General features: G+C 37.5%; 1 protein-coding gene across 1 annotated transcript; it reads left to right on the top strand.

Moving 5' to 3' along the window:
* Window positions 1-27,611: 27,611 nt before the first annotated feature.
* On the top strand, window positions 27,612-196,041 carry MAN1A2 (mannosidase alpha class 1A member 2). Its single transcript, XM_079109401.1, has 13 exons — window positions 27,612-28,776; window positions 77,879-78,134; window positions 80,866-80,962; window positions 91,550-91,668; window positions 97,153-97,233; window positions 117,557-117,651; window positions 130,842-130,965; window positions 133,581-133,674; window positions 164,096-164,211; window positions 168,229-168,448; window positions 172,386-172,558; window positions 176,371-176,486; window positions 190,876-196,041. The coding sequence occupies exons 1-13, from the start codon at window positions 28,475-28,477 to the stop codon at window positions 191,006-191,008; spliced, it is 1,926 nt and encodes a 641-aa protein (XP_078965527.1). The 5' UTR covers window positions 27,612-28,474; the 3' UTR covers window positions 191,009-196,041.
* Window positions 196,042-256,788: the final 60,747 nt, after the last annotated feature.

Genomic DNA, 256,788 nt, shown 5'->3' on the forward strand with positions numbered 1-256,788 from the left:
CTGTATCCCATAAATACAGTTACTATGTGTATCCACTAAAAATGCAAATATATAAAACTGAATCCTTATCTCATTTCTTTTTTTTTTTTTTGCGGTGCAGGGGATCGAACACAGGGCCTTGTGCTTGCAAGGCAAGCACTCTACTGATTGAGCTATCTCCCCAGCCCCCTTATCTCATTTCTTATACCAAAATAACTTCAAGATGGATCAAATATTTACATGTAAAACATGAAATCACAGACATCCTAGACAAACACATGTATACATATCTTTAAGATCTCAGAAAGGGCAAGAGTTTTAAAAATACAACGTGAAATCTGGCAGTGTAAAGGAAGAGATTAGTAAATTTGTTTATATGAAAATTAGAGTTTGATATCAAACTTCAGTCCATTAAGCTAGGGCAAAACACAAAAAGGCAATCAATCAATCAAAGTTAGAGAACTGTTTTCTTTGGTTCTAGACTCTAGGTAGAACTCACCGAATGACTGCATTGAGGTTTGGAGTCGTGTGGTCTGATTGTCAAGAACAGACCTTGCTTGACAAACTTGTGTGGTAGTAGATACTAAATCAAAAGCAGAACTAGGAATCAATGTTCTCTATCCTAGACCATGTTTCCTGCCAGTGTCAAATTACAACTAATTCACAAGTTAGTACTAGGAGATTTAATGTAGAGAAATATGCAATGCATTATCTCAGGTTTTAAAAATTGAACAAATGGATATGAAATTAGAGCATTTAGCCAGTTTGACAGTGAAGGCTGACTTGATGAATCTGGGCGACTAGATCCCTAAAGCTGCCTGTCGCTCCTTCTTGAAGCAGGGTTTCAATCATAGAAGACAGAAGAAATGGAAGAATGCAAAAGCAAGTGAAATCTTTGAATCTTGGTGGAACTGATTTTTCTGTGCACAGTATTACTTGGCTATTTTTAAAAGATATTCAGTCAAAAGGAACCTGTGACTAAGCTTATGTGACTTTCTTTAGGAAAGTTATAGAACGTATCAATTTAGAAAACATTAGGAATGGTGTAGAGGTCTATAGGAGAATTAAAGTGTATTTAATGTTACACTTTTTACTTGTAAAGCACATATGCTTTATTAAGCTATTGGGATTTTTTTTTTTTTGGTAGCTCTGGGAATCCAACTCAGAATCTTGTACCTGCTGGCAAGCACTCTATGACTAAGCTATATTCTCTGTCTTCTATTATTTCTTAAGCATGACAAACATGAACTTATTGGGGATGTGAAATAAAATTTATTTTTACAACTGTCCTTTTTTCTCCATAGTCATTTGAGTTACTGTGTTTTCTAATGAGACCTTCAAAAAATGCTGGAGTTTTACATCAGGAAGATTGGTGTGACCCTCAGCCTAGTTACCTTTGCTTTGTGATAGAACCTCAGTGTTTGTGGGGCGTGTGTGTGTTTAAAAGAACAAGAGGTGGGGGACAGAAAGATGATAGAATGAAACAGACAGTATTACCTTATGTATATGTGTGATTACAAGAATGGTGTGAATCTACATTGTATACAACCATAGAAATGAAAAGTTGTACCCCATTTGTGTGCAATGAATAAAAATTCAGTCTGTAAAAAAGATTTTAATAGAAAAAAAAAAAAGACCTAGAGGTGGGAGAGGGTATATAATTTAAAAGCTTCAGCAGCGCTGGGTTATAGCTCAGTGGTAGAACACTAGAATATGAGAGGCCCTGGGTTAGATCCTTAGAAATACGCCCGCGTGCGCGCAAACACACACACACACACACACACACACACACACACACACACAGAAAAAACACCTGCAACTCTTTGGACTCCAACCAACTTGAGAAGATGGCCTTCCACTTCCAAAAAAGATTACTGATGGCATTAAAGTGCAAGAATGAGCCATGAGACAAGGAGACAACAAGGCGGGGGAGCAGATCATCACATCCACAAACTTGAATAAAAAGCAAGGGAGAGCGCTCCCAAACACCTTATCAAGGAGGGCAGTTTCTAAGTGCAGCCTTGTTAGCAAGCCAAAGTGGGTGCATGAAAACACTCTCAGGATTCTGGGAATTCTTTTTTTTTTTTTTTTTTTTTTTCCCTTTCCAAAACCTTTCTTAAATTTTTTTTTTTTTTTTTTTAGTTGTAGTTGGATAGAGCACCTTTATTTTTTTTATATTTATTTTTATGTGGTTCTGGAGATCAAACCAGTGCCTCACATGTGCTAGGCAAGCACTCTACCAACCCCTCATGGAAATTCTTAAAGAGGTGAAATCCAGGACTGATTGAACTTAGGGAAAATCAGCCAGGGGATGGAGTAAAAAGCAGAGCGTGCTCAGTCATTGCAATTTTGGGTATAGACGCCAATGAGGCCTCAGAGTGAAGTCTGGAAATTACATTTTAGTGTTCCTTCCAGGATTTTTGTGATCTAATATTGTCATACCTGTAGCAGAACTAATTATTCCCTCTAAAAGGTTAGAGTCAATGGTATTTGCAAATGGCAGTGATATTGTAGGAGGCAAATGTGAAGAAAGGGATGTGGGTTCTCACTTTGCAATTGCAATGAACAGTGAGAAGCATGTGATTAAAAACAAAAACACAAACAAAAAACATCCAAAAAGGCCGCTTTTAAGGATCCTGGTGTCGGGCTGGGGAGATAGCTCAGTTGGTTGAGTGCTTGCGAGGCCCGGCACCGAAAAAAAAAAAAAAGATCCTGGTGTCAGCAGCTTGGGATGGCTGAGGGCAGGAGGATTGCAAGTTTAAAGCCAGACTCAGCAACTTAACGAGACCTTGTCTCAAAACAAAAATAAAAATAAAAAGGACGGGGATGTGGCTCGGTAGTTAGGTGTCCCAGGGTTCAACACTCAGTACCGAAGAAAAAAGAGAACAAAGATCCTGTGTTGTAATTTGTATCTGGAATGGCCTTCAAGGCTCATATGTTAAAGGTGTGGTAGTTTCTAAGCCTGTCTTCCTTACTTTCAAATAAAAATAATGAATTGCTATACAGACGGAACTTCTTTGTAAATCAAGAGAGGTAATGAACACCAGATGTCCTTGGGTAATGGATTGTCCAGTGAATTTAAATCTAAGCAGGTCACACTGCCAATGCACAGAACCTCCTGTCCTGCACAAGCAGTGGTAGAAACCCTGAGGGTCAGGGGCAAGAGTTGGGTGTGTTCAAGACCACTGAAACCACAAAACTGGCAATATCAGAAGTGAAATAACAAACAGCCCCAGACACAATTCTGACAATAGCTCACACTTATGGATTGCTTACTAGGTGTCTGGCATGATGAAGACCATTTACAGCATTATCTCATTAGGAAATTGAAGGGGATGTTGTTGGAGAACTTTAGAGTCTTGACATTTGAGGTCATTTGTATCCTAAGGCATATGGTACTTCAATAAGAGTGATTAAATATTTGAGAACTTTTTGAGCAACTGGGGAAGCATTACCAATTGTAGGACACACGTAGGTAAAACTGCTAAGCTGTGATGTGAACTAATAAAGGAAAAGTTTACTTTTAAAAACTGTAGATATTATGATGGAAGATGGTTGATAGGAATGCATAGATCAGGCTGTCTGTGAACGAGCTCTGGAGCAGAACACTTCATGAAAGCTCCAGCTTCCAGTCCAAGAGCAGGTTCCTAACTAAGCTGCTAAGACCGGGGACAGGCACCAGGAAAGCCTATTCAAATCAGGCAGGAGTCCCCAGGGCCAACTGAGACAGTAACTAAACTGCTAGGAAGATAAGGGCCTGACCTTAGTCCAGGTCTTCTGTGAAGGCTGTAAGTGTCCTCTTATCAGCTATAGGGGTCACTTGACCAAGAAAAAAATGTGGGAAAGGGTGCCCAGAAAACTGCTGAAGAAAATCTTCCCTGGATAGATGGACGATCAGAGAACAAGACTATATCCAAAAGATTGCAATGAAGAAGAAAAATCCTCTTTAGGATTCCCAAGGTAATCCAGCAATCACAAAGAGATATTTTAACAGGGATTTAGAGGTTATTTTTGCTAAAAACAGGTGACTTCTTCACTTAGGCTTCCACAAGCCCTGTGAGTAACTGAAAGCAGGATTAAGCTTGTCATCTCAGTCCTCATTTTTATATCTGCCTCCTTTACTACCTGAGACTTTCATGAATGCATGTAGCCATGTTAATCACTTAAGGAACAGTCATCTAAAAACCAGTAGTGCAAGGTTTATTAGCCCTCCAATCTACCTAATCTATCTCATCCCCTTCAAGACTGAGGCAAGAGTCAGGCATGGTGGCGCAGGCCTGTAATCCCAGCAACTTGGGAGGCTGAGGCAGGAGGATGGAAAGTTCAAAGCCAGCCTCAGCAAAAGCGAGGCACTAAGTAACTCAGTGAGACTCTGTCTCTAAATAAAATACAAAATAGGGCTGGGGATGTGGCTCAGTGGCCGAGTACCCCGAGTTCAATGCCTGGTACCCATCCCCACCAAAAAAAAAAGAATGAGGTGAGATATGCAGCATCCTGTTTCAGACTCCTGAAGTGGTGCCTAGAAGTCTTCAGTCATTATCCTACATCTTCCAGGAACCATGGGAGGCACATCACTCCACAAGACTGCCCCAGTCAGTCAGGCAGGAACAATCATCCCCTGGGAACTGAATCTCTTACTTCTAAGATCACAGATCTGATAGATAACCATCTTCAGTCACAAATAGAACATGCCACCTCAAAGGATCAGGATTTCTCCGGAGTTACTTTGCAGAACCAGAACTGAGATAATGATCAATCAGACCAGTTTGACCAAGACTGCTTAATTTTTAGTCCCCTGTCCCAGTTCTTCTCTGTGTAAACCTAAAACTCCCATCAGCACCTGAAAGACAGAGCAGAGGTGCTGGATCTCACCTTGCCTTCCCAACATGACCATATTGATTAAAGTTCTTTTCCTGCTTTTCACCATGACCTTTTCTGTTTGGTTTTTGGGTGAGTGGCCAGAATGATTTGTTGGAACCCCAGAATCAGGCCTCTGTTCCAGGATTCTGGTAACAATATGATCAAGATATGAATTGGTCCAATCACAACAGCAGTCTCTAGGCATGCAGAAATTTGAGGATATCAGAGTGGAGTTGAAAAGGAGCAAGGAGGGATTTGGTGATCAAACAGTGTAGGAGAGTGGATCACAATCGATTATTACATCTCCTTCTCTTCATGACCTAATTCCGACCCACCCTTCTTCATGAGAATTGGGTGGGTTCAGTGGTTCTAGCATAAATATTTTGCCCTTCCCTACTTTGGAACTGTGAGTATAAGGCTTGAGTTTTCTGAAGTAAGGGAAGAGGTGGTTGTGGATGGCAGTGACTATGTGCTTGAAATGGGAAGGTAGGACCAAAGAGAAGCAACATGGATAAGAACATGCTGATTCGAAGTACTTTCGGCATACTGTGGGCAGCAAGTTGGTTATCACAGAGAACTAGATTTTCTTCCCACTCACTCCTCCAGACCAACCCCCCCCCCCCCCCAGACAGGAACAGGAAAGAGCCAAAGACATTGATTCTTGATTCTTGAGGATGTCCCAACTGGATTCCCAGGAATAAACTTGGAAATCTTAGAGAATTTCACTGCTGGATGAAAGAGAAGTTGAGGGAGTGTAATTCCCTCAAAAGAAATGTTCCCCTTCTGTGAATGGGATTGAATCATCTTCAGGGAAAGTTAGCACGCAGCAGAGCTGCATGACTCTTCTCCCTTCAGGGAGAAGTTCACAAAGATTGCATTGCTTGGAATTAATGAGATCACCTAACTAATAAATATCAAAGTCGTGATATGTCTTGACCTATATGCTTTTTGAAAATGATAAGGGAAAGGGGAAGATAAAAAAAATAGGTATAGCATTGAGTGCTCTGCATAGATGGATTAAACTAGTGCGCTGTACACAATATTTTCCCTAGATTGCCTTCTGGAAGATCAGTGATTATCAGTATCTATTTGAGGAGAGTGTTGTCAAAACCCTTTGACTAAGGGAATAAAAAGAGACCATGAGCCTGATGCAGTACACCCAGTGATTCAGGAGGCCAAAGCAAGAGGATCACAAGTTCAAGGTCAGTCTCAGCAACTTAGCGAGGCACTAAAAAACTTGTCAAGACCCTGTCTCAAAATAAAAAATAAAAAGGGCCGGGGATGTGGCTCAGTGGTTAAGTGCCTCTGAGTTCAATGCTTGGTAATCTGCTCTCTCCTGACCCCACCCTATTCCCACACTCCCCCCAAAAAAACAGAAACCATGAGCCAGGAACAGTGGTGCACAGCTTCAAACCAAGCAGCTAGGAGACTGAAGAAGGGGATCTCAGTTCAAGGTCAGCCTGGGAAAGTTAGTGACCCTGTTTCAAAATAAAAAGTGAAAAGGGTTGGGGATATAGCTCAGTGGTACAAAAAGATCATGAAATAATGTATGTACAATTTCTATCAGAGAAATTGGAGGTGGAATGATTTTTCTTTCAGTCTTGATGCTATTAACAAATACGCTCTAAAAATAACATACAATGTTATGAAACAAGAAAATAGCAAAAGCTGTGAAATGACTTTAGGCAGGTTTTCCCCCAAACTACCATCACTCTGGTGATAATACATTCAACATTTTTGTTCTGTCCTTGTACTTGATGTTTTTCTTTAAATAGGTGTGCATTTTAAACTTACATATATATATTTTTAAAGAAGAAATTTTATATCGTGGCTATAAAAAGAAAAACAATATCACTTTCCATAAATACGAGGTAAGAATACATATAAGTATTTATGTAATAAAAACCAAAACGATGTTGTAAAACTCTAGCTACATACTATTACACACACTAAAGGCTGCCAGCCTGAGGCCTACTCTTTTTATAAAAGGGTGATTAGGTAGGGATTGACCTACAAGGACCAAATGGAAATTTTTACTTGAAGTAAAGGGCAGGACTGAGAGAGAATTGGAAAGGGAAGAATTCTTTCACTGTGTGATTCAATACCATTTGATGGAAATGTCTGAGTGATAAACATCTCCCGTGTCACTTAGGCCTGAATCATGACTAGAGGGCTACAGACTGTGGGAAACACAGTTCTTGACCCTCCTAAATCAAGTAAAATAAGATAGGAAACCAGAGAAAGAAGATATTTTTAAAAGTCTTTTAAAAAGTTTAGGAAAATTTAGAAGCAGAAAGGGTAGGAGCAAAAGACACACAAACACAAAGCAAAACACAGGGTTGAAGGGTGACCTTATGCTTGAGAGGAAAGGGAGCTCATGAAAAAAGGAAACAACACTAATTAAAGGCTGAAGGGGTACCATGACATTACATCTATTGACACAGCATGAACAGAGATGCAGAAAGTTACTCAAACGAGGGCTGAGTCTGTAGACCACATGGATGGTTACTCATTGACCTATGTTCTTGAGGGAAATGGAGGTGTGAGAGGCTGACACCTGTTTGTGCCCAGTGAGATAATCACAAGGCTGAACCAGTTGGCTGAAGTAACAGGACCAACTGGCCTGTCAGGTATTTCAGCTACTTTAAAATAAACACATTCTTCATTTTCCCTTGGGAAAAAATGGGAATTAGTCCAGCTGAGTTTTACTTCACAAACAGTGGTTTTGTATGTGGAATTTGAATTGCCCATCACTTAATTTGTTTTTCTAGAGGGTAATAAAATGTAATTTATAACTGGTAGGTTCAGTGGCCAGGGAGAGTGATAAAATTCCAAACTCAAAGCATTGGTATTCAGTCCCTTTAGCTATTCCACTATATAATCTAGTTTACAGCAAAGCAAAGATGGGTCACTTGGGGCTCCTATAGTTGCCATTTATACCTCAGAAAATAATTCCTAATGATCGGAGCAGGATAAATAAATAGAAGACCAATAAAGCTCAAGGTAAAAGCTACATTTAGATCACATCAGAAACTACCCATATACACATATGCTATCTAACATAAATTGTGTGATGTTGCCTTAAAAATCCCACTATCTGAATATTAGTGACTCTGACATAATAAATAAACATATAATAATATGTATAATATAGAACATATTTTACATAATATGTAACACATAAAATATCTTTTAGTATTTTATCTTCATTTTTGTTTCATAAAGTTAAATTATAATTATATTTTCATAATTTTATACCTTGTATATTATACATTTTATACTGTATATTTTTATATATCATTTCTTTTTAAACTTCACAATGGTGTTTCTCAAGTACTGTTCCAAATATGGCTTTCTGAATTTTGAGTTCCTTTCAATTTTGTTTTGTTTTCACACTAATGGAACAAAACATCTATGATAAGACTTCCTGGATTTTAAGGTACATTTGAAAAAACAGTCTTTACGTGCATGTAAAGAACTGATCTGTGGAATATTCAATTATGATCTGTAGAATATTTTCACTTGTATAACTTCTCCCTGCTCACCTTCACCATGACCCAGTGAGGCAGGTGGACTTTACAGGGAGTTATAGGCAGCAAGATTAAATGACTAACTAAAGTGCGCACAGCCCATAAATGCACGTGCCATTTAAAATGAGCCTGTGTTGCAGCTGGCAAATTACTAGGGGAGGAGAGGCTGGTTGGCCCCTCTGAGACTTCACAAGTGGCCTTACTTCATTGGATCTCCAGTTGTAGGATCTGTCTCTCGTTTGTCAGTGTCTCAGAATGCAACTCTCAAAGTCAGTTGAAGCATCCAACCCAAATCCATAAGAGACCGAAGTCTAAACCAGAAGACTGGTCCATTTATTGTGAGAACCATTACTGCCCTGTGAGCCAGTCAGAATGCAATTGCTGGCACTACCATGTATTCTCTCCCTGCAGGCAGAATTACATGGGATGGCAAACTACAGTCATGAGACTGCATGATGCACATGACGGAGGGAAGAAGGCAGATACTGAGGAGGGAACAAGGACAAAAATCACATGTATTGATACTTAACAGAGTGCCTTTATTACTATCATCAGTTACATTGTTACCAGAATTTATTGTCATCTATCCTTTTCTAGAAAGGAAGAACTTCAGACATGAGGAGTTTAATTAACTTGCCCAAGCCTTTGTTTGATTTCATTTCTAGGCACTGCTTTTGAGATGGTGTTCTCACCATTGGGCCAGAGGCCAGCTGCTCTAATTACAGCAGAAGGGAGAAGAAGCTTCTTGTTGGAGGAGTGTCACTTGTGACGAGTAGGTCTTTCTATGAATTAAAAACCCAACATTAAGGACCAGGTAGATGCTTCTTAAGTCTTGACTCCTGGACTGACAGCATCGTTGAATTTGTTGTGAATTTATTGAAATGATATCCCTTGAACTGTGGCCTTCTCTCCAGGTACTCTTATGTAATGGAGCCGGACAAGAAGGGGTTCAAAACTTGAATTTCGAATTTTCAAAAAACTTTTGAAATTCTTTGTTAAAAAGCAACATAAATACCCTATTACTAATATTTAATTTGATGAGCAGTAATGGGGACCCCTTATCCTTTTTCCTTTTGTGATTTTATAGCTTCCACATTAATTTTTAGAGGTTTAAATATATCATCTCTTCATGACTCCATAGATTTTAATTATCAAAGCAGCTACCTCAATTTTTACCAAAAGCAGAGTGACCTTATTTTATAACTGAAACAAAGCCCATAGCTTGGTCCCAGCAGCAGGCAGTTAATAGGTCATTCCATAAAGATTTATATATACTTGGTGGACAGAGGAGAATATCAAATAGGGTTAGTTAAACTTATGGGTTCACTATTTTTAATCACTTTAGCAAGTTAGTATTTCCTTCCATTAAAGGCTGTATCCTGACCAAACAAGGTTTATTTTCATGAAGACTCCTCCCCCCAAAATCTCAAAAAACAAACAAACAAACAACAACAACAATTTAGAGAATACTAAATTCAGCAACTGATTTTAACATTCCTTCTGGGGGAAACAAAAACAACCACCAAGTTTTGTTTTGGCATGAAGGTGGCTTCACTGTGGACTAGAGAAACAGGCAGTGTTTCATAATTGTGTTTATGCACCTGACATAAGAACATATTCTTCCAAAATGAAAGCAAAAACTAGGGCAGAAATAGCTGGGTGTTGGAGCGAGGTGGGCATGTGTGTAGGAGAAGCGAGGAAATTCTTCTATTGTCTTTTAGATTTAGTAATATCAGTATCAACTTATCTTCTGACTCACTTTGTTGCTATGAAATTCTTCATAAAAAAAAAATCTATGATGAAAATCCTCAATTCTGCACCCCATAACAACACTCACGATGCTCTACCCTAACAAAATCTGTCACCAGTGCCTCTTCTGCGATCCTTTCTTATGTGCATTTTCTCTCTGGAATAACAGCTAAATCTGGAAAAGGTCTTGGCCACAGCTCACTGCTTCAGTGACTACCTCAAGGCCAGCTGGGGACTGACAGTCTCAGACCCCGGCCAGTTGCCACAGATGCAATTGCTTTGAAAAGCAGATTCTCTTCTCTGCTAACCTCATGCAGAAAAATGAAAATGGGAAATGCAGTGATATTTTATTCAGTTTCCTTCTGCTCGTTCTAGGAAATAGAACCAAGAGGATATATGATTGGAGCAAGACGTGGCTTTTCTTAGAAATAAACATTCCACATGTAGAATTAGTACAAAATGCAGTTTAGAGAGTTTTCTACAAACACATTAAGTGGCCATTCTTCATCTTCCTATCACCGAGGGACTAGGGTGGTGGCAGTGGGGGAGGCTGGAGGCTAAATGGTTGACATTTAGAGAATAGGCCTCATTATCCTCATTTAAAAAGTAGCAATCAAACATGCATAAGCTTTATAAATTGTAATTTTGTCATTACAGACAGAAGTATCCTTTTAAGCATGTTTTGGATGAGATATGAAAAAAATGTGATTGTTATGGTGCAGAGATATATTAATTAAGAGTATTAGAATTCTCTGTAATGTGGAGTGTCCTTTATTAGCAGTCCAGAGTCCAGAGCGCCTATCCTAACAGGTAAAGACGCGAGAGGCTGCCCCTCAAAATGGGCAAGATCTAAATGGAAATGGAAGAAAATGACTGTCTCCTACCAAACAGAATCCACGTTGTCTAGTCCTGACACAAGAACACTGCCTTTAATAGCCTGCCTTGTTCCTGGCTCTCCTTCCCTAACAAACTCATATTTTTGGTTAGTGTTTATTGCACCTACCTGAGTGGATGTGTCCCCAAAATGAGCTTCTGGCGTCTGTGTGACTCAATGAGCAGGCAGAGGACCCTCCCTCCCCGGTTTAATCCCACCATGTCCTCACAGCAGTCTCTTCACTGTGAGAAGGAAAGATCCTGGCTCCCCACAGCCCAAACATCATGTGAACCAGCAGTAAATACCATCCAGATTTATCAGACTGAGAGAGATGCTGCTTATCTCAGGGACAAGAACTCAGCCTCAGGGAGCCAGACTCCAGAATGGGCATCAGATGAAAGAATTCAGGGCCAGACCAGACCTGCCTGAGTGGTGACCCAGAAAGCTAGCATCTTGGGAGGGAGGCAAGTTCGTATGATCCCTGACTGTCTCATCAGTTTGACTTCCTACTACCCCATTGTTCTTGGGGACATTTCTAAACCTTTGCAGTTTCAATGACAGTTCAACGGAATTCCTTATCTCTAAAATGAAAATGTTCAAAAAAATTGTAAGAGATAATGTATGTATATTACCTGGTATATAGTAACTCAGTAAATGTCAGATATTATCAGCAAAGGTAGACATGGATTTTAAAAAATCATTAATGTATTTAATTGTACAGGAAAAATGGGTTTCATTGTGGCATATTCATACACGCAAATAGCATACTTTGGTCATATTTGTCCCCTATTATTCTCCCTTAACCCCCGATTCCCTTCCTCTAATAGACAGATATGGATTTTTCAAATAACATCTGGTGTGTAGCATGGTTCTTGTGTCTCTAAACCCAGGTTCTTGGGTGGGCAAGTGGAGGGACACCTTTAGCTTGGCTTTAAATTATGTCTTTTACTTCAGTTCTGCAAATGTTGATTTTGTATTGGGTTAATTTCTGTGCGATGGAGCTGGCATGAAGGCAAGATGAGTTCCCAGTTGAGCATTTTCCCTTTATGCTCTGCCTGGTCTCTACAAGCTGTCTAATGAATATTTATGAATAAGTATTAATACGTGTCTACCTGAGAGAATTGCAGAGCAGTAACATCTGACCTTTCATCCTGTCTCCTCTGTTTTCTGGGTTTCGATAGCAACAATTACGGTTGTAACATCTATTTTTATTAAATAAGGAAAGGGACAAAATTAGGAAAATGAAAGGCTTGGGTGCACTTGGCGGTGCTGCTTTTTTAAACGTGTATTAACTATTAACGTTAACTTTGTTCTGGGCACTCTGCCAGCTGCTTTCCTCATGCTCTATCTTTTAGTCATTACAAAAACCTACAAGGAAGTTATTTTAGCTTTGCTGAGGATCTAAGAAGTTCTGCAAGTTACAGATCTGTGAATGGTAGAGTCCTAATCTATCAATAGTGACAGCTATCTATTCACCTCTCAAATATTTTTGGAACACCTAATATGTGTTATTCACTTTGCTAGGTGCTAAGAGTATAATGGTGAACAAAGACAGACCCTGTCCTGGTCTTCATAGGGCTGCCAGCCTCATCAGGGAGGCTGACAAGTAAATAGGCCAATACTTAATATAAATGTAGAGTATGGGGTACATATGAACCCCACATGTTTGCAGTGCCTGCAAAGGCCCAGGGGCTGAAGACAGCCGGAGTCTTCCGGGGATCTGCAAGGAGTTTGCTGTGGTGTTCTGTGCTATCTAATAAATAAAGGTACAGGCAGATTCCTGTGGCCTCTTAGGGGAGAGAGCCACTACCTCTGCCTGAGGAGAATTAGGTCAAACATGATTTTTTAAAAAAATTTTTTTAGTTGTAGATGGACATAATACCTTTTAAGATTTATTTATTTTTATGTGATGCTGAGGATTGACATGATAGGCAAGTGCTCTAACACTAAGTTATAACTGCAGCCCCAGGTTAAACATGCTTTTATTGGAGAAATTTGTGTTGTCAGACTCTGACGTTTGGCAGAGCGGTGATAAGAGGCTCTGGAGATAGTTATGTTCATTTCTTTGATTAGAGTTTTCCAAAAAGCAATGGAACTCAAGGATTCTTTAGGGTTGTTCCTATTCCTGTGCCCCAATATGAGGTGAGGGGCAGCCCAAACCAGGTCAAATAAGACATTGTATGTGCGTGTGTGAGTATATGATGCATATGAGATCCCAGTGGAAGATCCTGAGTCCCAGAGGAGCAAAACATCCTTTCTAATAAAATCAGTTGACCCTGTAGACCTAATGTCTTGTGCCAGGCTATGTTCTTGAGCACACAGGTACAAACTCATTGAATTTTCATAATAACTCTAGGAAGCAAAAGCAATTACTTCTGATGCTTCAGAGGAGGAAACTGAGGCACAGAGATGTCAAGTAAGAGATCCATGCTCTCGCAATGAGTAGGTCACAGTGCCTGCCTGTTAACCCAGGGCAGTGTGGCCCTCCAGTCTGTGCTCTTATTCACCACTCTGTAGTCCCTCCTCCCTTGGAAGTACACAGGCACTGTCAGAAGTCCATGAAATCATTTATGTAAATTATGAAAGGTAAGTTTTGTTCTCTGGCAGCACATGAATTAAAACTGTGTATGGGCAATATCGTGGATAAACCTACCACCACCCACACCTGCCCCAGAGTATTTGACACATTACTTCTACACCTTTGCTCAACAACCAAATGTTGCAAAGCTTGTGACCTTTGGTGGAGCAGTCAACAAAGCCATCTACTCAAACTTGGTGCACTCTTAGGGAAGTGGGAGTTGCTGCCTGTAAGGGCCAGCTGTGCCTAAATGCTGGCTCCTCCTCAGAGAAGTCCACAAAGTCTCAGACTAAAGGAGATAGCAGTGAGACAATGGCAGACATTTCTTCCCAACAATGTACCTTAGGTTTCATTATGTGTCCAGGTTCCACCCCAGAAGATTGTAATTTAGAGGTTCAAAAAACAGGATGGAACACACGGATTTAAAAGAAATGTGGTGTGCCATTCTGCTGTGCAGATGGAAGAGAGAACCACTAGAATTTATGATTGAGATGAAGGTGGTGAATCTGTCATTAACAGAGAACAGCAAAGAATGCCTAACACCATGGTGATAATGATAATAATGCATTAAGACAGTTGAATTGGTGAATGAATGCTTCCATAAAATCTTGGTACTTAAGGGGCTCCTACTTTGCAATTTCATTAGAAATAAACACATTTGAGGGTTTGGAGTTCCCAGTCTCTGCTGGGAACAACCACAGGGTTGTTAAGAGACCCATCTTTTATAGAAAGTAGTGACCTGCCTCAGGTTAGTTCCTTCTATGTCTCTCACCCATAATTGACTCTCGATCTTGTGGCTTCTAGTCCATCTTCCCTACAGGCTTTATTCAGAGTGTTCCCTGATGTTCCTTTATCTATACTTCAGCAGTGCATAGTTTGATTGATTGCCTCCAATTCCTCAGCTCTTCTATGTTTGTGTGTATGTGTGTGTGTGTGTGTGTGACTAATTTTCTACTGCTACATTCACCAAAGTGAACCTAATGTCCAGTAGCTACCATGACTATCATTTCCTCTACTACCTGCAGGAATCACTGGTGCAGGAGTTAAGTCAGGAGAGAAATTCAGTTTAGTTGCAGAAAATTACTTTGTATGAAATAACATGATAGACATTTGAGGAGCCTTCATTTCCCCCAAATTCATAGAAATAAGATATTGTCTTGTGGTGACGCTGGACATTTTGCTGAAAAATAAGAGAAAGCACTTAAAGACCTTTTCATTTTCCTTGTTATTGTAACAAAAAAATTGCTACTGTGGAAGTGATACAATTAATTTTGTTTCCTGTTGGTTACTGATTCTATCTTCAAACAGAAGCTTTGGCAAATCCTTCTGGGTAGCATACATGAATCTTAAGCATTATTCACATCTATTGGTGAGCTACTTCCTTTCTTCCTTGTATATACATTTCTAGGAAGTGCGAAGATTAGAAGGAAAAACTATCAGCAGTGCAAAAAAAACAATGAACAAAAAACTCAATTTTATTACTTTTTTGGGCAAGCTTTAAAATACAAAGGGCTCAAATTTTATTCTGGTGGTTTGATTTTTTTCCTGTGCTGTTTAAAACCAGCAAATTATTATAATTTTGAAAAATACCAGCAAAGTTGTAGTACATTCATTCTTAAGCTTACATTATAGGGAAGTAGAATCCTGCAATATCTTGATTGTAGGACCTCTGTGTTTTTAGCATTTCTTCATTAAGGGTGAGCTTCTCTATAGCAGATGATAACCAAATAACACTTTGGGTTAGGTAATACAATATAGTGACTGGCCCTAAAGAAGAGGAGCCCACAGTGCTATTTTGTTTGCACTGACCTGAACGGAGACAGATGCAATTGAAGCGATGTGGCCAGAAGTAAAGTTATGTGATAATGACTTGAAATAAGAAGCAGATTATGTGTGAGAAATTTAATGCAATATTAGACCTCAAATAAGAATTAACTTTAAAAATGAAGTTTTTAAAGAAATGTTTTTGTCTTTTAAAAAGACATTCGTAAGAGCCAATACTAGAGTCGCACATCTCATTATTGCTCTTTACTACCAGGAAATTTCTGGTCTGCAAGTTTCCTTTAATGGTTCCAAATATTTTGTGTCTGTTAGAGCAGTCCTGTACTGGATTAAGCTGAAATTGCACAGCACATTTGGAAGTTTAAAATCTACATCTCATTTGCATTTTGGAATTACTGTAAATACAAAACTTTAAAATTCATAATTGGAAATCTGTAAGTCCTTTATACCTTTTTCATGCTTGAAGCTACTAAGTAAAGTGCCTTTGGAATAATAGCTCTTTAATTTCCAGCATTTGTGCCTCAGTTTGGTTGTATAATATGTACCCACCTCCTTAGCCCCAGCACCTACAAAATCATTATTCTCTGAAGGATAAACACACATTGTAACTCAAACATTAGTTTAAGGTAATACAACCAGGGAAAGGAAGGGAATGTATGTGCTGTGAAATTTATGAGTGTAAAGATTCACAGGTCAATCTATCGGCTTTATTTTATTTTATTTTATTTTTGATGCTGGGGATTGAACCTAGTGGTCTGTGCATGTGCTCTACCACTGAGCCACACTCCCAGCCCTGGATTTACTTGTTCTCAAAATCAGCTATACTCTAATGAGAATCACAACTTCTTTATTCTGGCAGTCAGTCACACAGGTGTGTTTGAAAAATCTATTATGTAATAGAAGTGTGTGAAAATTTGCCATAAAATATAAATAATCTTACAGGAGTAACATTATTACATGAAAAATGATTATTTAGGACACATACACGTTTCTGGCATTGTTAAAGTGTGATTTCTCCCAGATTACTGAAGCTACTCATAGAAATACTTTTATTTTAAGTGGGTATTTTTTAAAAAGTCAATTTACCTACTCTTTATATATTAAATATAGATTTAACTTTTAAATGAACCAGTTTGTTAAAAGGGAGGGGAGGGGAATTTAAGTGTTATAATCAAAAAGTGAAAACAATATCTCCTGCCCCCACCAAAAAATCTGCTTTTCTTTATTGACATGCATCAAGTTGTCTAGCAGGATTATGATTGTTATCTTTGATTTCCTCCCCTGCCATTCAATCAACTATATTTTCCAAGTGCTCTTTAAATGCCTGCTCATCTTTGCCAATGATTCTTCTATAGTTTAGGCCATTAATATCTTTCTGCTATGTGCTAGAAATGCTTTTCTAACTGGTTTCTCTGCCTTTATGTAGTCTGACCATCCTGAAGCCATTCTCCATTTTATAGTCAAAGTGATCCTTCTAAAAATGGATATCTGATCTAATCATACCTCTGCTTAGAATCCTTTAATGGATTCCTACTGCTCTCAGAAAAAAACTCAATTACTTAATGTGACCTCCTTAGAGGCTCTTCACGATTCAGTCTCCTGTTTTGTCTGCTTGATCCAGCTGTTTCTGATTGTCAAAAGCTCCCATTCCCATGGTGGGCTTGTCAGGTCTTTCTTTATGGGTCTGGTGGTTCTGCTTTCTTTAACTGAAAACTGTCATTTATAAAACTTCTTGATAATGACCCTATTCATTTCTATTAATAAAACTTGGTTCAAAAGGCTATTTTTGTCTGATATCAATAACGTTTCATTGTCCTTCCTTTTTTTTTTTTTTTTAACCAAGGACTGAACCCAAGTGTGCTTTACCATAGCACCACATCCCTGGCCATTTTTTTTTAAATATATATTTTATTTAGAGACAGGATTTCACTGAGTTGCTTAGTGCCTCGCTGAGTTGTTGAGGCTGGCTTTGAACTTGCCTCACCATCCTCCTGCCTCAGCCTCCCCAGCCCCTGGGATTACAGGAGTGCACCACCATGCCCAGCTTCATTGCCTTTCTTTATGTTAATATTTTGATAGACTTTTTATGGCATCGTGTTGCCTTTCTGTAATTCAGTTTTGTGTGTCACTTACTAACATGATATGCCTTGAATATTATTTTGAATCCAAGATGATAATCTCTGTCTCTTACAAAGTAATCTAAATCTGTCCTTACTAATATATATTTGGATTTAATTCTATTATTTTATATTGTGTGTATTTTGTTTCCCATACCTTTATTTTCTTTATTCTGCTCTTTTGTTTTCAATTGAGTTATTAGGTTTTTTTTTTTTTTTTTAATTTTAAATTTCTTCAACTCTTGGCCATCCTTTTCTCTTTGCTGCTTTAGAAGCTTTGGATTATATTTTAATTAATATAAAATATGTTAAAATACAAAGTATTCAGATAAAGTCATTGTTTCTAGCCATTCCCAAACATGAAAAAGGTCTTAGCTTGCTTTCATTACCCATTTTACACTCATGTTTATTTAGTTTTTATCTGTTCTTTTTAGTTATACATGACAGTAGAATGTATTTTGGCAGATTATACATACATAAAGCAGAACTTATTCTATTTAGGATTCCACTCTTGTGGTTGTACATGATGTGGAGTTACCCTGATTGCGTATACAAATACAAGGGTAGGAAAGTTATGACTGGTTAATTCTACTGACTTTCCATGTTTATATTATTTTTATGTTAAAAATAGTACTACAGTAGGTATTTTTAAAAAATTCCACTATATATTTTATTAATTTCTTCCTCAATGGTTTTTCTTATCTCCTATGCTTCACCCCTGGGCTTTTATCTTTTTCCCTTAGTAGGTTCTTTTGATATAAATCTGTGGTTGGTAAACTCTCTTAATTATTTATAATTGAAAGTGTCTATTTTACCTTAAAATGATAGTTTATGTGGAAACGAATTCTTGGTTGAGAGTATTCATTCAGCACTTCTATGTTATCATTCATCTTCTTGTTTCTGTTGTCACTTTTGAGAAATCTAGTTATACTACCTTTGTAAATAACTATTATTTTCCCTTTGATAACTTAAGATTTTATCTTTATCCTTATTGTCCTATAATTTCACTCAAATGTGATGAAAGTTAGTTTGCCTTTACTTATGTGTTTGGTACATATGATGTTCTGATATTTTTATTAGGACACTTTTGATTTTCTTTTCCTCCTCCTCCTTTTCTCTAAGTGTAGCTTCTCTACTCTTTTAGTTTTTCCTTCTGGAACTCCTATTAGTTGCATGTGGGAGTCTCTCAACCTAACCCCGTGAATCTGAAATTTTCTTCTATATTGGAAAATCTCTGTTTTTTAAAACTCTGTTCTAGTCTGGGTGAATTCTTTAGTACATCCCTTTAATCCACTAATTTTTCTCTCCAACTGAACTACTTTGAATAGTTCCAGAGATCTTTTCATTTCAATGACCACATTTTTATTTTCTAAGATTTCAATGAGTAATTTTTCATATTTATCTGTTCTTTATTCAGATTCCATATGTTCCCTAATTTCTTGTCTTTAAAAAAATGAGTATTATACCTTCATTTATTGTTTTGTGAAAGTAAAAATACTAAGTTTAAAAATCTTTGTCAGTTCTGTAGAGTTAGTTTTATCTGTTTAGCGTGTTCATTTTGTTGGATATCTTTCTTAGTATGAGATATTTTTATGTGTTTGGAATCTAGATCATGGTTAGATCATTTTGAGGAGGAATTTTCTACTTCTTTTCTGTTTTGTTTTAGCTTTCCCCACCCCGCCGCGCCCCCCAGCCCACTTCCTCTGTGCTCACCTCTCCATGTTTAGTGATTTTTTGTCTCCACTTATCTCCCCAGACCTCATTTCTAAGATCAGGCCTAATGTTGGCACTTTGATGTTCCTACCCACAGTGATGTTGGGGCTACCACAGAACTAGTCAGGCAGTCAGCTGCTTGGCCTGGTTCCTGGTTCCAAGTCTGAATCTTTGTCCTTCTGCTTCCCAAGCAGTGGGTGGCAGCAGTTATTTTTGACCTTCTTTCAGGAGCTCTTGACTTCAAGAACTGTCTGGCTCCTGCCCTCCACCTTGTTTGAAGCATCTTTAGTTCCTATCACCTTGCAGTAGATAAAAAACTTGGATTTTTGAGCCTAAGACCCTGGTGGACTTGTGGTTTCAGCCTAAGTACTTTATGTTTCAGTTCCATTTCTGGTCCCTGGAAATGTTTATTTTGTCTCTGATCCGATTATATCTTTTTGGTTTTTCTCTTTTATATTTTAGTCGTCATTGCTAATTGTGTGAGAGTGGATAAAACATGACCTACTGCACCAACTCGAAGAGAAACATTTCTGTGTGTACCTCTTTTTCTCTCTCTAGCCTTCTCTTACAATCTATGTTCTAGCCATACTGAACTACTTTTAGTTTCCAGAGGGTCCTCAAACTGCAATTTCCCTCAACCACCAAATTTGAATGAAATAAGGCATAGAAAACAATCAAATGGAGATTTTTTTTTTAAAGTCAGTTTTATTACAGACAACCTATTAAAAAACGAATTTATAGAACTGTAACCCAAAAGGACTTGGTAATACTCTCAACCCCTACAGAATGTAGCCACCAAAAAGAAAGGTTGGGTCTGCACAGCAAATATGTTTACCCAAAATTATTGTCTGTACCAAACTCGGGCAAAAAGAGAAAAAAGAGAATGAATTTTTAGTACTGGGCCTTTTTGTTAGGTTACCTTCACCCAGTCAAGACTCATTAGTAAAGTAACTCCTGAGGGTGAAGAATATTGGTGTAAGAAATCAGACATGGCACTCCAGTAAAAATTCCTCTCTCTGTCCATGATAACTTGGGAAAAAGGAGATTCCTCTGACAATGCTGTGCACTTTCTCCTTCCCTTAAGTTTTTTCAAAGACTTTCAATTTCTTTTCTCTTTCCAACCCCTACTTATCCTGACATCTACAGAATAATGTTAATATTTACTAAATTCTCATTATTTCTTTTAATCCTCACAACAACCCGATGAGGTATATATTTTTATTTTAATCTTATGGATGAAGAAACTGAGGACAAGGAAGATTTCCAATGTCTCCAAGATCACACAGGTAAATGGTAGAGATAAGGTTGGGCCCAAGTTCTTCCAGCTCCAGAACCCAGGTTCTTTCAGTCATATGCAGCTGCCTCCCATATTCTTCTCATCTTTGATGCCTACGGCACAGAATAACATCTGGCAGAGAGCGGGTGCTCAATAATATTTAATGAGGGGCTGGGGAGAGAGCTCAGCTGGTAGAGTGCTTGCCTTGCAAGCACAAGGCCCTGAGTTCGATCCCTAGTACCGCAAAAAAAAAAAAAAAAAAAAAAAAAAAAAATATTTAATGAGTGAATATATGTATATAAATCAATGAAACATATTCTCAAGCTAACTGCCTAGGGTGGATTTAAAACAACTTTTATGTAAGGATTTATAAAGAATGTGTAACCTCTTTTGGCATCAGATTCCTCTTCATAAAGGTAGAGACAAGCACACAACTTAGAAAGTATTTGTAGGGGGTGCTAGATTCAATAAACCTCTGCTGTCTCTTCTATCTATCTAGCTTTTTCAATATTAGGTCTTCTCCTCCTGGTTGCCCAAGCAGATGCTTATTCTCTACTGTCTACCCTGCTTATGTTCCTGGTATAAGCTTGTTCATCACCTAAAAGAGTATGTTATTTCTGGTTCCTGATCATTTACACTTGTAAAACTACTGATGTTTCACATATAGTTATAGACAGTACCAGCATGCAGAGACATGGTATGTGTTAGTCAATACTTTTTGTTGCAAGTCACAGAAACTAATTTAAACTGAAAAAGTAAATAAATATTCATAGGCTTTATTAGTCAGTTTTCTGTCACTGTAACAAATAACCTGAGATAATCAAGTTATAAAGAAAAAAGGCTTAGCTTGGCTTCTGGTGTAGAGGCTGTAGACTATGGCTGAGCGAGTCCATTGCCTTTTAGTTCTCTGGTGGGAGTACTAGATGACAATGGCAGGGAGCAGATGGTGCAGTAAAACCACTCTCCTTATGGCCAAGGAGTGAAAGAGAAAAAGAAGACCTGGTATCCCACAGTCCTCCTGAGGGTACACTCCTAATGATCTAAAGACCTCTCATTGTGCCTTACCTCTCAACGTTTCCAACTGTGTCCCAAAGGTGCCATGGTCTCAGGATCAATTCTCTATTAAGTGGGTTCTTAGGAGACATAAGATCCAAACTATATCATTCTTCCTATGGCCCCAAAAGTCCAGGTCCATCTCATGACACAAAATGTATTCGCTCCATGTTCAAGAGTCCCTGTAGTTTTAACTTTAACAGCATTGTTCAAAAGTCCAAATCTAAAGTCTCTTATGAGGTTCAAAGGCAAAACTCATCTATGAGCTCTTATACAAATCAAAAGAACAAGCTACAGCTTACAAAATACAATGGCTCCAAGTGAAGATCACCATTCCAAAAGAAAGGAACAGGAAAATAGCTAGGAAGGAAAAGATTAAAACAAGACTGAAACCCAGCAAGACAAACACTAAATCCTACAGGTCTAATAGGGCACACTATAGTGCAATGTGGTCTCCTAAGGATTCCTAAGTACCTGTGGCTTTGTTGGCAGTTTCTTGGGCTGGCTCTGCCTACTGCCTGAAGTTTTCCTTAGGAGGCATTCCATATTGCTGGACTTTGTCTTCTTGGAAAATTCAATGCAGCTTTGGCTTGACTCTCACAAATCCACATAGCACCTTATCAGGGGCTGCTTAGAGAGATTCCAAACCTGCCGCACACTACCTGGTCTCCCAGATTTTCTTTTGAAGTCTCAGTGCAAGGCTCCATGACCCCAGAACTCTTGCACTCTGTTTACCAGCAAATCAGGTTCACATGCATGACACGAAGGTCTGCCACCAGTGTGATCTGTACTAGGGCTTGATTGAACCATGATGCACAACTTCTGAATGCCTTGCTGGCTGGACTTGAGGAAATGAATTCCTAGGCACTTTGGGGAACATAGTGCACTCCAAAAAAAACCCTATCCACCTTGGAGCAAGCACCCAAGTGAGGATGCTTTCTCTTTCTGTGTCTTAGCTCTTCTCTGTTCCTCAGCTCTTCTCTGTTTCATTCGTAGGCATCCTAATCTAGATCTGTTAAGATTGGGAAAGGTTAGTTCTCCAAAGGAATGCTAGGCACACTCATGTCTCCATGTTATACAAACAATATCACCATCAAGCAATCTATTATTTTGCATAGAGTTGATGAGTTTTCAGAGTGTTTTAGAAATAATGGGTCATTTGATCCACAAACAACACTATGAAATTTTTAATATAAATAAAGAAACTCAGGGATGGAACTAAGTTTGAAATCCATGTATTTTGACTACTAATTCAGTACTCTATAATTTGTGGTATCTCTTATATATGTGCAAACAGCTTCATTTGGTTAATGGGTTTAAATAGGTAGAATATTTCCCTGAACTAACAGAGTACTGTCTGTGAAAGCAAGGATGCCATCTAAATCTTTTGATAACAGAAACATGTTTATACCTGTGAGTCATTCTGAACTCATTTTACTTATAGTGTAGGTAAAAGCATTGCCCCGCCACTTTTATTTTTCCAGCCCAAGAGTATGGAGGGATCAGGTCTAAGAAAGCTATTTAATGGAAGAGTAAAGTAGGAAGGTTCTAGGTAAGTGACGGAAAACCCAGCTGCTGACCTGTGCATGTTATTTTCTCTAGGTTGGAAAACAACCCTCCTCTTCTAGTTAATTAAAGGTTCAGTTCAGGTGACACCTGAGCCAGAAAATTCCCTGACCCACTCCCCACTTACCTCCCCTCACTCTGCTGACCTATCAGTGTCCCTATAATGATATTCTAACAGTATTCTTCCCACTGTTTCATAATTATCAGTGTTTATTTATTTCTCCACGCCAGACTGCAAACTCATTAAGCATGAAGATTCTGATTTACTTCTCCCCACCTCTAGTACTCAGTGAAAGGCTCCAGGACCCCAGAACTCTTACATTCTGCTTACCAGCAAATCAGGTTCACATGCATGACACCAAGGTCTGTCACCAATGTGATCTGTACTAGGGCTTGATTGAACCATGGTGCACAACTTCTGAGTGCCTTGCTGGCAGGACTTGAGAAAATGATGATTTGTCACACAGTAGTCCTTCAACAAATGCATCTCTTACAAGCAAATGAACCTCAAATGCTTTGGCTCAGAGAAGAAACTGAAGGTTTTTTGGCTTTGCTGACTTTCAGTAAGCTAATTTGAGAGCTTCCTTTTTAAAATTTTAAATATTATAATTATTAACTCATGTAAGTTGTGTAGATTAATGAATTTCTCTGAGACATTTCCACACATGTATATATTATGCTTTATTGAAATCCACCCTCCTTAATTCCTTCTCTTACCCTTTCCTCGGTCCCCTTACCCTTATTCATTCCTCTTCTATTCTCAGGTTATCTTTTTTTGTTTGTACAGATAAGTGAAAATGTGATTCTTGTCTTTCTGGGTCTGGCTTACTTAGCTTAATTTGATGTCCTCTAGTCCAATTCATTTTCCTGAAACCGTCAGGATTTTATTCTTCTTTATGATTAAATAATACTTCACTGTGTATGTACACCATATTTTCTTTATCCATTCATATGAAGACAGGCACCTAGGCTGATTCCAAAACTCAGCTATTGTGAATAGAGCTGCAATAAAGATTGGCATGCAGCTGTATCTTTTGTGTGCTGATTTCATTTCCTTCAAGTATATATCCACAAATGGTATAGCTGTATCATATGGGAGTTCTACTCTGAGTTTTTTGAGGAATCTCCATTCTGTTTCCATATTGCCTAGTCTACTTTACATTTAGTCCAACAGAAAGTAATGATTCTGTGTTCTCCATATCTGTGCCAGTATTTGTTGTTATTGTCATTATTAATATTATTATTTTGACAGGGGTGGGATGGAATCTCAATGTAGTTTTGATTTGCATGTCCCTGATGGTTAAAGATGTTGAACATTTTTTCATGTTTTCATTGGTCATTTCTATGTCTTCTTTTGAGAAGTGTCTGTTGAGATCTTTAGCCCATTTATTGATTGGCTTACTTGTGTCATAGCTTTGAGCTATAAATTATCCCTGACCTTTCAGGAAAATGTTTCATAGAAGAAAGCAAGAGTGGAAGGAGCAAGGCTGGAGCCTGGTTCTTCCCCTATACACATGGTCATGTTTGATAATTTCTCCTCTAACATCTTCCTTGAACACTCTGGGAACCAGTTTAAACTATGAAAGAAGAGGATAAATGGTAGTCAATCAAAAGCCTTTTTTGCATACCATCTATTTGTTTTTCTACCATGACTTCAGTTTTGCTTAAAACAGGGGCAGATGTGTGTGTGTGTGTGTGTGTGTGTGTGTGTGTGTGTGTGTGCATAAGGTGTTAAAATTATTTAAAAAGTGGAAAAGTCAATGTATGATTAAACAAATATAAGTAACTTACATTGCAATACATGAGTGGATCTCAGAAATGGTCCTATAAATCTAAAAACTATAGGAGTAAATTTTTTGTTAATAATTTAGTAACTCTAATCTCCTAAGATATTAACTAATTTATATGGTTTTGTAAAAGGGAAATCACCACTTTATCTGCTACTTTGGAATCCTGTCTACACCTTTGATCAAAGCCTTACCATTCTTTGAAAAATAAATATTCTCTTTAGACCCTCTGAAACAAAATCCTTCTGTTATATGTGATTACATACGCACACACACACCAGTTCACACATTGTTTTCTGCTGATTGCTCTCAGAGGGAGCAGTGAATGTTCACCTAATATGACTAAGTTCACTTCTTGAAATCAGACCTTAACTTTTTCAAGTACCAGTTCTTTACATATTTTGAACTTAATTATAAATATAACAAACAGAACACAGGGGGGAAATCATATGTAACATCAATATCTTAACAGCTATAATTTTTTCAAATATTCCCTTTTATTCTTTTTATGTGTATATTTTATATACTTATCATATTTAATGAATGAATTTGCAACTTGCTTTTTAACAGTACTGATTCTTTATTCAGTTTTGTCTCTAGAAGAATGTGTGTATAAAATGGTTTTGATGCTGGTGTAGGAGTGTAGTGAAATAACTGATGGTATCAATGGCCTTAGAATTGCAGACTGCAGTTGGACATCTGCAATAATCACTAATTTAAATAACTGCTTACTCAGATGATGGAAAAATGAATTTTGCAAAACAGAAAAGGGCAAAAAGAGAAAGCGGTACATATAAGACTTCTTTAATCGCGATGAGTTGAATTTGCACATGTCACACTTGTCAGCTAGGTTATGGCGGGTTTCATGATTGCTATTTCATGTGGTTAATGATCTGATGTCAACCTAGGTAGAATTTACTTTTCAAGATTTATATAACTTGCTATTTATCAAAGGTGAATATTTACTTCCTCTATATTTTTCCTGGAAAATAATGACCTCAACAGTAGGAAACCAAAGTGTTTCTTTTCCTTTGGCTCACAGGCTCAACAGTAGGGACTTAAGACACTTTGGGAAGGCACTTTACTCTTCACCTGTGTCCAATACAAAGCTCGCTTTGGATGGGGCACTCTTAGGAGGTGGCCCTTGACATTAATCTTAGATGTCTTTATTTGGTAGGGCAGGGTCAATGACAATGACTTCTTTTGTCATGCGGTAGGAAGTTAGATATGCAGAGCTTCTAAAAATCCCGTAGACTGGAATGTAATTATGAATTGTGCCATTGAATATGAGATTATTTTTCTTGATTTTTAATCTAAGGCTGAATTTTTCCCCACCCCTGCTATTTAAGGGCCTACTCTCCAATTCCGAGACAGGGCATGACAACTGAATATTGGAATAAAAATCTTAAAGTAATTGAACATAGGAGTAGAAATGTATTGCTAAGAAAACTTTTGGATAAATTACAACGTGGTTCTTCTTAATTATATGGGTGAGAGAACTGAGTCAGACTGTTTTTAAGCCAGAATTTAAACAATACTGTGTTTTTTGAGTTTTAGCACCTCACCATTCATCCCCGTTAGCTCTTATGGGAGGGTGGTGGTTAAGGAGCCTAAGGAGAACAGGAGAACATACTCTAGAATTTGAACCATGAGGAGCCTGTTCTCATACCGGGTGGGGGTAACTGGATTCCTGAGAAGGGAACCTAATAGAAAGGACAAGGTTGCCATTTTACTTTCAACACAGAACCTGGCTCCTGGCTGGTGCTTTCTATGAACTGAGCCTAGGGTGCCCAACAATGTGCACATAGACTGTATGCAAGAAGTTTGAGACCCCGTTTCTGAACCCCAGGGACCGACGGTCCATAACTGAAGACAGGACTTCGACACCGCAGGAGTAAACGTTAACCTCTGCCACGAGAATCCGTCAATCTCCGGACCCCTAGATTCCAGCAAAACCTTCGCCACCTGCGTCGCTCCCCCTAGCCCGAACGCCGGTCAACACCACCGGAAGGCAGGGGCAAGCTCAGGGTCCCGGGTAAGCTTTCGGTCCAGCGCGGTTGACAACCGTCCCGCTCGCGTCCCCAGATCGCAGCAACAGGACGCTCCGGGGCGCGGGCGAGCGGGCTGGTTACGGAGCCCGCAGCAGCTCGAGGCCGGAGCGCCGGCCCGGCGAGGCGGGGGAGGGGCGGCGGCGGCGGCGGCGGGGCCGGGAGCGTGCGCGCGCACCTCACACTCTGCCGCCCGGGGACGCCCACACGCCAGTCGGGGCCGGCAGGCCGGCCCGCGCCCCGTCGTTCGCACCCCCCGGCCGGCTGCTCTTCGGCGTGCGCCCAACGGGTGTCGGCCCCGCGGCGGTTCAGCTCTGTCTAGGCCTAAGGAGCAGGGGACGAGGCCCGGGCCGCAGCCCAGCCAGCGTGGGAGCGCCGCCTCTCTCGCCGCCGCCAGCGCGAGCCGCTACGAGCTACCGGAGGCAGCGCGGAGGAGGGCCCCGCGGCGGCCAGCGGCCGGGCAGGAAGGAGCCGGAGCCGACCTGTCCGCTGAGGCGCGGTAGCTCCCGCGCGCCCGCCTCCCCAGGGCGGAGCGAGGAATGAGCAGGCGCCCGCCCCGGGCTCTCGGACCGGGGGCTGGGGCCCGGCTTCCTCCCCCGCCGCGGAGGCGCGGGGGCTCAGTCACTGCGGCCGGGCGCGGCAGGGTCGGCGGCGGCCTCGCTCGGGGAGCAGGCGCCCGAGTCGACTGAGCCGGCCGCGGCGAGGAGGAGGAGGAGGAGCCGGTTGGGGGCGGCCGCCGCGCCTCCCCTCCCCTCCCCCGCACACGCCGGGGCCGCTCAGTGGCCGCCAGAGGAGGAAGTTCCGCTCCCTGACAGACCGTGCGGCGGCGGCTCCCGGGGCTCAGGTATTCGGGGCGCGATTGCCCTTCGGGCCGACCGTCGAGGGTGGCGGCATCCGAGCCCTGCCCGGCGCCCGGAGCCTGCGGGGCGGCGTCGCGAGGCGCTGGCGGCCGCCTGCTGCATCCTGCTTGCTTCACCAGCCTCCGCTGCCTCGGCTTTCCCGCGAGGTGGGAGACCTTCCTCCCTGTTGGGAGACTTCCGAGGAGACCTGCATTTCCCCCCCTCCCCACCGCGAAGGTTAAGAGACGGTGGAATAGAGACATCAGAGGAGATTAAGTGGACCTTCTACAACTCCTCGGACCTCGCCAGCCTCCCCTTTGGGGCGGGAGACCACATTTGAGCATCTCACTGGGTGCGGGAATGGAAGAACCCACCTTGCAGCTTTTCTGCAGTGTGGCTTGCCCGATCTACTCCCAGGAATGAAGAGGAGATTTCTAATAACCTGATGAAGTACCGAGAGCCTAATGGCAGGAAGATACCACAGGACATAAACTAGCGATCGTTTGGGAGGCCACCCAGGTTTCCGGATGTAATTGGATGAGCGTGAAAGAGATACCCTTTTAAAAAGCACAACACTCCTGTAAAAGGAGAAAAATTGAGTTTCTTCCTTTTTTTTTTTTTTTTTTTTTTTTTTTTTGCCAAGATTTTGAGAACGGTTCGATGTCTTGTACATTTGATATAAGATGAGAACTTTATGAAGTATTCCGTCCAAGAGCCTAAACGATGACTACCCCAGCCCTGCTGCCCCTGTCTGGACGTCGGATACCACCTCTGAACCTGGGGCCGCCCTCCTTCCCACATCACAGGGCTACCTTGAGACTTTCCGAGAAGTTTATCCTTCTCCTTATTCTTAGTGCCTTCATCACCCTGTGTTTTGGGGCATTTTTCTTCCTTCCAGACTCTTCAAAACACAAACGCTTTGATCTGGGTTTAGAAGATGTGTTGATTCCTCACGTAGATGCCGGCAAAGGAGCTAAAAACCCTGGAGTCTTCCTGATCCATGGACCTGATGAACATAGACACAGGTTTGTTTATTTCAGAAATTCTGGTGTTAACATTTGGCAGAGTAAAGTACGGTTTTTGCATCTAATCTGGTGTTTCTCTGTCTCTGTCTCTCTCTTTTTTTTAAAGTTGTAAGAGTTGCATTGGTAGTTTAAAACTGCCTGCGTGGAACCGTGGATTGAAAGGACTGCTAGAGTCCCATCTCAAGTTCAGCTCTTTTGTTTAGTTGAGTACTATCTGTGTTCAGATTTGTTTGTTGTTGACAATTGGGACTGGAGGTATGAAAACTTAACCTAGAGAAATAATGGCATATGCTGTGCCTACAGTTTATTAAGAGCGCATTGCATTCAGTCATTGTGGCACCATGTGAAATCAGTACATTGACAGCTCCCATGTGTTTGCTCTCTCAGAGGGCTCTAAGTCTCTGGCTTATAGTTTAAAACTTAGTACTGAATCTTAGTTTTTTAAATGACAAATATGGGCAGAATATCTAGAGTAATACAGTGGGGAAAAAAATCCTGATTTTTGTTATTTTCAGGGAATGTGTGTTAGTACTCCATATGGAATGAGTTAAGTTAAAGTTATGGTCAGATCAAGTCATTCACTTTGTGAATCTTGTGGATAAGACTTAGGTTTTTTTCTTCTCATAATTTAATTTTTCTCTGATCTTTTTGTTTCAATATAAGAGATAGACTGTTAAGCCTTAATTATTACAATTTGGTCAGTTAAGGGGTTCACATTCTTTCAGATCACCAAATCTGAAGTAAGCTCTTGGAGATTGTAGCCAAATTAGGATAAATTCGAAGGCTTGGTTACAATTCCTTTAAATCATTTATATATTTTTACTCAAAGGGAAACTTTGGGAAGTACTTTACATTTTTCAAGCCTATCCCATTTATTTTTAAAAATAGTTCTTGAGTATATGAAAAGTCACATGCTTGAATTCAGTTTTCAACTAATGTTAAGTTTTAGCTTTTAATCAAGCATGAGGATTTTGTAAAAGCTTAGGTTTAAGTGTGAGTCCAAGTTAAATACTTGGGAAAATACACTCTTGTTGTTTTTCCTTTTTCTTAGCCTACTTAGTTCATTACTTGATTGATGGTTCTTCAACTTCAGTTGAGCCTTTTGGAGTAGTTCTATATTGTTTTATACCATTCTTCTACAACTAAGTTATTTGGGATATTTTTGCTCTTTTCAACTTTTGTATTCTTTTAGATTGTTTCTTTAATTTTGCTTTTTGCTTTTTGTGACTTTGAGAAAAATCTAATGTGATCTGTAAAATTAGCAAAGTAGTTTCCCTTGAAAATCTTATTTCCCATGTTATTGGTGTAAACGATGATGACTATTTGAAAAATATGTATTATTTAAGACTGGCATCCAAGCTCTTTGTCACAGCCATGCATTAACATTTATTATCCCAGTAAGCTGTCATAAACAAAGCAGTTTCTTTTATATTGTGTGATCGAAAAGTTTAAATAAATATGGCCAATTTTCAGTTTAAAACATTACATAGTAGGTTAAAGTTAAAATTTAGAATGAAAATATTAGTGCATTTAATTCAGTTTAAAGAAGTCTGCTTAAATTGTATAAGATTCTTAAATTTATATAGCCCATTCATATATGTATATATATTCTTGATATCCAAAATTCCTGGGTTCCTAAATTTGGAGTAAGAGATTGGGTATAGAGTTCTGATGGCAAAGGGTGGTTAGTGATCCAAATTCTGATTTTTGGATAGTAAGAGTTCAGATAGCAAATCATGCATATAAAATTTATTGGAATCTGTTTGGTTCCTGAATTTTGGAAAGTGAGAATTTAAATAGACTTAAGTTAGTGAAGGATCTCTGTATTAGCTTATGTATATTTCTTTCATTATATCAGTTTATTTTTAAATTTTCTTAGTATGTTTTTTGATGCTTACTCTTATCTGGAAACATAGCCTATAGTGATAAAAATTCTTTGAAAAGGAAATGAATTTTAAATTAAATTTAAGACGTGGAAACACAAAATATCAAATTAATATGTAAATATTGATTTAATTAAAATATTTCAGAAAGATGACATCCCTACGGAATTGGTTGGTACTGAGATCATACATATTTTGGGTGTGGATAAAAAGCTTAATTTAGAAGATACAAATTGATCATTTATCTTAATTTTGTGTGTATGCCATAGAGGTATGAGGAACCTTACTTTAATAAGTCATGGCCATTACTCCTTATAAACAGTACTTAAGAGTCACTTGTTGGATTGGTGTTTCTTTACTAATGGATCAGTTAGTATAGTAGCTTGATGTTTAATCTCCAGACCACATAGATTCTTACTGTAGTTTGCAACTGATTAGACTGTGGAATCTTTTTAAACTCTATGCCTAAGTTGTTTGCTCTGTATGACAGTTGCATCTACTTTATATGTTGTCATCTAAATGAAATAATGCATGCAGAACATTCAACATAGTTCCTAGCATTTGTTTAATTAGCAATACATTTTAGCTATTAATATCAGTAATCATAATTATAGTTGAATATTTTAATTTGGACTCTGCTGTAAATATTGTATGTTTCTGAAAAGTTGGGTATAGTTTGGTTTGTATTTTTAAAGTACACTAGACTCTTACTGTCTAAAGGAATATTTTATAACCATACCACTAGTTAGCAGCAAATGTATATTGTATGTGAGCTGTCAGGCTCTATTTATGTGGAGCTTACTTGTCTAGGAGGGATGATGGGCATTACATAAATGTTAGTTTCTAAGGATAATGAGTGTGGTGAAGTTGTACTTAGTGTGATCACAGCACATAATGGAGTTAGAGTTACATTGCATGTGGAGTGGGAGTAGAGGGCAGTGAGATTAGGAAGGCTTCATTAGGAAGCAAGGGCTCAGAAACTTTGAGTAGGAAATCACAAAATGCAGTGTAAAGAGGGGAGGTGAGAAGTGGCCAAAGCAGGGGACACTTTTGAGACTCCTAAGGGTAAAACAGCTTGAAGTCATTGAGGATCTGAGAAATGTTCAAGTATGGCTGATGTAGAGAGAGGGACTGTGTGGGGCCAAGTGAAGAAACTAGATGAGAAGTGTGATTTGGCTTGTGTGCATGTTCTTTGGACCTCTTTAACATTACAGAAGTTTGAATTAGTTATCAGCATTTACAGATCAGGAGATTTCACATAAAATTCTTGGTTTCTGATTTCTTAGATCAGAGGACAGGGCAACACCCAAGTCTGCATATTCAGGTGATAATTCAGCTGAAATCTGCCAGCAACTGCTCCCTCTAGAGGGACGTGTGCTCTCCATTTTATACCACTCAATTAGGGTGTCAAATAAGTAAATGAAATGAATCAATATTTAACCTGGTTGTTTTTGAATTTGCAGTCCCTAGGCAGGAACCCGGAAGGTTTGCTATTTAGTATTTTGGTCTTTATCCTAAGTATATTAATGGGAAGATATTGATGCAAGGATGTGACATGCTTGTTTTATATTTAAAACATTTTTTTTTTAAACAATCTCTTTTGTGCAGGAGTACAACCAAATAGGAGGGTCTGGGTCACAGAGAATATTGACTTAGACTACAGTGGTGATGTGAGGTGGTGAGAAGTAAGTGAAGAAAAGGTTCATTCAAGAGATGTTAAACTGTTTTATAGAAAATCGTGGTTGGTTGAATATGAGGATTGAGGTAGAAGGAGGAGATAGTTCAGGTCAACTTAGAAGTTTCTGGGTTGTATGGACATGGACTCTATTTATATTACTTATATTTTATATATCGATGTTATATTTGTACTATATTTAGCACCTGAATTTATATAATTGATAGTATATGAATTTAGTATGTTTTTATGAGAAAACCCCATGTTTCCTTCTGTTAAGTAGTTCACAAATAATCCAGAGTTTCAAACTGTATTTTATATATTATGTATAATGTATATTACCACCTTCATGGTGGCAATGATATGTTATTTGGGTTGATTATGGTTATTTGTAGCATTTGTGATTTAAAGTACCTTGTATAGTAATTGGTTATAATATACATCAGTGTTGTTACAATATCATCATAATTTGTGTATGTAAAAGACATATAATTTTCATTTCGAAAGTGGCATTTGTTTTATATAATGGCATTATATAATGGACTCTGTGTGAGTTTAAAAAAAAAAAAATTTACTTGAACATCCAGTAAGTTTCATCCTCTAGTCAGGATTTTGTTAGTCTAAATTGAATACTTGTTGGTCAGGAATATGATTATCTCTGATAGTTTCCTTTAAGGGAAAAATATATGGGCTTTGGAGTAAGGAGGACCTAAGGTTTCATCTTGGTTCTACTAATTAGCCATGTGATAGGCATAATTGCTCTAAATTTGGGTTGGCCAATGTGGTTGCTTTTAGTCACTCAAGACTTTTGCATTTGAAAAGTGGCTGGTGCAGATTGCAGTGAATTTTAGTGAGTTTCTCAAGTTCTTTATGTCATAATTTGTAGTTTTGCTTTTTAGTAGAAGAGTGCAGTTTTTAAATCTGATTATTGCAATTTTAATTTTCATGCCATCTTTCCTTATCTCTCTTCTTCTGCGCCTTTTTTTCCCCCCTCTATCCTGTTCTTGACTTAAGGCTTTCTGCTCTTGTTTGGGGGTGGTCTCATTGTTTTATTCTCTAATAAGTCTGCTAGATATTTTATTTCCCTTTTATTTTATTTTTTATCTTTTTGGGTACTGGGGATGGAACTTGGGGGCACTTGGCCTCTGAGCCACATCCCTAGCCCTATTTTGTGTTGTATTTAGAGGCAGGGTCTTACTGAGTTGCTTAGTGCCTCACTTTTGCTGAGTTTATCTTTGAACTTGTGATCCTCCTGCTTCAGCCTCCTGAGCCAGGCATGTATGCCTGTCTCCCTTTTAATTTATCACCCCGACTTGGCTCATGATTATTTTCCTTTACTTAGATTTGAATTATTTATGGTCTGTTTATACTTGACATTTGTCAACAACAGAGTGGTGTAGATGCCTTCGCTGTATTATTGCTTATTGATCTTTAAATATAGTATTGAGTGAATATCTTTCTAGCTTTGTAGTTGGAGAAAAGTTGATCTGTACAGCTCTCAGTCTGTTTGCCTCAAGCATTTTTAGTAGTCTCCTCTGTTTTGGTGCTAGGGTAGGTTTCTATGTAATTTCCAAATTCAGAATACATTTGGCAGGATAGACAGTCACTATAATTCTTTTCGTCTTACTCTTCACCACCCAGAGTGTGGTGGTTCTTCCTCTTGTCCCCACACAAAAACATAGCTAGTTAGATAATCAAGTTGGGAATGGACTGAGTGGAAAAGGAAGTTCAACAGTGCTCTGCCTGCATGGAGGTCTCTATTCTATCTTATTAAGGCATACTGGTGAGTGAGTGGGTGTTTGAGATAAGGAACAATAGGGATAGTGTAGTAATTTTAGGCTTTTTTTTTTTTTTTTTTTTTTTCAGTGCTGAACCAAGGGTTCAGCTAGGCAAGCCCTCTACCACTAAGTTACATCCCCAACTCATTTTTTGTTCCATGAAGATAAAATGAGGCTTGGTTTTTGTGAACGTAATGGGTTAGTGAACAGTTCTTCCAGATTCTGACATTAACTTCATGATGACTATTTTTTTTTTTTTTGATAGTTTTGAGAGTTTTTTAAAAACATTATTTTCTATGTCTTTTGCAAGTATTATAATATTCTGGAGGAGGCTGTGTTTGAAGTCTACTTGTTAGATGACATTTTGCATACTCTATATTTAAAGTCAAATTTTTATTTGTTTGGTGTTTTTAAAAAATGCCAAATTAATTGGTATGTTTTTCATTCTTCCCCTAAGGAATAGAATATATTAACATGGCATGGTTAAAATGCAGAATGCTAAGGTCTAAGTTCTGATTTTCATGTTGATTAGTGAGTTTGGATATTCTAGGGGTTGACAATATAAAATGCCTGTAATAGGTAAACAGTATTTATTGAATGTAGTTAAATGATTTAAGGAAATAAAATTTGTTCAAATGGTTTGTTTGCTCTAAAAGCCTATAATAATTATTTATAGTAATAGCCTATAAATGATTTCCCTTGGATTTCATAAGAAGAGTTCTAGAGTTGTGAAATATTTACTTTCTTTCATTTATTAATATTTACTTTGGGCTCTCTTATTAAAATATCAATATTCCAAAATATTAACATTGACTTGTATAGATTATATAACTTCTGTACCACGTAGTTTAAGATTTTATTTTTTATCATCACTATTATAAATCTGTACTTGAAATATTTCGAACTATTTTTGTTTAATAGTGTATTTTGACTTCAGCATTCTTGTTAATACATAGTTATTAATACCTGAAATGGCCCAAATTCACATATAGATGAATTCCTTTAATTTGCCTGCCATTTGTAAGTCTTTTTAAATTTTTTTTAGATGAAATGTTTCATATGTATTTTCTGTGATTACATATGTAAAGCATTTTATAGTCATTTACTTACTTATCTGTCTCCCTCAATAGAACATGAATTCTTTAAGAACAGATGACTGTATTTTATTTATCTTAGTTTTTTTAATGCTCGAAGTACATTTGGTCTTTAATAAAAGTATATTTCTGCTGAATAAATATTGTCTATGGCAAGATTCCAGATTCCCTGTGTATAAAAAAATTACAAGAAAGTATTGAGAGAGAAGATGCAAAAACAGGAAGAATGATGTCTGAAATTGAGAATACAGTCTTTAATAAAGGCCCTTTATAAAAATAATAAAAAATATTTGTTATGGCCCTATCTGTAACAAATTTATTTCTGTAAATGTATGTAAAATATTCTGCATGCCTCCACATTGAATTTCTGCCACTTCAATAAAAGGGGAAAACAATAGAGAATATGTGATGTTTTTCATATATTTAATCCTTTTTAATCTTCACATCAGATCTATAAATTAGGTATCACTAATCTCATTTTTATAGGTATGGATTAGATCATTCCTAAAGTTGAACGTTGTTTACATGGAAGCTAAGTGTCTTCAAAAATTAATAGTACATGATAAACATTAATTGATTTTTATGATAACGTGTCGTCCCTCTTGTTTGAACATTATAAAAATAATCAACTTATAATTTGGACCGACTTTACATATTTTTTTGGCTAGGAAAATCATTTTGCTACTGAATTTTCCCTAACTTTGCAAATTATGTCAGAAAAGTTATTTTGATTGCCATAAAATTTTTTCCCATATTTTTTTTTATTGGTACATTATAGTTGTAAATAATGGTGTCTATTGAAATTTTTTACTGGAACTTTTTTCCTGTTGGAATATGGTTGTAATGAAACCTGTACTGGAGATTCATTATTCAGACTGAGTTTTAGGATATATCATTCTTTATGATAAATTGCCTTCAAAGGACATGTTTTCCACTGATCTGTCTTGAAATGTAATATGGTTCAGAAGGAAGGAATTATTTTACATTTAAAAAAAACAATGCATTCAGTGTAAAGAGACAAGGGACTCTAGTTTCAGCCTGGTCCTTTGTTGTTGATGAAGTATATTTAGATAGGCTGTTAAACTTTTCTGTACCTTGATGTCCTTATTTATGAAATGAAGGAATTGATTAAATCTTTTCTTTCATCTCATACATATGAAACACAAGTAATTTTATGAAATAGGGAACTGATGAGTGTGTGGTAATTTAGTTCATACATCACAAATACTGTGAAGATAAAATGTGTTTTACTAAATAGGAATTAGTGTCATTTTTGTATAAAAATTGTTTCAAAAATCATTTTATTTTATTTTATTTTATTTTTTTATTATTATTTTTTTATTGTAAACAAATGGGATACATGTTGTTTCTCTGTTTGTACATGGCGTAAAGGCATACCATTTGTGTAATCATAAATTTACATAGAGTAATGTTGTTTGATTCATTCTGTTATTTTTTCCCTTCCCCCCACCCCTCCCACCCCTCTTTACCCTCTATACAGTACTTCCTTCCTCCATACTTGCCCCCCTCCCTAACCCTAACTCTAACCCTAACACTAACCCTTCCCTCCCCCCCATTATGTGTCATCCTCCACTTATTAGCGATATCATTCGTCCTTTGGCTTTTTGAGATTGGCTTATCTCACTTAGCATGATATTCTCCAATTTCATCCATTTGCCTGCAAATGCCATAATTTTATCATTCTTTATGGCTGAGTAATATTCCATTGTATATATACCACAGTTTCTTTATCCACTCATCAATTGAAGGGCATCTAGGTTGGTTCCACAGTCTGGCTATTGTGAATTGAGCAGCTATGAACATTGATGTGGCTGTGTCTCTGTAGTATGCTGATTTTAAGTCCTTTGGGTATAGGCCAAGGAGTGGGATAGCAGGGTCAAATGGAGGGTCCATTCCAAGTTTTCTAAGGAATCTCCACACTGCTTTCCAGAGTGGCTGCACTAATTTGCAGCCCCACCAGCAATGTATGAGTGTACCTTTCTCCCCACATCCTCGCCAACACCTGTTGTTGCTCGTATTCTTGATAATCGCCATTCTAATTGGGGTGAGATGGAATCTTAGGGTGGTTTTGATTTGCATTTCTCTTATTACTAGAGATGTTGAACATTTTTCCATATGTTTGTTGATTGCTTGTAGATCTTCTTCTGTGAAGTGCCTATTCATTTCCTTAGCCCATTTGTCGACTGGATTATTTGAATTCTTGGAGTAAAGTTTTTTGAGTTCTTTATAGATTCTGGAGATTAGTGCTCAATCTGAAGTATGATTGGCAAAGATATTCTCCCATTCTGTAGGCTCTTTCTTCGCATTGCTGATAGTTTTCCTTGCCTCGCAAGCACAAGGCCCCAAGTTTGATCCCCAGTACCGGAAAAAAAAAAAAAAAAAAAAAAAAAAAAAAAAGTGATCAAAAATCATTTTAGAATGACTAAAATTTATATATTATCTGATTATTTACATAATGAAATCTGTATAGATTTGAAAAGTGGGAATGAATGAAATGACTGTTTTATATGTTCTTGTCATTAGTTTAAAAGACTAATTCGTTAAGCATTTTATTCACTAGCCTGAGGAAAAGGGTATATTTACAGAAGTGTTTCCAGGTATTATTTTGAACTCTGGTTAACAAGCATACTTTTTCATTTGTTATCTAAGATGTTAGGATAGATCCTGTGGAAAACAGGGTCCTTGAGTAATTGAGGCCTCAAGCCCTGTGAAGACTCTCACTACTCCTGAGGCATAATTTTCTTTGATTTAAGACTATAATTTTCTAACTTTAATATTGAGATATTCCACTGAAAGTGTTCTTTTCTGATCTGCATATTGTAACAAGAACTTTTGGGACATGTTATACAAACATGAGATTAATAAACATTTACCTTTTCATGACCTAGATTTTTTTCTCCTCTGATTAAAAAGGTGAAAAAGGTGAACACTGAGTAGCTGGCTTCTCTTGTGTACTCTTGTAAATATAAATTAATAGAATTTTCATGAAGAGCAGTGTAGTTATATCAACTAATTTAAAGTGAAAATTCTTTGATTTAATAATTCTTCCATAAACTTATCCTTGGGAGATTCTCATCAGTGTACAAAGAAATGTTCAGGAATAGTCCCTGAAGCTGTAATATGACATATTGTAAATGATCCAAATGTCTGTCAAAAGAAGATTAAATAAATGATCCTGATATGTACAGAGATTTTTTTTTTGCTTTCCTAGTTTTATAGTTTTATAATAGTATATTTGATATGTCATAGGTTAAGTCCTCTGTGTCATTTTTGTTTAAGTTATAAGCATCTATAAAACATCAACAGATAATATTAGTGAAGGTTGATGCACTACTTAGCTCTGTTATATGCGAATGTTTCCTGATGTTGGCTGAAGATTAACCTTCTTGCTTTCTTGAAGTAAATCTTTATCCTAATTTGGAACTTCATTCTTAGTACATGTTTTTACACATGATTTATTATCTGAAAGATTCTTTTTTTTCAGCAGCAGTTTTGCTGCTTGTGTGTGTTTGATGTTCATTTATATACTTTTAGGTATTCCATTGTATGAGTAAACCTCAAACTATTTATATGTTCCACTACTGATGAATCTTTTTAGATTTATTTCTTTGCCTTTTTTTTTCCTGAACAAACATTTCTTTACATGTATTCTTAGGCACACATGTTTTTCTCCAAGGTACAAACTTATAATTAATCACTGGACTATAGATTATGTTCATCATTGACTCTAAATTTTGTTACTAATAAACCTGTGACACTTCAGAGCTATCCGTTTCACTGTTACCCATGTCTTTACACACCATGATATTACTAGATTTTAAAACTCTTTGCCAGCTTGATGCCAATTTTAGTTTTCAGTTTGCTAATTGTTAATGAGATGAAAATTTCTTTTAATATACTTACTGATTGTTTGGGTTTCCTAATATCTGAGTTGCTTATTTACATTATTATTATTATTATTTGCTTATTTTTCTCTTGGGTTGTTTTGCCTTTTCCTTATTCATTTGTAGAAATTGTACATTCTGGATAAATTCTTGCTCTGGGTATTCTATTTTTATATTTTATGTTTTTAGTTTTACAAAAGTTTTAAATTTTAATATAATTGAAACTGTCAGTATTTTCTTTTATGGTCTTACTATTTTTTTTTTTTTTTTTTAATGTAGGGAAAGTGTACCAGAAATAATAGTTTCCTGTATTTTTATTGCTAGTAGTTTAAAAAAAAAACATTTAAAAAAATATTTAGAGATTTAATCTACTTGGTATTGATTTTTGTTTGTGATGAATTAGGGACTGAATTTATGATTTTCCTCATGGGCATCCATTTGTCTTGATGTTACTTAATAAAGAGTTTTTCCTTTTCCATGAATTCGTTTTGCCATATATACCATATAATATTTTTCATATATTTCTGTTTTCTGATCTCTTGGTTCTTTTGCATATTTCTGTTTGAACAGCATGCTATGTTTTGATAAGGATACCTTTAGATAAGTCTTCATATTAGGTAAGCTGCATTCTTCTGTCTTATTCTTCAAACAAGTGTTTGATCTTTTTAATTCTAAACTCTTTCATAGTATTTTTATCAGGTAATTTTTTTTTTTTTTCTGGTATGAGGGATTAAAAACCCAGGGTATTTAACCACTGAGCCACTTCCCTAGTCTTCCTCTTTTTTAAATAGCAGAAATGTTATCATTCTGCCAGTACTTTTTAAAAAAATTTTTTTAGTTTTTATTTATTTATATGCAGTGCCTCCTACATGCTAGGCAAGAGCTCTACCACTGAGCCACAACCCCATCCCATTTGAGACAGGGTGTTGTTAAGTTGCTCAGAGCCTTGCTTAGTTGCTGAGGCTAGCTTTGAACTTGCTGTCCTCCTGCCTCATCCTCACCAGCCACTGGGATTACAGGCATACCCCACTTTGCCCAGCTTATCAGGTAAAATTTGCTTAATTTAAAATTAACCATTTTAAAGTGACCATTTTAGTATAGTCACAATATTGTGCAACTATCACCTCTATCTAGTTTGAAAACAATTTCATCACCTCAAAAGGACATATCATTTCCATTGAAGAATAACACTCCCAATCCTTCTCCTCACAGCCCCTGCTCCTTTATAGCCCTGACAACCACCAGTTTACTTTTTGTCTATGGATTTATGTGGTCTGTGTATTTCATACAAATGGGATTATGCAATGTAAGACCTTTTGTGTCTGAATTCTTTCAGTTAGCATGTTTTTGAGGTTCATAACATTGTACCATCATTCCTTTTTATGGCAAAATAATATTTCACTTTGTGTGTGTGTGAGTGTGTATAGTTGGTTGGTGCACTCATCTGCTGATGGACATTTGGGTTATTTTCACCTTTTTGACAATTGTATGAATAGTGTTGTGAACATTTATGCACATGGTTTTGAGTACCTATTTTCAGTTCTCTTGGTGTTTACCTAGGAGTAGAATTGCTGGGTTATATGGTAATTCTGTGTTTAACTTTTTGAGAAACTGCCAAGCTGTTTTCCACAGCAGATGAACTGTTTTCATTTCTACCAGCAATGTACAAAAATTTGTTTACTTTTTACATCCTCTCCAATACTTGTTATTACCCAATTTTTAAAAAGTTCATTATATCCATTCCAGGGTTATGAAGTAGTATCTCACTGGTTCTGACTTGCAGTTTCCTAATGACTAATGTGATACATTTCCCCCTCCATGTATTTGCTGGCCATTTGTATGTCGTTCTTTGAAGAAATGTCCATCCAGGTTCTTTTCCCATTTTTTTGAATTGGGTGGTTTTCTTTTCCTTAATGAGTTGTAAGGGTTCTTTATATCTTTAGGACTGTAGATCCTTATTAGATATGTGATCTGCAAGTACTTTCTCCCTTTCTGTTGTATTTTTACTTTTTGGGGGGAGGGTAGCCAGGAATTGAACCCAATGTCACTTAACCACCAAGCCATATACCCAGCCCAGTTTTTTTAAAATTTGAAACAAGGGGTTTTTTCAAGATGGCGGCCTAGAGGGTGGCTGCATTTCATGTTGCTCCAGGACTCAGGATTCAAAAGAGGAGAAATTGAGAGACTTGGGATCAACTCAAAGCAGCCGGGTGAGTCTCTCCCATTGGGGAGGCGTCCCGGAATGCAGGGAACTTTGTGAAGTAGAGCTGCCGGCGAGACGCCCCTCCCCCCGCTGGAGCAGTAAACTCGGACAACTGGGAGCGTCGTAGAGGAGGCCGCTCAGCACAGCGCTGGGACTCGGAGCCACCAATGGGACTCCGGAGGCTGCCTAGGGGAGGAGCGGCGAGGCGAGCTGGATACCGAGTGGACTCAGGACACCAGGGCCTGCCCTGAGGAGGAAGAGGAGGAGCGTGGCCGCTTGGATTCGGAGTGACTGCACCAGAGCTACAGGAGGTTGCCAGAGGAGGGGCTGCGTGGTGAGCTGTTTGGACTCAGACCACTTCTGAACACGGGGGCCTGCCCGGAGGAGTAGGAGGAGGAGGAGGAGGAGCGCGGCGGGTCGTTTGGACTCGCAGTGACTGCATTGGAGCTCCAGGCGGCTGCTCAGAGGAGAAGGCGAGTGGTGAGTTGTTTGGACTTAAAGTGACAGCTCCTGAACATAGGGGGGCTGCCTGGAGGAGAAGCACGGTGGGTCGCTTGGTCTCCAGTGGCCGCACCAGAGCTCCGGGCAGCTACCCAGAGGACGCGTGCAGCGGGTCACGTGGATTCAGAGCCACTCAGAGTGACCGCTCCTGAACACCCGGGGGGTTACCAGGAGGAGGAGGAGGAACAGGGAGGATCATTTCGACTCGGAGTGATTGATTGCCCCGGGCTACGGGTGGTCAGTGGGAGGAGAAGGCACGCAGTGAGTTGCTTGGACTCCTAGTGACCGGAATACTGGGTGGCTGTCTGGAGGAAGAGGTGTGTGGCGGGTCTCTGGGACTCAGAGCGATTGTACGGGGCCCCAGGTGGCTGCTCAGAGGAGGGGCCACATAGCCAGGCGATTAGGTGCAGAGCAGGGTCCCAGGATCTAGGAGGCTTTTTGGTGGAAGAGCCGCACAGAGACAGGCTTAGGGGCGGAGCGAAGGTTCCAGGCCTGCGAGCAGATTCTCTGAGGAGGGGCAGCCTAAGGAGATTCATCTGCGAAGGGTGAGGCTCCCAGGCCCAGGAGGTAGGGCCGGGCCTCTGGGAACTTTGCAGAGGAAGGCAGCCCAGCCCAGGCGGTAGCTGTAAATTGAGGGGAACTTCTAGGAGGGAACTGACCAGCGAGACCTCCCCACCGGGTGAGTCTTCCCTGCCGGGTGAGGTTTCCCCACAAGGACGGTAAAACCAGAGACACAGGCCCAAACAGGCCTTGCCTCAGCTCGCAGCCTAGTTCCCCTTTGGATGACCATTGGTCAACAAGTGGAGGCACCTCTGCCCACTAGCAGGGAATATACCCCACCTGAAGGCCACCACTCCTAGAGAGGCAGATTCCTTGTGGAGCACCGCATTATCAACTTCCTCCAAGACTTCGGCCTACTGAAGGCTAAGAGGGGATATATATAGAAATCTTCAGGAACATTGTAAGTCAATAAAGGAAATCTGCAGTATCTCAGCGGTCCGCTGATTCCTGAACAATATGAGAAAACAAGGAAAGAAAATGCTGCAAACAAATCTAGATGTTACATCAATAAAACCCAATGACAGCATGGCAGAAGAAATGACAGAAAAGGAGTTCAGATTGTACATAATTAAAATAATCAAGGAAGGAAATGATGAGATGAAAGAGCAAATGCAGGCATTGAATGATCGCACCAATCGACAGTTAAAAGAGCAAATACAGGAAGCAAAAGATCATTTCAATAAAGAGTTAGAGATATTGAAAAAAAACCAAACAGAAATCCTTGACATGAAGGAAACAATAAACCAAATTAAGAACTCCATAGAAAGCATATCCAGTAGGATAGAACACCTGGAAGACAGAACCTCAGACATTGAAGACAAAATATTTAACCTTGAAAACAAAGTTGAACAAACAGAGAAGATGGTAAGAAATCATGAACAGAATCTACAAGAACTATGGGATATCATGAAAAGGCCAAATTTAAGAATTATTGGGATTGAGGAAGGCTTTGAGAAACAAACCAAAGGAATGAACAATCTATTCAATGAAATAATATCAGAAAATTTCCCAAATCTGAAGAATGAAATGGAAAATCAAGTTCAAGAGGCTTATAGGACTCCAAATACACAAAATTACAACAGACCCACACCAAGGCACATTATAATGAAAATACCTAATATACAAAATAAAGACAGAATTTTAAAGGCTGTGAGAGAAAAGAACCAAATTACATTCAGGGGGAAACCAATAAGAATATCAGCAGATTTTTCAGTCCAGACCCTAAAAGCTAGAAGGGCCTGGAACAACATTTTTCAAGCCCTGAAAGAAAATGGATGCCAACCAAGAATCTTATACCCAGCAAAACTTACCTTCAAATTTGACGATGAAATAAAATCCTTCCATGATAAACAAAAGCTAAAAGAATTTACGAAAAGAAAGCCAGCATTACAGAACATTCTCAGCAAAATATTCCATGAGGAAGAGATGAAAAACAAAGAAGCAAATCAGCAAAGGGAGGAATTATCCTAAAGGAATTGTCAAATAAAGGAGGAAACAAGTTCTGTCAAACAAATAAATAAATAAAATTTAAAAAATGAACCAAATGACCGGGAAACCAAATCATATCTCAATAATAACCCTGAATGTTAATGGCCTGAATTCATCAATCAAAAGACATAGACTGGCAGATTGGATTAAAAAGAAAGATCCAACAGTATGTTGCCTGCAAGAGACTCACCTCATAGAAAAAGATACCCATAGACTAAAGGTGAAAGGATGGGGAAAAACATACCATGCACATGGACTCAGCAAAAAAGCTGGAGTATCCATCCTCATTTCTGATAATGTGGACTTCAAGCCAAAGTTAGTCAGAAGGGGTAAATAAGGTCATTTCATACTGCTTAAAGGAAGCATAAATCAGCAAGATATAACAATCATAAACATCTATGCCCCAAACAGTGGCTCATCCATGTATGTCAAACAAATCCTTCTCGATTTCAGAAACCAAATAGACCATAACACAATTATACTAGGTGATTTGAACACGCCTCTCTCACCACTGGACAGATCTTCCAGACAAAAATTGAACAAAGAAACCATAGATCTCAATAACACAATCAATAATTTAGACTTAACGGACATTTATAGAATATACCATCCAACCAAGAGTGAATACAATTTCTTCTCAGCAGCACATGGATCCTTCTCTAAAATAGACCATATATTATGCCACAAAGCTAATGTTAGCAAATACAAGAAGATAGAGACACTACCATGTATTCTATCAGATCATAATGGATTGAAGTTAGAAGTAAATGAAAGAGTAAAACACAGAAACTGGAGAATCTGGGGATTAAACAATATGCTATTATATGATGAATGGATAACAGAAGATATTAGGAAGGAAATTAAAAAATTCTTAGAGGTAAATGAGAACAAAGAAACATCATATCAAAATCTCTGGGACACTATGAAAGCAGTACTTAGAGGAAAATTTGTTTCATGGAGCGCATTTAATAAAAGAAGTAAAACTCAACAAATAGACCTAACACTACAGCTCAAAGCCCTAGAAAAAGAAGAACAGAACAGCACCAAAAGTAGTAGAAGACAGGAAATAGTTAAACTCAGAGCTGAAATCAATGAAATTGAAAGAAAAGAAACAATACAAAAAATTGACAAAATAAATAGTTGGTTCTTCGAAAAAATAAACAAAATTGATAAACCTTTAGCCACACTAACAAAGAGAAGACGAGAGAAAACCCAAATCACTAAAATTCGGAATGAACAAGGAAATATCACAACAGACAGGATTGAAATACAAAACATAATTAGAAGCTATTTTGAAAATCTATACTCCAACAAAATAGAAAATTTTGAAGACATCAACAGGTTTCTAGAGACATATGAATTGCCTAAACTGAATGAGGAGGACATAAACAATTTAAATAGACCAATTTCAAGTACTGAAATAGAAGAAGTCATCAAAAGCCTACCAACAAAGAAAAGTCCGGGACCAGATGGGTTCTCAGCCGAGTTCTACAAAACCTTTAAAGAGCTCATTCCATTACTTCTCAAAAGTATTCCATAAAATAGAAGAGGAGGGAACCCTCCCAAACTCATTCTATGAAGCCAATATCACACTGATACCTAAACTAGACAGAGACACATCGAGGAAAGAAAATTTCAGACCAATATCCTTAATGAACATCGATGCAAAAATTCTCAACAAAATTTTAGCAAATCGCATACAAAAACATATTAAAAAGATAGTGCACCATGATCAAGTGGGTTTCATCCCAGGGATGCAAGGTTGGTTCAACATCCGGAAGTCAATAAATGTCATTTACCATATCAATAGACTTAAAGTCAAGAATCACATGATTTCAATAGATGCAGAAAAAGCATTTGATAAAATACAGCACCCCTTCATGCTCAAAACACTAGAAAAAATAGGGATAGTGGGAACATTCCTTAACATTGTAAAGGCCATTTATGCTAAGCCCATGGCTAATATCATTCTAAATGGTGAAAAACTGAAAGCATTCCCCCTAAAAACTGGAACAAGGCAGGGATGCCCTCTTTCACCACTTCTATTCAACATCGTTCTTGAGACTCTGGCCAGAGCAAATTAGACAAACCAAAGAAATTAAAGGGATACGAATTGGAAAAGAACTGAAACTATCCTTGTTCGCTGATGACATGATTATATATTTAGAGGAACCTGGAAATTGCACCAGAAAACTCTTAGAACTCATAAGTGAATTCAGTAAAGTAGCAGGTTACAAGATAAATGCCCATAAATCCAACACATTTTTATACATAAGTGATGAATCTTCAGAAAGAGAAATTAGGAAAACTACCCCATTCACAATAGCCTCGAAAAAAATAAAATACTCGGGAATCAATCTCACAAAAGAGGTGAAAGACCTCTACAATGAGAACTATACAACACTAAAGAAAGAAATTAAAAGAATACTTTAGAAGATGGAAAGATCTTCCATGTTCTTGGATAGGCAGAATTAATATTGTCAAAATGGCCATACTACCTAAAGTGCTATACAAATTCAATGCAATTCCAATTAAAATCCCAATGACGTACCTTACAGAAATAGAGCAAGCACTTATGAAATTCATCTGGAAGAATAAGAAACCCAGAATAGCTAAAGCAATCCTTAGCAGGAAGAGTGAAACAGGGGGTATTGCAATACCAGATCTTCAACTCTACTACAAAGCAATAGTAACAAAAACAGCATGGTATTGGTACCAAAATAGACAGGTAGATCAATGGTACAGAATAGAGGACACGGACACAAACCCAAATAAATACAATTTTCTCATACTAGACAAAGGTGCCAAAAATATGCAATGGAGAAAAGATAGCCTCTTCAACAAATGGTGCTGGGAGAATTGGAAATCCATATGCAACAGAATGAAACTAAACCCATATCTCTCACCATGCATGAAACTAAACTCAAAATGGATTTAGGACCTCGGAATCAGACTAGAGACCCTGCAGATTATAGAGAAAAAAGTAGGTCCAGATCTTCAACATGTCGGCTTAGGATCAGACTTCCTTAACAGGACTCCCATAGCACAAGAAATAAAAGCAAGAATCAATAACTGGGATAGATTCAAACTAAATAGCTTTCTCTCAGCAAAGGAAACTATCAGCAATGTGAAGAGAGAGCCTACAGAGTGGGAGAATATCTTTGCCTCTCATACTTCAGATAGAGCACTAATCTCCAGAATCTATAAAGAACTCAAAAAACTCTACACCAAGAATACAAATAACCCAATCAACAAATGGGCTAAGGAAATGAACAGACACTTCACAGAAAAAGATCTACAAGCAATCAACAAACATATGGAAAAATGTTCAACATCTCTAGTAATAAGAGAAATGCAAATCAAAACCACCCTAAGATTCCATCTCACCCCAATTAGAATGGCGATTATCAAGAATACGAGCAACAACAGGTGTTGGCGAGGATGTGGGGAGAAAGGTACACTCATACATTGCTGGTGGGACTGCAAATTAGTGCAGCCACTCTGGAAAGCAGTGTGGAGATTCCTTAGAAAACTTGGAATGGACCCTCCATTTGACCCTGCTATCCCACTCCTTGGCCTATACCCAAAGGACTTAAAATCAGCATACTACAGAGACACAGCCACATCAATGTTCATAGCTGCTCAATTCACAATAGCCAGACTGTGGAACCAACCTAGATGCCCTTCAATTGATGAGTGGATAAAGAAACTGTGGTATATATATACAATGGAATATTACTCAGCCATAAAGAATGATAAAATTATGGCATTTGCAGGCAAATGGATGAAATTGGAGAATATCATGCTAAGTGAGATAAGCCAATCTCAAAAAGCCAAAGGACGAATGATATCGCTAATAAGTGGATGATGACACAAAATGGGGGGAGGGAAGGGTTAGTGTTAGGGTTAGAGTTAGGGTTAGGGAGGGGGGCAAGTATGGAGGAAGGAAACTCTGTATAGAAGGAAAAGAGGGGTGGGAGGGGTGGGGGGAAGGGAAAAAATAACAGAATGAATCAAACAACATTACTCTATGTAAATTTATGATTACACAAATGGTATGCCTTATGCCGTGTACAAACAGAGAAACAACATGTATCCCATTTGTTTACAATAAAATAAAAAAATAAAAATAAAGCAAACACCCCAGAAAAAAAGAAATTTGAAACAAGGTCTTACTAAGTTGCTTAAGGCATGGTTAAGTTGCCGAGACTGGCCTTGAGCTTTCGATCCTCCTGCTTCAGCCTCCTGAGCTATTGGAATGACAATCCCCATATTTACAAAATGGCTGGAACCAGAAGCCATAATGTTAAGTGAAATAAGTCAGATGCAGTAAGACAAATATCACACGTTTTCTCTCATGTAGAAACTACAAGGAAAGAAAAACAAAACCAAAAATGACCTGGGAGTAGAAGAGGGACTTGTAGGGAAGAAAAAAGGGACTGGGGAGGGAAGGACAAGAGGGTTTGTAGGGAGGGTGGATATGATCAAAGCATTGTATATGTGGGAATGTCAGTGAAACACATTAATTTGTGTAATTTGTACTCATTAAAAGAAAAATAAAAGAAAGTCAGACAAATTTGATGATCATTTTAGACTCTGATTGTCCTATCACTATTTGTTGAAGAGACTATTTTTTCCCCTTTAATGGATTTGCAACCTTGTTGAAAACCAGTTGAGTATATAGTATTCGATTTTATTTCTGAACTCTGTTCTGTTCCATTTGTCTCTATGTCCATTATTACACCATTACACATGAGTTTCATTATTGTAACTTTGTAGTTAGTTTTGAAATTGGGAAGTATGGACATTCTAGCTTTGTTGTCTTTTTCAGTATTGTTTTGGTTATTTGGGACTGCTGGCAGTTCCTTATGAATTTGAAGATAGACTTTTCACTTTCTGCAAAGATAGCTGTGGAATTTTGATAAGGATTACCCTGAATTTGAGGATTGCTTTGGGTATTGTTATCATCTTAGCAGTATGGCCAGACGAGGTTTTTCTGTTATGTAGGTCTTTTTAGTTTGTTTTAGCAGTTGTAGTTTTCAGTCTCAAATGTTTCATTACCTTTCTTATTAAATGTATTCCTAGGTGTGTTACTCTTTTTGCATACTATTGTAAATGTGACTTTTCATTTATTTTCCCCCCTTTTTTATTGGTCTATTATGTTTGTACATAATGATGGGATTTGTTGTTGCATATTCATACATGCACTCAATGTAACAGTATTATTTGTCCAGTATCATTCCTCAGTACTTCCTCCTGTCTTCCCCAATTCTCCCACCCCCTTGATCCCTTTCCTCTGCTGATCTCCCTTTGATTTTCATGAGATCCTGACCCCCACACCTTTCTTATCCTTTTTCTTCTCTAGCTTCTACATATGAGACAAAATATGTGACCTTTGACCTTCCTAGTGGCTTATTTCACTTAACCTAATGGTCTCTAGTTCCATTCATTTTCCTGCAAATGACAATTTCATTTCTCTTTATGGCTGGATAAAACTCCATTGTGTGTGTGTATATATATATATATATATACACACCACATTTTCTTTGTCCATTTTTTCTTTGATGGACACCTAGGCTGGTTCCATAGTTTGGCTGTTGTGCAAATGTGACTTTTAATTCCCTTTTTGATTTTTCATTTTTGGTATATGCAAACACAACTGATTTATTGAGTGTCGATCGTATACTCAGCAACTTTGCTCAATTCATTAATTAGCTTTAGTAGTTATTTTGTAGATTCTTTGGAATTTTCTATATAAACAATGTAATTTGTGAATAGAATTTTACTTCTTCCTTTCTAATTTAGGTGCCTATTATTTCTTTTTCTTGACTAATTGCTCTGGCTGGAACCTCTAGTGTTGAATAGCAGTGGTAAAAGTGGGCATCTATCTTATTCCTCATCTTAGGAGGAAAATTTGTAGTCTTTCATTGTTGAGGATAATATTAGCTTCTTCATGTTGAAAAGTTCCTTTTAATTACTAGTTATTTGAGTATATTTTTTATGAAAGATGGGGAATTTTATCAGATGCTTTGTTATTTATTTATTTATTTTTATCAATTCAGATGATCCTTTGTTTTATTCCCTTCATTCTATTAATGTGTTGCCTTATGTTCATTGATTTTCTTATATTGAGCCATTCCTGGATTTCTGGAATAAAGTCTACTTGCTCATGGTGTATAATCCTTTTAATATGCTGTTGGAGTTAGTTTGCTAGTATTTTGTTGAGGATTTTTACACTTGTAAGAGATATCTGTCTATAGTTTCTTATCTTGGGATGCATTTGTGTGAATTTGGTATCAGGATAATAATGGCTCCATAGAATGAGTTAGGAATTTTTTTATTATTTTAATGCCAAGTTTATGACTGATGGTGTTAATTCTTTAAATGTTTAAAGATGGTGTAAATTCTTTAAATGTTTGATGGAATTCACTCTTGAAGCCATCTGGTTCTGGCCTTTGCAGAATGTTATGACTTGCAGTCTCCTCAGGTAAATGAACAGGAGATCATCTTCCCAGGAGTGACCAGGACAGACCTTCTTAGCTGTGCTGGAGGGCATACCAGTTTTCAACTCAGGCATGTCAATAGCTTTGTAAAAGAGCAGGCTATGTAGGTGTCTTGCTAGAACTCAGATCTTACCAGATTCCTGGAAGTGCCTTCTGTTTGAGTATGTAATAGTAAATAGTAATTATGGTCTGGTTGGCTAATTTCCTGCCTGCCACCTTGTTATCTGTGCCACATTCAGAGTAACTTGGAGTTTTAAGCTTATAGTTTTTCAGTGATGTTGGTGGATCAGCATTTTCCATTTTACTTTAATTGAATTGCCTTAGCAAGTGCTGAGAGTGGGGAGTTAAAAATTTGTGCCTAGGTTTTGTTCTTGGAATACTTTCCTAGTCACAGTAAAAGAATCATAGAAAAGAATTTTGCGTACAAAATAGTAGACACCAACTGCAACACATGCGAAAAAGGTATTTATTGGAAGGATATTGGATGGCTTTCAGAATTAAATTTAAAGTGTGGAGAACTAGGTTTAGAAAATAGTCATTAAATGAAAATGGACTTAATGAAATGAAACCAGGCAGAACCTCAGTGAAGGTTAAGGAATAATTAGGGTTCCATTGTCACTGTTACTAATCACCAAGCACTGATTATGGCATTGCTACCTCGGGACACTGGATGCCTGTTTGCAGAGTGGTTTCTTAAGTCCTAATTATATTGGAAAATCTGGAGAATGCTGGGTAGTGATGACATGTGAGTAGAATTCTTGAGATATGAACATGAACGCATCAAGGCAGAAAAGAAGTAACCCATTCCAGGGGTTAATGTGCATATTCTGAAAGGTGAATACAGAATCTATTTAGAGGGTGGTCAGAGTTGCATTTTTAAGGATGGCAGGTATTTTAGTCAGCTATTTTACTGCAATTACTAAATGATCTGACCAGCATAATTATAGAGGAGGAAGAGTTTATTTGAGGGTTCACAGTTTCAGAGGTCTTAGTACATAGAAGGCCGGCTCCATTCATCTGGGCTTGAGGTGAGGCAGAACATCATGGCAGAAGAGTGTGGCAGAGGGAAGCAGCTTGCATCATGGTGATCAGGAAGCAGAGAGACAGGGTCCATTTGCCATATACAAATATATACCCCAAAGCCATTCCCCAATTCCCACCTCCTTCAGTCACACCCTACCACTTCAGTTACCATTCAGTTGAAATCCCTATCGGGATTAAATCACTAATGGGGTTAAGACTCTTACAACCCAATCATTTCTCCTCTGAACCTTCTTGCATTGTCTCACACATGAGCTTTTGGGGGACCGCTCACATCCCAACCATAAAAGCAGGCAATGAGATCTGGTAAGGGAGGCTGTTTCTTTAGTTTAAATAGGGATTGCCTAAGAAGAGAAGATAATTTGTTTTCCCATTTTAATAGGTAAAAGAAAGGTACACAGCTATGAGAAAGTGGAAAAACATTGAACAACCAGTGTTACTAATCTTAATACATTTCTAGCCTAACGAAGTAGGAAGGAGACCCAATACTGATTTAATTGGTAGGTGCTAGATGCTGAAGAACAATATGTCTATCCCACAGTATAACTCCCCTTAAGTGCAAGATAGACACTCTTTAGGAGTTAAGGTATTTGGCATTCATTCAGTTCTATATTGAAGATATTGTTGGACTGGGGTTGTGGCTCAGTGGTACAGCACTTGCCTGGCATGTGTGAGGTACTGGGTTCGATCCTCAGCACCACATAAAAATAAATAAAGGTCCAAAAAACAAAACGAACAACCACAACAATAAAAAGATATTGTTTACACTTTACAACTGAGAACACTGAGGTATAGTATTTTAACTTGTTCCACGTCAATAGGTTTCAAGTTTCTCTGACCCTAAAGACCATTTAAACTGAGTTCACTGATGTTTGTCAGTTAGTCTGTAGATTATAGCCTAAGTAAAAGCTTTTCATTAGACTTGTGAAATATGGAAAATATCTCAAGGATCATCATTTTTACTCTCAGGCAATCTTAACACTAGATCTTGGGTTGGAACCATTCTTTTTCACTGTAACTTTTTTTTTGTTTTGTTTTTGAGTTCAGAATACAGTCTTTCAGAAGACAATTTCCTTTGTGAATTGCACATGGTGTTATATTGTATTTGGTTTTTTGAACCCCATTTGTGCAAATGAAGACTTTACTTTTTCTGTTGAGTTGCCTTTGCCCCTTTGTTTAAAACTAAATGACCATGTATGTGTGAATCTGTTTTTGTACTTAATTGTGCATTTTTATGCTAATACTACATTGTCTTTTTTACTGTGACTTTATTCTAAGTCTTGAAATAAGATAACTTAAGACCTCCAATTTCTTTTCTTTTTTTTAAGTTGACTATTCTTTGTTGTATTTCTGCATAAATTTAAAATCATCTTTGTAACTTTTCTGAAAAAGCCTACTGAGACTTTTGTTTGGGATTGCATCAAATCTGTAATTAATTTTGGGAGAATTTTTATCCTAACAGTATCGAGTTTTGTATTCACTAACATATTACCATCTTTTTACTTATTTGAATTTTCTGTAATTCTTTCAGCAGTGTTTCATCATTTTCAACATACAGGTTTTACACATCTTTCTTGAACTTATAAAGGCAATTCATATTTTTTGATGCTATTTTAAGTGATATTTTTGACTTTTTTTGGTTCTTTGATGGTAAATAGAAATACATCTGATTTGTGTAAATCATTTGTGTGTTAAATCATTATTTAACATTGTTAAACAATCTCTCTTACAAAACTAACTTACTTTATTTCATGGCTTTTTTGTAGATTCCTCAGAATTTTTATGTATTGTGTTAACTCTCAATGATTACAGCTTTATTTTTCCTTTCTAATCTACATGCTTTTATTTTATTTTATTTTTTTGTGCTCTGTTACACTGTCTATAGAGTGTCTAAGGTGGTGTTGAGCAGATGTGTTGAGAGTGGGTATCCTTCCCTTGGTCTTGATTCTAGCAAGAAAGTATTTTGTTTTTCACTAGTAACTTTGATGTCAGCTATAAATTTTACACAGATGCTTTTGTCAGATTAGTTAGTTCACTGGTATTCTTAGTTTGATGAGAGATTTTTTTTTAAAGTCAGGAATGAATATTTAATTTTTGTTAAGTGCTTTTCCTGCATCTGTCGGGGTGATGATATTATCATCTTTGTAAATCTGGTATGTTGTTCGATTTTGAACATTAAACACCATTTGGTCATGGCACATTATTTAATTCCACTAGTGGGTTTCTATGTTCATGAGGGATATTAGTTTCTCATTTTATCTGTCTGATTCTGTATCAAGGTAAAATGGTCTCATAAAATGAGTAGGGAAGTTTTCTTTCAGTTTTCTGAGTTTCTGTGTAACTGGTATTATGACCTAAATCCTTGGTATGTAATTCACCAGTGAAATAATATGAACTGCAGGTGGATTTTTGGTTTTTTTTTGGTGTGTGTGAGAAAAAGTTTCATACATTCAGGTTTTTACTAAATACATTATAGGCTGTTGACTACGAAGATAATCTGTTTCTTGAGTTTACTTGAATAGGATTTTTTTTTTTAAACAAGGGATATAAATTGATGAATTTTTGGTATAAAGTTGATATATTTTCTTTCACTTGAATATTTGTCAGATTATATTGTGTCATTTCTCTCATTCCTAATTCTGATAATTTGTGATTTCAATGCCATTCACTCAATAATTGAAAAAAGAAGTCAAAGGAAAATCTGTAAGAATATAAGTGTTTAACATTATCAACTAACTTGACCTAATGAGCACTTATAAACCACTCTACCCAAAAGCAAAATACACATTCACATTCAAATTGAAGATGTACCTATACAGACCATTTTGTGGGCCATAAAACAAGTCTGAATAAACTTAAAAGGACTCAAACAACATGAAGTATATTCTTTGGCTCAATGGAATTAAAATAGAAATCAGAATACTGGATTAATCTCCAGATATTTGGAAACTTAAAACACTTATATTTGTAATTTGACCCAATAATCATGGGTCAAAGAAGAAATCAAAAGTAGAATCAGATGAGTGGTCAGGGTTCCGATATATCAACATCCACTGAATTGTACACTTTAAATCAGTAAACAGTATGTATCGTATAAAATGGTCTTCTTTATCCCTATTCTTATGAACTACTGTCTGATATTAATACAGCTGTTCCCACATTTATAATGAAAATATCTGTATTGAGGTATACCTTATACAACATAAAATTCACCCAAGTATACAGTTAGGTGAGTTAGGTGAGAACTTCAACTGTTTTCCATAGGCTGTTGATTTCCTTGTACATCTGAACCTGTATGCACTGTTGACTTTTTAAACTTAGCATTTCTCAAATCATAATAATTTATCTTTCTTTGTCCAAATCACTTTTTCTTTCTTTATTCTCTGTCTTGTTTATTGTACCTCTTTGTTTCTATAGTCAGTACAATGAGAAACCTACCTTTTTTTTTTTTTTTTTCCTACAAGTAAACTACCAAGTTTAGTCAAACTAGCATTATTTTTTGTCAGGTGTTAAGAGTTTGATAACATGGCATTTAGACAGAACAAAAATGCATTTTTTTTCTCAAATTTTTCTTTCTTCCTTTTTTTTGTTTACAACCTACCATTTTTAACTTCTTTTCCCTTTCATATTTGATAACTTGCCTTAAATTGATTGGTTTGTCTTTCTAAGGTCTCTGGTATTTAGTCTTTCTTCATATCTACTTTAGATGCATATTATTAGGCTGTTTTCTTTTTCTTTTTTATTTTTTTGGAATCAGGATTGAATACAGGGCCACTTAACCACTGAACCATATTACCAGCCCTTTTTTATATTTTATTTTGAGACATGGCCTCACTTATTTGTTTAGGGCCTTTCTAAGTTGCTGAGGCTGGCTTTGAACTTTGAATCCTCCTGCCTCAGCCTCCTGAGCCACTGGGATTACAGGCATGCTCCAGTGCCCTATAGCTATTATCATTTTTTGCCTTCATCCCAACTTCCAGCCTAGTATCATCTCCCTTCTCTTCTCCACTCCCAAGTTAATCTTGAGGAGGTCCTCTTTCCAAGAAGGAAGTACAATTATGCCACTTTCAAGATTAAGTACTTCAGTGACTTGCTTTTGTCCTTGGGATGCACTGTAATCTCTGTTCATGATTGAGCTGTTGCCTTCTCTGGTTTCCTTGTTAAGCTTATTCTGTCCTATTTTACTGTACACGCCTTCACCCAAGATACTATACTTTAGTGGTCATACTAAATTATTTGCTGTCTGGTATGTTGTATAACTCCTTCAGTGCCTTTGTACAGTCTGCTTTTTATGCCTAGAATGCCCCAGTTACTGTGATCTGGTTGGCAAACTCCTATTCTCCACTTTCTGTTTGAAGATCATATATTTTTTTCTGCTATTCCTCTACATAAATCTGCTTTCCAGTCATACTGGTATGCTTAGAAAGTGGCTCTTCTTTTTCCATGTTTATTTTACCTTTTCTATGATAGTCACCTCATACTTCTCTGTTGTAATTCAGACATTTTAAACTTATTTTGTTTATATATTTATTTGATTGAGAACCCATTTGGAGCAAATAATGTGTCTTATTTTTCTGTGTGTTCCCTATACCTATTTCAGTGCTCTACATGTTTGGAAAATGTTGGTTGATTATCATTAAGCTGAAATTAATTTGGTGACCAGTAACCACTGGTTTAAACTGGAATTAATACGAACACAACTCCTATTAAAACTCAATTTAGAATAATCCATAGTAGTTCTCCGTGTAAATTAAATCTTTTAATAGTCAAACAATTGTCTGACTTGTACCTCACCAAATTTTTGATAGAGACAGTGAGTTTCTGGTGATGTCCAGACATCATTGCATTGTTACAATGCAATGATGATGTCCAGTGCAATGTCTGGTGATGTCCAGACACCATTGCATTATTACAATGGAAGCACTTGTTTTTTTGGGAGTCATAAGACCAAAGCAGTTGGATTTGGTGTTGAAACTTGTGGCTCAGTGGATTTCTCGGTGCTTGACATTGAATATTTTTTAGGTTTTTTTTCCTGGTACTGACCAATTACTTCTATTGAGAAATAGTTGTTCTTCTCTATTAAGATGTCTTAAGAATAGTAGGAGTCACTCTTAGGAAATGGGGAGCCCAAATGTGATACAGTTTGTGCTGTTTGCATCTCAGCTACAATCAGTACACTGGAAAACACATGATTTGGCTTAAAATGATAACATTCTGAAAGTTCTTTCTTGTTTATATAACAGTATTATTCTGAGAAGATAGAGTACATTTATTTGCTACTGAGAATCAACTTAGGCAGAATTAGCAAACAACTCCATTGTAATAGTTGGCATCTTGCTTACCTCCAAATTTAAGGAGTTATCTTATGACCTTGAGGTGTAGCATTTCTTTTTAAAAGGGCTTGAATTCCTTCAGGCATTTGGCCATTAAGCTCCTTAGAATGCTGCTGTTTTAGTGTTTCTGTACCAGTTGCTATGCCTAGAATGTCCCAATTTAGTCATTTCCTAAAACCATATTTGGCCTGTATTGTTCATGGGTAGCTGTTTACCTAATTGCTTCAACTATTTTTACTGTACTTTCCTGAATTCTCTGAAATTTCCCTTGACTATTATAAAAATATAGGATGTTTGAAGAAGATTAATTTCTAGTGGTATTTAAAAATTCATGGTATTGGAGTCACTGCTGGGGGGATCCAAGATGGCGGAATAGAGGGTGACTGCATCTCCTGTCACTCTAGAACCCAGGATTCGAGAAGGGGAGGCAATGAGAGACTCAGACTAACATAGAGCCACGGGGTGAGTCTCTCCCACCAGTTGAAGCTTGGCCCGGGCAGCAGGCCAGGACTGGGGCAACTTCTCCGAGCAGGGCAGGGCAGCCAGAGACTTCCCCAAGCAGCCCTGCTCCCTCAGGCGGCAGGCTCCTTCCACAGCCAGCTTCTTGGAGCAGGCCGCCCAGTGAGACCCTTTCCGCAAGAGCCAGCCCCCAGCCCTGGAACAGTAGCGGGCTAGGGGCAGCTTTCTTCGGAAGCACTGCATTATCAAATTCCTCCAAGACTTCAGGCTACTGAAGGCTGGGAGGTGATATACTGGAAATCTACAGGGATACTGTAAGCCAAAGAGGAAATCTGCAATATCTCAGAGTCCCACTGATATCTGACCAATATGAGAAAACAAGAGAAGAAAATGTCCCAAACAACCCTAGATACTATATCAATAAAACCCAATGACAGCACAGCAGAAGAAATGTCAGAAAGGGAGTTCAGATTGTACATAATTAAAATCAGGGAAGCAAACGAGAAGATGAAAGAGCAAATGCAGGCATTGAAGGAGGAGATGAAAGAGCAAATGCAGGCATTAAATGATCGCACCAATCATTTAATCAACAGTTAAAAGAGCAAATACGGGAAACGAGATCATTTCAATAAAGAGTTAGAGATACTGAAAAAAAAAAACCAAACAGAAATCCTTGAAATGAAGGAAACAATAAACCAAGTTAAAAACTCCATAGAAAGCATAACCAGTAGGATAGAACACCTGGAAGACAGAACCTCAGACATTGAAGACAAAATATTTAATCTTAAAAACAAAGTTGACCAAACAGAGAAGATGGTAAGAAATCATGAACAGAATCTACAAGAATTATTCCCATGGAAATAATTTCCCATGGAAAGGCCAAATTTAAGAATTATTGGGATTGAGGAAGGCTTAGAGAAACAAACCAAAGGAATGAACAATGTATTCAATGAAATAATATCAGAAAATTTCCCAAATCTGAAGAATGAAATGGAAAACCAAATACAAGGGGCTTATAGGACTCCAAATATACAAAATTACAACAGACCCACACAAAGGCACATTATTATGAAAATACCTAACATACAAAATAAAGACAGAATTTTAAAGGCCGCGAGAGAAAAGAATCAAATTACATTCAGGGGGAAACCAATAAGAATATCAGCAGATTTTTCAGTCCAGACCCTAAAAGCTAGAAGGGCCTGGAACAACATTTACCAAGCCCTGAAAGAAAACAGATGCCAACCAAGAATCTTATACCAAGCAAAACTTACTTCCATATTTGATGATGAAATAAAATCCTTCCATGATAAACAAAAGCTAAAGGAGTTTACAAAAAGAAAGCCGGCATTACAGAACATTCTCAGCAAAATATTCCATGAGGAAGAGATGAAAACCAACGATGCAAATCAGCAACGGGAGGAACTAGCCTAAAGGAACAACCAAATAAAGGAGAAACCAAATCATGTCAAAAAACAAAAATGAGTCAAATGACTGGGAATACAAATCATATTACAATAATAACCCTGAATGTTAATGGTCTGAACTCATCAATCAAAAGACATAGACTGGCAGATTGGCTTAAAAAGAAAAATCCAACAATATGCTGCCTGCAAGAGACTCATCTTATAGAAAGAGGTACCCATAGACTAAAGGTGAAAGGATGGGAAAAAACATACCATGCACGTGGACACAGCAAAAAAGCTGGAGTATCCATCCTCATATCAGATAATGTGGACTTCAAGCCAAAACTAGTCAGAAGGGATAAAGAAGGACATTACATACTGCTTAAGGGAAGCATAAATCAGCAAGACATAACAATCATAAATATCTATGCCCTGAACATTGGCTCATTCATGTACGTCAAACAAATCCTTCTTAATTCCAGAAATCAAATAGACCACAACAGAATATTACTAGGTGATTTTAACACACCTCTGTCATCACTGGATAGATCTTCCAAACAAAAACTGAATAAAGAAACCATAGATCTCAATAACACAATCAACAATTTGGACTTAACAGACATATATAGAATATACCATCCAACAAAGAACGAATACACTTTCTTCTCAGCAGCACATGGATCCTTCTCTAAAATAGACCATATTTTATGCCACAAAGCTACTGTTAGCAAATACAAGAAGATAGAGTTACTACCTTGTATTCTATCAGATCATAATGAATTGAAATTAGAAATAAATGACATAATAAAAAACAGAAACTTCTCCAATACCTGGAGATTAAATAATACACTATTATATGATGAATGGATAATAGAAGACATTAGGAGAGAAATAAAAAAAAATTCTTAGAAGTAAATGAGAACAAAGACACATCATATCAAAATCTCTGGGATATTATGAAAACAGTACTTAGAGGAAGATTTATTTCATGGGGTGCATTCAAAAAAAGAAGTAAAAATCAACAAATAAACGACTTAACACTACAGCTCAAAGCCCTAGAAAAAGAAGAGCAGACCAACACCAAAAGTAGTAGAAGACAGAAAATAGTTAAAATCAGAGCCGAAATCAACGAAATTGAAACAAAAGAAACAATTGGAAAAATTAACAAAATAAATAGTTGGTTCTTTAAAAAATAAACAAAATTGATAAACCCTTAGCCACACTGACAAAGAGAAAGAGGGAGAAAACTCAAATACTAAAGTTCGAAATGAACAAGGAAATATCACAACAGACACGAGTGAAATACAGAACATAATTAGAAGCTATTTGAAAATCTATACTCCAACAAAGCAGAAAACCTCGAAGACATCAACAAGTTTCTAGAGACATATGAATTACCTAAACTGAACGAGGAGGACATACACAACTTAAATAACTCAATTTCAAGCAATGAAATAGAAGAGGTCATCAAAAGCCTACCAATGAAGAAAAGTCCAGGACCAGATGGGTTCTCAGCCGAGTACTACAAAACCTTTAAAGAAGAACTCATTCCAATACTCCTCAAAGTATTCCATGAAATAGAAGAGGAGGGAACCCTCCCAAACTCATTCTCTGAAGCCAATATCACCCTGATACCTAAACCAGACAGAGACACATCGAGGAAAGAAAATTTCAGAACAATATCCTTAATGAACATCGATGCAAAAATTCTGAACAAAATTTTAGCAAATCACATAAAAAAATATCTTAAAGTGAGAGTGCACCACGATCAAGTGGGTTTTATCCCAGGGATGCAAGGTTGGTTCAACATCCAGAAATCAATAAATGTCATTCACCATATCAACAGACTAAAAGTTAAGAATCACATGATTATTTCAATAGATGCAGAAAAAGCATTCGGTAAAATTCAGCATCCCTTCATTCTCAAAACACTAGAAAAAATTGGTGTAGTGGGAACATTCCTTAACATTGTAAAGGCCATTTATGCTAAGCCCATGGCCAATATCATTCTAAATGGTGAAAAACTGAAAGCATTCCCCCTAAAAACTGGAACAAGGCAGGGATGCCCTCTTTCACCACTTCTATTCAACATTGTCCTTGAAACTCTAGCCAGAGCAATTAGACAGACCAAAGAAATTAAAGGGATACGAATTGGAAAAGAAGAACTCAAACTATCCCTGTTCGCTGATGACATGATTATATATTTAGAGGAACCTGGAAATTCCACCAGAAAACTCTTAGAACTCATAAGTGAATTCAGTAAAGTAGCAGGTTACAAGATCAATACTCATCAATCCAATGCGTTTTTATACATAAGTGATGAATCTTCAGAAAGAGAAGTTAGGAAAACTACTGATCCCGCTCTTTACCGGTGACGAGTCCTGCTTCCTCTGGTGTTGAAGTATAACGCCGGGGAAGCACGCCGAGGCAAATGTAGAGTGCAAATGCAGCTTTATTAAAGAAAAGTAAAAGCAGACTTCTCACGGGTGGAAGAAGGGGACCCAAAAGTCGAATCCATGGGATGAGCAAATCTTGTCCTTTTTATGGGTTTTATTCTCCCATTCTTTCCCCCTTATCCATTTTCTTCCTGCCTATATGACTAGGTCTGGTTTTGCATTAAGTGAGAAGCCATGGGCCAGGGGGAGGGCCAGGGTGATTCAGGCAGATAAGGGCCCAGGCGTCACCAATTAGCAGCCCCTTGTTTGCTGTCCTTGATAAAGGCAGGTAAATTTGGCAATTAATGGGCTCCGAAGATCCTTGACATTCCATTCTTCCAGGGGCAGTCTCCAACTTCCAGAGGCAGATGGCGTTATGGCCTCCATTTCCTTGATCTGACCCAATTCCCTATTTCTACACTAACTGCCTGTCCCCAATTCTGGCTTCACTACCCCATTCACAATAGCCTCGAAAAAAATAAAATACTTGGGAATCAATCTCACAAAAGAGGTGAAAGACCTCTACAATGAGAACTACAGTACACTAAAAGAAATGAAAGAAAACCTTAGAAGATGGAAAGATCTCCCATGTTCTTGGATAGGCAGAATTAATATTGTCAAAATGGCCATACTACCAAAAGTGCTATACAGATTCAATGCAATTCCAATTAAAATCCCAATGACGTACCTCACAGAAATAGAGCGATCATGAAATTCATCTGGAAGAATAAAAAAATCCAGAATAGCTAAAGCAATCCGTAGCAGAAAGAACAAAGCAGGGGGTATCGCAATACCAGATCTTAAACTCTACTACAAAGCAATAATAGTAACAAAAACAGCATGGTATTGGTATCAAAATAGACAGGTAGATCAATGGTACAGAATAGAGGACATGGACAAAAACCCAAAGAAATACAATTTTCTTATACTAGACAAAGGGGCCAAAAATATGCAATGGAGAAAAGTTAGCCTCTTCAACAAATGGTGCTGGGAAAACTGGAAAACCATATGAAACAGAATGATATTAAACCCCTATCTCTCACCCTGCACAAAACTCAACTCACAATGGATCAAGGACCTCGGAATCAGACCAGAGACCCTGCATCTTATAGAAGAAAAAGTAGGTCCAAATCTTCAACATGTCGGCTTAGGATCAGACTTCCTTAACAGGACTCCCATAGCACAAGAAATAAAAGCAAGAATCAACAACCGGGATAGATTCAAACTGAAAAGCTTTCTCTCAGCAAAGGAAACTATCAGTAATGTGAAGAGAGAGCCCACAGAGTGGGAGAAAATCTTTGCCACTCACACTACAGATAGAGCGCTAATTTCCAGAATCTATAAAGAACTCAAAAAACTCTACACCACGAATACAAATAATCCAATCAACAAATGAACTAAGGAAATGAGCAGACACTTCACAGAAGATGTACAAGTAATCAACAGATATATGGAAAAATGTTCAACATCTGTAGTAATAAGAGAAATGCAAATCAAAACTACACTAAGATTCCATCTCACCCCAATTAGAATGGCTATTATCAAGAATACAAGCAACAATAGGTGTTGAGAGGATGTGGGGAGAAAGGTACATTCATACATTGCTGGTGGGGTTGCAAATTAGTGCAACCACTCTGGAAAGCAGTATGGAGATTCCTCAGAAAGCTTGGAATGGAACCACCATTTGACCCAGCTATCCCACTCCTTGGCTTATACCCAAAGGACTTAAAATCAGCATACTACAGAGATACAGCCACATCAATGTTCATTGCTGCTCAATTCACCATAGCCAGATTGTGGAACCAACCTAGATGTCCTTCAGTTGATGAATGGATAAAGAAAGTGTGACATATATATATATACAATGGAATATTACTCTGCCATGAAGAATGATAAAATTATGGCATTTGCAGGCAAATGGATGAAATTGGAGAATATCATGTTAAGTGAGATAAGCCAATCTCAAAAAACCAAAGGGCGGATTATATGATATATAATGGGGGGCGGGAGGGGTTAGCGTTAGGGTTAGGGTTAGGTTTAGGGTTAGGGTTAGGAAGGGGGGCAGAAATGGAGGAAGGAAGGACTGTATAGAGGAAAAAGAGGGTTGGGTGGGGTGAGGGGGAAGGAGGAAAAAATGGCAGAATGATCAAACAACATTGCCCTGTGTAAATTTATGATTACACAAATGGTATGCCTTTATTCCATGTACAGAGAATCAAAATGTATCCCATTTGTTTACAATAAAAAATAAATAAATGAAAAATAAATAAAAAAATTCATGGTATTGGCTGTCATTTATCTTTTAAAAGATTATGTTACATTGTTTCATTTTTTTGTCAGCACATAAATGCAAGGGTGAATTATTCATAGATTTTGGGGATTAATAAGAAACAGTTTAGTACAATCTGTAATGGTTGAGAATAGTTATCTGGAAGCCTGTTTGGGTTCAGATATTATATTTCTTAAATCTTAAAAGAAGAAGGCCTGGAAATCTTAGCAAAGAAGTAATGGGTGTGTAATGGTGTTGGTATTGGCCTAGAAGAGAGTAAGTATCAATAGAAGTTTGAAGACTTGGAATCCAGAAAGATGGGACCCAGTAGATAGGAAGAGAAGAAATTACATTACTGAGTTAAGTAATTACTGCTAGGTGGTGTCGTTCCCTGCCTTCTTGCACTCTTATTTATAAGGACTTATTGGCTTTTTTGGTTTTTTTATGTAGAAATCATATTGCTTGTTCCAGAAGATAGTTTTTTTTTAACTTCCTTTTCCTTGTATTCATATTTTCATTTTCTTGTTTTATTTTGCTAAGTAGGACTTACACTACAACCAAACAGAAGCTGCGATGGTGAGCATTCTTATTTGTTTCCCTCATTTTGAAGGGAATTGCTTCTGTAGTTTCGCTATTGAAAATTATATTTGTTGTTTTTGGAAGACATCTTTTATAAGGTTAAAATTCTCTTTCTTCTTTGCTATGAGGTTTTGGTTTCAGGAATGGATGGGTATTGTTTTGTTTAGTTTTGATTTTGTTTGTTTTTGTTTTTGTTTTTGTTTTTGATGGTACTGGGAATTGAACTCAGGGCCACTCACATGCTAGACAAAGTACCCTGTTGCTGAGCTACATCTCCAGTAGTCCTGGGCATTGAATTTTACTACTGTCTTTGTCTATTAGTAGATAAATTATTTTGATAGTGTTTTCTGATATTAAGCTCTCTTCCTACTGGGAAAAATTCAGTTAGTTTTGATGAATTGCCTTTTGTTTCCTAATATTGCTGATTTGCTTTGCTACAATGTTAATTTTTTACTTTTTACTTTGATATTTGTGTTCATGAACAAGGATAGCCTATGATTTTCCTTTTCCATATGAATCATTCAACCCTGTTTGGACATGTTAAATTGGAGGTGTCTGGCACATATTCAGTGGTGATGTCCTACACAGAGTTAGTCATTTGGATCTGGAGTACTTAGTTACCTGGTAAAGGCTGAACATATGTGTTTTGATATAATTAAGAAGGTACAGTTGGATGGTGTTAGTGGGAAGAGTATGTTGAAGAAGAAGAGAAGTAGCTCAGAGAATGGAACACATTTTTGGTGTTAATCAGAGATGGTAAAACCAGGTGGTAAGCTTGTTGGAAAGGCATATTTGAAGAAAAGAGAATTTCAAAGAAAGGATAAGCTTAGCTGTCAGTTTTTAAATGTGATGTATAGAGGTATAGGAAGTAGAAACAAATGTAGTACTCTTTAAAAAGGTATAGTTGTGACAGGAAGGAAGAGGAAAATAGTGAAGTAGAATGAGAGGCAGTTAGGAAGTAAGTTTTTATTTATCTACTTCATTTTTAAAGAATGAATGAGACCTCATGTTTTTTTTTTCATTTTTTTATTCATTTCTCTGGTTGTACACAAAGTAGAATCACACTGTTTGTATAATCATACATGTACATAGGGTAATGATGTTTGTCTCATTCCATTATCTTTTCTCCCCCCACCCCTGCCCCTCCTCTCATTTCCTTCTACACAGTCCATTCTTCCTCCATTTTTCCCTTAACCACACCCCCCCTTTATGTATCATCATCCACTTATCAGAGAAAACATTTGGCCTTTGGTTTTTGGGATTGGTTTATCTCACTTACTATGATATTCTCCAACTCACATGCATTTACCTACAAATACCATAATTTTATTCTTTAAGGCTGAGTAATATTCCATTGTGTATATATACCAGTTTCTTTATCCATTTATCTATTGAAGGGCATGTTGGTTAGTTTCACAATCTAGCTATTGTGAATTGAGCTGCTGTAAACATCCATGTGACTGTGTCACCGTAGTATGCTGATTTTAAGTCCTTTGGGTATAGGCCAAGGAGTGGGATAGCTGGGTCAAATGGTAGTTCCATTCCATGTTTTCTAAGGAATCTCCACACTGCTTTTCAGAGTGGCTGCACCATTGCTACAGCAGTGCGTGAGTGTACCTTTTTCCCCACATGCTCGCTAACAACTATTGTTGTTTGTATTCTTGATAATAGCTATTCTAATTGGGGTGAGATGATGTAATAGTGTAGTTTTTATTTGCATATCTCTTATTACTAGGGTATTGAACACTTTTTCATGTATCTGTTAATTGCTTACAAATATTCTGTGAAGTGTCTGCTCAGTTCCTTAGCCCATTTATTGATTGGGTTATTTGAATTCTTGGTGTAAAGTTTTTTGAGTTCTTTATAAATTCTGGAGATTAGTGCTCTATCTAAAGTGCGTGTGGTAAAGATTTTCTCCCACTCTGTAGGCTCTCTCTTCACATTGTTGATTGTTTCCTTTGCTGATTTTTAGTTTGAAAATCCCATTTATTGTTTTCTGCTTTTATTTCTTGTGCTTTGAGAGTCTTGTTAAGGAAGCCTGGTCCTAAGCTAAACACGACGAAGATTTGGGCCTTCTTTTTCTTCTATTTTGGTGCAGGGTCTCTGGTCTAATTCCTAGGTCCTTGATCCATTTTGAGTTTAGTTTTGTACAGGGTAAGAGATAGGGGTTTAATTTCATTTTGCTGCATATGGATTTCCAGTTTTACCAGCACCATTTGTTGAGAGGTTATCTTTTCTCCATCATATATTTTTGGTACCTTTATTTAGTATGAGGTAACTGTGTTTATATGGGTTTGTCTCCGTGTCCTCTATTCTGTACCTTTATTTAGTATGAGGTAACTGTGTTTATATGGGTTTGTCTCCGTGTCCTCTATTCTGTACCTGTCTACTTTGGTGCCAGTTCCATGCTGTTTTTGTTACTACTGCTCTGTAGTGTAGTTGAAGGTCTGGTACTGTGATATCTCCTGCTTCTCTCTTCCTGCTAAGGATTGCTTTGACTACTCTGGGTCTCTTGTTTTTCCAAATGAATTTCATGATTGCTTTCTCTTTCTATGAGGTATGTCATTGGGATTTTAATTGAAATTGCATTGAATCTGTATAGCACTTTAGGTAGTATGGCCATTTTGACAATATTCATTCTGCCTATCCAAGAACGTGGGAGAGCTTTCCATCTTCTAAGGTTTTCTTTAATTTCTTTCTTTAGTGTTCTGTAGTTTTTGTTGTAGAGGTCTTTTACCTCTTTAGTTAGATTGATTCCCAAGTATTTTATTTTATATTTTTTGTGAGGCTATTGTGAATGGGGTAGTTTTCCTAATTTCTCTTTCAGAGGATTCATCACTTATGAATAGAAATGCATTAGATTTATGAGTGTTGATTTTATATTCTGCTACTTTGCTGAATTCATTTGTTAGTTCTAGAACTTTTCTGGTGGAATTTTTTGAATCCTCTAAATATAGAATCATCATGGGCAAATAGTGATAGTTTGAGTTCTTCTTTTCCTAATCGTATCTCTTTTAATTTCTTTGGTATGTTTGATTGCTCTGGTTAGAGTTTCAAGGACTATGTTAAATAGAAGTTACGAAAGAGGGCATCTAGCGTTGTTCCAGTTTTTAGAGGGAATGCTTTCAGCAAAAATTCTTAACAAAATTCTGCAAATCACACACAAAAACATATTAAAAAGATAATGCACCACCACAATCAAGTGGGTTTCATCCCAGGGGTACAACGTTGGTTCAGCACCTGGAAATCAATAAATGTAATTCACCACATCATCAGATTTAAAGTTAAAAATCATATGATTATTTTAATAGATGCAGAAAAAACATTTGATAAAATATAGTACCCCTTCATGCTCAAAACACTAGAAAAAATAGGGATAGTAAGAACGTACCTCAACATTGTAAAGGCTATCTATGCTAAGCTCCTGACCAAAATCATTCTAAATGCAGACTTCATGTTTCTAGGTGAAGGTTAAAGTTCTAGTACTGGGAGAGAAAGTGACTACAGAAGGAAATATTTTTATACACCTAAATCTTTGCCAAATAAGATTTTAGTGTAATTTTATTGTGTCTCTGTGTAATTTAGCATCATTTTTGTTCTTCAGAGTGCTTCCACACATGATTTATTTGAATATTCTAATTGGACAAGGAAATCTGTCACTTGATTGTTCATTCCTATCAAATCAACACTCAAAGTACTACTAAAAAGTGCTTCAGGAAAGGAGACCATCTAGAATGGAGAATGGCTCATTTAAGATTGGATTACTTACCAGTTAACAAAAATCACAAAGTGACAGTGGCTTAACCAAGATAGGGGTTAATTTCTGATCAGACATGAATTTTGCAGGACAGTATTAATAAGAGAGGCTAATAGTTTTTATTTAGCAGGAACATATGGCTTACAAAAAATTGAGGCCTCTAGGGCTAAGGAAGAAGTAGTATTGGGAGACAGTTATTGATATCGTTAATATCTGTGCAGTCAGTAAGAAACAAACATAAAATTTCTCTCTTATATTAAAAGGCAGCATTTTTTTAGTGTTTAAGAAGTCAAAATGCATTCGTTTATATCCATTCTCTATTTTCTAGCTCTGTGACTCTGAACAAGTCACTTAATTTTTCTCCTGCCTTATTGTTTTCATAGGAAGACAAAGAAGTTTTTAATGGAGGGTAAGTACCTCATAAATTGGTAAGAGAATTAAATAAGGTAATCTAAGTACTTGACTAAACCAGTTGCCTGGTATATCTAAGCCATAATTACTAGTTTTGTTGGCATTTGCCTTTGCTTTTCAGGACAGTAGTGTGTCTTCCCTGCATCAGTGTGTGACAGTGTGCATGGAGTATTGCCAATCTTGATAAACTCACTTAATCTTCAGGGTCCAGAATTTTATAGGGGCTTCATTATGTAGGCAATATTACTTTATTGCATATATGGTTGAACTCAGTCTCTGGTTGAACTTACTCTGTGACCCAGAGCCTGTACCCAAAGTTATATTGTTGGTGTTTCTGTCAGGGCCATCTTCTGCCCTAAAGACTGTCAGGGCAGTCTTCAATCCCACTGTGACCAGCACGTACCATAAACGGAGATATTTTATCACATTGACAGATTGCTTCCCAAAAACCCAAGAAAATAGCCAGACATTAATTGGGAAGGACAGATTCTTTACTATACAGGGAGATATAAAAGCCACTGATGAAAAGGAAGAGATGTTTACAGACAAAAGTCTCACATATTTATCTGTTATTGTTTGGATGTGAGATATCCCCCCAAAGCCCCTATTAATACAGAAATATGCAGAGGTGAATGATTAGATTATGAGAGTTGTGACCTAATCATTCAACCCTAGTTTGAGTGAACTGACCAGGTGGTAACTGTAGATAGGTGGTGTGTGACTTGGAGGAAGTGGGTTACTAGGGCATGCCCTGGAAGGGTTGTTCTTCTCTGTGACCACTTACTCATCCACTCCCATCCCCCAACATGTCTCGACCTCACCATGAACTAAGCCGCTTTCCTTTGCTGGGCCCATTGCCATGCTGCCTCACTTGGACACAGAGCAATGGACTGAGACCCTTGAAACTGAGCCGCCAAACACACTTCACCTCCTCTAAGTTGTTCTTGTCAGGTATTTTGGTCACAGTGATACAAAAGCTAACAGTTATCAAAGTTAAAAACCTTAAAAATAGTAGGAAAAGAAAGATATTATAAATGAAAATAAAGGTCCAAAAGAAATGACCCACCAGGCATGGTGGCATACATTGTAATCCTGGCTACTCAGATGGCCCAGGTGGGAGGATCTCAAGTTTAAGTCTTGCTTGAACAACTTAGTGAGATCTTGTCTCAAAACATAAAATAAAAAGGACTGGTGATTTAGGTCAGGGATAGAGTACCAATGGGTTCAGTTCTTAGCACTATCAAGAAGAAGAAGAAAAAGAAAGAAAAAAGTGGTGACCCAATTGGTGATCTAAAAATTTGAAATGAAATTTGAGGAGCCATTTGAATGAAGATCAAAATGAAAATAAATTTTTGAAGTTTATAAGCTAATTAAAATGTACTGTTTATTAAAAAACAAAACTAGAAGTAGTTTGAATGTTTTTACCATGAAAAAATGATAAGTATTTGAGGAGATAGGTTTACTCTGATTTGATTAGCACACAATGTGTACATGTGTAGAAGCAATGAAACATCACATGGTGTCTTATAAGTGTGTATAACTTTAATGTATTAGCTAGAAGTTTCTTAGAACCACTAAATGGTTATTTGGAAAAGATACTATTAAGAATAAAGTTCATTCTTTGCTGTGGCATTTGGGAGGTTTGCTGCATTCTTTGTATTTTGGAAGAGAGGTTAGAAGGATTGAAATAATTAATGACTTAATGTGTGTATGGCACATTACAGTTTACTGAGCCCATTTACTTTCCTTGGATCTCCTAGATCCGTGGATCTGAGGTAAGTAAAAGAAATCAGTAAAAATCTCTATTTAAAAGTGATGTAGTCAGGGTAGTATCATGTCTCTATTGATGAAGGTCCTGATGTTGGAGGTTTTTTAGTTGTTGTGCAGGTTGTAGAGTGAGTTGGTAGGACTGGAACTAAAATCTTTGTCTCCTGACTTAGGGTTAAGTATAGTCCCCCAGCCCGCAACTACAAAATATGATTCCTTTGCAAACTCAGTTATCAGAAGGTCTAATTGAATTCCTGAAATTCTGGATTTCTTCACAAGTACTAGAGTGATTGATCTTTGAACTCTAGTTGATTTTGTTTTTTCTGAAGTGGTAAATATGCTCACTGAACTTTTAAACAAGTAGTGCTTTTTGAGGGACAAATGCAAGTACATTTATAGATGATTTAGTTTTTCAACAGGTCTTTGAATAAAACTCTTCACAATATTGCAGTAGTGTAGGTTCTGATGGAAAAGTTTAACTGCCAAGACAATAAAGTGAGATAATGTGACTGGGGCTTTTTTCTAGAGCATTAAAATTTAGGGTTTAATTTTTTTATTTTTAAAAAAGTTATGTAACATTTTTAAAAACACATGTTGCTATCAAATATATTCTTGTGGAGGAACAAATGATTCTAGCATTAGCATTTAGTTAATAAAAATAATAAATAGCTATCACATGGTGGTGTTAACACCTAAATGTTACCATATTACCATATCATGAATTTTAATATAGCTTTGAGGGTGCATTTTTATTTCTATCACTGGCATCACTGATGGCATAGAGACATTACCTCTGTGTTAGTTTGTTACATGCATGACAAAAGGGGTGTGCAGAAAAGGGGGATGATGATCACGTAAGTTTGGGAAGTGGTGTGTCAGGACATATCTTGAAGAACTCAGAACCTGTGAAATGTCTATGTGCATTGGGAAACTCTGAGAGCAGATATAGGATATATTGTGGGCTGTGTCCTTTTCTGTGCAATATGTACTTTAAATGGGTACCTTGGAATCTGCGTTTGTGTTTAAATATTTTTGAGTACCTATTATCTTTCAGGCATTGTAGTAGACATTGAGGAATAAATAAGTAGAGGGCACATTATATGGGATTTTTTAATAGGCCAGAATATAATTCCTTAGGATAGGGATGCCATGAGGTAGTGTTGTATGTGAGAGAATGGTATAATTGGTGTAATTTCAGAAAGTGCCTTAGTTCTGACATGCAGATGGAGAACAGCTTGCATGAGGATCAGAGTGGATATGTGAAGACTAGTGCAAGGTTGTTAGAGTAGCCCAGATGAGATATGATGGTAGCTTGGATCACAGTTGGTAGCATTGGAGATAGAGGAAAGTAGATACCTTTGAAAAGTATTTAGGCAGGAAAATGAGAGCAATTGCTATTAAATTTAATTTAGAGGTAGAAGTATGATTAGATTTTTGATTTGAGAACTCTGGTAGATAATAAATAAAGTTGATATTTTGGGGGATAAAGAAGATTGGCAGAAAAGTGGGTGTTGGGGACTATTCTGTTTTGGATTGTGAGTTGGAGATCTCAGGTAAGGCAGTTAGATATATTCTTTTGGAGCTTGGGTTAAAAGTCAGAATTTTCCAAGTGATGAATACTACTTTTATTATCTGCTTATTACCTTTGAGTTCTTATTAACATATGTACATATGTTGTGGTTATATAACTATAACCACAATTTCAGAAATAGTAATTTTTTGTATATTTTCTTTTGAAGCTGTTGGTCAGTGAAAGAAGACTGTAGTTCAGGGGTTTTATTTCCTATTCTTGTATAATGTGGTTCAGGCCTTGAAGGAGGACTTTTTCAGAAAGTCCTGCTCAGCTCATGCTCTGAGGGAGGCCATGTGAGCCATGTGGTCAGGGCAGAACTTCTTGAGGCCAGAGAGAAGAGATTGAAGTGGAATAGACTCTAGGTTGTAGGGCACTTTGGGAGTTTGAACTTGGTTAGCTTGTTTCCAGGGACTACTTTGTTGTCCAATTTTCAAACCATTTAGAAACAAACAGCCCTAATCAGATAGCCTATTCTTGTCTACTTCTTCAGAGACCCAGGGCTCATGGCTCAAAAAGGGTTTGAGGACTCAATAGATTTCCGAGCCTTTAAATTTGGGTATCATAGGAAGAGCTCAGGAGTTATAATCTTTAAGGGTCGTCCTAGAAATTAAAGGTGCAGTGGGCACGAGTGCTATTCTAGACACATTAACAAAGGCAGTTGTCAGTGGTAGAGAATGGACTCAAATTCTGCCTTAAAAGGTAATCTCTATTGTTAGCTTTCCATCACTGTGACAAAATACCTGAGAAAATCAGTTTCAAGGAAGAATATTTATTTTGACTTATAGTTTCAGAGGTTTTAGTCTATGACCACTTGACTCTGTTGTTTTTGGACCTATGGCAAAGCAAGACATCATGGTGGAGTGTGCATGGCAATTCAAAGTTCCTCACCTCATGGCAGCTAAGAAACAGGGAGAGTTCACTTCCTTGAACCCTTTGCTTTATCAATCAGTCAATGGATTAATCCATTGTCGGGTCAGAGCCCTTATGAATCAGTCTCCCCCTCTAAAAGACTTCACTTCTGAACACTGCTACATTGGCAGCCAACACATCAACCTGAGCTTTGGGGAAATAGTAAGATCCAAACCACAAACCAATTTTAAGAAGCCCTTGAATCCTTATAAGTTTGTTCAGAAGCTGCTCCTGTTACTGAGATGTTGGAAGAGGTCACTTGTTTATTAGCCCAAATTATTAAGTGATGCTCTTTGGGGGAAAGGAAGTACAGCAATGAAGGAACCTAGTTAAGGACTTTCCTGGACATTTCAACTCATATGTCATCTCATCCAGTCCTCCAACAATCTTGTGAGGTTGACAGGGGCTATGTTTTTACACATGAGGAAAGGAGGCTCACAGAGGGGACATAAATCTAATGTCACATAGCCAAAAAAAAATTTTTTTTATTTCTACCACTGGCATCACTGATGGCATAGAGACATTACCTCTGTGTTAGTTTGTTACATGCATGACAAAAGAGGTATGCAGAAAAGGGGGATGATGACCACGTAAGTTTGGGAAGTGGTGTGTCAAGACATCTTGAAGAACTCAGAACCTGTGAAATGTCTATGTGCATTGGGAAACTCTGAGAGCAGATATAGGATATATTGTGGGCTGTGTCCTTTTCTGTGCAATATGTGTTTGAGGAGGTTCACTGGTGGGTGAAGATGCTTTATAGTGATGCCTGTGAGCCCTTGTAGACATGGAGTTTGGTGCTAGAAATGGAAAGTTCAGTTCCCTGTGAAGACTCTTTTACTTGTTAGGAGAATAGAAACTGCCCATGAAAGAATCAGTTCTCCCTGTTTGAGGGAATTCTTCCGTAGTGCTCAGTCTCAGACCCTCTGTTTTTCTGAATCTGTGTGCATGCTTACACAGAGTGAGTTGGGAAGATTCTCAGCTGGAAGTGACAACACCTAAAATTATTCCACAGGATATGAAATCTGGGGATAGGCATTTGGGGCCTTGACTAAGTGACTCAGTGATAACAGGTGCATTCCCTCTCTTTTTGCTCCTGAACCATGTTGGCCATTTGTATTCATAGTTATTGCCTTTGGATTGCAAGATGATTGTCATACCTTTAGGCACCACAACTACATTTAAAGACAGGATTAGGCAGTTGGACAGGTTTGGATTCAACAGCCAAAAGGTCCTTTTCTCAACTGTCTATGTCCATTTTTTAATTTACAAAAGAAAATATTTCCTGGTAGATTTATTTTTCTGTTAAGTTGGAATGGATTGGGTGGCCACCACTAGACACAGGCAGCTAGGAAAGACTTGATTGACATAGATGGATTATCTGTTTTCTGGGGCTAGGCACAATGTTTTTCCATTAGTAAGAGGGCAGGAAAAGATTGGACGCCTCTTGGGTGGCCTGTGTTTGTTCTGCTTTGGTCATCTTCTATAAGATTTCGTTTAGCACCTGTGTTGCTAATAATGCACCCCCACTTGCCTGAGTCTCCTTAATGGATCAGTCCATCATGGGTCCGTTACTCTTGGATTCACTCAGAGGTCAATCTTGGCTTTTCCCTGTTCTACTACTTCCACATTCACTCTCTCTAGACCTCATGGATTCTCCTCTTTATTTGATGATTGTGTTCTTATTCCTTATCCCTTCTGTGACCTTCCTACCTCTTTAGTCTCTCCTGTTGTCCTTATTAGCACTTTCTTACTGCTACTAGCAATCCAATATTCTTTTTCTCTAAACATTTAACATTTTACTTTTAATATTATAAATTAATATTTTTCTCCTTTGTTGTACAGGTTTATGATGTTCATTATATGTGCATATTTGTGTAATGACCTCCATGGTTAGGATACATAACAATTCTATCATCTAAAACAAATGACCTTGTATTATTCTTTTGTAGTTAGCCCCTGTCCCTAAATATAACTCCTGGATACTATTGATCTGTTTATAATCTCTGTGTTTTTGTCTGTTTGGAGAGTGTCAGGTAAATGGAATCATATAATGTGCAGCCTTTTGAGACTGACTTTCTTTACTCATATAGTACCTTTGAAATTTATTCAAATCATGTTTGAATAACTCACTTCTTTTTATTGTTGAGTAGTATTCCTTAGTGTAGCTATGTCACAGTTTGACAGTTTACTACTTGAAGGACATCTGGATTTTTTTTCTAGTTTTTGCCTATATGAATAACGCTTCTATAAACATTTGTGTATAGACTTTCCCCCAGGTGTTTAAAATTGTGGTAAAATATATGTGATGAATTTACCACATTAACTCTTTTAAAGCATATAGTTTGGTAGCATTGAGTACATTCATTTTGTTCTGCAACCATCACCTTCATCCATCTCCAGAACTCTTTTTATCTTGTAAAACTGAAACTCTACCCAGTACACATTAACTCCTCCATACCTCTACCCCTAGTCCCTGGATACCCCATTCTATTTTGGTGGTTTTACTTTCTCTAAGTGCTTCTAAGTGAAATCGAACAGTATTTTTCTTTTTGTGACTGACTTGTATTACAGGTTTTGTATAAAAATATCTTCATTTATAAATATCCAGAAGTACAGTTGCTGGATTCTATGATAGTTACATGTTTAGTTAATCTTTTTCAAGAGTAGTAGTACCAATTAACATTCTTACCAGCAATGTTTTGACTCCCATCCACCTGCAGAGTTGAAATTAAATTTCTGCAGAGGTAACTTGGATCACACTGTTGGGGTAGGTGTTTACTGTTAAAGAGTAGTTAGCATTGACTGATTTGGAAGATAGTGGTTATAGTAAGCACCACATGTATGTTGGGGTGGATGTGGAAAGAAGATTGAGCTCTCTCTCACAGGAGTAGAGCTAGGTGGAAAACTTAGTATGTGAGAATGTAATATTGCTGGTGAGAAGGTGAAATGCTACTGCCATTCTGGAAAAAGTTTGGTGGTTTCTTAAACAACGAAATGTGCAGCTGTTGTAGAATCCAGCAATGGTACTCCTTGGCAATTCCAAACCTGTGTGTGTACTAGAATCATCTGAGGTGCTCCTCATAGTACAGGTTATGTATCCCTAATCTGAGAACCCCAAAATCCAAAATACTGTAAAATCTGAAACTTTTTGAGTACTGGCATGACACTCAAAAAGTTTTGGATTTTGGAACATTGACAATTGAGGATTTTCAGACAGAATAAGGATATTCAGACGATAATGTCTGTGCACATATTTCAAAACATGAAACCCTGCGAAATCAGAAACACTTCTGATCCCAAGAATTTAGGATAAGGAACACTCAGTATAGATCTGTAGGTTTTAAATAGACATACTAAATTGGAATCTATATTTTTAATAGGGGCTAAGGAGAGTTTTGAGTGGTTATGCCCACATCAGTTGGACCATTGCACTATGAAATCTAGTTCCAAAATTTAGAAGTTTTAGAAGCATATGCTGTACTCATAACAAATTAAAAATTTCCCATCCTTTTATTTTTTTCGCCTTTGTCCCTGTATTTATATTTTTGTCCCATCTCTGATACTTCATTCTTTTAAGTTTCTCTCCTTCCTTTATTTTTTCACTGGGTTTTGCTTTTTGCACGTACCCATAGTTAATGCCATTTTCTCTGTCCTGACTTAACCTCGAACTTGGAACTTTGTTTCTAGGTTTCATCTTTGCCTACTGTGTAAAGTGTTTACTCTTCAGCATCTAGAGTTCATTTTTTTCCCCACAATTTCTTTATCCATTTATCTGTTGAAGGGTACCTAGACTGGTTCCATAGTTTAGGTGTTGTGAATTAAACTGCTGTAAACATTGATGTAGCTGTGTCACTGTAGTATACTGATTTTAAGTACTTTGCATATCAACACAGGTGTGGGATAACTGGATCAAATGGTGGTTCCATTCCAAGTTTTCTAGGTTTATGTTTTTAAACAATTAAATTCATAACCCAAGACATCATTTCTTCATTTACAAAATGAGGATGATGATTCTATCCATCTGATAGGATCAATTTGAGAATATTTAGCATATTGCAAGACAGATAGCACATGTTTAAAAATATCATCATCACCATCATCATCAATATCAGGTCCCTTCCTTTTACTATCATACATATACCTATTTAATAAGCATCTACTAGTTAAATATTCTACAAACACATTCCAATTGAAATATTATCAAATAAATATACCACTGATGAGATTGATTAGAATTTTGACCAGTATTGATTGACACAACAGTTGTTTTCTGTTATTGAGGATTTTAGGGAGATTTTTCAGAAACCTATTTTCAGGCATCTTTCAGTAAACATAATTTAACTAGAAGGCAAAAGAAACAGGTTTATTGTTTAGTCAAAAAAATAATCTTTCTGAGGTTCAGGAGCCTGAGTCATAAGATCTTGTGTTCAAGGCTAGCCTCAGCAACTTAATGAGTCCCTGTCTCAAAATTAAAAATTAAAAAAAAAAAAAAAAAAAAGATCTGGGAGTGTGGCTCAGTGACAGAGCACCACCCCTGGGTTCATTCCCCAGAACAAAAAAACAAAAACAAAGGAAGCAAACAAATAGATATACAATCTTGCCACTGGGTTATGCTTACACAGATAAAGTGAGGGAGAAATAGAACACATATTCAGTGAACACAAACCACCTATGTATTTATCAAAATGGATTATTTGGGACAGTGGTGTGAGTTTGTGTGTGTGTGTATGTGTGTGTGTGTGTAAGAGAGAGAGAGAGAGAGAGAGAGAGAGAGAGAGAGAGAGAGAGAGAGAGAGAGAGAGAGAGACAGAGACGTGAATTTTCCTTATAGGAAAAATGACTGTCTTCGCCGTTTTACAGTTGTATGGATAGGTATAAGTTCAGGTGCTGACTTGAAACAATGTATTATGTTCATTCAGTAATTTCTCTCTTACCTATAGAGTTTTTTTTTATTGTAAACAAATGGGGTACAACTTGTTTCTCTGGTTGTACATGAAGTAGAGGTGTACCATTTGTGTAATCGTACATTTACATAGGGTAATGGTGTTTGATTAATTCTGTTTTTTTTTTCCTTTCCCCCCACTCCTCCCACCTCTCTTTTCCCTCTACACAGTTCCTCCTTCTTCCATTCTTGCCTCCCTCCAACCCCCCATTATGTATCATCATCGGCTTATAAGCGAGATCATTCGTCCTTTGGTTTTTTGAGATTGGCTTATCTCATAGCAAGATATTCTCCAATTTCATCCATTTGCCTGCAAATGCCATGAATTTTATTATTTTTTATGGTTGAGTAATATTCCATTGTATATATGTATACCACAGTTCTTTATCCATTCATCAATTGAAGGGCATCTAGGTTGGTCAGAGTTCATTTTCTTACTCAAATCAAGTTACATTTATCCTATTCTTTTGGGCAAATCTGAGTCTCTCTCACTGATCATTCTTGTCTTTAGAAAAACAACAATCAGTTTGGTGGAGGAACTTTTAAGTTTTGTGTTTAAAGATTGATTTTCTTAAGAATGCTCAATCTTACCAGTCCTTTTTTTTTTTTTTTTTTGTTCTTTTCTCCTAGGGAAGAAGAAGAACGCCTGAGAAATAAAATTCGAGCAGACCATGAGAAGGCCCTGGAAGAAGCAAAAGAAAAATTAAGGAAGTCAAAGGAGGAAATACGTGCAGAAATTCAGACAGAGAAAAATAAGGTAGTCCAAGAAATGAAGACAAAAGAGAGCAAGCCTCTGCCACCAGTCCCTATTCCAAACCTTGTAGGAATCAGTGGTGGAGAACCAGAAGATAGTGACATAAGAAAGAAAAGGGAAAAAATTAAAGAGGTAATAAGCTGAGATTTGTGACATGGACTTGTTATGGACATGTGTTTAATTGTATTGGTTTTAGTAGTGTGTGGATATAAATATACATATTTATATCATCTGTGTTGCCATACTTTGATATATTTTGTTCTTGGGTCATAGATGTAGTTCAGTTTCCAGGCTGGCAGTAAAGACTAGAACTCTGTCTCTTTCTTAATATTGATTGTAATATAATTATGTACAATTAAAAATTTGATACAAGGTTGTTTTGATGGTTATAGCACACTTGTGTTCAGATATCTTATGAAATTCAGCATTTTATAAATAATGTAGAATAGAATCCATTTATAATTTTTCTATCATATAAGCAATTTCTTAAGTATGTATAAGAAACTTTGCTTATGCAAATCTTCTCATAAATGTACTCTGAAGAGTTAGCATAATATCAGCTTTCTTTTAAGGAGTTATTATGATACCTCTAAAGTGTACTGCACATTAAGAACATATTCCTTCCAAAGAGTCTCTGTGAATAGGATGGGGAAAGATTGATCTCAAAACCTTTTATATTCATAAGCCTCAGGGGGCTTTAATTCAACTTGTTATTCTAGGACTTACTTACAGATAAAGAGAGTAACAGAGGGAGGAAAATCCAGTATATTTGAGATAAACTGTTAATTAGAACTTCTGATAATTTTGGATGGAGATTGCAGTTGTACAACCTGTAAAGAAAAAGATTTTGTCAGACTATGATAGTATTGACAATATTTCAGAAAGCTTATTTATCTTTAGAATAAAACATTTAATTTAAATGGTCAAATACCTATTTGCGTATATTCTAGTAATGGATATAAAAGGTTTAGTAGATATTTTAAAGTTGGACTTAGAAAAACACTGATAGACTTTTTTCAGATACCTGACTTGCTTTTTTCAGATGCCACTACAATTTTTTGAAATAACTTTTTCTTATACACATTCAGAGAGATAGCCATGTGTGTTCAGGGGACCCCCCAGGATGACCCTGAGGCCAGTGAGTTGCTAAAGTACTCACAAAGTTCATTCTACAGAAATATAACTGATTTTAGTTTGCTGAACTTGTGTTTTATTAACTTTGATAAGGTCATTTACTGATTCTAGTGGCTCTTTTGTAGATTGCTTAGAATTTTCCTTCTACATAGAAATGTCCTACAAGAATAGAGATAGTTTCCCTTTTTCCTTGTTTATCTTTCTTATCTTTATTGCATGACAAGGCCTCCCAGTACATTGTTTAAAAGAAATGGTGAGAAAGGACATACTTGATTTGTTCCTGACTTTAATCATTTAGTCTTTTTTTAATTACATATGATGTGTTAGCAGGTTTTTGAAGAAGCTCTTGTTAGGTTGAGGATGTTTCCTTATAGTTACAGTGTACTAAGTTTCTATCATGAATGAGTATTGAATTTTGTCAAATGTTTTATCTGTACTTTTGTCTAGATGATCACGATTCCCCCCCACTTTATTTTGTTAATGTAGTGAATTATACTGATTGGTTTTTTAATGTTAAATTAATCTTCTAGTCTTGGGTTAAATTGTACTTGGTCATGGTATAGTATCTTCCTTATATATTGCCAGTTTTTTAAAAGAAATTTTTTGTCAGTGCTTGTGAAATATATTGCCCTGGAATATATTTTCTTGTAATTTTTTTTTTTGCCTCTTTTAGATGTCTGAGATGTCTGCATTAAACAAATTAAAAAATGTTTTAATGAGTAGTGTGCTATTAAATTAATAGATTGTTGATACACCACAGCCTAGTATTATATAATTCTGCTGATATATAATTACTTTGTTATTGAACTTCTTAGGTTGTAAGAAACTCGGTTCAAACTAACTGATATAAAAATATTTATTAGCTTAATGACTTTAGGAATTTAGGATTGGCTGAATCCTATGTATGTATGTAGATGTAATTGTCAGTAATATGCATTTGTCTGTATTTTCTTTTATTATTTAGTTTTTCCATTTTGGGAGAGCTAGTCATTTTCAGCTCCAGGATTATATATTACATAGACCTTATGATCATGAAATGAGTCTCCCTGTCTCCCAGTGTCTATAATAGTATGTATAAAAAAGAACATGATTGTCCCTACTTAAGTCATATGAATGTAGTTACTTTGTCTAGGGCAGGGATTGGTGAAGTATAACGTGTGCCAAGTGTGCCAAATTCTAATGGCTCCCTGTTTTTTTTTTTTTTTTTTTTTTTTTTTTTTTTTTTTAAACACGGCCTGTCCTTTTGGTTGCTTATTATCTAGTACTGCTTTTGTGCTTCCACAGCAGAGGTAGAGTTTTCTGAGTTCTGATCCAAGGGTAAGGGATTTTCTAGCCTTGCTGAATTAATTGGAGATAGAATCAAAGCCCTGTGATTGATACTTCTGTCACAATCACTGTGAGGGAAGAGTAGTAGTTCTCAAAAGTATTGGCAGTTCTTAAAAGGAAAGAATACCATATAAACACCTTGCTCCCCAAGAAAAATACCTTGTTGATTACACATAATTTTTTTCTGTTTTGTAGATTAACATGGTTATGTATAGATTGAGATTAACATAGTTTAACATAGTTTAATTAACACTGATAAAAGTGTTAATTAAATCATATGCTTATGTAGGAGACCTAAAAGAATGTGTAAGGATATGGTAATAGAACCCTGAATTACATGAAATATAAAAATAATGGTCTGTGAGTATTTTAACTTGATAAATTATAATTTTTCTCTTCTCAGATGATGAAACATGCCTGGGATAATTATAGGACATATGGATGGGGACATAATGAACTCAGACCTATTGCAAGGAAAGGACACTCCACTAACATATTTGGTAAATTTCCTTTTTTAATTACTATTTCCATTCTCTGTTTCCATCTTTTAAACCAACATAATTAAAAAAAAATGTTTTCTAAAATCTGAGTGTTTCTGTGAAACTATAAACATATATATTTTTTGCAAGCATGTATAGATTTAGTTCTAGTTGCTTCGGAGTGATTAGTATTCCAAATATTATTTGTAGTTTTTTTTTTTTTTTTTTTTTTTCAATACAATACCATTTGGTAATACATTGTAGAGGAAGAGGGAAGTGATAGGAAATTCCATTAGTAATATATATACCTTGAAAAACAAAAGCAATAACACCCAAGGTGATTTGGTCGGTAAATTGAGTTATGTTGTAAACTCATAATTCTTAAGGAAAAATGAACAGTATGTGTGTTAATAGAGATTTGAGGAAGAGTTGTAATAATCCTGGGTTTTGTTTTTCCTGCCACTTTTTAGCTCAGTTCTCTTGTTAAACTTCCCCATTTGTTAGTCAACCAATTTGATTGAACAGGTTTTATTAAACCCAAGTGTAAGTCTTGAGAATTGTAGATCTATTCCTTGTCTTTCTTTACTTCTTACCCCCATTTTAAATGCTTCTTGATATGATGGATATTTTTTTAACCAATGATGGTGAAGGCAAGAAATTTTAATGGGGATAAGAAAGTACTATACTAGTCATAATGCAGTGAAATTTTCCTTATTAATCAGAGTATATCATCACAATAATTCAAATGAGAGTATTTTTCCTTGTGAGATTATGGAAACTTTTTTTTTTAAATTTTCAAGAGTTTTTATTTTTATTTATCCATTTTGGTTATATGTGACAGTACAGTATACTTTGACATATATTATGCAAACATGAACTACTTATTCTAGTTAGGATCTCAGTTTTGTGGTTGTACATGATGTGGAGATTCACTGTGGTGTAGTTATATATGTGCATAGCAAAGTTAAGTCAGATTCTTTCCACTGTCCTTCCTATTCTTGTTCCCCCTTCCTTCCCTTTATTCCTCTTGGTCTTATGTACTGAACTTCTCTTCTTCCCATTTCCCCCTTGTTGTTTGTTAGCATCCACATATCAGAGAGAACATTCGACCTTTGTTTTTTTGGGTTTGACTTATCTTGCTTAGCATAATAGTCTCCAGATAGTCTCCAGATCCATCCATTTTCTAGTAAATGTCATAAAGTCATTCTTTTTTATGGAAACATTTTCCTAATGCTGTAATTTCCCTCATAATTTGTGTGTGTGTGTGTGTGTGTGTGTGTGTGTGTGTGGTGTTAATTACTGGGGATTGAACTCAAGAGCATTTGAGCCCTGAGCTACATCTCCAAACCTTTTGTATTTGTTTTTGTTTTTGAGACAAAAAATCTTAGGTCTTGCTAAATTTCTTAGGGCAGGGTTCAAACTTGGGATCCCCCTGCCTCAGGCTTCCAGTAACTGAGATTATAGTTGTGCATTACTTGCCCTGATAATTTGTTTTGTCTTTGCTTATTTTCTGTCAGAAAGAAAATGTTTTAAAAATTAATTTCTCCTGGCTTTGAAAGATGTTGTGGTAGAAGAAGAAAAAAATCTCCTTTAGATAGATAATCAATAACTACCAGAAATCTTATAATATATTTAATTTAGCAGCTATCATTTAGTGTAATAAAGTATATTTCCTTTGCGGAGGTTTCAGGTTGAGAAGTTCCCATTTGTTTTGTGGATGTCACAAAATGAGACATTATTGTACTAAAATACTGGTTAATTAAATTAGATCCTTCCTTCAATTTACTATCCTTTTATATTAAGCTCAATGATTAACTGAGCCTTTTTAAAGGATTGGAGTTTAAGCATGTATTAAAAATAAGAAGTGGCTGTTGATTTTCTTTTTCCAAATTATATTTCTCTGTACGTCTAATGTATTTTCATGTATCATATAGATACTGGTACTGATTAAATACTTTTTTTTGTGGGGGGCGGGGTACTGAGGATTGAGTTCAGGGCCACTCGACCACTGAGCCACATCCCCAGCCCTGTTGGTATTTTATTTAGAGACAGGATCGCACTGAGTTGCTTAGCACCACGCTTTTGCTGGGGCTGGCTTTGAACTTGCAATGCTCCTGCCTCAGCCTCCTGAGCCACTGGGATTACAAGTGTGTGGGATTACTTTTTAAAGAAAGAAAAAATACTAATTTAATCTCATGGGATACATACATTGTGAGAAGAAGACAGGGAAATGGTAGAAAGAGCAAAATCACAGTCTGCAGAATTTTCAGTAGTCCAAATTAGATATTTGTGTCTTATTAAAATTTTTTTAGTGCTTAATTTTTTTCCAGCCAAATAAGCTAAATGGGAACAGATACTTTATTGTGATTTGTCTTTTGTGTGTAGTTGGTTTATTAAAGTATACATTTTTAAAGTTTATGACTTTGTTTCCTACTTTGTTCCTTCTGTGCATCTTATATTCCTGCTAGTGAGTATGGTTTGAGAATTTTTGTACATCTGATTTTTACCTTTTTTTTTTTTTTTAAATAAGAAATCTAAGAGAAGTGTGGAACTTCTCAGTGCCTCATTTGACATAACCCAATTCAGTATACCTGTATTGAATCTTCTTAAGAGTTACCAGAAACTTATAAAAGTCTGTCTTCTATAACTGTAGGAACATATAGATGGGTATTGAATTTTTATTTGGAATATTCTAGGCTACAGGGGAAAAGTTAACCAAAAACATGTCTTTTTTCCTAGCTTTGATTATTAAACAATTCTTTCATATAGTAGCTAAAATTAGTATTCCTTTGATTTCTGTGTAATTCATCCTTGGCATCAGAGGACTCTGTGTAGATGATAGAAAATCCATTTCAAAATTACTTAAACTAAAAAGGAAATGCAGTTAGCTCAATGAAGTCCTGATACACATTTTATTCCAGCTAAACTTCTTTTCTTTGACTCTTCCCTTTATTTATCTCTCTGTGTTGACATCTTCACCCTGGCTTATTAGTGGGATGGTTGCAGCAGTTTGAAGTTTCATATCTTCATACTGCTGGATCTGTGGAAAAGACAACACTGTAAAGAAGAGGCACTTCAATTTCTTAGAAATTTCATTGAAAGATTCATTGTTTCTCTTCTCTTCCTCTTCTCTTCCTCTTCCTCTTCCTCTTCTCTTCCTCTTCCTCTTCCTCCTTCTCTTCTCTTCTCTTCTCTTCTCTTCTCTTCTCTTCTCTTCTCTTCTCTTCTCTTCTCTTCTCTTCTCTTCTCTTCTCTTCTCTTCTCTTCTCTTCTCTTCTCTTCTCTTCTCTCTCTTCCTAATTGAGTCTTATACCCATGGTTGAACCTTGTGCTATACCTAAAAGGATCGAATATGTTCATTTGGTTTTGCCCATGTAGGACCTGCTCCTGGGGCTTGATGGAATGTTGCTGAATATGTTAGTACTGATACTAATTTTTTTAAAATATGTATATTTTTAGTTGTGGATGAACCTTATTTTATGTATTTATTTTTATGCGGTGCTGAGTACCGAACCCAGTGCCTCACACATCCTAGCCAAGTGCTGTACCACTGAGCTACAACCCCAGCTTCCTGATGCTAATTTTTAAGCCAGTGATTAGTAGAATAAATTCTTTTATTTAGATATTCATTGAGTTTTGTTAGGGAAAGTTCTTTCTTGCATTTAAAAGAATTTTGATTTGGAAGAGTATGCTTTGACTTTGTAATGCTTTTTGAAGGGTGCTTTTTATTTTTCATTTGGGGTTATTTATGTATTTATGTGTATATAAATAAATTATTTTCATAATTTCTGACTTAACTAGGGTTCTGTTTGCTAACATATTGATGATTTTGGCTTTCTTGTTTGTGAGGGATATGTTGTTTTGTATTTTTCTTGAATTATCTTTGTCTTTTTTTGGTATTAGGGTAATGCAGGTCTCATAAAAGATGATTTTAGAACCAGTATGAAAATACAAAGCACTTACAATAATCAAAATTTTTGAAAAAGAAGAGCAAAATTTATATCACTTGCTTTTCAGATTTACTGTAAAATTGTCATAATGAGGACGGTAGGGTGTTAGCCTAATATAAACAAAGAGATCAGTGGAACTGGTCCACATACATTGTTACTGGTTTTCAACAAAGATGTTGAAATAATTCAGCAGGCAAAAGGATAGTCTTTCCAACAAATAGTGCTGGATCAACTTGAGGTTTACTTGGAAAAGTAATGGAACTTGACTCTTTCTTCAACATTGAGTATGAAATGTCAATAAATGTAATTCACCATATCAATAGACTTATAAAAGTCAAGAATCACATAATTATTTTGATAGATGCAGAAAAAGCATTTGATAAAATACAGCATTCCCTTGTGCTCAAGACACTGGAAAAAATAGGGATAGTGGGAACATTCCTTAACATTGTAGAGGCCATGTACGCTAAGCCCACGGCCAATATAATTCTAAATGGTGAAAAACTGAAAGCATTCCCCCTAAAAACTGGAACAAGGCAGGGATGCCCTCTTTCACCACTTCTGTTCAACATTGTCCTCGAAACTCTAGCCAGAGCAATTAGACAGACCAAAGAAATTAAAGGGATATGAATAGGAAAAGAAGAACTCAAACTATTCCTATTTGCTGATGACATGATTATATATTTAGAGGAACCCGGAAATTCCACCAGAAAACTTTTAGAATTCATAAGTGAATTCAGTAAACTATTCAGGATATAAGATCAGTGCTAATAAATCTAATGCATTTTTATACATAAGTGATGAATCTTCAGAAAGAGAAGTTAGGAAAACTACCCCATTTACAATAGCCTCGAAAAAAATAAAATACTTGGGAATCAATCTCACAAAAGAGGTGAAAGACCTCTACAATGAGAACTATAGAACACTAAAGAAAGAAATTAAAGAAAACCTTAGAAGATGGAAAGATCTCCTATGTTCTTGGAGAGGAAGAATTAATATTGTCAAAATGGCCATACTACCTAAAGTACTATACAGATTCAATGCAATTCCAATTAAAATCCCAATGACATACCTCACAGAAATAGAGCAAGCAATCATGAAATTCATCTGGAAGAATAAGAAACCCAGAATAGCTAAAGCAATCCTTAGCAGAAAGAGTGAAGCAGGGGTATTGCAATACCAGAACTTCAACTATCCTACCAAATATGTTGAATTGGATCACAGATTTAAACATAAAAATTAAAAGTATGGAACTTCTAGTAGAAAACATATGAGAAAACCTTTATGACCTTGAAATAAGTAACACTTTTTTTTTTAAGACTATAGAAAACATCAACTATAAAATTAGAGAGGCACTGGGAACTGAATTAGAACAGATTATACTCCATGTTTGTGTATAACTTAAAAGAACCTATGAAAACATAAAATTTGTATCACAGTATAATATTTACACATATCCATTAAAATGTCTAAAATTTGAAAGACCAAACAGTACCAAATATTGAGAAGGGTGGTAGAGCAACTAGAACTCTCATATTGTTGCTGGGGATATAAAGTGGTACACTCTGGAAAGCAGTTTGTTGCTTTCTTATCAAGTTAAACGTATACTTACCATGTAGCCCATCAGTTTGACTCCTAGCTATTTCCATTATACAACTGAGATCAGATAGTTATTTTCCTTAGTAAGTCACGTTTTTTTCATTGGCGTGTATACAAAATTTATACGTTAGATTTTAAGATTTTTTCCTATGGTCAATAAAGGTTGATGCAGAATAAGAGATAATCATCTTTAAAATAAAAGTAGAAATATATTCTATGAAACTTCCAGAATGTGGTACTTTTATAGTGGTTAACTCTTTGAAAACTTTTCAGTTTCTTCTGTTTCTTTGTCTTTTTGTTCAGATTTGGTTTCTTTTTTTTCCTTTGATAAGTCAGAATAATGCATATTTTCCTAGAAGCATCCCAATTTCATTTTTTTTGAAATTCATAAAAATGTGAATAAAAGGAGCTTTTAAAAATTTTATTTTTTTATTTATCATTGCATTTTTACTCCTTGTGTTTTAGTATTATCTGCTTTTGAAAAATTAGTTTAGTGGTACGTTCACTGTGTAATTCTTTATGTAGAACCATGTCTTGAATTTAATATTCTGACAGTTTTCTTCACTTCTAATTCATTAATTTCTGCCTTTAGCTTTTTCTAATTCTACTTTGTTGCTCAAATTTATTGTTCATTCTTGCGTGTTAAGTTCAATTATTTTCATTTTTCCTTTCAGGAAAAAACTGCACCAAATATGAGTTTCTTTCCTTTTGTTTTTTAAAGCAAATGACAAAGACCCAGCTTACCAGCTTTTTAAAAACTAAGCTTAACAAACATTATATAGTTAAACAATTGTCAAAACTTTACCAAGTTGACAGCATTCATGCACAACTAAAAAGCATCCTTAAATTTATATTAAAAATAAATGTATTACCATTAATGCACTAATATCTTTAATAATAAACTACTGAAAAAAAAATCCCAGAAATTATTTCCATAGAAGACTCATCCTGGCAATGTTAGCTCACAGCAGGCTGACACTACTTGGCTCACATGTCAAATGCAATGGAAAATAGATTCATGCTGGTGTTAGAATACAATCTTGTCCTAGCAATACTCAGAAGTCAAGGCTCACCTTGGATTACGTTTATTAAAAAAGCAAAGTGCATATAGATATTACAACAGTTTTAAGACACACACAAAAAATGGTCCTATCCTGTGGTCCCAATAATAAACTCAAAAGTCTGTTACAAATAGGGGCTCTGATGAGCTGTTTATAAATATTTTAGATTAGGTACAATTATACTGTTATGTCATTTGTTATAATCTTCACAAAAATGTTTCTGTTAAAATGGCGTTTGTTATAGTTCAACATTTGTGTTAAATGTGTGCACTGAATTACTTGTTATCCAAGTGTAGCAGTTTTTTACCATTTATTGTTAAGGACTGTAACTGGCAGTCTTCTTCAGTCGTCTACTCTTTATTCACCACTCTTGACAAGTCTCTTTGTAGTGATTTTTTTTTGCCATTTATTATTTTAGTAGAAGTTGATATAGATTTGAAGTTGCCCATCCTACTGCCGCCAAATGATGTGGAAGAGAATGAAGTGGGAGCCCCATAAACCAGTGACCCGGATGATGTAAATCCTGTATCAAATGAAGAAAATTCAGCTCTGAATAATAGAAATCCACTGAAAGCAGACAAATGAACCTGTGTCTCAATTTGTGCTTCCTTGGGGACCCCCTTTGGTTTCCAAAAAAGTCTTTAAATGTGTGATCAAAGAAGCTGAACAAAAATGAGTCCTTTCTACAAAAAAACTCCCTGAAGATACCTGGATTCTGGAATGTGAAACCAAACTCAAAGGGCATATCAAAATGACTTGCACCTCCTCCTCCTCTACCATTTAATCCTTCTTTGCCATACTTGTCATTAAATGTCCCATTTTTTAGCATCTGATAATAACCTTGTATGCCTCAGCTACTTGTTTGAATTTTCTCTGTTGCTTTTTTTCCCCACATTTTTTATTGGTGCACTATAGTTGTACACATGATGGGATTTGTTGCTTCATATTCTTACATGGACACAATGTAACAATATAATTTAGCCAGCATCATTCCCACTTCTTTATTCTCTAGATTTTTATTGGATGCATCTTTAGTGCTAGTTTCCAATACATCTTTTTGATATCCTCTGGTGAGGCATGTCTCTGAACACCATGTTTTAACTTAGTAATCCACCACGTTTTTAGCAGATTGTTGGAACAAGTCACAGGCCACGTTGTCCATATTAGGACTGGGTGGGGCTGGTATTTGAGGTTTTTGTGTTTTGCAAGAATGTGCTGGTTTGGTGGCAGTGGCTCCTTGCTCTTTCCTTTTTTTTTAATTTGTTCTTTTTAAATGGCACAAAAATTTCAAGTTGTGACTTTTTCTTTTTAATAGTTTTTTTTTTTTTTTTTTTTTTTTGTGGTGCTGGGGATCGAACCCAGGGCCTTGTGCTTGCAAGGCAAGCACTCTACCGACCGAGCTATCTCCCCAGCCCCGATTTCCCTAATAAATTTTTATTAATGTTTTATATATTCTGCAATGAATATTTTGCTGCTTTTTTGATTCAGGGTAATTTTAGGCTTTTTCATTTTTTTTTTTCCAGTTCAAATCTTTAGTTGTTTAAGTAAACAATAATAATAATGCTTATCAGTAATTTCAAGTTAGCCCTTTTCTTCCTTGAACTGTTAGCTCATGGCACAAACCTATCCCTGTGGAGATAATCAGGTTCAGTATGGAATAGGTGGGTCAGGTCTTTTTCATTCCCAAGTACTTTGGGGAATGTGCACTGTGGAACTAAATTTATAACTAGATAACAGAGGAACATAATTACCTATAAAAATTGAAAGAACAAAATAGTAATTTTAAGAATTTAAAATAAGTTTGATAAATATTTTTGATTAAATAGTAAAATAAAAAGACATATGCAAGCAGTTATACAGGAGATAGGAATATGTGGATGATTAAGTGTCTTGATAAAATTTTTATCTTAGTAAAAAGCTGAGCAGCAAGAAAAGTGAAAGAAAATTATGCATATGACTCAAAATTACATTCAAGATAGTATCAATGTGAAGGGAACTGAATAGGGGAAAAAAAACAGCAAGGAATTTATCATAGTAGTTGTCTTTTTAGTGAGAAGATATGCTTACTGATAAGTAGAAGAAATTATTAGGAACACAGGAGCAAGAAAATGACATATCAGTAAAGGACAATTGTCCAAAGAACTAATGTGCTAAACCATCAGAAGAAAACAGTGTTTATCCAGTAGAAACTAGGTAAGAGGACTGACCAGAAGATGAAAAGAGAAAGAAGAGCAGTAAATAGAAAATGCGAACCAAGTAGTGTTAAATGCTGGCTCCCAAAGTATCACCAAGAATACCTGTTGATAAGACAAAATTGGTTAATGTGACAAAGTTGTTGATGGTTACTATGGTACAGAGAAGACCAGAGCCTTAGTAGCCTTTTAGAAAGGGAAGAACAAAGATGAAATATTTGTTGCGATTTTAAGTCTGATTTAAGGGGGCTTTTCAATGGGGCAAGAGTTCTTGGTTATGGTTCAGTAAGGATCATGTTATAGTTTAGGAATGGAAAGGAGAATTTGGGGGCAAGAAGTTCTAAGTTTAAGGGTGTAAATCATCATTTGATATTTTCTGTTGAAGACTTAATAGGTCTTTCAGGAATTTTCTGGAATGAACCATAAATCTCTCTCTCTCTTTTTTGTGGCTTTAATCTTTCTGGACAAAAGTATTACATGGAACAGTAATCTTGTGTTGTTGAATAGAAAAGCCATGTTAATGTAGGCAGTGAACTGTGTGAATGATTTCCATTCTCTGAGGACAGAGATAATTGTATTTATGGGGTTGGGGAGAATCCATTCGCTCTCTTTTATTTATGGTTTTATTACATTACTAGACTTGTTTTGTTAGCATTTTATTTAGGATTTTTGCAGTTACATTTATTAGTAAGAGGGACCTGTTTTAATTCATTTCTCCTTTCACTCTCTCAAACATTTTTTTAAGATCAGGGTTATCTCTTTGTTGTGGGTGGATCTTATTTTTTAATTTTCTCTAACATTTTGTCATTTGTTTTTTCAGTATGATTTAACTGCTTTTGATTACCAAGGGTTGTCATATTTCTCTGTTCCACTATGGTTATCTGGCCTTGTTAAACATTTCATTATTTTTTTAAATACTTTTTGCCCTTTCTGTGGATTTGAACCAGATGTACATGATTGTGTTATAACTTAGCTGTCATCTTGAATAACGCTTACCTATTTCTTTAATTAATTCTCCTTTTTCTTTTCTTCTTTTTCCTATCTCAGTTAAGTAGATAGGTAAATTATATTCTAACCAGACAAAACATTAAGGAGAATTATACTTTTAGTTTTCTTTTATTTTCCTATTATTTAATCAATGTGCCATCTTCGACAAAATACAGTAAACTATATTATCTATTCTAAGGGAATAGTGAACAGTGTTGAGTATTTTGTTTTGGTCCATATAATCTTTTTTTTTTTTTTTAAATTGCAAATAAAAAGTTTAATTTCAGAAACTGAATTTATCTTTTATAAATGCACTGAAGCACAGTCCACTTGAATTTAGAGTAAGCACAGGTACAATATTTGAACAATATGACAGCTTCCTAAGAGTTCATGACAGATGAGCAAGTGGTATCACCTACAACGCTTAATAATGATCTGAAATGAGAAAATGAACCTTTTTTAGATGTTAAAGCAAAAACTTTGAAGACATATTCTTAAAAGAATCTGACAACTGATAATTTCATTCTGATGTCCTTGGGATTCTAAAATAACCCCAGTGATGGCTGAATCTTCCATATTGTAAAAGAAAAATCTAAATGCCTAAGGCTAGCCTCACCACTGTACTGTGCCAAAAACCCCCATTGGTTAACTGCCACCTCTGGGGTCCCTGACTATGGTTTTAGCACTTGAGTAAGTGTATACAGCAGAGGTCCACTCCTCAGTGATGACCAGTCAGTGGTCCCCCTGCTGTATTGCCATGCTAAAATAGACCTTATGTGAAGGGGATCTTTTAATGAGTTATTTTTCCTCCCAATATAGGAAGTTCACAAATGGGTGCTACCATAGTAGATGCTTTGGATACTCTTTATATCATGGGACTTCATGATGAATTTCTAGATGGACAAAGATGGATTGAAGACAACCTTGATTTCAGTGTGGTGAGTATACAATTGATAATCTCCTGGATTGACTATGAAAAGGCACATGTTTTTCTGTGTTCTGTAGCAGAAAAACAAAATGTTTGCGTTCTCCAAAATTAATATATTTAAACCTAATCATTAATGATGGTAGTAGAAGGTGGGGTCCTTCAGAGGTGATTGAGTCATCAGGATAAAGCCCTCCTGAATAAAATAGTGCTCTTATAAAATAGGCCTCTGGAGAGCTGCCTCACCCCTTCTACCTTGTGAGGACACAGTTAGAGGGTACCATCTGTGAATCGGAAAGTGGGCACTCATCAGACACTGAATATTCTGGCATCTGGATCTTGGACTTTTAGGACTGTGAGCAGTGAATTTCTGATATCAGCTGCTCAGTCAGTTTATAGTGTTTTGTTATAGTGGTGCCAGTGGCCTATGAGGCCAAGCATGATAGTAGCAGTTTAAAGAAATGCAATACTAAGTCCTCTTTCTTCTTTTAGGATTATTGGTTGTTATTAATTTTTGTGTAAAATACACATCTTTTTCTCAGCGTCGTCTTTTATTTTTCTTGACCTTATCATTTGCAGTACTGTGTTAGTGTGTTAGAGCAATAATTGTGGGGGCAATGAATTAGATACATCAGGATATTATGAACTGCTTTGTAAATAATATGTGGGGTTTTGTTTTTTTTAGAAAAGATTTAATGATTTGATACAATTCTGAATAGCTGTCATAATTAGGCTTACATTCATTCTTCCAGTACTTTGGCATAGTGATACTGCTTAAGTTTAAAACCTAGCACAACTAATTCCAGTTGTGTGGCTTAGGAATTTTATTTATTCTTTTTAAACTTATCATAAAATTGTTATTTTAATATTGTGAGGATTATTTGACATAATCCGGTACATGCTGGGTGCTCAGCAGAAGTCATTATTTTCATAAGACCAGTACCTAAAAGACACGTGGGCTATTTTGTCATATTCACTATCATATTCCATGATATTTGTGTTTACTGTGTTCCTTTTGACTGTACTGTCCTTCACTTCTTCTCTTATGTGTTTTTTCTTGGACATTCTTCAATATTTATGATTTAAATCAATAATTATTTCTTTTCTGATGATTTTCCTGGTGCCAACTAGACAAAAATTGTTTACCTTCTATTATGTTATTGTAGCATTAAAAATGCTAGACCTAATTGTTGACATATCTTAATTAGAATAATTTTATTATCTGTTAGGTTTAGGTTTGACTATGAGTGGCAGAAAACCTAATATAAAATAACCAAAACAAGATAGATGTTTATTTCTCTTTCATGCAAGTTATGTACAGAAATGAGCAGTTCAGGGCTGCTTTGGATAGCTCTTTAATCATCAAGAACCTAGGATCCTGTGTCTCAATTGCTGTGTTAAACTTCAGTGTATATATAGCTTATTTGTGTGAGATGGTTCTGTAAGATCCAGGATCTTAATCTACCCTCCGGTTGGCAGAAAGGAAGAAAAGAAAGGAAAGATATGTGATTATTCTTTCAGAACACTTCTCGGGAATTCTTTACCCTGTTTTGCTTGTGTGCCGTTGAGTAGGTTTTACTCATATGGTCCCATCTAACTACACAGAAGCTGAGGAATGTAGTTTTTATTTTTTTTCTTTTGTAGCTATGCACATCGTTCTTTTTATATCTAGTGTATGAAACTCCTTTGACAAGGCCATAAGGATATATTTTTTATTCTAAACTTTTTAAAGTTTTGCTTTTGCATTTTGTCCTTAATCCATATGGAATTTTTTGTATGTAGTACAGATAGGCAACTATCAATTGATATTGGTGCCATTCATTTCCCTATTATTTATGCCATAATAGTCATATATTGGTCATATTAATTTGTTCTTTTCCATTGGCTATTTCCCTTATCCCTTCATCAATACTAAACTGTCACAAGAATGAGATTTTTATAAGAAGGTTAGTATCTGTATTTCAATCATAATATCTTATCTTGGTCTGTGAGGAAATTATTTTAGTTCTCAGCCCTTTTTTTCTTTTAAGTTCTAAAAAAGTATTTTAAAATTTTGGTGAGGGTTGCATTTAATTTATAGATGAATTTGAAGAGAATTGGCATCTGTGCAGTCTCAGATACTCCTAGTCATTTACATGGCAGCTTTATTATGACTGATAATCTCCTTGTATATCATTATACCAGTCAGGGCTCAAATAGGAAGTAGAGCCATACCATTTTTCTTTTTTTTTAAATAAAGAATTTTATGTTTAGAATTGTTAACCAAGTAATGGGGAACTGAAAAGGGAAAAAGAGAGCCATTATGGTCTTGCCAGAAGTACTAATTATAGGAAGCAGCTATACCACGTGTGGGTGTATGAGAACAGTGGGAAGAACCTGGAATCATTAAAATTTAGTAGCTTGAACCCTTGGGAACCAGTACCCACAGCTGCCTGGGAGTAGCTGGTCTTTAGGAACTCTTAAAAGACTATATCTGTGGTGAAACTCTGGCCTCTAAAGAGGGTACCTCACAAGTGCGTGGTATGTTTTAAGAGGCACAGTGAGGGGTGGCTAATGCATGTAATCTCATTGACTCAGGAAGCTGAGGCAGGATGATCATGAGTTCAAAGTCAGCCTCAGCAACTTAGGGAGGCCCTAAGTAATTCAGCGAGACCCTTTCTCTAAATGAAATATAGAATAAGGGCCGGGGATGTGGCTCAGTGGTTAAGTGCCCCCTGGATTCAATCTCTGGTACCCAAAAAACAAACAACAACAAAAAAAAACCCAAAATGGAATCATCTCTTTCTTCACATTCTAGTGTTGGGAGAGAAGCAATAAACACTTATTCAAATTATGTATGGTTATGTCAGAATGTAGAAAGTGCTGAGGAAAATAATAAACAGTAGTAGATAGGATTGGAGTAAGTAGTAGTGGGGCATTGCTATTTTACCTGGGTTGGCTATTGAAGAACTCTTTGGTAAGATGTTATTTCTGAAAAGAGAGCCAAGGGAAGCCCTGTACATGTGGGTAAAAGGCCTTCTGTTCATAGATATCACTGAGGATAGAATGATTATTTTCTCTCAGTCTTTTAGAGGGACGGTTGTCTTTCTGCTTCTGCTGTACTATGACAAAGTATTCTTATCAGTCCAGATTTTAACAGGCAATCTTTTCCTCCCATGTTTTCATATTTTCTCTGTCATTGTGTGTGTGTGTGTGTATGTGTATGTGTGATTGTGTGTTTTCGTGTGTGTGTAATACTGTGAATTGAACCCAGGGGTACTTTACCACTGAGCTACTTTCTAGCCCTTTTTATTTTTAAAACTTTTAAGACAGGGTCTTGCTAGTTGCCCAGGCAGGCCTCCAACTTGTGATCCTCCTGCGGTAGGCTCCTGAATAGATAAGATTAGAGGCCTTTGCTGGTGGGCTTGGCTTCACCCTGTTGTTCTGTTATTCTGTTACAATGTGTCTGTGTTAAATTATTCTTTAAATGAGACATAGTGTTTCATCAAGCTGAAGATTATGTTTTTATCAATGTTAAAAGATTCTCAGTCATTAATCCTTTCAATAATGCCTTTCCCCCATTCTCCCTTCTTTCCTTCTAGAACTTCTTTTATCTTCTATCTTGAGAAGGCAAGATAGGAATTTTATAAGTGGTTATATAATCAGATGATAATAAATGTTAATTGGGGAAATAATGGAGGGTAAAGGATATTAGTGATGAATGATTACTATTTTATATTGGGTGGTCAAGAAATTTCTGATGTAATATTTGTTGAAATCTGTTGAAAGTGATAGAGTTGAGTGATTTATCTAGATGAAGGGAAAGCACCCAGACAAGCAGGTAACAAGTGTAAAGACTATCGTGGAAGACTCAAGATTGGCAGTTCTGAGAGATCATAAAGTAGGCCCATATAATGAAACTGAATCAAAGGAATTTTGGTAGGAGAGATGTCAGGAAGGTTGTGGGGGATCTGAGCATATTTATTCTTATTTACTCTGAGTGTAACAAGAAGCCATTGTTTAGTGACCTAAAACTAAGATTTAAAATGCTCACTCTACCCATAGGGTGCTGAGTGGCCTGTAAGGAGGAGGACATGGACGAAAGCAAGGAAACTGATTTGAAGGTTATTATTACAATTCCAAGGAGTATTGGAGGCTCTTCCTCCCTGTGTTTTAGTAAACGTCTGCTGTTTGCCCTGCAGTATGCTAAATGTTAGGAGTACATGAAATAATATTAGCTCTTTGCTTTCAAGAATGGGGTGGGATGGCAGTCTTGATAGCAAAAAATTACATTGTATTATGGAAATTCTATATTGGAAGAATATATTTGTGTTAATAAGCAATACGTTCCGCCTGTGAATGTTAGAAAAACTTCAGAGTAATGCATTTTTCCCTTTAGTTTTTTTGTTAACTAATTATGGATGTTATTTTTATATGAGTTACATATATTGTGGATTCTTCAGGTGTACTCTTTGACCACTTTTCTTTCCAGGTATTAGAATTTTTCTAACAGTATAGTCATACCTATATACAAACATATAGACTCTCTATATAGTTCATTATATATGTATATATAATTAATATTGTTATATTTGTGCCAAATGTCCTTCAGTTTGTTTGCCTTTTAATTTTAAGATTTTTATTCTTATAGATAATTTGCATGTTATGGATATTTCAAGTCTATTATAAATTTGTTATCAAAATATTGGTTTTACGTTTGCATAGTACGTGATTTCTTAAGGAAGTTTATATATTAACACATTCAATTCTTTCTTCAATTTATTTGTTTTTTGATATTTATAAATAATTCGTTTTGGGCTGGGGTTGTGGCTCAGTGGTAGAGCACTTGCCTGGCATGTGTGAGGCACTGAGTTCAATTCTCAGCACCACATATAAATAAATTAAAGTCCATTGATAACTAGAAAAGTTATTTAAAAAAATAATTTGTTTTGATATATATGCAGTGTGAATATGTACATGAGTTTCTTACCTATGGAACCAGTTTTCTCAGCATTATTATTTTGGTAATCCACAGTTTCGCCATTTTTTGGTGTCTCATTTAACATTTCATGAAGTTATTATATATACTCTAGGAAAATATTTAAAATTCATGAGAAGAGATAGAAATAAAAATTATGGTATAGTGATTAGAACAGAAATAAAGGAATTCGTAAGGAGAGTGCTGTTCCATATTTCGAGATCCAGCATTCTAGAGATAGAGACCTCCAGGAGGAAGGGACAACAATCAATAGAATTAAATATCTTGGTAATTTTGCAGTGCTATGTAAGGTACATGGAAATGGTCCATTGGTTTCATCAGTTCTGTGGTTTCAGGAAGCTGTGGTGACAGTAATAGAGTTTCAGTAAGATGATCAAATGGAAGATGAGATTGCAGTTGGATGAGAAGTGAAGATGCAGAAAGTGAAAAAGCATTCTTACAGACTGTTAGAAACACATGAATATTTTGAAAGCTATAAAGCATTATGTATATGTGATTATTTTCAATGTATTTTCACAGAATTCAGAGGTATCTGTGTTTGAAGTTAACATTCGATTTATTGGAGGCCTGCTTGCAGCATATTACCTTTCAGGAGAAGAGGTGAGCAAAGTTAAGTAATAAATTCATTGTTTTGTGGGGAGGAGTTATGAATGGAATTTAATCAAATGAAAGACTTCCCTAGCAGCGAGTTGTTTTTTGAACTTGAGTATTATTGAGCTTATCTAAAGGTTTGCCAAAAGAACTAGATACTTCATTCAGGTGGAACTGTTCCTTGGGAATAATAATTTTTCTGTTTTTGAGAATCTCAGTAAAATATAATTTTATTCCAGATCCCAGCTTTATTTCATCATGTATCTTTTGCAAAAGTCATCTTTCTCCAGAATTTTGCCATTATAATTAATTGCATGGTTCAACAACTGGGTAAAGAAACTAAGAAGAAAATTAAGGAATGAATCAGGAAGAATTAATACAGATACTCTTAAGACCAAATATTAATTATTAAAGCTTCCTTATTTGGAAGTTGAATGCAAATTATTCATAAGATTTCTTTTTAAATTTAAGAAAATTCGTCTTTGGTTATGTATGTATGTTGTAAAGACTTATTTCTGTGTCGTAGAAGTAATGTGTTTGAAGATGCTGGTATTTAGTATTTATATAAATCATATTTAATATGCAATTTTACTGACAAATTTTATTATGCAACTTCGGTATACCTCTAACTTATATTTCCTTAGTTAGAACACTTCAGTTCAGATTTAATGAAATAGAACAAAGTGATTTGTACTCAGTCCAGGAGGTTTTCAGTTGTGTATCAGAATCACATAGGGTGGTTTTTATCAATGAAGGTTCAAGTCCTATCCACAGGACTGATGCAGTGGTTCTAGTGTAGAGAACACTATTATGTTTTTTGGGTAAATACTCTTTGTTAAAGGTGATTTTGTAAATAGTGGTTCTGTATTTTGCAAACCTCGAATCTGTCTTATATGAATAAAATCATTGTAAATTAACTGGAATTTCAAAAGTCAGTTTTATTGAGGTACATTTACATACAGTTAAAGTTACTCATTTTAGTGTATAATTCTGTGAGTTTTGACAGTGTATATAGCTGTAATCACCAGCACAAATGAGATATAAAATTTGATCCTAGAAAATTTTCCTATACAATTTTATAGTAATTCTACCACTTACTGTCAGCCTTTGGTGTTTACTGATCTGTTTTCTGTCTTTGCAGTAATAATGCCTTTTAGTTAGTGTAATGCATTTGATATTTATCCATATTATTGGTAGCTTATTCCTTTTTACTGCTGTGTAGTATTCCATAGTGTGGCTTTAATACATTTTATCTTGTTTACCAGTGTGGTTGTTTCTAGTTTTGGTATTACAGATAAAACTGTTATAGAGTTATGTGGGAAAATAAATAAACTGCCAAACTCTCTTCCCAACACTTGCTGCCAGAGTACTGTGAGTTTATTATTTTTAGCTATTCTGATAGGTGTGTTGTAATATCTCATTGTGGTTTTATTTTGCATTCCCTAATGACACATGATGTTGAACATCTTTTTATGTGCTTGTCACCCATGTATCTTCTTTGGTAAATTGCCTGTACAAATCTTTTATTCATTGAATTTTTTTGTTTATTGAGTTTTGGATAGTTCCTTGTACATTTTGTATGTAGGTCTTTTATAGTTTCTATGCTCATGTATACTTTCTCTCTGTGGCTTATCTTTTCAAGCAGGTTAACAGTATCTTTTGAAAAATTGAAGTTGTTTTAACTTGAACAACTACAGTTTATTTTATCTTTTATGATTCATACTTTTAGTATTATATTTAAGAAATGTTTGCCTACTACAAGGGCAAAAAGAATTTGTTTTCTTAAGTATTTTAGTTTTAAGTTTGTAGGCTATTTCTAATTAATTTTTATATATGCTGTGAGGTATAGATTAAGGTTTATTTCTTTCCATATAGAAGTCCAAAAGCTGTAGGACCGCATTTTGAAAAGACTGTTTTCTTTAATTGATTTTGCACTTTTGTTGAAAATCAGATGACTATATATGTTTGGGTCTAACTATAGACATTGTGTCCTTTTCTCTTCATCTGTAGGCCTTTTTACTATTTCCACATGGTGTTCATTATTATGACTTTATTGAAAATCTTGAAATCAGGTTGAAAATTTTGAAATCAGCCCTTTTAACTATTGTTTTGGCTATTTTAGTTACTTCTGCTTTTTATATAAATTTTAGAATTTTTCTCCAAGTTGCTGATTTCTATTTAATATCCTACTGGTATTTTTATGGGAATTATACTTTAGAGACAATAAACATCTTAACATTGAGTATTCTAATCCATGAATATGGTATATCTTTTCATTTATTTAATTATTTAAATTTTTTTCTCCATTGATATTTTTAATTTTTAGCATGTAGACAGACCTTGCACATATATCAATAATTTACTACATGTTTCTAATTGTAGTGTATTTTTATTGTTTCCACTTATGTATTATAAATATATATAAATACGATTTTTATTAAGCATCTTTTAAAAAATACTTGTTATAACTGTTTCAAGATACCTCGTTTTTCTTTAGATTACTTCTTGATGCTATAACATTGTTAAAAAATAGTGGTAAATGTGCATCAGACAGCTTTTGTCATTTTTAAGTGTACAGTTGCACTTAAAACAACATTCAGATTGTTGTTTAATATGTAATCAGTTTTACATTGACCTTCTACCCTTAGATTTTTCTAATTTCACTAATTTTAATAGACTTTATGTAGATTTTAATGAATTCTTAGGAATTTTCATTGTAAGTAATCAAATCATTAATAAAGAGGTTTTATTTTTCCACAAAGAGAAGAATTTTCTTTTCCTTGCTTTAATGCATTGCCTAGGACTTCCATTACAAAGTTGAACAGGAGTTGTGAGAGTGGGCATCCTTGTCTGGTTCCTGAATCAGGGAAAAAGCATTTAGTCTTTCACTGTTAAGCATAATGTTAGCTGTAGGTATTTTGTAGATACCCTTTGTTGTCTTGAGAAAGTTTCCTTATATTCTTAATTTACTGAGAATTCTTATGAATGGATGTTGAATGTTATAAAAAATTTTTGGCACATAATAAGCATATAATATTTCTTTTTCCACTCTGATGATATGGTGAATTATATTGGTTGATTTTTGAACATCAAATCAGTCCTCCATTTTTACTTGGTTTGGTATATTTTTATATATTACTGAATTTGATTTAATACTTCATTGTTGAGAATTTTTTGCATCCATGTACATGTGGATATCTGTAATCTTTAACCTTTGTGCGTGTGTTTGCATTAAGATACACAATATTGGGGAGGGGAAGAATAGAAGTTCAGTACATTAGGCAAAGGGGAATGAAGGGTAGCGGGGGATAGGAAAAGGAAAGACAGTGGAATGAGTCTGACATAATTTTCCTGTGTACATACATGAATACACCACACTGAATCTCACATCATACACATCCTAATTAGAATTAAGATATATTCCATGCCCGTGTAACTATATTAAAATGGATTATATTGTGTATAACTGAAAAGAACCAAGTTAGAAAAAAAAAAATAGCAAAATTCCTGTGGCAGAGGAAGAGTAACACTGGCCTCATAAAAGAGTTGGCAAGTGTTTGCTGTTTTTTTTTTTTTTTTTTAATTCTCTAGAAGTTTGTGTGTAACTGGTATTATATTTTTCCTTATATATTTGAATGTTTAGTATAGTTTCCCAGTGTAACTGGTATTATATTTTTCCTTATATATTTGAATGTTTAGTATAGTTTCCCAGTGAGGCAACTTGGGAGTTGCTTTTCTCCAATTTTTTTTTTTTTTTTTTTTTTGTGGGGTGGGTACTGGAAATTCAACCTGTGGGTACTTTACCTCTGAGCTACATCCCCAGTCCTTTTTATTTTAATTTTGAGACAGGGTATCACTAAGTTGCTTAGGGCCTCTTTAAGATGCCGAGAGTGGTCTTGAACTCATTATCCTCCTACCTTAGCCTTCCAAGTTGCTGGAATTACAGACATGTGCCACCACATCCAGCTCCCCCAGCTTTTAAAACTATACATTTAAATTCTTTGATAGATGTAGTGATGTTTAGGTGTTCCTCTCCCTCCCTCCCCCCCCCCCCCCCCCCCCCCCGCCCAGTGAAATCCATTTCATTCCTCTTTGCTCAGAGCAGTGTGTGCAGGTGACTATCTCCAGACTCTATAAATCTCCTCAGAGATTGCCCTCAGATATGCCCTAAGTTATCTGCTTTGTTTCATCATTAGAGGATTGACAGTGGAGAAGCTCAGAAAGATTTTTAAACATACTTTTGTGGGGAGGAGTTTTTGAGTCAGGGAGGATGAGACTCAAAAGTAGGTGTTCTCTTGTCGTCCTGGGGAAAATCCTAATCCCAAAGGCTTTATGAAGTCTCTCCTTTTGGTGACCTAGGGAGGGGAAAAGCCCAGACTAACTGGTTGTGTATAACACTGAGGCAGAGAAAGGACAGGGTTAAGCAGCATCTGTTGTGATCCAAGGCAGAGAAAGGAAATGCATGGGGGAGAGTTTGGGGGACTAAGAGGGCCTGAAGGCACAAGTCACAGATTCTACCCTTTCCCTACTTATGAGGAAAATTCTTCTTGAGTTCCAGGGCCCGGCTTTACTCCAGGGCACACAAAGTACAAACTAGGCAAAGATCTCACAGGTAGTAAAGGTAGAGGGTTAAAGACAGCAGATCAAGAAATTGATACTCCCAGTAGTGACCACACAGCACTTTTGAAGGTACTTGCCAAGACCACAGTATAAAGTGAAGTTATGACTGAAACAAAGAATTTTACTCAGTAAAATTTAAACTTCTGTTTGTTTTACTTTGTCCCATCCCTTTGAGCTTTTCCCAGTGGAAAACAGGGCAGTAAGAAGAGTGGGAGAAAATGCTGAGGCCAGTAATTGGAGCTACAGCTAAGACTGGGGTACATCTCTACCCATCCAACCGCCACTCATTCTATAGAAAAAAATTTTTCTTTCCTTCTTTTTGCTGAACATAGGGGGTATTTGGATGAAAGCCAGGTAGAGGGAAAGGGAGGAAAACACTCAACACATTATTTTTCTTGCTTTAACTGTGAGTGTATTTACAGCAGAGGAATGGAAGTTGAGGGAAAAAACTATGGGAGTAGGAGATCATGGAAGCATAATCCAGTCTAAAAGGAGGAGGGCTTGTCCCCTGTCATGTGTCCAGATCTGCTGGGAGCTGTTTTCCAGAACTGCAAAAAGAATGAGATAGAATGGGAAGCATCTTTTGGAGTTTGGTGGGTGGAAGGTGGGCAATGATGCCATGATGAAGCTTTAAGGAACCTTAAAGTATCAATTGTATCAAGAGTATCAATTGGGAATTGGATTGGAAGTCTTGGCTGATATGAGTTTTGAGTTGGGTGAGGAGCCAGAAACAGTGGGGTTTTCAATGAAGATGACTACTTGACTTTTTCTTTAGCTGATTGAAGCACCTAAGATGGTCCATAAATGGTACATCTTCATCCCTTAATGCCTCTCTGCATAACATTTGCTGGGGATTGCTCCCTTGGATCACCCCTCCATCTGTGATTTTATCCACAGCCAAGAAGAGCCCCTTTTTGTTCTCCAGCAGTCTCTTATCTTTATTTTTCCTCAGAATCTGACTGAGTTGAAGAGGCAGTTCAGAATAGCTGAAAGCATTAGCTCATTTTCATAGGAGTTGTCAGTCACATAGAAATAGCGATCAGTATTGCTTTTGTATACTGTCAGGCCTTCCAAGAGAACAGCTTCACTTTCAGTCCTACATGCCTCCTTGAAAATGTTCTTCTCAGAGTTCTTTTGCTCTTGACTCTGGGATAGGCATTGTCATAGTTCTTGGCAAAAAGTTTCTCTGTTGTTGTCCAGAATCAGTTTGACTTCACTGAGAGTAGATAGTGGGAGTTTCAAAATCAGCATTGCTGTTGTATGACTGTGGAACCCCAGGTTATTGCTTCTTGAGTGACTTATGTAATTCTATTCAGAAAATTTGTGAGAACCTTTTAACAGTATTCTTCTAGTTCTTTTCTTTTTATTACACATTTTAGTTTATGCTTCAGATCCATAATACATTGCTGCTATTTTAACTTCAAATAGTCAGTTATCATGTAGAGCTATTAAATATAAGGGAAATGGAGGCTTCTTACTAATTTTAGCCATTTTTATTGGTCTTCATTTCTTTGTGCAGATTCAGGTATTTTTAATATATATTTTTCCTGCCTCTTCTCCTTTTGGGATTCTACTTACATCATACACTTAGGTTGTTTGATATTGTCTCTTAACTTCTTGGACTCACTGTTCTTTTTTTTTTTTTTAATCCCACTCATTGCTTTTTTTTGTATTTTTTTAACTTTATTTTTTAGAGCAGTTTAGGTGCGCAGCAAAAATTGAAAGGAAGGTTCTAACATTACATATATATCCCCTTCCCAAACATATGCACAGTCTTCTCCTTATCACCATTTTCCACCAGAGTGGTATGCTTGCTACAATTGATAAATCTACATTGACACATCTTTATCATACAGTCTAGAGTTTACATTATGGTTTACTGTTGGTGTACATTCTGTGGATTTGAACAAATTCATAATGACATGTATTCATCATTATAATACCATTCCAAGTAGTTTTACTTCCCTAAGAATCTTCTTAATCATCTCTCTTTCTCTCCATCCCCCACTAACCATTGGTCTTTTTACTATCTCAATACTTTGCCTTTTTTTTAGAATGTCATTCGGAGTCATATGGTACATAGTTTTCAAATTGACTTTTTTACTTAACCAATATACTTGTAAGTTTTCTTCATGTATTTTTATGTCTTGATAACTTTTGTTTTTAACATTGAATAATATTCCATTATCTAGATGAATCATAGCTTATCTATTCATCTACCAAAGGGCATCTTGGTTGTTTTTAAGTTTTGGCAATTATAATTAAAGCTGCCATAAACATCTGTGTACAGGTTATGTGCAAGTTGTGTGACATAAGTTTTCAACTCCTTTGGATATAAGTACCAAGGAGCCCAATTGCTGGATTGTATGGTAAGAGTATGTTTGTTAATGTGAAAAAAAAAATACCAAGCTGTCCTTCAAAGTGGCTGCTCCATTTTGCATTTCCACTGAAAATGAATGAAAGTTCCTGTTGCTCTACATTCCTGCTGGCATTTGGCCAGTGATTTGGATTTGGGCTATTCAAATAGGTGTGTAGTGCTATTTTATTGTTATTTTAGTTTGTATTTCCATGATGACCTATGATGTAGAGTATCTTTTCACATGCTTATTTGCCATCTGGTTATATTTTTCTGGTGAGGTGTCTATAAGATATTTGTTCCATTTCTTAGGGGGGGTTTGTTGGTATTTTTGTGTTTTAAGGGTTGTGTATTTTAGGTAATAGTTCTGTATCATCTTCTGTAATTGTTTTCTCTTAGTCTCTGGTTTGTCTTTTCATTATCTTGACTGTTACTTTCAAAGAGCAGAAATATTTTAATTATAGAGAAGTTCAGTTAATGCTTTCTTTCATGGATCAGGCCTTTGATGTTGTATCTAAGAAGTCATTAACCAAACCAAAGTTACATAGATTTTTCTTCTGTCTTCTAGATATTTTATACTTTTATGTTTTATATTTGGGTCTATGTTTTTTGTGCTTTTATTGGTATGATCATGTAATTTTTCTTCTTTAGCTTGTCAATGTAGTAGGTTGTGTATTATTTGATTTTTTGAAGGTTGAACAAACTAATATTGTATACCTAGAATAAAACCCACTTGGTTGTGCTTTTGAATTCTTTTTATATATTTCTGGAATTGATTTTCCATTTTGTTGAAGATTTTTCCATGTACATGAGAGGTACTCGGCTGTGTGTTCTTTTCTTGCAATATTTTTGCTTGGTTTTGATATTAATGTGATGCCAGCTTCCTAGAATGAGGAAGTATTCTGTCTGCATTTATCTTCTGAAAGAGATTATGGAAAATTGGTATAATGTCTCCCTTAAATGTTTTCACCAGTGAACCCACCTGTCCTTGATATCTTCTGATTTTAGAAGACTATTAAATATCTGTTTGGTCTGTTTAATAGATATAGGCAGCTATGACCTGAGTGTCAGTGCCTCTCCACAGCTTCATATGTTGGAACTCAGTTAACTTGAGGTGATAATATCTAGAGGTGGAGCCCTTGAAAGGTGATTAGGCGATGGGGGCTCTGCCTTCACAGGTAGCATTAGTGCCCTTATAAAAGAACTTGAGGGAGACAGTGTATCCCCTTCTTTCCATTCCTTCTGCCATTTCACTTCTGTCATGTGAGGATACATTAAGAGAAGCCATCTATAAAGCAGAGAGCAGACCTTCCTAACAATCAAATCTGCTTGGTCCTAGACTTCCCATCTTCCAGAACTGTGAGAAATAAGTTTCAATTATTTGTAAATTACCCACTGTGTTATTTTGTTTTAGGAACCTGAACACTAAGATACAGACCAATTGTAATTGTGTGTTTTTCTTTGTGTGAGTTTTGGCAGATTGTGTCTTTTAAGGAATCAGTCCATTTCATTTAGATTATCAAATTTGTGTGCACACGGTTGAATATAAAATTCTTTACTTATCCTCTTAATGGCTTTGGGATTTAGAGTGATATCTCCTCCTTGTGGTATTGATAATAGTGTGCTCTTTTTTTTTCATTAGCCTACCTAAAGACCTAAATTTAATGGATCTTTTCAAAGAATCAGTTTGTGAGTTCACTGATTTCTTCTTTTTAATTTCTTTGATTTCTGCTCCAAGCTTTATTATTTCTTTTCTTCTTCTTAGTTTCAGTTTTAATTTGCTCTTTTCTGTTTTCTTAAGGTTGACACTTAGATGCTTGATTTTCAGTTCTTTCTTTCAACATGTTTCTATTTAGGCCTTGCTTTTGCTGACTTCCTCTAAATTTTTATTTGTTTTCATTTTCATTATTTGAAGTATTTTTAAATTTCTCCAGACATTTCTTCTTTGACTTTTGTGTCATTTAGAAGTATGTTGTTTAATCTCTTAAGTATTTCGTGAGTTTCCAGCTATTTTTCTTTTATTCATTTCTGGTTTAATTCATTTATGGTCTGAGAGCAGAAATTGTAATGATTTCTGTTCTTTTAAATTTGTTGCGATATGTCTAGTAGATTGGTGGCCCTGTTGAGTTTAGCTGTGCCCTTATTGTAATAATTTCTGCCTGCCAGATGCCTATTTCTGATAGAGGTGTATCAAAGTCTCTGAGTGTAGACGAGGATCTTGTGTTTCTTTGGAGTTCATCAGTTTTTGCCTCATTTATTTTGACAGGTGTATGTTTGTTGAGGATTGTTATACCTTGTTGGAGGATTGACTTCTTTGTAATTAGGTAATACCCCCTTTATCCTTGATATTTTTTCTTGTTCTAAAGCCTGTTCTGTCCAAAATTAATGTTGATACTCATGTTTTCATTTGATAGTGTTGACCTTTCTCCATCAATTGACTTTTAATCTGTATGTGTCTTTATATTTAAAGTGAATTTCTTACAAACAACATATAGTTGGGTTTTGTTTTTAAATCTGTTCTGGTCATCTTTGTCTTTTTGTTGGAGTATTTAGACCATTTTCATGTATTCCAGGTGATCATTGATGATTCTGGATTAATGTCTGCCATATTTGTTATTTCTATCTGGTGCCATTGTTGTTTGTTTGTATTTTGTCCCCCCCCCTTTTTTTTTTGATCTTTTGTGCTTTCTAATTGAGCATCTTGTGTGATTTCATTTTCTTGCTTCCATTAGCAAGATGAGTTATTTATCTCTTTTTTTTTTTAAGTGGTTGCCCCAGAATTTTTGTATACATTTATAACTCATTCCAATGTACTTTGAAATAACATACCACTTCACACATGGTCCAAGTTTCAAATAACTGATTGCTCCAGTCTTCTTCTTTGTCCCTTTTTATTATTGTTGTCATTCATTTTGCTTATATATAGGTATACATCATTGGGTATGTGTACATAGATATATGTGTACATACATAATTGAGTACATTGTTACTATTATTTTAAACTGTTATCTGTAGAATAACAAGATAAAGTTTTTAATTTTACTTTCACTGATTTATTCTTGGATGCTTTCCTTCTCTTTATGCAGATCCAAATTTCTGACCTATATAATTTTCCTTTCTGAATAACTTATTTTAACATTTATACCAGGGCAGGCTTTCCAGCAACATATTCTGTCTCTTCTTCTTTACCAGAAAAAGTGATTTTTTTCATTTTTCAAGGACATTTTCAAGGACAGTTTCACAAAGGTTGATGACATTATACAGAAACAAATAATCAATATAGGCAAAGAGATGAAAATTCTAAAACTGAAGGAAAAAAAAAACGCTAACCAAACTTAAATTTTCTTTAATCTATGAAAATGTGAGAAAACTCCCTTCAGAGTTTTGTGAGGATTAAATTATGAGAACATGCCAAACATCATGCTTGATGCCAAACATCATGCTTGACTGAGTAGATCTTAACTTTTCTTCCTGTCTGGTCTTTTTATGGGTGGTAAATATTCTGCATTTATAAAGATAGAAAATTATTTTTGTTTATTAAAAAATAGGTAACAGATTAATTTCTTAAGATGCATAAAAATTAAGATAATATATTTTTCCTTTCCTTTTTCATAAAATAGAACTTTACTGACCAACTTGCTTTTCTACATGATTATTTTACATTGAAAACTCTGATCCTAGCTGGCAGGAGGACCATGAGTTCCAAACCTGCCTCAGCAACTTAGCAAGGCCCTAAGCAGCTTAGCAAGATCTTGTTTCTGATCCATACCTTTTTGTGAGAATCCAACAATGAATTCCCAAGATGTGCTGAAAATAAAATAGAAAAATAATTTGAATATGACATAATTCTGATCTTAAATGGACAACATATTCCTTTATTTTAGCGTGAGCCAGAAGATTACCTGTAATTTATAACCTAATGAAGTGCCTTACTGTAATAAGGAAATATGTAACTATGATAAAGAACATGTTACATGTACTCTGTTCTCTGGTATGGGGAACCAAATGAGAGTTATATGCCATTTTAACAAAGTGTTCCTCTCTCGTTGATTTATTAATATCATAAATGTGAAGTTTTATCATTTTATTTTCTCAAAAAAGGCTATTCATATTAAATATTCACAAGTTAAAAACATCTTGGTGATTTACTGTATTTACTTGATGCCAGCTTCAAATATATGACATTTCTCTAACAGGATTTTCTCTTTTCATTTTCTTAATAGTTATCAAAATGGCATTCCTTCCTAAGATAACAATTTATGTGGATAATGGCACCTGAAATCTGTCAGATAAAATACAGAAATTGTTTGTGGAGTTTAATATATAATCACAGATAATAAAAACAAAATAAAAGAACAGCAGTAAAATCTTTCTTTACCAAAATGCAAATATACTCTGTTGCCTGTAGATAGGATCATCCAGGGATATTATCCCTGAACTATCTTAAGTTTTTAACCTAAAGTCCTCTAAGTAAAGTTATGAATAAAGAAAGAGAAATTTTAGACTGCTAATTTTTCAAGTTTTAATACCAGAAATTATTGCTCTTTTTGCATTAATTCTCAGTTTAATTTTGGAAAGCCTGATTTTACTCCAGAAATTGCTATTTTCATGGAAAATTTCACCTCTTGAGTTTTTTGTAGATGTGCTGGTAATTTGGGCAAAACATTGCACTAAGTGTTGCTGACATTCAAATATTTTAAAATTTATTCTCTGACATTTTTCTTAAATGTGTGAGATCCTATTACATTTGTACATATTCATGTTTAAAAAGTAACAATGCCTTCATAGTTGGTGGTTATGGTTATTATTACTGATGTGATGAATTTAAAGACAGAGTTTATAGCTACCATTGTAAGTAGAAATTTGGGGGTAAAATCTAGGACAGAAGGATACCACAGAAGAGAAGCCCCAAATGCTGCATGTAAGTGCCCATTTCTTTGGCTAACCCTGAACTATGTGAAAGTGGGAGAAATACCAAGCATCCTAGCCTCACTAAAGGAACTGAATATCTGTTGCAACTTCTTCCTTCTGTAGGGAGAGATAGTTAGATTTTGAGTTTGTCCAAGGGCCTCATAAAACAAAAAAATGGCATAATAGAGGATGTAACAGAATCAATAGTCTCTAAAGAATATCAATCACAGTGACTAATACCATTTGAAATTACTCATTGTATGAAAAAAACAAGGGTCAATGTGGCCCATACATTTTTAAAAAGTCAATGGTGATCTATCTTGAAGTAACCATATTTTAAATTGGCTGAAAAGGATTTTATAGCAGCTTCTACAACAATGCCCAATGACATAAAGTATTCTTGAAATGATTGTATAGATGAAAATCTTAACAGAAATGAAGTCTCTGACAAAGAGTAATATTGGAAATTTTAAAAATGAAAATTCAGTATCTGAAATAAAAGATTTATTGTGTTTAATATTATTGGAAATGGCGGTAGTAAACTTGAAGATAGATTAAATTATTTAGTATGAAGAGAAAATCTTTAAAAAACTGAGCATAGCTTTAGAAACTTGAGACAATATTTAAATAGTCTAGTGTAAATATAATTTAGAGTCCTAGATGGAAAGAGAAAATAACCTGGAACATATTTTGAAGAAACAGTGGCCATACTGTTTCTTACAGTGGTATGCCCCTGTAATCCTAGCAACTCAGGAGGCTCAGGCAGGACTGCAAGTTGAAGGCCAACCTCAGTCCCTATGCCAAATAATAAATAAGAAGGAAAGGACTGGGGATGTAGCTCAGTGATAAATCACACCTTTGTTCAGTCTCAGTACCTAGAAAAAAATGAACATGGTTTTCCTATGTTTGGTGACAAACTTGAATTTCAAGAGAATTCTTAACATGATTTATACCAACCATACATAGGCATATTGGTCAAACAGCTGAAAACTAAACAAGTTAAGTTTGAAAAGCATACAGGGAAAAATAGTACTTATTGTACTGTAATTTGATTGCTTGCTGTGTACTCATCAGAAACCACAGAGATTCTTTCGAATTTATTTAGAATTACATATTTTTTAAAGCAAAAAATAATACTTTATTTTGGGGTTCTATAAATACAGTACATTACAGGTGTGGAATAAAAGAGGGAGGGAGGACATGAACCTATATAGTTGTAAGGTTTTACAGTTTACAGGAAGTCTTATAGTATTACTCTAAGTAGATTCAAATTAAAGGATTTGTTTTAATCCTAGAGCAAACACTAAACAACAGTAATACAAACATGTATAACTCAATCAGCAATAAATAAATTGGAATTATAGAAAATACTCATTTAAATAAACAAAAAGGAAGGAAGGAATAGAGGGACAAAACAACAAAACAAAACAAAAACAAAACAGAGATGACAGAAAACAAAGTAGGACTGGGAGTTTTTCATTCACTGTAGAGTATGTGACTAGCATGTGCAGGGGACTGGGTTGGATCTTCAGCACAACAAAGAGTTAAAAAAAAAAAGTAATATATACATCTATACCCAATAATATCAACAGTACCTTTACATTTTAATCAAAGGTGAAAGTAGTCAAGATGGGCATAATAAAAACAAGATCTAACTATGCGCTATCTGTAAGAGATCTACTTTATACAGAGAGTTTGAAAGTAAATGGATGAAAAAAATGATTCAAAATACATAAACAGTAAGCACACAAAGTCTGGAATGACTGCACTAATATCAGACAAAGTAGATTTCAAGATAGAAGGAAGTATTACTAGATAATGATAAAATTTTTTTAGGAAAACATGTAATATGAATGTGTAGGTATCTACTTAGCTCTGAAGTTCATAAATCAAAAATGGACAAGTTCCATTTAATTGTTACTGCCTTTTAAAAATGCATGATGGTGCACCTCTATAGTCCCAGGACTCAGGAGGTTGAGGCAGGAGATTGCAGTTTGAGGATAACCTTGGCAATTTCGTTAAGACCCTGTCTGAAAATACAAAAAAGTGCTAATACCTAAAAAGGGCTGGGGATGTAGCTCAGTGATAGGCACCCGGGGTTCAACCCTTAGTACCAGAAAGGAAGAAAAGGCAATTATTTTCCTTCTTGTCTAATCGCTACATAGTAGGACACACCATCACATCTTCAATATTTCTTTCTTAGTAAATTTGATAGAAAAAGTAGTCAGCAAATAAGTAATGCTGAGGAAGTCCTGAATGACACTCTCTTAAATGAAATGTCATTATCTTAAATGAATTGATATTTTATAGAGTGCTCTGTTCAAGAACTGCAGAATACACATTCTTTTCAAGTGTACATGATATGTTTATCAACATAAGTCATAGGTTGGACCATAAAACAAGTTTTAACCAATTAAAAATGTTAGAAATAATATCGAGCATATTATTGGACCACAGTGGAACTAAATTAGAAATCAATAATAATCATCAAGAAAAATTTAAAATATTTGAAAACTTAATAACACATTTCTAGGTAATAAATATGTAAGTGATCACAAGGGATATTGAATATATTACAAAGTTGGATCTTGGAAAGTATCTACAAAATTGATAAGCTCTTTTAGTTAAATTGATAAGAAGACAGATCACCAATATCAGGAGCAAATGATATTTCCAGTGTCAAGCTTTAATTGCAAATTCCTTAAACCTTAAAGCATAATAATGGATATTTTTATTAAAAAATTTTAACAAGTGAGATAAATGGACAAATTCTCTTAAAAATGATTTTATCAAAACTGACTCAAAGCAAAAATATGAATAACCTCCGATGTAGTATTATTTGAATTCATAATAAAACAAAATTAATTTCAAGGTAAATAATTTTATTGATTGATTCTGTCAGATAAGGGTAAAAGACCCCATCAATCTTCCACAAATTCTTTAATTAACCAGAGAAATAGAGAACATATCTCAATTCTTCTGAGGCCAGCTTAACACTAATACTATAACATGAAATAACAACCTAGAAAGAGAAAATTGCAGACCGGTATATCTTGTGACCACATTAGCAAAAGTTCTGAGCAAACTATCAGTAAAACATAACCAGTAAGAATATGAATATATATTATATTTATACATATGTATACATATACTCACACCATATATTTATTGTTTATTGAAGACTATCTCCCGCTCCATATATATGTGTATATATATATAAATATATGTGTGTGTGTGTGTGTGTGTGTGTGTGTGTGTGTGTGTGTGTGTGTAGTGCAAGTTGGTTTTATCCCAGTAAAGCAAAGTTGGGTTAATATTTGAAAAAGCAGTGAACATAATTTACCATATTAATTGACAAAATAAAAAAGAAAAATCATATAATCTTTAGTAAATTTACTAAAAACGTTTGATAAATCAACCCATTTGTATTTAAAATCTCCAAGTAAACACTAGCACTAGGAGGGTTTTTTTTTTTTTTTTTTCCATTTTGATAAGAGACACCTGCAGAAATTTTCTGTCCAACCCTATCCTGATTAAAACACTTTTTTACTCAAGGATTAAGAATAAAGAGGTCCATTCTTACTACTTACATTTAACATTATACTGAAGCATTGCAAGAAAGAGACTGTGTGTTAGGTTTTATAGCTTTTTTTGTAGATTCCTTCAGGTTTTCTAGATACACAATTATGTTGTCTGCAAATAAAAACAGTTTCACTTACTTTCCTTCCTGTCTAATCTCTACATAGTAGGAAACATCATCACAGTACTGATTCACTGTAGACGTTGCTGCACTCACATTATGGTTTGGACTGATGGTCCAACTGATACCGAAAACTGTTCTTCAGAGTTTCTAGACATTTGACATCAGGTGCTGAGTGAATTCTCCACCATCTGCAGTCCCTAGCTGCTACTGCCAGCCTAATTTGTATACTATTGAGTTGCAAAACTATGGTCATATTCGCTTGCTACCTTAGCTACAGAGGAGGCTTAGAAAAGTGATTATCTGGCATTTGCACCTTCTTTAAGTTACAAGATAGAATGGGGTTTCTTTTTTGTCAGACAAGTAGAATGACAGTTCCTACAAAAAGTAAAGGAAGTACTTTCTAAATACTTGTTGTTTTTCAGCATCATTTTTTGAAGACTCTCTTTTCTCTAATGTGTGTTCTCCCCTTTGTTGAAAATGACTGTAGACCTGTGGACTTTTACTTTAAGGCTCTCTATTCTGTTTAGTTAGTATATGCATCTGTTTTTCTGGCAGAAAAAGTATGCCACTTTGATTACTATAACTTTGTAGTATATTTTGAAGTAATACAATACGTCCTCCTTTTTTTTTTTCCTCAAGATGATTGGCTAATGAATTTTTTTAAAAAAATAATTCCTTCTATACAAACTTTAGAATTGTTTTTTGTAGTGACATTCATGAAGAATGTCACTGGTATTTTGATAGGGAGTGTATTGAATCTGTAGATCACTTTGGGTAGTATGGACAATTAACAATAGTCATTTGATTTTTCCAACCCATGAACACAAAATGTTCCCCCCCGCCCCCGTTTCGGTTAAATTTATTCCTGGATGGTGGTGGTGGTGGTTAACTTGTAAATATTGACTAGAGACTAGAAATACCAATTTGGGAGTAAGGTGCCTGATGATAATTAAAAACAAAGACCTTAAAGTGCTATCTTTTAACTATGAGATAAAATGGCTGCCAACCCAGAATTTTATAATAGTCAGAGTATCTTTCAAGAGGGAGGAGGTGAGATACAGTAAAAAGAGGTATACACATTAAAACAAAGACATATGAAATTGCCCAGGAAGACAATTTAGGATACAAAGAGGAGGCATAGAATCAAGTTTCAAGAAGCACAACATTGGAGGCCAGATAGGGGAGGAATTTAGTGACTATAAAATCTAATGTAAAGTAATAAAAATTGTAAGCGTGTGTATGTGGTCAAGAACATGGACTCTCAAGTTGGACTGTCTGGGTTTAAATTCATACTAAGTACTTACTAGCTATATGACTTTGGGATGCATGTTATTTATTTTATACGTCAGTTTCTAAGACTGTAAAATTATATGTAGTTTTCCATCCTCTGCAGCACACAAAGTTATGCTTAAAAGGGGTTTTGGATGGATATTGAGTGTTTCCCACATTTATATGCAAAAAAATGGATATAAAAATAACAATAGAGTATTTTTTCAACAGCAGATTGGTAGTAATAGAAAATAAGAAAACTTTTGTGTTATGTGGGAAACAGCCACTCATAAATTCCTGGTAGGAGTATAAATTAGTAAAACATGCATGGAGGACAAATTGGTAGTAACTTATCAAAATTACAAATGCATATCCTGGATTATATATTTCTACTCTGAAGTTTTCCTAGCCACATGGTGACATGTCTTACATAGCTACATAGTATAGAAACAAATTAAACATTCATCAATAGGACACTGATTAAATAAATTGCAGTATATCCATACTGGAGGAAATTCTGCAGCCACTAAAGAGAACAAGGTAGTAACTCCTTGTGGACTGATTTAGAAAGATCTCCAAGGTACAGAAATGAAGGAAAGAAACAAGTTCACAACAGGACATGATATTCTGTGTTAGAGATTCTGTGCATGAAAATGCAACAATTTCTTTTTCAAGGAGGACTCAGATTAAAAGGATTTGATGTGTGTAATGGTTAGGAACCATGCATAACATGGAACTGGTTAAATACAAAATATTTACTGGATGTTTAAGAAGCTGATAGCTGATTGAATTATAGAAGTAACTGTGTGGTTGAGGGGCAGAACTGTATAATTACTTTCTACTTCGAAACTTATTAGGTTTTATGTTACTGGCCTGCATTGCATGTTGAAATCTAATATGTTTTAAATGAGCTGTTCTGTTGTCTTATCAAAATATGTTTGTGAGCCAGGTGCAGTGGTGCAAACCTATAATCCCAGCAGCTCAGGAGGCTGAGACAGAAGGATTGAGAGTTCAAAATCAGTCTCAACAACAGCAAGGCGTCACTCAGTGGGACCCTATCTCTTAGTAAAATACAAAATAGGGCTGGGAGTGTAGCTCAGTGGTTGAGTACCCCTGAATTCAATCCTTGATAGCTGCCCTTCCTCGCAATATTTCTGAAATAGAAAATACAAATTGGTTAAAGGACTGATTTGGTCTGTCGGGAAACAGGCAGCGCAAAGAAACCCCCTTCCTCTTCAAGCCCCAGTTCTTGTGATCAGTTCAGAAAGAGTTCAGACATGTTGCTGAGAGTGACAGGCATGGGTTTATTAGAAAGGATAGGGAAAAAGAGGCGAGAGAGAGAGAGAGAGAGAGAGAGAGAGAGAGAATCCTCTCAGAGAGGAGAGGAATAGCATACCTCTCCTGCCCTCCAGTTTTATTCAGGGTTCTCTGAAAGTTTTCAGACAGTCCCAGCTTTTGCCTTATTGAAGGAACCTTATAGAATGCCTTTAAAATTTTTTATGGATGCATTATAACAATAAAAATTTGTGAGATTCATTGTGATATATTTGTATATTCATATAACATAGTTTGATTGATTTCATTGCTCAGTAACTCCTGTTTTGTTCTCCTCTCTTCCCCTCCCCTCCAATCTGTACTCTGCTGGTCTCTCTTCTATTTTTCATTTAAATGCCCTTTCTCAACTTTTTTTTTCTAGCTTTCACATATAAGAAAACATGACCCTTGGCTTTCTGAGTGTGGCTTATTTCACTGAACATAATGTTCTTCAGTTTCATCCATTTACCTGCTAATGACATGATTTTGTTCTTTAGGGTTTATTAAAACTCCATTGTGCATATATACCATATTTCTTTTATTCATTCATGTCAGTGGGCACCTCGGTTGTTTCTATAACTTGACTGTTGTGAAATAATGCTGTAAAAATGGTTGTCCATGAATTTCTAAAGTATGCTGACTTTTAATTCTTAAAGTTAAATACAGGGGAGTGGTATAACTGGGTCATAATGGTGATTCCATTCCTAATTTTTGAGGGAGGAGTATATTGGTTTCCTTAGTGGTTGTACTAATTTACAGTCTCACTGATAGTGTAAAAGTGTTCTTTACCCCCAAATCCTTGCCAGCCTTCATTATATTTGTATTCTTAATGATTTTGAGAACATCTTAATGTTATATTTCTTTGACACTTGTGTTCAATGTTTCTAATATTTTCTACCCTGAATAATATTGGGATGCTTTGTTTAATATAATCTCAGCTCAAAACTTTGACCTGTTCTAGGCTGTCAACTACTAGTTATTTGAAGATCTAATAGTATTTTATCAAAGTTATCATCAGTGAGAAAGTGGTATCCTAAATAATTCATCAATTTGGAAGCTGTTTGAAAGAGGATAGGTTTAAGGGATATAGGAGGACATGTCACTTTTCCTACTAGAACTTTCTGAAACAGTCTTAGTTTGGAGTGTGTCTAAGTCAGTGGTATTCAGAATAGAGTATACAAATCTATTTATTAAATATAATGAAAATTTTACTCTACACTTCTTTTTGTTCTACATGACAGTAGAATGCATTTTGACACATAATTCATAAATGGAGTATAACTTCTCATTCATCTGGTTGTATATGATGTAGAGTTACACAGATTATACTTCTTAATAATAGTACGTGTTTTTAAAAGTTCAGAAATCACTGATAATAGTTTTTGTTTTTTTTCTTAAACCTTGGGAACCAAAAAAGCAACAGGTGGAACTGAAGATTGAAAATTAAAATGTGAACTCAAATTTTTTTCCCTTTTATAACATGATTAGACCTTAATGGAAAATGTTGAGACATAAATATGTTTATAGTAATTCAAGGGCATTTATCCAAATTGAATTTCATCTTTTTTTTTCTTCAGTTTCAATTTTAATTTATCCTCATAATTAGTTTGAATATCTTGAATGGAAATTTACAGTTTTTTTTTTTTTTTTTTTTCATTTTTCTTTCTCTTGGTACTAGTAGTCAAACCCTATGGCACTTTGCCACTGAACTACATCCTCAGTCCTTTTTGGTTTTTATTTTGAGACAGGGTTTCACTAAGTTATTTAGAGTCTTTCTAAATTGCTGAGGCTGGCCTCAAACTTGGAATTCTCTTGCCTCAGCCTTCCATGTTGCTGGGATTATAGGGTGGAGTACCGTAATACCCGACTATAGCCTAATGTTTTAGATTTTTTTCCAGCTGAAAATAGAGATAATACTAATACCTAATCTGTATTCTTCTTTTCAATAATTGTAGTTTTAGGTTTTTTCCATGTTGGATACCTTTCCACAGTATCCAAATTGCAAACATTTTCTCTGATTATAATATTCTATATGATAACAATAGGCTACCTCCTATCCCATGGACCTAATACATAGTAGTATGCATACTGTGAGAAACAACAATAAGCAGATAATTATTGATGTCTGTAACTTATGATCATTCATGTTTTTATCTTAGATATTCAAGATTAAAGCAGTACAATTGGCTGAGAAACTCCTACCTGCTTTTAACACACCTACTGGGATTCCCTGGGCAATGGTGAATCTGAAAAGGTAATCTATTTTATTGATTATTTCTATTCTGGAAAAATTAAATTAACCAATTCTTTTGACCTTTTTAATCTTAGAAATTTCTTATGTTCTTCTCCCACCATGCTTTTTAAGACACAAATCATTTTTCTTTGCTTTTTAAATATAATGTCCTTTACTTTAAAACAGGTCACCCACTCTAACTTCATTCCACTTTCTACTAGTTGCTCTGAGATTTTTCTTCCTCAGCTATATGGCCACACAATATTTATTATTCATTTCCATTTAGTGCTAGAATAGATTCAAAATACATTCCATCTTTCTTTTTACATAGCACATGCTTATCTTCTGAGTCATAATTGAAAACAATATGCCTAGAAATTGGTTCTTCTATTGTTGAATCATATTAATGGTAAAAATAGACATAATCATGATGTTGACTTTAGGGTCTTTATTATATTATTTATACTTTTTTTGGGGGGGTGGTACTGGGGATTTAACCCAGGGGTGCTTTTACCACTGAGCTACATCCCTAGTCCTTTTCATTTTATAGTTTGAGAAAGGGTCTTGCTAAGTTGCTGAGGATCTAAATTGCTGAGCCTGGTCTTGAACTTGAAATCCTCCTACCTCAGCCTCCTGAATCACTAGGATTACAGACTGTGCCACCATACCTGGCAATAATATCTACACTATTGAAGATCAGAGTGAACTCTTAAAGGATCATTCTTTGCATGTTTCATTTAAAACACTGATTTTTACTTAGAAATGGACAATGTTTTCTTCTTACAACTTTCAAGTGAAGGGACAAAATTAAAATTTGAATGATGTTAACATTTTAACTGGTGTTTAAAACATTCATGCTGACTGAAATTTTTGCTGCTCCTTTTCAAGTAATATTTATCTTAATGTTGAAGTTTATAAGTTGTGTGAAAATTTGACAGTTGATCTCCTTTTATCCAGGCTCCTTAGAATAAAAGTTAGAAACATTTATTTTTCCCAAGGTGTGAATCTGTGACAACTTTATTTGAAAAAGTAACCTGTTTTAGTCATTTCTTTCTAATGAAGAACTTTATGATAGAATTTAGATTTACATTGAGAATCAGGATTTAAATAATGAACTTCACATCTAAATTTACTGTTACTTGATTTTATGTACCATACATAATGTAGATTACTTCCTTTGTGAGGGAAATGCTGGCTAGAGTTCCACAGCAATCTCCCTTGAAAGAATATGGCCAAATGATGTTGAGTACACACTTCTCTCTTCCCTTAGCTTCATCATAGGTTTTCTGATATTTCCTTCAGTTGCTTTACAGAATCATGCAGCCTTCTTTGAAAATAATTCAAACTTAATTCTGAAAGACCAGAGAACTTTTTTGGGGTAATAGAAGAAAAGAACTTAAAAATAAAGCTTAAATCACGAAACTTCAAATATAAGATTGAGAATAAAGGAATAAAGTAGAGAAGTTTTCAGGGACCATGTCATGAGCATTTTATAAGATTAATTTTTATTTAGTTTCTTTGTATGTATTTATGTAAATAAATAATTTACTTAAATTTGTTTCATAAAAATGTTACTTCCCTAATTTTTAAGTATTTTCCCCCCTTTTGGGTGGGGTCTGAAATATTTCTGACATGGCCTTCCCCCATTCTTGTTACTCGAAAACCAGCCCATGTTAATAATCTGGCATTTAATATAATACAGCACACATAAACACAAACATATATACCTGGCAGGGATTTTTTTTTTAATGGCTTTTTGGATGCCTGATTTTTTTGTTCAGTGATACTCTTCTTAATACCCTTCCATGTCATCTAATAAATCTCTAAACCTTTGTGTTGAATAATACATAGCTAGACCTGGATAGTTGCACCGTAATCAGTTCATTCATTTCTATATCAGTGGCATTTGTTTCCGTTATTTGTATTCCATCCTAAACATTGCTTGGATAGCATTCTGTTATAGATCCTTGTGCAGCAGGCATTTTATTTCTCTGGAAATGATTCTCAAGAATATGATGATGGGATCAGAGGGTATATGTCTTTTTAATTTTTTTGTACAGATTCCAAGGTTTGGATTTATGAGATCGAAGGTATACATATGTTTAAATTTAATAAATAGTGCCAAAATATTTTCCAAATAGGCTGTAGTATATCACATTTCTACCATCAATGTGTGGGAGCATCTGTCTGCAGATATAAGCATTTTAGTAAATTTTTATGAACTAGTGACTGTACTATGTTACTCATTTTTATTTTAATTTATATTTTTTGACTAGTGAATTTCATCATCTTTATAAATTTATTGAACATTTAAACTTTTTTGTGATTTGTCTAAGTTCTGAGTTCTTTTTCTAATTAATTTATAAAACTATTTGTAGATTGTAAAATTCCTGTTTCTCTGCTTTACTACTGTTATCTTTATGATATTTTATCATTCATCTATTTAAGATTTTTATACATTCAAATATACTTTCTATAACCTTTATGTTTGTGATCTTGGTTAAAGAGATTTTTTTCTATCTCTATTTTTTATATAATATAAAAGCTTTAGATTTCCATAAAAGCTTTTTAAATATTGCTTTAAATTTTTTTTCAAGTATGATGTTGTATAGTCTTGATGAGTGGCCTTTATCAGATTGAGGTATTTATCTTCTTTTTTCACTGAGAGTTTGTTTGCTTTTTAAATTATGAAAGTGTTCAATGTTGCCAGGATGTTCTCTGGAAAGATAATCATAAGGTTTTTTTTTTGCCTTTATTAATATGGTAAATTACTTGTAAAGTTTTCAGAAGTTAAGTTAATCTTGAATTCCTTGGCCATATAATATATTATCATTTTTATATTTTGCAGTATTTGAGTTTCTAACACTTTTTGAAACTAAGTTTATGATGAATTTTGGTAGGAAATTTACTTTTTGGTGATACTTTTAATAGGTTGTGATATGTTATTTGACTTTATAAAATAAAATGGGAAATATTCTCACCTTCTTCTGAAATATTTATGTAATGCTCTATACATTATGTAATAATATTTATGTAATTCTTTCCTAAATTTTCTTTGTTTTTTTTGTACCAGGGATTGAACCCTAGGGCACTTAACCACTGAACCACATTCCCAGCTCTCCTCTTTTTTTTTTTTTTTTTTTTTAATATTCGTATTTATTTATTTATTTTTTATTGTAAGCAAATGGGATACATGTTGTTTCTCTGTACATGGAATAAAGGTATATCATTTGTGTAATCATAAATTTACATCGGGTAATGTTTGATTCATTCTGTTATTTTTTTCCTTTCCCCCCCACTCCTCCCACCCCTCTTTTCCCTCTGTACAGTCCTTCCTTCCTCCATTCTTGCCCCCTCCCTAACCCTAACCCTAACCCTAACCCTAACCCTAACCCTAACCCCTCCCACCCCCCATTATAATATTCGTATTTAGAGTCAGGGTCTTGCTGAGTTGCTTAGGACCTCTCTAAGTTGCTGAGACTGACTTTGAACTCACAATCTTCTTGCCTTAGCCTCCCAAGCTGCTAGGCTTACAGTCTTACGCCACAATGCCTGGCCTCTTCCCTAAATGTTTGATGAAAATTTCCTTTGTGAGAAGATTTTTAATAATTCATTTAAAAAGTAAATGTGTATATGTATGCATATGACAATTCAGATTTTATTTTCATTTTCTGTCACTTTTAATTATATTTTTAAGAAATATCTCCATTTCATCTAAATTATTTAGTTCCTTTTACTTTATTATGCCTTATGTGTTCATAGGTTCTTTAGTGATAACCCCTTCATTCATTATTGATACAATACTCTTAATTGGTGTTCTTTCTCTTTTGATCGATCTAACTAGGCACTTATCCATTTTATTTTTCTTTCAAAGGAGTACTTTTTGCTAATTTTCACTATTGTCTTTTGTGTTTCATTGATTTCTGCTTTATTTCTCTATTCTCTCCTCTTTTCTTACTTGGAGTTACTTTTTTCTTTTTTAGCTTTTTACATTGGAAACACATAATTAATTTTAGACCTTTTTCTTCCTTATAAGCTACTATTTTCCTATAAAGCTATATGTTTTTCTGTAAGGAAAGGATTTTAATATGTTGTTTTCATTACCATTCAGTTTAAAGTATTTTAAAATTTCTCCTGTGAGTTTTTCTTTGATGAATCAGTAGTTTATAATTGTGTAATTCATTTGCCACATTTTAGGTTTTTTTACAGAGATCTTATTGGTTTTTAATTCAGTTTCGTTGTGATCATATAGAACACTCAAATTTGAACCTCAAATTTTTTGCAGTTTGTTTATGGCCCAACATATGGTCTTTTTTTGGTAAATACTCTTGAAAAGAAGGTTCTAAGTACAGTTGTATATCATGTTCTACATATATCAGTTAGGTTCAGGTGGTTTGATCGTATTGTTCAGGTCTTCAGTGTCTGTCCTGATTTTTTGTTTGTTTGTATAATTGTTCTATGAACTGCTGAGTTGATGTGTTGTTAAAATATTCCAAGTGTGATTGTGGAATTGTCTATTTCTAGCAAGTTTTGTCTTTATGAATTTTGAGTCTTTACTTTTAGATACTTACATATTTATGATATATTTTGTGGTGATTAGATCATTTTATCCTAATGATGTGTTCTTCATTTCTGGTAATATTTTTCTCTTGATACTTATCAAATTTATTGTAGCTGTTCTACCCTTCTTGTACTATCTATTGATTTTCAACCTGTGTTTCAATTTTAGTGCTTCTTTTGGAGATATACGTAATTGAGTTTTGCTTTTTGTTATCCAGTCTGACAATGTTTACCTTTTGGTTGGAATGTTTAGTACATTAATATTAATGTGATTACTGATACAGTTTAAGTCCTCTTTTTTCTTTCTTGTCTTTTCCTGACTTCCTTTGAATTAATGAATGTATTTGAGATTTATATTTTAGTTTATTAGCTTTATCAACGTTTTTAGTGATTACTACTCTAGCAACCATTATATGTATGTATACGTATATATGTGTATATATACTGATTCCTCTAGCAACCATAATATATAAATATATATGTATATACATGTATTTATATATTCATATACATGTACATATACTGTGATTCCTTTAGCAACCACTGAAAAAGTTAATATATCTGTTAACTTAGAGTTAATATTGTAATATTGTGCTATTTAACAGTAGTATAGAAACATTGAAACTATGCCTGTTCATATATAACCTCCTTCCCATTGCTTATATAGTATGGTCAAATGAATTACATCTAATAACTATCAATCTCTAAATGCATTTTTTAAAAATATTAGCTTTGAACAGGTCTGTGTATTTCAATGAAATTAAAAGGGGAAAAATAGTCTAATATCCAGATGTTTAATCCATTTATCCATTGTTTTTTATTCCTTTTTGAGGATCAGGATTTTCATCTGATATTACTTCACTAATCTTGAAGAACTTTTTTTTTTTAGCATTTCTTACAGTGCTAGTCAGTTGGGATGTATTCTTACAATTTTCTTTGTTTGAAAAAGTTATTTTGAATTCATTTTTAAAGTTTATTTTCAATCTATATAAAATTCTGGGTTGATGTTGTCCTTGCACTTTAAAGGTATTTTTTCTATTCCATTGTTTCTGATTAGTAAGAATTTGAATTGTTGTCTTACATGTATAAATTTTTTCCCCTCAGATGCTTTACTTCTTTCTTATTTGATTCTCAGAAGTTTAATTAAGATATCTACTAGCATGGTTCTTTTGTTTTTTCTGCCCCATTCTTTATTTCCTTCTGAAATTTTTATACTATAGAATTTTTATTACTGTTCTGCAGTTCCTCAAAGCTCTTGCTTTTAGCAGTCAATACTGTTTTCTCTGTTCTTCAGATTGAATAATTTCCATTGATTTATCTTCATGTTCGCTATTTCCTGTATTGTTCTAACTTGCTCTTAAGCCCGTCCACTGAATTTTTTAGAAAATTTTTTTGAGTTTTTCTAGTGTAATAATGGTTTCTTTTTTCTTTCATACCTTGATCAGGAATTTATTATGGTATAAAAAGGAAGAGAGAAATTGTACTTTAATTTTCCTAAACATGTTTAGATTACTGCACTGACATTACTTAGGAAGCATTTCTCCCATTGAAATTATAATTATATGATAAAATATAATAAAGTTTAAAAGGTATTTCCATATACATGTAAATCCATTTTCCAGACTATTTTCTATTGCATCAGTGTGTTTAGCTGGGCCTGGTGGCACATATCGGTAATATAGTGACTTGGGAGACTAAGGCAAAAGGATTGCAAGGCTAGGCTCAGAAACTTAGTGAGGCCCTAAGCAACTTAGCAAGACGTTGTCTCAAAGTAAAAAATAAAAAGAACTTGGGGTGTGACTCAGTGGTTAAAAATCCCTGGGTTCCATCCTCAGTACCAATAAACAAATGAAAACCCAAAAAAAAAAGTGTGTTTAACTTAACTTTAGAAATTTAATTATTATAATGTTGTAATTACTTTTCTGTCAGTAGTAGTATATCAGTACCCTATTTTTTTCGGTTTTCTTAGTTCTTCCACATATTTATTCTTTTTAAATGAAGTCTAGAATTATTTGGTCTAGTTTTTTCCTTTACATTTTAGTTGGGTTTGTGTTAAGTTTAGAAATTAATTTAGGAAATGTCTTTACATTAAATCTCTTTCTTTTAATAATTTATGCCTTTGCAAGTATTTAAATTTTATATCAGTACAGATATAGGTTTATTTTATATAGTTTCTGAACATTTCTTAAAATTGTTTAATAGCCTGTGTTATTTTTCTTTCTTTAATTTAATAACAAAGAAAAGATGGAGAATGTTAAAGGCTTCCTAAATGTGATTCACAGTCTTGAAGTTATACAGCATTTGTTAAAAGATTTAATGAAGTATTAGAGATCTCTCACCAAAATCAAGACAATACCTTCTTTTGCAGAGGTAATAAAAGTATAACAATAGGAAAAATGGATAAAGAATGGGTTGGAGGCAAAATTATAATTAAGTACAGATCATATGATTGCTTTCCTGGAAAAATAGTTTAATTTAAAAAATTAACATCGAAACAAGTAGAATAAGATAGCCAAGTAGGAAGTAACAAAAATCTTTCTAAACACCAGCAACATTGAGTGGACATTCCAGAAGGGTCATGACTTAGTGAAGAACTAAATTAGCCACAGAATAAACATAACTGTAGGCCCATGATAGAACATCCCAAAAAACAATCCTTGAAATTACTGAGCATTTCAGAAGTTATATAACTGCCTGTCAAAAGAAATTGGACATAAGATTGAGTAGTCGCTGTTGGGGGAAACCTGGAGGTAAATGCAATGGCAGAAAAACTATTTGAAGAAATAATGTCTACAATTTTTCGGAATTTGAATGAAAAATTATAAGCCCACAGACTGTAACACTTGATGAAACTTAGCAGGATAACTATAGAGAAATTTAGTGGAACACACAGAAAGATAAAATCTTCCATGAAAATCAATGAAAAGAAAAAAATCTAAGACCAGCCAGAGGAAAAATTATATTACATAGAAAAACAAAAATAGAAGTATTGCTTTCTTTTTATCAGAAGCAGTATAAACCCCAAATCAATGGCATGCCTCTTTTCTTTCTTTTTCAAACTCCTAGGCTCTCTTTCCTCAGCCTCTGAGTATCTGGGACTAACAGCCATACACCTCTGTGCCTGTTATTGGAATGCATCTTATAAGGCATTGAGAGAAAAGTCAATCTAAAATTCCATGGTCCCTAATAATATTCTTCAAAATGAAGATGAAATTAAGCCATTTTTAGGCAAATAAAATCTTAAAGAATTTGTTGCCAGCAGGTCTCTGTTAATAGGAATGTTAAAGGGAATTTTTAATGACATCAGATGGAAAGGACAGATCTATAAAAAGAGACGAGCAGTGGAAATGGTAAATATTTAAATGAATATAAAAGGCTTATTTTTCTGATGTAGTCTTAGAATTTTCTTCAAATGATAATTGAAGCAAAAATAATAATTTGCATTGTGTGGTCTATAATATATATGTGGAAGAAAAATGTGTGACCATAGTAGCACAAAGGATGCTATGCAAATTGCAGAGCAATTATGGATGCTTTTCAGCTCATACATACTGATAAACTCATCATAAGCTGAAAATATTAAGTTGAAAGTGCGTTTAGTGGGCTGGGGTTATGGCTCAGTGGAAGAGTGCTTATCTAGCATGTGTAAGGCACAGGGTTCGATCCTCAATACCACATATAAATAAATGACAGGTCCACTGACAACTGAAAAAATAAAAATTAAAAAAAGAAAATGCATTTAATGTACCTAACCTGTCAAGCATTATGGCTTAGCAACACAGTACACTGTCTTAAGAGTATTAGGATTTTACTAATAAAATTGTAATTGAGTGGCCAACTGGGATTTGTGATTCACTGCTACTTCCCAGCATCTCCAGAGAGTTTGTGATCATATACAGATAGCCCAGGAAAGGATCAAAATTCAAAGTATGATTTTTACTGATTGTGTGTTGCTTTTGCAACATTGTAAAGTCACAAAAATGTAAGTTCAGCATGGCGTGGTGGCGCATGCCTGTAATTCTAGCAGCAGGAGGATCATAAGTTCAAAGCCAGCCTTAGGAACTTAGTGAGACCCTAAGAAACTTAGTGAGACCTTGTTTCAGAATAAAAAAATAAAAAGGGCTGAGGATATGCCTCAGTAGTTAAACACACCTGGATTCAATTCCTGGTACCAAAAAAAAAAAAAATCAACTATAAAAAAACATAAGTGAAACTATTGTAAGTCATGGTATTATAATATTCTTACATTATATGGAAATAGTATAATAGTTGAATATATACTGTATAAATTAATGGTGTGTTGTAATCCCTAGAGCAGCTATAAACACACACAAAAAGAATCTCAGTAGAGAAATTGGAATACAAAAATAATACTCATATTGGGTAAGAAAAATCAAAGAATTGATGGGAACAATTGACAAAAAAAAAAAAAGCAAGATAGTATACTTATGTTGCGATGTGAACTGGTATAGCCACTTTGGAAAACAGTTCAGCAGTTTTATGTAAAGTTAAAATAGAATTAGCATATGATTAATAAATTATCCTTCTAAGGTATTTATGTGTCCAAGAGAAACTCAAGTAAATGTCCATACAAAGGTTGTTTGTAACAGCCTTATTCATAATAGTCTAGAACTGTGAACCACCCAAATGTTCATCAACAGTTGCATAGCTCATTATATCCATACCATGGAACACCAATTAATAATAAAAAGAATTAAACTACGAGGTCTTGCAGCAATATAGATGACTCTCAAGGACATGTTGAGTAAAAGATCTAGTCATCAAAAAAACATACTGTGTGAGGATGTTCATATGAAATTCTAGAACCTACAGACTCATCAATAGTGAGAGAAAACACAGTAACAGTTGTTTGAGACTGGATAGAGGAAGGATGAGGGTTAATTGCAAAAGGACATAAGGACACATTTTGAAGGTAATGGTTTGGTTTGTATACCAGTGTTTTTGTTTGTCAAAAGCCATTTAATTATGCCTCTGAATGAATGAATTTTTGCATGTAAATTTTACCTGAATGATGTTCATTTAAAAAGTAAAGTAAACCAGATTCTAGGTGTAGGGGTAGTATAATAAAAAACAAAAGCAACAACAACAAAAATAACATAAATCTATAATTGAAAGACAACTTTTAGTTTAAAAGTGTGTTCAGAAAAATATTTGAAAAAATATAGGGTTAAGGCCTGGAATTGTATGTAGCTCAATGGTGGAGCATTTGCCTCACATATGTGAGGCCCTGGGTTTTGATCCTCAGCATCACATAAAAATAATAAATTATTGCCATATACAGCTAAAAAAAATAGGGTTCAAAATAGAAATGACCAACAGACATTTAAAATTATGTTAAATGCTAATGTAAGAAGCAGTTTCAAATTATGTTTAGATACTCACAAAATTCTCCAAAAGGGCAGATGAAAAATATGACCGCAGACTGGCTTTCAGATCAGGACCTTATTGGAAAAGGAACAAGACCTAGACATACTTTTTACTTTGGAGCGTATACTTTGAATTTTATGTCTTCTGAACATATTATCCTCCCTAAATTAAATGAAAATACAACAGAAATCAAATTTCATATTAAAATAAAGTTGTTACATTCTGTCAAACAGGGAAGTTTTTTTAAATTTTTTAAAAACTTTACCTTCTATGGTAGATAAGGTTGAGAAGTAATTCATTATTACATTGTAGCTTTACTTGTAGACTAGTTTATTATTATTTGTCAGAAGCCTCTAAACCTTTATATTACTTTTGACACAGCAGTTCCAATCTCTGGCATTTTATCCTAAGGAAATAATAGAGCTATGTAATAATATGTAATAAGAGAGCTATGTATGTAAAGTTACATATTGTTTGATTGCTTTAATTTATTAGTTCATACTTTGCTTTTGTTGGGATGAATTAAAGACATACAAAATGATACTTCTCTTAGCATATTTCCTAAAAACAAAAACCTAAGTATAGGTTAAATCTCCCAAGGGGAAAGGGAAGAAAATTTCATAGTCTAAAAGATAATATGCTACCCCATAAGTTGTATCATAGGGAAAACAATTACTTTATACTAGAAAAATATAAAAACTGGGTTATGGCATCTTGTAAGGGAGACCATGCAGCATGTTAGTCATAAGTGTACAATTTGTGAGTGAAAGTTAGAGCTAAAATAATTAAAATTACTTAATTTTTAAAGTATTTAATGATTGATAAATTGGTTTTATTTTACTAGTTGTACTGCGAAGCAGTTCTGTTTAAAAAACTATTCTCCAAATGGAATCATTTCTTAAAAAAAAAAAAAAAGTAGTATATCCATGTACATTTATCCAATTTTGTAATTACTAATATCTGTACTTGATTTTGTCTGCTTTTATTTTAGAAGGTATTCCCTGAACAGTTGCTTAGATCAAATTCTGCTTAAATGCCAGATACTCTAAATTCTAAAATTTTGCATCAAAAATGTATAAATATTCTGAACCAGCTTCAAAAATGCATCCTTTTACTTTAATTCAGAATGCATTCTACAAATGTTATATATTTTACATTGAAAATAAGACTTCTGTTTTTAATTTTTTTAAAAATAATTTTTTCAATTTAATCCAAAAATCATAGGACTTCTTCATTTCATCTAGGTCTACAATTTAAATGTGTCTAATTGAAAATAGGAGCTCCATCAAATCATTCATTTATAGGTCAAGATATTACAACTTAAACTTACATATGTTTGAATGCTTTAATTTATTAGTTCATACTTTGCTTTTGTTGGGATGAATTTTAGTTAACATCATTTGTTGTAAACTTCATTTCTGATATTTACATTTAACTAGAAGCTTTATTCTTGAATACACCAATTAAAGATTTTCAATGGACTTTGAACAAGATGCAATTCAAATTTATTATCTAAATAGTTAATATGATGGTAGGACATTTAGGTTGATTTTCCTTGAAAATCATCAGATGTTTGTCAAGCAAACTTGTTGTTTACATTGAAAATAAGACTTCATTTTGCTGTTTCCCTTCCTAGGAATTCTCTTCTTCCAGATCTATTCATGAGTGTCTCCTTCTCTTCATAGCTTTTATCAGACTACCTTCTTACCAAAAGCAATCATAAAATCTAGGAGTATATAAGACCAAATTGTTTAAAGAGGCTTCAGAGAGCAACTAACTCAATTCTTGAAGGTCTATGATCTTAAATTCATCTCTGTGTAAATACTGGCATTTTTCCCGGAGGGCCTGTTCCAGCCAGTGGTACAGGGCAGTAGAGACCAAACTCAAACTGGTATGTCTTTTTGAGCAGAGAGAACAGATAGTCAGGTCTTGTAACTCCTAAAATGACTGAGACATGAGGACATTTTCTCAGACAGGAAAGACTTTTGAAAAGCCCAAAAATTTTTGTAGGGATTTTCCTCAAGTTATTGGTGATTCTGTATGCATGTGCCTGGCACAGACTCAAAGAAATCCAACAGAAAATTGCAGAAGGAACCTAAATGACTAAAGGAAGAGTTTAACGGTCATATTATTTTGAAGAGACCAGAGATCAGTGTGTCAGTGTGTACATCTGCCAAGGTGAAGGAGCCTTGGTAAAGACCTTTGAGATCCCAGGGCAACTATATAAAAGGTACAGGTAAATGTGAAATAGACTACCATAAAGCTTGAAACCAAGGTGATCTGCCTGTATTCAACCTGCATTTCAGGAGAAATTTAACTTTCTTAAAAGACAGCATCATCTGAAGTCTCTATAAGTTTTCTCTTATATGATCATGCTTCAAATAAAAAATTATAGAGCAGACTGAAAAAAAAAAAAAAAAGGGCAGGAACTTATCCTAGAGATTATTTCTACAAAAATGAAATATACAGAAATTTACTTTCTGTTTTCATGATAGAAAGTTTCATGAATGAAAGTTCATGATAGAAGTTTTCATGATAATAAAATACTGAAAATATCTGTAGGGACCATCAATAGGGTATTGATTAAATAAATTATATCTATTTATATAATGCAATAGATTTTACTCAAGCACTACCAATATTTGGATCAGGATAGTTCTTCATGGTATGATACTGCTCTAACCATTTAGTATATTTTACATCTTTGATCCTCTTACAGTAAATGCAAGTTGTACACTTAAGGTTTGAGACAGGTTGAAATGCTCGCACACATTGTCCTATGCCCTTGGGATGGGGCATTTCAATGGAGAATCATTAAAATCATTGAATTCTATGAAGCTTATAAAGAAACCCTGGAGAAGAAAGCTGTGAACTGATAACAGAAGGACAACTAAGGTGCATTGTAAGAGTAAAATGAAAGATACAGAGCAATTAGTATAGTGTACTATATTTGGCCTAGGAAAGGAGGGAAATATGAATATATATTTAGATTGCTTATATATGCGTGAAAATTTTGAATTAATATGTAATGAAAGTGGTGGTGTGATGGGAGATGAGAATGGATAAAATATATTTAATGTATACTTTTTATGTAATCTTAATTTAAAACATGGATATATCACCTATATAAATTTTTAAAGATCAAGGTTTTAGATGTAAATTAACAATTGTTAGATATAATAATATTTAAGGGATTTATTTAAAATTTATGTAATCATTAGAATTTTTTGTTTGTTTTTTCCCAATCCTTTCTTTTTATTCAGTGGAGTAGGGCGAAACTGGGGCTGGGCATCTGCAGGTAGCAGCATTCTGGCTGAATTTGGTACACTACATATGGAATTTGTCCACCTCAGCTACTTGACAGGGGACCTGGTATACTATAAAAAGGTTAGTTTTCTTTCCTTTTTTGTTTGTTTTAAAAGAGTTCTTATTTAAAATTTGTCCAAAGATTTGATTAGTATTTAACATGTTCATCAGAGTTCTGGACATTATTATTTTTTCCTTTTTAAATTACCCAAAGAGATAGATTTTCTATTTAAAACATATTTAAAACATTTATTATTATTTGAATGATTTTTAAAAATAGCATTGCCTTTCTTATTCAGCAAAAAATTTCATTGCCATTTCTGTTGTGCTGAAGTTGTAGCCAGCATGGTAAGACAAGAAAAACAAAATGAACAAAAGGTTTAAGAATTGAAAAGCAAGAAAGAAAGTACTGATTATTCAGAGATTACATGATTATCTACCTAATATATTAAGGTAGTCTAAATTTTTTCTTTTTTTTTTTTTTTTTTTTTTTTTTTTGGTGGGGGTGTGCGCAGTGTGTGGAATGGGCAGGGTATGTGTGTTGAACCTAAGGACTTTGCACATGCTAAACATGTACTCTACCACAGAGCTCTATCTTCAACCTGAATAGTCTGTTTCAATGACTAAAACCAAGAGCTTAAATGTGGGTCTATTTTTTGTATAAAAGACCAGTATGAACATTAAAAAACAGTAGCTTTTCTCTGAACCATCTACAAAAGGCAGAAAGTGTCATTTTATAAAAAAGATGCCTTATGTGGTAGGAACAAAAGTATGTTTTCCACAAATAAATCTAACAAAAAGTGAAGTTCAGTACTGTATTAAATGGCATCAAAGAGGACTTAAATGAGAGTAGGATCATAGACTCATGGTTAATACTTATTTAAACTATAAATAATGTGCTGAGAAACTAGAAAAATAACAAGGAATTTCACAGACAAGCTATGTTTGTGTCTGCCAACTTGGGCAGGAAGAGAGAGTGACACATTCTCCATCATGAGCAGTGAGTGCTCCATTGTCAATCACAGTTGACTATAGAAAAGCAAAGACTATAAAAACATATATACATCTGGAATCTTATCTAGCCTTATGTATGAAAACTTCCTTGTGAATAGTTAAGTAAAAAAAAATAGTAATGAGTAATTCATCAAAAAAGAATAAGTACTAAATTTATACAAAAGATTTCCCAGAATAAAAGAAGGAAAGGCACATAAAAAATGCTGGCCAAAAAATATTTATCAGAGAATAGCAGTTGAAAATTCTGAGCAAACATTATGACAGGAAAGAGTGTAAGCCCTTATCTGTGTAGAGCAGTATAAGATGTGATATCAGCAACAAAGTATAAGAGAATTATTACCAAAATGAAGGCCAGAATGGAAGCAAACAAAGGGTTCAAAATATAGCAAAGAAAAAATAAAAGTTAAAATTGAAAAAAGTTAATGTATAGAAGTTAAAAGGAAAGAAAATGATAGGGAAGAGAGGCCAAGATAATTCAATATGATACATAATTTTCAGATAACAAAAAGTCACTAGTTTTCTCATGTTACATAATATCCTCAGAACTGTCTAAAACTGGTTCATAGAATTATTCAGATTGAGATTATTGTACATAATGTTAATCTCAGATATGAAAGGACACAGGAAATATAAATAGCATTCTTGATCCTATTCCTAAAATTATGTGTTATTCAGCCAAATAAGAGATGATGGAAAAGCTTGCAGGGAAAGGATTCGTGTTATGCCCAAGCCCAGAAAAGACAAGTATATACAAGGTCCTATGAAAAAAAGAATGTTTTCCCAACCACTGGGAAATAATGCCAGCCAAGTTCTCCATCAGAAATAAAGATAACATTCTCAATTAAAGAATACAAGTCATAAAGCACTTTATTACTGTATCACCTAAACACTCCCCCTGTCTAAAGCATTTATAAAATCCAACCAACCTAGAATTAAATGAGAATAAATCCCTGGAAAATCTTAATATATTTTATGATTTCATTTCCCCTTTAACTTTAGGGAGATCTCTTAGGAATTGGAATTTTAAGAATTTAGGGATATGTAGTATGGGGCCAAAATTTAAAGTTAAAACCATTTGATTTGACTTCATTGTTTTTTCATTTATTAAATTCAATGTAATGTAATACTTTCTAATAGAAATGTTATGACTCCATTTCTATGAAATTATTAATGTTCTCATGTTTAAATATGTATATATTGAATATGTTTGGAATTATATTTATCACAAATGTTTCTGATGTCTTATTTCTGGATAGTAGAATGTAGGAATTTAAAATGGTTTCACAGGGCTGAGGGTATAGCTCAGCAGTAAAGCACCTGCACAACATACAGGAGGCCTAGGGTTATATTTCAGTAACACTTACATATATACATAAGCAAGTACATAAGTAAATAAATAATTATGTACACACGATGATTTCTATCTGAGCTACTTTACTTCACTTTTATTATCGCTTGACTTTTTAAATAACAATCTTTTAAGAATAATGAGTCATTTAAGAAATAGCAGACTTTCCTGACCACCACATATAAAAAGGTAGGAAGTGTTTGAAGGTTCTTAAGTGAGAGAAAAAAACAAAAAACAAAGAAATGTAAAAGAAAACAAAGACTGGGCTAATACCAAATCTCGGTAACATTTATTTCTGTTCATTACATTCTTAATTTTAAATTATTTTGCTTAGGTCATGCATATTCGGAAACTACTTCAGCAAATGGATCGTCCAAATGGCCTTTATCCAAATTATTTGAACCCAAGAACAGGGCGCTGGGGTCAGTGTAAGTATTTCTGGTACAACCAATATTTTGTTAAAAGGTTAATTGTCTGAAAACTCTTGCTTGATGTAGTGAAAGGTACACTGAAAATTAGAACCATCAGTTCATATCTAACCCTGAGATCTAATAGTGCTGTTAACTTTGACAAGTTTCTAATCACTCAAAGCTTGTTTTTCTTCTCATAAATGAAACATTAATAACCTGTCCCACAAAAATATTTATTTCATGTGTTTTAAATATTTTGCTAAATACAGGGCAGCAGTTTGAAGGGTTGTATTTACGACTTAATCATATCTTTGAGTACTGTTTGGGAGGATTTGAAACAAATTAAGTTAAACTAGAAAAGGGGGAATTTGCTCTTGGACAAACTATGTCTAGTTTAGGGAAAAGGTATCATGGCATCCATTATTTACTGGGCTCTGTGCCAAGTTTTTGAATGTGACTGGCGGTGGGGAAAGAACATACAGGGCTTTACCTGAATTTGGAGAGCTCCCAGCCTAGTAGGATACATTTAGGTAGTTAGAATATAATATGATAAATGTTGCAGTTAGAGGAATGTACCAGTTGTTAATGTGAAACTGTGATAGAAGTGATTACTCTGCCTGACAGTATTGAATTTGTTTGAGGAGGTGCTGATTTTATTATTAGAGCTTTAGATTATTTCTTTGAAGGAGCTGATTTTTAAAAAATAATGTTCATGTGGAATTGTGGAACTTAGGGAATTATGATAATTATGGATTTACCAATGTCATTCTCTTTAAAGAGTCTATTTTAAAACTAAAATAACAGAAATTACAACTTCACCCCCTAATAAACATATTTGAGTTATTTTTGACACTGATAAAATCATAATGAAGTAATAAGAGACAAAAATAACAATCATAACAATCGTTAAATTTTATGTGTTGGAAACATTTCTAAATCTGCTAGTGAAAAACTTTGCCAGTGCAAATATGAAGAGTGGGAAAACCTTTGCCTTGGAATTGTCTTTTAAGCTCTTTTTCAGGAGTTTGCTGTGATTTTATGAAAGACGAGCAGATTGGTCCATGTAAGTCTTTCATAGAATAGATCTCACTTTTTGGTACTTCCTTTTTATTGTCGTTGTTACTGGGGATTGAAGTCCATACTCTTCAACCCCCACCAAGGATTAGAGTACAGCTTTATAGTCCAGAATCCTCATTAGTCATAAGTGGCTGTTGCTCTGACTTAAAACCATAAACAACATTATGAGATCTAAAATCATAAGCAGACGTGCGTCAAAAAGATCCTAGTTGAGAACAAGTTAAAGAATGGTTACTAAAGTCTAGACAGTCATTCTCTGACAGGGTACATTGTGCAAGAAAAATGGGAACCAAAAAGAGAACAATTTTACTTTGTATAAGAAGAACAGAAACATTTGCGTTTCTAAGCAAGTTGTGCTAAGCAGGATCAGAATAGCAGAGGTAGATTTTTCTTACAGAAGCATTTTTTACATGACATGGAGTCTCAGGGTAAAATGGAGTCTGGTTATTGCCCATATAGCCTGGCCCATAACACATGAAGCTCACTTTTCTCTTTATTTTGAAGATAAGGTCTAATGCCTGGAGTGAATGGAAATTGTATTTTCTGAGAAAGCAAAACCTGGAGAGCCACATTTCTAAAATATTTAAGTGCAGTCTTTGCCAGGTGTGGTGACACACATCTGTGATTCCAGCTACTTGGGAGGCTGAGAAAGGAGAATCGCAAATTCCAGGTCTCAAAATAAAAAATAAAAAGGACTGGGGATGTAGCTCAGTGACAAAACCCCTGGGTTCAATTCCTAGTACTACAGAAAGTAATTAAATAATAAGTAAATGAAAAAAATTCAGTTTTTGTGTTCCAGATAAAAGTGACTGGATTGGATGTCTACTTGGTATACTTGGTGAATTTTGTTGTAAATTTTTAAACCTTAGAGTTGTACTAAGTTGGTAATATTATAACATTGGAAAAAAAATATGATTAGTTCCTGCCTTATACCATATGCCAATATGTATTCTATGTAGCATAACTATTAATGTTTAAAATGAAACCATAAAAATACTAAAAAATGGTTGAACATAAAATTAGGAAAACTTTCTAAGCATATCGCTCAAAGCAGAAACAAAGGAAAAGGTGTCTGTTTTTACTATATATAAATGTTAACCTACTAAAGAAATATTCGAACATATTTGGAAAACAAGGTTTTCATATCTTTTCTTTTCAAGACCTCTTACAATATTATAAGAAAAGATTGATGACTGAAAAAAATCAGCTGAGAAAAACTAATTCATAAAAACAAATGAACAATAAATATTCATATTTAACTAAAGGTAGTATTAATAAAAATAAGCAGTATTTGGAGACAATGCAATATAACAACATCTTTTTTTGTACAGACTACTACTTCTACACTAGTATTTACAAAGACTATAATACTAGTAGCATCTCTGAACTGATCCCCAGAGATCTTCGTCTCTCTTATTTCACCATGCCCATAATCAAATCAATGCAGCTTTTAAACAGAAACATGATTTTTTGACTATTAAATTGACAAAGGAAACTGATGTCTCCCATATACCCAGTGTTTCAAAGAGTATGAATGTTCGTACACCTCTTGAACTAATGACTCATTTCCTGCATTTTATTCCAAAGAAATTTTCAGAGCTATACATTAACGTTTGTTTACAATAACCCAGGAGTTATTTATAATAGTGACAATTTTAAACATTTTAAAATAACTCTTATCTAACAGAACTTTCTATGATGAGCAAAATGTTCTCTATTTCTTTTGACCCATATAGTAGTCACTAGCCACATAAGGTTATTAAGCACTTGATATCTTATGAGTATTATTTGGAACTTTATTTTTAATTTTATTTACTTTTAGTTAATTTAAATAGCTTTTTTGTGTGTTTTTTAAACATTCTTTAATATATATTTGGTTAAATAAGAATTATGGTCCCTCCATATATACAGCCATTAAAAGTTGTAGTGTACTTGACATGGATAAATATGACAAATCTAGAAAGACATTTAGAAAGAGAGAAAAGAATTTAATAATAGAAAGCAGAGTGTTCTATTTCTTCTGAATGTTCGTTTTTATTTTCTCCTTTGTATTTGCCTTATTATTCCAAATTTGGTAATAAACATCAAAATTTCTTTTGAAGTACTGTTAAAAACATTGTGAAATAAAAACCAGGATGCTTTCATTCACAATAAAATATGAAGATATTGGAAAAAATAAATCATCATTTGAGAACTGTCAGCCTTGAAATGAACAAACAGTAATAGTATTAATAGCATCTTAATTATTGAAGATCACTCTTTCTCTTCAACAATTTTCAGAAAAATATGAAAAAGAATACCTTATGCCATCTATAAAAATTATCTTAAAATAGATTTTAAAAACCCTAAATTTAAGAGCACAAACTTTAAAACTCTTAGAAACACTTAGTGGCACATTGTCATGTCTTTGGATTCATTATTGGATTCTTTAGTATGACAAAGACACAGATAACAATAGTTTAAAAATTTTTTTTATTAAATATAAAAACTTTGTGCATAGCCATGAGAATGAAAGACCATCCACAGAATGAGAGAGAATTTTTGAAAACTATATATATGATGAGGGTATGTGTAAATATATGAAAAAAATATGAATATATAAAGAACTCCTGCAATTAAACAGGAAGATGGTACAATTAAAAAATAGACAAAGGACTAGGAACATATGCAAATGGAACCTAAATACATGAAAAAATGCTTAATACTACTATTTATTAGGAAAATGCAAATCAAAACCACAGAGAGATACCACTTCACAGCTACCCAGATGGCCATAATTCAAAGGAGAGAAAATAAATGTTGGCAAAGATGTGGGGAAATTGGAACCTTTATCATTGCTGGTAGGGATGAAGTGTTGTAGGCACTTGTGAAAAACTATTTGACAGTTCCTCTAAAAGTTAAACCTAGAACTACCATATGAATGTAATTCAGCTCCTACATATACATCCAAGTGATTTGAAAACAAAGACTGAAACAGATACTTCTATGCTAGTGTCCACAGCAACATTATTCACAATAACCAAGAGGTAAAAACAATTTGATGTGGTTTGAGCGTGGTTTGTCTTCCTAGAGGTTCATGTTATAGAGGCTTGGTCCTGACTGGTTTTATTGAGGTTTTGGAACCTTTATGAGGTAAGGGGCTAGATCAAGGTAATTAGGTCATGGGAGGGTGCTACCCTCAGGGGAAGAGTATTTGTCTTGTGGAGTGAGCTAGTTCTAGTGGATTGTTATAAAGCAAGACTATCCCACATGCTTGGCCAGTTATCTCTGTTTCTTTACCATGTTGTGTTAATAGCCAGAAGGTCCTCACTAGAGCAAATGTTGGCATGTTGATCTTCAATCTCCAAAACAATGAGCTAAATAAACCGTTTTTTTCTTCATAGGTACCTGACTTCAGGTATTTCGTTAGAGCAGCAAAAAATGGACTGATATATATCCCAGGTGTCCAACAGTAAATGGCTAAAAAATAAAAACATACTTAGCTATTAAAAGGACTTAAATTTTGATACATGCCACAACATAGATAACCTTGAAAACCATTATGCTAAGTAAAAAAATAAATAAATAAAAAGACAAATGTTGTATGATTCTATTCTGTTGCGTATCTAGAGTAGTCAAATTCATAGATCCTAAAGAAGCTTAAGAGAGAGGCAGGCGTAGGGGGAAGGAGGAGAATGGAGAGTTCTTCTCTCTGGTGATAAAAAAAATTTTAGAACTAGGTAGTGGTTATGGTTGTATGTCACTATGAATATAATTAATGCCACTGAAAAGTATTCTTAAAAATGGTTAAAATTCCAACTTCTGTATGTGATTTACAATAAAAATTCCAGTCAGAAAAGATAACTCATTTTCCCTTATTTTTCCCCGCAAACTAAATTCAAATTACTTTTTAATATGTTCACTCTCAGTAGTTATTAATTTTGAGAATGTTATAGAAAGAGCTATTCATTGGTTATTTTGGCAAAGGTCTTTAAAATCCTAGGGAGCTGCCCTGACATCACTTCAGCAGCTGCAGTCCTTACTAAAATGTCCAATTTGTTCTTTTTAATGTTTTTGTATATTTTATATCAGCTTCTGAAAAGTATATCAAATTCCATTATTATCTTTGAGCAGTATACATCTGTCATATCTATAAATAGACTGCAAAACAAACATTTAATTGAAATGAAATTTAACAATTCAGCATTGGCTAACTGTATTATAATTAGAGTAATGATAATGTCTGACATGCACATAGCAATCACAGAGAATAATTACCAGTAATTACCTTTAGGAAAAGTACTTGGCAACAGATACAAAAGAATATAGTAAGGAACCTAGATTTAAAGGCAAAGTTCTTTTTCTTTTTTACTTCATTTTTTTCACTAGTTTTCTAAGTACAGCGTTTAACCTGTGCCATTTGCTGGTCCAAGTGAAGAAAATACAAGGAATCAGTTGTTATGATTCACTATTTTTTTGCTACCAAGTTTAAAATTGTGGAAAAAATAAAAATGGGTGTACTATTTGGAGTTAGAAGACTCATCCTGGCTTTCCTGATTACTAAGTTAGATAAAATAGTGAACTTCTCTATTTCTCTGTTTATTCTCTTGGTTGAAATTATTTAGAAGGAAGGTCATGTAGATCATATTTATGAGGTAATATATTTGAATATCCTTTGCGTTAGTTCTTATTCTAGAATTTCCTATATGAATATTTCAAAAAATAGCTTCTTTTAGAATCTGTCATTAACTGAATGACATGCTGAAATAGATGTGAATCATTGACATTTAGTAGTGCTTTAAAATGTGTTATCAATATTTGAAAATCAAAAAGACCTTGGAGTGAGATGGTTCATTGGATTTGACGTGTAGGCAGTCATGGTTCAGTACTTTAAATAAGAATGTCAGATTGCTGGGTGATAAACTCTACAGTTATCTTGGCTTTCAGACTTCTACATACAATCTTCCCCTGTACCAATGCCTAGAAGAGCTAGAGGGGACTTGTCAGGAAGGAAGAGGGATGGAGACTAAGTTCTGTAAACTAAGTTAAGTTACCACTAAATCCGTCAACCCTAACAATTATTAACAGATACAAAAAACATTTTCCCCAACCCATAATTCTAAAATCTTGACTTCTCCCTGCCTTTTCCATTTTTATTTTGTTTTGTTTCTCTTTATATATTTTGTTTTCTACTAATTTGTTAATCCTTTCTTAGGTCTACAATGTATCTAAGAATAGATGTCTAAAACCAAGATACAAAACAGAAAGAAAGAAAGCCCCCCATGTTATTTCAGTGACTCTTGCTTACAAATGTGTTGTGCCAGAACTGCCTTGCCTGTTCTCTACTTCTATTTTATATCTTTAAGGAGACACCTCCTGACTACAACCATTACCTCTTGATACTTTTTGCACCTTCCTAACCATTATATTACAAATTATCATTCTGTAGGTTATTTCCTGATCTAAATATTTCTCCTTCATTTAGTCTCTAGCACATTTATTTAAATGTAAATTTCATAATTAAAACTCTATCTCTTAGTTTTTATTCTGGTCAGTGATTATTCCCTATTTTTTTTAATTAAAAAATTATTACATCATAAACATAACTAAGAATGATATTTCCAAAGAGAGCAGTAGTTTACTGTGGAAGAGGTTGGCCGATTCTGTTCTTGTTCTTTCCTGGTTTAAATATGGTAAAATAGGTGGATTCCACAAAAGCATATCTCATTGAAGGTATTAGAGTAAGTAAAATTAGTGTTGAATAAGTAGCCTTCTAATCAAGAAGTTTCTGTCATTTAAGGAGTTGGTATAAGAAATTGTAAATACGGGATTAGATTACTATGGGTAATCCTTTAGAGTGATTGAGTTCCTCTTCTGTAATGGGCCTGGCCTACTCTATACCTTACTCATATAAATTTTCCCCATTATTGTATAAACTACAGTAAAATAATGGGTTTATTCTTATCAGTCAGATACCATGTTCCCATGATAAAGGCAGTTATTTCAATACAAATATTTGTAAGGAATAAATATCGTATTTATTCTTTGTTAAAATATATGGTACAGGAAAGAGAAGTGACTTAAATTCTTCAAAAGCATTCTTTTACATTAGTATAATTTCAGATGATCTCTAAATCAAGATGGACAGAATTCTTGCTTGACAGATTTTTTTTGGTTGTTTGTATATTTTAAGTGGAGAAATTTGATGATTTTTGATAGGTAAATGTAGTATTCTCTGTACTACTTAATAATGTTAGTTTTAATATGATTTATTACTGTAACTTTTCCATTCACATTCTTCCTTCTTAGAGAATATATACTCTGTTAAAGGTTAAATAGTTAAGGCATATACCATCAGGTGTCATATTCAGAAACTGACAGTAAACTGTATCAGGTTTTAAGAAAACTGTAATGAGAAACAATTACTTTTATTCTAACAAAACTGTCTATAAAACACATCGTAATAAATAGACTAAGTAAAATACAAAGACTTTAAAGCAAGACCTCCTTGAAAGGATATGGATCCAAGATAGTTACATGTGAGAATGGTAATCATCCTAGCTTTTATCCTTTTCTTTTTACCATACATTTATTCCTCCCTAAGTCTTATCAGTTGTAAGTATTTCTAAAATATTCTTTTCCTCATTTTAATTGTCACTTCCATTTAAGCCACCTTCCTCTTTATATCTGTCCTCTTATAAATCTCTATTTGATTAAAAGAGAAAAGGAAATTTTAAATAAAGTCTTCTAATTCAGTAGTGTCCATCATAACTATCTGTTAGAAAAAAAGAAAAAAAAATTGCCAAGATGTCCACCTGTGTGTTAAAGACTTGGACCTCAACTTGATACTGTAGGAAGGTAGTGGAGGCCTTTATGAAGAGACCTGGTGGGAGGTTTAGGCCATTGTGTATGTGCCCTTAAAAGGGAACTTGTGGAACTTGGATTTCTTATGTTCTCTCTTTTCCTTTTTTGCTTCTTAGTCACCATGAGGTAAGCAGCTTGCTCCACCACATATTCCCTGCTGTGATTGCTGCCTTGCCTCAGGTCCAAAAACAATTCAACAAACCAACCAACCATGAACTTAAACCTCAAAATTGCGAACCAAAATAAGCCTTTTGTTTTTTTATAAGCTGATTGTCTCAGATATTTGGTATAGTAACAACTAACAATAGCAAAAAAAAAAAAAGATTAATAATATCAGTTTTGTTTTGATGATATAGGGATATGTTTTCTCTCATTTACAGTATTTTTGCATTCATTAATATCACAAATTCTTATTGAACTGAATATCAACTACTGTTCCAGATACTGGGCATGTAGATATGAACAAAACAGACGTTGACCTTAACTCATTGTTTCTCATCATTCCAGATGTGGAATACCTATAAAAACTTAGACTAACAAATATACCACTTATGATAACATTGAATAATATTTGAATGTATATTGTGTTTGCAGAATTGAATATTTAGAACTTAATGGGTTAATAACCTTGCAGAATTTATGTTCTACTGAAGAGACATACAATAAACAAACAGATGATGTGTTGTCATCTAATGATTAAGAATTTCACCACAACTCTTCTGGTCAAAGTCACGAGGAGGACTCTCCATGTTTCTAAAAATAGTGGGGTCAGTTCTTATCTTTCATCAGCATCTCAATTACAATTTCCTTGAAGTACTTTTGGTTTCTACAATAACATACTCTTTTGCTTTTCTTTTAGTCTTATTTAACTACCTTCAGATTTCTTAACAAATTTGTTTTTTACTCCTACTCTTTTGGAATGCCTTAAAGCTTAGTTCTCTTCTCTGCCTTCTCTCCAGTGTCATGGTTTTAAATGCTGTCTATATATGTCATGACAGATCTCAAATTTAGAACTCCAGTCCCCACCTTGTCCTTGCTCTTTGTACTCAGATATCCAATTATCTATTGGACAACTTTACTTAAAATCTTATAGACATCTCAGTATAACTGAGCTCTTTATACTTCATCCTACTTCATCACTTGTTATTCCTCTAGCCTTTCCCATTTCAGTTCATGGCAGCTCTAATCTTGATAATGCTGTAAATTTTTTTTTATAATTTATTTTTATTGTAAACAAATGGGATACATCGTTTCTTTGTTTGTACATGAAGTAGAGGCATACCACTTGTGTAATCCTACATTTACCTAGGGTAATAGTTTTTGATTCATTTTGTTATTTTTTCCTTCCCCCCCACCCCTCCCATCCCTCTTTTCCCTCTATACAATCCCTCCTCCCTCCATTCTTGCCCCCTTCCCACCCCCTATATGTGTCATCATCGGCTTATCAGTGAGATCATTTGTCCTTTGGTTTTTTGAGATTGTCTTATCTCACTTAGCATGATATTCTCCAACTGCATCCATTTGCCTGCAAATGCCATAATTTTATCATTCTTTATGGCTGAGTAATATTCCATTGTATATATATACACACTACAGTTTCTTTATCCAGTCATCAATTTAGGGGCATCTAATTTGGTTCCACAATCTGGCTATTGTGAATTGAGCAGCTAAGAACATTATTGTGACTGTATCTCTGTAGTATGCTGATTTTAAGTCGTTTGGGTATAGGCCAAGGAGTGGGATAGCTGGGTCAAATGGTGCTTCCATTCCAAGCTTTCTGAGGAATCTCCATACTGCTTTCCAGAGTGGTTGCACTAATTTGCAACCCCACCAGCAATGTATGAGTTACCTTTTTCACCACATCCTCACCAACACCTATTGTTGCTTGCTTTCTTGATAATAGCCATTCTAATTGGGGTGAGATGGAATCTTAGTGTAGTTTTGATTTGCATTTCTCTTATAACTAAAGATGATGAACATTTTTTCATATATCTGTTGACTGCTTGTACATCTTCTTCTGTGAAGTGTCTGTTCATTTCCTTAGCCCATTTGTTGATTGGATTATTTGTATTCTTGGTGTAGAGTTTTTTGAGTTCTTCATATATTCTGGAAATTAGCGCTCTATCTGCAGTATGAGTGGCAAAGATTTTCTCCCACTCTGTGGGCTCTCTCTTCACATTACTGATAGTTTCCTTTGCTGAGAGAAAGCTTTTTAGTTTGAATCTATCCCAGTTGTTGATTCTTGCTTTTATTTCTTGTGCTATGGGAGTCCTGTTAAGGAAGTCTGATCCTAAGCCGACATGTTGAAGATTTGGACCTACTTTTTCTTCTATAAGATGCAGGGTCTCTGGTCTGATTTTGAGGTCCTTGATCCATTTTGAGTTGAGTTTTGTGCAGGGTGAGAGACAGGGGTTTAATTTCATTCTGTTGCATATGGTTTTCCAGTTTTCCCAGCACCATTTGTTGAAGAGGCTATCTTTTCTCCATTGCATATTTTTGGCCCCTTTGTCTAGTATGAGAAAATTGTATTTATTTGGGTTTATGTCCATGTCCTCTATTCTGTACCATTGGTCTACCTGTCTATTTTGGTACCAATACCATGCCGTTTCTGTTACTATTGCTTTGTAGTAGAGTTGAAGATCTGGTTTTGATACCCCCTGCTTTGCTCTTTCTGCTAAGGATTGCTTTAGCTATTCTGGGTTTCTTATTCTTCCAGTTGAATTTCATGATTGCTTGTTCTATTTCTGTAAGGTATGTCATTGGGATTTTAATTGGAATTGCATTGAATCTGTATAGCACTTTAGGTAGTATGGCCATTTTGATAATATTAATTCTGCCTATCCAAGAACATGGGAGATCTTTCCATCTTCTAATGTTTTCTTTCATTTCTTTCTTTAGTGTTCTGTAGTTCTCATTGTAGAGGTCTTTCACCTCTTTTGTGAGATTGATTGCCAAGTATTTTATTTTTTTCGAGGCTATTGTAAATGGGGTAGTTTTCCTAACTTCTCTTTCTGAAGATTCATCACTTATGTATAAAAATGCATTAGATTTATGAGCATTGATCTTATATCCTGCTACTTTACTGAATTCACTTATGAATTCTCAAAGTTTTCTGGTGGAATTTCCTGGTTCCTCTAAATATATAATCATGTCATCAGCAAATAGGAATAGTTTGAGTTCTTCTTTTCCTCTTCATATCCCTTTAATTTCCTTGGTCTGTCTAATTGCTTTGGCTAGAGTTTCGAGGACAGTGTTGAATAAAAGTGGTGAAAGAGAACATCCCTGCCTTGTTCCAGTTTTTAGGGGGAATGCTTTCAGGTTTTCACCATTTAGAATGATATTGGTCATGGGCTTAGCATAGATTCCCTTTACAATGTTAAGGAATGTTCCTACTATCCCTGTTTTTTCCAGTGTTTTGAGCATGAAGGGATGCTGTATTTTATCAAATGCTTTTTCTGCATCTATGGCAATAAGCGTGTGATTCTTGACTTTAAGTCGGTTGATATGGTGAAGTACATTTATTGATTTCCAAATGTTGAACCAACCTTGCATCCCTGGTATAAAACCCACTTGATCGTGGTTCACTGTCTTTTTAATATATTTTCTATGCAATTGCTAATGTTTTGTTCAGAATTTTTGCATCAATGTTTATTAAGGATATTGGTCTGAAATTTTCTTTCCTCGATGTGTCTGTGTCTGGTTTAGGTATCAGGGTGATATTGGCTTCATAGAATGAGTTTGGGAGGGTTCTCCCCTCTTCTCTATTTCATGAAATACTTTGAGAAGTATTGGAGTGAGCTCTTCTTTAAAGTTTTTGTAGAACTTGTCTGAGAACCCATCTGGTCCCGGACTTTTCTTTGTTGAACTTTTCTTTGCTTTTGATGACTTCTTCTATTTCATTACTTGAAATTGATGTAATTCAATTGTGTATGTCCTCCTGGTTCAGTTTAGGTAATTCATATATCTGTAGAAACCTGTTGATGTCTTCAAGATTTTGTATTTTGTTGGAGTATAGATTTTCAAAATAGCTTCTAATTATGTTTTGTATTTTACTCGTGTCTGTTGTGATATTTCCTTTTTCATTCCGAATTTTAGTAATTTGAGTTTTCTCTCTCCTTCTCTTTGTTAGTGTGGCTAAGGGTTTATCAATATTGTTTATTTCTTCAAAGAACCAACTATTTATTTTGTTGATTTTTTTCGATTCTTTCTTTTGGTTTGATTTCATTGATTTCAGCTCTGATTTTAAGTATTTCCTGTCTTCTACTACTTTTGGTGTTGCCGTATTCTTCTTTTTCTAGGGCTTTGAGCTGTAGTGTTAGGTTGTTTATTTGTTGATTTTTCTTCTTCTTTTATTGAATGCAGTCCATGAAATAAATTTTCCTCTAAGTACTGATTTCATAGTGTTCCAGAGATTTTGAAATGATGTATCTTTGTTCTCGTTTACCTCTAAGAATTTTTTTGTTTCTCTCCTGATGTCTTCTGTTATCCATTCATCACAGAGTATGTATTATTTAATCATCAGGTTTTGGAGTAGTTTCTGTTTTTTAGTCTGTCATTTATTTCTAATTTCAATCCATTATGATCTGATAGAATACAAAGTAGTATCTCTGTCTTCTTGTATTTGCTAACAGTAGCTTTGTGGCATAAAACATGGTCTATTTTAGAGAAGGATCCATTTGCTGCTGAGAAGAAAGTGTATTCGCTCTTTGTTGGATGGTATATTCTATATATGTCCGTTAAGTCTAAATTATTGATTGTGTTATTGAGATCTGTGGTTTGTTTGTTCAATATTTGTTTGGAGGATGTGTTGAGTGGTGAGAGAGGTGTGTTACCATCACCTAGTATTATTGTGTTGTGGTCTATTTGATTTCTGGAATTGAGAAGGATTTGTTTGACGTATATGGATGAGCTACTGTTTGGGGCATAAATATTTATAATTGTTATGTGTTGCTGATTTATGCTTTCCTTAAGCAGTATGAAATGTCCTTCTTTATTCCTTCTGACTAACTTTTGCTTGACGTCCACATTATCTGATATGATGATGGATACTCCAACTTTTTTGCTGAGTCCCTGTGCATGGTATGTTTTTTCCCATCCTTCACCTTTAGTCTGTGGGTATCTCTTTCTGTGAGATGAGTCTCTTGCAGGCAGCATATTGTTGGATCTTTCTTTTTAATCCAGTCTGCCAGTCTATGTCTTTTGATTGATGAATTCAGGCCATTAACATTCAGGGTTCTTATTGAGATGTGATTTGTATTCCTGGTCTTTTGGCTCATTTTTGTTTGTTTTTTGTTTTTTGACATGACTTGGTTTCTCCTTTATTTGGCTGTACCTTTAGGGTAGTTCTCCCTTTGCTGACTTACATCATTGTTTTTCATCTCCTACTCATGGAATATTTTGCTGAGAATGTTCTGTAGCGCCAGCTTTCTTTTTGTAAATTCTTTTAGCTTTTGTTTATCATGGAAGGATTTTATTTCATCGTCAAATCTGAAGGTAAGTTTTGCTGGGTATAAGATTCTTGGTTAGCATCCATTTTCTTTCAGAGCTTGAAAAATGTTGTTCCAGGCCCCTCTAGCTTTTAGGGTCTGGGTTGAAAAATCTACTGATATCCGTATTAATTTCCCCCTGAATGTAATTTGATTTTTTTTCTCTCGCAGCCTTTAAAATTCTGTCTTTATTTTGTATGTTAGGTATTTTCATTATAATGTGCCTTGGTGTGGGTCTATTGTAATTTTGTATATTTGGAGTTCTGTAAGCCTCTTGTATTTGATTTTTCATTTCGTTCTTCAGATTTGGGAAATTTTCTGATATTATTTCATTGAATATATTGTTCATTCCTTTGGTTTGTTTCTCTGTGCCTACCTCTATCCCAGTAATTCTTAAATTTGGCCTTTTCATGATATCCCATAATTCTTGTAGATTCTGTTCATGATTTCTTACCATCTTCTCTGTTTGTTCAACTTTGTTTTCAAGGTTAAATATTTTGTCTTCAATGTCTGAGGTTCTCTCTTCCAGGTATTCTATCCTATTGGTTATGCTTTCTGTGGAATTCTTAATTTGGTTTATTGTTTCCTTCATTTTAAGGATTTCTGCCTTTTTTTTTTTTTTTTTCAGTATCACTAACTCTTTATTGAAATGATCTTTTTCTTCCTGCATTTGCTCTTTTAACTCTTGAGTGGTGTGATCATTCAGAGCCTGCATTTGCTCTTTCATCTCATCATTTGCTTCTCTGATCATTTTTATTATGTACATTCTGAACTCCCTTTCTGACATTTCTTCTGCTATGCTGTCACTGGATTTTATTGCTGTAGCATCTAGGTTTTTTCGGGACATTTTCTTCCCTTGTTTTCTCATATTGCTCAGGTATCTACCCCTCTAATAGTGAAACTATGAGATATTGCATATTTCCTGTATTGACTAATATTGTCTCTGTAGATTTCCAATAACTCACCTCTTAGCCTTCAGTAGCATGAAGTCTTGGAGGAACTTGATAATGCAGTTCTACACAAGGAAGCTGCCCCTCTAGGGGTGGTGGCCTTCAGGTGGGGTATATTCCCTGTCAGTGGGCAGAGGGACCTCCACTTGTTGACTGATGGTCAGCCAAAGGGGGATTAGACTGCCGACTGGGGAACGTCTGATCTGGGTCTGTGTCTCTGGTTCTACTGCCCTGGTGGGAAAGCCTCGCCCAGTGGGGTAGACTCACCTGGTGGGGATGTTTTGCTGGGCAGCTCTCCTCCGAAAAGTTCCCTTTGGTCCAAAATTACCGCCTGGACTGGGCCGCCCTCCTCTGCTACGTTTCCAGGGGTCCCGACCTACTGCCGGGGCTGGGAAGCCTGTCCCCGTGAGGGACTCCTTCTCTGCTATGTTCCCTGGGGACTGGAGCTACCACCTGGGCCTGGGACCCTCACTCTGCGTGGAAGCCTCTCGCTGCGCAGCCCTCCTCTGCAATGCGTTCGGTTGGCTGAGTTCTCCGCTCCAGCAGGGGAGTCTTACTGGGCCACTCTACTCCACGAAGTTTCCTGCGTTCGGGATTACTGCCCCATCCGGGGAGCCCGCCCAGTGGGAGAGACTCACCTGGTGTCTGAGTTGGTCCCAAGTCTTTCAGTACTCCTCTTCTTGACTCCAGGGTCCTGTCAAAGGTCCTCTCGCCTTCTGTAGGTGTCTCAGAAAGGGAACTGCCCTTCCAATGATGATGGGCAGGCCCTTAGGAATAATTCAAAATGCCTGCACTAGCCTATAAAGAAGCTGGGGAGCCCCAGTGAGGGTGCGCTGAGTCAGCACAGGGGTAATTGCAGTGTCCCTCAGCAGTGGAGGGGGTAGGCAGGCAGGCTCAGCAGTGGCGCCTGACCTCCGTGTTGGGGTCAGGCGGGCTGGCTCACCCTCTGGCTTGTCTGCTGCTTGCTCTGCGATGGTGACCGACCTTGGCGTGGTGGTGGGGGAAGGGGTTGCTCAGTGATGATGCCGGACCTCAGTGCAGGGGTCAGGTGGGGTTACTCAGTGATGGCGTCCGACTTCGGTCTGGTGGTTGGGCAGGCTGTCTGCCCACCGGCTAGCTCCGCAAAGCAGGTGGGTTGGGTGCCCGCCTGCTACCTCCAGGATGCAGGCGGCCTAACTCACCAGCCAGCTTGCTCCGCAACTGCAACAGACCAGTGATGGCTCCCGACCTCGGTGCAGGGTTCAGGTGGGGTCGCTCAGTGATGGCATCCCATTTCGGCCTGGTGGTTGGGCAGGCTGGCTGCCGCCGGCTAGCTCTGCAATGCAGGTGGCCTGACTCAACCTGCCAGCTTGCTCTAGGACTGCGACCGACCCATAAATCTTGATGTCATACTTTATTCCTTTATATCACACTTAATCTCCAGTTCCTCAACAAATTCTGTTTGCCCTTGTAACACACCTGGAATCCAGTTGTCACTACCCTGAGGCAGTTGCCATCTCTTGCCTGGGCTATTGTAGCAGCATTCTAATTGGTCTCCCTGTTTCTGCCTTTGCCCCCCGTCAGTCTATTCTTAAAATAGGAGCTAGTAACTTTTACAATATAAGTCACATTATGCCTCTTTGTATAGTTTCTAATGGCTTTCTATCTCATTCAGAGTTGAAATCAAAATCCTTCTGAACCCTTTTTGATCTATCTTTTGTATCTCTTCTCTCTTTTATTCTGCTCTTACTGCCTTGGCCTACTCTGTCCTTGAGTCCACTAGGCACATTTTCACCCCATAACTATTGTGCCTTCTTTCCCCACCTGCTTAGAATAATCTTCCCAGAAATATTCACATGCTTTCTTTATTCAGATTTTTTTTTACTCAAAAATTACCTTGTCAGTGAAAGTCTTCCCTGGTCACCTTATCTTAAAAAATCTACAACACTTTGACCCCCAAATATATACTTTATATGCCCCTTCCTTCCTCATTAGTGGTTAAGAACACAGAATCTAAAGTCAGAATACCTGGGTCAGAATCCTATATCTGCTACATTCTAGCTTTGTGACGTGAAAATTATTTAACCACTTTGTACCTGAGTTTTCTTTTCCGTACAAAGGGGAATATTAATAGACTATACCTCATGAAGTTACTGTGATGATTAGATGTTTATATATATATATATATATATATATATATATATATACACACACACACATACACAGTACTCAAAATAGCATGTGTTACATAATTGCTTGCTTTTCTTAGTAAATACTAATCGTGTGTTTTGCATTTCTCTCTACTTTTTACTACCAATACTTATTTTACTCATTACTTCATTTGTCTTACTTGTTTTTCATCTCTCACAGCAAAATACAAGGCAGTTTCCTCAGTTTTGTTCACTACTATGTCTCTAGTGCCTGGAACAGTGCCTAGCACATTGAGGGCCCTTGATAAGCATATTGATCTATCTGTAGATTTTAAAATTATGGTGATTATCTCATCTTTTAAAACTCTTTTACTTATTTACTAACTTTTATAACATGCTTATATTTCCAAGTGCTTTACACTCACTCATTTGTTGGATCTGCAAGCTTACATATAGCCTTATGAGATAGATACTATTTATATTCCCTTTTCATATATGGGGGAAGTGAAATACAAAGAAAGTAGTCTGTACAAAGTTATACTGCCAGCAAATAATAGTAGAGCCAGGGTTCAAATTTAGGCAGTCTGGCTCTAGAGCTTAAGTTCTTAATCACTGCCCTGTTTTACCTCGCTTGACTTTTGTATCACCACTTTCTCCTCCTCCTTCTGTTTATACACTGACCTCTTCTCAGTGTATCTTGTGGCTCCCCTCCCACACACACACACTTATTCTTGAAATGTTCTTATTTTCTAAAATGCCATTTATGTCCATCAATCATGCTATTCACCAAGTAAACTACCATGGCTCCCATCCATTTAATATATTGATAACTACCAAATGTATACCCCCAACTTACTCTTCTCTGGATTGCCACATGTCTGATTACTTGTTTCTCATATCCATTTAGATATCTCCTAGCACTTCACATTTAACATGCCCCAAATTAGGTGCCTTCCACTCTAAGCCATTTTCCCCTTCTAGTATTCCCAGTTTCAATGAAGAGCACCCGTGTTTTCTCATTTGCTCCAGTTAGAAACCTAGGTATCATCTTTAATTTCTCCTCCTCTTTCACTAAACACACCTGATAGATGTCAAATTAAAAGAATACGGCAGAGCCAGAAAAGATTATTAGATTATTTTAAGATTTATTCATGAGCATTCAAATGCTAAGAGGTCACTTCAATTGAATAGTAAATGTTAGACATAAACCAAGAATGAGAGGACTCTGAGAGGGAAGCTGAAGGAGTTAGGGTCCAGAGGTAGGAGTATATACCATGAAAAACAGACATTTTTCCCTCTGTAACAAGCAAAGGAAAGTGATAAATTGACAGGTAGGGATATAGAAAATTAAAAGGTGGGGGGTTTTGCCCCTTCTCCCACGAAGTGGTCTGTGTTTTCTCTGTGAATTAGAATGCATTTGTCTGCTGACTAAGGAAAAAAGAGCATTAGGGGACTTATGAAGAAGATATTTCAAATATTTGCTTTAGTTAATAGAAAAAAGAACACTATTCAGGGCATCATAGAAAAGTTGATAGGCACTGTTAAGGTTCTCATTGACGGTAGAAGTTGTAAACTTTGGGCATAAAGGAGACTGACCACTCATTTGATCCAAAGTTGGCATTTTATTGGTTGGCTACAACAGAAGAACAAATGAAGCAAGGGTCTTCAGTGTTTGGATGAGAGGAATTACCTTTGTTTTCTTTCCTAACCAGTCTAGACTGTTTAACATCCAGAGTAATATGAGAATAACTGTGTGCATTTATCTTTCTGTTTCATCTCTTCAGGAAATTCTCTCAAACTTGTGTCAACCCATTCTTCTATTTTCCCATTCATGTGCAGTCAACTGAACACTGCCAGTGATAATCATCAATTAAAATTGTCATTAAAAATCACAGTAAATATATAACTTCCATTCCAATTGGATCACTAGTATCTGTTGACAGGTCTTTTATTTTGATCAGTTTACTTTCCTGTTCTTTGTTTTCCTTAAGTCTTCTGTATACACTTTCCATATATCCTCGACTCTTTTTTGACTATTTCCAATTTTCTGGGCAATTTTAGTTCAGGTGTATGTTTAATGAAAAAATATTTATGTGCATTTTTTCAAATTTAAGGATGAGAGTCAGTATTTTTAAAACTGAGCTAAAACATTACATTTATTGGGTTACTAATAGGTTTGGGTTAACTTCAAATACCCTTTGCATTTTGTTTCTTGTATTAAAGAACTACTTTATCAAGGTGTAATTGACATACAATCAAATGTATTCATATTAAAATGTATAATTTGATAAATTTCAAAATCTGTATATTCTGAGAACCTCACAACTATTAAAATAGGGAGCATTCCTATCATCTCAAGAAGATTTCTGCATATTCTTTTGTGTTTCCTTCATCAGTCTCCCCTTCACCCTCTCTAGGAAACCATCCATCTGCTTTTTATTGCTTTAGATTAGTTTGCATTGTCTACACCCTTACAAAAATGGAATTTTTTATATGTGCTCTTTGTGTGGCCTCTGTAATTCAGTAGGATTATATTGAGATTCATTCATGTTGTATGTCATTGGTCCTGAGTAGAATTCCATTGTGTGGGTTACCAGTTTTGTATCTGTACACTTGTTGATGAACAGTTCGGTTTGCTTCCCCACCCTTCACCCCACTTTTGGTCTGTTACAACCATTGCTGCTGTGATCCTTCATGTACAACCTGTCATAGGTTCTCATTTCCCTGAGTAGATACCTAAGAATGAATTTTTTGTATCACATAGCAGATGTGTATGTTTAACTTAAGAAACTGCCAAATTATTTTTAAAAGTGAGTGTTTCATTTTACATTCCCTTTAGTAGTGTTCCTCTATTTACTCCCAACACTTGATGTGATCAGTCTTTTAATTTTAGTCATTTTAATATGTGTGTAGTGTCAACTCATTCTAGTTTTAATTAGCACTTCCAAAATGATTAATGATGTCAAATATCTTTTTATTTACCTATGCCAGGCATGGTGGTGCATGCCTGTAATCCCAGCTTGGAAGACTGAGGCAGGAGGATTGCAAATTCAAGACCAACCTAAGCAACTTAGCAATACCCTGTCTAAATAAATAAGTAAATAAAAAGGTCTGGGGATGTGACTCAGTTGTTAAACACTCATGGGTTTAATTTCTGGTCCAAAAAAAAAAAAAAAAAAAAAGAATTTTTTACACTTATACCCTTGAGCCTGCAATGAGTATAGTTTTGCCAGTTCCTAAAACGCCCAAAGTACCTAGCACCTCCTTAGTGGTCATAAATCATTTCAACAACCACACCTTCCTTGGCCTTGTTTTTACATACTTTTCAGGTCAAACTGCAAGTTTTTAAATTCCATCTGCTATGCTTTTCACCCCCATATCTCACAGTACATTTGGCTAAAAGCCAATAGCAATATCCATGCCACTGCCTAAATGCTGTGCTGCCTTAAAATAGCCTCTCCCAGATTAATTAGTCCATCACCTTTAAATTCAGCCTCACAGAAAGTCTAAGGACATAGGCAAAGTGTAGACAAGTTATTTGTCAGAATATAGCATGAATGACCTCTAATTCACTTTCCAGTAGAATCCTTGTTCCTCACTGAAACCTCATAGTCTTTATTGTTGTGCATTCCTATCAGCATTCTGGTTTTCTGAATCACTAGAATTGCCTGTTAACCTCTGCTTACATCATTCTAAATCTTCTTTAGCCTTCATCTCCAAGCATTTCCAAACTCCTCCCACAAACCAGTTCCAGAGGCTTCTAAACCACATGGTCAGGTTAGTCACAGTAGTGATCTTACTTCTTGATATCAATTTCTGTGTCAGTCAGTTTTTCATCACTATAACCAAAATACAACAACTTGGAGGAGAAAAAGTTTATTTTGAACTCCTGGTTTTTAGGAGTTCAGTCCATGGTCATCTGGTTCCATCACTCTGGCATCATGGCCAAAGAGCAGAAGAAAGCTACTCAACTCATTGCGATGAGGACATTGAGAGAGAGGGAAAGGGACCACAGGAAAGATGAGCCCTTCCTGAGCATGTCCCCAATGACTCACTTCCTCTAACCATGCCCCTCCTGCCCTAATTACCACCCAGGTAGCACATTCAAATTAGAATGGATTGATTAAGTTATAACTCTCCTATCTAATCATTTTGATACCAAAATTGGGATCCTTGTCCCTGATGCTCATCTAGTAGGGACCAAGACTTTGAGAAAGAGGAAAAAGTTGTATTGCTTTCATAGCAAAGAAGAAAGGCAACAGATTCATCATGGAAGCTGCTACTTTGGCCATTCAGGGGAACAGAGGGCTTTAAAGGGGGGCGGGGGTGGTGTACAAGGGCTATTTTCCAGATATTATCAGTAGATATGTTCAGAATTAATGTTCAACTTTTTCCTTAAGAAAACTATTTTCCCATTGGCAGGTCCAGAATTTTTTTTTTTTTTTATTCAGGTGGGCAGTAAGTGGAAGGACAGATAACTTGATTTAGGACATGAATAATGTTAATCTTGTTTTTCCTGCAGATAGGGACTGAAAAAGGGAAAGGGGAAAGGAAAAAATAAAAGACAATTTTTAAATAAGCTGCCAGTGGTTGAGCATCCAGATTTACATTCAAAACATAAAGTAGACCCTTGTTACATGAAGAGACCCCTGTTAACAATTTCACCCCTGAATATTTCTATATTAACAGAGGAACTTTGGTTAGACACCTCATTCCAAAGTGTAACATATAATACAGTGAATTACATTAATTTTTGAATATATAATTTTGAGTATATAATCTGCCCTGCATTCCAAATATAAAACACACTTAACTAATTATGTTATCTTTTTAATATTTTGTGGGATTTGATTTTGTTAAATGAGAGATATTATGCTATACCTTTTTTTTAATCTTTGCCTTATTTTGATATCATTATAATGACTCATAGAATTTTTTTTTTTTTTTGTTAAAGAGTTTGTGCAGAACAGTATTGTTTCTTCTTTAACGTTTGGTAGAATTTACCAGTATGACCATGTGACCTTGGAGTTTTCTTTTGAAACAGTTTTAACTTCTTTGACAGAGAAAGTGTTGTTCAGGTTATCTCTTTCTTCTTGAGTGAGTTTTGGTAATTTCTGTATTTCATAGAATTTTCCCACCTGTCTGATTTTCCTAATTATTGACATGAAGTTGTTTATAATTTTTTGCCTCTTTAGTATCTACAGAGTTTTTCTTTGATTTTTGCCCTAACTTATTATTTGCTTTCTTTTTATGTTGCTTTGGACTCTTCCTTTTTTAGTTTTTTTGAGTTGAAGCTAAGTCCTCCCTGGCTCTTTTATTTATTGATTTATTTTTAATTTTGAGACAGGGTCTCACTAAGTTGCTTAGGGCCTAAGTTACATAGACTGGTCTCCAACATAGGATACCCCTCTCTCAGCCTCCCAAGTTGCTGGGATTACAGGCATGTGCCACTGCACCTGGTGAAGCTAAGGTTGTTATTAAGACAACTTTCCTCTTACCTAATAGTTTCATACTATTAATTTCCCTCTAAGTACTGCTTTATTGGCATCTAGTATATTGTGTTTTCATTTTCATGTGCGTTTATAACTATCATCAAATTTGGAAAGCCTTTGGCCATTATTTCTTCAAATAAATTTTATTTTTCCTTCATAGATTCTGCTTTCTCACTGATTCCTTCATTTTTTTTTTTTTTTTTTTTTTTTTTTTTTTTGTGGTACTAGGGATTGTACTAAGCAAGCACTCTACCACTGACCTAAAACCCAACACTGCTTTTTTCGTTTTTTAAATAATTTCTATCACAAGCCTTCAAGTTCACTCATCTTTTCTAATGCATTGCCTGATCCCTTTAGTTCCAGCCAGTACATTTAAAAAAAAAAAAAAAATCTGACATAGTAGTTTTTATCTTTAGAATTTCAGTTTGAATCTTTTTAATATCTTCCTTGTTTCTACTTAACTTTTGAACATATGTGACATAACTGTTTCAATGTTCCTCTCTTATTTGTACCATCTGTCAGTTCTGGATCAGTTTGACTGAAATCAGAATCTCATTGTTGGTTGTTTTTCCTACCTCTTTGCTACATGTCACTTACTCTGAATTTTATCTTCCTGGGTACTGGATATTTCGTCATAAACTTGTGGTTCAAAGTGATTCTGTTTATTTTTGCTTCTTGAATATCACATTCTATTCTTCTAGATGATGTTTTTCCCCATTAGGTTCTGAGAACACCTTTTCTAGTAGTTTTCTAGTTGTTGGTCATCATACCTCTTTCCCTCACTCCCACTGGGATGACTTTGTTTCTTAAGGTGAAAGTAAAGATGAGGGTGGGAGATAGCTCCATGACACAAAGCTTGCCTAACATGCTTAAGGCTGTGAGTTGAATCCCCAGCACCCCAAAAAACAGAAAGATAAAGGAGGAAGAGAAAGAAGAAGAGGAAGGGAAGAAGGGAAAGATGAATCTCACTCAGGAAATCTCTTTATTTATAAACTAATTTATTTACTTTGTTTCACCTCTGTTTTTCTAATCTCAGAGAATGCAGCATCCATTGTGCTGACTAGTGTTTGTCCTTTGAACTGCGTTCTGGATCTGATCTTTTTTTTTTTGGTGCTGGGGATCGAACCCAGGGCCTTGTGCTTGCAAGGCAATCTACTGACTGAGCTGTCTCTCCAGCCCTTTTTTGTTATTCTTATTTAAGTTTGCTACATATTAAACTTCCTGATCTTTTCTCCTAGCCTCTAAGTTCTTGATCTCTTTTTAAATGCTGTTGCTCACTTTTGTTGAATACTCCATATCTCCTCTTCTTGTTATGATAGTCTTTTGCAGTAAGAGTTTACATTTATTAAGTTCATGTTTTTTTTTTTTTTTTCATATTTCTGTTCACTTCTCAATGCATTATTGCCTTTTGGGCTCTGCTGCCCACAACTCCATTAAAAGTAATTTCTTATGTGTTCCATCAAATTTCCTGTAGACTAGTTAAAAAAAAAAAAAAGGCTGTGTTAATTAGCTATTGCTACATAATACAATCCAGCATGACCCCATTTGGGAGGACTTATCTGTGCTTCCTGTGGTCTTCATCATCTACGGGGATGTATCGTAGCATACTTCTTTACATAGCAGTAACAGAGGCCACAGAAAGAATTGGAACATGCAAGGCTTCTGGAGGGTTAAGCTGGAAACTGTCACACTATTAGATTTTACTGCATTCAGTTAGACAAAGCAAGATACAGGTGTGTTTGTTAATCATATTTCATTGCTGTGACTAAATAACTGACAATAGCAAAACTTAATGGAGAAAAGATTTATTTTGGTTAAGGTTTCAGTGGTCTTGGTCCATCGTTGGCTAACTCCATTGCTCTGGGTCTGAGATGAGGCAGAACATCGTGGTGGTGCAAGGGCATGGTGGAGGAAAGCTCATGGCAGTTGGGAAGCAGAGTGTGAGAGACAGAAGCAGAGAAAGAAGAGGTTTGGGAAAAAAATAAAACTCTTCCAGGGAATGCCCACAGTGATGTATTTCCTCCAACTAGGTACCACCTCCCAGTAGTTCATACACCTAGGTCAGAGCCCTCATGATCCAATCATTACTTAAAATCCCTACTTCTGCACTTTGCTGCATTGGAGACCATGACTTCAACACATGAGCTTTTGAGGGACATTCCAGATCTAAACTGTAGTACAACTGCAATCCACTTTCAACGACAGGGAATTTATTTCATATTCTTTTTCATGCAACTTTTTAAATGTTGATATTCCAAGGAATGCCTGCTTATTTTTCACTTTGCTTCACAAACCTTATCTTTTTCTTCTTTTAGTATGAACTATGTCCTATAGTGTTGATGAGCAAACTGAGGCAGGGCTGTGACCTCTTTTGTATGACATGCTAGCTTAGAATGGTTTTTACATTTTTAAGTGATTATTCAAGCATACATTGTCAGCACACGTCATCGTCATCATCAATGACAACGCAAAATAGGAATATGCAACTGAGGTTATATGTTAGCTGGCCTTTTTTAGAAAAAATCCCCCCACCCATGTCGACCACTATTTCATTACTGCTCTTCCTTGGGCTTTAAACTTTATCGCCACATGCACAGGATATTTGTGCCTGAGTATTTTATAAGTACTTTAAACTCCTCGGGTACAGAATTGAGCTTAGTATCATTACTTTAAAATTTTCTCTTCTTGATTTATTTGACCACATTCTAACTGGTAGAACCTGTGTTAGAAACCTGACAATTTGACCTAGGTGCTGTAGGGTATATAAAGACATAAGTAGGTTATGGTTTAGCAGAGAATCTACTTGTCTTCAGACTTCATAGCATGTTAAATAAGACTGTTTTCAGGTTAATTATCTATTTTTTTTCTGATTTATCTTTCTGTTTAAAACAGGTATACTGAAATCTATATTTGCCAATTTTTTAATGTAATTTTACCAGTTTTGCTTTTTCTCTTAGGACACTTAGTCAGATTTTTGTTACCATAATAAAATACCTGAGAGAATTAGCTTATAAAGAGGAAAGGTTTATTTCGTCTCACAGTTTTGAAGATTTTAGTCCATGACTCATTGAACTCATTGCTTTGGGTTTCTGTGGCCCAGTACATCATGGTGAGAGCATTTGTTCACCTCATGGCCTCTCATGTGCAAAAAGAGACGAGACCAGGGTCCCACAGTGCCCTTCAGGGTTATGTCCCTATTGACTTAACACCTCCCTGCAACTAGGCCCTACCTTTTGAAGGTTTCACTTCCTCCCAGTTTGTATTTACTTTTGTGATTTTTAGGATTATAAAATGTTTTAATCTCTTAGAATTTAGTGTTTTTAAGTATAACATCTGTAAAACCATTATCACATATGGTTATAATTATAAAATTGTTAAATGTAAATGTGTTGGGTATTGAAAGCTATTAGAAATTTAGTTGTTGATTTCTGGTGCAGTACAAAATTTAGAGAAAGGGATCATATTGTAACCCTGTCTTTGCCATATGTCATCCACAATACCCAAGCACTTTGCATTAGAGACTCAAAACCCTACATAAAGAATAGGGGGTCTTCTAGATTCTTAGGTGAAAACAAAGTAGAACAGCATTAAGCTGACAAATCTTAGTGAAAAGTAAACAGCTACTTTATATGAAGATCAGAAACTTGCAAAACAAATCTGTGGTGATGGGGTTAGAAAAATGACTGTCTTTTGGGACTGAATCTTTGAAGACCACATGAGCAAGACTTAGGACACTGGAAATGTTCTATATGTTTTTACTTGGTAATAGTTTTGCTGGTATAAACTTGTAAAAAATTCATCAGCATGTACATTTATGATTTCACACACACAGAAAAGTGAGAAACAAGCATTTAAGATGCAGGCTGTTTAAGGTACACGTGTATTACTTGGTTATTAGCAGACAGATTGCTGAAGGTGAATGATAGCCTTTTTCCCCATTTATTATTTTCTACAAGATATAGTTTTTAGTTACATGTAACTACATGTATTCAGATAATATAATTAATCATATAAAGTTAGAGATAACTTTTTTTGCAGCTGTCTTTTCAGATCCTTTCTATATGTATGCTAATATTCTTTTAAGGGTGTAAATCAAATTTTTAGTGGTGTTAAACTATATTAGTCTGCTTTCTCCCCACCACTCAACAGCATATAGCTTTTGTTCAGTGTTAGAATACAGATGCACCTGACTCTTTTTGATGATTATATAGGTCTCTATAGTATGTTCATATTACAATTTATTTAGCAACTTCAGGTTTAATTTTTAACTAATGCAAGTAATTCTGTGATTAACTGTTCTATTTTTCACATTTGTATTTAAATTTTTGTGAATATTGTTATATGATAATTCCAGACCTAGAATTTCTGGATTACATTTTGATTGGTACCACAAAATTTCCCTTCAATCCCAATGACTATGATTCATAATTCATAATTCTTGTCAACATTGGATTTTATTAATCTTTTAAAATGTTTGTGGGTCTGACAAAAGTGGAATCTCATTGTTACAAAATGCTTTTCTTTGATCCTTTTTTATTCATTTTTCCCCCCCTGTTCTTTTTTGGTACTGGGAATTGAACCCAGGGATACTTTATTACTGAGCTACATCCCTAATCTTTTTTATTTTTTCTTTTGAGGCAAAGTTTTGTTAAGTTACTGAGTCTGGCCTTGAACTTGTGGTCCTCCTTCTTCAGCTTCCTGAGTTCTGGGGTTATAGGCATATGTGGTTTATTGTATGTATTATTTTTTGCTTATTGTGTGTATCCTGTTCCAGTTTGCCTTATTTATTTGCCAGAGTTCTTTGTTTAGGGGAATTGCCTTTTTCTGGTTACATACATTGCAAATATTTTCTTCCATTTAATTTTTTGTCTTTTAGACTTAACTTGTTTTTTGCTTGTATCATTTGAAGTCATAAACTTGTCCTTTTTGGCTTCCTCATTTTGTATTTTGCTTAAGATCATTTACTTAGGAAGACGACATGTGTTCCTATATTTTCATCTGCTCCACTTGTAGTTTTACTCTGAAATTATTAATCACCCACAAATTTAGTTTGTGGACTAAAGATAAATATTAACATACATTTTTTCTCCAAATGGGAAGTGAGTTTTTCTCATAAACCACTTAGTTCATCCTTTCCTTATAATTTGAAAAACAAGTGAGTACTTTATGAGCAATTGAAGGGTTATAAAAATGTGGTATTTTTCTTTTCTTTCAAGGGGAATGTTGCGTTTTGAGACAAAGTTTAAGAATGTAGGACAGGGTTTGTTTAAAATCAAGGATGAAAACATGTGGTTCCCTTGGGAACTATTGTACTAAATTAGATAGGATATAAGGATATAAGGCGGGTGTGGTGGTGCATGCCTATAATCCCAGCAGCTGGGGAAGCTGAGGCAGGAGGATCCTCAGATCAAGGCCAACCTCAACAAAAGTGAGGCACTTAGCAACTCAATGAGATTCTCTCTCTAAATAAAATATTTTCTACATCATTGCATAACCAGAAGAATAAGAAATTATACTCCATTATATATGATGTATCAAAGTGCATTCTACTGTAATGTGTAACTGATTAAAACAAAGTTTTTTAAAGCAAATTTTAAAAATTAAAAAAAAAGTATAGATGACCATCAAGTAAGAATTACACCTAGGATAAACATATATATATTAATAGTTGTATAGATAGTAATCAAGTATGGCAATTCCATAGCTAATTATGCAAAATGATATTATAAAGAAACTCTTGAGCTTTTAAAAAATTGACTTAATTTATTGTCTGTGGCATAAGAGTCACCATTAATTATCATATGGAAAAATGTTAAAGAGTGAACTCTTTTTGGTTCACATCAAATTTAAGTATATCTCTCATATTTAATCATAGCTTTATATTTAAAGCCATTAATATACAAAAGGTAATTATTTTAAATTCTGGCAAAGTTTGGATTATGACAAGGTATACAAGTAATTCAATACAAAGGCTACTAAATATGTAAAATATTATATCCAGAGGAAAATTATTTTCTAGGAACCTGGATGCATGTGTAGAGGAGTGATTATGGTATACTCTTACTGGACTAAATTTGAAATTTGTTGAAAATACAGTTTTTACTGAATTCACTTATGCATTCTAAAAGTTTTCTGGTGGAATTTCTGGATTCCTCTAAATATATAATCATGTCATCAGCGAACAGGGATAGTTTGAGTTCTTCTTTTCCTATTCATATCCCTTTAATTTCTTGGTTAGTCTAATTGCTCTGGCTAGAGTTTCAATGACGATGTTGAATGGAAGTGGTGAAAGAGGGCATCCCTGCCTTGTTCCAGTTTTTAGGGGGAATGCTTTCAGTTTTTCACCATTTAGAATGATATTGGCCATGGGCTTAGCATAGATGGCCTTTAAAATGTTAAGGAAAGTTCCCACTATCCCTATTTTTTCTAGTGTTTTGATCATGAAGGGATATTCAGTAAAATAGCAGGTTACAAGATCAATGCTCATAAATCCAATGCATTTTTATACATAAGTGATGAATCTTCAGAAAGAGAAGTTAGGAAAACTACCCCATTCACAATAGCCTCGAAAAAAATAAAATACTTGGGAATCAATCTCACGAAAGAGGTGAAAGACCTCTACAATGAGAACTACAGAACACTAAAGAAAGAAATGAAAGAAAACCTTAGAAGATGGAAAGATCTCCCATGTTCTTAGATAGGCAGAATTAATATTGTCAAAATGGCCATACTACATAAAGTGCTATATAGATTCAATGCAATTCCAATTAAAATCCCAATGACGTACTTTACAGAAATAGAACAAGCAATTATGAAATTCAACTGGAAGAATAAGAAACCCAGAATAGCTAAAGCAATCCTTAGCAGAAAGAGCAAAGCAGGGGGTATCACAAACGAGATTTTCAACTCTACTACAAAGCAATAGTAACAGAAACGGCATGGTATTGGTACCAAAATAGACAGGTAGACCAATGGTACAGAATAGAGGACATGGACATAAACCCAAATAAATACAATTTTCTCATACTAGACAAAGGGGCCAAAAATATGCAATGGAGAAAAGATAGCCTCTTCAACAAATGGTGCTGGGAAAACTGGAAAACCATATGCAACAGAATGAAATTAAACCCCTGTCTCTCACCCTGCACAAAACTCAACTCAAAATGGATCAAGGACCTCAAAATCAGACCAGAGACCCTGCATCTTATAGAAGAAAAAGTAGGTCCAAATCTTCAACATGTCGGCTTAGGATCAGACTTCCTTAACAGGACTCCCATAGCACAAGAAATAAAAGCAAGAATCAACAACTGGGATAGATTCAAACTAAAAAGCTTTCTCTCAGCAAAGGAAACTATCAGTAATGTGAAGAGAGAGCCCACAGAGTGGGAGAAAATCTTTGCCACTCATACTGCAGATAGAGCGCTAATTTCCAGAATATATGAAGAACTCAAAAAACTCTACACCAAGAATACAAATAATCCAATCAACAAATGGGCTAAGGAAATGAACAGACACTTCACAGAAGAAGATGTACAAGCAGTCAACAGATATATGAAAAAATGTTCATCATCTTTAGTTATAAGAGAAATGCAAATCAAAACTACACTAAGATTCCATCTCACCCCAATTAGAATGGCTATTATCAAGAAAGCAAGCAACAATAGGTGTTGGTGAGGATGTGGTGAAAAAGGTAACTCATACATTGCTGGTGGGGTTGCAAATTAGTGCAACCACTCTGGAAAGCAGTATGGAGATTCCTCAGAAAGCTTGGAATGGAAGCACCATTTGACCCAGCTATCCCACTCCTTGGCCTATACCCAAACGACTTAAAATCAGCATACTACAGAGATACAGCCACATCAATGTTCATTGCTGCTCAATTCACCATACCCAGATTGTGGAACCAACCTAGATGTCCTTCAATTGATGAATGGATAAAGAAAGTGTGGCATATATATACAATGGAATATTACTCCGCCATAAAGAATGATAAAATTGTGGCAATTGCAGGCAAATGGATGCAGTTGGAGAATATCATGCTAAGTGAAATAAGCCAATCTCAAAAAACCAAAGGACGAATGATCTCGCTGATAAGCGGATGATGACACATAATGGGGGGTGGGAGGGGTTAGTGTTAGGGTTAGGGAGGGGGGCAAGAATGGAGGAAGGAAGGACTGTATAGAGGGAAAAGTGGGGTGGGAGGGGTGGGGGGGAGGGAAAAAAAAAAAAACAGAATGAACCAAACATTACCCTATGTAAATTTATGATTAAACATATGGTATGCCTTTATTCCATGTACAGAGAAACAACATGTATCCCATTTGTTTACAATAAAAAAAAATTTAAAAAAACAGAAAATAGTTTTTTTAATTAATCTATAAAACAGTCATTATGATTTTAAAATACTACATTAATTGTCTTCTGTCCTCTCTTCATCTGTATCCTTCTCTTTTTTGTTACAGATCATACATCAGTTGGTGGTCTGGGTGACAGTTTCTATGAATACTTACTGAAAGCTTGGTTGATGTCAGATAAAACAGACCATGAGGCGAGAAAGATGTATGATGATGCTATTGAGGTGATAATTTTCAGAATATTTTCCTACTTAACATATTGAATGTACAATTATTTGATAATGGCTCAATAAATATAGTCATTTTATTGTATGTTTTCAGGAATAACCATTTCATATGCATTCAGGAAATAAATATATATAAACATTTTATTATATGCGTTAACTATAGATTTTTAGTGTTTTAGTAGAAAATCCTTATACCAAGTCTTCTTTTATCTGTGACATTTTAGAGAAATTGTTGAAGTTTAATATAGGTATTTTAGGAGACTTTATTTTAGTAATTTTTAGTTAATGTCTACAGAGACTGGAAAAATTTCTGAATTCACATTTATTTCCATAAACATTTCTTCTTTAGTGACTGCTTAAACCTGTGTATACATTGAGACCTTTGTAAGCACATAATAATAATAATAGCAGCACATTTACACAGTACTTTCCATGTGCTGAGACCTGTTCTAACCCTTATTATATACATCACTTTGTATATGAGGACCTTAAGGCACCATGAGGTTAATGTTGAAGGTCACATACTGGTTAGTGATGGAGCCTGGAACTGAACAGTTTGGTTGCAGAGCCTATTCTCTTAATCACTGTGTTACGTGATTTCACACTTGTACAACTTCATACTATAATGTTGTGATCTAGTGTTTAAATTTAGAACAAGTCATTCTAGGAAGCAATTATATGTTAAATTCCAGGTAAAAATTGTGAAATAGAAAAATGTGTTAAGCATTTAATAAATTACTGGCTTTCAGATCCACTATAAACCCACATCTTTCTAATGATTTTAATTATTTTTTGTGTATTTTGTGTAACCACACCATTCTGATATAGTCAGTGATCAGTTTTCAGCATTATAGTTGTTAAAATTAAAGCAAGGCTCTTATTACTCATTTTATATCCTCCTCTTTAAGGACCTAATACCCTTCATTTGCTGTCTGAAATACACAGGAGTTGACCTTAATGTGTGTCACACAGTGCTTTGTCCATTATAATCACTCAATAAATGGTTGTGTAAGGATTAACTAATAAAGTGAGCTAAATTAAGGTATAATCAAGAATTTAAATTTTTAATACATGACTTCTAAAAACTTTTGAAAAGTTGGAGAGTTTCACTCTTGGTTGTCAAAATATAAACCTAGAAATTTTTATGACCCAAAGAAGTCATTATCTAGGAAGAATTATTTAAGAATACTCTTAGAATCATAGTATTAAAAATAGTCCTTTTTCATTTCCATTAAACTTTGGGTTCCTTGGTAAGCAGAGACTAATTTGTTTGTTCTTATCTCAGCACATAGCACAATACTCAAAACATAAAAGATGTTCATTAAGTGTTTGATAAATGAATGACTGAATTTAATATTTTTATTTTTCAGAAAATGTGACGTCATTTACTATGTAATATCATCTTTCTTTAAAATTTGCTGTTTCTTGTAATAATCCAAAACCATTCTTTTACTTTTCTTCATTCCTACTTAAAAGGACCACAAAATTATTTTATATTTGTTATTACCTTCTTTAATTTTATATAGTTTGAAAGGTATAATAATCACTTTGAAAGTTAATCTTATAATTTAAAATTTTTCACCTGCTATATACATTAGGTGTTTCATACATGTTTCTGTATTTGTTTTCTATGTCCTATTTTTATTAATTCTTAAGTCCAGAATGAACTCCTACTAAGTAATTGCTTAATAAAAATTGGTCAACTTTTCATTTTGAGCCATGATCTCAAGTTTGCAATTTTTGCAGTTTTAGTTTACCTTCAGTAATTACTCATTCTGTTAGGAGACACAGTATGTATGAATTTTAAAATAAATGACATATTAAATTCATGGAAGAGATAGGGATGGCCACTTATTTTTAAATTTATTCTAATTTGAAAGAAATCATTTCTAAAATTTGCCTTTCTGAGCTATTCTATTTAAAATTATTTCTATTCGTATCCTAACCTTTTCTGCCCTTACAAATTCCCATATCCTTAGTTCCTATATCTTAGTTTACATAATCACAGTTTATATATGCTGACCAAATTTGTTTTGTTGTTAATTTTAAAAAGTGAACAAAAAATGATTTTTTGAAAGTTTTTTGGAACAAGATGTAATGCCAATATTAGTGACAATTTAACACATTTTAATTGAAAAAGAATAATGTTACTAACTGCCTTTCAGCAGTTTGGTATTTTATTTGTCATATTTTTAGAAGAAACCCATACAAGCAATTTTAGAAGTTCAAAAAAAATTACTGGTAAACTTCTATATTAACCTAAATTATTACTATAATCCTAGTAAGTTCATGTAGTTGTTTGAATATCTTTCAAACATGGTAAAATTTATGTTGTAATCAACAGAAATTACAAACTGTCAAAAATACTATGTAAACGTGTATAAACCAAAACCATGGATTATTTTTTAGGCATTGATGGAGTATCTTCAATACAGAAAACATGCTAGTATCACGAGGTCCACAAGGATGAAAAACATTGCCCCTCCATTTAAAAGACCAGTCATTTTATATGTGCTTTGGGGTATTATGGTCAAAAGAAAACAATGACCACCACAACAAAAGCTTATAATCTATTAGTTCTTTAGCATTTTAGTTGTCAACTATGTCTCACTCCCCTAACAGGTCAAATACAACTATTAAAAGCATCATTCATTTATTTACTTATTAAACTTTTATTAAGTGTGAAATACATTACAGGCTTTCTGGAGTGTAAGATGATTAATAAGACATAGTTCTTCCAATTCTATAAAACTTACATATTATTGCTAAGAATATAGAATACATTTTTCCAACATTGATGTTATTCAGATTGTCACAGAACAATACACAGTAAAAATGTGAGTTAATTCTTTAAAGAAATATTCCTTTGTTTTGTCAGAAAAATAATAGAATCACTAGTCATATATAATCATTTCTACCAAACAGGACTGAATTAATGCAATTTCTTATATTTTTCCATAGAATTGCCCCTAATGGTAAAAAATTAATCCATAGCCTCCCTCAGCAAAGTTTGAGAACATAGTCCAAGGGAATAACATTTTAAAATGAAATGTGATTGTTGTACTCTAATGCTTTATTATATTAAATTTAGTGTAAAATATTTCCCTCACCATCCCCATACTTTTTAGTAAAACTGACATTCCATAAGGATGGATTCTTTATTATGTGTCCTCTCTTTTCCATGACACAAATGCCTAAGTTTGAGCCCGAAAGGACTAAGGAACTAAGGGATAAATATTTAACTTTCAACTAGTTTTGAAAGCCTAGTAATGTGTAAGGTGGCTTACCTAATGGTGCCTTTTTTAAGTATTTTTCCACATGGCATAATTGCATGGAAAATGAAGATTCATTTTAACTAATGATTAAAATCATTTTTTTTATTAACTCAGATATTCTTCCTGTTTAGGTTTTGTTATATGAAATAGAAATGACACAACCTTTTGGTGTAGCTTCTTATTACAATCTCAGTTGATTATTATGAATTTCATTTAGCTCAAGAAAACAAAGGTTATAATAGGGTTATGTATAAAGGTATTCTTTCAGCTAACTCTCTCCTCTGTTACTCTTTTTTTAAATTCGTTTTAGATATACATGACAATAGAATACTTTCTTTTTAAAATATATTTTTAGTTGTAGATGGACACAATACCTAAATTTTTATGCTGAAGATTGAACCCAGAGCCTCACATGTGCTAGGCAAGTGCTCTACCACTGAACCACAACCCCAGCCCAGTAGAGTATATTTTTGCGTGTTATACATACATGAAGTATATCTTATTGGCATTAGGATTCCCACTCAGTCTTACAGAAGTGAATACAGAATATTTGTTCCATGTTGTATGCAATTTGGTTATTTCTTCCAAAACTTACTTATTATAAATTAAGTCTTTCAGTTTGGGAAAATTACTGCTTTATAGAAGAATATCATTTTGCAAACATTTTATGATAGCCAGAAATATATGTTTGAGCTAATAGATTGCTTTTAAAAATTTGAATATCATTTCTTTCTTACAGGCTATAGAAAAACACCTTATTAAGAAGTCCCGGGGTGGTCTTATCTTTATTGGAGAATGGAAGAATGGGCATTTGGAAAAGAAGATGGGACATTTGGCTTGCTTTGCTGGGGGAATGTTTGCACTAGGAGCAGATGGCTCCAGAAAGGATAAAGCTGGTCATTATTTAGAGCTAGGAGCAGAAATTGCACGTACATGTCATGAATCATATGACAGAACTGGTAAGAGTGTTAATAAATCAAATTATTTAGTTTAAAATAACATCTAAGTTAAAAAGTATGTTTTGAAATTAGATGGAAAATATGTTGGTACTTTTTATTTCAAAATAGTTCATAAGTAACATCATTATATTAGGAATTTTAATTTCAGAAATGTGTTTCTGCATTATTTTATAAAATTTTGAACTCAGTATTTTGAAATAATTGTTTTAAAACAAGAGTATATAGGGATATAAGGAATAACATTATTACTTTAATAAGAATCTATTTTAGCCATTTTTTTAAGTGTCTATAAAACCACTCAAAAGAACAACAAAAAAGACTGATTTCAAGGTTATCTTGAAATATACTATATATTTGTGAAAATAGGAATAACCAAAAGAGAATAGTAGTTATCTTGGATGTGTAATTGGTATATAGCAAATTGGTAGCTTATCTTTTCCTTAATTTGCCAATAATTTTTAGAGTTTTGTGCCTTTGACCTAAAAGACCCTTAGACATTCTTTTGGGAAAATGTGTTCTATTTCTGAACTTTGGTGTCTTTATTTGAAATATGAAATGGTTCTTAATTAAATTATCTTAAAAACTGATAATTTCTATATGTGATTTTAGAAGTTGAATTGTTGCTTTTATGAAATAACTGAATTTCTGTTTTAAGGTTAATTTGTCATTAGGTATCATGATACAAATATGATTGGCTTAAAATTTATCCTAGTTCATAAGTCTGTCAAGTTATTTTTATATAGTAAATAGAAATTATGGTGAAATTGACCCTTCAGTTCTCTCATTAACTAAATAAGTAGTTCCATTTCTTTAAATGTGTGTGTGTGTGTGTGTGTGTGTGTGTGTGTGTGTGTGTGTGTGTGTGTAAAACTTGGACATTGAAGCGGTATTATTTTAGGATGGCTTCACATTGGTATATGATCAAAAGTGAGTGATTTGAGTTATAAATAAAAGCTGAATTAAGTTATATTGATGATTATGGGATTATGGAATATTGTTATACACTTAAATTTTACTTAAATTACATATTTACAATCATTTACTTAAATTTTAGCATACAGGTTAAAGAAAGTAAAACATTGAGGCCCAGGGTAGATAGGGTTTATATCAGGACCTAGGATAATTAGGCTTGTGGTTGTACAGATTTTGACCATAAATCAAATAATAGATCGAAAATAGAATTTAACATAGGAAACCTACCAAAAATAAGATAGTAGAGTTGTTATAATTAATTATTTACTCTGTTAAACAAGGAACACCCATTATATGATGAACATTATCTGAATGCTTACTAGTTCAAGTGTGAACAAGATATATCCCCTACCTTAGAGAAATTCATGAACCTCCAGAGGTAAAAAGGATTCCCTTATAATTCCAACATTCACATTTTATAATGACATTGCTGAGCTGATTCTTACTCTGATTGTCATTTTCATATTGCTAGTTGAACATATACCCAGAAAAGATTACTGTCCTGTAATCTTTCATTGTTTTTACTTGTCTTTAACAGTCTTTCACTGTTTTTACTTGTCTTTTAATCTTAATTTAGATCCTTTATTTATAAAGTATAATTCTACTTTTGCTAACTTCCCAGCAGATTATTATATCCTCTGCTGTATATTCTTACAGCTCTGCTGTAATTTTTGGCCACTATGTTTAAAAATACCTATCTACTTCTCCTTTGTTATTTCAGCAAATTCATAATGTAATTATTGCTTTGGGATGTCACTTTCATCTGTTGTTGGAATTAGAATTATTGTTAATTCAGATTTAGTAATCTTGATTCATTCCACCATTTGATGAACATGGCCTATTTTAATAGTTACTGAGTTTGTGGAAACATAACTGAATCTGTTTATGACATTTAGCATGAAACTTGGTTTCCTACAGTATCTACCTTGGTTACTAGGTTGGTGATTAATGTATCATTTCATTTTATTTTGAGGCATAATTCAGGATTGCTTCCAAACATAATATTAAACTTCCAAAATATAGTACTTCTGTTTTCTGGGTTTCTAGATTTTTTAAAAAATTTCTGAACATCATTAAAATATCAGCTATGAGATTTAATTTACTTCATGTAGAAGTTTGGTAAACTTCTAGACTATATGCTGTCACAGTTGAAGGGAAATTTTAATCTATTTAGATCCATATCACATAAATATTAGACGTATTTGAAGAGTTTTTACAACTATCCTTATACTAAGAGAAAACAATACAGGAAAATAGTTTCTTACACTTTGCTCATCTGACTATGGTCAGATTACATGTCCTAGAATATTCCTTATGCATATTCTTAGTGCCGAATTTTTTTGTTATTGACTCCATTGTACTTATATTTCCAAATCTCTAGATTCTGCCCAACTTGGAAGATGTGTATGAATTGCATTTTTCCATGACTATATAAACTAATTTGTGCCCTCTTAAACTTGTCTTTTATTGTCTTAATGTGAATTTATATCACGTTTGCTATTTTACTCTGATTTTTAGTTGTGCATCTCTTTTCTCTGCCTACATTTTATAAATACTTCAAGTTTTATCTTTTTATCAAAGCACTAAATTATTTTTTGTTTTGACTCAGTTTATACTTATTAGGTTATTTTCCTTTTAGAAACAAAATATCAAATGTAAAAGGGGAATTTAAAGAGTTGGGTGTAGTAATCCATGCCTGTAATCCCAGCTGATTGGGAGGCTAAAGCAGGAAGATTCAGAGTTCAAGCAGCATAGCAAGATCTTATCTCAAAAGGTGGGGAGATTTAAAGCCAACCTCAATAACTCGGTGAAGTCCTGAACAACTTAGTGAGAACCTGTCTTAAAATAAAAAATTTTTTTAAAAGGGCTGGGAATGTGACTCAGTGGTTAAGCACCCCTGGGTTCAATCCCTGGTACCCATACCCTGCAAAAAAGTGGGGAGAGATTTAAAATGGAGAATAAGAATTAAGTACAAGGTAGAATGTTATGAAATTTTCTGTACATAAAAGAATATGAAAGAAATAATGCCCTCAGAAATAAATGTACAAGCCATAACTTGACCAAAATAATGAATGGGATATGTACATAATATAGGCTTATCCATTTTATAGGACAAATCTGTTATCATTCCAATATGCTGATTTTTATGAAGTTAGCGATAAGCAAATTATAATTTTTCAGTGGAAAGCTTAAAATTCATGTGACCATTTCTTTTCCAATTCAGGTGGTTTTATCACTATAACTATAGAATTCATTATCTAATTTAAATTTAGCCTTAATAGTCACTTTTTAAAACTCTGATCATCTCTAGTACCAAGAGTTTTTGAGGGAGGAAAAACATAAGAAATCCAGACCAAATGACCTACCTTTAGATTACTATCTTCTTAATATTCATTATTTTTTAAAATTTTATTGTACATATTTAAGGAGTATGATATTGTGTTTTGATGTACATAGTGAAGTAATTATTGTAGTTAAGCAAGTTAACCACTCACTGTGTGTGTGTTTGTGTGCGGCAAAGGCACCTAAAATCTGTCTTACACATTAAGGGGAAGTTTAGAATTGTAGGTGTGATTAGGAAGAGGTCTGTCTTACTCCATTTTGTGCTGCTATAACAGAATATCTGAGATGGGGTAATTTATAAGAACAGACATTTATTTTTCACAGTTCTGTATAGTAGAAATCAAATCAAGGCACCAGCATTTGGAGGCCTAGTGAGGGTGTACTTGCTGCATTTTTATATGGAAGAAGGTGGAAAGAAAAATTAAATGTTGTGGGAAGGAATATTTGTAAGTCTGTTATAAGAAAACCAAATTTGGATTTTTTTTAAAGTGACTCATTTTGCACAACAGCAACAATAAAAATAAAACAACGATTACTCCAGTGGGGGGGGGAACTCTTGCAAACAAATACAGTGGTTTATTTGGCTCATTTATTTTATCTACTTATTTTTGTCATGTTACAGCATTAAAGCTAGGTCCTGAATCATTCAAGTTTGATGGTGCAGTGGAGGCCGTGGCTGTCCGGCAGGCTGAAAAGTATTATATCCTCCGTCCAGAAGTAATTGAAACCTATTGGTACCTATGGCGATTTACTCATGATCCAAGATACAGGCAGTGGGGCTGGGAAGCAGCACTGGTAAATAAACCAACATTTTATTTTATCTGTAAGAATATTAAATCAAGCTTTCTTATAATGGCATGTGTTCTTATCTATGTTAACCTCAGTTTGAGAAACTAGTATGATTTTCATTTTTCTGATGAAGAAACTGTTAGTTCATTTAAATTTGTTGAGCAATAGAAACAAACCTTGAAATCCTGTTTTGTTTTCTAGTCAGAGTAGTTTGCTGCCAGTATTTACTTATTATCCTCATTGAATAACTATGAGGAATTATTTTAAAGGCAATTTTCCAATGTAGCTGTAATATAAGTAATTTAATTTTTATATTGTTCTCTTAATGCTTAACCACTGGAGGGGGGAAAAGTCATAAAATTAACCAGGTGCCACTTGGGTAGATGACCCCCTGTTCACTTTACCTTGAGTTATGAATGATTCCTTAATGGATCACCATGAAGGATCAGTAAATTGTTAAAAATTTTCTAGATTGAAAAATAAACTGTATATTTAAAATTAGGAAATTTTAATTATAAGTTAAAGAAGCAAACAGTTTACTCTTAAAATACTACACTTTCAGGAAATCTCATGGCCATCATTACCTGAGGAAGAAAAAGATGAGACGTTTATAAAAATATAGCTTGTTTTATTCTCTGAGATTCACTAGTTATGATAAATAGTTCTAACTGTGAATAATTATATCAGATAATCTAATCTAAGCTTGTAGTCTAGATAAAATGACTAATGAACATCCCAGGTAAGATGAGTAGTGCTAGTAAATTACCCAACGAAGAATGTATGAGGTATATTTTAGGGCAGAACATACACTGATTTATATGCAGAAAATGTGCGACAGTGGCAAAGTTGGAGCTCTTATGTGGACAGCCTTACGTGCCAAATCAAGGGTACTTCACTGAGTTATTTAGGAATAAAACACACAAACACACACACACACACACACACACACACACAAACTTTTGTCAATCACTATCTGTGTTTTCATATGCAAAGTGGTAAAAAGTTGTTTGGTAATCTAAAAAGCCCTTCAGACTTTCTTTTTTCCTTACTATTTCTTACATATGAAAGTTCCCTAATGTCAAGAGTCTGTTACAAAACTACTACAAGTTTTCAAAGGGTAAGGGACTACTGAAAGCTTTTTTTCAGTGGGGAATAACATAGCAATCTGACTATAGTCCACACACTGGTGAATTTGGTGAAGCCACTGCAATAATCTAGGCATAGGGTGACATCTTAAAATAAGGTAAAACAATTACTTGTCTTTTGTCATTCAGATTTAGGTAATCCTTCTGAACTTTAATAACAGGAGAGTGTTAGAAGGAAGGTGGTTTCACAGAGCAGGATCATACACAGCATTTATTAATGCTGCTCTTCCCTGGCCCTGTGAGTCTAAGATGAGGTACATAGTGCAGCTGCTAGTGAAGCACTGCCAGCGGATCCTGCCACAGCTCAGTGGACAGCCAAACTGTTGCCATCGTGGTTTGGGAATAGGACAGTCATATATGTACACACACCCAGGTACATGCACACACCCTTCTTTTGTTAGTGGTGACTTACTAGTGCTTACATAGGTAGGTAAAGTAGTCCTATAATGTATCTATTGACTTGAATGTTTCCTCATATTTAATGGTTCTTATTTAAAAGAATGAGGGAGATATATCTTAATTATATGGAATGGGAGAGTGGGGTAAGAGGTGATGGTAGATACACATCTTGTAATTAAGAAATGCTATTCATTAGCTTATTCTTTTCCTAAAGTCCCTTTTCCCTGTGCGCTTTCTTAAAGTATTCCCTGCTCTTTCCTATTAGAAGAGGTTTGACAAGCTTCAACATTAGCCCACAGCTGTCCAAATTTGAATTATAGGACTTAGGATTTTACTTTTATAGACTGTATGGACACTTACAAATTCAAAGTATAATCTGTTAAGAACGAGAACAAAACCATTATGCTCCAAATTAAAGTTTGGAAAGTGTGCCATGATGAGAAGTGAGAGAATGGAGGCAAAAAAGGCAGCTTCACAACTTAAAAAGAATTTCTCTGTGCGTCACATTTAGCCCCTCCTATTGGGTGTGGAGAAAGTATAGGAAAGGTAGAGTGAGACAATAATGATGAATCTGTTTTCTGAAGCCTTAGCTGTTCCATTTATATATTCAGTTTTCTGAACTGAAGTAAATTATACATTGAAACTCTCCCTCAAGAAATGACTCTAAATGACTTAAGGATTAGTCATGCCTCCCTGCTGTTCCTCAGTATTCCTAAACAACTCTAATAGTTCATATAGTGGTGAAGACATGATAATTGAGGGATACAGTACTTAAAAACTCATGTATTCAAAATGTTTAAAATATTGATAGGTATAAGCACCAAACCCTTTTTAAAATCCAGCTATAATCAAAATAGAACAATAAAATGAACGATTTGACTATACACTTTTCAGTGTTAATTAACTTTTTATTAGAAAAGAAGACTAGAAGAGAAAGAAAAGTTGCAAGACTAGGAAAAAGCCATGGCAGTCATAATTAAATAACAACACCTTCACTGGACAGTATTTCAGAGTTAGGTAGAACAGAGAAGGAAAAGAAGCATAAATGTTTTCAACTTTTCATAAACGATTTAATTCTGTAGTGTGATATGCCTGCATAAGCAAGATATTTGATTGCTTTGAATTAAAAGTAGGATTGTGAATAGATTGCATTTGAATTCAGAATTCACTTTTATTTAGGCATGTTCATAGATGTGAAAGGAAGTATAAATTTAGAATTTTTAATTTCTAGCCAAGTAATAGAGCACACTAGTTAATATTATAGAGCAAATTGCTCTGCTTAGTTTTTCCATCAGAAAAGCAAAGCTATCAAACTCATAGAGTTGTTGTGAAATTTAAATGTTGGTGCCTTCGGCACGTAGTATTTCATATTAGCCCTTAAATTTTAAGTAGAGTAGGTATGTAGATGAGCTCTTCCTGGTAGTTGGTATCTAAATTATATAATGATAATAACAATGTCTGGCAAGAATGTGTTTTTAGTAAAAATATACTAGTAAATCTCTTACTAGTATTAACTGCAGAAAGCTCCTAAGTAATACTTTAACATGTTGTAGATTATTGTTTGTTCTTGGAAATGATAAAATTGAAATTCATTTCAATTCATTGAAATGATAAAATTGAAATTCATTGAGTTCAAGCTGACCTCTGTCTTAATTTGTCAGAATCAATGAGGCTTTATTGTGCCAGATAGGTCCCTAATTCAAAAATTTGATACCTAAATTAGGACAATATAAGACATCAGAGAAAGACTAATGAATTTGAGAGAGGGAGAGATTCAGTATAAGTTAATTTTTCAAGTATGAAAATATTTCCATTTCATAATATATTATTCTTAAGCTAAATATATATTTATATTATGCTTAAGCTAAATATATATATTCATACATATATATTTTTTATTTCATTTTATTTGTTTTTTATTTTTTATATTTTTGGCCAGGGGGTACCGGGGATTGAACTCAGGGGCACTTGACCCCTTAGCCATATCCCCAGCCCTGTTTTGTATTTTATTTAGAGACAGGGTCTCACTGAGTTGCTTAGCGCCTCACTTTTGCTGAGGCCGGCTTGGAACTTGTGATCCTCCTGTCTCAGCCTCCTGAACCGCTGGGATTACAGGCATGCTTCACTGCACCCAGCTCGAATATCTTATTAATTAAAGAATATTTGACATATTATCAAATTTTATACAGATTTTTAAGAACTTTTGATTGTGATTCTTAACCTTCAAAATTTGAAACTCCATGAAATTGTTTCTTTTGTTGATTTCTTTTACAGGCTATTGAAAAGTATTGCCGGGTCAGTGGTGGATTTTCTGGAGTCAAGGATGTATATTCCTCTACTCCTACACATGATGATGTACAACAGAGCTTCTTTCTTGCTGAAACATTAAAGTAAGTAAATATCTTTAAAATCTTTTGAAAAGTAAATTTATTTTCTAACCAGTACATCAAAACACAAAAATCTTACGTATTAAGAGGAAAGGTAATATACAGTGTTTTGATATGTATACATCGTATAATGTTTAAATCAGGTTAAATATATCTAGGCCTTCAAATATTTGTCAATTCTTTATGGTGACAACTTTCAAAATCATTTCTTCATTTTGAAATGTACAATACATTATTGTTATCTGTAATCATGCTATTGTGCTGTGTACACACCAGAATTTCTTTCTGTCCAGCTGCAACTTAGTAACCTTTGATCAAGCTCTTTCCCTCTCTCCTTCCCCTATTCTCTTACAGTCCCTGGTAACCACCATTCTATTCTCAACATCTGTGTGATTAACTTTTTTAGATTTCACATATGAATGAAATCACGTGGTCCTTTTGTTTCTGTGCCTGGTTTATTTCACTTAACATAATGATCTTTGCTTCCATCTGTGTTGTTACAAATGACAGGATCTCATGGTTTTTTTATGATTGAATAGTATTCCATTTTGTGTCACATTTTCTTTATTTATTAAAAATTTTTATTGTAGTCTAGTTTGTTGTATGATTGCTAGATGATGCATTAAGACTGTGTGATATGTTACACTAAATTTTATTATGAATATCTTTTTATGTAATTGGGTCCATAAACCTTCAGCCCTACCTCAGGAGGAATGAGTTAGACCATAAAATATTTTATCAAATAAGTAATTAGTATCTTTATCATTTTGTTCTTAGCTCTTTAGAGTACATTAGAATCACTTGGAAGTCATTTTAAAACACAGATAAATGGGCCCATACCCACAGAATTTTAGTAAGTCTGGGGTGAATTCTAAGAAAATTTGCATTTCTGACAAGCTCCTGCTGATATTGATGGTGCTGGTCCTGGGATCACACCTGACCTCTCTGCTCTAGCTAGTTAAATGTTAGGAATAATCATGGAATTTTGATGGTACCAAATGACATGGCTATAGCCAGTGACCCCCCTCCCCAGTGAGGTTTTTCATAAAAATACACATAAAAGGAATGATTGCAGGGAAGGGGAGCAGCAATTTTTGACATATATGCAAAATCCCAGGTAGAAAACTCTGTAAACCACTCTACGAGAAGGTGGAAACCTTAAGTCTTACTTTAGACTTGGGAGAGATGTCTTCAAGATTAAATTTATGAAATATATCTAAATATTTTGAGAGATTTAGATATTTAGTGAAGATTTTAGCTGCAATGTTAATATAATAAATGTACAACAGCCTGCTTTTTATGTAAGGGGAAGAATTATGCAAGAAAGAAAAACCTATGAATAGTCTCTTTAACAAAAGAAAATGTTTGAAGACATTTGTTGAATCTTGATTGTTTTGTAAAAATAGGCAAATGTTATCACTCTACCAAATATCTATAATTGAAAAAAAAAAAATATTCTTTAGCAATGGTTTTGGTCACTCCAAGAAATTGTTAGTTCACTGTTTTTTCTGAAGAGCCCTTTAAACTAAAAGATGCCAAGGAACCAACCTCTGGGAACAATTCTCTAAGCAGCAACCTGTGATTATCTAATGAGTATATACCATTTGGATTCTCAATAGTTTTATCGATGTTTATCACTTACTAGTATTAATTAGTTCCTCTTAACAAAAACTTTGAAAAGAAGCACAGTGTTGCATGCCTGTAATTCCAGCAACTTGGCAGGCAGAAGCAGGAGGATCACGGGTTCAAAGCCAGCATCAGCAATTTAGCAAGGCCCTAAGTAACAGTGAGATCCTCTCTCAAAAGAAAAAATAAAAAGAATGTGACTCAGTGGTTAAGCGTCCTTAGGAACTCTGGTATAAAACAAAACAAAACAAAACAAAACAAAATTTGAAAGAGTGTAGTACTTTATATCTGTACCTCAGTGTCCTACATCTATTCATCTAAATCTTCCATTGAATTAGGTTTTCATTGACTCTTAGCTCAGTTGTGTATTTGAAATTCTGACAAAAAAAAAGTATGTAGGTTAAGGATTCATTTCAACCACTTCTAAAAAAATTTTTTTTAGGTGTAGATGAACACAATACCTTTATTTTATTTATTTGTTTTTTATATGGTGCTGAGAATCGAACCCAGTGCCTCACATGTGCTAGGTGAGCACTCTACCACTGAGCAAAACCCCAGCCCTTATCTACTTTTTTTGAGTTCATCTATATCAGGCATTAAATGACTAAGTGTAAAAGTCAGAGGTCAGTCTTCCTTATTAAATTTATTATTAAAGAGAGGTAGCATAAGACCAAGTTTGCCACTACAGCTTGTCTGCTTTCTCCAACACTGTAGTCTCTGGACCAGAAATTATGTCTGTATATCTGTAAGTCTTGCTTGTATAGTTTTTCCTCTCTCTTTTAAAAATTGAACTTTAAATATAATTGCAAAATTCTGGAAAACTATGTAAGAGTATGTCAAAGATCTTAAATGCAGTCTTGTACTTCTAGTTACAGGAATGTGTTCTGAGAAACACATTATTGTGCAAATGTCAGAGAATGTACTTGCACAAACCTAGGTTGTACAGCCCACTCCACATCTAGGCAATATGGTGTAACCTATTGCTCCTAGGCTACAAACCTGTACAACATGCTACTATACTGAATACTCTAGGCACTTGTAATCAGTATTAAGCATTTCTGTATCTAAACATCTAAGTATAGCAGAGTTACAGTAAAAATATGATATAGAAGATTTAAAAAGAAAAGTAGACTCATAAGGGCAGAAGTTGCTATGGGTGAGCTGACCAGTGAGTGGTGATTAAATATGAAGGCCTAAGGCATTATTATACATTACTATAAACAGTATAGACACTGTACTCATAGGCTACACTAAATTTATTTCAAATAGTTTTCTTTCTTAAATAGTAAATTAACCTGAACTTACTGTTACATTTTTTTCTTTCTAAACTTAATTTTTCAAAACATTTTGACTATGCTAATATTTAGCTTAAAGCACACATTACATAGTTGTTCAAAAAATGTTTTTTAAAATATTTTTGTGTAAGCTTTTTTCTGTTTAAAAATTTTATTTTATTTTCTAAAACTGTTTTGTAAAAAACTAAGAAACAAACACTCAATAACCTGGGCCTACCTGGAGTCAGTATCATCATTATCACTTTGCCATCTATCTCTTGTTCCACTGGAAGGTTTTCAGAGGCAGCAGTGCACACAGAACTGTCATCTCCTATGATAACCTTCTTCTGGAATCTCCCTCAAGGACCTGCCTGAGACTGTTTTGTAGTTATCTTTCTTTTTCTAAGTAGGAGAAATGTAGTTACTACATAACTCAGTAACATAGTCACTTTTTTCAAATATTATGTACTGTACATAATTGTATGTGCTATACTTTTATGTAGATGGAAATACAGTAGATTAGTTTACACCAGCATCACCACAAATAGAAGTAATGCATTGTGCTATGACATTATCTCACTAGGCAGTAGGAATTTTCAGCTGTTATAGTATTATGGTATCGGTGTCATATATGTGATCCATTATTGGCCAAAATATCATTACTTGGTTTGATTCTATAATCAGAGCTACAGAAAAGGATTTATGTACAAGACATTTATTTATTGCTGTTACAAAAATAAGAATTATTACATGTTCAGTAACAGTTGAGTGGTTAAATGGTCACAGCCACAGTAGAGGTACTGTGGAAACAATAGCAGTTGTGTTTATATAGGCTTTTCACAGTATTAGGTAGGCTATTAAGTGCACACATGCATATATGTATATATGTGTAGAATATATAGGTGAACATGCTTCTAGGATTTCTGAATATAAAGAAGTGAACTGAGGATCATAATGTTTCCTAGCAATATAAAAAATGTGAACTGTGGTTTGGCTTAATTGGCTTTTTTAAAGAATACTTTTTATTTTGCTTTATATTTTAAATAAATTCATTATCCATTTAGGAAAAAAAATGAAGCTGGATCCCTGGTAAATATCAAAATCATTTTACATAGAATAAAGCTTTAAATATAAAAAAGGAAAGAAAATCATGAAAAATTTGGAATTTTTTTCCCCCAATGCTGGGGATTAGTATGACATGATACAAAATCCAGAAACCATAGAAAAAAAAGATAAAATTTTAATTGCATATAAATAGAAAATTTCTGCAACAAGAGAATAACATTAAACAAAGTAAAAAGCTGTATGTGGTGTTACACCTCTATAATCCTAGCAACTTGGGAGACTCTGGCAGGAGGACCACAAGTTCAAAGCCAGTCTTAGCAACTTAGTGAGACCCTGTCTCAGAACATAAAATGGGGCTGTGGATGTGGTTAAGTTCACCAGGGTTCTATTCCTGGTATCAGAAACAAAACAAAATGAAACAAAAGACAAACACTGGGTAAACAGTGGATTCATTTGAGAGAGAGGTAGGGGAAGGGAAGGAGAAACCTAATAATCAGATACCATGTTTTACTGTCAGAGGCTTAAAATTTGAAAAAGTTGTACTCTGGGTGTTGGCAAGGATAGAGTGAGAGTATTGTTTGATATGAGGGTGAAATTGTTGGAAAAGAACTTATTGAAATATTGAGTGCACATTGATTTTGTTGCTGTGGTCCCACTCCTATCACTTATCCGATAGGTATACTCTCCCAATTAAAAAAGATAAATGAAGAAGGGTGTTCTTCATTTCAACATTGTTAATATTTTTTGCTCTTACGTTGAATAATTAAGATTAAATACTATTTTTCCCTTTTTGGTCACTCTCCAGAACTTTTCATTTTAAGGTAAATTATATAGACATCCGTCTCCTTTGTAATAAGAAATTAACTTCCTTTAATTATTAAACCAATTCTTGATGTATTTTTTGTAAGTTTTCTGGGTATATGCAAACATATAAGAGTATGTTTATAGGTTATAGATAAAATAACCTTTTTTCCCCATAGATAGGATCATATATACCTATTGTTCTGAAACTTGTATTTTTCATCTTAATTTATACCTAGAGAAGGTTTTCACATTGGCATATATAAATCCACTGAGAAATGTATTATAATTTTTTTAATCAATATCCTATTATTAAATATATAAGTTGGTTCTAGATTTTTCCTGTTATAACCAATATTGCAGCAAATGTCTGTGTCTGTGCTTCCTGTGTGAATATAAATATTAATCAGATTTTTAGAAAAAAATGTCTGCTTCAGAGGATATGCATTTGAATTATGGTAACTTTAATTAAACAAAATTAACCAAGAGTGGTAACTATTTACAAAACTTCTCAGAAAGCTCTGGAAGTTCATGGGGGAGAATTGAGAGGGTACTCTGAGAAGTACTCAAACACTTAGGTGTAGTACCTGATAGCGTGAGGTAAGGTTTGAATAGATCTTTTTTTAAAAGTCAGTGTATTTTAAGTCAGTATTTCTTTAAGTCAGTATTAAAGTTTTTTGAATCTTAAGTTAAAAACTCAAATGACAGACTAAATTCTCAGGTATTTTTTATAGGTTATAAGTTTTTTATAGGTTCTCAGGAAATGAGGTAAAATTTTAGCATTTGCTCACTCTTTAAACCATCCTTAGAAGTGGATCGTTGATTCTACCTCTTTGGTCTTTAAGTAGATCTGTTTCTTTACTAAATTCATGATCACCAAAATATAGAAAAGATGCATTGTAATATATGGAACAGTTGGTCCAACAAATGCTTATTGTTAAGTGCCGAATAAGTGCCAGCTTCCGTATCATGCATGTGCTGGGGATGTATCCTGCGTATAACAGAGAACATCTTGACATGAAGGAACTCACATCTAAGTCTCACATATACTCTCCTTAACTTATAATTGCTATGTTTTGAGAGTCTGCCTGTAAAAATACACCCTATGTATGTCATCTGTACTTGCCAGCATTTCTCCCCCTTGTCATGCTTTATTTCTCTTCATAGCACTGTCATCACCTGATGCAAGTTTGTGTTTTATCTCTACCAGCACACTGCATGAGGGTTTTTATTTTAACTCATCTGATCGCCTCAGCACCTAGCACATAGCACTCTAATCATCTCTGTTATGTAAGGGAAAAAAGGCTATTTGCATCTCTACTGTGGCTACTCTTAAGTAGTAGTTTTTAATGGTGTAATTTTATCATTTTCAGTTGTATTTTTAAGGTATTCCTGATCATCCTATGTAAAACTTTAAATTACTCCTTCATTCCCTATCATTTTCCCTACTTTGCTTCATAGCACCTATCTTCTAACATGCCATATAATTTTCTTAAACATTCCCCAACTAGAATATAATTTACAAGATTTTTATATCCCCATCATCCACAGTAGGGCTACACATATAATACATGTTTCAGTATTAAATAATTTGTCAAATGAAAAATTGTATCATTTGATTCCAAGAGAGACATCTGAATTAATGGCAGTTTTATAAGATCTTGCAAAAGTAAGAGTGGAAAGAAGAAAATAATAGACCTATGTAATTTCCTGATTGGAGCTTAAGGTTTGATTTCAGAATTCAGTTACTGCCAGTTGGTGGTAATAATGGATTAAGGAATTGACAAAGCAAAAAGAAAGGGCCCAAGGCAAGGTATAAAAACTGGAGGAGTCTGCTACAGAGTTGAAGATGCAGATGTCTACATGAAGAGAAAAACAGAAATGGTACAAATTAGCAGTTGTTAGAAGTTACTCAAAAGGAATAACTTTGAAGAGTGGTTGTCAAGCTTGAGTATATGTCAGAATCACCTGGAAGGATTCTTAAACCATGGATTGCTAGGCTCCATTGACAGTTTCTTATTAATACGTCTAGATGGGACCTGAGAATTAGCATTTCTAAGAAGTTCCCAAGTGATGCTATTCTAATCTGGGAGAATTCCCCCTAGAGAACCATTAGGATCTGTGGCTCTGTTGTAAAACATTTACGAAAGCAGTTAGGGATCAAGGGGGTAACTCTGTGTACAAGGAAGCTAGCATATCATAAAGTCAGACAGGCAAATCATTGCTTAACTGCTGCATTTTACGTAGTCCAGTCTCTTCAAATAAATATGTTGGAGGGCCAGAACTATTTATTCATATCTGCTCTCTGTCACTGTAGGTTTAATACCTCTTATTAGGACCTGACATAGTACAATCCAAATATTTGGCACTGGGGTGAGCACACACATACAAACCCAGTGAATTTTACGTTTACCATTCAATTACAAGTATTTCTTCAGTTTCAAAAGTGCTTTGAAATATCCTTGCCAGTTTCTTTGACTACAGTAGAGGGCGCTAAAACCTAAATTGTATTGTGTAGCAGTAACACAACAAGGTTATTTTGCTTTTCCATTTTTGTCCATTAGTCTTTTTTTAAAGGTTTTAAAATCAGCTTTATCGAAGTGTTTTAAATGTATTTACTTCATTGTATTTTAACAAATAAGCCTGGTAACTGGCACCCTAGTTAAGTTAGTTGTGTGATGTGTAATGACATTTTGGTCAACAGTGGACCACATATCCTACAGTGGTTCCCTAAGATTATACCACCTAGTTACATTGTAGCCATATTAGTTTATGTTAAGTACACTTTTAATGTTCACACAAAAAAGAGATCATCTAAGTCCTTTTCTTATACATTCCTGTCATTAGGTGAAACATGACTATATGTAGAAGATTTCCCATAAACAGTGTTTTCTAGCCATTTCTACCCCACAGCAAAACTCATTTCTGCCCTCTGTCACTGTAGGTTATCTGTTCTGAAGTTTCATGTAGTTTGAATCATGTAGCATGTACTTTGTGTCTTCACAAAGTACTATTTCAGGGTAATATTTTTAGAGTAATCCATGTAATATTTAGTAGTAACTCATTCCTTTCTGTTGATAAGTAGTAGTCTATTATTTGTGCATACACATTTTGTTTGTTCATTTGTATTTTTGAAAGGAATCAGGAAAAAAATGACTTGTTTCTTGACCATTTGACTTTATTTAAATATCTTGTACTTATTTTTTTCTTCGTAATTATGTTTTCCCTTAAAATAACTAATTTAATCTAATTTTCTATTGTTAAAAGAATGATCATCAATAATTGGCTAATAAATGAAATTCTAAATGGTTTTAATCTGATACTTCTTAATGCAGACTATAGTAACTAAAAAGCTAGAGTGGTCATGAAGAAAGACTGAAATGATTTTACATGATACATAAAATATTATTAGGCAAAATAAAATGGAAAGTCATTTTGTAAAAAGAGAGATCAAGCTTGAGAAAGTACCTTTAGAAACATACTTAGAAAACTAGAGTGCACCAAGAACACTCACTAGAAGTTGTGAGAAATAGGATTTTAGAATCAAAACAGGGACTGGACATGACTGAACCTTGAGGACAATATGCCAAATGAAATAAACTAGTCACAGAAAAGTAAATAATGTATGATTCTACTTATATACGGTATCTAAAGTAGTCAAAGTCATAGAAAGAAAGTAGAATATTGGTTACTAGTGACTGTGGAAAGGCAAAAAGAGAAGATGTTACTTAAAGTGTACAGAATTCCAATTTTGTAGGATGAAGTAGTTCTGGGGATATGTCTCAGAAAAGTGTGAATTATATACTATTGAAGTGTACACTTAAAAATGGTTCAGATAGTAAATTTTATATTATGTGTTATTACCACAGTAAAAAAAAAAAAAACACCAGGGAAGCAATGGCATGCTTAAAAGGGAATCATAAGATAAAATGCAGAATGCCTTTAATTCCAGCCCCTTCCATTCAACTTTTCCCGTCTCTGAAATTCTCACTCTCTCCTGCTCTACTTTTTCCATCATTTCTAAAATATTGACAAGATCACGCTTTATATGTAACTTACTACAATGCATGCAATAATTTAATAATTTAATATAACAGATTATATCCCTGGTAAACAAATAGGGTGAAAATGAAACTAAGACCCAAAGGAAGGAAAGTGATTTTTTTTTTTCATGGTATCCAGGGCTGCTGTAACACTGAACTACATCCCCAGTCCTTTCTAATTTTGAGACAGGGCAGTGCTTAGTAGCCGAGGGTCTCACTAAGTACCTGAGGCTGGCCTTGAATTTACAGTCCTGCCTCAGCCTCCCTAGTCTTTGGGGTTACAGGCATGCCTGGCTAATAATTTGTTTTTTTAATTACTGCTATGATTATAGTTGGATTGAAAAAAAGTTTATGAATTTAATGTCCATTTTCACAAAACTCTAGAAGGTAACAGTATGAAGACTTCAGAGAACTGATCATGAAGAGTTAGAAAGGGTTTCTAAGAACAAGTTCTTGCTGGACTGATTTTGTTCGTTTTATATTGTGTTAATAATAGACATGAGAGCAGAGAGTCCATGAAGACAATTACATTCAACTATGTATGAAATAGTGGGTTTCAAAACACTGCACAGGAGACAATGAAAGATAGGGATCCCTGAGAGAAGGAAACCAAATAAGGCGAGCCCTGTGATTGGTCAGAACTTGGTGGGGGTGGGGGTGGGAGAAGACAACTTGCAGTAGAACATAGCCACCTCCCTGAGGAGAGAGAGCTTTGAGTGCTGGGAAACAGTTCACAGAACAGTACGAGGGAGGTGAGAGCTGCACAGAGAAAGAACCCAAGGGAATATCCTTAAATACTCAGCAGAGTGCTACATCACATGCATGTAAGGAACCTACATGAAGTGAGGGAAGAATTATCTGAGAACAGAAGAGGGAACAGTTTCTGGCACACAGGGCTATGAACAGGGCCTATCACCAACAACGGCAACCTGCCTGGAAAAAAAGAAAATCATAATTAAAGGATACTAAGTGGGATGGTTCTGCCTTAGTAGTGAGGAATAATATGGTGCTTTGGATCTACACAGTAATGAAGCAGAACCTAAAAATATCAAACTGTTTTCCAAATAACCCAGTAACATCCCAGAACAAAACTCAGGATTTATAGAAGTATAAAATATCCAGTACCTAACAAGAGAAAATATACAATGTATATCATTCAACCAAAGTTTTATGTGTACAAAGGGACAGGAAGGTATGACCAGTAATAAGACACAATAGAAACTTAGAACTGATACAGTTGTTGAAATTGGCAGACAGTGATATTATAATGGTTGTAATTATATTCCATATATTCAGAAAGTTAAGACATAGAAGACATAAAAACTCAAATCAAACTTCTTGAAACAAAAACTATAATGTGTAAATTGAAAAATATACTGGTATGATTAATAGCACATTAGACATTACAGAAATAAAAATTAGTGAACTTAAAAGTATGCCAATAGAAACTGCCTAAAAGGAAAGGAGAGAGAGAAAAGAGACTTAGAAAAGTGAAAAGAGCATCAGTAAGCTATGTGACAACTTGAAGTTGCTTAAAATACATATTAGAGTCTCCAAAGGGGAAAACAAAGATGGTAGACCACAAATATTTAAAGAAAGAATGGCCAAACTTTTTCAAAACTCAGGATAATCTACCTTCAGATCCGAGAAGCTTAACAAATGCCAAGCACAAGAAACATGAAGAAAACTTCACCAAGGTACATTATATCTAATTGTGTGATAAAGAAAATCTTAAAAGCAACCAGAGGAAAAAACAAGTTAGATAAAAAGAAGTGTATATAAGAATGACAGCAGGATAAGAACTGTGAAATTTTGTACATCTCTTCTAGTAAAAGAAATTGGAGGGCTTAGAGTAATTTTACAGAAGATCTTTATAGTGTGGCAGCTTATGAATTTGGTAAAAACAAAACTATTTGCCACCTAGGATTGATTGAGAATGTTGAAGAATCAGTTTATTATATCATGACAACAACAAAAAACTATAAGGAAGGTCATCCAGTTACTCAATGAAATACACAATAAAAAACTAGAAGGTGCCAACATGAACTGCCTGAGTGTAAAAGAAAACCTTGGCAACAAATAGCCTTTGGCAATAAGTACTAGAGAAAATACAGATTATTTGTACTTTCACATTGTTGTTGGAATATCACCATTTAAATAACTTTTCCAAGTTTATATTCAGTAATAAAAATGTGGTAATTAAAGACAATGAGGTATGTTATATTTACATAACAAAAAAGGAAAGTAAGACCCAAAAGGATCAAACTGTTCTCAAGTAACCCAGCTATAACCCTGAACAAGACTTAAGATTTTATGCATTTTTTAAAATGATAAAATTTAAAGATTGAACTATATTCTGTGTGAAGGGAAATCATTCTCCAAATGTAAAAATATTTGTACAAGAAAGCGTAGGTGATAAAAATAGTAAAGAAAGATTTTTAAATGAGGGTAGAGTTCTCATTGGAAGCAAAATCAGTATTTCTTATGAATACAGGTACAAAATATGTAATCAAATTTTGACAAGTCAGATTTAACAGCATGTTAAATAGAGAATATATCATGACAGTGAGTTTATCCTAGTTAGGAGGGTTGATTTACCATTTGAAAATCGATAAATGAACTAAAAAAGAAAAACTATATGACCCCCTCAATAGATGCAGAAAAATCCTTTAATAAAATCCAACATCCCTTCTGATAAAAATTCTGAGCAAACCGGAAATAGAAGGAAACATCATCAGTCTGATGAAGGGCATGTATGAAAACCTACAGCTAGCATCATACTGAAAAACTTAATGTGTTCTATCCCTCTAAGATCAGGAACAAGACAAGGATATCTGTTAACTTCTGTTTACCACTGTATAGAAGGTTGTAGCCAGGGCAGACCAATATGAAAAAAAGACATCCAGACTAGAAAGGAATGAGTGAAACTATCCTTTTTTCCATTGGTAGTATGGTAATCCATGCAGAAAATCCTATGAAATTTACCCCCAAAATTACTAGAATAAGTGAATTTATCTAGGTTGCAGATAGGGAATCAGTGTATTCAAATGAATTGTGTGTACCAATAATGAACAATCAAATTGAAACTAAGAAAAAATATCATTTATAATAGCATAAAGATAATGGAATATTTAGGATTAAATCTTAATAAAATATGTGAGAGACCTATACACTAGAAATTAAAATTATTGCTGAGAGACATAAAGAAGACCTAAATAAATATTTGTAGCTCTGAAGAGTTGATGTTATTAATTTTCCCCAAATTAATTCATAGACTCTGCAATTCTATTCAAAATGCCAATAGTCATTTTTTTGTAGAAATTTGACAAACTCTTCCTTAACTTCCTATGGAAATTCAAAGGACCTAGGGTAACCAAAACAAATTAGAAAAAGAACAAGTTTGAAGCTTAATGCTACCTAATTTCAAGATTTATTATACAGCTTTGATAGTATAGTGTGACACATCAGTGGAACAGAATGTTGAGTTCATGACTGTGGGAGATAGGGACACCATACCTATGAATAACTGATTTTTGACCAAAGTACAAAATCAATGCAGTGAGAAAGGATAGACCTGGCTACAAGAGGTTCAGGGACAACTGGATTTATTTATATACAAAAATCAACTCAAAATGGATCAGAGTCCTGAACTTAAAGTCTAAATATGTACAACTTAGAAGAAAACAGGAGAAAATCCATTAAAACAAATTTAGCAGTTGGGTTTAGAATTAAAATTGTCTATTCTTTGAAAGACATTGCTAGGAGAATGAAAACACAAGCTATACACTGAGATAAAATCTTCACAAGTCATATATCTAATAAAGGACTTGAATCTAGAATACATGAAGAATTTTGAAATCTCAACTATAATATAATGAGCAATCCAATTAAAAATTGGGTTGTAAAAGCATCACTTGTTGAATTTATATGAGATTAAGAGAGGCCATATGATCCAACCTTCCTACTCCAAATCAGCATACTGCAGTGATACATATATAACCAATGTGTGTAGAAGTGTAGTTCAAAATAGCCACGTTGTACACGATGGAAAGTCAACCCTGAAGAGAATGAAATCATCATTTACTGGTGAATGGATAGAATTGGAGAGCATCATCCATGCCAGTCGCACAAATCAAGGGTTAAGTGTTTTCTGTCTTATGTGGAAACTAGAGAGAGAAAGAGAGAGAGAAAAAAAAAGTACAAAAAAGGTATCTTATAAAAATAGAAGACTAAAAAGTAGAGGAAGGGGATAGAGAGGGAGGGAGAATAGTGATCAAATTATGTGCATTTATGAGTATGTCATAGTTGCTCCAATAAAAGCCATTTAAAAAAAAAGCACCTGACATTTTTTAACAGCACTTTAACCAAGAGGACGGGGTGTCACCCTAAGGACACCAAGAGCTTGGCCTTTTGGTCTCTGTGCAATAAGCAGAACATGCAGAATCTTTTGCTGTGTGCAACCAAATCTCTTAGTTTAGACTTCTCTGCCTCCAACCTGGTCAGTAAATTTCTCAAGCAGGTCTAGGGATATCCAGGGTTGAGGAGGGAGATAGGAAGCACTGTAAACTTTCTATTCCAGCTTTGCCAGTTATAAAGTTCGTATACAATCCCCCTTTACCTCAGTGCTGTTTTTACTCTCATCCAGAATTATATCCATATGCCTATGTTAAAAATAAAGAAATTCTTCACCGAGGCTTTGTAAGGCCTGGCTAGTTACTGCTAAGACCAAGAGTTAGAATCCAGATTTCATGACTTTATAGTGTTTTTGGCTTTGGTTTGGTTTGGTTTTTATCTGATGCTGGGGATTCAACCTAGGCCTCACACATACTAATAAACCAATGCTCTGCCACTGAGCCACACCCCCAACTCAACTCTGTAGTTGTTTATGTTCACTTTAAGTGCCCCCCATTAGAATTCATATAGGAATTTTTCTGACTATAGGTAAGAATCATTGTTTTAGTTGACTCATTTTTAGTTTCCAAATGACTATTGTGGCTTGCAGTCCCACGGAGAAGTCAAGACCCTTGTCTTCATATGCATAGTCCTTTACCCATTAAGGACAATTATTAAGCCTCAAAATGTTTTTGAAACTTATTTAACAACTTGCAGTACCATGAACTGTGAAAACTACACCTTTAACATTAGGAGTGGTGTAAGTCCCTTCTGTATCCAAATACTATACTTATTTCCCTCAATGTTTATTACTAAGTATGAACTAATTTCTAGCTCTGTGAGCTCTGTAACTTGTCAAAACATATGATTGATATTATATGTGATTTTTAAAACAATATCTTTGAAAAATTATGAAATTGTGCTATGTGCCACAGATATGTGGAATTTTCCTTTAAAACCCATTATTTCAGCAAATCTAGTTGTGTATCTTACTGGATTTTCTTATGTTCTATTTTGGAGCATATTCTTTTTGTGTTTTAGATCGTTTGGGTGACTGAGGTTTATTTCTAGGTTGTGTTTTTCATGGAAGCTGCTCAAAATAGGTTATTGTTTCTTTCTGCTGTTGTGCCTGAGCTCACTTGGTCTTGCTGAATTCTAATTGAAGCTCATTTCTCCTTCTTTTATTTTCAGATATTTGTATCTGCTCTTTTCTGGTGATGACCTTTTACCTTTAGACCACTGGGTGTTTAACACAGAAGCTCACCCTCTGCCTGTGTTACATTTAGCCAACATCACACTTTCAGGTAACCCTGCTGTTCGATGAAAGCAACTCCAGAAGGACCAGTCTTACCTGTGTTTTGTTTACATGGACTACTACAGAAACTAGTCTGGAGAGGCGGCTTTTGAAAATCTGGACCTCTAAGTCAACATGACAGGGTGAAACCTCCCCACAAGACTTTTCAACTTGTAGATATATCAACTTTGAAATTATTCCATTTTATACCTGACCAAAATATGTTCTGGTACATGTAGGACGGAGACCTGATGTGCTTTGATTCTTAATGAGATGGTCATATGAGAAGCAATGCCTGTTAATGCTACAAGCCAAGAACATAGAGCACCTTGCAGGAATTAGAGATGGCTTTGGAACCAATTATATAATTTGTTTCCCTCACAGTGGAGCAGCTTTCAAATCAGATATTTACACATTGATTCTCCCTTTTTCTCCATTTTAATAATGGAATAAACTAAGATAAACAAAAACAGGAGAACAGTGTAACTGCATCAGTAGCAAGAAGACTCAAAAGAGAAACAGAAGTATCTATCCCTGTCTGAATTTTGAAGTTCCCTATTGGATGACCAGACTGGCAACCATTTCAATCCCAGTGTTTTTCATTGAAATTTCTCAGTTAAATTTAATTTTTCCTGGGACATGATCTCACAAAGAATACTCTTCAAGTCTTTTTCTGTATCTGGTATCATTGAAATTGCTCTTTATCATAACCACTACTTATGAGCCTGGGTTTGGGATTTTGTGCATGTAATTCAGTCTAGTGTTGGTAGCATGACCAAAAGAGGGGGAGATGCCAGTTTGTTGCCTTGGCACCTGTTCTTAGAGAAGCCCTTGGTTTCATTGGTAAGAGATCATTCTTCCAAACCAACACGTCTACCAACTAAATTTTATCTACTGTACTCTTATAATAAATTTAATAGAGTCAGTCAACTTACAACTTTATGTGACTTGACAAAATTCACTATACTATTATGCAGCTCTTAATTTGCCATTATAAATTAAGTTACTTTTACAATTTAGAAAAGCAAAAACAAAACACAGTGAAACTTCCTTAAACATTCCATCAGGAATGGGGACAGGGGATCCTTCATTATCTCATCAGATGAGTAAGCTATTCACAAATATTTTGGTTTTTTAGTTTCTCCAAGAATATTTATAGAATCCAAAGAGTTAATCAGAATAACTTCAAAATAACATTTGGTGATAAGGGTGTAATTAATCATATTACACTGAAATTAGGATATATCTAAGGGTCTTTCTTTTATCATTAGTAGATTTTGCATTGATTTTTTTTAAAAAAACTATTTCTTTATATTTTGGCAGAAGAAAAATTTTATCAGAACTGTATAGTATAAGATAAATACTAATACTTACAAATTTTCCATCCCTTGAATTTCTGTGACTGTGCAAGACACTTTTTTCCTCTTAATTTAATACATTTTCCACTGACTATAATAAAAGTTGGAAACAATATAATTAGTATTTACTCTGAATTTGAATATTTTATGAAACAAGTTTGTACAGGAAACCTCCCTTGGAATTCTGAAGGCTTATTTCCTTATTCAGTAGCTTGTCTTTTTAACCCTCTAATTAGCATGTAGTAGATTTAAATTGGGAAAAGACCTAATAAATTAATTAAACATTTTCTAAAGGTGATCATCTTGTACCACAATTATTAGACAATCCTCACAGTTCAGCCAATGATCCATAAATGATAGCTACCCCAAAATTGTTTAGTGTACATAGAAAATAAGAATGTGGAGCCAGTTGTATTAAGTATCTAAGAGGGTTTAATTTTAGTATCTTTCACTATTTGGAAGTTTAAAGTTTTTGCAAAGGGTAGATGACTATGACTTTAGAAGAGAAAGGGAGTATTTGGTTGTCAGAAAAAATTAGCCTTCCTCCTAAAAGTAGCACAAGCCCACTTATGAATCACTGAAAAAAAGTGAAAAACTTGAGTTGGCAAAGACTCAGAGTATACATGCAGATAGCAGCAATCTCCCCCCTTTTCCCTCTCTGTGTATAGAAGAGTGCAGAGTAAAGGGGCCATACTAACTCCCTAGACAACTCCTCACCAGAGGAGACAGAACCCCTACCCCAAGTGCTCTGTATTACTTGGATGACTGGAGCTGGAGAGAAGGCAAAGAAGTGTACAAGCAGAGCCAATTCCAGTACAAAGAATTTGAGAGAGACCATGGAAGGGTCTTCTTCCTCACTCCCTATCTTCTTTGTGATGATAAGTCTAGAGCTTATAACAGTGCTTTTACTTCTCTGAATACCAAAGGCAATTAAAGTCGGATACAAATGACTTGCCAGTGTCATGTTTTGTTTTTGTTGAAGACTTTGTAAATAATTTCCACTGAGATCAGTCTTTATCCCATATTTTGCTTAGTTTCCAAGAATATTCTTTACTATCTTCTATCCTTAATTGCCCTTTGCATTTTATAGATTTTATTACTCAGGTTCAGTACTCACTGCATTTATAAGATCTCCTGCAAAGAGCCCAGAAATTCTACTTTTCAGGTGCCTCCTCAAAAAGCTGACACCTCACTTTGTGCCTGTGGCACAGTTGTGCAGAACAGCTAGATGGGTTGGTACATAAAAGAAAAAAAAAGAGAGAGAGATGTTGAACACCTTCTACATTTATTTCTCTTTATCTTAGAATCACACTTTTTGGTTCAAACCAGATTTTTTGTTTTATTTTATTGTTTTTTTATTCAACCAGTATGAAGTTGTTAAAACCAAGGGAATGGGCCCTAATCCAAAAGAAGTCTCAGTGCAGAAAAATAAGTCCCCAGTCAGGGGGTTGTTACTTTCTGGTGGGTTGCACATGTTATGTCTAACACCAACTCATTCCTGTCTTTTAGCAGATGTGTCACTGTAAAATCTTAATTATTGATCTCTCATCTTATCTATTCTCCATTGCCAAAGTCTTTGTCAAAACTCCAAATTTGTTGATAAAAGATTGTGCTTGCCATTCTCATGCGAATGCAGTTTATCCTTAAGCCAGAATTTATTTGAATGAATGCATGAGTAAATGAGAGAATGAGTGGACACTTACGGAGTACCGAATATGTGCCAGGCATTGTGTCTGGCACTTTCAAGCATTAGAACATTTTGTGTGATTCCAATGGCATTTTCTGTATGAGAGTAGTTCATACCATTTTAAGTGTTTTCCAATAGGAATTGTGTTACAAAATCCTTAATTTTGTATTTCATTTAAATTAAAGAGGAAAAGAAAGGTTTATAATATATTTTAAACAATGTGATACTATATAATACTAACAACTATAATCGTAGCTAATAACTAAAGTCTCTTGGAAAATATCAAAGAAATATTTGATTTCTGATGCAACTTTGACTAAAATATTTCTTTAGAAATAAATAAAAACATTCTTATTTTGCTATATGACTATAATTACATAATTAAAAACCAATATTTTATAGAAGTGCTGGTTATTTTATATTCAAAGATTTTTTTGTCACTTAATTCATGGGTAAAACTTGTAGGTGTGAATTGTCTTTGCTCTGGTATGCCTCCTACTAGTGGTTGTACCCATATTTCTTAAATATAAAGAAAAATATACTAAAATATTTCTCAAGTTCCAAACAGTGGTTCCTGGTAATAACATTTGGAGTTTTACTTTTCATTAGGTTCCTTTACCCTCAAATTGGCTACCTTCTGTCTTATGCAGTCTTTACATAGATATGTACATATATATCTATGTAAAGATACGTATATATATAAATACAGTCATATAGATTTTTAATACTGTCAGTTACACATACAGTTGTAACAGTTTTGGCCTCACAGATTATCAGCAGAATCTTTAAGTAACCACAGATGATAAGGAGATACTTTAATCCACTGTTTCAAGAACAGTGATGAAGATTTTCTGATACTTCCAACTCATTCAGATTCTGATGAAGATCTTTTTGATCCATATATAGTCAACAAGCTTTTCTGTAAAGCACAGATAAATAAATACTTGAGGCTATGTAAACCATATATAGTCTGTTTTATTACTTAATCCTGCGGTTGAAGTGTGAAAGCAGCTATAGATAATATGTAAATGAATGGTGGTAGCTGTGTTCCAATAAAACATTATTTACAGAAACAGATGGAGGGTTGGGTTGGGCCTGCAGGTCATAGTTGTTGACCCTGATCCCAAGTTTAATTTGTGTAAGACCCTCTAACCTTTGATCTGTATCTTTTCTCTGTGTTTTGATTTATATAATTCATTTTTAAAGCAAAAAGATGTGTGTATGTTCAGTTGTATGTATTTGTGTTGCCTAAAGCTGTGTCTTTCATTGTCTTTATTCTTCTGGAGTCTGTACAGGTTTCAAGATAATATATGACTATATGAAAGAGGCAGAATGGGGTGGGGAGTATGTTATCAATCATTATTTTCACTTGTTATTTTAATGCCATAATTCTGGATTCCCTGTGTAAAAAAGGTCTCTGTGGCATAAAAATACTCTTTTCTTCTAAGTTCTGCCTGTTCACTGACCCTTGGACCAGGACGCAAGATTGCTGGAACTGTGGAAATTTATCCACTTGAGTACTCATAGAACTCTTAAGACAAAAATATGATAGAATTCCTGGTCTTGGTTCTATAGAAACTAATCTTTTGAAAATTTTTTGGCAACAGAAAATGGGTTTTGTGCCTCATTTAAGGGTATTGCTCCTTTTTTTTTTTTTTTTTTTTTTTTTAACTTGAGAAAAACCTTAGTCTGAGGAATATGGAGGAAAATGTATCCAAAAGAAGAGCTCTCTTCCATCCTTGTATAACGCTCCACAGTACCTTTCCAAGTCAGTAACACTATTTCAGAATGTCAATATGCATCATTTTTCAATTACAGCATTCCTCAGCTTCAACTTTATATTTCCATTACTTAACAACTCATCTATTTCAAACTTGGTTTGAGCCCAGCAATTGCAGAAGTCATAAAATTATATAACATCATATTAACTAGCCACATACATTGCAATGTACCAACTATTTTGATAGATAATACATTTTTCACTGAAAGTTTATTAAATATTTTACTTTAAAAAAAAATCCTAGAGGAGGGAAAGACAATTCAGACTGAAAGAGTACAGAGATGACTCTCTTCCCCATTATAAAAGAGCTGCTCTTCTAGGTTCAACCTACTATAAGGTTGCTCAGCTCATCGTGAATGTAAATTTGCTATTCAAACAACAACCACATACATACATGTTAACATGCACAGGCTTTTAAACAATTGCAAATATCTTGCAGCTATTTGAATGCTACAGAATTCTGTTGTAAATTGCATACCAGAAATTTTCATGAAGGGTAAATTCAACCCTTTGTTGGGAAAAATTATTTTTTTAGAAAATTTAGGAATTGGTTTTTGCTGGATTAATTGAAGTCCCCCCAATTTTAATTACTGAATTTGGAAATTGAAATGCCATTCTTTAATCCTTCTGTTGTAAAATTCACTGATAAAATTGTTCCCTAAACTAGTAAGTGGGATTGGAACCCACTGGCTGCCCTGAACTGGTTTCCAGTCATGTCCTCCATAACGTGATTTTTACAAATCAAAGGTAATATTGTATAATTAAGATCAAATAAAGATGTTCTTTAAGTGAAAAGTCTTTGTCTACCTTTCATTTTTACTCACTGGTGACAATCTTCCTGTGTAAAGAAAAGCAACTTATGCTTTTGTAATAACTGGCAGTCCTTAGTGTCTCACATTCTAAGATTATTTCTTTTGGCTCAGCCAATCTTCACATCCCTTGATATCATAGATAAAGAAGAGCTTTCAGGAAGCATTTTATATGTATATATATATATATATTTTTTTTTTTTTTTTTTTTTTTTTTTTTTTTTTTTTTTTTTTTGTACCTGGTACTGAACTTGGGCACTTGGTATTGTGTCACATTAAAATCTGACCTGGCTCTGCCAAAGTAGTTCTTGGACAAATACAGGCATAAGGGGCTTAAGGAACATGATAAACTGAAATTAAAGCAATAGTTTTGTCAAAGCAAAGGTATTTCAAACTCTGTACCCACGAAGCATCAAATAAAGTTGTGATAAAACCTTCTGAAATAGCAACCAGTTTATATCCTTGAGGTCTGATTCTTCTTGGTACTGTGAATTTCAACAATCAAAAATTTAGACTAGAAAATTACATTGTAGATGTACCAAAATCAGTAATGGATTTAAATTTTGAGAAATAACTAAAGCAGGGCCAGTTAAGATTAAAAGGATAAAGATCTTTATGTGACTATAATTTGAAAATCTGGACCTCTGTCTGCTGGGTACCTGAAAGTTACATCATTTCATTGGGTTACAAAGACTATCAACATGCAAAAGAAATTCACATTAAGGATGGGTTCCAATGGTGAGTGAGCCTGTACCACAACTTGTTGGCTGGTCTAATACAAATTTATTTTAATTGTTTAAACTGTGGTAAAATTAATATTTCATAATATTGACTATTTTGACTACTTTATAGAATTCAGTAGCAATTATTACAACAGTGTTGTGCAATCATTGCCATTATCTATTTCCAAAATGTTTTCATCCTTTCAAACAGGAACGCCCAGCATTGAGCAATAACTCCCTATTCCTCCCTCCTCTCAACTCCTGCTAACTTCTATTTTACTTGCTAAGTCTCCAAGTCTGACTGGCCAGTATTTTGTCACAGGTCATTTCTTCTTTGACCCAGGGATATAGAGGAATCCAGAGTTGCTGCCTAGATCCACTCCACCAATCTGTCTTCTACTTCCTAAGATAAAATTCTTAGCCTCACTGAGTCTCAGTTTTCTAGTAAAGGAGAGAGAGTATAGAATTCTTAGACTTAAAAATTGCATGTGCCTAACCCAGATGAAGCCCACAATTTCAGTTGTTTTTAATTATTTTCGTTAGCTGAAGGTTGGAGTGATCATTCTTATATAGAAAGAAAAAAACAAAGGGAAGGGCAATTAGAACAGGGCAGTGAGGAGCCAAGAAACCCATCAGTTCTACCTCAAGTTTAATGAATGTGAATGCATTAATGATGCATATGAACCAAGCAGTTTTAAAACTTGTAGAAGTGACTTTTGCTAGAGAGACAGCAAAAACAAAAACTAAAAGTTAATACTGATTATGTTTGTGGGGTAGGAATATAAGAGACTCCATATTTAACTTGTTGCAAAAAGTTTTATTGAGGCATGATTTACATGAAACGTTTCTATTCCAAGTACATAATTCAGTGATTTCTAGTAAGCTTACAAGGTGTTACAGCCATCCCACAATTCCTAAACATAAATAGATGCCTAGAAATTGAATTTTTTTGAGTCATATGGTAGAGCTATATACATTTTGAAATATATACACACCACACTTCCAGAGGGACTGCTTTTACAATTCCTACTAGGTATGAGTATGCAAGTATCAGTTTCTCCACAGCCTCACTAACACTTGTTACTGTATCTTTTTATTGTCTGCATTTTTTAATTGTAGTCATTCTAATGTATGAAGTTGTATCTCAGTTTAGTTTTAGTTTGCTTTTCTGTAATGACTGATATTGACCACCTATGCTATGAGCCAGTGTGCATGTGTTTGATTGTCTATACAAATACTTTGTTCATTCTCAACTTCTTACTGAGTTTAAGAGTTCTTTATATATTTTGCATTTATTTTTACTAAAGTGTTGATTTATCTTTAACTTTTTTTTTTTTTTTTTTTTTGAGGCGGGGTGGGTAATGGGGATTAAATCCGGGGTATTTAACCACTGAGTCACATCCACAGCCCTTTTTATTTATTTTTTGAGACATGGTCTCACCAAGTTGCTTAAGGCCTCGTTTAGTTGCAGATGCTGGCTTTGAACTCACAATCCTCCTGCCTCAGCCTCCCAAGCCACTTGGGATTACAGGCATGTACCACCATGCCCACCTGTCTTTAGTTTTAAATGATATCTTAGGAAGTACAAAAGATTTTAATTTTGAGGAAGTACAGTTTATCAGTGTTTTCTTTTATGGACTGTGCTTTCTTGGCTAATTCAAGGTTCACCAAGAGTTTAGACTTGTTTTCTTCTAAAAGTTCTATGGTTTCACTTCTTCCATTGAGGTCTGTAATCTATTTTGAGTTAACTTCTCATGTATGATAAAGGTCTAATGACAATTTTATATGCAGATATCCATATATTCTCATGTTTTTTTATTGAAAAGATGATCATTTTAAATTGCTCTGGCAGCTTTGTGAGATATCGATTGATCATTAATGTAAAGTGTTACATTTCTGGACCCTTAATTCTGTTCTGTTGATGTACGTCTTTCCTACTGCAGTATCACGCTATGTTAGTAACAGATTAAGAGCAGTGGTGGTTTTTGACCAAGGGATGAGTTTGCCTTTCCTCCCTCCATAGAATTTGGCAATATCTGAAGACATTTTTATGTCATGACTTGGGGAGGGGAAATTGCTACTGCATCTAGTAGAATAGCACTGGAATCTGTCCTGTGGAATCTGTCGTGGAATAGTCCAGGACAGAAATGGTTTTTATCAACTACTTTTTTTCTGAAAATTCATCACTCCTATTTCTTTGCAGAGCTTTTAATTTTTGGTTGCAAACTAGACATTTTAGAAAAGTCTATTGCAGTCCTCTGGATTCTGATCTGATCTCCCTCACCCAGAAATGTGGTGGTTGCTGCTATTACTATTTTTGTTTGTGGGGTTTTGTTTGTTCTGTGATTTGCCTGAACTAATTCTGTGGAAATTATCTCCCCACATAGTGTGCAATCACTGATGGCTCTGCTCAGTTTTGGACTTTTAAGATCTTGTGTGTGTGTTTAAGCCTAGCTTCCTAGGAGCCAGCTCTGTGGCAGCATAGCTTAGTGGTTAGCCAGTGATCTATCAGAAGTCGGACCCAAATGCCTTTAGCCAGTCAGTGCTTCTCCACTTTGCCAGTGGATCCATGTGTGGATGGAGAACACAAAAGTCTAGTTACATGTCTTCCCCAGCTTCTATACACCAGGTCCTTTCCTGTGTTTTCTGCCTGTTTCCAAGGCCTGATGCTCACTCAGGAATGTGTGGAGGTAGCTAGAGCTTTCTGTGGTATCTCCTAAATATATGCTTAAACTTGCTCTTGCCTACAGCCTTGCAAGCCACCAGGGATATGAGGCAAGGTGGCATGACTATCTCATTCCACCCTCTCCCTGTTAAATTTCTGGCTTGTCTTCCAATATTTTGCTTACCTCAACCAGAACCACAACCTTAGACTGGCTACATTGACCTTTCCTATTCATTTGCTATTGAGATTGCATCTTTTATGTTTTGTGTTTTTGTAATGCTGGGGACCAAACCCAGGGCTTGTGCCTATGCCAGCACTGTACCTCTGAGCTACATCCCTGACCTGAATCTGTCTGTAACAATGCCCAGGGGCATGGGATTTTTCTTGCTTTGTTTCAGATCAAGTCATCCCCTCCTTGCTTGTCCTGCCCTGATAGAATTGCTTTGCTGAAGGAGCTGAAAGAGGAAGGGAGCGACCCTGGGCCAAAATACCACAGATGCACTGTTCTTGCTTAAGTTTCAGTAAATTTTCTTGAAGAAATACTTCCTAATTTGTTGTATGTCTTTAGTAAATTTCTAGAATCTTAAAGTGGTTGTTTTGTTTTAAAAAAAAAAAAAATCATACCTTTGGGGGGAAAAGAATTTTCTGAGCTCTAAAAATGACCTCATTTTTTCCTGTTCTCACAACTAAAACTTTCACAGATCCTTCTGTGATTTCCCTAACTTTGATTTTCCACATTTCCATTTCCATACTTCTTGTTCTTGTTCATAACTCATGCCATTCCTGCATTCTGTCTTACATTACACTCATTTGTGAACACATCTTTATCTCCTCTACTAGATTGTCAGCTGCTTCATAGTATGCTGGTCATCTTATTATTTTTCAATGTTTATTGAATAGACACCGCAATCTTAAGAGTCCAGTGCTCTTTCCACCAGACCCAGCTGCCCCATTGAAGGGTGATTACAGTCCATTTCTCTTGATCTGAGTTTTCTATCAACAAAAACTATCACAACCATTATCACTAAGAGAAGTCTAATCATTATAAAAGGGCATGTATTGTGAATTTTCTCTGCAAATATAGGAAATACATAGTGCTGTTGGTGCACAGGTGGTCTGGAAGGCCTAGTGGGAAGAACAGTGATCCTTGACTATGGAGGAATTCACTAGTCCTTGATCTCTGACTGTGAGGTTTTAGACAAGTTGTTCACTCTTTCCACCTAGTTTGTTTCCTATAAAATGGAACTGGACTAGAAAATCTGAATGTGATTCATGACATAATGTGGTGGTTACATTCCACACACACTTATTGAAATTTCAAAACTTTAATAGGCTTCTTGTTCACAGAAGTCAAAATAAAATTTCTATCCTCAAATAGAGACTGGCCTGCTTACTACTGTGGTGAATGCTATAATGGAGATATGCTTCCAATATTACAGGGATAGGGTCCTAATCAAGCTTAGCTTAGCTATGAGAGAGGAGAGAATAATTAGGAAGATTCTTGAAGTAAACTGACACTGAATCTGAATTTTAAGAGGCAGTCAAATTTAAAGGTAAGGGGAAAGATATTTGATAAGGCAAATTCACCTAAGAAACAGAAGTATGAGAGTCAAAGCTCAGGTAGGAAGACTGGCCTTGAACTTGAAAATGGGGATTCATTTTACTGAGACCCATAAAACAATCCTCTCATTAGTCCCTTTTCAGGCCCTGGTACTGCATTGTCCTTGACCAGGGGTGTAGGGAAGCAATAGGAGATCCAGTGGAAATCCTCAGGGGGTGATTTCCTTTCTGGAAGTCTGGGCTCAGTCCTCTACTAGTACCAAGGAGTCTGTGAGACACAAAGAATGAATGTCAAGAAGAGACTTGGTTTTCTACAGTCTCCTATGTTTCAAAAATACTAAAAAAATTCCAGAATGAAACAACTCATTTTTTTAAATTGCATGCCATTCAGAATACCATGATGAAATCTCACTATTCCTGCTCTGTCCTGGGCAGGATATGAATCATTCCTTTGTCCAGCATATCCACACTGTAGACATTAACCACTCAGCCACTTAGTAACCCTTTCAGTTGTCATATTGACTGTCATCATACCACAGTGTGTTCAAGTAACCCTATCTTATGTGTTCCAGAGTGTAACTGTGATGCTCACAGTTCAGCTATGCCCCAGAGGGAGCTGTGATGTGCTTCCTTTAAGTGAAAAAAAGCAAAAGCTCACGACTTCATAAAGGGGAAAGACTATGTTGAGGTTGCTAAGAACTATGATAAATTTTTGTTAATATTGTGCCTGATTTATAGGTCAAGCTTTATCACAGGTATGTAGAGAGAAAAAATATATAGTGTTCAGCACTATCTAGTGTCAGCATATAATGGGGATCTTGGACTATATTGCCTATGGATAAGGGGGAGGGGGTTGCTGTAGTTTGAAACAGTTCAGCAGTAAGAATTTAGAAATTTTATGCCACCAGAAGGTAGTAATCTCAATTTTTTAAAAAAATCTTCAGCTGCTTGAAGCCTGGAAAGCTAGGCATGCATGAAAGTCCTTGAGTTTTTAAATATATTATGACATTGGCTGGTGGGAGGTGTTAGAACTCTTTGTTGTTCAGGCAAACCTGCTACATCAAGAGTTTGCTGGGGCCTGCAGCAGTGTTAGCATGGGATTCTGATGAAATGTGTTCCAAACAGACGACAAATACTGCCTAAAAAGCTTTTTCCTTTTCCCTCAAAACATGGCTACCTTTCCGTTAAAGACTTTGAACTTTGTACAAGTTATTAGAAGACTTAAAAATATAATCTCATCAGAAGGTAGACTAAGAAAAGTTTTAATTTGAACCCTACAAATGATTTTAGCTCACATAGAACAAGTAGGCTGTGGAGTGTGGAGTGTGCGCGTGTGTGTTTTACATTGCTGGGGATCAAACCCAGGGCTTTGTACATGTTAGGCAAATTCTCTACCACCGAACTATCCCCCCAGCCTATGGAAGAGTATATTTTATGACATAAGTTGTAATCGCTCATAGTCTTTGTTGTTTATATAATTGTGGTTAAGTCCTTTGGGAATAAGTTTTTCTGTAAACATTTATTGAATATCTGCTATGCATCAAGGACTACACAAGGCACAGGAGATGGAGCCAACCATGCCACCTAACTTGCGGATATTCTGTGTTAGAATAGGACGTAGGCAAGCCAAAAATTATGTCTTGCTAATAAAGGTATGTACAAAATGCTTAGGGCACAGAAGACAAGAGTGGAAGCAAGGGGATATGACAGCAATATAATTAGTAATAAAGAGCCTAATCAAAACTCTTCCCCATCCATGGAGCAGAGGAAGTGAGTTTGCGTAAGCAAAGCTGAGATTTACAGGCTCAAGTGGAACCTTTTGAAGTGGTAAGGGCTGCCCAGTGGAGAGGAATCCAAACCACCTCATTCAAGCTTTCAGAGAGGAATTATTCATTTGACTAAAATTTGAGGGATGAGAAGTCTGTTGAGTGTGGCAGGTATCTGGCTGCAACCACACAGGGAAGACACTCTAGAAAAAGGAAACATTCAAGGCATTGAGGCGAGGCAGACACTGCAGTTTACAGCAGCCAGTCCTTCCAAGCAGGGCTGCAGGAGGAGGAGCACAGTACATGACACGGGAAGAACGGCAGGGTGAGCTGGGCAGGGTGAGCTGGGGGCGAGCAAGAGCAGAGGAGACCAGAGAAGTAACAGGAGCCCAGTCAGTAAAGACCTTGTCTCTGCAAAGGGGTTTGGTTCTTAGCCTGAGTGAGATAAAGGCCTCTTGGCATGATCATCCCTTTTTCAAGGGGTCACTTTGGCTTCCATGTAGAGAACAGAGTATAGGGGAGCCACAATGGGAGAAGGGAAATCATTTAGGAGGCTGCTGAAATAACGCAGCTGAAGAGTAATGGTGACAGAGCAGCAGTAAAGGTGGGACAGGGATTGGGTCTATATTTTGAAAACAACACTAACATGATTGGATATGAGTAAGAAAGAGAAGAGTCAAGGTGAGACTCCAAACCTTTTGACCCGAGCAACTGGAGGAATGGAATTACCATTTCCTGAATGGGGAAGATTAAGATTTAAGAGAAGTGCAACAAGGAATTTCTTCTTGAACATGCTAATTTATCATCTCCTATTAGATGTCTAACTCATTAGTGCTTAGTCCTGTAGACTTATTGGGATAACTTAGGGACAATTGGTAGAGACGGAGAAAAGAAATCATCCCAAGACTGAGCCCTGAGCCCTCCAATGTTCAGAGGTCCATGGGGTGAGAAGGAAGCAGCCAGGAGACTGAAGAACACCTGGAGACGTGGGAGGAGAATCCAGAAAGCAAGGAGGAGGGAGTGAGCCACCACCCTCGCTGAGAGATCAAACAAAATGAGTCCTGAGAAGTGGATTGGATTTGGCAACATGATGATTAGTGACTTGACAAAAATCCTTCTGTGGGATGGTGGGGATAAAAGCCAGTCCAGGGAAGGTTCAAAGGGAATGGAAGAAAAGGTGGAGACAACAAGAGTAACAACTCTTTGCAGGAGTTTTGTTACAGTGAAGAGCATAAAGACAGGAGGTAACCAGACCCAGGGGTTATGGGATCAAGAGAAACCGTCCTTTCGAGGTAGTACTGCAACCTGTTTCTGTTCCAATGCAAGTGATCTCTACAGAGCGAAAGGCTGGTGCTGTAGGAGATGGTGACTGTCCATGGGGATGTGACAGGCATGACCTTCACAGCCTGTGGGAGTCACAGTCGCTGACTGGGAGAGTTGCAGCTGAGATATCAAAGAAGGAAGGCATGTGGGAGTTCTCACAGCTGTGCCTTCTCAGTGACATGGGAGGTACATTATCGAGAATGGGGATGAGAAAAGAGGTGAGAGTTTAAGGAGAAAGGAGGAGATGATGAAAAGGATAAGGAATGAGGGAATCTGAAGGACCAGGGAAGCTGGCTCGGTTTCACCATCTGTCACAATGGACTTTCTACCAACCCTCCCGCCACTACAACCTAAAAAACTAAATGAAAGTTTAAAAAGAAAAGAAAAATCATTTTTTAAAGCATTGAAGAACTAAAACCTCATAAAGGATCATCACTCCCAAAATTTAGGAGGCGTCAATCCAAAGTAGCCCAGCATTCCAGGCCACCTTTGATCCGAGGGCATTTGCTAACGAAGAAGCATATCTGGGACACTGGGTTCTGGAACTCTGCCTCAAGGGGAGCATGGAGATCAGTCGCCCGCTGGATTCCCACCTGCAATTCCACATGTGTTTTTAGGCTGCGAGGTCACGAATGAATACACAGTCTTACAACCTGGTGGGCTTTGGAAAGCAGGTGCCAGTTGTGGTCCCTAGAGGCCCAAGTGTATGTACCCATATGTGTCCTAGAGACTGACCCATTTGTGCCATCTCATCCACCTTGAGAAACAGCTGTGTGTCAAAAGGAGAGAATATTATTTCCTTCGTCACTGAAAAAAGAGAAGTAATCAAAAGGAGAGGACCTCCAGATGAGGAAGGAAAAAAATCCTGGACTGCTGCACGCAGGTGTCAGAGCCTCCCCAGCGCCACTGTGCTACCCTCTGGCAGCAGGGAGCTGCATGGCACAGAGGCCCCAACCAGCACCCAGGTTCTCGTATCCGACCCTGCATGTCAGAGGTCAGGACACATCCTCCAGCGTAGCCCACTGGCTCCTTTGAGCTCTGGCCAATTCTGCTTGGTTTCTCTAACCTCATCATCCACCATTCCCTGCTTCATAACTCAAACTGATGAGCACCAAAATGAGCAGCTCTGCTAGCTAGTGTACAAGAAAAATAAAAGGGGCTATAGGAACAAAGAATATACACTTGTGGGTGTATGTGCAGGATGGAGGAAGGGCTGTGGTGAGGTTGGTATTGCATGTATGTTAGAGTGTGCAAGGATATGTGTATACATGTTTCACTCTGTGCGACCAGAGAGGGGTTATATATGACTGGGTGCATGCCCAGGATGACCTCCTGTTGCAGCCCCCACCAAGCTCAGCTGATGGAGACCAGCAGAAACCCTCACACTCCTGTGCTTAGTAAAGAGCCTTTGAAGGCAGAAAGGGCAAGACCAGAGGTAGCCAACTAACCCTGGCCTGCATGCGGGGCCCAAGTACCTCCTTTTGCTAGTAAAGATAGGCAGCAGTGTTCATCAGTACGAAAAGCAAGAACCAACTCTGGCTACTTAGGCAAAAGAGATGCATGAGAAGGTTATTTGGGAACTCAGTCTGCCAAAAGCTGGAGGCATAGGCTTGGAAAATGAGTGCATCCCAGGGTCTGAGGAAGCTGGGCCGCAGGACCCCCTGGGCAGGAGCCCCTGCCTGCATTGTTGGCCCCACCCCAGAACTGTTCTCAGCAGCCCTTTCCTTGCTGCCTATGCAGGGTTTGGAACTGTTTTATTTGAGCAGTGGGAAGGATCCAGTTGCTAACTCTGGCTGCCCAGGAGAGGGAGCTTTCTACCCGCTAAGGCTCATTTAGAAAGCAAAGTCCCTGAAACATGGAAGGCTATTTCAGGGCTGGCAAGCAGCAACAACCCCAACAGAGATGAGCATGCCTTGCACAGTCAGTCAGTAAGGTTCAAGTCCTAGGTCTGTTGCATATTCACTGTGAGACCCTGAGCCATACACATAGCATCTCTCTCTAAGCCTCAATTTTCTTCTCTGAAAGTGGGATAATAATACAACTTTTATCGTGGTTGTGGAGATTAAATAGATTGTCCACATGCCTCCTTAGGCAGGGCCACTTGAGGCTCAGACCTCCCTTCCTTTCCAACTACACTGTTGGACAGGAGTTGGGGCAGAAGATCCAGGACCTCACTCAGACTCACTGCTCTGCCTCAGCCTTGCTCCTCACCTCCCAGCCTACCCGCTTGTATAACTGTGGAAAGTAGTTGCGACACATCCTGTGAAGATGGTAAATCCCTCTACCACTCAGGCTCTTGTCATTAAGCTTCACAATAATACCCTTGTGTTCCAGGCCCTTCTAAAAATGCCAGGCACTCTGCTAATCACATCCCAAACGTCTCATGCCGTCCTCCTCACAAACCGTGAGTTAGGTCTTGGCCTTGCTCCCACTTCCAGATGAACCTGAGAGTTTAAGTGGCTTCTCATGGCTTCCTTGGAATCAAGAACATGGGCTCCTACCTATTGGGCAACAACACCCTTCAGAACAGCCAACAGTTGACCCATGGGCCCAGTCCTGGCTACTTCAGCTTACAATCAGAAGTCAACCTTTTCTGAGGCCTGTGCCCATAGGAGAAGTTACAGGGACCTTGCCCTTCCCTCCAGTGCTGGGTGGGCTTCTTCTTCTACACTTCCACAACCTGGTCTGAGCTCATTGCCTTGGCTGGATGAGTCCACAGCTGGAGCTGCCCACCAAGGTCTGCATATGACTGGATCTCAGAAGCCTGGCCAGCCTGCTGCCCATGGCTCACAGGAAGCAGCACCAGAGGAGGTACAGTCAAGGAAGTGTGACCCAGAAGTCACACTCTGCCCTGGATAGGGACCAGGGACTGGGCTGCATCTCCCAGGAGCCATGCAGGACCAGCTCTTGTCAGCATTGTCCCCGGTGCAGTCTCTGAAGACCTCAACACAGAGAAGAGGTCTGGAAACTGCTGGAAGCCTCCAGGGCTCAGTGAGGATATTCCCTTGAAAATGGTATCAGTGTGATGTAATCTCTTATAGTTCCCTCTGGGCATTCAGAGCCCTAGAGCTCTTCAGATCAAGTACTGGGAAATGACAACCCTGTATACAGATGACAGAGGGAGGCAGAGCACACCTGTCTCAGGTGGAGAGGGCCTAGTGTATTTCACTTTGTCCCTTTGATGAAATGTTTCTAAGAACAAAAAGAAACATTCCAAGGGGTTGGTACTTTTCCACTTGGCAATTGTCCATGATTTACAGGGCACTGGTGTGCCTTGCTTTCTCTATTTCTGTCCTTCCTCCACCCACATTCTCTGTCAGCTCAGCTAGGGCAGAAGGCCTAGATCTCCTGTGCCCCATAGAAGAGGGGCCCAGGAAGGCGGCCCAGAGAGCTGCAGCAGCCTTGCTCACGCAGAGCCCCCAGTTGTTGTTTAGGAACTAGCAGAGTGTCTCAAAAGGTAAAAGCAGGGAGTATTCTTTAGCCTCTCCAGGAACCACTGGGTGCCGGAAAAAGACCTTGATTGACATGGTTCTTAGTTTTTCACCAACACTGGTGGGTAGAGGATGCAAAAGACAAGGCTCCCAGTTCACCACAGCCGCAGAGGAAAGCTTCCCGGTTTGATCTTCTTGGTCTTAAGGACCACCAGCTCCTCCTCTAGGATGCTAGAACTTTTTAATCTAGCTTGAATTTGTTCTGGAGACCTCATTAAGAAACAAAAACAACAAAACAAAAACAAAAAACAGACAGGGGAAGGGGGACTTTTTTTCAAAAATTCATCCTTGAAGTGTTTATTTACAAAGTGTTTTCCATACTCTTTAGTGCTGAGTTACAAAGATTTAGTTCTGTGTAGTCCCTACCATCTAGGAGCTATCAGTACATTGTCACTTCTACTTTGTGATCGGGCTGCTTTGAATAAGGAAAATTGCTCTAGAAAAGTCTTCATTTCATCTCATCTTTTTGTCAGTAATTTTTAAATCTGGTTGCGTTTGGTGACCATGACCCAGCTAACATTAGGCTAAAGATGTTTCAGCTGGAGTTAGTGTGGCTCGGACTGGGTTTATTGCAACTGATCGGCCTCAGGGGAGCACCCTTCTCTGTCAGGTCATGGCATTGGCACTGGGGCACACTGCTGTGGTCTCTGTGTTCAAGGAGATCAGAGGCTAAAAAACTCAGACTACAAGGTGGGATTAGAGTTATCAAAAAGGCATCGCATGCAGTCAGCAAAGAGCTGGAGACCAGGTGGCTTCATGAAGAAGGTGGCACTGGAGAGTGAAAACAGCCCTCCCCAGCTGCAACCCCTTCTATTGCGTCCTACGCATTTTTTCTTTTCCTAACCTATTCGTTCATTTATGTAACATTCATTCAGATGTTCACCAAATATTCATTAAGCTTCAGGATGTCCCAGGCACAGTGCTAGACATGGTAAGACAGTACACTGGTAAGACAGAGCCCCAATCTATGTACTTTCTGTCAGGGTGGGGACAGAGGACAGAAGCCAACAAATAAGAAAATGTAGTGTCGATGATGGTGAGTACTGTAAACAAAAGAAAAAATGGGCTGAAGGGGGCAAGTAGTGGATGAAGAGAGGGAAAACGTGTGTGCCCTATTTTCAATAGAGCATTAAGGAGGCTATCACTAAGGTGGGGACATTCAAATAAAGACCTGAGTGGAGTGACACAGTGAGCCATGAAGCTCTGGGCCAAGAGTATTGTAGGCAGAGGGAATGTCGAACACAAAGGCCCTGAGGTACAAACATGTCTGATGGCTATGGTGACAGGAGATAGTGAGTGAGCAGGAGAAGGGATGAACCTGGCTGGAAAGACAAGCAGGGCCTGATCACCAAGGACCAAGGTGGGAGTTTGAATTTGATTCCAAGTGTGGTCAGAAGCTCCTGGGGACATTAACAGTAAGTCACATGATCTGATTTATGATCACTTTAGAAGTGTAGGTTGTAGAATAAAATTATAGAGGTCAATAAGAGAATTTGTGGAATATTTTCATTTTGAGAAATAAAAAACAGTTGGCATTTCTGATGTAATGAAATTAGCTGGAGGAGTAAGCTGGGGAGTGGAACTTCAGCTCAGCTTTGGACATGACAGGTTGAAGGGCTCGTTGGATAGCTGAGGGGATGGATGGAGCAGGCGGTCAGCAGCTGGAATATCTGAAGCTGAAGTTCAGGGGATAGTCAAAAATACTCTTGTCACCTAGAAGGCAAGTTAGATGAGAATAATGGGTATGATACCCAGGAAGTCATCAGACTCTCCTTCGCCAGAGTAACTTCAGTAGAATTGTGGGGGCGACAACAGTGAGTATACTTTATTCTTTTAAAAGAATCAGTGTTTGGCTTTGTTAATTCTATTTTTCTTTGTTTTTTACTTCATTAATTTGTAGCCTTCATTATTTGATTCCATCAACTTTTTTCAGAGGTTTATGTTCTTTTTCTAACTTAGGGTAGGGTAAAGACCTAATTAATTTTTTGCTCTTTTTCTTTTGTAACACAGGTATTTAAGACTATAAAAATGTCAAATATCACATGCACTCCTTCCACAAGTTTTTTTTTTGTTTTTGTTTTTTTTTTTTTTTTTTGGACACAATCCCTTTATTTTATTTGTTCATCTTATGTGGATTGAACCCAGTGACACACATGCAAGACAAGTGCTCTACCACTGAGCCACAATTCCAGCCCCTCAAGTTTTGACATAGAGTGATTTGACTATCATTTAGTTCTAAGTCTTTTGAATTTTTCAATGTGAATTCTTTTTGGACGCTGCTTCCTGTCTTGTCCCAAAAAAAGGAGTCAATTACAAAGAAGGGTTTACTGCAGGAAACCAATGAAGAGGATCGACAGATATTCATAATAAGCAAATGGAAATTTGAGGAATGAAAACTATAACCCCTAAAATGGAAAACACAGTCAATATATTTTTAAGGAGACTGGACACATTGAAAGAGAACACATCCGGAATACAACAAAGATGTGTGTGGTAGTCAGTGTTCCAGTTTTGTGAAAGATACCTGAGATAAACATCTTAAAAGGAGAAAAGTATTTACTTTAGCTCACAGTTGCTGAGGTTTCAGTCCATTGTGGGGAGCCCCATCACTTTGGGCCTGTGGTGAGGAAGAACATCATGGTAGAGAGCACTTGGTAGAGCAAAGCTTTTCACCTCATGGTGGCTGGGAAGCAAAGAAAATAAGAAAGAAGCTGGGGTCCCAATATCTTCTTCAAGGCCACGCCCCCAGTGACCTAACTTCCTTCCCCTAGGTCTCGCCCCTTAAAGATTCTACCACCTCCTAAGAGTTCCACAGGCTGGCAACCAAGCCCTTAGTGTTTGGACCTTTGGTGGACATTTAAAATCCAAACCATAAAAAAATGTAAGAATAAGGAAAAAATGACAGAGAAGAGGAAGCCAAGATAGCATAAGATGCGACACATCTGATTGGAGTGCTGAAAGGAGAAATAAAATGGAGGGGAGGCACTGTTCAGGGAGATTCTAAACATGTTTAAAAACACTTATGAATCCTCAAGTCCAGGAAGCACAACATTCCTAAGCAGGATAAATAAAAAGAAATCCTTGCCTGCATACACTGGTGAAAAGGAAAAAAGTCAAGACAGAGGGAAGACCTTGAAAGCAGCCAGAAAGAAAAGATGGATCACTTACAAAGGACATTAGGATGACAGCCTTCTTCTCAACAGACTATGAAGTGTTGGGAAAAAATAGCTGCTAACCTAGAATTATGTGCATACACAGCAAAAAAACTGTGTGATGATATTGCTGAAATATTTATAGGAAACCAAATTCAAGGTCTTTACTACCAATAGAACTATACCAAAAGATAAACTTCAAGGAGAAAAATAATGCCAACAGTACAGTATCATATGAAAGAAAATAAAAGGTAACTCTCAATAAATGCAAACAATTGTTGCTGGGTTGAAAAGTCAGAAATAAGTACCGCATGCTAACTGTGCAACTGGAGGAAGGAGGGACTGTATAGAGGGATAAGAGGGGTGGGAGGGGTGGGGGGGAAGGAAAAAAATAACAGAATGAATCAAAAACTATTACCCTAGGTAAATGTATGATTACAAAAACAGTATGCCTCTACTTCATGTACAGAGAAACAAGATGTATCCCATTTGTTTACAATAAATATGAATTTTTTAAAAAGTTAACATAATGAGAAGAATAGAAAAAGTCAGAAATAAAATATTTTAAAAAATACTATGCATTCAGAGGTGCTAAATTCTAAGAGCAGAATGAAGACCCAGATTAATTTTAAGACTTAGAGGATAAATGTGTATGATAAAGTTGGAAGGTGACTACCAATAGAATTGAAAGAGCATGCAAACATCCCAAATCTGTAGAGAGAGAGGGAGGAAAAATATATATAGGAAATAACTTGGTAATTTTTATAAAAGGCGAGAATGAGGAATGACAAATTTTCTAATTAAAATAAATAGTGATGTGCATAAATGATATGCATGAATAGCATATCACTGTCCATCATATAATAGTGCACATGTGCCATTTTGCACATTTATGCATGTATTACTCAAGACATAAATAAATATAAGGATGTGGAGCTCCCACACCCCCTGAAGGTTTAACACGGAGAAACATGGTCAGACCTGCATTTTAGAAAGATGGGATCCGCTCTGGCAGGGAGGGTTCCCTGCTGTTGAACAAGATGGAGGTCAGGGATCATACTTGGAGGCTTCACCAGGACCTGAGCCAGATGTGATGAGGGCCTGAGAGAGGCTGAGGAGTGATGGGGGACAGGCGGGGTGGGCAGAGGAGAAGAAAAAGCCATCCCCGTCTTTCTGAGGTAAAGACCAAGGCTGTGTGCTCTTCACATTAAAATGGCCCAGGCTTCTGGTCTCCACAGGGACATATAAGTCCTTCTGCTCAAGCCAGGTCAGAATTGTGAGCCTGGCATCACAGGCTTGGGAAGGGCATGAGCCTGACCTTGGTCCTCTTTCTAGTGGCATCAGCAGGACTTGGTGCTCTGAGCCTGCTCTTCCTGCTGTTGAGGGAGGTGGTTGTCATTGTGAGGCTCTGCTTCCTCAGAAAGTGGGGGAAGAGAGAAGAGAAGCACACCCTACCTGAAATCCACCAGCCTTTGTGTCACTACAATGGAAACAATTTCTCCCCCTCAAATAGAGCTTGGGTGGTTTGAAATCCCTGAGCTTACACGTTTGTCATACCTCACCAGGTGAGGTTATTAGGCTGGGCAGGCATCAATTTCCCATATTTTTTTTTGACTGAAAAGGAGACAAGGACTCAGAGTCGATGTGAGTGCCCCAGATCACCCAATGGCAAAAGCTGAGAGTGGAAACCCGCTGTGGGACCAGTTGCTGTCTGTACTGTCAGGTGTGAACGGTTTTGGTGATAAGCATGAGTCAGTAGAACAGAAATCAGAGCCAACTCCAGCCTGTATTTCCATCCCCTACCCACGCACAGCTCTTTCACTTTTATGTAGAGTTTTGGTTTTTCCAAAACATTTTTAAAAAATTGAAAACAATATAACAGCTTGCTTTTAGATTTTAACAGATTTCTCAAGTTTAAGCTGAAGGAGGCAGTTCCTGGGGGGAAAGGGCAACATCTAAATAAAAGTGCTCCTAAAAAAGACATGGAATCAGAAATGAAATCAAAGAAAGTTTCAGTACTATAAAGACATGACTGTCCACATTGAATTCACTAAGAAAAGGCCCTAGTCAACACTCCAGACTCCAGGTGCTCATCACAAAGGACGAGAATAGGCTGCATATGTGAAGCTGTGACATTTCTGAACACTGTTGCTGTGATTTGAATGTATCCCCCAGAGCTCTTGTGCTGGAATTTTATAGTCAGCCATCCTTGGGAGCACCCTCTGTGTGCTATGCACCATTTCTTAGTAGGTCTTCTAGAAACACAAAAGCATAAACCAAGAAAGAAGAAAGCATGGAATTCAGGAAACAGGAGTTCCACCTTAGGAGCAGGAAGAAAACCTCAAATGATGTTGAAAGGAGATTTTAGGAGACAGCTAAGCACTGGCTGTGCATGGCAACCAGTCCAGGGTGGTGCAGACACCACCCACAGACGGAGCTCCAGGAAGTTGAAAGTGATAGAACACCCCATGCACTTGAACTATTGAGAGGAGTTTCCGATGGGTGAGAGCTCAGATTGTATTAGTGAGACTTATATGGAAAACTGTGCCAGTACAAATTCTGAGCATCTTCCAGTTACTCCTGCAGCTGGGCCCACTAGCCATTCCCCCATTCTCCTCCCGCCACTTCCAGTGTTAGATGAAACACTACAGCTCGGGGTTGAGATCTGGTATCCCAAGTGGGCAGCCCATCAGGGCTGGCTAATGTAATCTGGAAGTGCAAGGGAATAAAGTCACATGGGATGAATTTAGCCAAATGAGAAACCATTGCTGGGGAGATAAATTATTTCCTTCTTCTCTTGTATGGAGGACACTGAGTCCTGGCTTCTCCTGGCAGCCTATCTAGAGAAGTTGTAGGTGCCCTAGTGACCCCATAGGAAGCGGCAGCCATGTGCAGTAGAGCACCATTTTGCATCTCTCCTTTCCCTGCCTGCCTTCCTATTTCCTCTCCTCACTGATCTAGGTTTGCAACTCCCAAATAAAGTACGAGCTCTTCAATTTTTGCTTCAGGCTCTCCTTTTTGGAGGATCTGGGCTGAGGTTAAAACTAAGCAAATAATTAAACAAGAAACTTCAAGAAAACTCAAAGTAATTCAAGAAAGGAAAACTAAGAATAGTGTAGTACATGGCTCTGCCCTTAATAGTTTCTAGTCATGACCTACATACTAAGTATCCAGCAAAAATTGAGACACAGCTGTCCTGGAAGGATATTCTGTGTGGTAGCGATGCTCAAGGAGCACTAAATCCCCATCTTCCCTCCTGACATGCCAATCAGACCAAAACAGTCTGAAAAGTGAAAATAAACTGATAGAGTTGAAAATGATTTTTGTCTTGGGAAGGGGATATAGGGAGTGGAAGATAATTGCTTGTTTTCAAGTCATACGAAATTAATTAACTCTTCCACCATGTACACGTATAACTTTTATTTTCTTTTATTTTATTTGCACTGGGGATTGAACCCAGAGGCACTAAACCACTGAGCCATGTCCTCAGCCCTTTTTTGTATTTTTTTTTTTTTTTTTTTTGAGACAGTCTTACTGAGTTGCTTAGGACCTTGCTAAGTTTCTGAGGGCTGGTTTTGAACTTGCATTCCTCCTGCTTCAGCCTTCCGATGCTGTGATTTCGAGCGCGCATCACTGCGCCTGGCTTAAACATTGATTTTAAAAGACACATATCAAATGCCAGTTGTGATGACCTCATCTGGTTTAACTGTAGACTGCAGAGACAAATTAAGAGGGATGAAGGAACGTAGGGTTTTCTGCAATGACCGGCCATTTACACTCCGTTAGCACCATGAGAACCTTCTAGTTGCTCCGCGGCCTCTCCACCATTGGTTGCTGTCAGTCTCCCTGTTCAGCCTCTGGCAATGTCCTTTTCACTTCCGTCATTCTTGCTGGTGTGCAGCAGTGTCTTCTTGTGGTTTTAATTTGCATTTTTCCTGATGACTAATGAGGTTAAGCACTCCATCGTGGACTCATGGGCTTACTGGTCCATGCATCTTCTTTTGTTTCTTTTGTTTTCTTTTTAATTGGTTTATTTGATTTAGTTGTTAGAGGTTTTATATATGTTGGATCCAAGTCCTTTGTCCATTTTTTGTGTTGCAGATATTTTCTCCCAGTCTCAACTTGAGTATTTGTTTTCTGAGTAATGACTTTCACTTAACAAAATTCTATTTGGCTCAAATCTCGTTTGCCACTTTTTTTTTTTTTTAATGATGGATATTTTGAGTCCTCTCTAGGAACTCATTTCCTTTTCCAAGGTCATAGAGACATTCTTCTGTCTTTTCTTTCTAGTCACTTCCTGGCTTTCACATTGAGGTCCATGGACCATTTGTTGAAGTGCTCTCCTCTCCTGACCGCTGTGGTTTGAACACTCCTCCAAAACTCAAGTTGAAGGTTCACTGCTTTTGTAACAGGTGGGACCCTTTGAGAGATGCACAAGTCAGCGGGATACCGTCCTCACAGTTGGATCCATGCTCATCTCAGGAGGGGATTAGTTACCCCCAGAGCTGTCCCCTGTCTCCTGTGTTCACTTTGCCTTCTCTGCCATGCTATGATGCAGCAAGAAAGCCATCATCAAATGCAGCCCCTTGATCTTAGATTTCCCAGCCTCTGGAACTGTAAGACATAAATTACTTTCCTCTATGATTTACCCAGTTCACAGTATCATGTTATAGCAGCAGAGAAAGGACTAAGATACTTTTATCTGTGTTCTACACTACTGGGGAACAAATGACTGCAAACTTAGTCAACATACATCAATTATCTCCCAGTTTCTGTGGGTCAGGGCTCCAGGCACAGGCTGGCTGGGTTCCCTTCCCTTAGGGTCTCACAAGGCTGGAATCTTCTGGATTGCATTGTTTCCCAGAGCTCAGTGTCTTCTCTCCAGCTCCCATGGTTGTTGGCAGGATTCAGTTACCACTGTAAGGCTAGGCCCCACTTCCTTACTAGCTGTCAGCTGGAGGCTGCTCTGGGCTTCTAGAGACCCCGCAACTCCTTGCCATATGCCCAGCTCCCTCACCCCACCTGCCTTCTACATGAAATTGTATGTGTTGCAGCGTGATCACAGTGATGACGTCCATCATCTTCGCCACACTCTGTTGATTAGAAATAAACCATAGGTCCTGCCCCACCCCCCAAGAGGAGGGGATTGCACAGGACGCAGGACCAGGAGGCAGAGACCACAGGACATTCAGAATTCTTCCTACCACGCCCATCCCATTTGCTCTGTGACTCAATGGTTCTCCTAAGTGTTTACCCAAAAGGAATGAAGACATGTCCACAAAAGACCTGTACACAAATGGTCATGGCAGCTTTGTTAAAAATAACTAGCAGCCAGGCAAGGTGGTGTGTACCTGTAATCCCAGGATACTGAGCAGGAGGAGTCAAAATTTGAGGCATCCTGGGCAATCTAATGGGATCTTGTCCCAAAATAAAAAATAAAAAATGTCAAGGGGGAGGCACTGAGGGTGGGGTGTAGAAGTCAGATCGGTGGTTGCTTAGGAGAAGGAGAAGTGAGGTCACCATGCTACTTTCTGGAGTGAGGGAAGTACTCTAAGTCTTGATGTGCATTCATCAAAACTGAGAAGTTAGGGATTCATTGTATGTAAATTTTACCTCAGTTAAAACAAACCCAAGCCAGGCTTAATTCCAGTAACTCAGGAGGCTGAGGCAGGAGGATCGCAAGTTTGAGGCCAGCCTTACCAATGTAGGAAGACCTTGTCTCAACATAAATAAAAAAAGAGCTGGGGGATGTGTAGCTCGTAGCTCCTCTAGATTCAATCCCCAGCACCAAAAATAAACAACAACAAAATTAAAAAAAAAAAAAAATTATTTCAGAGCATGAGCATACTGGGCTTAGGATTTTGACAGGGGTCTTTAAACTTCCACATACATTGGAATTTGCTGATTAAAAGTGCAGCTCCCTTGGCCCCATCCCAACCCTGATGCACACTATCTGCTACGGTACCTGGTGGGGATCTGCATTTTTAACAAGCAGCCCAGATTGTTGTGCTGCTCTGTGCCCTGGACCCAACTGGGAGAAACCCTGGGTAAGCCGTGTTCCATCCCTCCCTCACTCTCCTCCTAACAAGGGCTTCTCACGGCAATTACACCTTGGCAGCGAGAGCCTTAGGACTAAACACCACACCGTGAGCAGAGAGAGGGGAGGGACAGCTTGTTCTGCCTCTGCCTGGACCCTGGTGGGCCCCGGTACCACTCACCCCCTGACTTTTTGTGCATTAGAAAGGGCAACGCTCTTAAGTGAAGCCTTCCCAGGTACCAGCAAAGAAAGCTCTGGTGTACTCTGCCGGTGCTGGGCCACAGCCTGGAGAAGGAGGGGCTGCCTCCTCCCCTTTGCTTGTGACCAGCCCCGTCCTGGAGCGCAGGCTCCGCTGAGGGTCAGCTCAGCCTTACTGCAGTTGGGCTGGGTACCCAGCAGGTCTCAGGATGGAGAGAGGCCGGAGCCCATCTCCAGAGCCTCCAGGCTTCCAGGGGCTTCACAGCAGCACTTTTGGTTTGGCCTAGATTAGGCTGTACTGCCCTTGGTGTGTGTGAGATTTCTCCATGCTACCTCCACAAGGGGACAGCCATCTTTTCAGAAACATATGGTAACAGCAACGAGGGCTGTGGGTCCTTGTGCCGCCTGTAGTCATGGTGAGGCTAGAAGTGTTTACGAGCCCCAGGCAGGTGCTGCGAGCCAGTGAGCCAGGTCCAGGCTCCCCGCTCACCCCAAGGCCACTCTTGGCATCAGATGTAAGGCTTCCACCTGCCCCAGGGGATAGCTCTGCCCTGCACCCTGCAGGGATTGAGCTGTTGCCAACTCTGGCAGCCAAGCCAGATCAGAGGCCAAAAACAGGCGAGGGGGAGGGTTCAGAGTAACTTGAAAGCAGTCTTTATTATGAGAGCTTCCTAGGTGCCAGCAAAGAAGCCTCATGATTTCTTGGGCCCAGGCTGGTGCCCAGGATGGTACTGCACAGTTCCACATGCAAGGATTATGTTAGACCAGGAGGCGCCAACCACACAACAGAACGACCATGATGTGTAAGGCACCTTTGAAATGCCCAGTGCCCTGCCAGGTGCTTTATGTGCACTATCTATAAGCACCAAAACAGCTCTGCAATGTAGGCCTTGTTCCATCTTGCAGATGAGAAACTGGGCCTCAGAGAGGTTAAGTAACTGGCCAAAAGGCACACAGCATGAAGTAGAGGATCAAGGATCCATCTGTCTTCAGAGCTCCATGTTTCTCCACTTAACCTTGAACACACCTTCTACCAGGAAAAGATGTTGAAAAATAGCAGTCGGTGCAGACGTCCCAAGGAAAATTGTTTCTGTATCTGTCTGCTCTCAGATCACACCATAAGTCTGAGCTATAGGATGCTTCAGCCCAACAGCAGCACCTGGGAAGCTGTGGCAAATGGCCTTGACCACCATAGTCACTGTCATTTGTTGACAAAGGATGAAACCCTTGCACATCTCTTCTTTTACTTGAACTTGTGACACCCTGGGAAGTAGGTGTCAATTTTCCAAATAAACAAAAGGATCCTCGGAGCAGTTCTTTCTAGTGAGCTCTTTCTAGTTCTTTCTAGTGAGTTCTTTCTAGTCTCTGGACCACAGAGCCTGGGGGCAGCAGCCTCGGGATGAGGAGGAGGGTGTGGAGCAGGTTACCCATCCTGGCCAACTAGGGGGCCCTGCCAAGTATTTGTGGGTATGTGTCCTCACCCAGGTGGGGGAGGATGAGGCCAGGCGAGCAGATCACGGAGCCTTTGAGCTCAGCCTCAGAACAGCAAATATTGATTCAAGAAGCTGCCCAAAGGAGCTGACATTTTTATAGTCAACAAATAAAACTGAGCCCCTCCCAGCCCCCCTTAGTCAAAGGCTCTTTCTCCCTGCAGCTGCTGGGGTTCATTTGTGTCATCTGTGCCTGGGAAGAAGAGGAAGAGTTGGTGGGAAATGTCCACAGGGGCCTGGTTGACGTCATCACCTGTCCTTTAGAGGGAAGGGGTAGCCCAGACACCCTGGGTGGGACCTTGGGGAACTGGCCAGCTTGGCAGGTGCCAGAGTCCCTCGGGGCAGAGCAGAACTTGGCACCGGAGTCCCCAAAGACAACAGATACGCCTTCCACACGCAGCTTCCTCCTCTGGTGGCTTTGGGCTGCCTGTACAGTTCAGGTTCCTTCATTCAGGGGTGAGGGGCCTGAGGCCCCCCAAAAGAGAAAATCCTCTCCCAGGTGAACAGCGAGAGAATGGTGAGGTCTGCCCAGCTCTTCTGCTTCAAGGGGAAGGGGAGGGTCTGTGCTCACCTTGCTACTTCGCTGGAAAGGAGCAGACATGGTCTGTGGACAGCTGTCCCTGTCCTCTGGGTAGGCCCACGTGACCCATATCTTGGCATTCACACTCTGCCTTCGTGCTTTCCTCCAGCAGGTCCCTTCCCTGGAATCAGTCCCTACCTAGGCACTTTGGGGACACTATGCATTGTTCTTGGCCTCGCTCACCTGTCGCCTTTGCAGGAAACCTTCCTGAGCTCCTCCCCACCCTCACCCCTCTCCTGGGCAAGCGGGAATCTCTGCTTCTTCCTCATTGCTCCCAAAGCACAGGGTTGCCTCCTGTCCCATGGCACTGGTGCTGTTTTGCCCCACGTGAAACCATTCCTTGAATCTCTTTTAGTCCTTTAAGCCAATTGCTTCAGCCGGAGGTTGATCCATTTCTTTTGCCCCAAAAAGCCTAAAAAATGTGCCAATACTTGGCAGGTGCTCAATGTTTGTGGAATTGAATTAGAACAACCCAAGACATGTGGCTGAGAAACCAGAGTTGCACATTCAGCTGCTGCTAGACCAGGGCAGGAAGCTGGCCAAGCTGTGGGCAGGCTCTACAGCAGGAGGGAGATGTGTGCAGTCTCCAGGAACTTGACCAATTGCTGCTGTCCTTCCCCAGCCAGCCCTCTGTTTAGTCCTTCTTACTCGGTGCATGGGGTTGAGCTTCTATTTTGTATCTGGTCTTTGTTGGTGGTAGAAAGGGTGATGGCAAGGGGCACTCAGCCCTGGACGCTCCCGTGGGGATTTTGGACCACATCAGGCACACAGCCGGGAGCCTATGATGCTCTTTCTGGGTCTGCGTTCAGCCACTGTGAGCTGCAGCTCTGGGGCTGTGACTCTGGGCTTCAGGAAGGACTGGCCCCAGGAGAGCCATGTGGCAAGCAGCCGTGTCCTCATTTCTGTTCCCCTCTAGACACATGGCAGGAGTAGAGGTCCTGGTCCCTGGTGGTTGGGGGAGTCCACTGTGCCAGCAGCAGTGGCGCAGCTCACCTCTCAGCTGAGTCCACAGTGGCACACTTCATGGCCTGCCTGGGTCCCTCGAGGCTTCTCTTCTCCCAGCAGGCAGTTCAGCACCATGAGGCCATTCAGGGACTATGGAGGGACAGTTCTGCTCCACTCCACAGGAAGCCTCCATATCTGGCTGTGCCTGAGGCAGTGCCCCATCAGTCACCATGTGTCAGACAGCAGGAAGGGGATGGAGGGCCTGCAGGCCAGCAGCTGGTCTTTAGGAAGGTTTCCCAGAGGTGTTAGTGCTCATGAGTTTTAGCCTGACCTTTGTCTTGTGGCCGTACCCACCATCATGGAGCTGGGGAAATGTGGTTTCTCATGCGGCAGGGCTGTGCCTGGCTTAAGCTCAGCAAAGCTCCTTATTAAAGTAAAAAGGGAAATGGATACTGGGGGCGGGATGGTCAGTGGTCTTCAATTTCCTCACTTACCAACTCACTGTAAACAAAATTCTCCTAGACAGGCTCTGACTGCTCAGGCCCACCTTTCTCTCTCTCGCCATCAACCTTCCAACTCTGGGTGACCTTGGGTAAAACAGTGTTCTTCCCAGGGCTTCCTTTTCCTTATCTGGAAAAGCAGAGTTCAGCTCAGTTGATCACTGAAGTTCCTTCAGCACTGACATTTGATGGTCATGGTTATGGGCAAGCCATTTCACCTCTCTTGGCTTCAGTTTCCTCATTCATAAAGCAGAGATAAAGACAGTGCTTACCTCAGAGTGTTGTCTTGAAATTATCTAGGGTCATGCCTGACATATAAGAAATAATAAGTGTTTGCTATCCTCAAAATAACATAGGTCCCATTTGTTAATTCCTTAGGAGAAAAATTCATTGCCATCATTCATACTAAGGCCTAAGTCAGGATCAGCAAATATTTGGCACAAGAACCATCAACATGTCTCTTCTGTAACAGACAGCACTAATCAATCAGGACGTTTTCCGCAGGGAGGCAGGACTCGGGCTTTGAGTACAGCCTCATGGTTTGCTCTGGCAGTCCCCACCAGTCAATACAAGATGGCAGTCCCTCCTCCAGAAAGCCTTTCTGGTTCAAATGCAGGGATGTTGGGAGAGGAAAATTAGCCCACCCATACCTTTATCCTGGCTCTTATTGTACAATTTTATAATTTTCATTGTGCTTGTTGGTACCCCAACTGGCTTGTGAGTTCCATGAAGCGGGGATCACACTTGGTCTCTCTACTTCTCAGTCCAATGCTCAGAACATGGTAGATGTCTAAAACATGAATTCTAGATCCCATGGCCAGCAAGGAGGGGAAATGTTTAGGGACAAGCCGTGAGCTATGGGACCACTTTGTAAAAGCTTGAGTTCGCTGCCTCTTGAAGCCACTGCAGAATCTGTGGGCCACATTTCCCCTGCAAGGGGTGGCTGGGAGAGGGAATAAGGCCCACAGACATGAAGGCCTCCAAGACTGCTGTTGAGGGAGCCATCCTGCCCAGGGCCCAGGGTGTCTGCCTGCACCTCAGACTGTGGGAGAAGGACAGCTTGCTTAGCAACTAATGGACCTAAGGGAGCTCAGGTACCTGATTTCTGCTGTCACAGACAGCATCACCTTGGTGACAGAATGGAAAATGGGAGATGGGGTAAGGTGGGGACAGCTGCCATCTGTCTGGTCAGTCCATGGAGGTGCTCAGTGCTAGGGATTGGGCAGGTGTGGAGGTGGCAGTGACCATACCGTTCTGAGAGGATCCTGCTGAGCTGCATGGACATAGCAAGACAGCTCGAGAGTGGCTCCCAGGGTTCTGGCTCAAGGCTGGCTTCAGCCGCGTGTGGGTCTGTGGAGTACGGGTGAGACAGGGAAGCATGAGAGCACTGGGAGCACTATGCGTGTGTCACACAGCCACCCTCTGCCTTGTCACAGGCCCTGAGGTGCCAGAGGCAGGATGAAGCCAAGAGGGGTGCCTCACTAAGGACACCCCTTGTCCACCTCACCAATTATTTTAGCCATTTTCTAGATGAGGAAACTGAGACTCAGGAAGGTTAAGGGACTTCCAAAGGTCATGTCACTTGGAAACTAGTTGTGTTCCTTAAAGTGCAGGACTTATCTCATTGTCCCGAAGGCCCCCACAGCAAGCATTTGACGTTTCTCTGACAAATCCTTGGTTCCATTCTCCTGCAGCAGACACGAACTCCAATGGGCAAAGATCCCTGGAGAATAGCTAATGTTTTTAAATATTAAAGTGTTTCTGCTCATGATCTCAGGTGATCCAAACAACACCCCAGGCCAGGTGCTAGGGATTAAGATAGGAGCAAGCCATAGTCCCTGTTAAATACCATTTATAGAAGGTCACTGAGCTCCTGCACTAAGCCCAACAGACCAGACCAAAGAGGAGTCTCTCGTGCTGCTGTTCCACACCCCAAACAGAAACGAAGATGTTTATCTGACCTTCCAAGAAATTAGGCGAGAGAGAGAGAGACAGAGAGAGAGAGAGACAGAAAGAGAGAGATAATAAATCTCCAGACAGGCCAGTTTTAACCAGTCTGATAAGGAAATCGCCTCTGCTTTAACCTTTACCAGGAAAGTAACTTTGAAATGATCAATCTTCTTTTTCTTCTGTTTCTATTTTCTTCATCCTTTTTCTGCCTCTAAAGCCAAACTTCTCTACTCAGCTCATCAGAAAAAAAAAATAGAATGAACTTTTGTCTGAGTCTAGAATCACAGATAAAAGCCAATTCAGATCATTAAACTAAATTTATTGTAATTTTGTCTTTCAACAACTCTGACCTCCAGAACTTTAGGTCTGGAGATAAACTAAAGCTACTGGATAGTGGCACCTAAGAGCATTGACAGTGATGAGTTGGTGACATCTCCACCTGCATCTGTGAATAAATAACCACAATAATAACACAGGTGCGCCTGCCACATAGTGCACAATGTGTTGCTCCCCCACACTCCTTCCATCTCTGCCACCAACCCTCTCTGGGTTCAGTCAGAGCCATTTACTGCTTTCATGAGGACTGAGGTTGTTACATCAGAATTAAAAAGGAAAGAAAATCATTATGCAGATTTTTTACTTTCTATAAAGGTTCTTAAAGCCCCTTTCAGGGCAATGATTGATAGAATCATAATTTTTGATTTACAGTACCAAAGAGTGCAGACTGTCTTCACTTAGGAAAGTTCAAAACTTAAGATTTTCCCACTTTTCAATGGTTCAAAACCCAATATGCATTCATTAGGAACAGTACTTTGAATTTTGCATTTTGGTCTTCTTCTGGGCTGGCGATGTGTGGAGACACTCTCTCCAGATGCTAGGCAACGGCAGCCGCTGCAGCTATGGGTCACATCCTAAGAGTAAATGACCAATACTGTCCAGCTCTCTGTGTTGCTAAGCTAGGATATTCCTTCGTGTTGAATCCAGTGGTTTGGCCTGAAGTTGCCTCCACACATTAAGTTTGGTCTACAGGTTTCTCTGAACTCAGTGAACTATAACCTAACTTGATGTGTGGACAAACTGTAACCTATTCTTTGTAACAACTTGCTGAGTCTCAGCCAATCATAAGCAGCCAACAGTTCAAACTTTGTTCAAAAAAGACACAAGCAAGCTGTAACCAGTTGGTCTGTTTCTGAACCTCACTTTCATTTTTTGTACTTCACTTCCTTTTCTCTGGCTATAAATAAAACCTGCCCTGGTGGTGGGACAGAGTATTCAGAACCATTTTTTGATCCAGACTGCTCCCCGATTCTAGAATTGTAAATGAAGTCAATTAAAATCTGCCAAACTAGTTGGTCTGTGATATTCTCTTTTAAAAATAGGTTAAGTATATTAAATGTATTAAATGCATTTTTAATTTACCATATTTTCCATTTATAGTGGGTTTATCTGCATGTAACTACATCATATAGTGAAGGGCATCTGATATTGAGAGAAAAGAAGTTTTTTGGTTTTTTTCCAAACACAGCTTGATCTCGCTCACTCATTTGACACACTTATTCAGAACCTATTTTGTGTCACATATACACTGTTCTGGATACTGTTGTATATTCATCTGCATGGAGGGTTTAGTTCACCTCAGGGGGATTGGGGTGACGTGCCTTGGGAGTTTGGGATGCAGGTAAAGTTGAGATGTGGAAGGAAAAGTTGGAGTTAGTGGGGTCTCCCAGACCCAGGGTCTTTAGGAAGGAGAGAAGATCAGTGTGAGGGACATTTCCCAGTGCAGGCTGTCTAGTGGACATTGCCCAAGTAAGCTTCTGTGGTAACTGCCATGGACTGGTACAGTCCCTGTATGACTTGCTGAATTCTGGACCAACAGAAAGGGAGGTGCCTTTTCACACCCCCTGACATGGTTAGGTGCTCTGACTCTACATGACAATACTCTTCTTAGACCAGGACACCCATAAGCCACTGCTTCCCAGATGGATGGGACCCAGGATGGCCAGAGGGACCATCTTTTGGTGGAACTGAAGAGAAACAGTTCAGAATTTTCCTCTCAACTGGAACAGGGCTGGTCACACATCCAGATTGGTACTGTCCGATTTACATGTGTTACACTACCCTATCCCAGGCGCACTGCCATGGGCTCATTATGCTACTTGCCTTCATGACCTAGGTACTGCCACTGTGCCATTGCAGACAGGAAGTTTTAACCCCAAGTGCTTGACTCCTTGTCCAAGGTCATATGGTGCTGGAGGGTCAAAGCTGGGATTAAATCCCAAATCTGCTTTCAGAGCTCTGACCCCTGGTGGCACACATGAGGTGTCTCGGAACACTCTTCATCAATGTCCCAGTGAACTGCAGAGGAGAAGGGAAATTTGTTGATGACAGAACCAGAATCCCAAACGTTCTCGTTCAGCTGGAGTTCATCTAACACGACGATGTTTAAGAGGGATAAATGTAAACCTGAGTCAGTTTCAACAAATCCCATCTATAGAAAAAAATCAATGCCAGACCCACAACTGGGCAGCAGCATGAAGCCAACATGTCGAGGACTCTCTCTTGATACCTGGTGTTGGATATGAGAGCCCCTTGGTTCCCTCAGCTGAGAAACATGGCCCACAGCACCACTTGGCATTGTGCTTTTGAAAGGATATGTCTAGCTCAGCTCCTTGCAGCATCTCCAAGAGGGGGTTAAAGTAACACATGAGATCAAGGCACTGTGGGACCTACTTGCCTCATTTTGCACAGCTGCAAAGGGGTGGCATGTGGGTTTGAATCCATGTCTGATAGGTTGGGCACCATGAATAATGTCTACGCAGTATGGGCCACTGGACTGCTGAAAATTGTGCAGCCTTATAGTCTAAGAACCTGCTGGGAGAAGAGGAAGGTGTTGTGTCAGTGTGAGGAGAGGTTCTAGCCAGTGCTGATGGGGATGGAGCAGTCTGGGGGAGTCACATCGCCACCTACTTCCTCTGAGTATTATGTTTTAACCTGTGGTCCCTGATCAGCCACCTAACCTCTCCAAGTCTTGTGCTCCTGATTTTGACATGGGGAGGGCTAGGTCTTAATTCAGGGAACTTTTGCTGAGTGCTCAGTGGGTGGTGCCTGCACTTGGCTAGCTTCAGGTCCACAGTGGTTCACAGTGGTTCACTTCAGTGGGTTAGTTGTGGTCACCCCATTTCGCAGAGGAGGGAAAGAGGTACAAGAGCTGGTCTAGGGTCTGATTTGTTTCCATTTGACTTTATGTCTATTGTTATTCTTCAAAGAGAGTCTTAAAGGCTATGTAATCTTGTCATGGGTACATACCCCCTTAAACATTTTCCTTATATTCAATATTTCTTCCTATTTTATTTTAAAATATGAACAATGCTTCAGTGGACAAACATAAACATTTCTGTGCACTTTTCTGTTTATTTCCTTGAGGGAGTTTCCTAGAAGTAGAATTGCTAGGTCAAAGGGTATGCACTCATTTACAGCTCTGGGTATGTGTTGCCAAGCAACTTTCCAGAAAAGGGAGGCTGAAATACCTAATGAGCAGTGTTGGAGACACTGCAAATCATTATCAAGAGCTTATATACCTTGCATATTTTTTTCTCCTCTATACATGACATTTTGTGTATATATAATTTTTTCAAATGCTATAATCACTCATGTTACTTTCCTCAAAAGACTAGAACTCTAAACACAACATTTATTGGGTTGGGATTGTGGCTCAATGGTAGAGCACTTGCCTAGCATGTGTGAACATGGGTTCAATCCTCAGCACCACATAAAATAATAATAATAATAATAATAAGTAAATAAATAAAATAAAGGCATTGTGTCCATCTACAACTAAAAAAATAAAAGTTAAAAAAACATTTATTTCAAAAGTTATAGTAAGTGATATATTTGTTGTTCAATATAAGGTTTTATTGGTGTCCCACATCTGGGACTCTGGGATTTTACAGGTTAATGAATGTAATCCTGAGAATAATTCTATGAGGTGGACTCTATAAGTATGCCCATTTTGCTAGTGGGAACAAAGAAACTAAAGCTCAAAGAGTAATCTGCCGGTGCTGTAGCTCAGTGGCAGAGCGCATGCCTCACACGTGTGAGGCACTGGGTTCCATCCTCCAGCACCCCATAAAGATAAAGATATTGCATCCATCTACAACTAAAAAAAAAAAAAAAAATGTAATCTTCCTGAGGTCACACAGCAAGCAGGTGATAGATGAGGGTGAGTTGGACTCTGCAGGCCACACTGTCACCCACTCATGGTACTCTGTCCTGTCTAGCTGAGGGGCAGCAGGTACTCTGGTCTAGTCTTGAGTTTCTGGTAAACTCTTGTGAGAACAGTGCTCAACAGGAGCTTCAGCAACACTGGAGGTGATCTAATGAGGAGCTGGTGTTCACCAGATGAGTAGAGACATGAAAATAGATGATCATGGTCTTCATCCAGCTTCCTTTGCATTTATAAAGGGTGACATTTCCTTGTACCTCTTCCCTGTGCTACTAAAAGTGACCAGAACTAAGACTCCTGTAGCCAATCAGATCCTTTATTTCCTGCTCAGCAGCACCTAGCCCATCTTCCTCCCTCTTCAGGGAGAACGAGGTGCAGGCCTGAGGTCTGGGGCCTGCCTGGGGGCAGCACTGTGCTCCCCTGGTGTGTGTGTATGAAGCTGGTCTGAGAGAGGAAGGCCAGATGTGTGCACGGATGAAGAGTGATGGACAGATCAGTGAAGAGCTCAGTGCCAATTTCCCCACTCATTCCTCTAGACTGAGAGCCCTGTGAGAGCTGGGGCCCACTGCTTGTTCACCTCTGTGTCCCTACTGTTTTTTGTGGTCCACTGCTGTGATGCCGGTGGGTAGTGGAGAAATGTTGGCCAAATGAATGTGATAGGTATTTGACAAACATATGAATAAAATACTCAGTTTTTTTGGAGTTAGGCAAATAAAGTCTGAGGAAGAGAAAGTCAGATGGAGGAAACAGCAGTGAAAGGAAGCGAAGAGAGATGCTAAGCATGGGGACAGAGTGACAGAGGGACACTTAGAGGCATCAGAGTCTGTTGCTGGAAGTACAGCAAGAGGACACACCAGGCTGGAGGAGGAACATGGGCAAAAAGAGTGAATCTGTGCTCCAGGGTGTGGGCTCCTGATGCAGAAATGGACCAGAGACCTGATGGGATGCCCTATGGCAGGTGCATCAGAACACCTGCAGGTCTTATTGAAATTGGACTTCTGGGTCCCACCCCCAGAACTTCTGATTCAGCGGAATCTGCATGTTTAACCAGTCCTACAGACAGAAGCACAGCTCCCAGCTCATCTTTCCTGCCTGCCCTAGGACTCCCTGACACTCCATCCCAGGTTGCATCCTGGGACTCCAGAGCATCAAAACCAGGAGCTACCCCTGGATTCCTGCCACATGCCAGCCAGTCCGGTCTGCTCTTTTCCACAGGCGGCAGGCTCCTTGTGACAGCACACAGGAGAAGCAAAGTGCCAAGCACACCCCGAAGCAGGGACCCAGGGAAGTGCTACCCCATGAAGCACAATTGCTGAAACCAAGGTGGGCTTTCCTGTCTCAGGCTGCCTCAGATGGCAGCAGTGGGTCTGGGCTGGGGGAGAGCCAAGAGGCAGGCTTTAGAAATGGAGAGTCCCTCTATCAGCAAATTCCTGAGAGATGTTGGACAAAACGTAGGCATTTCACATGCTTAGGATGAGAGAATGAAGCCAAATGCTGGTCCCAGAAAGGCTGGGCCCCTGCAACACACAACTCTGTACCCGCCCTTAACTCCTTGTCTGCCACAGAGCCTGAGGCCCTCCTCTAGCTGTGGGGCTGGGGCACAGGTCTCACGGAACTAGGGAACCTGGCTGAGACCCAAGAAGAGTGCTTCAGCTGAATAATCATGACAGCTGGAGACGGGAGTTGTGGATTCAATTCCACCTCCCTCGGCAGCTTAGGAACCAAATGGCCTCGGATCAGTCACTAACCCTCTGAAATGATAAAACTGCATTTGTAAAACCAAGACACTCAAATTTCCAATTCTACAAGTTCACTGTATCAATATATGAGGGTGAAGAGCATGAGAAGGGTCTGGTTGCTCTGATGATTCTGTTTCAGGACCAGGGAAGTCCCAACCAGGGTAAGTTCCTGGGTAGCAGGTATGTGAAGGGGCTCATGCCATTTCTCTTACTAGCCAGGAAACCAGACTATAAAACTAGCAGGACCAGAGTGTGATGCTGGCTGAGCTGCCTTTTGACCTATGGACTTCCCTTCAGCAGAGGGTAAGACAGAGTCTAACCACTTGGGCCTCCTGTGGCCCTCTGTGCCAGAGGCCTGGAGCTCTCCAGACCCTCTAGGCCCAGCCTGCCCCGATCCCAGCCCTTCTTTCAGGTACTGAGGCTGGGGGGGGTGGGGTGTCAGGGATTCCATTGAGCTGATGATTCTAAATTTGGGTGTACATCAGAATCACCTGGAATTCTTGTTATGGATTGCTTGGCCCCAGTCCCAGGGTTTCTGATTCAGTAGGTCTGTGGTGGGGCCCAGGAATCTGTATTTCTCACTAGTTTCTAGGTGATCCACACTTTGAGAAACACTGTGAGGCCCTATTAGCCATTCTCCCAAATATACTCAAAAGGTGCTGAGGCCGGGCACCATTCATACCTAATGTCAACAATGAGGGGCTCTGGGGGCTTCTACTGGCTGCTGCCTGTTTTGTAGCTCTGTGGGGCCTCAACCTGTGCTGTGGCTGCAGCAGCTGGTTTCTATCATGGTTCTGCCCCCCACAGACCCCTTTCCTTCCACTGTTCCTTCCCAAACCACCTTTGCTTCCTTAGCCATCTCTTTGGGAGGAATGCCCAACCTGGACAGCATTTCCAGGGGCTCCTTCCCCGATGGAAAGAAGCTCTCGCCCTCTTCTCCCTTGGCCTTTACTTAGGACCCAGCTCCATCTGCCTCTGTAGCTCCACTGAGCCTCCTTCCTTGGCTGGGCCCAACATGCTCCCCTCACAAGGTTTCCCTCAGGAGCCTCCTTTTCATGTCTCCAAAACCCCATCCTCTGCAGTTTTCCTGCCTGTGTCCCCCCATTTCCAACTCTCACTAGCCTGGTTCTTATCTTGATTGGTTCTCTGTGTAGCCACGGCATGTTATCTGGAAATTCCTTCCAGCACTGAGAAGGGGATGAAGGGACAGGGCCAAAGGCTCAGGAATGCATTGGACCTGGTGGGAAAGACTTGCCACCTGTGGATTCAGCACAAAAGTACATATGAAGCAATCATTTAACAAAGGAAAAGGCAATAAAGGAGCTCAATAAATATTTGTTGATAAGGGAACACAAAGCTACTTTCCATGATGCACATTCAAGAACACTTAGTAAAAAGCACTTTGGTTCTGTGAGAGCCCTGCGGGAAAGCCCTTGATGTTTTCACACAACATGGGGAATTGGAATCCCCTAAGAAGAAAATTTCTTGCTAGGAATTTTTTCTACAACAGATTTTCAGAAATCTGTTAACAAATACATGTAATAAATACATGTTAATAAATACATGTATTTATTTTTTCCCTTCCAGTACTGGGAATCGAACCTAGGGGTACTGTACCACTGAGCTACATCCCCAGCCCTTTTTATTTTTTGTTTTGAGGCAGGGTCTCACTTAGCTGCCCAGACTGACCTGGAATTTTAGTTCTTCCTGCCTCAGTCTCCCAACTTGCTGGAATGATAAGCTTATGCCATCGACACCCAGCTTGGGGATAATGTATTTCAGAAGCACTGGGGTAAATAAATACAAGTTGGTTTTTAGGGGCTTCTCTGAGCCTAAAGTGGGAGGGGGTTGCCTCAGGCCATTTTGAGTTTCTTAGACCATGAGAAGTATGTGCCCAAGCACAACTGCCCAGCTACCTACAGGTTTAGGTCTACTGGGTGTGGTTGGGGAGCCTAGGGGTAGAGGAAAGTGGCTTCTCTCAGCCTGGTGGCTCCAGCATTTCTGGTGCCCAGGAAGGAGGGGATTTCCTTTCTCTCCAGGCTTCTACCAGCAAGGTTACAGACAGGCACCACCCACCCTAGACTCCCCACAGAGATGCGGGGGCCTTGGAGGTAGCTACCCTGGGTACACACACACACACACACACACACACACACACACACACACACACAAACTCCCTGAGTGGATTGTGAGCTTTGCAGCTCCAGGCCACTGGAAACAGTCATTCTGGAACCAGAGGAAGATTACAGCAGGAATATAAGCAAACAAGTGGATCAGCAGTAGGAGGGGATGTTCCTAATACTCTTCATTCCTATCTTGCTCCTGCCTAGACACAAGATGGGCTATACCTTGATCATCCTGGGACAGGAGGTAAGGAGCACAGAGCAGGGTGAAAATCACTAATCAGAGGGCCACCTATAAGGTGGAACCCTCCAGAGAGTCTATACTGCCAGATCCTTCTCCTTTCCAGTTTCCTGGAAGCCAGTTAACTTTGTCTTGTTTGATGACCTGCATCTCCCAAGGACTCCATCAAGGCAGGGTAGAGGAGGGTGAGGCCATGGAGAAGAGAGATGGACTATCCCTGGCTCCCAGGGGAGATGAACAAGCTACCCAGCAGGGCAACTGTCCCTTGCAAGCGAAGCTCATGGCACCAGAACATGTCTCTCTTCTAGGAGGATATTTTCTGGGAACAGAAGCTTTCTGGGGTGCTTCAGTTAGATGTCACACTCACCCTTTGTGGTCAAAGGAGAAGGTGTGTGAAATTCCTCCTCATCCTCTGGTCTCTAATGGGTCAACATGAAGACTCTGTGGGCTCTCCCTGTTGGGTGTTGCCCAGGGAACAGGACCACGGCTCTGCTCCAGTGGAGCTGCATAGGCAGGAAAGGAGAGTGTGAGTTCAGACGTGAGTTCCTGTGACTTCAAGGGATCAAGTTTATCTTGAGGCTAGAGGAGAGGTAGAGTCAGGTGAGGAGAGGAGGGTCCCCATTGCTCTGGAGAGAAGTTCAGATTCAGGAAGGAGTGGGATGGGAGAAATGTGGAGAGGAAGGCTAAATGGAGAACCTGATGATGGCTCACACTGGCCCAAGAACTCCAGCACTTCAGTCAATAGTCACCCATCTGGAAGCTCCTCTGGCCCCCAAGTAGTCAATGGATGTGTGGCTGGGGGCCCTCCCTTTATGTTCTCCTAGGCCAGCCTCCATGGGTACAGTCTGATTGTCCATGATAGTAGCCCCCTGTCCTCGAGACCACCTGGGAGTTTTGTCCCCATTTTTCTGTCACCACATGGGCCAGGCCTTACCCCAGCATGTTCTCATATCTACCTCCTTGACCCTCCCCTTTCTTACACCAATCCCAGTGCCATCAACCCCCACAGCCACACACTCCATCACCAGTCTGCGCCCCTGCCGAAGTCTTGGTAGACAGCTCCCAAGCTTTCAAAAGGGAATGGATGTTGAAAAAAGGTTGGTGCCAGTGGGGTGGAGGGAATCATTTGCCTATGTTCACTGGGCCCTTGCAAAGGAGATGGCAACACCTTGCTGGACAGGAATGGATGAGGCCAGTTATCGTGTGTCCCTTGCTTCCCCCTGTAACAGTGTTGGCCACAGAGGACATTTGTCTAATCGCAACTATGTTTCCTATTGCCCTGGCCTGCCACCAAGAAGCCCAATGTATCACCATTTTGGGTCACCCTTCCATTCTTAGTGTCCCTCATTGCTTCAGCATCTAGTCTTCCTAAGCCACAGTCTCCCTGGCAGATAGTCAGTGGTGACATGTCTACAAACCCACAAGGACTGTTATGGAAAGAAACTGTCCTTGGAGTTGTTATGCAATCAGATAATCCATTTGCTCTTGGCCCACCTACGAGGTAACTGAGCCAGGTACTGTTCTGGCATGGGCAAGGCTGCTGGAATCGTTCAGCTCCCCACATCTGATGTCAATCCTTGTGTCCAGGTTCCCGTCGACATTTTGGGTCAAACTGTTAGGCAGAACAGAGGGAAGAGTTTTCCTCTCTTGATGGGAAACTGGGGCTACCTTGAGTCTTTCCCTCCTTCCTGATAGGGCAGTGTCCTTAAAGGGTGATCAGTAAGTTTGGAAAAGGACCCCTTGTGTTCAAACAGCTTCCTTGTGGCCTGCTGAGTCTAGGATTCTGGGTTCAGCGCTGTGCCCGGCTGAGCCTGACATCTTGAGCAATGCTCCTTCAATTCTTTGGAGCCTCGGCTCTCTTCTGAATCATGTGGCAGGGATAGGCCACATCTACCTTCTTCAGAGTTTCTGGGAAGCTAATGTGGGCCTACCCAGTGTGTTTGCTGTGGTCACCAAGATCCTGGGCACTCCAGCCTCACAGAGATGCTGTGGGAAGTTGTCAGATTGTAAACTCTGAGAGCTGCCCCTCTAAGAGATAAATGGATCCCTACCTCAGCCCAAGAAGAATGCCAGGACTGAGGGCCTAGAGTCAGAGAGATAGGAAAACACCTAGGTAAACCCCCCTACCTGGGATTATACCCTGTTTCTGATTATGGGAATTTTCTGAGTGAAGGGAATTTGCAGGAAAAGTCTCCAAACCTGGCAAATTCCATTGACTCGGAGTGACTGCATACGGGCGGTGTGTGTGCAAAGAGGCCCTCCAGGCCCAAAGTTTGGGCAGCAGAGCAGAAGGACACCAAGTAGTGTATGAGTTAGGCCTGGTGGGCAGTGCCAGCTTCTCAAAAGCTGACCAGGGAGGTTCTAGGAGAGCTTGGACCAGTGGACTCTCAGCACCAAGACATCCAGAGGTGAGACCTCTTGGAAACAAAAGCCTGAGCTTCTACTGTGCTTGAAGCTCTCAAAAACCCTCCTCCTCATTGTTCTCAGAAGAGTGTGGCTGGGCTCTGGCTCTCTCATCCTTCCTGCTCTCTCATCCCCAGTCACACTCACACCCCTCTGCGCCTCCCTCAGACCTGCTGTTGTCATCACAGGAGCCCCTGTAGGTGCTATTCTTTCCTTCTAGAATCAACTTCCTGCTCCTTTTTGCTTATTCCTCCCACTCTTCCCGCAGCTTCCTTGGCCAGGTCAAATTCTCCTTCCACAAGTACCATGATCTTGTTCTAGGAAACAGTTTTTACACCTGCAATTTTTTTCACCGTGTGCTATCCAGTTAATGTCCACTTCCCTAACTGAGCAGCAAAGTTTCACGGCAACCTGGACTTTGCTTCCCAGAGTATCCCCAGGGCCAAGAGTATCCCCAATATCAACAAGTGCTATTGAATGGATGGAAAGATGGAGGAAGGGAAGGAAGGAAAGGAAGGAGGGAGGGAGGGAGGGAGGGAAGGAGGAAAGAAGGAAGGAAGGAAGGGAGGGAGGGAGGGAGGGAGGAAGGAAGGAAGGAAGGAAGGAAGGAAGGAAGGAAGGAAGGAAGGAAAGGTTGTTTGTTTTTCACTCTGCATGTTTGCCAGCCCTGATGCTGAATTGAAACAGCCTCAAACCAATCATTCACTAAACTCAAGATCATTGGCTTTGACCAACTCTGCCCTTAGTCCTAGGATGGAATCCTCCAAAAGCTGTGATCCTGGCATTTCTGGCCTGTTTTAACCCTTTCACTTTCCATCCAGGACAGCCTGGCCTGGTAACTCAGGCACTCCAGAGACCCACAGAAGAAATTGAGGGTCTTTGAGTTTGCTAATTGCTCACTCTGTGACCTTGGGCAGTCCTTAAACTTTGACAGTCCTTCCTTCCCTCCTTCCAGCTTTCCATCCCTTTAATGGCATTTGCTGATACCCTTACCAGGCTGCTACTGCATTGGAATGTGATCTCATAATGCAGAAAGTACCACCTGGCCGTGGATATGGGTGCGGTGGTGTGGTCACGTGGTCGAGGTGGATTGCAGGTACAGGGGCATACTGTACTCAGGTGCACACAGTCTCCAAACTTCTCTCAGTTAGTGCTCCCTTCAACCCCTGGATCTTTCTTTGGGCTGTCCCTACTTCTGTCCCCAAGCCCCTACCAGGCTTACCACTGACTTTGGGCCTGGGGGAAGCATGACTGTCTTCTCCTGGAGTTCCAGCCCTATTGCTTGACTCCTGGCTATGACAGCCCTTGTTTGGTCCTATGGCCCCACTCACTCCCCAGCCCCTCCCAGGGAACGTCTTTCTTCACAACAGCTCCTTCCTCCCTTTGCCTCTGCGGAGGTTCTGACTATGGGATCAGAAAAGACTTGCCCCGACCCTCAGTTCTGCCACATGGCTGTGGGCAAGGACACAAACTCCCTGTGAATTGGTTTCCTCATCTGGAAAAATGAAGACCCAGTGCTCCTTACAGGCTATTGTGAAGATACAGCCATGACATCTGTGAAATGTGTGCCTGAAACATGGCATTTGCTCAAGAAACATGGTATTTCTTCTCTTCTAAAAGTCCACCTCTTCCTTATGGTTCTGGTCTCCAGAATTTCCAAAGCTGTGCTGCCTAAATCTCCAGTGACAAACATAGATAACAGGCCTGTACCGGCCTCTACCAGTTGACCTCCTTTAATTTCCTGAGTTGCTCAATCCACTTTTCTACCTTCCTTCCCTGCCCCTGGAAATGGAGAAGGCTGACAGCGTCCAGACTCAGCCCTTCTGCGCACATGCCAGGCAAAAACCTTCAGTGTGAGGGAGCCCAGCGCCTTTGAAGGCATGGAACTAGACACTACCAGCAAGTAAAGTGAATCTGGAGCAAGCAACAGCATCTGTCTCAAGTGTCCCCTTCTTACACATCACCCAGGAATCCCTGGGCCCTGGGGTTAGGATTATCATAGCCCAAATCCACAGTGAGCTTAGCTGGCCCTACTCCTGGAACTCAGGAGACACTGCCACAGACAGCTTCAAGTCCATCAGTATGATTCAGTTTGAGCCAGCACCATTTAATTCCACCCACTGAGTACTAAGCACCTCCTTGGTGCCAGGCACTGAGGGAGGATCAGGGGGTGCAGCGATGATAGAGCACTATCCTTCCAAATTTCCGGCATAACTGGAGATATGGCAGCCAACCAGCTCCAATCTACACCAGTGGTCCTCAATACTGTAGAAATTTGCAAGGAAATTGATACCTGGGTCCACCCAGAACACAGAACCTGAATCTGTAGGGGCTCCTGTGATATGCATGCATGCACACAAAAACACATGCACAGACATGTGCATGCATGCATGCATGCACACACACACACACATGCACACACGCACACTCATCTGCTCTGCCTTCTGCATGTGGCCCCCCAACCCTTCATTAATCTGTCAAGCACACTCCTGTCTGCACATTCCTATTGTTGGGGATGCCCTTTTATGAACTCAAATACACTGAGATATCATTCATACAAGCAGAGTTCATCATTTTTAAGTGTACTGTTCAATGAGTTTGGACAAATATATATAATCATGTATGCACCAACAGAGTCCAGATACAGAATTTGCCTACCACCCAGACCAGGGTGGTCCTTGCCTCCTCTGGTCTTTACATCACTGGCAATATTCACTGCCCTCTGCTCTGCTTCATCTCTTCCGGGTACTTCCCACCACCATGCAGAATGGAAATTCCAGCTGAACAGTGAGTCTGTTCTGTTCACTGGATATTCCTAGGGTTTAGTTGTGGAACTCATAAGAAAAGGGACAGAGAAGGGAAGGACTGAGTGTGGGAACACTAGGGAGGCACATTGTCTCCCTCTACCTGGAGGAAAGGACGTAGAGAACAGTGAGTAGGGAGGGGAGGAAAGGCTGCCACCTGAGAATCAGAGGCCACCGGGAGGTATGCTGAGAAGGGCAATGACAGGGGGTCCTGAGAAGTGGCAGAGGGCCAGCAGAGGCAGACTGGGTCTGCTGGAGGGCTGGGAGTGTCTCCTGCATTTAGTTCTACCTTACTGCCCAGAACTGCCTCTTCCAGGAGGGTTATAAACATGGTCTGATTCACACGCCAACAGGGACTGCCTGGGCACATCCTCAGGGTCGGGGAGTATAAGGCTTCAAGAGGGACAGCCTCAGAGGACACACACCAGGTGGAGGGGAATGATGGCTGAGGCTGAGGCTGGACCTGGGGCAGTGGGTCAGAGATGGAACTCATGTGAGAATGGACAGTCAGTGGCAGCAGTGTGCGGGGGTAGGGGTAGTGGGGGGCTTTTCATTGTCCTGGGGTTGGTCTGGGAGGCCAAAACAGCAGGCAGTGCCCAGCAGACTTGGAACTGCTGCTCACCAGCTGTGCTGCCCAGGTAGGAGGGTCCTGATGGAACCAGGTCTGTAGCAGTGTCCTTTGAGGATGGAGTTTCATCCTGGCGAGAGTCCTTGCTTGACAGATCCCCTATTGGTCTGTTTTTCCATCTACAGGGGAAGGTAAGATAGGGTAGGGTAGTGTCATTCCTGGCTCTTTCTCCTGGGCCACCACCTGGTTGTTCCAGTTTACAAATGCCAACCTTTCAGCCCTGTCCACACTCGGCCTTTTACTCTTCTGCCTCAGATCTCTGCCAGGGCCCCTTGCTCAAGTAGAGCCCAAGGTGATTTCTGACCCCCCACAGGAGTTTCCTTCTGAACTCCCCTTCCTAAGGATGGGCATGTCCTGGTACCTCCATGGAGCTGTGTGATGCTTGGGACCTTGTCCTGATGTCCGTCTTAGATGTCTACCCATGGGGCTTGGGCCAAGACTTTACATCTGCTTTTCCAGGAGACCATGCAGGACTAGTCAAAAGATGCTTTTCTGGTCATGGTTGTCGTCAGCACCTGCTCCAGCATAGCATAGCATAAGCCTCCACCTGCTGCCAACTCTGAGTTTGGGGTATATTCCCTGCCCTGAGTTGAGAAAGGGAAGAAGTCACATGAGCCAACAAACCACAGCACAGAGGGATATACAGATGCAGGGAACCTCAAGGGGGTGTGATTGACTGTGGAGGGAGGCACCTTTCAAGCTGGGATTGGAAGAATAAATAGGAGTTCCCTCATGATGCTTAGTAGGCAAGGTTGGTACATATTCCAAGCAGAAGAAATAGCTTCTGCAGGGCCTGGGAGAACTGAAGGATCATGGTGGGTTTGGGGCTATGACCACAAATCCTTGCTGGGTTTCTGGGGTGACCAAGAGCAGCTCCAGGGAGCAGGGTTTTCATCCTGGAGAACAGCATGGGTAACACTGCTCTGACGGCTCTGAGGCCCCGAGGTGTCAGGTGAGCACTCCCTACAGTTCACCTGCCATCCCTCCCCCTTGTCTTTCTTTTCTCTTTTGCTCTCGCTCCCCAGTTTTGCTTTGGCTTGCCTCTTCTGTGATAACCTGGTAGTGACTGTAGGGGCTACAGGACTTTCTCAACCATGCAACAGGGCCTGGAGAATGGGATATAAAGAGGAATCCCAGGAGGCAGTTTATACTCCAGGACAGGTGGGGACCCATCTGTGTGTGGAAGCCCCCCACCATGAGAAGAAGCAGAGGGAAGGAGGGGTGAGCCCCCTCCCTGCTCACTGATGACCATGTGGACCTTAGAGCAAAGCTGCTGCCTCAGAGGGCATCTGGGTACCACTGCTCAGAGCCAGGCAGAGAAGATGGGCAGAGAAAATAGAGTAATTCCAGGGTGGGATGAAAGTTCAGTTGGGGACGCCTGATGCTGGGGAGCAGCAGGGGGTTCAGAAGGCAATGTGGGAGCCAGGAGCCGCATGGTGGGGCCAAGCCTGTAGCTGGACATTCTTCCACTGACATGACTGAGACCTTGGGAAGGCTGGAGCCCATGCGTAGTGGGGAAAACAAGCTCAATCACTTTGGGGAGGGAAATATATGACTTTTTTGGTTGCTTCCTGTATCTGTCAGCTTTCTATCACTGAGACAAAATGCCTGAGAAAATAAACTTAGAGGAGGAAAGATTTATTTTGGCTCATGATTTCAGAGGTTGCAGTCCATGGTCATTTGGCACCATTGTTCCTGGGTCTGTGGCAAGCCTGGACATCATGGGGTGGAGAAAGATCTGGTGGAGAAGAACTGCTCACTTTTTGGCAAACAAAAATGAGATTGAGAGAGGAGGGAAAGGGCTAAGGACAAGATATACCCTTCCAGGGCATGCCACTAGTGACCTACCTCTTCCTACTAGACCCTCCACCTCCTAAAGTTTCTACCACTTCCAATAGCACCACTAGTTGGGGACCAAGACTTCAACACATGAAACTGTGGGGGACATTCCAGCTCCAAACCAAAGCAGTGTTGATGACTTGGCAGATGTGACAAGCCTAACATTTTACATTATACCTAACATTTACTTAGAGCTTGCTGTGTGCCAGGCACTATACCGTGGGTTTTGAAGACTTGGCTTCATTTAGTCTTCATCCCACCTCTGCACGGGAGGTGCTTCATTCCCATTTTAGAGACAGGAAGCAAACTGTGGGGAAGTTATGGAATATGGCCAAGACCAAGGAGCTGTAAGTATGGAGTGACTGGGAGGTGTGTTCCTGACCCCGGCACCCCACGTTGCTGTCCCTGGGCACTGGGCTGTGCCTACAGTTTCTATTGATCTGGTCCCCTTTTTCCCTCCTACTGCTCCACTTTTCACTGTGGCATCTTAGTGCTGGGGATGGTGGACTGATTCATTGTCGTGGGTGGGCAGGGAGAACAGGCCTCTGAGCTGAGCCCATTCTGCTCTCTCTGCTGCTCTGGCTGAGTAGAGGCCAGGGCCTGGGCATCTGTAAGTCGGGTTAGCCCTCCTGGGGCTGAGAAGCCACCGGAGCTGAGTCACAGAGGATTTCCTGGAGATTAACCATCTTCTGAGGTCCAGGGTACCTGGATGTGGTTGAGGCAGTTGGCTTTTCCAGCCAGGCACTAATCCTAGTGAAATACTTGGTATTTCCAGTCATTCCGGCTAGAATTAAACTTAAATCAAATCCAAAAAAGCACAGCCAGGAGAATGTGAGCAAATCTGCCAAAGAAACCAGGCATCCGGCCTGCCCTAGTGTCTCAGACACTGGCCTCGCCTCTCAGGAGCAATGGGCAGAAGCAGTGAGAACAGAACGCGGACTTCATGGTGCTTCCCAGGACTCCCGCCTCGGCCCCTGTCACCCACCACATGACTGATAACAGGCATCTTAGCTGGGAGGAAAGTATGAAGTAGCCAGGGTGAAAAGGTCTGGCATAGAATCCTTTTCCTGCTAATGTGACAAGTCCTCTACCCAGGTGACATAACTATATTTGGTGGCAGAGAAGCAGTGTAGGCTTAGCAGTTGGGATCAGGGCACTGGAGTTAGCATACCTGAATGTCGTTCCACCAACTGCTGTGCGGTCACTAATTTGGGACCCTGCTGTGCCTCAGTTTCCACCTTTAGACCACAAGGATAATAATGGGTACCTCATTGGGTGGTTATATTAAATGAGTCGGTACATTTATTGATCATAGAACTGGGCCTGGCATATTGTGAGCACTGGGCCTAACTTGCAAGAGGGGCTGGGGTGGGAGTGGACCAACAAGGACCCTCCTGATGATGGTGCTCACCAGCTGTGGCTGCGGTGTGGGATCCTACTCTTGGGAGGCCACTTATACCCAGGGGAGGAAATGGCTAGACAGATAGCACCACATGTCCCATGAGCCACACCCTCATCCAGAGGCAAGGCACTTAAGGGGTGTGTGTATGTGCTCTTGTAGATGTGTGTATATGTGTGCAGGATATATGTGTGCATGTGTGCATGTATATGTTTATATGTGCTTACACGTATATATGCATGCATGTGCATGTTTTTGTACACTTCTGTATATGTATCTATGCTTATATATTTGTGTCTATATGTATGCACATGCATGTATTTGTATATACATATCCGTGCATGTGTTTGTACATGTATGCACACGGGTTTCTGTGTGTTACTGTGTGCATATACATGCCCATTCCTGCGTATGCATATAGGGCGGTGTGTGCACACACGTGTGTGTATGTGTATGGGAATGTGTGTATGTGTTGCTGGTGGGAGAGCACAAGGTCATTCCATTTGGGTTCTTTGTGGGATGCAGATGGGAATGTGCCCCCTGCCATCTCACACCTTGACATGAACCTGTCTGGGCAATGGAAGAGAAGCAAACCCAAGAAGAAGGGATGAAGAAGGTGGGGATGAGAAGTAAGGAGAGAAGCAAAAGCATTGGGACAAAGATCTCCAGCAGGATTTAGTGTGGAGAAGCTGAAGAATGTGGGGAAGGCCAGGTGCTCCATGGTGGATGCTATACACTAAGCTCTGGGCTCTTGCTCCACAGACAAAGAAGGTAAAGCTCAGAGAGTACATGTCACCTGCCTCAGGTCACAGTGGACATGGCAGAGATCAAGTCTGGGTCCCTCTGAGCCCCAGCCCAGGCTTCTTCAACTTTCTGGACTGGAGCAACACTGAAAGGCGATGGGTCCCTGGGCTCTCACCCTGCCCAGCTCCACGAGTAGGAGATACATGGATCCCCGAGGTGAAGGAGGCTGCCGGCTCCAGGGTGGGAGCGGCTGGCGTCAGGCATAGGAGAGACTCTGAAGTGTTTTGGCAATGCCCGGGCTGGGATATGGAGGAATTGTTGAGTAGAACAGAGCCCAGGGCTCCAGGAGGACAGGGACAGTTAAGTGGACAGAAAGGGTCCTCAGCCTAGATCCCAGGCTATTTATATTTTAGTTATGTTTTAAGATGCATATCTTTGGACAAGTCAGGTTACCTTCCTAAGCTTTAGTTTGCACATTTGAAAAGTAGGGCCACCACACCCCAGGCCTAATCCTATCTCACAAGAAGAAGCAGTGTAGGGTTTTCTGTTTGTTTGTTTGTTTACCTCAGGAGAGAACCGTAGCCTTGACCCTTAGCAGCCAAGTGACTTTGGGCTGCTGAAATGGAGATGACAATAGATGATGACAATCTCTACCTCATAGGGTTGTTTGAGGATCAACTTAAATAATGCCAAAAACACTCACTTTGTTCACCACCTGGTACAAAAAACACTCAGGTGTTCACCACCTGGTACAAAGAAAGAGCCAGTAATATTAACAATATATTATTATTGCTATTACCTCATAAGATTGCTACCAGAAAAAAAGGAGCTTATAAAAAGAGTTTACTCTTGCACAACGCAGACTGCTCAACTCTAGAAAGACCTGTTGGAAGGAGGTAGATTGTTTCAGTTTGCAGTTATTCATGCCCTCCTTTCTTCTGAGAATGACATGCATCCTTGCCCCATTGTCATTAGACTTGACAATGTGACATGCTTTAGCCCACAGATTATGAAAGGAAGTGACATACATCAGGTCTCAGCAGAAGCTTTAACACTGCCATTCTTGCTTTTTCTCCTGCCATCAGAATGGCCTGATCCAGGTGGGGCTGCCCCTGCATTCTGGGTCTTGGTAAGAGAATCCATGGGACAGAGCCATAGGAGCCTCCATGATACCCTCCAATATGGGATGTTCACAAAAAACAAACATTCACTGTTGACAGTCACTGAGATTTGGGGATTGCTTGTTATCACAGCCAAATGACACATACAGACAGTACAATGAAGTGTTTCTATGGTGGTATCCCATGATCCACTGGAGAGGAATCATGTTATGACAGTTGAGGTCAAGGGCAGGATTGGAGTAGGTAAAAACACACACATGCACATCACAAGAATACCTTTGATGCCTGTCCTTTATTTCCATAAGTCCTTGCAATACTTTGATACTTAGCAGGACCCTGGAACTGGCTAGCTGTCCCCTAGGGTCTCCTCACCCATAGCCCTGCTTAGGAGCTCTTCCCTTGCTCCTGGCCTTGATTCCTGGATCATCTCATTGTGAAATGCCAAGAGGTCCTTTGCATTGGCTTTGATTTTGTTTGCTTTCACTTGTGCCATCCTGTTGTGAACAAGAAGGAAGCAGGCCAACATTGGTCCCCTCCACAGTCCAAGGGAAACATTTCCCGGCCTCCGGTTGGCTATGGTTCCCTTCCCGTGGGTCTTCTTTCCAGAGCCAGGTCTGTAAACTTGGGGAGCAAGTGGTTTGTCGCCATGCTCTGTCCAGCCCAGAAGTGGTTTTCCTCAGAGGGGACCCACGAAGGAGGGGCCAAGGACTCTGCTGCCCTCCAGTCCAGCAGCCCCCACAAGTGGTCATGGCAGGCCTGGCAAACACCATCATCTTGCTCTTTGGAAGAGGGGCTGCTCATAGATTCTTACTTCACTGGGCCAGGAAAGTTTCCATTTGGACTGATTTCCATGCAGGGGGCAAAGCAAACATCTGGTGGTATGACTCCTTTTTTCCCTGCCAGCCACCCCACTCAGGGATTCCAAGCATTTATTCCATCTCTTCTGTATTTTCTTTCCATACCATCTACTGCACTTGGCAGCTTTGATCATCCCTCCCATCCTGGGAGCCATTCATAGCCACTCTCCCCTTGTGTCTGCTTCTGGCCCTGAAAAGAATTTTCCTGTGAATTTCTGCGGTGGAGGTCCTGTAATTTACTACCCCATGCATACGGGCTATCGCTGCACTAAGATTTTCTGAGCAAATCTTGGTCCAGTGTGGTTGCTCTGGTTAAGTGTCCCAGAAGGCCTTGGAGAAGCTGCCTCTGGAACCTAGCAGCACATCCCATCCCTAGCTCATAGCAGTGTGTGCTTTGTTACTGTGCTCATTGGTTTCAAAGTGCAAGGACCAGAGGCACAATGGGACAGATTTAGGGGCTGCTGATCGGATGCATGGAGGAAGGATGAAGCTTGGCCGCCTCAGCAAGATGTGGGGAATGGCCTTTTGGTTCCTCACTGTTCAGCCCATGGAAATTTGTGGCCCCTCAGAAACCAGTACCCTTTCTCTCCTGCTCTCCTGCTGTCCTCATAATCTATGTGATTCAGTTTCTCTTGGTTCCAGGCTGTCTCTTCTTCCCTCTGCCTCATGTGTGCTTGTGGATGACAGCCAGAGCTTCGTAGCTTCTGCATACTGCCATCTCTCATAGGGCCATCTCTCATGGGGTCTCTCAGCTTAGTCCACCTTTCTTCTACTGTTGCTTAATGGATACCATGGCTCCAATGGCTTCTCATAGATGCCCTGTCACCTCTGAGTAGAGTCCCCCCAGTTCCATCTACCTCCCATTCAAATGCTGACTGAACTACGCCAGCTCCTCCTCAAATCACCCTTCTTTTCCAGGTTGCCTGTGGTTCGCACATGGTTTGTCCCACACCAATTTCCATCTCACCTCTACACTACTCCTCAGTGGAGCTGCGGAGCCATTGCAGAGTGTGAGGTGTCTACGCCATGGCATGCCATTACTCCTGTGCTCCAGTCTCTGCAGATACAGGGAGGAATGAGACAGGAGCTCTGTGCCTGGTGAACAAATCAGACAGGAACTCCAGAATGGTTCAAGAATAATAACAGTACTTGTGAAATTGGATTATGCCATGCCTTTGTTTAAAACCCACCAGCGGTTTACACTTGCATCCAGAGTCATTTCAAGCCTTCGGTGTGGCTTGCAAGAGCCTGCATGGTCCAGGCTCTACTGATTTCTTAAACTTTCTCTCAAACCACATTTCCCCCAGCCCATGCTACCCTATCGCCCTGGCTTTTAGTTCCTCAAAGACACCACTTTGTCTCTTCAGCTAATCTACAAGCTCTGTATAACAGGAACTGAGCTTTTTCATTTCCACAGTGCTTGAAATAATATTAACACATTTTGGTGCTCAAGTAATATTTTTGAGTGTCTGAGTGAGAAATTTATATGATATGAATAGGTGTGCTATGGTTTGAATGTGCTTTGTCCTCCAAAGTTTCCTATGTTGGTCCCCAGTGTGGTGGTATTGAGAGATGGTGGGACGTTTAAGGGTGGGGTCTGGTGGGAGGTCACAAGACTGTCTTCCTCACTCTGGCTTCCTGTCTTGTGATCTTTTCCTCCATTATGCATGTCTGCCATTGTGGTACCATGTGCCATGAGGTAATGCAGCCAGCATGGCCCTTTGCAGAGCCAGAGCGATACTGATTGGACTTTCAACCACCAAACTGTAAGTTAAATAAACCTTTTTTCCTAAGTATTTATATAATGAGGTATTTTATTATAGTAATGAACTATACACCTTAATACAAGGTGAGAAATCATTGAGTATATATCAGGTACAGGGAAGAGGTGGACATGATCAGATTAAAGGGGTTAGAAAGTATTGGTAGAAGATCAGGCCAAAGGAGTTTGGATCAGACTATAAGGACTTGAATGCCTTATTGGAAGCCTGACTTTGACCCTTGTAGTGAGGGTCTGGAAAGACTTGCTAAGGAAGGTCCATGAATGGTTCAGGAGAATTTTGGCAACCACCAACAAGGCAGATTGAAGCATGAAGAACGTAGAAGTTGGAAGACAGGTTGGGAGGTTTTGGAAATACTCTAAGGTTGGCTAACAAGTCATGTGGACTAGGGTAGGGCTGGAGAGAATAGACAGGAGCAGAGGCCTCAGAGGAACCAATAGAATTTTCTGTTAGAATGGAGAAAGAATAAAGTTCAGGAATATGGAGATTTAGGGCATCAGAGTCCGTGATGGTTAATTTTATGTATCACCCTGACTGAGCTAAGGGATGCCCAGGTAGCTAGTAACATTGTTTCTGGGTGTGTTGTGAAGATGTTTCCAGAAAAGATAAACATTTTAATCAGTAATGTGTACAGACATCATTTACTCCCTTGAAAGCCTAAGTAGGACAAAAAGGCAGAAGAAAGATGAATCCTTTCTCCTCTTGAGCTGAGGCATTTTCTTCTGTTCTGGGACATCAGAGTTCCTGGTTCCTGGGCTTTTGGACTCTGGAACTTACATTAGCAAGCCCCCTGGTTCTCAAACCTCTGATTCTGATTGGATCAAACCACCAATTTTCCTGGTTCCTGGAGACCAGGAACTCCTTCCTGGGGATTCTTGGCTCCAGATACATATATGTCTATTGGTTCTATTTCTTGGGAGAACCCAGACCAATACAAGGTCTCCATGGATGTCACACCCTCACTTCTAGGAGGGCAGGAGAATGGCACAACCCTGAGACCCTGGAATAGGGGCGAATTTTCAGACCAGGAGAACAGATTGTGGCCTCCAACAGCTTTGTCCCCAACTTGCCAAATTGGCTTACCATTTAATTCTTCTACACCTCAGTTTCCTTATGTGTCATATGTAAATAACAATGACCCTTTTGGGGATGAGTCCCTAAGATAATGCAAGTAGAAGGCTTAACATATAGTCAGTTAAAAATAAGCAACTCTTTTGGAATTAATATTATTAATGAAATAATAAAATAATATAAGCCAGAAACCTAGAAGAACTCATGCTTGCAGGTTTAGGAATATGAGCTCGATTACAGAATAAGGGTTCTCAAGATTATGAGCTGGGTCTAGAAAATACCCTACTTACATCTGGGCTCTTAGCAGGGTTGCTAAGACCCTTGGTAGGAACTGAGGCAGCTGAATATTGCCTTTCAAGTGACTGAAGGACTGGGTGAATCAAGCCTATAGCTGCTGAACTTGACTCGGCTCTGAGAAGTTGGGGACAGAAATGGCAGAATTAGTGTGGCACATTGTTGCCAGGGTCCGTGATCTGAGTCATTGTCTTTCCACTCCTTGGTAATGCTTCTGACAAAACATGATGGGAGGCAGCATTTAAAGCCGCTGCCCATTGTGTGGCCTCAGGTTTGGCTGAAGAGTCTAGGCACCCCAGCGCTCCCTGTCTTCAGGCTAAGACACGTGCAGACAAACAGCATGTTGAACGACCCAGGTGGTAGTTTTTATTGCAGATGTTTTTCTGACGGTCATGTAAGGGAAGCATTTTTCATGCTTCTGCTGAGCATTTCTGCTTCCCCATGGTTTCTAGAATGTGGGCTCATCTCGCTGTGGGTACCAGATCATCATTACATGGCATTTGTGTGACGCCAGCATTTGGAAAGGGAGTTCCCAGTTCTGACTCAGACCAAGCCATGAGCAAGCCCAGCCCCTGCTGCTTCTAAGTAGTGGAATCCTGAGCCATTCCTGAACTTCTCTGGACTATCTGAACATCCAAAAAACAGAGATAATGTTTGTGAAAGTCTTAGCTTGAAAGTCCTCTAAATATTAACTAGTTATTTAATTTCACAGAAAAAGTTGTTACATATATGATCACATTTCACATACTGATGAAGTGATACTGATGAGGCAGTTATTTTGATCCTTTTAGAGAGGGACACAAGATTCCTTCTCCCGTTAAATTGAAATAAATTTGACCTAAACGGGCTTTCATAGTTGGGTGACAGTTTGGTCCAAAGTAGTTTCCATACATAGTGAACTGCACTCTAGCTCGATGTGTAAGCAAATTGTAACTTATCCTAAGAATATATCCTTGTAACCAAGCACTAAATCGCAGTCAATCACAGCCTTCTAAGTGATCAGCCACATCCATCTAAAGCAAATTCTGACTTTAGCCAATCAGGTTGTTTCTATATGTCACTTCTTTTCCTCTGGCTATAAATACAACCCATACATGTAGTGGGGCATCGTAAACCTTCTTTGTCTGGAAAGCTGCCTGATTCTAGAATCTTTTTCTTACTCAAGTAAATTTTGTTAAATTGAACTCACTTTATCTTTTAACAGACATTACATGGTGGATTAGTGGCACATAATCCCAGACCTTTCTACTCTGGATGCTTGTACACCATTCCCTATGTTGGGGTTTCTCAAAGAATTTCTCTGCTGAAGATTCTGCTTTAGAAAGTATGAGTTGGGTTCAAGAAATGATCATTTCAACAGTCAGAACTGAGGAGCATATCTAGAGCTGGTACTAGACTGGAGGAAGCTCTGGTCACCTCCTGGGCACCTGATAGAGACCATTATACTGTAGTCCTTCAGGATTAAAAGCAACAAAACAGGTTAGACTGTGTAAACAGTGGAAACTTCTCAAAGGAGATACCTACTTCCCTCCAAGCCTCAGCATTAAGCTCCAAGGACAGGGGTAGAAAGAGATGAGCCCCAGCTGCCCAGGGGCTGTCTGGAGGATGCCCCTGCCCTCGAAAAGATACTCTTCTTCCATAGCAGCCAGCTCTGGAGCCACACAGCCTGGGTTTGAATCCTAATTTCTTGGCTTACTAGCCCTGTGGCTGTACTAAACTGTTTAAACTCTCTTTCTTCAGTTTTTCCATATGAAATGATAGATCCTACCTCCAGAAAACAGCCCTTAAAAATTATCAGTTGCTATTATGAATATGACTAGGCAGCCGCCCTCGTTTCCAGCTGCTGTTTCTTCAGATTCAGTTAGGAAGACATAGGCACAAGGGTGAGTGTTGAATTGAAGCAAATCCAACAAACGGTTCAAGCCAGTTTTGCCTGAAAGACCCCTTAATCCCCACACATCAGTGTAACAGTGGACACACCGAGGCAGGCCAGATAAAGGGACATGCCACTTTTCTGGACCAATCTCCCACCTTCTGCCATATGCCATCTTGGAAATGGTGACTGCTCAGAATCAGTCCTGCTATCCTGGATGTGAGCATGTACCATAGGGCAGGGGTATGGTAGTGACATGGATACATGGCTACTTGCCCACCTCCTCAGAGCCATCCCCTCGGTCTGATGCCAGAGAAGTCAAGACTCTTGTCAGCACAGTGGCAAAAGACGTAGGTCAGGCTGCTACTTGGTGGTTTGTAACCCAACAAGCGGGTGCCCAAAGGAGCTGTCCACTCTTCCTCTCACTGTTCTGGCGTCAGGAAAACTCAGCTAATGTTCTTGGTTCTGGAAAGTACGTCCTCATCTTGGGCTTTCTCCATTACCACCAACCCTGCTCTGCTTGGAGGGCTGCCCTGAAGAATTTGTTCAGTGCAAAACAAATAAAAAATGTATTTTATGTTGGATCATTGGCAGCAGGGTGAGTTCTAACTGCCCTCTAGTCTGTTAAAACTAGAACCAGAAGCCAGTGTCATTCCATGAAACCAAGAAGGCTAACCCTCTCCCAGCCCATTTATAGACAAAAGGCCATAAAGGTCATGGAACCCCTTGTAAGAATGGAAGGCCATAAGCCCAGAGAAGAGAAGCAACCTGCCCACGGTCACATAGCAAATTAAAGAAAGCCAAAACTGAAACCCTCACTTTTGAATTTCTGTCTACCCAGATCCCCCAGCTGTTTGTGTGTGGAGGGGAGGGAGGAGGCTAGGGATAGATATAATTATTGGATGTTTTCCAGAGTTTAGGCTCAAATGAGGTAGAAGCTGAGTTCAAATAGTTAGAAATGCCCATTTATGGACTCTTAATATGATAATAATGGTTATTTTTAATAAGAACAACAGAGCTCTGGAAGATTTTAAAGTAACTTTCTAATCCTCAAAGATTAAATTTTGTTTAATGGAGTTAGAGGGTATCCAGATGTTTGGTATGAATTCATCATCTTCAAACATAAACCTATATAAAATGAGCCAAGAAATGGAATAGTACCCTCTCTCCGTGAGCCACACATTGGACCACATAGACTACTCTATTTCTCCAGTGGCTGGATGCTGGTTATTAGAGTACCTCTTGAGAAACCAGAAGTCAAGACTAAGAGTGCTCTTGGTAACTGAGTGAGGCGTCTGTACCACTGTGATGTCATTGTGGGGGACATGCTCCCTGCTGATGGCTGTTCTGCTTTAGGGATCAGGCAGGTGGACTATGCAAACAGGCTTATGGAGCACTGCAGGTGTGTCCAAGAAAGAAAGAAGAAGAGTGAGAGTGCCTGCAGGGTGTGCAAAAGTTGGCTTCCTCGTCAGTGAACATTTTTAATGGAACAGCCTCAACTGGAACTTCTTTGAAGGATTAACATTGATTCCTGCAAAAACTGGCCTGCGACTAGGGCAGACTATACCAAAGCTCCCCCACTTTTGGAGTCATAATGATCACAATAAAACTTGTTATCACCATGCACTGAGAGCAGAACCTCATATTATTTATTCTTCCTAAAGGCCCAGTGAGGTTGACATTCTTATTCCCATTTCTCAGAATAGGAAACTGAGGCACAGAGAGATTAGAGTTTGCCAAAGTTCACACAGATAGCCAGTGGCAGAGCTGGACTGTAACCAGGCCCTCGTGATACCAAAACCTTCCTCTTAGACTAGGTTCTTAATGTATGGTCAGAAGTACCAGGGATTCTCTTCAAAATAAAATACTTCCAGGGCTGGGGATGTAGCTCAGCAGTGGAGTGCTGGTCTAGCATGTGTGAGGCCCTGAGTTTGATCCCCAGCACTGAAAAACCCAACCAACCAACCAACCCTCTGGGTCCCACACCAGAACCACAGACTAGGCACCTCTGGGGTTGGGGCATGGGAATATACCTTTTTAACAAGTGTCCCAGATCTTCCAATGGTCTCAAAGTTTGAAGAACAGTGTCCTAAACTAAGGAAATAATTTAATGCCTGCAGATGGGGAGGCCTTTCAGATAAAGGCCCAGAGAAAGGAGTCCCTCCCTGGGAGTTTGGCACTGATTACAATCTGAGAGATGCTTCTCTTTTCCAGGGGACTCACACCAGAACTGATGTGACCCAGCAGACAAGATATTCCCCTCCTTCCAGGGAGCAGCCTGATCAGTGTAGGACTCTATCCAGATACAGTGCAATGACCAGAGTATCTGTCACACACTTAGGGTGGGTCATTCCCCTCCTGCTGTGACTTGGAGTTACCCATGCTGTCCCAGCCCCAACTCATATTCCCCAATTGGCAAGAACAAAAGAGACATCACCTCACCCAGGTTTACATGGTTATGAGCTAGATGATTCACAAACAGGTTTCTAAACACAGTCCCAGGAAACCTGCACCCCTGGAGGCCAGGCCACAAGAGGTATCTCACCCTCCGAGTTAGCTAATTGGGCACAGTAAGGGCCAAAGTGGTTACAAAACCTTCTCAGTACAATCTACAAGCACCAGGCCTGTGATTATTTTAGATTCTTTCAGACAAAAACAAACCCTTTGGGAGACAGGCTATGACAGCTCACAGGCTAGAATAGCACAATAATTCCTTTTGTTTGGGAATGTCACCAGCTTGATTGGAGAAGATCTTTGGCCTGGGATGGTTTTGGTCAAAATAAAACAATGAGAAAGGAGGGAGGAAGACACCCTTGGAAAGAAGCTCAAGTCTAGTGATAGCTGCATAATCCTGCTGCTATTATATAAAGATGTGTCACTTTTGCCTGCTGTCCCTGTAGCTGATGGCCTAATCCAACTGTGAGGCCTCAGGTTCTTGGCTTCCCTTCTGCAGAGGGAAATTTCCCTGGGATGCTCCTTGGAGACCTTTACCTCTCTGAACTCTTTGATCCTAGTTCTGTGTCCTCAGCTGAACACATTTGACCCAGGGACAGCTAACCTGGAAACTGCCAGAAAGAAAGTGCATGTCCAAATAAAGTTGCAGGTACCAACTGCCCCCAAGGGATTCTCTCTGGGGAGTTTGAATTTTAGATAGCAAAGGAGTTGGGCATTTATGGTTGGAGGCAAATCTAGAAAAGAGAGCAGTCAAGTCTCATGAATTATCAGAAAGCATTAATATGGTTGGGCACGGTGGCACATGCCTGTAATTCCAGTGATTCAGGAGGCTGAGGCAGGAGGATCACAAGTTCAAGGCCAGCCTCAGCAACTTAGTGAGGCCCTAAGCAACTTAATAAGAAGACCTGTCTCAAAAAATACAAAGGACTGGGGATGTAGCTCAGTGTAAAGCATCCCTGGGTTCAATCCCAATGCCAAAAAAAAAGAACCATTAATATGCTGCTGAGAGGGCAATGAGAAAAATGGGTCCCTAGGACTGACATGATTCATTTTAGTTCCCAAATTAGGTCCTAGGCACTGAGAGGCCAGTTTCCCCTTGTCCTTGTCCAGCATCCCATTGAGATTCCTGTCTCATTACCCCAGCAACTTAAAAAAAAGACAAAAGTCATTTTCCAAAGCCAACAAGAGCTTATTTTGTTGCAAAGTAAGGTAAAGCTCTTTCCAGCTCTGTTCCTCTTTGCAGGGTGGCTGGTGGCCTCAGATTCCAAAAAAGGAAAGGAAACACAAATTTATGAGGCACCGTGATATGACATCACATGAGTTATTTGGTGGAATCCTCTCAGTCACCTGGGACAGGGAAGGTGTTCCCTATTTAGGGGATGAGGAACCTAAGGCCCAGCAGCATGACACATTGTCTTTGACTCTCAAATACATATTCTTCACAAGCTCAGCCCTACTCTTGATGGGCATGTATGTGATGGTTAACGTTATGTTTCTCTGCTACAATCTCTGTGCTGAAAAAACAAAACCAAAACCAACATCAGTGTCTTCCCTTTGGGCTCTGGAGACCATCTGACAGCCAGTCCTCATAATATCTCTGAAGGCAGAGCAGCCTCCCACTGTGGATGAATGAGCACTGTCTGGTCAGAGTCCCTTTGTCCTCAGTGAGAGGGTCTCCCAAAAGTTTCCTGTCTTACCTCCACTCTGCCAAGAGTACCACATCAGGACAGAAAGGACCCTGGAGATCTTCTGGAACATTCCCTTCTTTTTCAGGACAGTTATAAGGAGGGACACCTCCTGGATAATATTAGCTGACATTTTTCAAAAACTTCCTGATTGCCACCTACTGGTACACAAATTAGCTCATTTAATCTTCCCAACATTCTGATGAGAGAGGTATCATTGTGTTATCCTGAGATAAGGAAGTTGGGGCTTACTGAGGTAGAATCACTCACCCACAGGAACAGAGAGAGTAGGGACCTGAACCCAGCTAGTCTGATCTGGGAGCCCATGCTTCCCATCACCACAGACATCAAGGCCCTGGCCCTTGACCTGCTGCGTGTGTTCTGCTGCAGAGAACTGGAACAGGAGGTGGCTGAAGTGATTGTCATGACACCTGTGGGGCTGTCCTTTCAGGCCTCCGCTCCTCTGCACTGGAGAAACTTCAGCTGTGGTGGCTGAAGATTCTGTTAGTTGTCCACTGCCCCGTGAAACATGGAGGGTTTATTTGGAAAGAAAAACCAAACCATTCTAGAAAATCCTGCATGGGAGATGGGGTAGGGGGACTTTGAGCCAAGGAAGACTTTATTTGGAAGTTCAGCTTGAGTGTGAATTTAAAAAATCAGGATTTTCCTTAAATTTTCAGCTTTCACACTTTTTGTTTGATTGACACACAGTCCCGCTTTTTCCTTTACATGATACAGTATTTGAATTGCAACAATAATTACTTAATTATATCAGAACATAAAAAATAGTTAAATTAGCTTAAACATTTCTAGGGGGTTGTGGGTTCCTGGAAAAAGGTTTGGGATCAGTGTGGCCTTCCAGTGTGGTTGTCCTTGAGTCTCTGGCTCTGCCCTTGTCAGTGTGTAGACTTCATCCCACACTGGCTTCTCTCAGGCATTAAAACAACAGCAGGACAACTTTTGCACATCATCCAGTAGAGACTACAATGAACATTCTCGACTTCTCTTCCTCCAAACACTGGGTGTAGGCAGGAGATGCCTGCTCATCCCTGAATGGTCATAGTGCAAAGGGATGAAATTACACTGATTGACTTAGGTCAGTGAGGCCCTGCCTGTGGGGCTGGGGTATCCATTCTACAGGTAGCATGGCGACTTCCCAGATAGAGATGGAGAAATGGATGTTGTGCATCAGCTCAGAATGTCAAGTATGTACATTTTTTTTAAATTTTAGTTTCATTTTTAAGTAAGGAGCACCAACTATTGTATACCATACCTAGTGTTAGAGTCCAGTCTTTACCCATAATTGGCTGAAATTCATTTGCTACACTTTTCAATAGCCATTAATTAAAGAGTAATTACTATTATTTACTCCCCATTTCATAGACTGATAAAACTAGGGCATGTTGCAAACATGAGAAATACAAAGGCTTAAACTTCCAGAAGATGCACGAATCTTACTAGCGCAGTCTTTCAACAGGCAAACTAAATGCTCTCAATTTCCCTGGAGGATACAGGCGTGGCCAGGGGCCTTGGACAAGACCAGCAGGCCCTCATGACAGCCTGTGGCAGGGAAGTCCATAGCCCACCTGGCGCTGTCTTTCAAAGCCAAGAATGGGCCCATTGACTCTTTTGGGTTCCTTAGGGTGCTATGATTTTCTAGCATTTCATCTGTTTTTTATTTTCCCACGATTTACATAAAGAAACTAACTAATGGTGATAAAATTCACATAATCAAATGGTATCTCTCCACTCTGAATCCCCACAGGAAAAGAGAGAATGCAGCAGTTCTCAGACTTTTAGATCTTGGGATCTTTTTACATTCTTAAAAAGTATTGAGGCTACAGAGAAGTTTTTTTTTTTTTTTTTTTTTAATATAAGTCATATTTACTGTCATTTTTCATATTGGAAACTCAAACTGAGAAAGTTTTGAAACAGAATGACACTCATATCTTCTTTTCTTAGTTGTTTCTATTGCAAAAATTGAACACTAAAAATGTATTTGAGGATAAGCAATAGAAGTTTACTTAGTCCATGTTTCTGGAAGCTAGGAAGTCCAAGATCAAGGGACTACATTGGGTGAGGGCCTTCTTGCTATATCACAACCCAGCAGAAGGCAAGAGAGAGGGGGCAGGGAAGGGAAAGGGAGGGGGGTATTTTTTGTAACTGATCTGCTTTTGAGTTTAGGGTCTTAATCCATTCATGAGTGAGGTCTCCCAAGGATCCTATCACCTCTTAAAGATGCCTCCTCTCATGATAGTTGCATAGAGATTATTTCCAACATATGGATTTGGGGAGACACATACACACCATAGAACTTCCTTGTGGAGCTCATTCCTTCTGCCTGGTTTGTGGATTTCCGTGTTGTACCCTCTAATGCCCCTACGGGTCTATAAGCTCCTGGAGGCCAGGGGCTGTCGGTCTTCTCTGGTTCCCTCTTGCTATCTGGTACCATATGTTACATCAGGGAGGAGCTTATATTTACTGAATAACTGACTGTCTCAAATAGAGAAGCCAAGCCCCAGTCTGGGCTCCTAACTCGCTATGTTGAAGACAACATCACCAAGCAAGAATTCACTGCACCGATTTGGTGTAGTGAAAGAGTGAACTAATTGAAGATAAAGTCTTGCCTTTTCTAGATTTGGAAATTCAAAATGATTTATCACACTCATAAATGCACACGGTGATCATCTGGGGCAGTCTCCACTCACCCATGCAGGCTGTCTCTCCAACATTCCAAGTACTTTTTTTCCTTTGCAGTACTGGGGATTAAACCCAGGGCCTTGCACACGCTAGGCAAACACTCTACCACTGAGCTGCATTCCCTGGCCTTTCAACCCTCTAACTTCTTGCTAGGTCTAGAAGGAGGCACCAACCTGATTTCTGGTTGGGATTGGCCAATGGGAAGCATGGCCAGAAAGTCAGGTGTTTTATCTGTCTCCCTCCCTGCTGGAGGTTAATGGTGGAGCCAAATTCTTTATCCCAAATTCACATGTCCTGTCAGGTATCCCTCTCCTAGTTACAGTGACTTTCAGGTTCTGGTAACTTCTCTCATATCTTCAGGCGTAGTGTGGAAATGGCTCCCCACTTGTTGCCAATACTAGGGACTACCTTTCTTGTTTCCCTTAACTTTGCCCTTTAAACTCTTCTCAGTAACACTGTTCCAGAGTGCCATCCATTTCCTCAAGGACCCTGCTGATAGAAGAATAGAACATATGCATGTGTACAAGTGTGGAAGTATAAACACCAAAATATCACAATTGTTGCTGTAGGATGGATCATAATTTATTCTTTCCTTTTGCATCTCTGCATTTTCTGATCTTTCTACAATGTAATGTATTATTTATGGAAAAATAATTGTTTAAGAAGTTGGTAAAAGTTCACGAATTTTTTAAAAATCCAGTTGTTTCTATGAGTATCAGGCTCAGGCTCAGAGGAGAATAAATGCCTTCAGATCCAGATCCTTTAAGGACAGATCTGGGCCCCGATCTACTTTGATGGATAGAAATTGAAGACATTGGACATTATTCCCTAGCTCAGATGTCACCAGGATTAGTGAGATAAATAAGTCTGCAGTTTAGAATTCTTAACATGATTAAAAAGAAAATAAGGAGCCCATTATCATTCCTGGGCTTTAGAAAGTCCTTTAACCTTGGCTGCCTGAATCTTGCTTCTGGGCGGACTATGCTATAACCATCAGGTGCAGAGAAGCAGCAAGAAGGTAAGTCTACAACGAGGAGGGAGACTTGTCCAGCCTGGTAGTACTCACAATTTAGTATGCTAAAATGAATTCAGCTGAGCATGTGGTAAAAGCAAATTCCAAGGCTCTACATCCAGAGCTTCTGATTCAGTGGGGCTGAGACTTGGCCTAGGAATCTGCATTTTAAGGAAACTGAGGCAAGAGGATCGCAAGTACAAGTTCAGTCTGGGCAATTTAGTGAGACCTTGTCTCAAAATTAAAAAGAAAAAAAAAAGGCCTGGGGATGGACCTCAGTGGTAAAGCACCCCAGAGTTCAATCCATAGTACCAACAAATACAAATTAAGAAATTAGAAATAAAAAGAAATAATAAAGAAGCTGGCCGTTCCTCACCACACACACACACACACTACAAGGATCAGAGGCCTCTCAGTCACAAATTTTGGCTCCAAGCCCTGCCTACTTTGGCCTCTTATCCCTAAGACTCAGTGAGCAGAGGAAGGGGAGAAGGGAAAGAGAAGGAGGTGAACCAGGTGGCTCAGAGGGACAGCGGGGAAGGCCTGAGCCAACCTTGTCATCACTCAGGAGGAAACCCACAAGCAGGACATTGAAGCCCGCCTGGGCGATTAGTGCTCCGGAAACCACGGGGACCCACTGGAGGCTTTGACTGATGCCGTGTTCTTTTCCATTTCTTCTCTGATTACATTGATCCTGTACTTTTGCTGATGTTGTGACAGTCTAATTATAGTCTTCTCGGCTGCTGAGCAAACAGTCGTCCCCTCTCGGTAAATCTGCCTGTTACACAAGCGCCAGCTCTGGGACAC

The sequence above is a fragment of the Sciurus vulgaris genome (genome assembly GCF_902686455.1).
Source record: "Sciurus vulgaris genome assembly, chromosome: 1".
NCBI classification, from domain to species: Eukaryota; Metazoa; Chordata; class Mammalia; order Rodentia; family Sciuridae; genus Sciurus; species Sciurus vulgaris.

Coding starts and splice junctions, on each gene's coding strand:
- MAN1A2 (XM_079109401.1), top strand. CDS start 28,475: ATGACTACCCCAGCCCTGCTGCCCCTGTCTGGACGTCGGATACCACCT. Junction 80,963..91,549: donor ACACTCCACTAACATATTTG/GTAAATTTCCTT, acceptor CTCCCAATATAG/GAAGTTCACAAATGGGTGCT. Junction 117,652..130,841: donor GCAATGGTGAATCTGAAAAG/GTAATCTATTTT, acceptor CTTTTTATTCAG/TGGAGTAGGGCGAAACTGGG.